The 288,358-nt window shown below is 44.5% G+C and overlaps 3 protein-coding genes and 1 pseudogene across 4 annotated transcripts; 2 read left to right on the forward strand and 2 right to left on the reverse strand.

The window, feature by feature from the left end:
- The first annotated feature begins 9 nt into the window (after positions 1-9).
- LOC307056312 (olfactory receptor 10AG1-like) lies at positions 10-943 on the forward strand (annotated as a pseudogene). Its single transcript has one exon. The product of its transcript is annotated as an olfactory receptor 10AG1-like (transcript).
- A 10,529-nt stretch (positions 944-11,472) lies between these two features.
- LOC307056309 (olfactory receptor 5D13-like) lies at positions 11,473-12,425 on the reverse strand (the record flags this gene model as incomplete). Its single annotated transcript, XM_079708951.1, is given in 4 exon segments — positions 11,473-11,699; positions 11,702-11,819; positions 11,823-12,056; positions 12,060-12,425. Coding segments are annotated over 4 exon segments (945 nt in total).
- Positions 12,426-20,852: 8,427 nt separating this feature from the next.
- On the forward strand, positions 20,853-21,687 carry LOC307055524 (olfactory receptor 4S2-like; the record flags this gene model as incomplete). Its single annotated transcript, XM_079707758.1, is given in 3 exon segments — positions 20,853-21,219; positions 21,222-21,527; positions 21,530-21,687. Coding segments are annotated over 3 exon segments (831 nt in total).
- Positions 21,688-44,098: 22,411 nt separating this feature from the next.
- On the reverse strand, positions 44,099-216,478 carry PTPRJ (protein tyrosine phosphatase receptor type J; the record flags this gene model as incomplete). Its single annotated transcript, XM_079708004.1, has 23 exons — positions 44,099-44,257; positions 45,837-45,972; positions 47,286-47,446; positions 50,362-50,481; positions 53,224-53,358; positions 53,465-53,538; positions 55,835-55,925; positions 56,482-56,569; positions 57,229-57,270; positions 59,396-59,483; positions 65,905-66,029; positions 66,144-66,354; positions 67,926-68,057; positions 72,063-72,353; positions 74,619-74,897; positions 75,658-75,915; positions 85,722-85,973; positions 88,531-88,797; positions 91,798-92,025; positions 96,309-96,491; positions 98,661-98,891; positions 100,272-100,290; positions 216,035-216,478. The coding sequence occupies 23 exons, from the start codon at positions 216,476-216,478 to the stop codon at positions 44,099-44,101; spliced, it is 4,014 nt and encodes a 1,337-aa protein (XP_079564130.1).
- Positions 216,479-288,358: the final 71,880 nt, after the last annotated feature.

Raw genomic sequence — 288,358 nt, forward strand, 5'->3', positions numbered from 1 at the left:
TTCCCACAGATGCAATATGAAGAAATGAAAGCAGAAGACAAGGTTTCCACAGTGATGCAATTTGTACTTCTGGCATTTTCTGACCTTCCGAACCCCCAAGGATTACTCTTTGGGGTGTTCTCCATCATTATCTTAACCAGAAATAGCCTCATAATAGTAATAACTAGGCTTGACCTTGCACTACAGAAAACCATGTATTTTTTCCTGGCAAATTTTTCCTCCTTGGAAATGTGTTACGTGTCTGTCACTCTCCCTAGGATTCTGGTGAACCTTTGGACTCAGGATAGAAGCATTTCTATGCTGGACTGTGCCACCCAAATGTCTTTCTTCCTTATGCTGGAAACCACTGAAGGTTTCCTCCTGGCCGTGATGGCCTACGACCACTCTGTGGCCATTTGTAAGCCTCTGCACTATCCCCTAGTCATGAACCAAAAGATGTGTATCCAGCTGGCTGTAGGCTCCTGGATCAGTGGAATCCCAGTGCAGATAGGGCAAACATCAGATTTTCTCTCTGCATTTCTGTAATTCTAACCAAATTAACCACTTCTTCTGTGACATACCCCCCATTCGGAAGCTGGCTTGTGGAGACACTTCTGTGCATGAGCTGTCAGTCTATATAGTAGCTCTGTTGTTTGTTGCCGGCCCTTTTATGTTGATACTTGCCTCCTACAGCAAAATCATTTGCACTATTCTGAGGTTGCCAACAGCCAGAGGAAGAGCCAAAGCCTTCTCCACATGTTCTTCTCACCTGCTGGTTGTGCTTTTATTCTTTGGATCTGCTACCATTACCTACTTAAGGCCCAAATCCAGTCATTCTGCAGGAACTGACAAACTGCTCTCTCTGCTCTACACCATAGCGCTTCCCATGTTCAATCCCATGATATACAGTCTTCGGAACAAGGATGTGATTGCTGCACTGAGAAAATTATTACTTAAAAAGTAGTATGAGGGGGGGCTTCCCTGGTGGCGCAGTGGTTGAGAGTCCGCCTGCCGATGCAGGGGACACGGGTTCGTGCCCCAGTCCCAGAAGATCCCACATGCCACGGAGCCGCTGGGCCCGTGAGCCATGGCCGCCGAGCCTGCGCATCCGGAGCCCGTGCTCCGCAACGGGAGAGGCCACAACAGTGAGAGGCCCACGTACCGCAAAAAAAAAAAAAAAAAAAAAGTAGTATGAGGAGTTTATTTATAAATGTTTTAACTGTTTGCCAGTTATCAGAGAAACTTTTTAAATCTCTGCATTCCCCCGTCAAGAAGTTAACCACTTCTAGTTTATACTGTACTTTTTGATACTTTTTAAATGCTTACCCGCAATTTACTGTGCTTAAATACGTATGAGTCACAGTATCTTCTATATGTTATGCCTAAAGAATAATCCTGTCTTATGAATAAAAGACTAATGTGCATCACATGTTTCATTAAAAAATTCCATCTGTTAAGATTTTTGGTTTGAATATACTGAAAAATATGCAAGATTAGTTACCTAAATAATTGTTTATATCTCCACACTTGTATTTTTGGCATTCTTTGATTCTATAGCAAGGAAGGTGGCTCATAGCAGTTAAATAATGAATGTTTGAAGGAGGGATGGAACGAGCAAAAGGACAAAGGAATATTGCCATGCCCTACCCAGAATCCCGGCAAAATCTAGAGATTTCAGGGAACCAATAACTTTGGGAGCATATTTATTTACCCACTATACACTCATGTGAAATTATTCCAATCATAATACCAAGAGACAAACTGTCATGCATTTAGCTTTCTTTATAAATGCATGTTATACCAGAATCTTCCTACTTGTCTCAACCCATTTACTTTGCACATGTTTCTATGTTCAACTTTGCAGTTTTGGCCCCAAAGTAATTTACCTTGAATTATTTCATCTTTTTCACCACTGCCCTCCAAACAGCTAATCGTATGCCAATTTATATATTTAAAATGAAATATCTATTAATTTTAAAATGTAGAAAAGTGTTAGGTTATTTTTAGAATTACCCAACTTACACAGTTGCATTGCATTAGTGTACCTTGCCTAATCTTCCATATCTTTAACCCCTTTGTACAGGGTTTGAAAATTTTAAACCATTGAACTGATGTTATCAAGGAAAGTAAGCATCTATCAATAGAATCATTAATGACCATCCTCCCAATTTCATTCTCAAATGAGCAACTCACATTAAGATACTTGGTACATCTGTCTCTGAGAACTTCTGCTGAAGTTCTTTGGACAATTATTCCATTCTGTAGTTTTAGTTATAATTGTACTCATGTGTATAAGACAATGCTAGCTCCTGTTCTATAGGGAGTTATATTTTACTTTTTTAACCCATTTGTATCCTCTACCATCTAACATGAGGTAATACATTTATTTGTTTATTTTATTCACGAACTATATATGTATATATCCCTTCTCATTTAATGTTTTATATAAGAATTTTATACACAGTCAGTAATGGAGACCAAGATGATGATGATATACTGATGACAAAGATGATGATTATGATGGAGGCATCAGTGGTGGTAGTTTTTGTTTCTGAAAATTAGTAAAACAGGTGTCATAAAATCATGGGAACAGTGCTGCCCCAGGAGTTCGGGTCACTGATTTTTAATCTTCTCTTTACCAAACTAAGATGGTAAGAACATACTGTTTCCTATTAACTCCCAGGATTATTACAAGGCTCACTTATCCACCTAGCATGGAAAGTCATTTGGAAAAGCTTAAAGTACCAAAAATGGAGGTGTTGGCTGTATTTAGGTATAATCCCTAATCAAATCGCTACATCTGCTGTATTTTATATTCAAATTTATGGAGATAATCGTAGTACTGCTATTTTTGAGGAAAGGGACATTCCATATGTCAACTACCTAGGGAAGAAAACCTACGTGTTTATGCACTGGAATTATTTCCTTTTATTAATGTATATGTTGAGTTTTTTTCTTAAATGTGCTAGTCAAACATTCACTCACCTAAATCGTGAATATGGAACACAGCTAAATTTTCATTAATATTCAAATAAAATGTTAATTAGCCTTTTTATCATTTTAAATTCAGGGCCAATGAACAAGTATAGGTTTATGAGTTCCTTCATACTTTTACGAAATTCCTTGAGACCTTTGCATTTTCTCTTTTTAGTTCTCTACCCCTTGTCTTCCAAATCTGTTAATTCACAGTGAGACAGCCTATAGAAATCACTTTTTGGAGATATAATTATTTATATGCTATCCATTTCCAGGTACAATAATTGAGCCTGACTGGAAAGAAATTTATTACATAGTATATAAAAAGAGTCATGTGGGAATTCCCTCGCAGTCCAGTGGTTAGCACCTGGCACTTTCACTGCAGGGGCCCGGGTTCAATACATGGTCAGGGAACTAAGGTCCCAGGAGCCTTGCATCACAACCAAAGACAAAAGTCATGTGACTTTACATATAATTACTTGACTAACCCATGATTGCTACCTAGGGCTCCATTTATTTCTTGAAGTAAAGAGCAAGAAATTATTCTCACGTATCTTGCTTTTTTGTACTTTTCAATTATATCAGTTTTCTGAATAGTAGCATTTACTGACCTCTGGCCACCAAATATGTGGGTGATCCAATATATAACTTGCTGAACTATTTGCTGAAGACTTAGATTCTCTGTTATGCTAAAACAGTGGCTTCAATAGATATATCATTATAAATATATATTTAATGAGAAAGGAAACATGTACATTTCTGTATGGATTCATTTTGGATGAGCGTTGTTATATGTTGGAGATTGCTTCTTCACAAGGGCATTTTACACATTGTCTCCTTAGCAATAGTAATACTTTAGACATAATGTCCCTCTAAAAAATACTGGTGAGGGCTTCCCTGGTGGCGCGGTAGTTGAGAGTCCGCCTGCCGATGCAGGGGACACAGGTTAGTGCCCCAGTCCGGGAGGATCCCACATGCCGCGGAGCGGCTGGGCCCGTGAGCCATGGCCGCTGGGCCTGCGCATCCGGAGCCTGTGCTCCGCAATGGGAGAGGCCACAGTGGTGAGAGGCCTGCGTACCGCAAAAAAAAAAAAAAAAAAAAAAAATTACTGGTGAAAACTAAGCATTATTGCTCATAAGAATGTAGTAACAATTATAATTTACAAAAGCTTCTTTCACCAAAGAAATTTTATGACATGTGAGGAATATGTGTCCTTAGACAAAAGATTTTAACATGGTGACTTGAAGCCATAAATGCAGCCTGTGTTCTCTGAACTACAATTCCCAACAATTTCTATACCTTAATTGTCCTAATAAATCAATCTCTTCCAAGAGTGTAGTAAATTTTAGTAATAAAATTTAAAGTTGTGATAAATCTATTCACATTTCTTTTTAGTCTCCTTACTCTCTGGCTCCTTGGAAGAGAGCCACATTAAATGGAGTTGATGAGGAAAGCTCGTTCTTAAGAGGATAAAAAGTATTTAGACTAAAAAGTGAAAATAACCACTGCTTTAGATGCACAATTTTATATATATATATATATATAATTTACATTACATTATATAATTTAGTGCTATTTTAACATTTTAGTAAATTTGCTTTTAGTGACTAGACTTATTCTACAACCATACCACTCAAATGCTAAGACTAGTTGAAACCATTTCCCTGTTCACGTTGAATGGCTTTTTTTTTGCTAGTGTAAAGAAGTAGTTGAATATTTGTCATTATGACTTGGTTCCTAATTTCATAGGAATATATTTACTAATATTGGACTGAGCACTAACATATCCTGGAGCCTATTAACTTCATCACAGGACCTTTCATGTTTTTGTATTTCAAGCTATATGTCAGTGAGTTTAGCATGGAGATTAGCATGGTATAAAAACAGACCCTGGGGCTTCCCTGGTGGCACAGTGGTTGAGAGTCCGCCTGCCGATGCAGGGGACACGGGTTCGTGCCCCGGTCCGGGAAGATCCCAAATGCCGCGGAGCAGCTGGGCCCGTGAGCCATGGCCGCTGGGCCTGCACGTCCGGAGCCTGTGCTCTGCAACGGGAGAGGCCACAACAGTGAGCGGCCCACATACTGCAAAAAAATATATATATATATACATACTACAAAGCCCTGCTTGATTATGTTTCTCTTCTTTCTGACTTCCCCACATAAAACTCTTCACCTGACTCACTCTTGTAGAAACTTTGCAGAGATTTACACCATTAAAGAAATTAATAGAGAGTATACTAAGACCACAAATATTATGAAAATGTTATTTCTCTAATTTAAATGTTTCATATTTTAAAAGTATGCTTGTTATAAAGTTTGTGAAAGTATCAAAATTTCATAATTAAAATTGTTTTATTTAAATCAGAATTAAAATTAGTTTAATTCTTATTCAGATTGTTGCCAATGGAAGATAGGAGAAATAAGGAGTTCATTTTAAGGGGCCTCTGATGACTTGGTACACAACTGGAGATGAGTCTACGCTGGCTGAATTTTATCCAAAATAAAAATGTTTGTTTAGATTCTTGCTACTCAGAGTCTGGTCCAACGGCCAGTAACACCAGCATTACTTGGAAGTCTATTAGAAATGCAGAATCTTGGGCCCTACCACAGGCCACTGCACCAATATCTGCATTGTACATGTTGGGCTGCACCCTGCACGCCTACGAGGCCTGCACTTGCCCAGCTCTAAGACTGAAGGAAGAGCACAGAGTCAGCAACAGAGACATCAGTGGTTTAATGAATGGGGGATCTTAATGTCTGAAGCAAGGTCCTGGAGCAACACCCCATGGTGTGCAGTGGCTGGGGGCAGGACATGGCGGTCTTTACTCCCGGGGGAAAGGGAAGATTGCCAGTTATAGGGGGAATTACGTCAGGTTGGCTCATTAGTTACCAAGAAAACTAGCAGAGGGTCATGTCCCTCACCACCCCTTTGATAAGAACAGTCACTAGCTGGGGCCTGAGACAAGTAGGTAGGGAGGCCAGTCATGTGCATAGCGTGTAGGGGAAGCGGGCACTGGTTGGGCAGGGGATGGACAGAGAGCAAGAGAACAGCCATCTTGAGTGGCCTGGCCATACAATACAGCACCCCCAGACGATTTGTATGAGTAATAAAGTATGAAAATCACTGGTTTTGATTACTTTTGGTTTGATGGAAATTTTGGTGATTTGGCAAAATAAAAATACAAGAACATACTCAGGCGTTTTCCCCTGCCTTTTTCTAAGTTGTCATTTATCACTTTTTCCCTCTTTTATTCACAAATTCAAGTCCAGAGAGAATTCATCTTTTCTCCATATACAAGTGAATGTACCACGAAGTATGCAATAAAATGATTCATTCCGAAGGGTAATGATTGATAATACTTACTTTGTCATAAGTGTGTTGGAAAAGGGCCTGTATATGTGTGTTGCATCCCAATAACAAGATATTACACACACGTGCACACACACGTGCACACACACAAACACAGAAATATTAAATCCTCCCTGATGGAATTAAAACTGACAATTTTCATTTCATTACCCAGAGTGAAGAACAGTCCTTGAGAAGAATTATTTGGAAAATGCACAATAGAGTATATTAGTAACTGGCCAGAATATTATGTTAGCCATGTGGGACCCCTGGTTTATAACTAAGGAAAATTAAAAGTAAAATGTTTGGTTTCTTTATGTTTCATAGTTGCCTACCTACCCACACCTACCCTACCTATCCAGTTTTGGTGGCGTACCTTTATCGTATAAGGTGAAGTTAAATGTTTTATTTGAGACCAACACACTTATTCTGAACATGTGACTATTATTTAATCACTAAGGTGATATAGAGGAACAATATTGCACATCTGCATAGTGCATATCCTGGGGAATCTTATGTGCTACAAACCATGATCAGCGAGAGATAAACGGAGATAATATTTTGAATTTTTTTCTAACTCAATCACTCACTGGGCAAAGACCAGAGAATGAATAATCACTTTAGGATACATTTCAATCTAAAACAATTGCAGCAATACCATATTTGTCTGGCAGATGACTCTATACCATGCAGGTAAATGTGTAATTAACTAAAAATTAAACTTTAAAAACAAAACAATATTTATACAAACTATTTTTTTATTGACGTATAGTTGATTTATAATGTTGTGTTAGTGTCTGGTGCACAGCAAAGTGATTCAGTTATACATGTATATATTCTTTTTCATATTCTTTTCCATTATGATTTATTACAGGATATTGAATATAGTTTCCTGTGCTCTACAGTAGGACCTTGTTGTTTGTCCATCCTGTATGTAATACTTTGCTTCTACTAACCCCAAACTCCCAGCCCAACCCTCCCCCCTCCTCCTCCAACTTAGCAACCACAAGTCTGTCCTCTATGTCTGTGAGTCTGTATACAAACTATTTTTGAAATGTTTTATGACATCCACTGCATTAGTAAATAGAATTTACAATATCAAGTTTAACACATCAGACTGTGAGACATGTGAGACTAGTAACAATTTTTCATTTTTGGTCTGGGTCCCTTGTTAATCCTTTGATATAAAATCAACACTTTTACTTGAAATTCAGTCATCATGTTTAATATCATTTCCTGGATTATAATAGAAGTACAGGAGGCCCTTAAGCAGAAAGGAGCAAAGAACTTGGCCTGATTTTAGAGACAATGCCTCCAGGCTCTCATTGCTAATTCTTTCATATCCACATTCTGAGTTAGCTACAGCTTTTCAGAATTCCTCTATAGCCCTGATATTCCTATTGCTTAAATGAAATGGAATAATGTTTTAAAAAATGATTTATTATACCAATGTATGAGTCAAGATTTTATGCTGGTATTTACTGTTAAATAAGACTCCTAGTGTTGCTGCAGTAAATTACCACAGACTTAGTTGTTTAAAACAATGGAGATTTATTTCCTCGCAGTTCTCCAGACCGAGAAGCCTGAAATCGAGGTGCAGGAAGGCCATGCTCCCTCTGAAGATGCTAGGGGAGAATCCTTCCTCACGTCGTCCAGATTCTGGTGGCTCCTGGAGCCCCCTGGTGGGCAGCAGTAAAACGACAATATTCCCTGTGTGTCTCTGGGTGTCTTTTCTGTCTCTTATAAGGACACACTCATTGGATTTAGGGTTCACTTTAATTTCATTTTGATGCTTACCTTAATTACATCTGCAGAGATCCTATTTCCAAATAAGGTTTCTGAGCTTCCGGGTGGACGTGGATATTTGGGGGACACCATTCACCCAACACAAATTATTTCACATTTGGTTTACAGCTATTTTATTAGACATTGAATAGAAACCAAAAGATCAGATAACTGGTTTATGACTCTAAATTGAAAAATCTAGTGAGTTGACTACATAATTTGAATCATCATCTCTACTAGAAGCATTGAACAACACTATGTAATAGATCAAATTTCTTTTGGTGACACAAATCTTCAACAAAATTGTATTCAGCGATTCATTAATGTCCTGACACTCTCTTTCACATCTTTGTTCCTGAGGTTGTAGATCAAAGGGTTCAGCATGGGAATCACCACTGTATAAAATACAGAACCTACTTTGACTATGAGCCATGAGTTTTTGGTGGTGGGTACACAATAAATGAAAAGGACAGTCCCATGGAGAATGGTGATGGCAGTCAGATGGGAGGCACAGGTGGAGAAGGCTTTTTGGTGCCCACCAGCAGAAGGCATTTTTATGATAGTGACAAAAATGGACATAAAAGTAGTGAGGATAATTACTTTGTTTGACAGAACAAAGTGCTTGGCTGATGTAGGGATCCGAACAGGAGACAAAGACAATGACAGAGTGCTCACAGACAAAATTATTTGTGATGTTAGACCCACAGAAGGATAATCCCAGTAGAAAATAGGTGAGTGTCAAGGAAGAGACTACACCCCACGTGTAGGGCCCAGCCACCAATGATGCACAGAGCTCTAGGGACATGACCGTTGCAAGAGGCTTACAAACTGCCACAAATCACTCATAGGCCATCACTGCCAAATGAATGTTTCTGCACTGCAACTATACAACCCAAGAAGCATTGCATGATGTATCCTGGGAAAGAGATGGTTCTGTCTCGCACAACCAAGTTCTCCAAGAGTTTGGGTGGAAAAACTGGGAGAAATGAAGGGTGGGAGAAAGAGAGAGAGAGAAATTTGGAAGTGGAATCTGATTCCAATGAACAAAATGTAGGGCTTATGTATGCGTCCATGGCCTTGGGGATTTAGACCCCAGAGAATATTTACTGAACTATTTCTTTTTATGTCACAAACTCAGAAATTAACTTGAGTGTTTTTCTATGTGGCAATTTACAAGAAGGTAGTTTCTTCTAAATCACTGGAGACAGCGCCTCATCTAGCCTACCCCATGAATTTCTTCTTAAAAATTAATTACAGAAAAATATACGAACTGAATTAGAAAATATGGTGACTACAGTAAAACCCAAAGTGAAAGATAAATCAGCTAAAATGCAACTATTCAGAGATAACTGCTATTACATTGACTGGGTGATTTTTTTGTCCTTTTCTGTGTATAAAGTGCATGTGTTTTGAGGTGTATAAACAACATAACTTGGATTCTGGTTTTATTGCTTAACATAAGTATTATTATTTTCAGAAACAGTGATGTACTTTATTGAAACTAAATTGTGTTTTCTTCTAAATATGTCCAATCCACACTTCCAAGCTTATATTAATACAGTTAAATAATATAATCTCTTAAAAGTGACAAATGCATTTTGGAAACATGTTTAAGTCTCTAAAACCACTGGGTGTCAACCAATCCAATGGTTCTGCTAAGCCAAAATACGACCCAGTTAGATCCACTTGTGCCTTCCCTAGGCCCATGACAACCTGACTAACCCTTACCAGACTTTAAGGAAGCCATAGCACAAAAGAGGCAGTTTCTCACCAGGTATAGAATTATTTGTTGTACATAGCATGGCCTTGATCCAGAATCCCGCAGGTCTGCATGGTTATTCTTTCAATGGGACAGGCTTGAGTTCCACAGTGCATCTTCTCTCCATCACTGACACCTGGACCAGCTCTGGAGCCAATTTCTGCACCCAAATCACCCAAATCTAGCAAACTTCTTGTATGGTAATTTTCTTTGCTGCACAACCAACTTAGAGGGCTAAACACATACACATTTTTATATCAGTTTCTGCAGCATAGTAGTTTGGACCTTGTATGGGAAGAAGTGTTTGCATAACTTCATAAGATAGTGCTAAACTGTTTTCAAAGTCATTTAACCTTTCACTCTCCTCTGAAATGCATAAACATTCAACTTGCTCCACATCTTCACCGATATTTGAAACTCGTTCATTTTAGCTATGCTAATGGGAGTGCAGAAGTATCTCATTGTGATTTTAGTTTTAGTTTTAATGAGAATTTCATTGATGACTAATTATGCTTAGTATCTTTTCATGTGTTTACAGACGATTTGTATATTTTGTTTTGTCAAATGTCTGCTCAAATATTTCACCAACTCTTTAACTAGGTCATTTCTCTTCTTGTTTTGAGTATGAAGAGTTCTCTATATATTCTGCACACAAATCCTTTATCAAACATATATATTGCAAATATTTACTCACAATCTGTGGCTTATATTTTCATTTTATTAATGATAAGTTGATTAATAAGTTTTGAAAGATATTTTTTCTATTTTATGCTAAAATTTTTTAGTTTTAATTTTTATGTTTATATCTATGATCCATTTCATTTCGTTCATGGTAATGGTTGTATATGTTATGAAGTAAAAGTAAAGACTCATTTATCCATATGGATAGCCAGTTATCTCAACATTGTTTGTTGAAAATTATCATTTCTCTATTGAATTATAATGGCAAGTTTTTTGAAATTTAAATGGCCAGAGTTGCTTGAGTCCATTTTGGGACCCTCTTATTTTAATATCCCACTGCCTTGATTACACACACACACAAAAAAAACTTTTGGAATAAAATAGGGATATGAATTTAGGGAAAGCAGAACAATACTTTAGTTAATTTTGTTTGCTAGTCAGCAGGCTATATGTTTCATGAATAAAATTTAACTTCCACCATTTATTATACAATGATTAGCAAAGGATTCATTACAAGCTACAGTAAACTGAAACATTTGTTAAAGCAATCTCTGGAGTATGAGTTTCCTGATTACAATTCTAGGGACTCATCTTAGACCCGCTCATATCTGATGAGCTGGGAATCAGTTTTACTTTGGAAACACACATATAAAATTATACTGTATATGGTAAAGCATTTAAAAATAATTTACAAAACATTACAAAAGACAGTCAAATAATTTCTTTTCCAGTTTGGTTTACATGTTGTTTACAGCTATTTCACTAAACATTAATGTATGCAACAATCAATAATCAACAATCAGTAAAATGTTCTGCTGCCATAGGTATATTAATTAAAAGCCTATTGATTAAAAGATTTAAATCATCAATTGCACTACAAGAGATGAACAATGTATAGTGCAGTAAATCAGTTTTTTAGAAATAAAATAATGAATCTAAAAATATTATATGGAGTGATAAAGCAATTTTGCAAAAACTAATTTTCTGAATGTGTTTTTTACATCTTTGTTCCTCAGGCTATAGATCAAGGGGTTCAGCATGGGAATCACCACTGTGTAAAACACAGAAGCCACTTTAACTGCGAGCCAAGAAGTTTTAGGATTAAGGATACAGTTAAGGAAAAGGATGGTTCCATGGGAAATGGTGATGGCTGTCAGGTGGGAGGCACAGGGGAGAAGGTTTTCCGGTGCCCGCTTGAAGAAGGCATCCTCATAAAAGTGACAAAAATGAGTATATAGGACATCAGCATAGCCACCAGCCTGCTCACCTCATTGAATATGGCAATAATAAATCATAGCATCTGGCTGATATAGGGGTCTGAGCAGGAGACAGAAACAATTACAGAGTGGTCACAGATAAAATTATTTATGATGCTAGACTCACAATAGGATAATGCATGAAGAAAATATGTGAGTGTCAGGGAACACACTATACCCCATGAGTAAGACCCAGCCACCAACAGAGCACAAAGCTTCTGAGACATAGCAGTGCTATAGAGCAAGGGGTTACAGACTGCCACAAAACAGTCCTAGGCCATTGCTGCTAACATGAAAGTTTCTGTTACTCCAAATATGCAAGCAAAACAAAATTGCATAATGCAACCAGAGAAAGAGATGGTTCTCTCCTCCACAATCAAGTTCTCCAACAATTTAGGTGTCACAACAGTAGAATAACAGAAATTAACAAAGGACAAGTGACTAATGAAAAAGTACATGATCATGTGGAGTTTTGAATTGATCTTGATGATTATCAAGATCATGCCCAAATTCCCCACCACAGTGACTGTGCAGATAGATGAGAAAACCAAGAAGAGTGGAACCTGGGGTTCTGGATATTCTGAAAAACCCAGGAGAATAAATGTGGGTATGATACTCTGATTTCCCTCTGATAACATCATGATTCCTGTTGAATAAGGAACCAAAAGTTATTCCCCCAAAGTAGAAATGAATAGAAAAGAGAAACAGAGAAGAAAGAAGCTTCATATGTCTCTGTAGAGTTGATATAGATTCCCCAGGGATGGTCCTCAAACCAGCAGCAGCAGGAGCACCTGAGAATGTGTTTAGGATGCAAATTCTCTAGCCCCATCTCCAACTTCCTGAATCAAAACCTCTAGAGCGGAGCCTGCAATCTGTGATGTAACCAGCCCTCCAGGTGATTTTTGATACATGCTAAATTATGACAACCACTAAAATAGACTCATCATCCTATTGTTTAAATTTTAGCCCTTGTTAGTATTTTTTTTTTTTTTTTTTTCGGTACGCGGGCCTCTCACTGTTGTGGCCTCTCCCGCTGCGGAGCACAGGCTCCGGACGCGCAGGCTCAGCGGCCATGGCTCACGGGCCCAGCTGCTCTGCGGCATGTGGGATCCTCCCGGACCGGGGCACGAACCTGCATCCCCTGCATCGGCAGGCGGATTCTCAACCACTGCGCCACCAGGGAAGCCCCCCTTGTTAGTATTTTTAATGTAGAACTGAAATATAAATTTCGAGCACAAAAGAAATTGTAAAACAGAAGCAAGAGAGATAAAACAGAAGCAGAGTACCTTGTTATGGTTCTAAGAATTACGCTAAGGATCAAGGAGATCACATGACATGCAAATGGTGCCACATAATTCTTAGTATTAATTGTTTTTATATTTTTGATTTTTAGGCATAATAAAAATTAAACACCTATAGTATTTATGAGTTGGAATAAATCTTAAATTGTAGCTAGTTTATACCTTCCTTAATTTTAGTGCTAAAATTTTATTACAGAATCTTATTCACAAAATGATCATATAGGAGCCATAAAAACCTCTATTAATGGTACACTGCCTCCTGGGGTAAGTGGGTCTTATTTATTGATATTTGCTTAACCTTTATTTTCTATTAATTAAAGTTAATTAATTAAATTCTATTAATTGTTAATGTGCTTTTAGGTCATCTATTCTGAAATATATTTTAAAATTATAAATATATGATTAAATATAATATAAAATATAGTTTTTTGAGAAACAGAAGTGTATTATATTCACCAATAATAATTTCATACAAAATATGTGCTAAGATACAATGAAAAGTACACATTTTCTCAACCAGTAAGAAGCAAGCTCTCTGTTATGATGAGGCAAACTTGGGGAAGATAGGGAAGTGAGAGCAGTAAGACCATAAAATGAATGACCCCAAGTTATAGACATAGAGCTGCAGCAAAATTAGACGGTTGATCTGTTCTGTCTTCTTAGCTTTGTCTGGATCAAGTTTCAGGCTCCAGACTCAGCTCCATGAATGCCTACTTGACATGCACTACAAACAACCCTAGACATAAAACATGTGTGATCAGCATATTCTTTCCAATAGCCAGTGAGACTGGGCAGATACAATGCAAATATCCATTGTGGTTCAGACTAAATTAATAACAAAAGATACTCAGAAACTGACTTGGTGTTTAACTCTAGCAATTTCAAATGATTTGGAGAAAATCAGTGGATTAGGATTAGGTTTGTACTCAAATTGAAACTAGGCCTATAGAATTTCAATATCAATAAATATGTTATGAATCTTTTGCAACTTCCCCATTGCTCACTGCTGCCAGTTTCTGTAATACAAAATTTAATTATTAGAAACACTTCATGCCCTGTTAGTGAAAATTAAAATGCCTCTGATCATAGAAAGGGGCCATCTGTAGTTTTTAGAATAATCTATATGAGCTGGAGCTCCATCTTTTCCATGTAAATTGAAGGATACCAAAAGAGACATGAATTGACCTGAAACCAGAAGTTCTTGATTAATTTACTGAGGATTTCTTTCTATGATTAATGAACCTCATGTATATTTCTTCTCAGTAATCAAACATTCTTTAAGATATCAATAGGCTTTAGGATTGCAACGAAAGTGGTAGTATATTTCAATGAGTATGCCAATAAAATGGCATTTTATTTCCAGGACATAAGAAATATTAAATAATACAAAGAGAAAACTTAAAGTTGAATTCACAGTCTAAACTCTGCCAAACTCTGGCTCTTGTATTTCCCTCCATGACAATGAAGTTATAAAGTACAGAGAATTATAATTGGAGTGTTACTCAGTGGACCACAAACCATGTAATTAGTTGAAACACTGTCTCTTGTGTCGTTGTGGTGAATAAATTTTCTTCTAAATCATTAAAGATAATTAAACCACTACATCTATTCCATTAATTACTTTTTGATATTGAATTACTGAAATAATACATATTCACTGAAGTAAACATGAAATGTAGAATTGGAAATAAGAAAAAAAAGAACAATCTAGAAGTAATTGTTATTAACTCCATTGCATTTCAAATCCAGCATTCAGGTTTAGAGTAGAGAAACTTGGCCTGCACTGCCTTAAGCAAAGGATAAAAGTGACACCTCCAGTGGTATAATGTGGATATCATTTACCCCTGATATGATGTGATGAGAAAAGCTTCACACCTGTGATATTCTTTCCCCAAAACCTATAATCTCAGCTTGATATGAGAGAATCATTAGGTAAACCCATATTTGGAAACATTCTACAGGATACTGCACCAGTACTCCTTAGAACTGTCAAAGTCAAGAAAAACAAGAAAAGGATGAAAAACTGTTACAGACCAGGAGATATTGAGGAGATGAGACCTAAATCCAATGCGATACTCTGGATTGCATCTCAGAAAGAAAAGAGGGTATTAATGGGAAAAAAAACCTGATGGGATCCAAATAAAATTTAAATTTTGGTGATCATAATGTGCTCTTATTTCTTTTTCTTTAATTTTATTTTACTGTGGTAAGAACACTTAACATGAGATCTAACCTCATAAGATATTTTTAAGTGTACAATACAGTATTGTTGACTACAGATATAATTATGTACAGTGTATCTCTGTTCATCTTGCTTAACTGAAACTTTGTGCCAATTGATTTGTAACTTCCCATTTTCTCCTCTACTAAACTCTGGCAGCTATTATTCCACTTTTTGAGTCTATGAATTTGATTACATTAGATACATCATATAAGTGGAATCATGCAGTATTTGTCTTTCTCTGACTGGCTTATTTCCCTTAGCATCATGTCCTCAAGTTTCATCCATGTAGTCACATATTATACAATTTCCATCTTTTTTAAGCCCAAATTATATTCCATTGTTTTTATATACCACATTTTTTTTAATCCAATCATCTGTCCATAGACATTTCAGTTGTTTCCCCATCTCGGCTACAGTGAATGGTTCTGCAATGAACATGGGGATGCTAATATCTCTTTGAAATCTTGATTTCAAATCTTTTGGATAATATCCAGAAGCAGGATTACTGGATTACATACAATTCAATTTTTAATTTTGTAAAGAACCTCCATACTGTTTTCTGTAGCAGCTGCACCATTTTGCATCCCTACTAACTATTTACAGTGAGGTGTGGTGAAAACCCTCTGAAATATCTTTGCAATTTATTTTGTAAATCAAAAATTATTTTAAAATTGTAAAATTTATTTTTAAAATGTCAACATTCATGTTAATAGTCCCATTTTATCGTATCTCCAATACCACAACCAGCTCTGCTTTATGCCAACACACCATCACCTCTGAATTGAAATAGCATAAACATAATAAGTAGCCTCTCAGCATCCACTCCCCCTCCCACCCACTTTGATTCATTTTGCTACACCATTTGCCAGACTTTGTTTTCAGTATCTGTGGCTATGAGTGTGTTGGGACCAGGTTGAGGGGTGGTGGTTAGGGATAGTTAGTAACATTTTTGAACTCATTACTAACTAAATAAGAACTAATTTAGTGAATGCAAATTTACTATTTCCCAAAAATACACGTTTCACAAAAAAATAAACGACACAAAAAATCTAATTCCCTAGACCGCAAAATTGGTATGCGGAAAAGTCAGTGTTCAAATACCATCTTCTTCACATAAAGAAATACTATTATACAAAATCACAGCAGCCTTAGGGCTTACTCCAGTCATAGCAATTATCTTATGGTTGTGTTTTGATGTGAATAGTGCCCTTGTGTATCTTCCTACTACTCTCTTTTTTTCATTTCTATATAATATTCAGTTGAATAAATACAATCAAAATCATTTTTCGGGCTTCCCTGGTGGTGCAGTGGTTGGGAGTCCTCCTGCCGCTGCAGGGGACGCGGGTTCGTGCCCCGGTCCGGGAAGATCCCACATGCCGCGGAGCGGCTGGGCCCGTGAGCCATGGCCGCTGAGCCTGCGCATCCAGAGTCTGTGCTCCACAACGGAAGAGGCCACAACAGTGAGAGGCCCGCGTACCGCAAAAAAAAAAACAAAAACAAACAAACAAAAAAAACAAGCAGTGCACATAAAGTACATTATAATAATGCACTTATAATAATGCAGGACACATAGTAAGTATTTGACCGGTGGAATACATTGTTATTCGTTTAAAGAATGGGTATAAGACAGGAAATTCAGGGTGACCATATAAACCAGGGAAATCTATTCTGAAAAGCCTTCTCCCAAGTGGGTCCCCACATTGACCAATGCAGTCGGGAAAGTTAATGTATCTTTGGTCAGAACTTTCAACAGTGGAAGCAACATAGAAGCCTCAAGGGAGCTCATTACTCTGGACAGCGACAGAGAGCACAGCATCATCTGGGTATCAGGGGGCTTTATTTTCTCCTTCTCAAGCCATAGAATATGGATTTGAAAGAGCCTTAAACCAGGACTCTTGACTGAAGTTACACTGGGCTGAGGAGCAACTCTGGATCTCAGGGGGAGAGTAAGTTAAGCTTCGGAATGCTCTCAAAGACGCTTGTTTCTACCGTATTTACCTTCTGTCCTTCCGGTTTACTGAGCACCTGCCAAGAACCTAATAAAGTAAAACTTATCTTTGCTTCAGGCACCAAAACAAATAACCTTTGCTTTGTGACCAAGGCAGCAGTTCTAAGGAATAAGTGGGGACAGACTGTTTTCCAAAGCAACATACATGCTCTCACCTACAGAAATCTAAGACTTTTGGAATAGGAATTGTGTTGGGAGGAGTCATAGCTGGGAAGAGGATTCATAGGACCCAGAAGTAGGAAAATGATGGGAAGATTTTCATACTCTCCAGGTAAGTAAAGTCACCTTTATCACCTTTCTTCTTTGCCTTATATTTCCCATCTTTATGATTTTCAGGGTAAAAATAACTAACATTTCTTAAGTACTTCCTATGGAACAGATACTATGCTAAGCTTTATGGACATTAGCTATTTTAATTCTCACACCAATTCTATGAGGCAGGAGCTACTAAAGCCCTATTTTACAGGTGAGGACAATGATGAAGCAAATAAAATTACCTGCTTAAAGCCACACTCCTGGTAAAGCCACACTTGCTGGGGCCAGAGGTAGGAAATCCAGCTCTATCTGGTAAGAATTTGTGCTTTTAACAAGTAGTCTATGCTAGACAATGGGCAGGGCTAAATCCAGGCTATCTAGAAAGATTCATAAACCAGAAACTCTCAGTTCCTTTCTCCCTCTCTCCCTCCCTCCTGAAAGTTTACTCAGAACCTAATGTACTTGCTAGTCAGGTCAAGAGTCAAGCTGCTGGGGATCCACACAGTCTAATGAGGGAGACCCACAAGTAATTTAAAAGATGATGGTTTAAGTATTATGGTGGAAATAAACAGAGGATACCTAAAGGGGTCAAGAAATGCCTCTGCTGCAGACTCTTGAAAAGCCACCTCTTTCAGGAAAAATCTGATGACATATTTTTTCAGGGATTCAGCATCTGGTCAAGGCAGTGGAATTTAGCGTTTGGTGAAACCTAAAGCCTCATCCATTAGGCATTGCCTCCTTTCTTATTCGACTACAGGTTGAAAGGATCTTCCACAATGTAGAATAATCCACGCCTAGTCCCAGCACCACATGGCAGTTAACAGTTGGGGGAGGGAAGGTGAGACAAGGATCCTAGGAGTCCCAGACTCTGGCAAGATAATGGGAAAGCTTGAATACGCTTCTTCACAATCTGAACCATTTTCTAAGACTGTGCCTGTCCTACATCAGAAACTACTGTTTGGTTATAAAGCCCGTGGGTCTACCAAGGGCACAGATATCAGGACTCCACTAACTTATCACAGAATATTGGTGTCTATCTTGGTTAATTATATTTTGTTTGAGTTAAAGTAGCAATTCCTGTCCCAGAGACCCTAGAACAATAAAGAAGAACACAAACCTATTATCAATATTTTTAAAAGGCCAATGGAATTTGTAGGTTTAAATGATATAATGTAGCACAGGCTAAGTGAATATATTATGGTTGAATCTCTGTTCCACCAATGACTAGCTATGCGACTGTGGATAAACTTAGTTTACCTTTCTGAATTTTATTCCTTATGTCAATTATGGGACTAGTTCTACATACTTCATAGAGTGACAAGAATTAAAGTAGATAATATGATCAAGCACTGAAAAAAGGGCCTAATCCTTAGAACAGCACTGTGGAATAGAAATAGAATACAAGCTACACTGTCATTTGAAATGTTTTAAAAGCCACATAAAAAAGCAAAAGATATAGGTGGAATTTATTTTAGTAATATTTAATCATATTTTGTTTAACCCAATTATGCAAATTTTTATGATGTCAAAACATTTTTTATCACTTTAGTTTTTTAACTTAAATTTAAATAAATTGAAACTTCAGTTTCTTAATCACGCTATCCACACTGCAAGTGCTCAGTACCCACAGTGAGCTACCATATCCCATACAGCAGACAAAGTAGGCACTAATCTAATTACTGTAAGTAGAGGTGGGAACAAAACATGGCTCCAGCAGACCAGGAATTGATAGATACCAGGAAACTACTGGTAATTTTACTAATATGATCATGCTTTCTCTTTATGTAAAAAAAAAATCTTGATTTTTTTAGAGACATGAATACTGAAGCAATAAAAGTTGAAATGACATGATTTGCATTAAAATACTTTGGAACCAAAAAGAAATGAAAAAGAGAGATGAAACAAATATAGTAAAACATTAGTCATTTTTAATCTGAATAACAGATATATGAGCACTTATTATCTCCATTTCGTGGTTATTTGAAATTTTTCACACTAAAATGTAAGAACTGGGAATCTAGTTGGAAAAATCAAAAGGCGTAATTCAGTGAGTGCTTCCTTTATGCTGGGCTAGGTTTGGTATTTGAAAAATTCTCTGAAGTAGTCAGTCACATTTCCATTTGAAGGATGAAGAAACCAGAGTTCAAAAAGTTTAAATAACTTGCCAAATTAATGGAAGCAGTATTTGTACTGAAGCAGTACAAAAATAGATACACATTGTCCCAACATTCACACATCTTTTGGTTCAAAAGAATACAGAAATAATGAAAGAAACTACATTCAATGACAGTGATTCTTTGTATTAAAAATATCATCTCAGATTTCATGATATAACATTAAAGTTAGAGGAGACCCTGGTATTCATGTAGAGTCAACCCATTGACCAAAGAAACTGGGTCTCAATGAAGATAAGTAACTTGCCCCATTATCTCACAGTTGTTCACTGTCAGAGGCACATCTAAACCTACCTGAGCATTGTTACCTCCCATATCCTATAACAACTAATGTCAACTAGATTCTGAAGTCTTGAGCATCTTGCAAATGGTATTTCCTTCTTGTGAAGCCTCTGTGCATTTTCCCCAACTTTTAAACATATAAGGGGTGACAAAAAGTAAATTCCCAGGATAATCTAATATGTGATAAAGCCAATCAGGGTGATAGTGATTTGGGAGGCCAAAGAGCTACATAAAAGGCTAGTTACATGCCAGGTCTGGCTCAAAGTTGTACATTTGAAGACATATACTTATGATCACAAATGTCTGTGTGATAGATTCCATGTATCAACTGGAACATAGGAAAAAAACACCCTGGAGTTGAGAGAGAGGAGGTTATCACTGGAATCTCAATTTAAAAGGAAGATATAAATTCTCAAGCAACAATGATTCAGATAACTGATTATTAAGTGGAGAGCCTAGACTCCATGCCTAAATATATTTAAAGTCCATTAATTTTCCTTCTCTTTCCTCTTTCTTCCTCCATCCCTCAGTCAATCTCTGGTCATTTTAAGAAACAGACTATACTGAAACCAACACCTCAAGGGAGAAATTTTGTAAATAATTGTTTAAAAATAATAACAATAATCTTATGGCATCATGTGCCCAAATCTAATTGTCCTTTATATTTTTTTCCAACAGGTAAAATCACACAATGTTTCTCTCTTGTGACCTGCCCAGATTCCATGGATAATAATGTCACTGAATTTATCCTCATGGGTCTTTCCCAAAATAAGGAAGTACAGCAACTATGCTTCTTTTTGTTCCTACTCTTTTACATGATCTCCATGACTGGAAATTTTTTCATTATAATAACTATTCAACGGAGCTCAAATCTCAACTCTCCAATGTACTTCTTCCTTAGCTTCCTATCCTTTGTTGACATCTGCTATTCCTCTGTTACAGCCCCCAAGCTGATTATTGACTTTCAAGCCAAGGTCAAGAGAATCTCTTTTGATGGTTGTATGGTCCAGCTCTTTTTTGTCCATCTGCTTGGCTGCACAGAGTTCTCTATCCTCACAGTGATGGCCTATGACACGTACGTGGCCATCTGTAAGCCTCTATGCTATTTGACCATCATGGACTGGAAATTCTGCTCCATATTGGTGGTGTTCTGTTGGTTAGGAGGCTTTGTGAATACTTTTATCCAGACCATCTCACTGTACAACTCCCTTTCTGTGGCCCCAACCTGATTGACCACTACTTCTGTGACGTCCACACTTTACTGAAGCTGGTTTGCACAGACACATATGTGGTGGGGCTCATTGCAGTGGCCAACAGTGGCATGATTTCACTGAGCTCCTTTGTCATTCTTTTGGGCTCTTACACCGTCATCTTGCTTTCCTTCAAGTCTCGCTCATCAGAGGGGAGACACAAAACTCTGTCCACATGCGCTTCCCACATCACTGTGGTAATATTATATTTTGTCCCCTGCATCTTCATCTACCTGAGACCTTCCACCATTTTCCTGAGGACAAGATGGTGGCTGTATTTTACACTGTCATCACACCCATGTTGAATCCTCTGATCTACAGCCTGAGAAACACGGAGGTGAAAAATGCAATGAAGAGACTGTGGATCAAGAGGTTGTTGGGCAGAAACAGGAGAGACCCTGGGGATTGATACAGCCTCCGTTGTACCAGTTTCCAAAAGGGTTACTGGGAATTAGTCAGTCATTAGCCCTTAATCCTATCACACAAATAAATAATTGAATATCATATAAAGAGTCTTGGATCTGAAGTCTAACGATCTAGTTTGGAAGGTACCAATCACCAAGAGTTTGACTTTAGTGATACTCTGAAGATACTCTGATATCTGCTAAGAGATATTCCCTACTGGGAGCCCTGAGTGGATTAAACATTTGTACAGGGAAATCTGACACCAAACACAGTCTATTTTGTAACAGAGAGTACTATTGCCTCTGAGCAATGCCTCTAAGTGATGTGGTATGTCAGGTATACATATATTCCAATAAAGGAATGATACCAAAAACAAATACTGACGTTGATTTCGCTATCTTTGCCTTGCCTGTTTCCACATCTGTTAAATGGATTGAAGCTACTTTTCCCACCACTTCCCAGGGTTATATAGAGAATCAAATGAGATGGAAATAGAGGTGAAAGCATTTTGTCAGTGGCAGGAACTGCATTCATTGCTGTTATTGTTGTTACCATAACCTTGGCAACTCCAGACATCTAGACAACCCTCATTTAAAGAATTTGATTTGGGGTTGAGGGGTTTTTCTCACATGATCATTACTAAACAGTTCATAGATGGGAATTATTTATGTTGATATTACAGTACAAGCTATACTGGGCTCAGAATGTTTAAAAACATGCTCACCTATAGTGAGGGCTATCTGAGTCAAGGAAAGGGTTTTTAGTGATTGCTGGGGTGAGCCACTCAGACCCCCTTCAGGATGGAGGTACTCATTCCCTCAGTTGCCAGGAGGGATGGCTGCTCGTGGCTCACTGTTCATCCTTCTCCAGATAATGCCTCTCCCCAGGGCAGTACCAGTATCATGTCCTCTTCCTCCAGCAGGCTACAGCCAGTAATGGTCAATGTGGTGATAAAAAGACCAGGGCCTCTTGCCTCAACTTTAAACAACTGTGAAGGGCCATCCCAGCTCTAAAGCTCCTTGTGGGACCATCTAAGATCTTTTTTGTTACTGTATCATGGTTCAACTTCTCCCCTCTGCCCAAGTCTGCTTCCTTCATTCTTTTACAAACGTGGATATTGGAAACATTTCCCAAGAATTTTTTACACACAAATTCAATCTGAGAGATGTTGCCTAGGGAACTCAACCTTTGACATCGATTTATAGTAAAGGGGGGAAATATATGCAAATATTCAAATAATCAAAATTATTTTGCATGACTTGAAGAGAGTTCTACCTTCTGAGCAGGCTTACCTAACTTGTTTAACAATATCATGAATAGATAAAAATGTACAGTTTAAATCTTGAACTACCAGTGCAACGAACATAGCACTTGATTTTTATGTGGCTACCTATCACCTTCATAACCTCTCATCATTGAAACCCAAGAAATTTGAAAAGTTCTGAGTGAGTGATCTTTTCTTTTCTCTCCTGATGAGTAAGGAAGTAAACCTGGCTTCCTTTAAGCACTGAAAGGAGACTTTAAAATTTCAAGAAGTGTGCTCCAAAAAGCACTGAGCCTCCTGGGGCACAGAGCCTGGAGTAGGGGCCCCACATGCCCTTGTTAAGGACAGTACAGGCTCTGGGCCAGTTTAGGACTATTTGACCGGCTACAGAAGCAGGGACTGTAGCAATTGTTGTATGCTGATTATTTCTACCCTCCCTTTTTTCTACTACCTTATGTCAAGAGCACAGTAGTAGCTAATATTTTAGGATTCACATGAGATAATGATTGAATTGACAACATCCACAGAACTATGACTAAGTCCCCTGTGTAGAGAACATAAACTGTAGACCCAAGGAGGACAAGTGTAGATACTGAGAGGCATCAGGGTGGACTCCTGAGCAGCCTCTGTACTCCAGAACCACTCTACACTCTGATGCACCATTGTCTATGTCTTCTGCAGTGACCTTCATGGACTGCTTCAGTGGGTTCCTCTACTGTAATAAAGAAAAAGAAAACTAAGAGACATCATTCCCTGGATCTTCCTGTCACATTTTTACTTGTCTACCAAACTGTTGTTTGCTTCAACAAGTCTCAAGACTTGTAACATTGAATGTCTCTGATTGTTTGCCAGTGAGATTGCTATTGCTTTCAACGGTGATCCTGGGCATGAAATTTTCCTCACTCTGCTCCAAATAAAGAGAGTCAACTCTCTCCAGAAGTGGAGATGCCTGTCCTTATAGACTGATGCTCTGCCGTGATAGATCTTCTACACCATGTAACTGGAGGGTGAGTGGATGGGGCAGCCTGAGTATAAAATGCCCACAGACTCTCATTCGTCTTTCCAAGGTTGGGTAAATTTTCTTGAATAAACTTCTCAATTTGTTGTATACTTCTGGTCAATATCCAGAGTTTTTGAATCATTATTTTTGACAATTTTGTCCAGTTTTATTGTTGCTTCTTAGAGATAGATTTTATGTGCTCCTTATTCAGCTATTATGGAAGTCCCACCTTCACAAACCTTATTTTTAATAGTAAAATATTACAAGCAAATATCAAAACATACTGAAATTTTAAATAATGAAATTAGGAAATCATTGGTGCATGGATAGGCATAAAGTACAGCAAAATATTAACTCAAATGTATCTTGCTCCCATGTGGTATAAAAATATCCAAGAGTTCCTGCTAGTCCCAAGGAAGAGGTGAAAGGTGGCTGAAAGTCGGGGGAACTTCTTCGGGGGCTATGATGGTGAGATAACTCTATGACAGGGGCTGCAGGACCAACAGCCTAAGCCAGGGGCCATATGGAGGATATGGCTGAGATTCAGAGTTGTATAGCCAAGATGAGCCCAAATCAGCAAAGGAGAATGAGGAATTGCTACCCATACTATATAATAACTCCTATAAATCAATAAGAAACATTTTAAGACACAAAGCTTATGAAAAGACAATTCATAGAAGAAAAGTGTAAGCAGCCAATAAAATATGAAAATTTTTTTCAACTCGCCAGTAATCAGGAAAATATAAATTGCTTTAAAATGCATCATTTTTTACCATCAGTTTGGTAAAAATGTAGAAGGTTGATAAAGTCCATCACTGGTAGAGTGTGGGATAGTAATATCCTCATATACTGTTGGTGGGAATGTAAGCTAGTGACTGGAGCAGAGACCACTCACTGTCTTCCCTCCTATAGGCACACAGCTAGACCACATTGCTGACCACTGCTGTAGTTAGGAGTGAACGTAAGTAAGTTCTCTCCAATAGAATGTGAGAAGTGATGTGGACGACTTTCAGCCCTGACCACTAGAAGCCTCCAATGAACACTCTCCACACTCTTTCCTCTTCCACTGCCTGGATGCAGATGATGCTGAGTCTTAATAGATGTCTGTGATGGTTAATTCTATGTGCCAACTTGACTGAGCCACAGGATGCCAAATATCTGGTTAAATATTGTTTCTGGCTTTGTCTGTGAGGATGCTTCTGGAAAAGATTAACATTTGACTCAGTGGACTGAGTAAAGCAGATTTCCCTGCACCATGAGGATGGGTATCATCCAATCCATTGAGGGCCGGAATAGGATTAAAAAAAAAAAGCAGAAGAAGGGAGAATTCAGTCTCTCTGCCTTACTTGAGCTGAGCTATTGGTCTTCTCCTGCCCTTGGACTTGGACTTATACCATCTTTGGTCCTGGTTCTCAGACCTTTGGACTCAGACTGGAACTACACCATCAGCTTTCTTGGGTCTCCAGCTTGTGGACTGCACATCTTTGGACTTCTCAGCCTCCGTAATCTCTGAAGCCAATTCCTGATAGTAATAAATATGAATGTAAATATATATATATGACTCTCAGTCCATGGTACTTCGTTATGCAAGCCCAAGGAAACTAATACAGAATGGGAGTGAAGAATAAAGATCAAAGAAAATAAATTTTAAAACAAGAGGGACCTTACATAGATCAATGATAAAATAAGGAATATAGTTAGCTCAGTCTTGAGATTAGTACACAACACACACACACACACATATGTTTTGGAACATATATAAGATAATATAATATGAAACGGTTAAAAGAATGGCACTATGGGTTCCAGTCCAAGATGATGACAAAGGAAGTTCCTGAACTCACTTCCTCCCATGAACACACCATATCTACAACTACACATGGAACAATTCCCTCTGAAAGAAATCCAAAGACCAGCTGAGTGACCCCTACACACTGAGTGAACAAGGAAAAACCCACACTGAAATGGGTACGAAAGGCTGAGACACACTCTCACCATAAACCATTTTCCTAGCACAGGGACAAGCAATCAGGAGAGAACTCCCAACTCCCAGCTTCTCTCTGAGGAGTGAAGATTCTGGACCCAAAATCTAGCATCCCAACTTTTAAGAATTCCACCTTAGGAAGGTACCCCAAAACACCTAGCTCCAAAAGCCAACTGGGCTTGTACCCACGAGACCCGCAAAACCTTAGCAAACAAAAAAGTAGTTCTTAACAGGCACATGAGTATTTGCTGTGGCTACCCTACCTGGACTCAGTGCTGAGGGAGCAAACAAAAGACTCCCATCTCCCAGTCTTTCCCTGAAAGAGGCTTATTTGCATAGTTTGAAAGCTGTTGCCTTAGGGTCCAGCTTTCAATCAGCCTGCTTCTAAGTGCTGACTCTGGGACATTGACTGGTCTTGGCAAACCCTCAGCTACTGGGAGCCACTAAGAACTAAGAAGGCAACTTGGACAATCACAAACTTTTGAGAGAAAACCAAAAGCTCAGGCCATGCTGAAAATAAATTTCACCTCCTACAAAGACCACTCCATCAAGACTGGAAGAGGTGCTATTTTATCTAATGCATAGAAACTAACACAAAGAGTCAAGGAAAATGAACAGAGGAATATGTTCCTAACAAAAGAACAAGATAAACTTTCAGAAACAGACTTTAATGAAATGGAGATAAATTACCTGATAAAGAGTTCAAAATATTTGTCATAAAGATCCTCACTGAGGTCAGGAGAACAATACATGAACAAAGTGAAAATTTCAGCAAAAAGATGGAAAACCTAGAAACTACCAAACAGAAATCACAGAGCAGAAGACTACAATAATTAAACTGCAAGATTCAGTAGGGTGGTTCAACATTAGACTAGATAAAGCAGAAGAAAAAAGAATCTGTGAACTCAAAGACAGGGCAGCAGAATTCATTCAATCAGAAGAGCAAGGAGAAAAAAAATAGAGGAAAAGAGTGAAGACAGTGTAAAGGACTTATGGAACACCATCAAGCAGACCAATGTTTGCATTATAGTGGTCCTAGACAGAGAAGATAAAGAGAGAAAGTAGCAGAAAGCTTATTCAAAGAAATAATGGGACAGGGAGATAAGATCTGTGCTTTGTGACCCCCTGGAGGGGTGGGATAGGGAGGGTGGGAGGGAGGGAGACGCAAAAGGGAAGGGATATGGGAACAGATGTATATGTATAACTGATTCACTTTGTTATGGGGCAGAAACTAACACACCATTGTGAAGCAATTATACTCCAATAAAGTTGTAAAAAAAAAAAAAAGAAAAAGAAATAATGGGGAGTCCCCCAGTGGTCCAGTGATTAGGACCCCACACTTCCACTGCAGGGGGCATGGGTTCAATCCCTGTTCGGGGAACTAAGACCCCACATGCTGTGCAGCACGTCCAAAAAAATAATTAATTTTAAAAATCGTTTTTAATTTTTAAAAAGAAATAATGGTTGAAAACTTCCCTAACCTGGAGAAAGAAACAGACATCCAGATCCAAGAACCCCAGAGAGTTCCAAATAACATGAGTACAAAGAGACTCACATCAAGACATATTATCATTAAACTGGCAAAAGTTAAAGTCAAGGAGAGAATCTTTAAAAGTAGCAAGAGAGGGCTTACCTGGTGGCACAGTGGTTAAGAATCCACCTGCCAATGCAGGGGACATGGGTTCAAGCCCTGGTCCAGGAAGATCCCACATGCCACAGAGCAACTAAGCCTGTGTGCCACAACTACTGAGCCTGCTCTCTAGAGCCTGCGTGCCACAACTACTGAGCCCGTGTGCTACAATTACTGAAGCCCATGTCCCTAGAGCCCATGCCCCACAACAAGAGAAACCACCACAATGAGAAGCCCGTGCACCACAACAAAGAGTAGTCCCTGCTCACCACAACTAGAGAAAGTCTGAGCGCAGCAACAGAGACCCAACACAGCCAGAAATAAATAAATGAATAAATAAATAAACTTATTTATTTTTTATTTATTTTTATTTTTTTTTAAAAATGCAGCAAGAGAAAAACAACTTCTTATGTACAAGGGAACCCCAATAAGACTATCAGCAGATTTTTCAGCAGAAACTTTGCAGGCCTAAAGGAAGCGACATGATATATTCAAAGTGCCAAAGGAAAAAAACAATGCCACCCAAGAATACTTTACCCAGCAAAGTTGTCTTACACAACGAAAGGAGAGATGAAGAATTTTCCAGACAAGCAAAAGTTGAAGGAATTGATCACCACTAGACCAGCCCTATAAGAAATGTTAAAGGAAATTCTTCAAGCTCAAGTGAAAGGACTCTAATTAGTAATAGCAAAGCATATGAAAATATAAATCTCACTGATAAAGGTAAATATATAGTTAAATTCAGAATACTCCAATGTTGTAACAGTAGTGAGTAAATCACTTATAACTCTAGTATGATGGCTCAAAAATAAAAGTATTAAAAATAACTATAACTACAATAATTTGTTAACAGACACACATGGTAAAAAGATGTAAATTGTGATATCAAAAACATAAATGGAGGGGAGTAGTAAAAACGTAGAGCTTTAGTATGCATTTGAACTTAAGTTGTTATCAGCTTAAAATAGACTATTATAGGGCTTCCCTGGTGGCGCAGTGGTTGAGAGTCCGCCTGCCGATGCAGGGGACACGGGTTCGTGCCCCGGTCCGGGAGGATCCCACATGCCGTGGAGCGGCTGGGCCCGTGAGCCATGGCCGCTGAGCCTGCGCGTCCGGAGCCTGCGCGTCCGGAGCCTGTGCTCCACAACGGGAGAGGCCACGACAGTGAGAGGCACGCGTACCACAAAAAAAATAAAATAAAAATAAATAAATAAAATAAAATAATATAGACTATTATAAATATGTTTTATGTACGCCTCAAGGTAAACACAAAGCAAAAAGCTATAGCAGATACACAAAAGATAAAAAAGAATGGAATCTAGGCATACCACTACAGAAAATCATCAAATCACACAGGAAGAGAGCAAGAGAAGAAGAAAGAAACACAGGAATTATACACAGCCAGAAAATGATTAACAAAATGGCAATAGTAAGTCCATACCAATTAATAACTACTTTAAATGTGAATGAACAAAATTCTCCAATCAAAGGACATAGAGTGGCTCAGTGAATTAAAAAAACAAGACCCAACTATATGCAACCTGTATACAGGTTGCAACTATATGCAACCTGTATCCTTCAACTTTAAGGCCTAGACTGAAAGTGAAGGGATGGAAATAGATATTCCAGGCAAATGGAAACCAAAAGAGGAGCAGGGGTTGCTATTCTTGTATCAGAAAAAAGTAGACTTTAAGTCAAAGAAGGTAACAAGAGAAAAAGCACATCATGATATAGTAATAAAGAGGTTAATATGTGGAATCTAAAATAAAAGGTCAAACTCAGAAACAGTGTAGAAAAGCTGTTTCCAGGCACTGGGGGTGGGGAGGGGAATAGGGAGAGGTTGGTAAAAAACTTTCAGCTATAAGATGAATAAGGTCTGACGATTTAATGTATAGCATGGTGATTATTGTTGACAACATCATATTGTATAATTGACATTCACTAAGAGAGTAGGACTTAAATGTTCTCACCAAAAAGAAAACAAAAAATAAGATAAATATGTGAGTTTGCAGGGGGATGGATGTGTCAGTTAACTAGATGGGGGAATCCTTTTATAATGTATATGTATGTCAAATCACCACCATGTACACTTTAATTATCTTACAGTTTTATTTGTCAATCATATCTCAGTAAAGCTGAAATAAAAAAATAAAATAAAAAATAGAAAAAAAAAAAGAATGGTGCTATGGACTGAATTTTGTCTGCCAAAATTTCATATGTTGAAGCCCTAATCCCTAATGTGCTGGTATTTTGAGATGGAGCCTTTGAGAGGTAATTAGAGTTAGAGGAGGTCATGAGGGTAGAATCCTCATGATGGGATTAGCAGCTTTAGAAGAAGAAGAATAGCTCGCTCGCGCTCTCTCTCTCTCTCTCTCTCTCTCTCTCTCTCTCTCTCCCATATCAGGACACAGCCAGAAGGCAACCTCTGAAAGCCAGGAAGAGTGACCTCACCAGGGAACCAAATCCACCAGCACCTTGATCTTGGCTTTCTAGCCTCCAGAACTATGAGAAATAAATTCCTGTTGTTTGAGCCACCCAGTCTGATATTTTGCTATGGCAACTAGACCTAATACAGATGAGTACATCTACCTACACTGATATTGAAAGAGCTCCAAAATATTTAATTTTTTTAAAAAGTTGAAAAGCAGTATGTGTAATATAATAGCATAGATGTAAACAAAACAAAAAGTGTTGATCAAATTCATGTGTTCTCAACTCTTTCCACTAACGCTCCACAACTCCAATGCTGGCCTCTTCACATTTAATAGAAAAAGTTCTCCGCTGCTACAATGATCATCAAAGGAAGAAAAAGAGCCAATTATTTTTCTGTTCTGTGAGTTGGATGATCAGTTAGTCCTCCACTTCCTGAAGGCCACACTCGGGCTTTATGGCACAATGACACCGCAGGTGACTAATTATGCCCTCAGGAGCTGAGGCAAAGAGTTAGGAAAAGTTTGCAAAGCAGCAAATTAGTGCCCTCCCTTGGGGGTTCTTCAGAGCTAAGAATTTCTTTCACCTCGATTCCCCAGGAGCTTCAGGTAAGTAATTAAAGGCATGATTGGATGCTACAAGAATACATCCCCACTAAATGTGCCGGTCGCTAATGAGCTCACAGTTCCCAACTCCTGTAACCATACTGTGGACAAAACCCAGGACACAGCATCTCCCGGTATCCCTGTTAGGTCCACAAAACCATACATTTTAGAAGCAGCTGGGTCACGATGCCAATGTAGGAGGACAGAAGCCATTTCTTTCCTGTCTACCCCTTCCCCAGACAGGTGGCTCTGGAAGGAAGGAGGAGACCACCATTTATGGAATACCTACTAGGTGCCGGCACTGGGCTGAGCACTTTATCCATTGGTCAGACCAATATGGCACCGAACGCCAGTGCTCACCAAGATCCACAGCTCTCTTCTGCCAGGGTACATGGCCAAATGCTATTCCCCCACCAATGGAAGGTGGGTGAAAGTGATATATGTCACTTACAAACCTGGCCTGTAGAAACCTCCCACCCACTGTCTTCCACTTTCTCTTCCTCATCTGCTACCTGGATGGTGGCACTCTGGATGACCTTGACAGGTTTGGGTTAAAGGTGGTGAAGCCTGTACTAGCCTAGGTCCTTGAATGGTGCCAGCCACATTAAACTGTGACATAGGTATTAAACCACTGAGATCTGGGAGTTGTTTTTTATAAAACCAGTTAGCTTACCCAACTCAGCCAATCTATTTCACCATCTGGAAAATACAAATTAAATCACATCTTTTATTTACCCAACGAATGGCTCGAGGCTACCTCTGCCTTATTAGCAGAAGTCTTTTATCTCTCACATAATGCTGGACCCCGTCTCAAACCAAAGTGTCCAAGAACACTCAGGCCAAAGGACTCCTGCTTCCAAAGGCCATGCAGGGAGGAAGAACTAAAACTCTGACCAGGCGTTGTCTTTGGTAATAGCCATGTAACTGGTCCTGCCTAATCTGAAGGGTGTGTGCTGACCGCTGCATTGCGGCTGCAGGTCTGGAGCCCTGCCATGCCATAGTGTGACTCCATCCTTCAGCTCCAAGGTTACAGTTATCTTTGTCCACTGCCACATGCTCAGCTAGTGCTCCCCAAAACACAATGGACTAGGATGGCTGGACCGAGAGGGGCTTCCAGCCCCAGGCACGTGCTGCACAAAACCAAGCACAAAACCCAAACCCCAGTGCTGAACCTACTTCACCAACACAGGTCCCCCTTCCCCTCATGGTGGGCTCCCTCTTGGTGCTTTTAATATTCTTTTATGCTTATGGTCAATGTCACCCTGAACCACCAAAACAGGTTTCCTTAACTGCAAATCTCAGAGACCAAAAGTTGGGGGAGGGGCCAACCCTTTCCTTCCCAGAAAGCCCCTTGAGCAGTTTGTATGAAAATTGTGCAAACCAAGGGGAGAAGCAAGTTTTGCTTTGCCTCAGGAAAATGTAATAATAATAAGTGCCTATACACACTACATCTGCATACTTAATCAGGGCACTCAATTAACTTAGAACAAAGACATCTACTCCAAGGAAACCTTCTGCCTCTACCTACCTGAAGAAGCAGCATCTGGAATTTTGCACACATTATGTTACTTGAAGCTGTGAGTAAATACTACTCTTCTCATTTTACAGATGAAGAGGTTCAAAGATGTGGAGTGGCTTGTCTGCAGTATCATAACTAGTAGGTGGTCAGCTAGGACACAAATCAGGTCCATCTGACTCCAAAGCCTAAAGCAGTGTCTGAGGATCAGGAAGCTGGGAGTGGCTTAGCTGGGTAGTTCTGGCTCAAGGTCTCCTAGGAGGTTGCAAACAAGCTATTGGCTTGGGGCTGCAGTCATCTGAGGATTGACTGGGGTTGGAGACTCTGCTTCCAAGATCACTTGGCTGCTGGCAGGAGGTTCAGTTCCTCACCACGTGGGCCTCTTGTAGGGTTGGTTGTTCATGAGAGACAGAGACAGACAGACAGAAAAGCTGCAGAGTCTTTTACAACTTAATCTTGGAAGTAACATACCATCACTTCTGCCGAATTCTATTGGTCACACAGACCACAATGTGGGAGAGGAAAACGGTGGGTTGGATACCAAGTAGTATTGGGGGCCATCTTGTTGGTGGGAAGACCACATGGGATTTTTTTTTCCTTCTTTTTCATATCTAAATTTCCTAAATTTTTTTACCATAGACATATATGCTAAATTATAAGGAAAAAAGCTACTGGCTGCTGGAAAGGGTGCTTGCTTAGCCCTGCTGTTGATTTTTAAGCATCTCCTATCAACCTCTGAGTTCCTTTTCTTTTTTTTTATCATCATCATCAGTAACTTTTATTTGTTTGTAAATTATATCAGTTGACAAACTACATATTGAGGAAATCTACCTTTGGTCATGACTGAAAGATAAAGACCAAAAGATACTAGGAAATATCCAGTTAAACTATATCTTCTTTCCACCAAATCTCCTCTTTGACATTGTCAAAATGACCTTTTCAACCAACTTTGTCACAAATTTCACAAGGGTATATTAACAATAATTACAAGACTGTAAAGAAAGATTGATATGGAGTTGGGTATGGGAAGTGATCAGGTCGGGACCCATGCCTTAGCAGGGGGACACAGAAGAGGAGGGGGATATCACAGTCTTGCAGATCCTCCCTGGGGAGTGAGGGTTCTACCCACATATTGGACACGGAAGATGAGTGCCCTTAGCTGATTTTTTTTTAACATCTTTATTGGAGTATAATTGCTTTAAAATGGTGTGTTAGTTTCTGCTTTATAGCAAAGTGAATCAGTTATACATATCCATATGTTCCCATATCTCTTCCCTCTTGCGTCTCCCTCCCTCCCACCTTCCCTATCCCACCCCTCTAGGTGGTCACAAACCACCGAGCTGATCTCCCTGTGCTATGCAGCTGCTTCCCACTAGCTATCTATTTTACGTTTGGTAGTGTATATATGTCCATGCCACTCTCTCGCTTTGTCCCAGCTTACCCTTCCCCCTCCCCATATCCTCAAGTCCATTCTCAAGTAGGTCTGTGTCTTTATTCCCATCTTACCCCTAGGTTCTTCATGACCTTTTTTTTTTTTCTTAGATTCCACATATATGTGTTAGCTGATTTTAAAACCAGTGGGACTTACAGGAGGGCTGTAAGAAACCACGACTTCATTCGTAAAGAGCATGCACATATGCTTGCTTACTCCTGGGAACAGCACAGAGAAAGCAGGTTGAAAACTGCCTGGGGCTCTGGCTGGTTTCTCACGACTGCTCCAGTATGCAGCCCAACACACACTAGGAGGCCACTGTAGCCACTCTCCTCCACGTGCTGTTCTTCACTAGGGTGGAAGTGCCATGGCCAAGGAGTGTGCACGCACTTGGAATGGAACCAGCTCAGACCTGATCTTCAGGGTTTCTGCTCCAACACCTTGGGCCCTACCTGCACCCCCGATGGAGTGTGACTGCCAGTGAGCACCCGAGAACTCCTGGCTCACACCTGGCTCTGACTCTAGCTCCTCCACCTCCAGCCCAGCTTCCCACCAAGGTGGTAGCTGCTAGCACACCCTCGGGGACGATATGACCCATGCTCGCTTCAGATCCAGCTCTCTGATTTCCTTTTCCAATCTTCTTTTCCTCCATTGCCCTCTCACAGCCTGACCAAGGGTTGCTTTCTCAGCACAGTCCTCTGGCGCCATCTAATGGCGGAATCCAGAATCACTGCTGTCAGCTGACAGCTGCGAACGCGTGAGTCCAAAGGCCTCAGCTGCCTGCAGGAAAGCGAGATAGATAGGATATAACCATCGTTTTGGGGGTAAAGCCTAGGGTCTCGTGTTTTTCTTCAGAGGGCCCAGGGATCCTCCACATTCATCCGCGAAGGGAGCTGTGGGATGCCAGAAGGGATGGAAGGGCTGTAAGAACTTTGAGGACCAGGGCTAATCCTCTTTTCTCCCTGCTTCCTCCTTCTGCTTCCCCAGATGCCGACCAGGCCTTCCACCCTGGCAGAGCCACGCTCAGCCAGGAGCAACAAGGTGGGCCCCTGTTTCCTCCAGCTGAACAGCTCAGAATCTAATATCCAGAAATGTAACTTTCACTTTTAACAAACTGCAGCTGAAGGCACTCCAAAAAGGCTTGTGCTCATTTTAAAGAACTTTGTAAAGCTGGACAAATATATTTTGAAATATGTTGTAGCTTATTTTTTTGAGTCAAGGATAAAAATGCTGAAGTTTTAATTAGTCTCAACAAGTACTCCATACAAATTGGGGAAAATTAGAAAGTTTAGGAAAGTGAAAATAGAAGCCACTCATAACCCCACCATTACATTATTCTGGAGTTGTCTTTCTTGTCTTCTTATGTGCTTACCTAATTGTTTACTAGAATTATTTTCTTATAGTTCTATAAATTGTTTTTGTCACTTCAGCTTTACATGTTATAACAGCCCAGGTGATCACTTGATTTTTATTTCCCACTGTAGCTGAGCAGGACCCTATGGAGCTTTCCTAGGTCAGACCTCCCCCACTCCCCCCGCACCCATCCATGTCCTCTGCATGCCTCTTGTCTGTAGAAAAACGCTACCCAAAGAATAAATTTAATCAGAAAAGTGAGAAAATGCAGAAGCAAAGAAAAACAGCCAAACAAGACAAAATAATGACAGTTTAGCCATTAAACAAAGTCAAAGACATATAACTCCTCCTCAAGGGATGTAGAGAATATTCTGAGCCATATCCTTTGAGTTGTTTTGCAGATATTAAAACCCCCACCTGGTAAACGAAGTTAACTACATGATGCCCAGACTGTAGCCATGACATTAGAGCTCCATCTGCACAACTCCAAGAACTGGCCTCAAGGAAATGGGAACAAACCAGCCCTGGAACTGAAGATTAACTGTATTTAAAACAATCAAGATGACATTGATCAAACTGCCATATGACCAATTTCAAGATGATTGTCAGAGCTGACTGTACTGTTCTGCACGTAGGCCCCCCATCCCCTGCCTATACACCCTGGAAACTCCCCGTTAAAAGCTCTTACCCCCAGTCAGCAACAGGGAGTTGGTTCTTTGGGACACAAGTCCACCTTCTACCCAGCATTGCCAGCTTCCTCAATAAAACTGTCTTTCCTCTTACCCAGCACCTATTTCTCAGTATTGGATTCTTGAGGGATGAGCAGCTGAACCTGAGTTCAGTAACACCATGATACCTCAGTTTCTAGGCTATACCTGGGTATTCTTTACCAAATTAAGTGCTAAAAGAAGGCAACACTTGAATGCTGGCCCGTTTTGCAGTTTAGCCTGGTTTTGGAATAGTATCCAGCTAACAACAGGTCACTGATAGAATGTGAAGGTTGCTTGTACCTTCCTGCCTGGACCAAACCAATAGTATATGCATAAAGTTCTGGGACAAGTTTGGCCTGAATTAAAGCATGAAGAATGTGGATTTGTTCCCCCAGCCCAGAAAGAAGCCTAGCAGAGGGCCTTCCCTGGTGGTACAGTGGTTAAGACTCCACGCCTCCACTGCAGGGGGGCACGGGTTTGATCCCTGGTCAGGGAACTAAGATCCTGCGTGCCACGTAGTGTGGCCAAAAAAAAAAAGAAAGCCCAGCGTAACTAACTATAACATAATCTTTAGTGAAGGCCTCTAGGATAGAGATGTAGGCAGATCCTTACTGTTTTCTCTCACATGTTAGATACCTCCAGGTTCTGTTCCTAATTGCCTGTGCTAAGAAACTGACTACATTTTAAACAAAATCATCTACTGTTGAAAGAGATGACTAAGAACCAAACTTTGGAGTTGATTCAAATTCCAGTTCTGCCTATTACTAGCTATGGGGCTGTGTTTTAGTTAGTAATTGCCACAAAAATGCCACATAACAAATGACCCCAAAGTCATAGATTCTCATGGAATAAATTATCCTCATGGATCACCTAGGAGCCAGCTGACCTAGACAGGGCTGGGCCATGTAGCTCTGCTCCAAGGTAGAGTCTCGGCGGGCTTGGCTGGGCATCTCTATTCATTCTGGGGCCCAGGCTCATGGAGCAGCTGCCCAGGGGAGGTTATTTTCATGGCAGTGAAGAGGGAAAACAAAATCAGGCAAAATCTCATATGGACTAGATTTGGAATGAGTACTTCTGTTCACATCTATGGGCCAAAGCAAATTGCAGAGCGGCCTTGTCTTAAGTCCAAAACAAAGGAGAGGGAATGCATCAGGCCACCATCATCACATGTCTCAGATCCACCCATCTCTCCAAATTCACTGCCACTTCCCTCACAAGTGACCATCAACTATTTCCAAAACCATTCCTAAGGCAGAGCCTCTAACAGGCTCCCCTGTTTCCAGGCTCCCCTCCTACAACCCATTCTCCGTGCAGTGACCGGCACATCAGCATACTCTGTTGTGGAAACTCTGATGGCCTCCCATGGCTCGTAGGCTAACTTCCTATCTCCCGACATGGCTCACGCAGCCCAACTCACTCCCGACTGTCTCCAGCTTCATATTGTGCCCTTAGCTTCCTCACCAGCAAGGCCCTAAAGACCACAGCCTTCTCACTGCTCTTCAGAAGTGCCAGCTTCATTCCTGCCCCAGGGTCTTGGCACGCTGCCCCTCCTGTCCACTCCCTCCGGGGCTGGCCTCTCACTCCAGCTGCAGTGTGTCGATAGATACGGGTTCGATTCCTTCTTAATTTCCTGTCTCTCCCATAGGCCATTAAATTCCACAAGGACAGGGATCATGCCTGTTTTGTTCACAAATGTACACACCGAGGGCCCACTGCCAGCCTGTAGGACATGATCAATACAAATTTAAGTCGATAAATAAATAGGTACACTTACTGGGTGTTTAATATATCCCAGGCAATACACTGAATGTCTCAGCATGTTACAGCATCAAAAGTATAACCACACTCCTACCCGCCATCTTCTTTCTTCCTGAACTTACCCTCAAGGCCCCTCTCTGCTGGGACATGAAGATGGGCCCTGGGAACTTCCCAGTTGAACTTGTAATGGTCAGATGACCATTCAAAACACTTGTGGGAAGATGCCCTCCTAGGGAACTGAGTCTCTAAACTTCCTCAGCTTTAACAAAAAGACATCCACCAGCACCCAACTCCTCTCAGGCACTCAGGGCTGTGTATTCAACAAGCCACAGATGCTGCATTCCAGACACCTCGGGCAAACTTCAGCTCTCTGTCACCCTACTGCTTATCATCTTTTTTGTTTTGTTTTTTTAAGAGAATGCACATATGGTGACCAGGGGGGAAGGGCGGGGGGGAAGATAGTTAGGGAGTTTGGGATTGACATGTACACACTGCTATATTTTAAATGGATAACCAACAAGGACCTATTGTATAGCACAGGGAACTCTGCTCAATACCTAAATGGGAAAAGAATTTGAAAAAGAATAGATACTTGTATATGTAAAACTGAATCCCTTTGCTGTACACCTGAAACTAACACAACATTGTTAATCAACTGTACTCCAATATAAAATAAAAAGTTTGTTTTTTAAAGATGCTTATCAAAAGTAGAAAAGTTCTAGGCTTCCCTGGTGGCGCAGTGGTTGAGAGTCTGCCTGCTGATGCAGGGGACACGGGTTCGTGCCCCGGTCCAGGAAGATCCCACATGCCACGGAGCCGCTGGGCCCGTGAGCCGTGGCCACTGAGCCTGCATGTCCGGAGCCTGTGCTCCGCAACGGGAGAGGCCACAGCAGTGAGAGGCCCACGTACTGCAAAAAAAAAAAAAAGTAGAAAAGTTCTGTGATTTCCACTCAGTCAGTTTGGGCAGGGGGAGAGCTAAAGCTCAGGCCTCCAGCCTTCTGGACCTGCACCATCCTTCCTACCACCATGTATCTGGAAGCATCTCTTTAAAAGCAAAATATTTCTATCCTCAATGAGGCAAGTAATCATGTCTGGAATAATTCCACTGTCATATGCTCCAGATCTGTGCTTTTTGCCTAATCAGGAAAGTAATTACAGCAAGGGATCTCGGGCAGACCTGGACATACTATGGGAATCCATGCCTGGAAAACTGACCTGATTTCACCCAGTATTTCAAATAAACAACTCAGGAATGTGCTGGAATTGTCAGTAGTTATTTTGACTTGGCAAGCAGGCCAGCATTTAGCTGTAGTCTCCAGATGGCTGGGACAGGGGAGGAGGAGGAGAAATGAGAAAGAAAGGGAAGAGGTGGGGAAGGAGAGAAAGGGATTGAGAGGGTGCGATCAGCGAAAAGGGAAATGAAAGATCTGACAGGACCCCGCGTGCTCTGCCCGATGGCAATGACCACTGAGGACCTAGTGGGACCTGGAGGCCCCGGGCAAACGTGTCTCCCGCTGAACGTGCTACAGTGTGGCCTGTTCTGTGCAAGAAAGTATACCCTTTACTCCCACTAACCAGTCAAGGGTCTGGTGGTGTCCTTCCTTCCATCCTATTGTGGTCACTCACCCTTGTGACCGCCGTGCAGTTTCCATGCAAAGAAAATAGAGAAGGCAAATTGTGCATATATATGTCTGTGTGTAAGTTTACTTACGTATACACACACACACACACACACACACACACACATCTTAAAGGTGAGATGGTTTTAATCAACCAGGCTTACAATCCTAGGGCTCTTCCCTGCCAGGGTCATCAGGCACAACCTCACCTCACCTCACCTCACCCCTCCCTGCACGCCCTCAGCCTGAAGCCCTCACCATCCTCCAAGAGGGCACATTCACCCCCTGCCTCCTCCCTTATATCCTCCACTAAAATCCTGCTTAAGACTTGGCTCACATGCCACCACCTCTTATGCTCCTGGGACCCCTGTCGCCTGTTCCTTTATCGCCTCCAGTATTTCTTGGGGTTTGTTGTGCATTTGCATCACATGTGTCCCTGGCCCCTCCCTCTAGACTGTCCACTTCTTATGGGCAGGACTTGTGCTGCGTTCACCCTTTGTGTCCCTGATGGACCCGAGGAGTGGGCACTGCCACCGTCCAAACAGTAAATAAGTCAGGGGTTGAGGGGAGAGTGTGTTGCGACACTTTCTCCTTGACACCATGTAGCTGCACTGCCTTATGTGTGAAAACCAGTTGGTGCATCTGGGTGTGAAATGTTATTTTTCTCCATATTTTCATCATCTAACATACTAAAGATTTTATTTACGTATGTTGTTTGTCTGCCTCCTCTTACCAGGATGTAAGTTCCATGAGGGCAGAGATTTCTGTCCATTTTATTCACAGTAGAACCCTCAGTCACCAAGGTATAGTGGCTGGTGTATAGTAGGTACTCAGTACATCACTGTTGAATGGATTACTTTGTTTCGGGCAAGAGGAATAAGAGAGATTTTAGAATCATCTCAGTCTACTTAGAGTTTGCATCAGGCATAAGGGAGCGAGATGAAAAAGTACCCAAACTGCCACAGTCTCCCAGCAATTCTGAGATTCCCCAAATCCATCAACCAGAAAACCCTCTAAAAATTCTGGAGGCTTGCCTAAGGCATATAAGCCACCCCCAAATGGGTGTCTGTCCATCTGCAGACCCACATCTGACCCTCTGTGAGCACAGGCAGCCACACCTTAGCTGCACACTCACTTCCCCCAGGTCTCCACTTCATCACCCTCCATGTGTGTTTTGGGCTGAATTAAGTGCCCCCAAAGTTCAATATGTTAAACTCCTAATGCCCAGTACCTCTGAATGCAACTGTATTTGGAGAAGACAGACTCTTTCAAGAGGTTAAGTAAGGTAAAATGAGGTCATTGGAGTGCGCTGTAATCCATTGTGACTGCTGTCCTTATAAGAAGAGATTAGGACACACAGAGGGACGACCATGTGAAGACAAAGGGGGAGATGGCCGTCCACCAGCCAAGGAGAGAGGCCTCAGAGGAAACCAACCTGCTGACACCTTGATTTCAGACTTCTAACCTCCAGAACTGTGAGATGATAAATTTCTGTTGTTTAAGCCCCCCAGTCTGTTGTACTTTGTTACAGCAGCCCTAGCAAACCAAAATGATGTGGGAAAGTCCCAAGGGAAACGTGTTTTTGTTAAGGATGCCCCAGCTGAATGCAGGAAACTAAACCGCTAGATAAGTGAAATGAAGTGGACATAAAGCAAGGAGGGGGAGAGTCAAACAGAGGCATAATGTGTTGACATTTTTTATATTTGGTATTTATGTCTTTTAAAAAAATTTTTTTTCAGGCCATTTTTTTCCTTAAAAAACAAACCAAAAAAAGAGCAACCAACAGCAATACTCTGTACAAGTATAACAAACATTAGAAATATGCATCATTCCAAAATAGTTACAAGAAAATTACAGTTTTAGAGTCCACATCAACATATCCTATTCATAGGTGTCCCCAAGGGAAAAAAAGCTACAGTATGTTAAATACTCGACTGCTACACATAGTCTGAAAACTCAGAACTTGGACTTTGGAGGCAAATCAACATCAGTCACCAAGACTTGTTTATTAGCTCAGCAAGTGCAATCAAGCATTTCAAAAGAAAACCAGGCTTTTTCATCCCAGATGAAAAGCGAACAAGAATCATCTGCATAGTTGGCCCCAACCCCAGGAGCCTATGACTTGGTGATGCCCAAATCCAGTGGAGTCAATTATGCCAAAATCTAATGGTTGTTACATGGCCACAGGGAACAGACCCAAATGTCACTTCCTACTGGTGCCAATCATCACAAGATTTAACTTTGCAGACAAAACGTCCTTGCTCTTGGGAGAAGATATCAATGGCCCAAATCCCCCAAACTAACTCATCCCATCCTGGCTGGTTTTCTGTATGCAACTGTCAAATACTAAGCAAGGGCGATCACACCATCCCCACGATTCCACTGGACTCCTCACAGTTTGGTCCATTATCCACTGTTCCATTGTTCCTGGAAGGGCTGGGGGCAGGAACTCAAAAGCACTTTCTCTTTTCTGGGGCCAACCCCCAGCCCGGGTGTCCTTTATATTTACACATTAATCTTCCCTTTTCACTGTGCTATAAATACCCTCACCAACCCCCCCCCACCCTTGGCCCATCGCCAGGTCTCTTCAGGATGCAGAGAAGCATCGTGACCTTCGTGTGACCTGCCCATTTGGAATCCAGGCCTCTCCACCACAAGCCTTCCTCCCAGGATTGGGAATGACGTCTGATCCCAAGATCATCCCAGGCGGAAGGGAGGAAGATTTCTGGGTTTTGCATTTGGACACAATATGTTTATGATTATTGTTGCTTTCATCTTTTAAAGGAATTTTTCTAGTTAAGTCCTTCCCTCCGACTTCTCCACAGCAGCGGCAGTGATGTGGGCAGGGCGTACATCTACATGGGATTTGGTACAGTGGCACCCATCACTGTGGTTTCCTGACAAATTGGAGTGGGAAGGGGTGTGACCCACAGAACTGCTGCCTGAACAGGGACCACTGAAGAAGTTACGGAACCCTCCAAGATCTTGCGTGCAAGGGGTAGCCTTCCAAGTGTGAAGGCTTGGAAGCAGTCGCCCAAACCCAGCTTCACTCAACACCCCGGGACAGCACGGCTTCCCTGATGCAGACCTTCAGAGCCAAAGAGGAGGACCCAGCCTGGCCTGGCCTGGCCAGCCCACTCCTCGAAGGGCCTGATACTGAACAAACTGCTTTCTACCAAAGAGAGCAAAGGATTCAGCAAAAAGTGCAATTTCCATTTGGGAAGTAAGGTTCTCCCAAAACACGACACCATTACCACTTCTCCTTTATTCCTTTCAGTACCTCAAAGGGAGAGGGAGACAAAAGACGTGCAGCACTCGACCTCTGAACCGAATCAAGGGCTTTCTGTAGGCGGTGGTTCCCCCTTCGTGACCCTAAGATACCCAACTGTCCAGTCAGTGATCAAAGTGCCGGTGAGTTAAGGAGCATGGCAGGGTCAGGAGACAGGATCCCACAGATCCACGGTGACCAGGGCACGCCACTCCCGTTTTCAATAGGAGACATCATCCTATGTTTACAGCAGGATTTATGACTGTGGGAAACGGCCACAGGACTCCAGGGACTTGGTCATTCCTTCATAAGACCTTGTACACTTCATTGCCTATTGGAGGAGAAACTCAACACATCTTCAAAATATAACCTGAGCCACAATATAAAATAAAAAGAAACAAATCCTTTCGTGTTAATGCCTTGAGAAGTTTACAGATTATGTACCAATAAAATAAATCCACATAGATTCTGAAATTCTCGGTGGATACACATACCTGAAAGCCAAAAACAACAACGACAAAAATCAATCTACACTTTAAAAAATCAAAGTAATTACAGCAGCAGTATAGTGAAAAGAAGTTTTAAAAATAATAATTACATCTTTGATACAAATTTGAACTTTGTACACCTCAGTTCCAAGGAATGACTGTTTTAAGAGTTTAGTATATATATATACAGCAGATACGGGTATGTGTCACTGCAGATACAGACTAAAGCCAGTAGACTCTACGGAAGGAGGGATTCATCTGACACTGTTTTCACACGGAAGTGTTCGCAGATTGCCACGCTTTTAAAAACATACACACATACACGGACACACAGAGACACATAAAATGCCAACCTGAGTAAAACATTACTAAAAACCTAGAGCATCATGAATCACTAAGTCACATATTGCACCTTTAAATAATCCTTCTTACCACATACAGAAATGAGAAAAAAGATCAAATGGGGACAATAAAAGATTATTGTGTCACTGAAGGGTTCCTCTGCTTCCCCCCGACCTTCCCCCACCCCGAAATTCTCACGGTGATAATTCAGTTTCCACTCTTGCTCAACCAATGGGCAGAAAATGTGGCCATCAGAAGTGTCTTTGGGGAAAAATAGGAGGGGGAAAGGGAAGAAAGAATAGAGCACAAAACAGGGGATGGGGGAAGCTGGGGAGGATCTCCTCTAATCAAATGAGAACAGGAATGTTACTAAGAAGGCTGAACCTCTGATACTAAACTACTGTTTAAATATTCCACATAGTCCAATTATGAGATTCAATACAAAAATAGAGATCTACTGAGTTTTACCTGTGGAAGCATAATTCAGAAAAGGCACATGTTCAAATAGAAAACCCAGGCAGGAGAGGTACCATGTAGCCCTCCCTACATGATAATCATCCACTATTATGTATTTTCCATCAGCTAGATTCCAAGATACAGTAGGTAAAAATAGACCTCTGATACTTAAAATATATTCAACCTAACACAATCCTGGCTTTAGCATGTGAATCATATAAAATAGTCTTTTTTAAAAAGAATGTCTTGTAAAAGAAAAAAAAATCATAGCTCACTTTTCCTGGTGTTCTGTAATTCTCAAGAAAAAAAAAAAGTGAACTCATCCCACTGATAATCAGAAACATAGTTGATTTGCTCACCACCCATCCACAGCCCCTGATAGCCCCAACTTCTCATTTGTCATGTTTCACATGTGCAGCTTCACACTCTCAAATTAGTTCTAACACAACGGAACAAAGAATTAGGATACTAGACATACAAAAACATGTCAACATCGGGGCATTTTCCTTTGCTGTGGGTGTGACGGTCTGGTTAACTCCAGAAAGGTTTTCCTTTGGAATTTAGGCAATGTAACCATTTGTCTTTCCGAATGCGGTCACTGGTGCAAGGTTTTCGTAGATTGTCATTGCAGTTGTGTTCTGGTAGATGAGATCTACTTTCGAGTCCTTCTGGGATCTGATAATATCCAAAACACACTGATTGAGGAAAACATACTGGTCCTGTTAGAAAAAGAAAGAGAGAAAACAAATGAGCACAGGTCCCGAAGATAGGCACCCAAGGTTTTTTTCAAACAGATTACCGCCCTCCAACCCCACCCACCCCACAGCGAACACTCCAAGCTCACGCAGGTCAAGGGGTAATAACATAGTGGTGAAATCTGAAACCACAGACAGCAAGGTTCTCATCATTAATGGTTCTCAATGAGAGCGGCGCACCCCCCGCACCTCCCCGCACCAAGGAAAAGTACCAGAATCTTGGGGAGGGGCAAAGAAGAATGTGGAGGAAATAATGCACTAAAAAGTCCAGCAGGGTTTTCTTGGCTAGGGAGGAGGTGGAGAAAGAGTAAGCTGTGATTCTCAACAGAGGGGGTGGGTTAAAGGGGGATGATCAGGACTGAGTTGGGGATCCCCATCCTGAAGCGGGTGTAGAGACAGGGGTAATGATTGAGGTAGACCTGAAGGTCCCCATGCTTCAGGCAAACACCTCAGAATCTGCAGGTAGCCATTAAAAAGAGGAAGAAAGGGTGTATGCTGAAAGATATCCATAATGCTGTTAGAGGAGAAAAACATCACAGGGCAGCATTACCTACAAAATAAGATCCAATTTTTAAAATATGCTCTGTGTGTGTGTGTATGTGTATACATTTTTTTAACAGAGGTACATAAAGAAGCCTGTAAAGATATATGCAAGCTGTAAACACTAGCTACCTCTAGGGAGTGGAATTGGGGAGGAAAAAGTAAAAGAGAAAAATGTCCTCTGTATAACCCTGTACTGTTAAATTTTTTTGATATGAACAAATTTATATTATTTTCAAAATATTTTAAAAAGGGATGAAAAAATTTGTAAGCAGGTATAAGATTTCTGTGTTTCTCAAAAGCGGATAAAAGATTGAGAACTACGACTCTATATATTAATTACAGCAGAAAATAGAAGATCTTTGTCCCCACCAACGCAGGAAGTGACTTCCGCTCTTCCCACCACAGCCATGCTGCACCACCCCAAAGCCGAACCCAACAGTTTTACATAAATGACACTGTAGATATTAAGCATGCATTTTCCCAATTGGTCACCATCCTCCCGCAGCCATGATGACTGATGTTCTTTGACATTTACAAGGCAGGGTGAGGATATATTGCTGTGTTAAAGCTTAAAGCAGCATTATCCTATTTCGTATCATTAATATTTGATATGTCCATTTCATTAGCTTATTTTAAGAATGGTCAGACCTTCTTAGAAATCAAGTTTAAAAGACCAGTTTTATGAGTTTAAAACCCGGAAGCCAAAGTTCAGAGACTTGCTAAGATTATTTGGTGAGTCAGTGGCAGCAAGTTGAGGAATCCTGATACTGCCTCGGTTTGTAGCTCCATTGCTGCTATCAGGACGACTATGTCCCTGCATCGGATATCGTGGGGTAGTTCAATCCCACATCACTTTAAGGTCTTGAAAGAAATCCACCTCACAGCCAAGAGCCAGAAAGATCTGTAAGGGTGGAATATTTTAACACAAGTGTGTGACATGATGCCATCTTTTAAACACAGACGGGAAGGGGCAATTGTCAGACACAGACATTGGGCTCACCTCTGTTTGCACCATTAAAGGCCTGTGCATTCGAAGGTCGTACACAATCCCGTATACATCCACAGTGTTCTCGTCCTCTATCTGATAGATAAGACGATCGATGGCAATGAAAGTGCCCGTTCTTCCCACCCCAGCACTGAAAAAAAAGGGGAAATGAGCATGTCAGCATGCGTCACCTCGACTGTAAAACTCCTATTTCCCCATTTATACATATATCTTACTCTCCTCCACTATCAGGCTTTGAGGGTCAAGCCCAGGACCGTTACCAACTGGCTCAATTGAAACCTTTCAAGTCAGACTGTACTAGCTTAGAACTGGGGCCCAAGTCCTAAAGTTACTTTCATGTCAAATGCCACAAATAAAACACCCTGCTAGAGCGTCTTGAATCTCAGTCCCATTCAAGTTGCCACTGTATCTAGGATGGCAAGCTTCATCCATTTACTCCCCAGAGGGCAACAAAGTCCCTCCCTTCTTCTGTCCTAAAATCAATTCCTTCAGCTTCAAAGCTAATTTCCTATTGTTCTGGAGGAGAGGGTGGCAAACTTTTTCTGTTAAGGGCCAGAGAGTAAATATCTTCAGCTTCGCAGACTTTGCAAATCAACTCTTTCTGCCACTATAGCATAAAAGTAACTATAGACAACATGTAACCAAATGGACATGGCTGTGTTCCAATAATACTGTATTTACAAAAACAGACAGCCAAATAGACTGTGGTGATGGTTTCACAGGGGTATACTCATCTCCAAACTCATCACTGTTTTATTCATTATGTTGTATTCATTAATTTACATGCAGTTTTTATATGTGGAAAAAATATTTTTAAATAAATAAAATGAATTAGAATTATGTGTTTCAACATTGTTAAATAGCAAACCAAAATAGGTTGCAGAATGATGTATACATTATAAAATCTGGTAAAAGTTTAAAGCTATATAAAACCATAGAGTTACCTACATATGTAATAAAATATAAAAGCACAGAAGGGAATGATACAGATCAACTTTAGGACCACATTCACCTATGTAAGAAGGCGAATGGGATAGGAGACTAGTAAGCAGAGACTTTAATTATATCTGTAACGTATTATTAACAAAAAGAAACATATATGGCATCATGTTGTGCTTGATTAAATTGTTATTATTCTCCATGCTTTGAAATATTTCAAAACAAAATATTATAAATAAGAAAGAAATTAAAATATATTATGATTTTTTTTTTAAATACAGGCAGGTGACCAGATCTGACCCACAGGCTATAGTTTGCCAACCCCCGTTCTAAAGTCGCAGGCTTAGGGAATAAGCCCTAATTCCTTATTGGTCCCTTATCCAAACCTTTCTTGAATTTGTAAATACCTATTGCATTCCCTCTTAGGGTTTTTTTTTTTTTCAAAAGTGTCCATATTTATAATTACGTTTGAAATCTGTCACACATGGACAGCCATCTGCATACCTGCAGTGCACCAGAATCGGTGACTCAGGAGGACTCTGCTTCATGTAGTCACGAACAAGGTACCGAAAGTTGATGAGCAGGTCAGTGGTGTCAGGAACGCCATGGTCAGGCCAGGAGGTGAAATGGAACTGACGCAGAGTGTGACTCTCACTTGTCTGGATCTAAAAGCCAAGAAAAGTTGTAAGATCCAGAGAGACAGGCAAGCTAGATCAAGCAGTACCTGAAGACTGAACTGCACGGCTCAGCTGAAAGGCGGCTCAGCTGAAAGTCAGCTCAGCAGAAGTGGTTATGACCACAAATTAGAATGGTACATTGGTACAATAGCTGATAAAGTGCTTTCAAGGACTTCGACGTACTCATCAAATCCTCATAACATGCCAAGCAGGAGGGTTTATTATCCCCCTTTAAAGAAGGAGGAGAAAGGTTCCAAGAAGTGAAACAACTTCTCTAACACTCAGCTCAGAGGCAAAAGTCTCTGATCCTTCGATTGTGAGTTCAGAATCTTCCCCTTCCAAGACAGCCTCCTGCCAATTATGTGCTCACATTCTTACACCTACACCTCCTTAGAGATTCATAAACCCCACCCCTTGAGCCCACCTGGAAATGTCACTGACCAAAAATGAATTTATACAAATACAACTATGAGAGTCAGTGCCTTCGGGGCAAGAACTGCCTCATAATTCACGTCTTACAAAGAATTTAATAAAGTGATGGGCAACTGGCAAGCACCAAGTAAATATTTAGAACTGTAGGGGTTTGAGAAAGGGCATCTATTTCGACTTCAGATAGACAATAGCAAGTGAAGCTTATGATAACAGAGTTAGTTATTATACAGACTGGTTTCCTACGTGGACCAAAGCACATACCTTTAATTATCAGAACTCCGCCCAGGCTGGGCCATTCCCATTCCTGATTCAGCTGTACTCATTATGTCTGCACCTGGGCACTGGCCTCACCTGTGTGTACCTACACCTGGACTGCTGGCATTTCCATCTTCTTTATGACAGCTACCCTTTGAAGCTTTTTTTGTTGTTGTTAATGTATATACATTATAAAAGCAGTACATTCACATTATTCAAAATGTGGAAGACAGTAAGAAAAAAGGGCAGTGAAGGAAGAGGGTACTGTGAAGTCCCGTCACACAGGAACATAACATTCACAGATTTAATTATAAGCACTCATCCAAAGAAAGAAACCAGCCATGAGAGAAAAGAGGGGAGAAGGAGAGAGCTGAGGGGAAGGTCAGATTTTCAGTACTATCTCCACAGAAGAGCAAAGAGGCTCAGGTTAGAGGTGGCAGTCAAAGGACACTTTCAGCCCTATCAGTTATGTCCCCACTTCTTAAAGGGAAAATATATTCATGCATTTTATACAATTAAAAATAATATTTTATTAAATGCCATGTGGTATCCTAGATTGGATCCTGAACTGGAAAGGGCTTTAGTGGAAAACTATGAAATTAGAATAAAGTCTGGAGTTTAGTTAATAAAAATAATAATAATAGTAAATTTTTTAATGATGTGGACAATTCTACCCACCATTCCCCTCCATAAGGGCAAACTCCAAGCAGTGAAAGCAACCAAGGATAAGCCAGTCTGTTTAAAATGGGTGAAGTCTATAGAGATAAGTATGACATTTTAAGGGATTCTCAGCTATGGTAAACTGCATTATTTATGTGACCCATTCAATACATGATTAACTGCTTTGACGGCATCTCCAGGAGAGGAATTGAAATAAGTATTAGTGGAGGCCAGAGCCTTTGAGACACAGCAATTAGCAAAGAGTTAATATACTACAACAGTGTAGCATGAAATGACTTATGAACTCTTCAAGGATAATTCTCATAACCTGGAAACCAACCCACCAGCCCCTCATAAATGCAACTCTACTAAATCTGCTTCCAGGTTTTTCTTTTATGCACTATGCATAATGTGCATAAAATTTTGTCTCCCAGTATATTTCCCTTAATTACACTCTAGCTTCTCCTCATGGTAATTATGCAGTCTCCATAGCCATCATTTCTAATAGCTGAATAATGATACAGTGACTAGATAACCTATAGTTTCATTATCTATACTCCAAAAGCTAGATATTTGCATGGTTTCCAAATTTCCCCCCCATTATAAATAATACTCAGATTCATCTTTATGAATAATAAGGCTTCTCCTATATTTCAGATTATTTCTTTAGGGCAGATTCTCAAACTTGGAACCACCAGATCAAAGGGGGACGGATATTTTTATGCCTTTGATATAAACTGCAGAGGGTTATATTGACTTATGCAGCCATCAAAAGATATCAATGTTGCTCATGACACTGATTCTATTTTTAAACATCCTTAAAAAAATTGAAAGGACACATAAACTGACTTCCTAGAATGCCTACACAATTTAACTGTATTTGTTTTCATAACGTTTTGGGGGAAGGGAGGCCATGTGTATATGTCCTGGAATCCTATTATTGTAACTGTCATTATAAACTATTCCAACAGCAAATGGCCACTCCTGATGTCACATTTCCAACCAAATAATCCAAAACGGCCTTGATTTGAAACAAAAATTCTATGAGCAGGTCACATGGAAGTGGAAGGAAAGGAGTACAGATACTGAGCCATGCTCTTAAGATTCACTTTATTTAAGAACAATTTAGGGGGCTTCCCTGGTGGCGCAGTGGTTGAGAGTCCGCCTGCCGATGCAGGGGACACGGGTTCGTGCCCCGGTCCAGGAAGATCCCACGTGCCGCGGAGCAGCTGGGCCCATGAGCCATGGCCGCTGAGCCTGCGTGTCCGGAGCCTGTGCTCCACAACGGGAGAGGCCACAACAGTGAGGGGCCCGTGTACCGCAAAAAAAAAAAAAAAAAAAAAAGAACAACTTAGGAAATTCTCTTTAAGAAAGCAAAGCCAAAGCGTTGCCTTAGAGTATATGTAGATATGGATTGTTTTATTCTACAAAGAAAAAAGCAAAAATATAATTCTGATGCATAAAAAAATTGGTTAATACCAACCTAAAAAGTATCAACCCAAGATTTATATATGTTAATGTTATATGAGACTTATCCTTCTTGACCTCTTACTTACATTTTTCACTGTGAAGTCTCTGATGGTCCATTCTGGTAGAACAATTTCTGACGTCATTGCCACCGTTATGTCCCCATAGTCCTGAGCCTGCTTGGAGGGCCAGTACTCCTCACATTTGGTCTAGAATAAAATGTGTTTTTATACAAAGACTCAGATCAAACTGTCTACCATCACAAAAGCCTCACAAGGAGACCAGATATTGAAAACTAGCACTGCCCGGGGTCTGAATCCATCCCTTAGGTGGGTTCTGTCTGACCCTTGGAATTTTGTTTTTTTTTTAATTTATGATTCCTGCCAACTCTTTTAAATTTGGGAGTTTTCCCATAAAAATCCAGATTTCTGGCTTCTCTTGAAAAATCAGAAGATCTAGCCAACACTGAGCCCCCATTTCTGCACAAAAACTGACTCAGAGCTAAGCAGCAGCTGTTCCTTCACAGGGGACACCATGCCCACCCAGCTCCCCCAGGCCTACAGCAGCCATTCCACTAACTGCTCCCTGAACTAAACTTCTCTGACTGACCTATAACCCTAAGCAGCAGAAGAAATGAGAACTTTCCCCAATACTTTTAGATACACACTAATTGCAGTACAAATATGGACACCAATAAAGAGAATCAGATTAAATCATTTGGGGGTCTTTGATTTTTATAAAGTCAATGGGCAGATGTGAACAGAAATAAAAATCAGGAAACAACTGCTCTCTGAGACTACCTGAATCCCCATTTAGTAACTGACTGAAAACACACACACACATATATACACACACTCTCTCTCTAAACTTTCCAAAGTGTGCTCTCCTGCAATGGATTCTAACCCTGACTGATATCTGACTCACCTCGGAGGCTTGTTTTGCTTTAAAAACAGATACCTGCTTCCCACCTCCAGAGATGCTGACTCTGACCCAGGGATCTGTAGTTTTTAAAAGATCCCAGCTTCTGGACCACTGCTCCAGGAAAGAACACAGGACTGGGACACACACTGACATGGAGTTTTTGCCCAGGTTGTCTCTTACCCGCTGGATTTATGTTACTACCTTGTGGGCAAGTTCTTAAACTCTAAGCTTCAGCTTCCCCATCTATAAAATAATAACACCTCACAGGGTTGTTATAGGAAAAAATAACATATATGGAGAATCTAGTGCAGAAAATACACTGGCTCTCTTCCCCTGTCACCCAGGGTCAGTAACATCCACTTCTCTCCCGCCTGATGATGAACAAGGACCCATTAAATTCATCTTCTTGTTCTTCGTTAATTTAACTATGTCGTTTTCATTTATCTAACAGATATTTAGGAGAATGTTCCATGTGATGTTCCATGTGTGAGGCCCTGGGCTCAACAGCACCATAAAGTTTATTTGCATTCATAAGCAATGGCCTTTCGTTTGCATAATAACCTGTTCTAATGCAAGAAGCGGGTGCAGAACCCAACCTTCTGTGTCACAAATAATATGAAGAAGGGAACCACCTCTAACTGTTCTTTGTTACCTTTCCTTCCTCCAGCCCCAGCCCCTAGCACAGGACCTTACACATACTTGGGGCTGGATAAACATCTGCTAAATTAAAGTGAAAGAACAGAACATTAAAAGAAATGATGCCCAGGGACTTCCCTGGTGGCGCAGTAGTTAAGAACCCGTCTGCCAATGCAGGGGACAGGGGTTCGAGCCCTGGTCCGAGAAGATCTCACATGCCACAGAGCAACTATGCCCGTGCGTCACAACTATTAAGCCTGGGCTCTAGAGCCCGCTCGCCACAACTAGAGAAAGCCTGCGTGCAGCAACGAAGACCCAATGCAGCCAAAAATTAAATAAATAAGTAAATAAAAGCTCTACTATTAAAAAAAGAAAAGAAATGATGCCTGACACGTTGGCACTATCTCCGGGATAGTGCTACTCAAAGCATCCTGGAGCAGTAGCAGTGGGAACTGTCAGAAATGCAATTCGGAGGTCCACCACAGACCCTCTGAATTAGAAACTCTGGAGGCGGAACCACCCTGCAGGTGACTCTGATGCACGTTAAAGTTTCAGAACCACTGGCCTAGGGACTTAACACCTAGGGACTTCCCTGGTGGTCCAGCGGTTAAGATTCTACCCTTCCAATGCAGGGGGTCACGGGTTCGATCCCTGGCTGGGGAACTAGCACGGCCCAAAAAGAAAAGGGACTTGACTCCTATTCTTCAAGTAACGAACCTACATGAAAAACTTCAGAAAGCACATTAGGTCCTATTCCTCAGGCACAGGCTTTCTGAATTTAGCCCATGTTTTTCAATTCTCCTTGGTCCACTTATGGAAAGATGGGATTTTATTACTAGAAGAAATCTTATCTTTGATGGAAGTGGCTGGGAGGATTCCAGGCCATCAGAAGGGAGAGGGAACTGCTGAGACTTCTCTGGGGATACATCAGAAATTTTGCATAAAGAAAGGGTCCCAATGCTATAGACTAAGTTTGAAAATCACTTAGTTGGTCAAATTGGTCATCTCACAGGTGCAGCTGGTTGCTCGGAGGCAGGTCGGGCTTGCACTCATTCACAGAGCTGATGAAGAACGGAGCTGCACGTGAATTCTTCCGCCTCACTAACCCAACCCCTGCTGTTCATTAATGCCAGCAGCAGTGACTTAATGAATAGAGAACATTGCTCTCTGTCCACAAAGGAAGGTAATGATAACATAGAATTTTTTAACGTTTTTCTAAAACTTTTCTCTTAGAGGAGAAAAAGTCAGAAAACACACTTCTAAGAACAGAGGTGCTAATATTTGGGGGAGTGTTTTTTTAAAAAAAGACAAATCATTTTTAAGATACCCTCCCGCCACAGTAAATATGAATGAACGAATTGAACTGAATAATAATAAAAATAAAAGATACTTACCCTTCCCTGTTCAACACATTTGGTCAACATGACAATGGCATAGACATTTTTCTCCCAAACCATACGCCAAAAATCTTTCAAAGTGTTGGGTAAAGGTCCTTGTGTGGCAATAAAATCTTTCTTGGAATGGTAGCCCTAAAAATGGAAAGCAGCACATATTCAACCTCAAAGAGACAGCAAGAGGACAGCCGGAGGACCTCCTCCTAACCAGCCAGCACCATGAGCCCCGCTCTCCACTTACAGGCATGTAGTTGGCATTGATGTAGTCGTCAGTTGAATGGGCATGGACTGAAAGTTTGACACGGGAAATATCGTCTGTGACATTCAAAGAAAAAAGTTCCATATTAGAATAGAAGCAAAGGTGTGAGGTGAGTTGAATACAAGAGAAAAAAGTACAAGATGGCAACACAGGGGCTCCATCACACCTTGAAGCTGCATGGCTTGGTGTTTTACATCCACGACCTTATTTCATTCCCACTGTCACCAGATGTGACTATGGCACAGAGAAGTTACGTGATCACCTGGGCAGAGCTAGTCAGTGGCAGAGCCACAGTTAGAACCCAGGCAGCCTGGCAACAGGTCCCAAGGTCTTAACCACTCCAGACCGCCTTCTCAGGTGAAACCAACTATTACCATCCTTGGGTGAGTGCCACGAGCCAGGGAAGGCCCTCAGCAATGTTATTTATTCCTTATAACCACACTACAAGCTTCTGTGCCCATTTTAAAGAGGAGGAAACTGAGGGTCAGAGAGATTAAGTGATTTTTCCAAGCACTTTCATCTGGTGAATGGCAGTCAGAATTCAAATCCGGTGCCCTTTCCACTATAGCAGGGTAGATACTCAGTTAAGACTTTCACACTTTCTGTATTCTCATAAAAAAATGTTGTTATAAAAAGACAGTCCCAAATGCAAGAATAAACTGAATGTATAAGACTATTGTAAGTGGTATATGTGGAATCTAAGATATGACACAAATGAACTTATTTACAAAACAGAAACAGACTCACAGGCATAGAAAACAAACATATAGTTATCAAAGGGGAAAGGTGGTGGGGGATAAATTAGGAGTTTGGGATTAGTAGATTCAAACTACTATATATAAAATAGATAAACAACACGGTTCTGTATAACACAGTTATACTGAACTATATTCAATATCCTATAATAAACCATAATGGAAAAGAGTATGAAAAAAAGTGTATATATATATATATATAATATATATATAATATATATATATTATATATATATATATAATGGAATCACTTTGCTGTACAGCAGAAATTAACAGAACATTGTAAATCAACTATACTTCAATTTTTTAAAAAAAGACTACTATAAGTGAAAGGATGTAAAGCATAAAATTCTCATGTTTCCTATATACTGTCATCTCAAAAAGCACACACACAAAATTGTCCAACTCCAGAAATGAAATAATATCCTTAAAATCTCAACTATCAGCCTGAGCTATAAGCAGCAGCTGTCTTTGACTATCCACTATCTCACCTTCCCTTGAACAAAATAACAATAATTCTAAACCCAGTTACCAACATGAGTTTTAGCCTAAAATCTTCCCAATAAAAACAACAGCCAAACTCTGGATCTGAAAATCTCCACAGACATCCACAAGAACAGGCCAATAATCCTGAGTTAACCCTCAAAGCACAGAGCTGAGGCAGATCCCAACAGCCTAGTTTTAAAAGCGTTTCTCGGGCTTCCCTGGTGGCGCAGTGGTTGAGGGTCCGCCTGCCGATGCAGGGGATACGGGTTCGTGCCCCGGTCCGGGAAGATCCCACGTGCCGCGGAGCGGCTGGGCCCATGAGCCATGGCCGCTGGGCCTGCGCGTCCGGAGCCTGTGCCCCGCAACGGGAGAGGCCACAGCGGTGAGAGGCCCGCGTACCGCAAAAAAAAAACACAAAAGTGTTTCTCTCAGCACACGCATGAGTCAATGTCTGCTGTCAAAATAAGTGCTGGAGGGGCGGCGAGGAATGAAGAGAAAGAAGGGAGGAGCTAGAAGATCCTGAATCTAAACAGAAGTTAACATTTCAGGCCAGGAAAGAAAAACACAACTTCAAGTAAAACAGACAATTAAAAACAAAAAAAAGACAGGAATGAACCCAAATGTAATTCATATTTAGCCATGGAATGTGCGCAGCCAACCAGAGACGTGTCTGGACAAACAGAAAGCATTACTCCCTGCCTGCCCTCACCCTGCTCCCTTTCATTCCAGAACTATACTAACTGAAATAAAAGAGCTGTGGGAATAAAGGGGTTCAAAGCACAGACTCTGGCCTTTTCCCTGAAGGAAACTGACAGACCCGGTCCAAGTCTGGTCCCGCCATGACTATCTGTGTGACTCTGGACAAATCACCTAGCCACTCTCTGCCTCATTTTCCTCATCTGCTAAGCGACTATTCTACCTATTTCATAAGGCTATTGTGAGGATTGAATTCAATGGCATGTGCCTAAACACCATGCTCCGCACACAGAAGGTGACTAAGGAATGGCTATGCAAGTGGTTAGTTCGTATCTGGATTCTTCTCCCCTCTACTGTTAGAGATGTGATGCCAGTGATGGAAAAAAGGGAAAGTAATGCGGAAAAAACAACTTACAGGGTAGAACATTATTATAGCGATTTTTTCCTCTATTCTCAGCCAGTTCAGCTGCGTACTTAGGTAGACTAATTCCAACAAGCTTCAGATCCTAAAAACAGAACATATGAGTTGTTCATTTATTCAGTGTTCAAATGTTAGTTATACTACTCAGAGAGTATGACAGAACAAAGTGGGAATGCAGAGATGTTATGGGTAACATTGCGTCCCTCAAAGAGATATGCAGAAGTTCTAACCCCCAGTACCTGTGAATGAAATCTGATTTGAAAATACAGCTTTTGCAGATGTACTCAAGATAAGATGAGGTCATACTGCAGTAGGGCAGGGCCCTTAATGCAATATCACTGGTGTCTTTATAAGAGGAGAAAAGACACTGAGATACAGACACACAAGGGAGACATGTGAAGGTGGAGGTTATATGGCCACAAGTCAAGAATGCTTGGGGCTGCCAGAAGCTGGATGAAGCAAGGAGGGATCCTCCCCAAGAGGTTTCAGAGGGGCCCCCAGGGGACATGCAAGAGCTTCTCTCTCCCCTCAAAGAGGGTTGCCTCTCACCCAAAGCTTCACCATAAAACGGAAACAGGCAGTTTTCCAACTTTCAGGAAAAACGTAGAGCAATTAAAAACACAATATTTATAGCCACATACTTCATATTCTTCCGCAAATCCACAGTTGGAGTCAGCTTGCTGTTTCTTAAAGTAGGCCTCAAAATTCTCCACTTTGATTAACTTGGATCTAGGAAAACAAAACAGGAATTTTTGCATTCAACCAAGTTCACACTCAAAATAGAAAAATACAAGTTATTTTTTTTAAAAGTGGAGAGTTTACTCACTTTTTAGGTCTTCATCATAGAAAAGGAAAGAAAAAAAATAAGCAGTTAGAAAAAAATGACTCAACCATGACTCTGGAGATGATAGTAAACATCTTCCCAAAGAAAACCTATAGTACAATAGGCGGGCGGGCGGGCAGGGGCAGGTGGTGGCACTATAATGTTATTTACAAAACAATGAAATATGAATCAGGAAATCTGACTTCTAGACCCTGTTATATAACTGATTGGTTTTGTGACTTTGAGCAAGTTCTCTCCTCCTAGATCTTCATAACCTTTTTTTAATCACAAAATATATATTTGTTGGTAGACTATATGGCAAAAGTATGGTTCCCCTTGCCATTGTACAACACGGCAAGGAAGCTAGCTTCAGGAGACTAGGAAACATAGGTTCCTTGCAGAATAACAAGGCTAATAAGAACTTCTGGATGATTAGGTCCAAACCTGTCAATCGGGAAAAATGGCAGCAGTTTCCATAAAAAAAAAAAACACAAAACCCCTTAAAATAGGCACTGAACAGATTGAGGGATTGAATGTATTAAGGTACATAACTCTAGAGACTTACTTAATTTGAGAAAAGGACACGTCATTGTTCTTGGCATCTTTCCTGTTTTGAAAGAAAAAAAAAGACCCATTAGATCAAAAGAGCTTAATTCTGTGCTTTGTCCCCTTTGTGTATCTACAAAATCCCTTTTTGCTGAGCATTAGTTCATACACAGCATTACATCCTGCTCACAAACACTAGGCTTAATGGTCTAAGCAGCAAATGCTGAGTATAAGCCTGTGAAGTTACTCTCTCTTATACCATCTAAAAGTATTGAAGAATCTTACTCAAGCAATGTGTAGGAATTCCTCTGGGTAAATACATATCAGCAGCACCACCCTAGCGTAAAGCCACACTCGTTATTTAGTGCTCTGGTTTTTGTTTTCTTGGTTTGTTATTCGTTTGGCTTTGGTTTTGGTTTTGGCTTTGAGAAAGCCTTTCTGATAAAGTTAATGTAATAAACCAGAAAATACACCCAGTGTCGGCAAGGTGGTCGGGCACCTGGCACTCTCCTGTACTGCTGGCTAAACCCCATGCTGGCATTAAAAGAAAAAAAACTTTCTGGAAGGCAATTTCGCAGCACGTATCAAAATTGATAATGTGCATACCCACTGACCCAGCAATTACCGAGCTTGGAATTTAGCCTAAGGGAGTACTCATGAATGTGCCCAGATTTACACACAAGGATAAGCAACTGTGGCAAACAAACAAACAAAATACCTGAAAACATCAGGCAATTGGTTGAATAATTTCCATACAGCTGAATACGCAATAGCCACTTAAAATGAAGAAGATCTGAAGCCGTCCACAATGTCTTGTGAACAAAGCAGGCCAGAAAATGATATGTATAATATGATTCTGTTTGTGGGGATGTGTGTGTGTATTTGTGTGAGTTTTGTAATCACATCGATGTTAAGAGTAGTTTTGTTTGGGTGTGATTATGGATTATTTCTTTTCTTTGCCCTTCTTTTCTGTTTTTTGTTGTTTTTTTGTTTTTTGCAGTAAATATGTAAAACGTTTCTTTTAATAAGAAACAATAAAGCTGTTTTTGACCCCTCCCTTGAAAAAAAAATCAGAATCTAATGCAAAAAGATGTAATACAGGCACTGCCTGTCAACCCACGAGAGCAAGGCGGTGGCAGAAGACCAGGTGTAGGATGCATTAGAAACCCTGGGCCAGGATGAAATCCCCTGGCTGGCAGCACCCGATAACAGTGAATAAATCCCAGCTGATACACAGGCTTCACACCCTGCATGGTCAGGCAGGAGGGTGTGCAATGAAAAGCAAAGACCAAGTTCAAGTCCATTTCCACACTTCCTACACTCAGCTTCTGCATCCTTGCAATGGGGCTTGGGAGACCTGCCTCATAGAGCCTAATGAGTGAGAGAATTCATGAAAAGCACAAGTCCAGGCACACAGTAAGTGCTCAAGACAGAGTTGCTATTTTTACTATTTAACTACCCCAAAGAGTAACTGTACAGATAAAATAGTAATAGCATAAGAGGTATAAGATACTGTCAAAGCACTTTTTTTTATTTAATGCTCCTCAGCGGCACGAGTTAGGCACTGTTATCATCCCCATATCATAGATTATCCAAGACATTAAAGCCAAGCTCCCTAACCGCCAGTCAGAGACAGAGCGTGTGTTCAAACTTAGCTGACTCTAAAACGCCACCTCTTAACACTCTGGTTTGTGAACTAGAACGCCTGTTTGAAAGCAGCCCCTTTGCTGTAGTGTTTACCATGACCTAATGCTTTAAAACCCTCGAGCTCACAGGGACTTCCCTGGTAGTTCAGTGGTTAAGACTCTGAGCTTCCCAATGCAGGGAGCCTGGGTTCGATCCCCAGTCAGGAAACTAGATCCCACATGCATGCTGCAACTAAGGTGCCCTGAAGCCGCAACTAAGGAGCCCACCTGCCACAATTAAGACCCGGCGTAACCAAATAAATAAATGTATTTTAAAAATAATACATGCTTTAAAAAAATTTTTTTAATAAATAAATAAAAGAAAACCTTCCAGCTCAGAGACTGAGATGAAATAATACTGGCCAGACGGAGAAGACTCTGGATGATGGGGACCTGGGGACTCACTATACTATCCCTTCCACCTGTGTGGCTGTCTGGTTACCCACAATACAAAGCTCCCTTTAAAAGTAGGATATTATTGTTAACATAAGCAATAGTCACCTTTTCTTTCTCCAGAAGAGGAAGCCTCCTACGGCCACAATAACCAAGGCACCAAAGATACATCCAAACACTGCTCCACAGATGACACCTGGGAAAAGTCCAAATGGGAGGCACTTCAAGAGGTGTTCACAGACAACTAGAAAAGATCATACTAGAGTGAAGTCAGTCAGAACGAGGAAGACATGCCATATGATATCATTTTTATGTGGAATCGAACATATGACAAAAATGAACCTATCTATGAAATAGAAACAGACACACAGAGCAGACTTGTGGTTGACAACGGGGAGGGAGAGTGGGGGAGGGAAGGTCTGGGGGTTGGGGATGAGCAGATGAAAACTATTATGTACAGGATGGATAAACAACAAGGTCCTACTGTAGAGCACAGGGAACTATATTCAACATCCTGTGATAAAAGGGAGGGGATATGGGAACATATGTATATGTATAACTGATTAAATGTGTTATAAAAAAATATCCTGTGATAAACCATAATGGAAAAGAATATGAAAAAGAATATATATGTGTATAACTGAATCACTCTGCTGTGCACCAGAAACTAACAAAACATTGTAAATCAACTGTATTTCAATAAAGTTTTTGAATTTTATTTTATTTATTTTTTTATACAGCAGGTTCTTATTAGTCATCAATTTTATACACATCAGTGCATACATGTCAATCCCAATCGCCCAATTCATCACACCACCACCACCACCACCACCCCCGCCGCTTTCCCCGCTTGGTGTCCATACGTTTGTTCTCTACATCTGTGTCTCATTTTCTGCCCTGCAAACCGGTTCATCTGTACCATTTTACTAGGTTCCACATATATGCGTTAATATACGATATTTGTTTTTCTCTTTCTGACTTACTTCACTCTGTATGACAGTCTCTAGATCCATCCACGTCTCAACAAATGACCCAATATCGTACCTTTTTTTTTTTTTTGCGGTACGCGGGCCTCTCACTGCTGTGGCCTCTCCTGTTGTGGAGCACAGGCTGCAGACGTGCAGGCTCAGCGGCCGTGGCTCACGGGCCCAGCCGCTACGCGGCATGTGGGATCCTCCCGGACCGGGACACAAACCCGTGTCCCCTGCATCGGCAGGCGGACTCTCAACCACTGCGCCACCAGGAAAGCCCTATCGCTCCTTTCTATGGCTGAGTAATATTCCATTGTATATATGTACCACATCTTCTTTATTCATTTGTCTGTCGATGGACATTTAGGTTGCTTTCATGACCTGGCTATTGTAAACAGTGCTGCAATGAACATTGGGGTGCATGTGTCTTTTTCAATTATGGTTTTCTCTGGGTATATGCCCAGTAGTGGGATTGCTGGGTCAAATGGTAACTCTATTTTTTAGTTTTTAAAGGAACCTCCATACTGTTCTCCATAGTGGCTGTATCAATTTACATTCCCACCAAGTGTAGAAGGGTTCCCTTTTCTCCACACCCTCTCCAGCATTTGTTGTTTGTAGATTTTCTGATGATGCCCATTCTAACTGGTGTGAGGTGATACCTCACTGTACTTTTGATTTGCATTTCTCTAATAATTAGTGATGTTGAGCAGCTTTTCATGTGCTTCTTGGCCATCTGTATGTCTTCTTTGGAGAAATGTCTTTTTAGGTCTTCTGCCCATTTTTGGATTGGGTTGTTTGTTTTTTTCATATTGAGCTGCATGAGCTGTTTATATATTTTGGAGATTAATCCTTTGTCTGTTGATTCCTTTGCAAATATTTTCTCCCATTCTGAGGGTTGTCTTTTCATCTTGTTTATAGTTTCCTTTGCTGTGCAAAAGCTTTGAAGTTTCATTAGGGCCCATTTGTTAATTTTTGTTTTTATTTCCATTACTCTAGGAGATGGATCAAAAAAGATCTTGCTGTGATTCATGTCAAAGAGTGTTCTTCCTATGATTTCCTCTAAGAGTTTTATAGTGTCCGGTCTTACATTTAGGTCTCTAATCCATTTTGAGTTTATTTTTGTGCATGGTGTTAGGGAGTGTTCTAATTTCATTCTTTTACATGTAGCTGTCCAGCTTTCCCAGCACCACTTATTGAAGAAACTGTCTTTTCTCCATTGTATATCCTTGCCTCCTTTGTCATAGATTAGTTGACCATAGGTGCGTGGGTTTACCTCTGGTCTTTCTATCTTGTTCCTTTGATTTATGTTTCTGTTTTTGTGCCAGTACCATATTGTCTTGATTACCGTAGCTCTATAGTACAGTCTGAAGTCAAGGAGTCTGATTCCTCCAGCTCCGTTTTTTTCCCTCAAGATTGCTTTGGCTATTCAGGGTCTTTTGTGTCTCCATACAAATTTTAAATTTTTTGTTCTAATTCCATACAAAATGCCATTGGTAATTTGATAGGGGTTGTATTGAATCTGTAGATTGCTTTGGGTAGTATAGTATAGTCATTTTCACAATATTGATTCTTCCAATCCAAGAACATGGTATACCTTTCCATCTGTTGGTATCATCTTTAATTTCTTTCATCAGTGTCTTATAGTTTCCTGCATACAGGCCTTTTGTCTCCCTAGGTAGGTTTATTCCTAGGTATTTTATTCTTTTTGTTGCAATGGTAAATGGGAGTGTTTTCTTGATTTCACTTTCAGATTTTTCATCATTAGTGTATAGGAATGCAAGAGATTTCTGTGCATTGATTTTGCATCCTGCAACTTTACCAAATTCATTGATTAGCTCTAGTAGTTTTCTGGTGGCATCTTTAGGATTCTCTATGTATAGTATCATGTCACCTGCAAACAGTGACAGTTTTACTTCTTCTTTTCCGATTTGTATTCCTTTTCTTTTTCTTCTCTGATTGCCGTGGCTAGGACTTCCAAAACTATGTTGAATAATAGTGGCGAGAGTGGACATCCTTGTCTTCTTCCTGATCTTAGAGGAAATGCTTTCAGTTTTTCACCATTGAGAATGATGTTTGCTGTGGGTTTGTCATATATGGCCTTATTATATTGAGGTAGGCTCCCTCTATGCCCACTTTCTGGAGAGTTTTTATCATAAATCGTTGTTGAATTTGGTCAAAAGCTTTTTGTGCATCTATTGAGATGATCATATGGTTTTTATTCTTCAATTTGTTGATATGGTGTATCACATTGATTGATTTGTCTATATTGAAGAATCCTTGCATCCCTGGGATAAATCCCACTTCATCATGGTGTATGATCCTTTTAATGTGTTGTTGGATTCTGTTTGCTAGTATTTTGTTGAGGATTTTTGCATCTATATTCATCAGTGATATTGGTCTGTAATTTTCTTTTTTTGTAGTATCTTGGGCTGGTTTTGGTGTCAGGGTGATGGTGGCCTCATAGAATGAGTTTGGGAGTGTTCCTTCCTCTGCAATATTTTGGAAGAGTTTGAGAAGGATGGGTGTTAGCTCTTCTCTAAATGTTTGATAGAATTCACCTGTGAATCCATCTGGTCCTGGACTTTTGTTTCTTGGAAGATTTTTAATCACCTTTTCAATTTCATTACTTGTGATTGGTCTGTCCATATTTTCTATTTCTTCCTGGTTCAATCTTGGAAGGTTATACCTTTCTAAGAATTTGTCCATTTCTTCCAGGTTGTCCATTTTATTGGCATAGAGTTGCTGGTAGTAGTCTCCTAGGATGCTTTGTATTTCTGCGGTGTCTGTTGTAACTTCTCGTTTTTTCATTTCTAATTTTATTGATTTGAGTCCTCTCCCTCTTTTACTTGATGAGTCTGGCTAATGGTTTATCAATTTTTTTTTATCTTCTCAGAGAACCAGGTTTCAGTTTTACTGATCTTTGCTACTGTTTTCTTTGTTTCTATTTCATTTATTTCCGCTCTGATCTTTATGATTTCTTTCCTTCTGCTAACTTTGGGTTTTGTTTGTTCTTTTTTCTCTAGTTCCTTTAGGTGTAATGTTAGATTCTTTGAGATTTTTCTTGTTTCTTGAGGTAGGCTTGTATAGCTATAAACTTCTCTCTTAGAACTGCTTTTGCTGCATCCCATAGGTTTTGGATCGTCGTGTTTTCATTGTCATTTGTCTCTAGGTATTTTTTGATTTCCTCTTTGATTTCTTCAGTGATCTCTTGGTTATTTAGTAACGTATTGTTTAGCCTCTATGTGGTTGTGTTTTTTTCCCTGTAATTCTTTTCTAATCTCATGGTGTTGTAGTCAGAAAAGATGCTTGATATGATTTCAATTTTCTTAAATTTACTGAGGCTTAATTTGTGACCCAAGATGCAATCTATCCTAGAGAATATTCCGAGCGCACTTGAGAAGAAAGTATAATCTCTTGTTTTTGGATGGAATGTCCTATAAATATCAATTAAATCTATCTGGTCTATTGTGTCATTTAAAGCTTCTGTTTCCTTATTTATTTGCATTTTGGATGATCTGTCCATTGGTGTAAGTGAGGTGTTAAAGTCCCCCACTATTATAGTGTTACTGTTGATTTCCTCTTTTATAGCTGTTAGCAGTTGCCTTATGTATCGAGGTGCTCCTATGTTGGGTGCATATATATTTATAATTGTTATATCTTCTTCTTGGATTGATCCCTTGATCATTATGTAGTGTCCTTCCTTGTCTCTTGTAACATTCTTTATTTTAAAGTCTATTTTATCTGATGTGAGTATTGCTACTCCAGCTTTCTTTTGATTTCCATTTGCATGGAATATCTTTTTCCATCCCCTCACTTTCAGTCTGAATGTGTCCCTAGGTCTGAAGTGGGTTTCTTGTAGACAGCATATATATGGGTCTTGTTTTTGTATCCATTCAGCAAGCCTGTGTCTTTTGGTTGGAGCATTTAACCCATTCACGTTTAAGGTAATTATCAATATGAATGTTCCTATGACCATTTTCTTAATTGTTTTGGGTTTGTTTTTGTAGGGTCTTTTCTTCTCTTGTGTTTCCCACTTAGAGAAGTTCCTTTAGTATTTTTTGTAGAACTGGTCTTGTGGTGCTGAATTCTCTTAGCTCTTGCTTGTCTGTAAAGCTTTTGATTTCTCCATTTAATCTGAATGAGATCCTTGCCTGGTAGAGTAATCTTGGTTGTAGGTTCTTCCCTTTCATCACTTTAAGTATATCATGCCACTCCCTTCTGGCTTGTAGAGTTTCTGCTGAGAAATCAGCTGTTAACCTTATGGGAGTTCCCTTGTATGTTATTTGTCATTTTTCCCTTGCTGCTTTCAATAATTTTTTTTTGTTTTTAATTTTTGCCAGTTTGATTACTATGTGTCTTGGCATGTTTCTCCTTGGGTTTATCCTGTATGGGACTCTCTGCGCTTCCTGGACTTGGGTGGCTATTTCCTTTCCCATGTTAGGGAAGTTTTGGGCTATAATCTCTTCAAATACTTTCTCTGGTCCTTTCTCTCTCTCTTCTCCTTCTGGGACCCCTATAATGCAAATGTTGTTGCGTTTAATGTTGTCCCAGAGGTCCCTTAGGCTGTCTTCATTTCTTCTCATTCTTTTTTCTTTATTCTGTTCCACAGCAGTGAATTCCACCATTCTGTCTTCCAGGTCACTTATCCATTCTTCTGCCTCAGTTATTCTGCTATTGATTCCTTCTAGTGTAATTTTCATTTCAGTTATTGTATTGTTCATCTCTGTTTGTTTGTTCTTTAATTCTTCTAGGTCTTTGTTAAACATTTCTTGCGTCTTCTTGATCTTTGCCTCCATTCTTTTTCCGAGGTCCTGGATCATCTTCACTATCATTATTCTGAATTCTTTTTCTGGAAGGTTGCCTATCTCCACTTCATTTAGTTGTTTTTCTGGGGTTTTATCTTGTTCCTTCATCTGGTACATAGCCCTCTGCCTTTTCATCTTGTCTCTCTTCCTGTGAATGTGGTTTTTGTCCCACAGGCTGCAGGATTGTAGTTCTTCTTGCTTCTGCTGTCTGCCCTCTCTCAATAAACTTTTTTTTTTTTTTTTTTTTTTGTGGTATGCGGGCCTCTCACTGTTGTGGCCTCTCCCGCTGCAGAGCACAGGCTCTGGACGCGCCTGCTCAGGGGCCATGGTTCACGGGCCCAGCCGCTCCGCAGCATGTGGGATCCTCCCAGACTGGGGCACGAACCCGTGTCCCCTGCATCGGCAGGCGGACTCTCAACCACTGCGCCACCAGGGAAGCCCCTCTCAATAAACTTTTTTAAAATAAAATAAAATGAGTGTTGGACAAGATGATTCCCATGGCTCCTTCTGATCCTAATATTCAAGGGTTCCATGCACTAAAAGTCACATGTGTATCTGGTACATGGGCACACAAATGACTACACTGAGAAAAAAGGACCCAACAGTGTTTGCCGATTGGAAGTGTAACTGGAATTCAGAAGGGAGTGTGGTGGGTGGGGCCTGTGGGGACCTCAGAAGAGGAAGCTGAGCTGGGTCCTGATGGCCCAGTGACATCTCAGCTTCTGAGAGGAGAGACCAGGTTCTCCTATCCTCCTGGGGGCCCCAGGGAGGTGTGCAGACCCCCATGCTCCTGTGGATACTGGAAGCAAAAAGTCAATGCATTGCTAAGATGCTCCTCTACCTGGATCCTGGGGCAAGAAAACAGCATCTGAATAGCGACTGAAGGACACGTAGCTCTCAGCCCCGTCTATGAGTCCATCACTTTGAGGGTTGAAGGTAATATTGGTGAAGCCAGCCACAGAAGCCCTGTGGGGTGACAAGAGGAAAGAGGGGTGGCTGAGAAGTGTCTGACGGCCCAGGCACATATAGTTTTGCACTCAGAGGCCCAGCTCCCAAAGGGCAAAAACCACAAGGCATTACCGATAGGAACCCAGAGGTTCCAGCTTCCCGTTGTAATAGCCGTGCGTGGTGGACTCGTTCCCAACATTGATTTCATATTTCAAGACTTCAGATAAGCCCTGAGAACATCTCTTTTCTTCTGTTGTTATGAGGTATGTCACATAAGTATCCGAGGCCCCCTTTTTGAAATCTTCGTACGTATATCTCAATACATCTGCTGACGGGTGAACAGCTAAGAAAGGCACACAGAAGGAAAGCCATAAGAAAGTGATTGCAGAGATTTAAGTCTCCCTCGTTTCTAAATAATGACCAGGGTGATGGTGGTGACAGCTGCCATCTCTCACGTATGCTCTCTCTGCCAGGTTTTCCCTATATTAAGTTCTAAGGGCTTTACTTACATTAACTCATTTAATCCCCACAATAATCTCATCGCATAGGCTTACCGCCCCCATTTTACAGGTGGGAAAATGAGACACAGAAAGCTAAAAAGACCTGGGCCCCAAGCTGCACTGCCTACGTGGTAGAGTCATATTTCTAACCCAGACCACCTGACGTGGAGGGTGTGATCTCATCCATCACAGGCTGGTACTGGTCAGGCTGGTCAGTATGCAATATCATCTCCCCTGTTCAGCAAAGGCCTGAGCTTGGGATTTGCTGAATACCTTCACAGCAAAATGACTAGGTGTTTGAAACAGACCCAAAACAAAAGACAGAAAGAGAGAGAGAGAGAGATCTCAATGTCTCTTTTTGAGATTTAGCTGCAGGTTTACAACAGCAGCAAATCCCTTGTCTTCCTGGATCCCCGCAGCCCTGACAGTGTGTTTGAGCTCTGGTTTCTTTGGGGAGATGAGAACAGCATCACAGGCTGTGAGACTGGGCAAGGGTGGCATTGCATAATTCACAGTTAGTTTAAAGAATCACCAAAAACAGCAAAACTCTGAACTTTTTTTTTTGGCCACACTGCACGGCTTGCGGCATCTTATTTCCCCGACCGGGGATTGAACCCAGGCCCCTGGTATTGAAAGCACCGAGTCCTAACCACTGGATGGCCAGGGAATTTCCAAAACTCACTGCTTTAAACCCAGACCTTGGGCAAAGCACCCACACACAGCTAACAAAGACACCCTCAAATCATTCCCGTCTCACTTCCAGGGAATGTAATGGAGCTCTTTAAGGAAAAGCAGCATTTAATCCACCTCCTCTCTCAGCTATGACAATGCTCTTTGCAAGTTCCCACTACAAATGCAAATCTTTTCCTTTTTTCTTCCAAGAGAAAGTCACCCTTTGAGGATGATTTGTGTGTGCGTGTTCATATGTGTGTGTGTGTGTGTCTGTGTGTGTGATAAACTTGGTTAAAACTAATATTCTGCCACCTAAAAGACCCTGTGCTGCAAAAGAGATGAAAAACGTATATCAGAGGTAAGTAAGTCATGGCCATGGGCCAAATCCAGCCAGCCACCCCTTTTGGTAAATACTGGAACAGTCATACTGACTCTTTCTGTATCTTCTATGGCTGCTTTCACACTACAACGGCAAAGTTGAATAGCTGAGAAGGAGACTGTAGGGCCTTCAAAACGTAGAATGTTTGCTATCTGGCCCTTTACACTAAGTCTGTCAACCTCTGACCTAGCTCATCAGGCAAATGGCTTACACCCACCCACCCCGGGGTGAGTGCCAAAGCGTGGGTCGCAGTATAAAACCAGACGTGTGTTTGTCTCATGAATGCGTTTCAGTGGGCACAAAAATGGCACCCCGTCACACCATCACCCACTGGCTGTTTAACCCATAATGACCCCTCCTTACCGTCCCCAGTGGTGAGAATGAGAGCGTAGGCTTTGATGGGTCCGTGGCTGGCTTCAAACCCACTGAATTTGACCTTCACAGAATTGTGACTGACAGATGTAATGTTAGGGGATCCATCTGGAGAAGGAGGGTCTGAAACAGAACAAAACAAAACACGATCACCCAACATTTAAAACCAAAGAAGGAACACAATGATTAAGGAGAGGATTTGCTGCAGTGCCCCACTCAAGTTCTGCTCTTGCTCTGGAAGCTGTGTGCTGGGCTCATGCAAAGCAAATCCAGAAGCAAAGGGCAGGGATGGGAACTGGTGGGGAACAAAGATGGCAAGTCCTGGGGGAGCCTGCCTAGCTGACAATGACCCCTTCAGTGGGTCCAGCCACATTGCCAGGGTGGCCTCCTGGCAGCCTTGTTTGTAGAAGATAACGTGCCTTTTCTATCTTCCCCCAGTCCCTCCTGACCCAGAGAGCCCAGAGTCCTTATTTTGAGAATGGGGGCAGAGGAAGGAGAACAAGACGGAGACTGTGTGGGTGGAACTCCCAGGTGGGAACTTGGGAGCTGAAGGCAGACATCTGCCAGCACATGGACTTGGCCCCAGGATGGGTTGGTCAGAGAACAATGATGAAGCAGATAGTTACCCAGAAGGAAGCAAAGAAGACATGGAGAGAACATACTTTCTCCTGAGACCTGGCTGCATTCCGGCTCTGCACCCTTCACACTAAAGTCCTCGTTTTTTGCTGGGGTAGGTTTAAAACTCTGCCTAGAGAAATCCAACTGACCCTCTTCCCGGAAACCAGAAAAGCCCACACGGGAACATTCCGTGAGTGGCCTTCATGATCTTGTGCCTCACCTTCCCAAGCTAAGCTTGTGAAGCCACTCTCTAAATGAACACAAGGGCTTCTCTGGTGGCGCAGTGGTTGAGAGTCCGCCTACCGATGCAGGGGACACGGGTTCGTGCCCCGGTCCGGGAGGATCCCACATACCGCGGAGCGGCTCAGCCCGTAAGCCATGGCCGCTGAGCCTGCGCGTCCGGAGCCTGTGCTCCGCAACGGGAGAGGCCACAACAGTGAGAGGCCCGCGTACCACAAAAAAAAAAAAAAAAAAAGATGATCTCTCTCCACACACACTCTACCTAAATTGGTCTCCCACATACAGTTTGAGCGTTTCTGTTATTATAACCAAGATTCAGGGAGACTGAGAAAACTGAACTCAAAAAAAAAAAAAAAAGACCATAACACAATGCTCCAAATGTATGCTGTCCAATACGGCAGCCACTAACCACATTGAGCACTTGAAAGGTGACAGGCCCAAGTTTGGACATAAAATATCTCATTAATAACTCACTTTATACAAATTACATGTTGCAATGATAATACTTTTAATATACTGAGTTAAATAAAATGTGATCAAAACTCATTTCAGCTCCTCCTTTTTTTTTTTTTTTCCTGGCCATGCCAGGCAGCTTGTGGGATCTTAGTTCCCCAACCAGGGATCGAACCCGGGCCCCTGGAAGTGAAAGCACAGAGTTCTAACCACTGAACCGCCAGGGAATTTCCAGCCGCTCCTTTTTACAGTTTCTTAATGTGGCTCCTAGAAAAGTGTTTATTATACAGGAGGCTCACGTGATTTTCTATTGGAAGGCACAGCTTTAAACCATCCTTCAGCAACCTCTCAAGTAACTGACTGCAGTGGCCACTTGGAGGCGCTGTCCAACGTCTAAGTGCCAACTGCCTCAAGAGACACTTCCTAGCACCAGCTCCCACCCCATCCACAGCTCTATGCCTTTTAGCAGGCCAGCGAGGAGCCCCCAGCTCCCTGCCCCAAGACAGCTCCATCCACCTCAAAGCCTGGAAATCCTTTCCTTCTCACTGCTTATCTCAGTCCTACACTCGAGGGACCTTGCCGGCCATGCCCACCATAGTGTCCCTTACCCAGGCACACAGTAAGCAATCAACAAGTGTTGGCTAAAAGACCATCGCTCCAACTCTCCCCGGTTTACCCATCCCACCAGCACTTCCTGCCTCTCTCAGAGAAAATGCAGCTCCACTTTTATGTTAAATAAAAAAGTGTCAAAGTTGTACTTTTAACAAGCACGCTAAATTTGTACATAAAAATTCATCTGAGGAAAGGGAGCTACAGATTAAAAAGTGAGAGAATCACTGGACTAAATGCTGAGTGGTCATTATCTAACCCTACCACGCACTGCTCAGCTTCAGAAACAACTAACTCTAACAAGCTCCTTCCCTTCACTAGGTACTGTGCTCAGCCCTGGAGATACCGGATCAGATATGGCTTATGTTCCTCAGTGGCTTATACCCACTGAGATGACATCATAAAACAGAGAACTACAAAATAGTACCCAACAAGGTTCACTGTTTCTATTACACTGTAGAGTGCTGCAGAAACACAAAGGATTGTGACCCAGGGCCATCCTATATAGCTGTGTACTACACAACTCCAAGGAGTCCCACGCGCATAGTAGACTATATGAATGGTGTCCCGTGGAACTATGCAGTGCACAACTTGACTAGCCATACATGGCAGCTCTGAAGTGATCTTCCACCTACACTACCTCATCTAATTTGTATTAACAGTCCTGGAAGGTAGGTATTATTTCCCCTTTTTTACAACTAAGAAAAACAAGGCTCAGAGAGGTTAAGCAGCTTTTCTGAGATCACACAGCTAGTAAAAGGTAGACTTTACAATCAAACTCAGGTCTGCCTAAGTCCAAGGCTCTGTCAGTAGAATCCCTCGGCCATTTTCCAAGTCAGTGTCCCTGAAGTAAGAAGCCTTTTCTTCTTACTATTTCAACCACCAATTCTTTAGAAATTGTTTGGAAACATTCTGATACCCTAAAGGAAATAGCATATCCAGGATTCAAAAAGCACAAAGCAAAACCAACTCCACCAGGTTGACCTAAGACATAATTTTGGCAAAGACACAGGGAGCAAAAGATAAATAAAAAGGAAACAAAGAACGAATATAACAAAACAGATACAGACTCATAGATAAAGAAAACAAACTGGTGGTTATCAGTGGAGAGAGGGGAGTGGGGAGGGGTAAGACAGGGGTAGGGGATTAAGAGGTACAAACTACTATGTGTGAAATAAATAAGTGACAAAGATATACTGTACAGCACAGGGAATACAGCCAATATCGCATAATAACTTTAAATGCAGTATAATCTATAAAAATCGTGAATCACGATGTTGTACACCTGAAACTAATATAATATTGTAAATCAACCATATCTCAATTAAAAAAAAAAAGCAAAGAAGTAATTTTTTCCAAGTTCAAAATAAAAGGTAGTCATGAAAAGATTAACTAGGGGGATCTCTCGTGAATGATCCCATTTCCCAAAACAGCTGGGGAGCTTACTAATACAGATTCTAGGGAAATATGAATCTTGACTGAATATCTATCTGATAATAGTAAAAAGAAAAAAAGGATTGTTGAGAGTTCCCTGGTGGCCTAGTAGTTAGGATTCTGGGCTTTCACTGCTGTGGCCCAGGTTCAATCCCTGGTCGGAGAACTGAGATCTTGTAAGCCACGCAGCATGGTCCAAAAAAAAAAGTATTGTTAAATTTTTAAGGGTAATGGCAATAGTAATGTGGCTATGTTTGAAAGAAAGGGAAAAGGAGTCCCTGTCTTGCAGCAATACACACTGAAAAACTTATGAATAAAACTGTAGAATAACCAGGACTGGTCTCAAAGAAGTCCAATAAGGGAGGAGGGGATATAAATGAAACCAGATTGGTCAAATGCTCACAAATGTTCAACTGAGTGATGATGGGTACGTGGATCCCATTATACTGTCCTTTGCTTTCGTGTATATTTGAACATTTTAGGGGAACTTACTTAAAAGAAAAGGTGGCAACAAATTATTCTGTAAAACGAAGGAAACTTTTGGAATGTAAAAAATTCCCTCTCACTAGATTTCTATAGATTATATAGATTCTATAGAATATATAGACTAGATTTCTATAGAATTGGGTTAACAGTCCGTGCCAACAAAAACAAATATTTTTGGATAAACTTTTTTTAGAAACAGGTTTCTAGGCCACACTTGCAGACCCTCTGGGTCAGCTTTCCAAGGTGACCACAATGTCACCTGGCCACCCTGCCCTCCCTGAAGCCCACCTGTGATGCCAGTGAGGCAGGTGATTTGGGTGGGCGGTGCCATCTTGTCACAGGACCGGGCAATGATGCTGATGTTGTACAAGGTAGAAAAATTCAAATATGTGACTTCCGTCCTGTACTCAGAGCCGTTCTCCGAGGAGCAGCTCTCCAGGTTCGTCATGTTTTCCCAGTCTCCGTGCCTGACCTCCAGCTCGAAGCCTGTGTTGGTGCCAAAAGGGCAGGCCCACTTGAGGACCAAGGTTGGCTCTTTGGGGACCACTTCACAGTGGAAGGAGGTTACTGGTGCAGGGTCTGCAAGGCAAGAACAGCACATCATGAGATTCTTGGACTTTTTTTTTTTTTTTTTGCAGTATGCGGGCCTCTCACTGTTGTGGCCTCTCCCACTGCGGAGCACAGGCTCCGGACGTGCAGGCTCAGTGGCCATGGCTCACGGGCCCAGCCGCTCTGCGGCACGTGGGATCTTCCCGGACCAGGGCATGAACCCGTGTCCCCTGCATCGGCAGGCGGACTCTCAACCACTGCGCCACCAGGGAAGCCCGATTCTTGGACCTTTGCCTTTGCAAACACTGAAACTTGGGGAGCAGGAGGTTCCTGGCCCGTTGGTGATGAGGAGACAGCCATGGGGCATGACAGAAGAGGCAGAGGCTGACCTTAAACAGGGCCTTAGTGGACTGTGTGACCTTGGGTCAGTCCCCCAACTGTTCTGAGCCTCAACTGCAGGACTGTCTGAGGATTAAATGAAACAGTGGCTGTCAGGGTCCAGGCTGGAAGAGCACAGGGCTCCATGAGAGGTAGCGACAATACAGTGGAGGCGGTAGCAACTTCTTCGCCTGCGTCACCTCATTTTGGGGCCCACTTGACAATCTTTCTGGAACAGGCAGGGTTAATATTGTCCTATTTTGCAGATGAATCAACTGAGGCTTAGAGAGATTAAGCAATTTGCTAAAGATGACATGGCTGGTCAGTGGCGAAGCCAAAACTGGATCTCAGGTTTTCTAAATCCAAGTCCAGCGTGTTTTCTACACATACAACAGGCTAAATAATCAATGGTAAACGGTATCGGTTTCTTCATCTCTAAAATGTGGTGTTATTTGTCTCTACCTATCTGAGGGCCAATAGTGTTTTATTGAGGGCCAACAAAAAACTGATGTAAAAGGGAAACTCTGTATTAATGTACCGGGGGTGGGGAGGAATATTATCATTACTTTAATGTTGCAGTGTTTTAAAGCAGGAGAAGTTCTAAAGAGTCACCTAGTGCAACGCCCACATTCTCCACCTGAGGCCTGGAAAGGTAACCTGCCCAATGCATACCTACTCCCACTGCTCCTGTTCCATCCACCCCCACTCATAAATGCTCACAGATATCTTTCTTTTGCTATAGGCTACAATAATTGTAGCTAAGACAAACATTAGCCATGGAAGCTACCCCAATACCAAAGATCAGAGTCTAGACCCTGTGAATGGAGCCTGAGTTAGCAGAAGGGACTCAAAGCTGCAGGGATCCCTTTAGCCACTCCATGTGAAAACTCAGAGGTCATCAGGGTTCCAGCTCCTACACTACCAGGGAGGCTGATCCGATGAGACCCCTGTTCCCCTTCCAAATCAGCCTAAACACATTTGAACGGTTTGGTCTAAGGAAGAGAGGAAGCATGTGCAAAGAGGGTAGGGAGTAGGGTGTTACACAGATACAGAGGTGATAAAGGCCCCATGATCAAAACTGTCAGCAGAAGTACTCACAGCCGTCCACAAAACATTCCCCGGATTACTCTCTGAAAGTTCCCTCAGTTAAACACAGGGCTCGTCTTCCCTTTAAAAGATCACACCTTTTGCATCGAGACAGTCAGGATCAAGAAAGGCAAAAAAGCTTGAGCATCCATTTGAACAATATCCTTTCCGTCTTCTTCAGCGTAAAAGCCAAACAATGAACTACAAGCCCGGACATCATCCATGCCCTGGCCCATCACCTCTTGCATCTTGGGCCTCACCTCCTACCCCTCCCCCTCTTGCTCCCATGGATCCACCTCTGCCACCCTGACCTGCTCTTTCTTCAATACAGCAGGCACGCTCCAGGCTCGGCACCCCAGCACTGGCTGCCCCTCTGCCTGTAATGCTCTACGCCCCAACATTCACATGGCCTGCTTTACACCCTTCAAGTCTTTGCTCAAAAGTCACCTTTTCAACGAAGCCTTCCCAAGATAAACATCTCATTTCCCCCATCCTTGTTTATTCCCCCCTCCTTAGTAATCATCAGCTAATAACCTATTTATCTTGTTTATTATGTCTTCCCTACCAGAATAAAAGTTCCAGAAAGGCAGGGACTTGTCTGTGTCCTTTAACAGTGCCTGGCATATAGTAAATGCTCAATACATATCTGTTGAATGAATAAATGATGCGGGTAGCAAGATAGCACTAATAAGCTAATAGGACGCTCAGAGAGCTTAGGGTCTATTATCACACACCACACAAAAGCTAATCAACTAGAGTTTATTTCAAGAACCTATGTGCAAGGCCAGCATCACACAAGAAGGAGTCCAAGAGGCACGGGGGACTACTCACCTGTACAGAATGACTGCCAGCCAGGTACCAGTGACTCGGTGACATTCCCCACCTGTGTGAAGATCTCTACGGTGTATGAGGAGCCAGGTGTTAACTCGGTGACTGTAGCATAGGTGATGCCGATGTCTGTGACTATTTGTGTGGCCTTGCTGGAATTTCCATCCTGCTCAATTAGAAGGCGGTAGGTGTACCTCAAAGAGGCTTCATCAAAGTTCTGCCAGTTTAAGGTTGCTGCTGTGGTGTTGGTCCTTACTTCAATGTTGGACACATTGCTGGGCCCTTAGTTTTAAAAAAAAAAAAAAAAAAAAAAGCATGGATTAGCATGAACCATTTTATTATTTGCATGTAAAATTAGCCAGAAAATTCATTAAATTTAATTTAATAAAAAATAAAAATAGTCTGGCTCCTTTTGGGAAAGAATAAATAAAGCTAATATTTGCTGGACTCGAAAGATGGAACGCTTCCCAAAAATGACATTCAGAAAATAATTATACAGATTAAATCTCAAAAGAATGAAAGTTTTTCAGGATTCTCTTAATACTTTAACTGAAATATATTTTCAAGATGTAATTTCTATCTGTTTTTGAAATATGATTAACGAAAGAGAAAAACATATGAAAAAGACATTATAAACCACCATTTCTACCATATACTTAGGTCAAATATTACCAAAGTAGTTCCCTCACTTTTGCATGCAAAGCGCCTCATTTGGGCTGCAGCTTCCAATGCCAACATGACGGGGTGACCCTCCTCTAGTCTGTATTCCAGACTAGAGAATGAATAGTCATGTTTTCCATGCTTATGGGATCCCTTTCTGCTTCAGAAGACAATTCAAAGTTCATATGGCTCAGCACCAAGTGCCCTAAGAGCACAGAAGAACATTTGCTGAGGCCGATGTTTCCAGCTTACACAGTTTCACATTCTACCTGGAGCCCAGAAACACAAGAGCCTCTTATTCCATCATTTAACCAATGCTTACTTCCCATCCTCCAAGTGAAAGGGAGAATACTCCCTTAGGAGGGTGTTCTAAGACACTTACGTGTGTACTGTGCGGTGGAGTTGGATTTCCCTGGGCAATCGTTCACTTCTGGGGTGATTGTGATGTTATATAAGGTGCCCGGGATCAGGCCCCCGAGAGTGATGGCTTCATGAGAACTATTTGTCTGGTTAGAGCTGTGCTCAGACTGTATCACTACACAGTAGATGTACCCAGTAACATTGTCTGTATTCCGCCACGCCAACTGCATGTCGGTTGTGGTGACATTGACCACACGGATATCAAACACTGCACTGAGGTCTGGTCAGAGGAAAGGAAGAAAAAAGGAAGTCTATTAATGACCACCATAACGTCCAGCTTTATTCCAAAGAGTCTGACAAGAGAACTTGCTCTTTGGCCATCAAACCCTGAAATGAGTTCACGTAGGGCAAACTCTAAAACTTAGGGGAGAAACACACACACTCAGTTCTTTCAAGAATTTTGGCTCTTCTGTAACACAGATGAACTTACCAGCTTATCCTATCAGTTTTCTGGTCTTTTGCTTTTGGCATAGAGATGCCCCCTTCGGGGGTCTTCTGGAGTGGAAATCATGGTCAGTTTCTTGATCTGAGTGCTAGGGACCAGATGGGTGCTGTTTGTGAAGATTCATCAAACTATGCACTCAGGATGTGTGTGCTTTTCAGTATGTGTACTATATCTCAATAAGTAGTTTTTTTTATTTGTTCCCTCAAAAGAAAACATCTTTCTATAACATAGACAGACATACTGAAGAGAAAAACTGAAATAGAGTTGACACTGAGTGGGAGTATTTGAGGCTGGAGTGACGAAGGGAAAAAGCGCACATGCCCTCCATGCTCAGAGCTGGGAGTCAGAACTGATATCACCCAGTGAGTCCTCTGGGTTCTGTATTCAGATCATCTCACCTCTACACACTGAACCAGCTGCAATATGAATGCACAGATCCTGGAAACAACTAGATAACAGGACCTCTTTCCTGCCCTTGCTTACAAAACTTTCCTCTCTTTACCCAGTAACCAAGGTCACCTCTAAAGAGGCAAGTTGAGTAGATAGGGGACAAAAGAGGGGAACATTTTCACTGTAAAACCCTTTGTAGTTTTTAAAATTTTGTACCACATGCATGTACTATCTGCTCAAAAATTAATTTTTAAGTAGGTTCTCCTTAAAGGAAGGTAACTGAGAATCTTCTTTCCCTACCACCGGATTCCTGATGTTAAAGGGATTCCACAGAGAGAAGACCATGAAAGCCAGCAGTTTTCTATAAACATAAAAATAGTAGAAACAACCTAAATATTCCATAAAAAGGGAAGGGCTATACATACATTGTGATCTGGCTACAAGATGAAATAGTCTGCAGCCACTAAAAACATGAAAACCGGGCTTCCCTGGTGGCGCAGTGGTTGAGAGTCCACCTGCCGATGCAGGGGACACGGGTTTGTGTCCCGGTCTGGGAGGATCCCGCATGCCGTGGAGCGGCTGGGCCCGTGAGCCATGGCCGCTGAGCCTGCGCATCCGGAGCCTGTGCTCCGCAACGGGAGAGGCCACAACAGTGAGAGGCCCGCGTACCGCAAAAAAACAAACAAACAAACAAACAAACAAACATGAAAACCATAACAACTACAGGAGGGAAGTTATGATATATATGGAGTTAAAAGAAAAAGTTCAAATACAAAATAAAATAATTCATATAATAATTACAGTGATATAAACTAAACATATGACCATGGACACAGATAGAAAAGGAATTCAGTTGGGTTAGAAAAGTGGAGTTATTTTTGTTTCCCTGCCTTTTTGTGGTAGTAAAATACACACAACATAATATTTATCATTTTAACCATTTGTAAGTGTACAACTCAGTAGCATTAAATACATTCACAATGTTGTGTCACCATCACCATCATCTGTACCCAAAACATTTCATCATCCCCAACACGAACTCTGCTCCCATGAAACGACAACCCTCATTCCTCCCTCTTCCCAGCCCCTCTCTTCTACCGTCTGTCTCTGTGAACATGCCTATTCTAGGCATCTCATATAAGTGGATTCATACAGTAGTTGTCCTTCTGTGTCCAGCTTTTTGCACTTAGCATAATGTTTTCAAGATTTATCCACACTATAGCATGTCTCAGTACTTTGTTCCTTTTTATGGCTAAATAATATTCTATCGTACGAATATACCACATTTTGTCTATCCATTCCTCTGTTGATGGACACTTGGTTGCCTCCACCTTTTAGCTATTGTGAATCATGCTCCTATGAACACTGGTGTAGAGATAACTGTTCAGGGCCCTGCTTTCAATTCTTTTGGAAATATATATACATGTAGGAGTGGAATTGCTGGGTCATACGGTATTTGTTTCCCTTTTTCAAAATTGCCTTTAATGCTGTTACATTTATTCTCCCCAATAATAATGAACATTGGTCAATAATAGAATGGTAATACCCTAAGAGTCTAGTGCCTTATCACAACTCTTCTTGATTTCCATTCAACCGGACAATTATAGGCAATAGTACAAGAGATGCCTTCTCCTTATGAATAGGCTTAAATTACTTTTGCAGCTGCACCATATCAAAGTACAGTCCACACTCTGGTTAAGACCTCAGTCTTCAAAGTCAGACAGAGGCCAGTTCACTACCTTGTCACCCTGGGCCAGTTACTTAAGTTCACAGAGTCCCCATTTCCTACTCTATAAAATAGAGATGATAATAGTCCCTACCTCATGGAGTTGTGTTCAAAATGTTTAAATACAGGATGACAGCCCAGCCATTTGTAGACCCCTAGTACATTATGTTATTATTACATTAAATTCTGGTCGTTGGCAGGCAAGTCATACAATATCAAAGGGACCCCACAATGGTGATGCCTTTACCATTAGCAACATTCTCAAAAAGAAAGAAAAAAATATATGTTGATACTACGACCCTACCTCAAAAGTCTAATCTGAAATTCAGACTTGAAAAGGAATTACTGCACTTCATCTGAGGGATGCATTTTAGCAGTTCCCATATTTTGGAAGCAGATCTTCCTAGTAGCTATCAGTGCTTAACCCAACCAACAGAGTTGAAGAAACCTACACAAGAAGAATCTCAAGAGTTCAAATGACTTCACACGTGGCTCAAGGAATCAGTCTCATTTCTTTATTCCTGCCTTCTGTGGAAAAGATTTCAATTCTCTTGCAATCAAAGATCAAGGAATACTGTATGTTTTCTAAGCTTTCCCAAAAATTTCATTTCAAAATTTAAAAACAATAATGAGCAATAGTTTTCATGAAATATTTTTATCAATATCAGTACGCCTCATAGAACTAACAGAACTACTGTATCACAATGTTGTTTATGAAAGACTATAAATAATCTACCTGTCCAACAATAGGGGAGTAGTTAAATATTTATAAACTTTAGGGTTTCAGGACCCCTTTATCTTCTTAAAACTTATTAAGGCTCTCAGAGAATTTTTATTTATTTAGGTTATATTTATGTATGCTGTAATAGAAAATTTTTAATGAGGAAAATATATAAAACATAAGAATACACGAGCATGCATTCCATTAGCCAACAGAAAAAATGATTTCATCCCATGTCACAGAGCATCTAGAAAACTCCACTGTACACTCATCATGAGAGAATGAGAGTGAAGAAGCCAAATAGCATTCCAATATTATTATGATAATAATACCTCACAGGGCTTCCCTGGTGGTTCAGTGGTTAAGAATCTGCCTCCCAGTGCAGGTGACACAGGTTCAAGCCCTGGTCCGGGGAAGATCCCACATGCCACAGAGCAACTAAGCCCGTGTGCCACAACTACTGAGCCTGCGCTCTAGAGCCCGAGAGCCACACTACTGAAGCCCATGTGCCTAGAGTCCGTGCTCCACAACAAGAGAAGCCACTGCAATGAGAAGCCCTCACACCGCAACAAAGAGTAGCCCCTGCTCACCACAACTAGAGAAAGCCCGCAAGCAGCAACAGAAACCCCACTCAGCCAAAAATAAATAAATAAAATAAATAAATTTTTAAAAATAATAATAATACCTTACAGACCCCCCTTGAAAGAATCTAGGGGACTCCCAGAGATCCCTGGACCACACTTTGAGAACCAATGATCTAACCAAGGGGTCAGCGAACTTTTTCTATATGGACCACAGAATGAATATTTTAGGTTTTGCAGGCCATTTATTCTCTGTGGCAACTATTCACTTCTAGCACAAAAGAAGCCATAGACTTTATATAAAGAAATGAGCATGGTTGTGTTCCAATAAAACTTACACTCTATAAAAAAACAGGCAGTGGGCCAGATTTGGCCCATGGGCCATTTTTACCTGCTGACTCCTGATTTAGACAATGGAATGCCAGGCAGGTATTAAAATTATCCTGCAGAGAAGGAAAGAAATCATAAAGATCAGATCAGAAATAAATGAAAAAGAAATTAAGGAAACGGGGCTTCCCTGGTGGCGCAGTGGTAGAGAGTCCGCCTGCCGATGCAGGGGACACGTGTTCGTGCCCCAGTCCGGGAAGATCCCACATGCCGCGGAGTGGCTGAGCCCGTGAGCCGTGGCCGCCAAGCCTGCACGTCCAGAGCCTGTGCTCCGCAACAGGAGAGGGCATAACAGTGAGAGGCCCGCGTACCGCAAAAAACAAACAAACAAACAACAAAAGAAGAAATGAAGGAAACGATGGCAAAGATCAATAAGACTAAAAGCTGGTTCTTTGAGAAGATAAACAAAATTGATAAACCATTAGCCAGACTCATCAAGAAAAAAAGGGAGAAGACACAAATCAATAGAATTAGAAATGAAAAAGGAGAAGTAACAACGGACACTGCAGAAATACAAAGGATCATGAGAGATTACTACAAGCAACTCTATGCCAATAAAATGGACAACCTGGAAGAAATGGACAAATTCTTAGAAATGCACAACCTTCTGAGACTGAACCAGGAAGAAATAGAAAATATGAACAGACCAATCACAAGCACTGAAATTCAAACTGATTAAAAATCTTCCAACAAACAAAAGCCCAGGACCAGATGGCTTCAAAGGCGAATGCTATAAAACATTTAGAGAAGAGCTAACACCTATCCTTCTCAAACTCTTCCAAAATACAGCAGAGGGAGGAACACTCCCAAACTCATTCTACAAGGCCACCATCACCCTGACACCAAAACCAGACAAAGATGTCACAAAGAAAGAAAACTCCAGGCCAATATCACTGATGAACATAGATGCAAAAATCCTCAACAAAATATTAGTGAACAGAACCTAACAGCACATAAAAAGGATCATACACCATGCTCTAGTGGGGTTTATCCCAGGGATGCAAGAATTCTTCAATATACGCAAATCAATCAGTGTGATAAACCATATTAACAAATAGAAAGAGAAAAACCATATGATAATCTCAATAGATGTAGAGAACGCTTTTGACAAAATTCAATACCCATTTATGATAAAAAAAAAAAACCTCCAGAAAGGAGGCATAGAGGGAACTTTCCTCAACATAATAAAGGCCATATATGACAAACCCACAGCCAACATCATCCTCAATGGTGAAAAACTGAAACCATTTCCACTAAGATCAGGAACAAGACAAGGTTGCCCACTCTCACCACTATTATTCAACATAGTTTTGGAAGTTTTAGCCACAGCAGTCAGAGAAGAAAAAGAAATAAAAGGAATCGAAATCGGAAAAGAAGAAGTAAAGCTGTCACTGTCTGCAGATGACATGATACTATACATAGAGAATCCTAAAGATGCCACCAGAAAACTACTAGAGCTAATCAATGAATTTGGTAAAGTAGCAGGATACAAAATTAATGCACAGAAATCTCTGGCATTCCTATACACTAATGATGAAAAATCTGAAACTGAAATCAAGAAAACACTCCCATTTACCATTGCAACAAAAAGAATAAAATATCTAGGAATAAACCTACCTAAGGAGACAAAAGACCTGTATGCAGAAAATTATAAGACACTGATGAAAGAAATTAAACATGATACAAATAGATGGAGAGATATACCATGCTCCTGGATTGGAAGAATCAATATTGTGAAAATGACTCTACTACCCAAAGCAATCTACAGATTCAATGCAATCCCTATCAAACTACCAATGGCATTTTTCACAGAACTAGAACAAAAAATTTCAAAATTTGTTTGGAAAAACAAAAGACCCCGAATAGCCAAAGCAATCTTGAGGACGAAAAACGGAGCTGGAGGAATCAGGCTCCCTGACTTCAGACTATACTACAAAGCTACAGTAATCAAGACAGTGTGGTACTGGCATAAAAACAGAAAGATAGATCACTGGAACAGGATAGAAAGCCCAGAGATAAACCCACGCACATATGGTCAACTTATCTTTGATAAAGGAGGCAGGAATGTACAGTGGAGAAAGGACAGCCTCTTCAATAAGTGGTGCTGGGAAAACTGGACAGGGACATGTAAAAGTATGAGATTAGATCATTCCCTAACACCATACACAAAAATAAGCTCAAAATGGATTAAGGACCTAAATGTAAGGCCAGAAACTATCAAACTCTTAGAGGAAAACATAGGCAGAACACTCTATGACATAAATCACAGCAAGATCCTTTTGGACCCACCTCCTAGAGAAATGGAAATAAAAACAAAGATAAACAAATGGGACCTAATGAAACTTCAAAGCTTTTGCACAGCAAAGGAAACCATAAACAAGACCAAAAGACAACCCTCAGAATGGGAGAAAATATTTGCAAATGAAGCAACTGACAAAGGATTAATCTCCAAAATTTATAAACAGCTCATGCAGCTCAATAGCAAAAAAACAAACAACCCAATCCAAAAATGGGCAGAAGACTTAAATAGGCATTTCTCCAAAGAAGATATACAGACTGCCAACAAACACATGAAAGAATGCTCAACATCATTAATCATTAGAGAAATGCAAATCAAAACTACAATGAGATATCATCTCACACCAGTCAGAATGGCCATCATCAAGAAATCTAGAAACAATCAATGCTGGAGAGGGTGTGGAGAAAAGGGAACTCTCTTGCACTGCTGGTGGGAATGTGAATTGGTACAGCCACTATGGAGAACAGTATGGAGGTTCCTTAAAAAACTAAAAATAGAACTACCATATGATCCAGCAATCCCACTACTAGGCATATACCCTGAGAAAACCATAATTCAAAAAGAGACATGTACCAAAATGTTCATTGCAGCTCTATTCACAATAGCCCAGAGCTGGAAACAACCTAAGTGTCCATCATCGGATGAATGGATAAAGAAGATGTGGCACATATATACAATGGAATATTACTCAGCCATAAAAAGAAACGAAACTGAGCTATTTGTAATGAGGTGGATAGACCTAGAGTCTGTCATACAGAGTGAAGTAAGTCAGAAAGAGAAAGACAAATACCGTATGCTAACACATATATATGGAATTAAAAAAAAATGTCATGAAGAACCTAGGGGTAAAACGGGAATAAAGACACAGACCTACTTGAGAATGGACTTGAGGATATGGGGAGGGGGAAGGGTAAGCTGTGACAAAACGAAAGAGAGGCATGGACATATATACACTACCAAACGTAAGGTAGATAGATAGTGGGAAGCAGCCGCAGAGCACAGGGAGATCAGCTCGGTGCTTTGTGACCTCCTGGAGGGGTGGGGTGGGGAGGGTGGGAGGGAGGGAGATGCATGAGGGAAGGGATGTGGGAACAGATGTATATGTATGACTGATTCACTTTGTTATAAAGCAGAAACTAATAAAAAATAAAAAATAATAATAATAAAAAATAAAAAAAATTTAAAAAAAAGAATAAAATAACTAGGAATAAACCTACCTAAGGAGACAAAAGACCTGTATGTAGAAAATTATAAGACACTGATGAAGGAAATAAAAGATGATACAAATAGATGGAGAGATATACCATGTTCTTGGATTGGAAGAATCAACATTGTGAAAATGACTCTACTACCCAAAGCAATCTACAGATTCAATGCAATCCCTATCAAACTACCAATGGCATTTTTCACAGAGCTAGAACAAAAAATTTCACAATTTGTATGGAAACACAAAAGACCCCGAATAGCCAAAGCACTCTTGAGAAAGAAAAACGGAGCTGGAGGAATCAGGCTCCCTGACCTCAGACAAAGCAACAGTAATCAAGACAGTATGGTACTGGCACAAAAACAGAAATATAGAGCAATGGAACAGGATAGAACCCAGAGATAAACCCACGCATATATGGTCGCCTTATCTTTGATAAAGGAGGCAAGAATATACAGTGGAGAAAAGACAGCCTCTTCAATAAGTGGTGCTGGGAAAACTGGACAGCTACATGTAAAAGAATGAAATTAGAACACTCCCTAACACCATACACAAAAATAAACTCAAAATGGATTAAAGACCTAAATATAAGGCCAGAAACTATCAAACTCTTAGAGGAAAACATAGGTAGAACACTCTATGACATAAATCACAGCAAGATCCTTTTTGACCCACCTCTTAGAGAAATGGAAATAAAAACAAAAATAAATAAATGGGACCTAATGAAACTTAAAAGCTTTTGCACAGCAAAGGAAACCATAAACAAGGCAAGAAGACAACCCTCAGAATGCAAGAAAATATTTGCAAATGAAGCAACTGATAAAGGATTAATCTCCAAAAGCTACAAGCAGCTCATGCAGCTCAGTATCAAAAAAACAAACAACCCAATCCAAAAATGGGCAGAAGACCTAAATAGACATTTCTCCAAAGAAGATATACAGATTGCCAACAAACACATGAAAGAATGCTCAACATCATTAATCATTATAGAAATGCAAATCAAAACTACAATGAGATATCACCTCACACTGGTCAGAATGGCCATCATCAAAAAAATCTACAGACAATAATTGCTGGAGAGGGTGTGGAGAAAAGGGAACCCTCTTGCACTGTTGCTGGGAATGTAAATTCATACAGCCATTATGGAGAACAGTATGGAGGTTCCTTTAAAAACTAAAAATGGAACTACCATACGACCCAGCAATCCCACTACTGGGCATGTACTCTGAGAAAACCATAATTCAAAATGAGTCAGTACCAAAATATTCATTGCAGCTCTATGTACAATAGCCAGGACATGGAAGCAACTAAGTGCCCATGAACAGATGAATGGATAAAGAAGATATGGCACATATATACAATGGAATATTACTCAGCCATAAAAGGAAACAAAATTGAGCTATTTGTAATGAGGTGGATGGACCTAGAGTCTGTCATACAGAGTGAAGTAAGTCAGAAAGAGAAAAACAAATACCATATGCTAACACAGATATATGGAATCTAAGAAAAAAAAAATGGTCATGAAGAACCTAGGGGCAAGATGGGAACAAAGACACAGACCTAGTAGAGAATGGACTTGAGGATACGGGGAGGGGGAAGGGTAACCTGGGACAAAGTGAGAGAGTGGCATGGACATATATACACTACCAAATGTAAAATAGATAGCTAGTGGGAATCAGCCGCATAGCACAGGGAGATCAGCTCGGTGCTTTGTGACCACCTACAGGGGTGGGATAGGGAGGATGGGAGGGAGGGAGACGCAAGAGGGAAGAGATATGGGGACATATGTATATATATAACTGATTCACTTTGTCATAAAGCAGAATTAACACACCATTGTAAAGCAATTATACTCCAATAAAGATGTTTAATAAAGAAAAAAAATTATCCTGCAGAAATATTTATGCTAATAGGGAAGAATAGTCACAATAAACTTGAAATGAAAAAAGCAGATAACACATGTACAGGATTTTAATATTTGTTAAAATATATATACACACACACATACACACCTTTCTATACCTTAAAATTCTAAAACATCACGCATCAAAAGCTATTAGTTATTATCTCTGGTTGTTGGTTTACATGTGATTTTTCTTTTTGCTTGTCTGTATTTTATATAATGCATATGCATTGCTGTCATTATAAATTTGTTTAAAAGTTTTTCTTAATTAAAAGAAAAGCAATATTTGGAAAATTTGACATTTATAAATTATACTGATTTCCGTTAAGAAACATGACTGTTTCTCAGAAAATACAACCTATTTGCTTACCAGTTGTACTGTAAACTGTTTGGGAATCCCCTTTAGTCCCATTTGGTCCTTGTGGAAATATGTCAAAACGATACTTGGTTCCAGGGCATAAGTCACCAATGACAATACTTTGTTCGGTGGTTGTTTGACATTCTCTAACTTCATCCCGTGTGATATTTATCTCAAAGAAATTAGAGTCATTGCTGTTCCATGCTAAGCCAATTTCCCTTGTGCTGACACTTGTCACTCGAAAGTCAGAAACTGGACTGGGGGCTGTGGGTAGAAAGTAAATGACTAGATTAAGAATCTATTTCTCCAGTAGACAAGGGTGACTGAACCTCACAAAATATTTACAATGAGATTAAACGTACACTTGGGACACCCAACCTCTCTTTTTTGTATTATCACCTACAACACAAGCCCCTCAGAAACTCATGTTTCTAACCAACAAGAGAACACTTGGCCACAGGAGTGCAGAAACTGGTGTTTAAGTTGTACAAAGTCATTCAAAGGAAATGAGAAGAGGCATAAATTCTCGTGGGTCAAGGGCTCAGGCACTGGAGGACCTTGGCCACTGCTGGCTGCCTATGTTGTATACGTTACTTAGCCTTCCTGAGTCTCTGTTTAAGGAAGTGCAGCAGAGGCTGCTGTTGACCCCCAAAATCCATTCCCCCCTCCATTTTCCTTAATCATACACTCCCAGATTCTTAGCAGTGTACGTGGCTATTGGAAAGAAAAACTACATTTCCCAGCCCCCCTTGCTACTAGGCTAAGTTCTGGCCAATGGGATGTGAGTATAAGCACCATATGGCTCCTAAGAAGCGTCCTTAAAGGATGGAGCATTACCTTTTATCCTTCCTCCTTCTTGTAACTGGAATGTGGGTGTGATGCCTGGAGCTCAGGCTGCCTGGCTATAGAACCAACAATGTGGCAGTGGCTGCAGCTTCCTGATGCCGGGACGGCAGCTCAGTACATTCCTGGAGCCAAAAACTACAGCCAGGGCTGCTGACAGTGACACAGTTGGGGACTCCCTGGATGGGGAGTTCTGCACCCTTAGGCTGGGAGTCATTTCTGGGTCCCAGCCTAGAGCTGCACCCCATATGTTATGAGTTGAGTTGTGTCCCCTCAAAATTCATATGTTGAAGTCCTCAGAATCTGACTATATTTGGAGGTAGGATTTTTAAAGAGGTGATTAAGGTAAAATGAGGCCATTAAGGTGGGCCTAATCCAATCCATTATGACTAGTATCCTTATTAGATTAGAGGGAACTATATTCAATATCCTGTGATAAACCATAATGGAAAAGAATATGAAAAAGAATATATTTATGTATAACTAAAGCACTTTGCTGTACAGCAGAAATTAAACACAACATTGTAAATCAACTATACTTCAATAAAATTTTTTTTTAAAAAAGAGGAGATTAGGACACAGACATGCACAGATCAAAATCACGTGAAGACACAGGGAGAAGCCGGCCATTACAAAGCCAGGAAGGGAGATCTCAGAAGAAACCAAGCCTGAATCACCTGATCTCAGACTTCTTGCCTCCAGAACTGGGAGAGAGTTGATTTCTATTGTTTAAGCCTCCCAATCTGTCGTACTTGTTATGGCAGTCCTAGCAAACTAACACACCAGCACTTCCAATGATTCTATAAACCCTCAGTTCCCAAGATAAGATCCTCTTCAGCTTAAAATAGCTCATGGTTTCTGTTTCTTGCAACTGAGCGGTAGCTAACCATCCCATCCTGCCTAGCATTGGGCTTCTTTTATAATGAGAGAGAAATAAACTCCTGTCTTGGATACTTGGGAAATTTGTTACTCACAGGAAACCTGATCCTATTAAACAGTAAAAAAAAAAAAAAGTAAAAGGTGAAGAAAAGAAAGCAGATTTTATTTACTCCAAAGATCCAGTCAGAAGACGTTTGTAAGAATGCCTAAGGTGTGCTTCTTGGAAAGCAACAGACACTCGAATAAAGTATTCTGGTGGGATGAGCCCTGGGTCCAGAGCCAGGCACCTTTGGGTTCAAGTCCCTGCCCTGCTGCTTACCAGCTCTGTGGTCTTGGGCAAACTCTTCAGCTGTGCTGAGCTATAGTCTTTTCATCTGTAAGACAGGGATCCTAACACCTACCGTGAAGACCACTACAGTACATGTAAAGCTCCTGGCACAGTGCAATACCGATATTACTATATTATTACATTACTACTCTACTGGCACACCATTATTGTTTTAATTATTGGACCGTCCTTGGAACAGAATGGTTTTTATTTGCTGCCTAACATCTTGTCTTTAAGAGACAGCTGGATCAGAAGAAAGAAAAGACAAGACATAGCTGTGTCCTATTTCCTCATAATGTCAGCATCCAAAGGACAAAGGGACATGAATAACCAGGTTCTTTTTGTCTCCGTGTATCAACTTGTTCCCTGTCACTTGCACACTAGAATGGCTGTCACCAGCACAGGCTGGAGCTGAGAGAGCCCAGCTATCTGACCCCACCTCTGACACTCACAAGGTTTGACACCTGTCCATAGCATCTCTCTCGGCCTTGGCTTCCTCATCCATAAAATGAGGCCAGTGCCATGTCACAGATTTGTGAACATTAAATGAGACCGTGCAAGGAAAGCCCGTCACGCGATGCTGGACGTGTGGGCAGGGTCAATCAATGGTCACCGTCCTAAGATCACACATCCTGAAGGTGGTAAGAGTCCCTGTGGACCCACAAGGTGAGCTGTGCTTTCCTCAAGGGCAGGAACAGAATTTGTCTTGTATCTGCACCTGGCGCATAGCAGGCAGGCAAGAAAGGTTAGCAAAGCAATGAATGGACTCACGGGTGTACACTTGGAGAAAGCCCGGTATGCCCTCAGAAGTGTTGTCAAGGAAAGGCCACACTGTGATGTTGTATAACGTGCTCGAGCTGAGTGAGGTGATGACTGCATGAGTCTCACGGACAGTGAGATTGAAGGAATCTGTCTCGCCAGCAACTTGTATCTGGTAGGTATAGACAGAAGATGACTCATTCTCATTGATTTTCCAGGTCAGGGTCAAGCCTGTGGCACTGATGTTCACAACTTCGATGTCAAACACTTGACTGGAATCTGCAAAGACACAAGAGGAGTTAACAACCACCAGAACGGCCAAGCCAGACAGAAAGAGACAGAGAGAGGGAGAGAGGCTGTCATCAAGGAACGTCATGTAATCTAAGAAACGCTCTGAGCGATTCTTCCTTCCTACTCTACGCCATTTACCACAACATACCTGAGTGTAGGGCGGTCCCAGCAAAAGTCAAACAGCATCTTCAGTGAAGAAAACAACCTGGCCAATTGCAACTGCATAGTTACTCTACGTTCTCCTTGTAAGCTGACTCTTAGAGATGCGACAGACACCTCAAACAACAACATGGACTCTACACATGCCCCCCTAGGTGCTGGGTGACCCCAAAAGGTCTCAAGCATACATCCATCCAAGAATGAACACTATACTCTACATGATCAAGTAAAGACCACAGACTTTCACATGAGGCAGGTCTGGATTCCAAGGTCAGCTCTACTTGAACAGGCAGGTGGATCTTAGGAAAATCACTGAGCTCAGTTTCCTCATCTATAAAGTCAGGATAATAATCCTAACCCAAGAAAAGATAACACAAGAGTGCCAGTTATTCATCAGTTGCCCACCCCACTCTCCCAATCCACCCTCTGTCCTTCTCCTGCCTGCTCTGTGCCCCGGGGAGGCTGAGCCCTGTACCTTGCATCACTGGGGCACAGGTGGGGGGTAGAGACTCTGCCAGGTGGCCTGGGACCAGGTTCCACCAGTGAGCGATAGGGGCAGGCTACTGGGGGGCTGGAGGAGAAAGCAGTTGGCGTCTCTCCTCACTGCCTCCTGCTCTGGGTCACCTGTTCTGACATAGCTGTGTCCTCCACTGCCCCAGCCCTCGCTCGGCTCCAGAAACACCATCTCCTCCCCCTTACTCTTCAGCCTTGGAGGTGATTTCCTATCATGACTAGTCTCAGGCATCTCAACATCCTCTGATGGTGTCCTTAACTCCATCCCACCTAATTAGTCACTTGAAAAATGCCTGGTACCATACATAGATGTGTATCTGTGTGTATGTGTGTGTGTGTGTGTACACATGAGTATACACACACATATACATACACACACAACATAGAGAGGGTTAAGGCTATAATTATTATAATAATATATATTATATAATATTATTATTATTTATCAAGCATTAGGACAGTCAACACAAACCAGGCTTTGTGTATATCCACGTGACCAAAAGCCAAAAATGCAATCACTATTACTTTAATTCCACTCAAATCACTTTAAAAAGCAGGGAACCCCAGATCCACACTAATCCACAGGCCACTTTTAGCAGGATCAGGCAAAAAAGGCCCTCCTCTGGATGGCTCTGCCCCGGGGTGTGTGGCTTGGTGAAAGACCCAGAGACTAGATTCCAGCCCCACTCACCTCCCTGCACAAGCATCTTGTAGGTAGGACAGCCCCACTGCTGTCAATGACACCCCTGGAGGAGTCCCTTCCCCCTCTCCCTCCTCCCCCAGCCAAAAATTGTCCCCAGGTGTCCTATAGCACATCCCCCCAGCCCCTCCAAAAGAGAGAGCAGCTCTCAAAACATACATATACCATCCCTCTAGGAAATGAATCAACCCCTCCAGAATCATCAGAGTCCTTGAGATGTTACCTAGTCCCAGTGCCTCTCCACTTTCATACCTCAGTGTCCATCATCTGCACTTTCACTCATGACGTTTCCTCAACGGACACATCCTCCTCCTCCTCCTCTCCATTTATCCAAATCCTATCCTCCCTTCAAAGAAAGTTCAGATCCTCCCTGTAGAAGAGGCCTTCCTTGGGGATTTAATATTAAAATCAGGCTCCAGCCTTCCCATGTCCACAGCACTTAGTAGGCAACTATAGTGCACAGTGACCATGGGTTGCCTATGCAGCATCCAAGTCTCTCTTCCAAAAGGCATCCCAATCCCCCTTGTAGGGAGGAAGTGCCTGTCACCCATGTGGAAGCTGGAGGGACAGTGGCTCCCTTCCCCAGCACAGCCATCTAGAAAACAACATGACACCCTCTCCACCCTAGAATCCTGAGGGAGTGTCACCAGCTCCAGCACGGACCAGCCCTCCCGAGTTTCCTGGATGCTAGACTGTTTTCTGTCCTTGGTCCTCCAGCCTCCATGCTTACTCCCTCCATTCTATGGATCTGTGACAGCCTTTCAGAACAGATATATTTTGGGGGTTTGTTTGTTTATTTGTTTTAATTTTTATTGGACTATATTTGACTTACAAGTATGATGGTTGTGTTAGTTTCTGCTGTACAGCAAAGAGACTGTCATATATAGAATAGAGATATTGTTGGATAAGATAACCCGAGTCAGTCTGTGTTCCCTGCACGCAAGCCCCCAACAGCTGCAAGGCTACAGCATTTGTTCCTGAACCCACAGAGCCTGACCGTGTGCTTTCCCACGTATGTTTGCCTTGATTCCCCATCTATACTGCAATTCCCTGAGGGTAGGAACCATTCTTTACCCCCTCATCAGCACCAATCCAAAAAGTCTCTAAAACTGCTCAATTAACAGAGTGGGAGTGCTGACAAATTATAGGTAGAAAGCAGCAATGTGCATGTCAGCAAGTATCAGAGGAAGGTCAGTATGCCTTCCAAGTTCAGGCCAAAAAAGGAAACTCATTTTCTTCTCTCAAGGGGAAAATACTTAACCAATATGGACAAAATGAATATCAAGTTACAAGAGAAAAACATTATGCCAGTTTGTCTCGTTGGCCAGTAATGCAGAGCTATGAAAGAAAGAATGAGGTAGCCCCTAGCATCTGCACATGGTAGCTGTTCAAGGAAATGAGCAGCTACATTGTCATGAGCTCAAGGAAAGAAGGGTCTTGGCCACAGAGTTAAGAAGCAACTCACTGGATCTGCTCTGTCCAAAACCTCTTCCAGAAAACTCTCTCCTGCAACAAAACTACTTATGAAGCAAGAGATAACTCCGAACCAGAATCACAGAAGACAAACTTTGTGCTAGAAAACTCTGGCTGAAGCCACTTTACAAAATTCAGCATACTTGTTTTAAACTCTGTGGCGCGGGGCTGTCCTTCGGTACCATTTGCTGCTCGAGGATAAACAGTGGCCTTGTACTGTGTGTCAGACTTTAACCCAAAAAGCAGAACTTCCGTGGTGTCTTGGGGCAGAGAAGGGTCAGAGGACGGGGCTGCAGGTTCGAGTCCGTATTTGTACCCAGGGGCAGTGGGGCTCCTGGGTGGCTGCAGAAAGCGGTCTGTGTTGCTGGCATCTGTTTCAAACACAAAAGGCAAAGACATGACCTGCGACAGAAGTGCATCCCTGTCTTCTGTCAGCGCTGGTGCCCTCCCCACCATAAGACGACCCATCAGACAGTACCCACAGCTGGGACTCCACAAATACCTGTTCCTTTCCTCCCCCAGAGATACACATGCTCCTGAAAGGGCCCTGATTTGGGGGTTTGGTGAGGTTTTTTGCCTTTTCTTTTTTTTAAGTGGGGTATAGTTGTTTTACAGTGTTGTGTTAGTTTCTACTGTACTACACAGTGAAACAGCTGTATGTATACATGTATCCCCTCCCTCTTGGACCTCCCTCCCACCCCCCCTCATCCCACCCATCTATGTCACCACAGAGCACGGAGCTGAGTTCTCTGCGCCATGCAGCAGGTTCCTACTAGCTATCTGTTTTACACATGGTAGTGTATATATGTCAATCCCAACCTCCCAATTCATCCCACCCCCTCTTCCCCTCCACTGTGTCCGCACGTTCGTTCTCTGTGAAAGGGTCCTGATTTGGGGCAGGTATTTCACTTTGTACTTTTAGCCCAGGTAGCACCGCAGATATTTGTGCTTCTCTCTCCAACTCAGCGATTTGCATCTCTCCCCAGCTTCCTTCAAGAAACCATCTTCTCCCACCCAACTCCAAACATGGATTTCCAGGACAACCTCATGATTCACACTTGGCTAAGCAGAGCCCACTCAAGGAATTCTTTCCCTGGACCAGTCCCCTGCTGAGAGAGGGTGAAACAAGCAGAACTGCTGAACCAGGAGAAAGTTGGTAAAAAGAAAGAAGCAGGAAAGAGAGACAAGAGTCACCTCATCTCTTCTTTCAAGGCCTTGCTGCCCCTGGTGGGGAAATATACACGAGCCAAGAAGTTGCTCTTTTAGTCTAAGCTATTTGAAGTCTGATTCTGTCATCTGCCATCAAGAATCCTGACACCTACTTTGTACATCTGTTTCCTTATGTGTAAAATGGGGATCGAGTACTTGTTCTCAATTCACAGGGTTACCCCTGAAAATTCTGTGAAGTCTGCAAATGACTACTCCACTGTCAATGCAGACGACATCTGCTAGATTTGCCTGATAAGCAGCCCTTTTCTCAATGGATGCGGTTAAGTTCCTCCCGTGGGCCTAACTGGGTTAACACATCTGTTATCTATCCAACCGAAAGTTTAAGAAGCTAAAGGGCCCAGCTACTTTCCTGGATGCCAGACTCCAAAAAGTTTCAAAACCCACTGTGCTGACCTGTAAAATAAGAACATTTTCCCCTCCTTCCTCACTCACTCGTGGAGGTCAAACTAAAATGTGGAGAAGACCTCTATAAATTCTAAACTCCACACAAATTATAAGAACAATTTTTCTTAACTGTAAGTTACTGAAAGTCAAAACCACCAAGGCAGATCAGAAGCCCACTTTTGTAACTCACCTAAGCTATTTTCTGTAACCAGAGGGTCACTCTGTGTCTTATTTAAAAGAAACAGGGTGAACTTGTTTTGAATCCCTGAAATATTGACTGCTAAGTTTTGAGACGACTCTTGGCTTTCTTCAAGGAGCATCCGGCAGGTGTCAGTGAGGTTATCATTCTTCCAGGTAAGAGCAACGTGCGTCACACCCACGAAGACAACACGAAGACCAGAAACGGGATGAGGCTCTATTTTAAAAACACACAGTGGGCACTGATGGAATAAGATACTTGTAGTCACCTTTCATTAAGAATGACTGGGGACATTGATGTTTCAATGTGACCCACTAAAAATACTTCCTTTATATCAGAGTCTGGTGCAGTTCCATCATTTCACAGCAGGGAGAAAACTTATCATTATGCAGAAAAAAAGGAGAAAAGAATAAACCTTAAAGCCATAATTTTTTAGGATCTGAACTGTTCCCCATGACAGTTAATTCCAACAGTGATCTGATACTCTTCTCAATTGCCCTTTTAAACAGCAGCATTTAATATTTGTTTTAGATATCAGGAATAAGCATCCAAAAAAAGTGATCATTTGCTACATCTAAAGGTCTCAATTCCAGATAATACAAATAATATTTCACAGTATCAAGACATTTCAACTAAGACCCTCTTCCCTGTATTCCAACCCCAAGGGAAATTTTCAGAAGATTTCCGGTCTATACTATCCCCCCTCCATTCTTTCTATCACTTTACTTGACTGGTTGTGACATAAACCAAACCATTTTGGCCAAGATGACATCCACTCCCTTCAATCTTGAGATAAGAACATGGAGATTCAGAACAGAAGGGTGACTTGCTCAAGAATGCACACTACTTGTAGCATCAGGGAAACTAGAACCCAGGGCTCCAGCTTTAAGCATATATTGATACAAGCACAGGTAGCACTGCAGACAGATCCACAACCCTGCTTGAGGTGGCTGAACTCAAAGACACTGGCCTGGATGACTGTAAGGCACCATCCAGCTCTGAGGCGAGCTGATCCATTCTGCAATTCTGTTCTTCACATCAAATGTTTCTGATGCAAAGATTTCTACATTGGGTCACACATTTCTTTAAAAAAGACACATGCAACACGAATAAAGCAGCCAGCTCAATGATCTGGGTAACTGTTATGAACACCACTGTACCACAGTGCTCTGGAATCAGGCTGCTGGCTTCCCACTACATGATGGCTCAAAAACTCTGGGAGCTCAGAAGAAACTTAACTTCTCGGCATTACCATTTCTTCCACTGTAGCCCTCGGGGTTCCTGTGAGGACACCCTGATGTATTAAGGACACCTAAGCACATGGTATGCGCTCAGTAAACAGTAGCTGATAAACACAGCCTTGACCTTGGGGGCTTTAAGGTGGAGTGAGGATCCTTGGTTCCTGGGTTGCGGGCTCCTGGCCACCTGTCCACCTCCCCTTTCCTCTAGTCACCAATTCTGTATCACCTTGTCCCATCAGCATTTCTAAATTCTGCCTTCTTCTTCCTCCTTCATTCTCTTCTATCTCCTCTCTGCCCTCTCCTTCTTTTCCTCTCTCTCTCACAATACAGCAAATCTTTACTGTGGGTTTCTGTTTTCTCTAAAACTGTGCTGAGAACCTCCAGGAGGTTTTTGAAGGTACCTGTGACACTGCATCCCTGTAGCTCCTCTCTCTCCAGTTCTTTTTACTTACTGGGCATCTGGGCAAGATTTTATTTAAAGAAATAGTTTCCAGGCTTAAAAAAAAAAAAATGTTGAAAACCACTGGTTTAGCATTGGCCTGCTCCGTGTGCAGAAGGCGCTGTGCCAGGCGGTCACTTCACACCATGGGCTCAGGAGGTCAGCTTTCCACGGCCTTCACCAGCCAATGAGAGCGCACCCGACACAGGGTGTGATCAGAAAACCAACACAGGACCTCTTTTTTAAATTGTCTATTCTTCTCAGCTTAAAAAGAGCGTCTCATCTGTTTTTTATATTTTTGGTTCTTTTCAGCTTAAAAAAAAAAAAGCTAAATTTGCAGCTGTAACAGGTGGCTCAGGGTACTGACATCTAAACTAAATAAAAATCTAAGCTAAATAAGAGTCACTGGACTCTTAGTTCATTTGAAGCACATACTCCTCTATAAAGTATATCGAACTTTCATGCCCAACAGAAGCTCCCAGGAATATAAATATAGCATCAACCTCCCTGGGTAGATTAAAAGAAGCCTAGTAATTACCAACACCATCAAGACACATTTCTTTTTCTTTTTTAAAATAATTAATTAATTAATTAATTAATGTATTTATGGCTGTGTTGGGTCTTTGTTGCTGCGCGCAGGCTTTCTTTAGTTGCGGCGAGCAGGGGCTACTCTTCGTTGCGGTGTGCGAGCTTCAGTAGTTGTGGCGTGCGGGCTCTAGAGCGCAGGCTCAGCAGTTGTGGCACACGGGCTTAGTTGCTCCGCGGCATGTGGGATCTTCCCAGATCAGGGCTCAAACCCGTGTCCCCTGCCTTGGGAGGCAGATTCTCAACCACTGCGCCACCAGGGAAGCCCAAGACACATTTCTAACGGGTCTCCGTTCCCAAGTCTTAGCAGAAAAGTAAGTATTAATCAATAATAATGAAAACAATTTTAAACCAAACAGTTGGAAATAGCTAAAATATCCCAAAACACACAGGACCTTAATACTGAGTGATCCTGTCACCTGAACTCCTGGGCTTGAAACAATACAGAATCTTTTCTCGTCTTCCACAGTTAATGAAAATCAATCTCTTTCCAGCAGGCAACTTGAATGGGCAAGGCTCTAGGATACAGGACAAGAAGGATGGTTCATGATCATTCCTGGGAGCTACTCATCTTACCTAATGTGGTATCTCCTGAAGTCCCATTGCGTCCTGGACTTGAGTATGTGCTGTTACCACCTGTTTGATTTGCAAGACTCATCTGCCCATTTTCCATCTTACTCGTTACTCCAGTTGTGTCGTTTTCCCAGGTTAGGGTCACACTGGTTGGACTGATGGTAACAGCTTCTGTAGGACTGGGTTCTATTTTAATATTGTTTCCCAAAAAAAGGAAAGAAAAAAATTATATTTCGAAAAGAAATGTAAGAGTAGGGACTGCTCTGTATGTCTACTTTCCAGAAGTGAATTTTGCACCCGTAGAATTTCATTTCTCTGTATTTGCCTCCTGGACTTCCCTCCAACAAAATACATTTAGATTCCCATATATACATGTATGCATGTGTGTTAGTGAAACAGAAGGCTATAAAACAAAGATAAAAATAACAGAGGGTGGCCTTGTTGGCCATGACTTGAACATGGAGCTAAATCTGTACAGAAGCTGACATAAAAGAGACCTGAGACGGAAAATAAGTCTATCTCCTGATTCTCAGAAAACACTGCTTATGGAGAGGCGTATACAGTGCAGAAGCATGTGATAACTTTTTTTCCAAACCCAGATATTAGGAGGAAGCTCCACAGTTCTCTGGCCTAAAGATGGCCTAGGACAGAATGGCATAAAGAGAAAAGAGCTGGTCTTGGAATGCAGACCTGGATGTAAGGCACTGCCCTGCCCCTTAGCTGTGTGACCTGGAATTAGTCCCTTAAAACATCTCAGTCTCAGGTTCCTCTGCTGACAGCTCTTAAACACAGAGGATTATTATTAAGGCACCCTGAAATTGTAAACAAAGTCATTGGATTTGGACATTCACAAATCAGGGCTCAGAGTCCAATCCTGGTGGCCACTAGCATGTGATTGTACTCGAAGTCATCTCACTGCTCTGAACCTCACTTCATCATCTGTCAAATTGTAGATGTACAGGATCTTAACACAATGGAAGCCATGATGGTTATTAACAGTAACTAAAACTTCAAAATGGATGCATCCTAATTACAGTCTAGATGGAGGAGTAACAACTAGAAACAGAAGTTACCCTTATTGCATAGGCAATAAGGCCTTTCTCAAGGACCCAGGGCCTTCTCCCAGAAGAATAAAGGTGGTACAGGTAACACCACTTCAGCATGCATGTGGCCTTCAAATGACAGCATGGAGAGTGTGCCTGACCTGGAAACTGGGAGATGCAAACATTAACCCAATCAAAGAAGAAGGGCAGGGGCTTCCCTGGTGGCGCAGTGGTTGAGAGTCCGCCTGCCGATGCAGGGGACACGGGTTTGTGCCCCGGTCCGGGAAGATCCCACATGCCGCGGAGCGGCTGGGCCCGTGAGCCACGGCTGCTGAGCCTGCACGTCCGGAGCCTGTGCTCTGCAACGGGAGAGGCCACGGCGTTGGGAGGCCCGCGTACCACAAAAAAAAAAAAGAAGAAGGGTAGGAGAGAAAATAAGAGAAAAGAAAAGGGACCAGGCACAGAAGGATCTGGTGGCCCACAATTCAATAAACTTCATGCCAGAAAGCCCCTCAGACTTGAACCTCCGCTTTATAAAGTAACCAGTTCACAGTGTCAGAGTAGCAGTTTGGCAGGTTATCACTGTGGTGCCATTTGCAATCAGCAGTGATGATGGTGGTGAGGATACTGATAAAACAATAGCCACAGTTACAGCATGAGAGCAGCAGGAACAGCAGCAGTCCTATTCTGGGTGCTGGCTGGGTCCCAGGCACTGCGCCAGGTGCTGTGCACACTTTTTCTCATTTATGCTTCACAACAACTTCCTGAAGAAGGCTATGGCACCATTTTAAAGAAAGAGAAATATGTCAAGAACTAAATTTGGTTGATTCATACAGGGATTCTGTTTATACAGGGAAAGACTTTTAAAAAGCATTTGTGTGTGTGTGTGTGTGTGTGTGTGTGTCATACCACATGGCTTACAGGACCTTAGTTCCCCAACCAGGGATTGAACCTGCACCCTCAGCAGTGAAAGCGTGGAGTCCTAACCACTGGACCACCAGGGAATTCCTTAGAAAAGGAAGTTCTTAACTTTCAATAGTTCAGCAAAGTACACCTTAAAATATCTTTTAAAAATATGTGTGTGTATATGTATGTATTTTTGGTAATAAAGATGAAGAAATTGAGGTCTAAGAGGACCAATGACTAGCCCCAGGTCATACAGTGAAACACTGACAGACCCAGGAAGCAAACCTGGGACCCTGATTCTCAGTCTGCACTCTTAACCACTACACCATCGCCGTACTGCTCAAACATGAAGACACTGACATTCTCTAAAACCCACAATCCATCCCAAAAGAAAAGTCTCACTCACGTATTTGCACTTCTTGGCAGCAGGTACTAGAGCCATTTGAAAAGGTGAAAAGATAGTGCAGCCCAGGAACCAGCCCTGAAAATGAAGTCTTCCCATCACTGTCTGCTCGGGGAAACTGCTGACTCTGGCCGCTCAAATCTGTTACATTTATCACTGAAAAGTTTCCTAGTGCCTCGATAGATTGAATCTCACTGGTTGTAGATGTGGATTCAACCAGATGGCAGCGGGAGCCTAGAACACAGGAAAAGAAGAATGAAATGCAAGCTAATAAAATGGCACCCCCCACCATACACCAGCCACACAACAGACTTTTTTATTATAATTTTTAAAACGCATCATAGTTCCCTCATCTCCCTTTCCCCACTTTACACTATCACCTCTACACACAGATGTCTTCTTCTCTTGCACCAGTGATTCAAGCCTGCACAAGGAACCTACCAGTTTACTTACCAAACTGATTAACAAGGAAGAAAAAGCAATTGTAGAACTCTTTCTATTGTTTTCACAGGCTTTGCATAATTACTGTTATTAACTGAGCTTTTCTTTATTAGAAGGTTTCAGCAAGGTCTGCCCCCTTTGTATGGCGCCGTGAGAACATTCTAATTATTTTATCTCTATGGTTCACAGACTTTGAGATTTTACCAACCAGGGGAAAAAAAATAGTCCTTGAATTTTGAGGACAGACAAAAGCTACCAGTTTTTATTTTTTCAAAAACGTACATTAAAAAATTACCAAATACAGGGCTTCCCTGGTGGCGCAGTGGTAGAGAGTCCGCCTGCCGATGCAGGGGACACGGGTTCGTGCCCCGGTCCGGGAAGATCCCACATGCCGTGGAGCGGCTAGGCCCCTGAGCCATGGACGCTGAGCCTGCGCGTCCGGAGCCTGTGCTCCGCAACGGGAGAGGCCACAACAGTGAGAGGCCCGCATACCGCAAAAAAAAAAAAAAAAAAAATTACCAAATACTATTAATTTTATTTCTTATGGAAATAAATAATTTTATTTCTTAAAGAAACGAATTATGATCCAAAAAATTGGTAAGGACATAATCCCAGAATAAATGGTGATTTCAACTGAATATATTTAGTTTCATAAAAAACTTATTATACTGTCCCTATTTTTCTCATTTTACTATAGACCTGGGAGGACTTCAGTGGACCAGCAACTGGGATTCAGCCCTCCACGTGGAAGCAAAATATCCAGGAGGCTACGTCTGGTTTTCCAAAGGTTATGCAAAGCCTGTACACCATTTTAAAAATCATGTGGTAATGTAGCAACACAAGAAAATAATTATGGAATAACAGTACATGAAATAAATATAAAAGATACTGCATTATGAAAACTAAGTGGTTTTTTTTTGATCACCTACAGATGTAGGCTAGAAAAAAAATCACAGAAAAAATATTTTTTTATTTGTCAGGATTGCACAAATAAAAAATTTTTTCTTTCACTTGCTGTTTTCACCCTCACCCCACTTCTAAAGAAAAATTGGAAACTAAGCAAGTTTTAGCAAATTAGCATTTTCTGTGATTTTCACGTTGCTGTTAGTGTTGCTGTGTCCATCGGGGGGCAGTAGCGAACAACATAAGAGTGGAATGGGAAGTGGTACTTACAGTCACCTGTACACACAATCTGTAACAGAAAAAGAAAACGGAAGTCAGCAGATTCATTCAGCCACGGCAAATGCAAATCAGAAATAAAGCAGTTGGGAATTTAATAACTGGGGCGGGGTGTTAAATACACTAGGCAAAGGCCTGTTGGCCAGGATTAGGGTGTAGGGCCACTGAATAGGGGAATTCAGTGTAACCGCGGGTCAACTACAGACAATGGAGACCAGACAACTGTCGGCAGTGTTTTTTCCCACTGAAACATCCAACAAGAGCAACTCCCCAGGTCAGCACTCCTTCCTGTCACTACATTGTGCACTGAGGCAGAAGGACATCGAAACAAGAGTTGAGATTCTCTGGGTCAGAAAGAAAGGAAAGCAGGACCATCACCCCATCACCCCTTCCCCAGAGCCACTTCAGGTCGAGCAATGGAGGGTATAAAGCCAGATGCGTGACCGAAGAAATCCACCGGGTTTGAGATTTTCATTGTGCAAAAATTCATCTTCTATCAGTAGGTGGCAGTCATCTTTTTTTTTTTCAATCATACGGCAATCAGCTTTGAGAAGAATAAATGTTTGAAACAGAGGGACCTTAAAGATTGGCTAGTTGACAGTATCTCAATGTGCCATCTTTAGATCCCTGGGGATCCTCAAAGGTATTTATCATGATCCATATATTATTTCCCCACACTTTAAAAACCTAAAATATTTCAAGATTGTTCATTCTGTTGTTTAGTTCACACACCTTTTTGGATATTCCAAAGTATGGTCCTTGTAAAGAAGAAAATATTCAAAAGGGACTCTAGTGGAAAGAAGTGTCCTCCAACCTCCCATCACACTTAGAATAAAATGCAAACTCTTAACTACAGCCTATGTGGCCTCTCTGATCTCATAGCCTCTCACACCCTTTACAATGTTCTTGAAGCTGATTCTCCCTTGGAGCCTTTACGTATTGATTCCCTTCTCCAAAAACACTCTGCCCCCAGACCTTCCCAGACTGTGGCCTCAGATGCCACCTCTTCACGGAGTCCATGCCCAACCAACCAATGGAAATTAGCCCCACTCACTCTCCATCACATCACTGGTGAGTTTTCTCCCGGCATTCACCTCAGTTACTGTCAGTCTCCTCCAACTGAAATGTACACTCCACGAGAACAGAAACCACGTCTATGCCCGTGCCTAGAATATTACACACAGTAGGCACTCAATAAATGCCACGGAAGGGAAGAATGAGACTCTCATTTTGGAGAGGAGGCAACCCCTAAGGCCCAGAGAAGGGAAAAACTTGTCCAAGGTCCCACAGCAAGGCCAAGGCCTGTCAGGTCCCAGGAGCCTGATTAACCAGGCCAGTATTCCTTCCACTTATCCTGAAAATTTGCATTTATCAAATGGAGAAGATAAGAACAGCAACCTTCGTTTTCATCTCATGAGATACGTGGACAGATGGGGGGTGGAGGGGAGGGGCCTGGCCCCTGTCCTGTCTCCCAGTGACCCAGGTGCTAGTACTCAAAGGAATCCAGTACTCTCCCTCTCCTCACTCCCTACAAGCCGGGGGTGGGGACGGGAAGCCCTGTTGATTCCTTTCCTACTCACCCCCCCTCTCAAACGTTCCATTCCCACCACTGCACTGTACCCTCAAGCCCTCCTCATCTCAGGCCTAAACTTTTCCAGCTCATCTTCCTCCCTCCAGGCCCTGCCCCTCAATCTATGCTATGCATCAATCCATGTCATCCAGGATGGACCACAAGAGAGGGAGAAAAAGGAGGAGTCAGTTGCTAGTGAAGTAGCACAGGGCAACAAACTTTTTTTTTGCCCATTAGTTGGAAAACATTAAACTACATAACCTCATGACCCTAGGATGGCATGCCCTGGCCCTTTGCAATGTGATTATCTCTCTGCCTGGGCATCTATGTGTTGTGTCCTCACCTGGAATCCATTCAATCATCCAACCATCCAACCAAAGGTTGCCTAAGACATGAAAGATCTGGCTCCTGTCCTCAAACTGTTTACAGCAAAGTAAGGGAAATAAGACAGGTCTGTAAAAAAGTACTTGAAGGTAGAAAGTACTGACAACTCGTTTAACAAGCGATTCTCGCACACCTGCATGTGTCAAGCGCTGTGCTAAATAAAGCCCTAGAGCTAAAGCAGACGGGCTCCGAGTCACAGGAGGCCATGGCGGAGGGAGAGAGGAGGACAGACGGAGGATGCCCTCGGGCAGGTACCACTCACTGAGGGCGTACATGAAGGTGAAGAGTGTCTGTGCATCTCAACCTGTGTCCTTTACAGTCCGAGACTCAGTAAACTTTGAGTGGCTGATAGTCACTACACAGGACAACGTGTCAAAGAGCTCTGAGTTCTACAGATGAAAGTTCGAGAATCATGGTCGTGGCAAAAAGGTACGTTTCCAAAGATTAAAATCATATGCCCAGAGCACTGACTCTGCCAGGCACTGTCCCAAATGCTTTCAGATATTAACTCACTTAATCCTCCAAACATTACTAAAAGGGAGGCATGGGTCCCTACTGGGCTGGTGAGCTACAGCACCTGGATCTGAACCCAGAGAGTCTGTGTCCTAAACCACTAGGCACACTACCATCCAGGGTAAAGCAACTGGCGAGAAATGTACCAGGACTTAGGGAAGGTTTAAAAATTAATTTCAAGAGATATTATCAGTGTGCTTCTTTGACAAATCCAGGTACAGTTCCTCCTGGCAACCCTCCCAAAGAAGTCCCTATGTGCCAGGCATACACACCAGCTGGTATCTTTTTGAGGCTCATCATGTAATAGGAGCCAGAGGGATACACACTACATCACATGGTTTCATGTCTTTTTGGCCTCACTCCCCCTTCTGTTCCCTCATCTTGACCTCACTAGGCCTGGACTTCCCAAATAAAGCATTAGCAGTTTAATCCTTGCCTTAGGACCCAGGGGACCTAAAGGATGCAGACTAAAATGAAGGACAAGAGCACCTAAGAGAAGTCTGCAAGGGGTCTCTTGGGGAAGAGCTTCCTCACTAATAAAAAGGAATTAGATGGAAGGAAACACCATCCTGCTTCGCTGGACTTCAGCAGATCTACCCATGATGCCTGGAGCCGCTGCAGCCACTATGTGACAAGGAGGGAAGAATCCACCCACCTGCTGAGGATGGCTGATGAGGGGAATGAGATCCTGGATCCTTGCACTGCCAAGTCAAGCAATTTTAGACTCTTTCTGCCTCCAGACTTCTTGCCTGGGGAGACGCAATACCCCTTATTATTTAATTACTCTTGTTTGGGTTGTCTAAGATTTGCAACCAAAAGAACACTATTTGACACAACAGCAACCACAAAGCAAGGTGACTAATTTTCACATTTTTATAGATTAAAAAAAAGTGAAAGGTCAGTGATCTGTCATCAAGGGTTACAGAGCTGGTCAGTGAGAGGTAAAGCCAGGAGGCAAGTCCTGGTCTGCCAGGCCCCCAAACTCTTCCACTGACCACAGGGGGGAAAAAAGAGCCTTGCAAACAACACCCTACAAGTTAACTGGCATGGAGGATGCCTCATGAGTACTTTTTAAAAGAATACAATCAACAGAAAGCTCATCTTCCTGAAGTTAGCTCAGAGCCTAGTTGTGCCTGGGGGTGAAATGGGAGAAAATTTCCGCAGATTCATACACTGAGCATCAGAGTTAACTAACTGCAGAAAAGGGAAGTTGGGGACAACTTTTCAGCAGTGACAGCTAAACGTGGTGATGAGAATTATCTCAGCTTCTTCCCCTTCTAAGAGGACCCCAAAAGGCACTGGTAGTTGTTCACCGAGAAGGATTCCACAAAAATCGTCCTGCTTCCAAGTGCCTTCCTTCACCTGGTCCCTCACCCAGACTCCAAATCCAGGTAGGGAAAGAAGCAAGCATTCCGCAGGTTCCAACCCATTTAATCCTCACAACTCTGTGAAACAAGAACAATCATCCCCATTTTACAGATGAGGACGCTGAGGTCAGAGTAGACCTTAGGTCACAGAGCTAAGAAATTTCCCAACTGTCTATTATGAACTCGTCCCAGGCACAGGAGGGAGAAGTACTTCAGGGTGGAGAAAAACCAGCACTTGCCGCTCTCTACCTCCCTCTAGGCAGAAATTAAACCAGATAAAGTATGCAGAGCCAGGCCCAAGAGCTAGGGGCACATCTAGCTCCCAGCCTTCTCCCTCTTGGTTTCAACAGGCCCAGCAATCAGAGGTTATGAATGAGCTCACCCTGTCTAAGCCTCAGGGGACACCAGAAGCCACAGCCCCTGTGCCCAAACTGCAACAGGGGACAGTGATTGCATAAAAGATGGTGGAGGTCAACTGCAGCACGATTCGCAATGGCTAAAAGGTGGAAACAACCTAACAGCAGATTAACAGAATGTGGTATACACATACAATGGAATACTATTCAGCCATAAGAAGGAATGAAACTCTGATACATGCTACAATGTGGATGAACCGCAAAAACATTATGCTAAATGAAAGAAGGCAGACACAGAAGCACACATAGTGTCATTCCATTTATATGAAATGTCCAGAATAAGGAAATCTATAGAAACAGAAGGCAGATTAGTGGTTGCCAGGGGCTAGGAAGAGGGGAAAGGGAGAGTGATTGTTAACGGGTACTGGATTTTCTTTGGGGTGATAAAAATGTTCTGAAACTAGACAGAGCTAGTGGTTACACAACATTGTGAATGTCCTAAATGCTACTGAACTGTACACTTTAAAATGGTTAATTTTATGTTGTGTGAATTCCACTTCAATTTTTTTTAAAAAAAATGATACTACGTAGGTGACTGATTATTATCAAGCTCAGCCATTGGGAGGGAGGAGGGAAAGGAAGCTTCCGGAAGGAAGAGGTTGGGGTGGGAGCGTGGGGAGGAGAAGAGGAACGTAATAAATAGAGAGGTTTTGAAAGGTGGATTTGACAGCCGAAGAAGGGGGAATGAACCCCCCCACCCCGAACTGGACATCAGAAAACATCGGGTGGGCAGAACAGCCTTACCAGAAGCACTGTGGGGACCTCCACTTCCGAATGCATTCTGAGGATAAAAAGGAAGGAACTCAAGTTTACTGAGCACCTACTGTGTGTCAGGCGCTGAGCTGGGCTTTCTACAGACCTTGTCTGAGCACAGACTCATGGGATCTTGGGCTCTGGAACTAGACCACCTGGGGGAAATCATTCAGTGCCACCATTTACTTGCTGTGTGACTTTGGGCAGGTAGCTTAACCTCTCTGTCCCTCGGTGAATACATCTATAAACAAGGATGATAATCATACCTGCTTTGTTATAGTGAATATGAAATTAAATGATCTTTTTAAGCTATGACCATCATCATCACCTTTGAATCTTCACAGCAACTCTGCAAGGTATTTTTATCTCCATTTTACAGATGACAACACCAAAGCTCAGATCCTACTGATAAAACCAACGGGCAATCTGAAACTCATACTTTCCAAGTGTATAAATAGTTGAACAATAACTCAGTTACAGAGGTGGGCACTGAGGCACAGAGACAGTAAGTGGCTTACCCAAGGACATACAGCCAGCGAGGAAGCACCAGAAACAGAATCCAGGTCTTAACCTCAACCATTCTAGCCAAGATTCCCCAAAGCCTTCTCTCCTGGGATGCAGACCCAGATGGAGTACTCATAGCTTACCCATCTTCTCGCTACCACCCTGCAAAGTCACCCACACAGGTGGCTCAAGGCTTCTGCAGGCCCCATAACTGGGCAAAAGGAGCAAACACTGAGAAGAGAGATTAAGCTCACTGTCTTAGGAGGAAGACATGCCAACATACGAAAAAAGAATATAATACTGTCTTCAGTTCTGCCAAGGACTTCCCGTTACCTAGATACCCCAGGCACAGCAGACAATGGTCCACCCATTGGTCGACCAGATGGCCAGGCATTAACTATGCCCAAGATCACCCAACACTGCACAGCAGTCTTCTTCTTTTCTAAGGAGCAGAGACCCTCACTGTCAAGACTTCCAGCCTTGTTTATCACTCCCCTCCCCCAGGGATGAGTTTCTGTTTCACAGAAACTGCTGATGAGCCAAAGTTCTCCCTCCCCCTCTTTGGGAACCACCCCCATTCCTGAGACTGTGGTTCCAGTCACAGGAATCTTCCTCCAGGCCCAGAGAAGAGAAAACTGCTAACACTGCCCTCAATGCCATCCCAACTCGGCCAAAGCTACAGGTCATTACATCAGTGGTCCACTTTGAACACTACTAGATGCGCACCAAAACAGACTTGTACATATTCTCTTCCCAAGTACCTCTGTGACTGCCCCGTTACACGTGTTTCCCAGTCCATAAACTCTGGAATAACCTGACTCCTCCCTCCCTTCGTCCTTCATGGGTACACTCAGTGGTCATGTCCTAAAGATGCTTCCCTGTACAATGCGCTTGGACTTCCCACTGCTGTCGTGTGGCCACCCTAAACCAAGACCTCATAACCCTCAGCCCTAACTAACAGAAAACAGCCTCGTTCTTGGGCTGATACAGACAGACCATTTCCATTTTTATATCTTGAAGCTCTTAATACACACACCAAAAAAAAGTAAGGGGACTTCCCGGGCGCTTCAGTGGTTAGGACTCCCTGCTTCCACTGCAGGGGGCCCGGGTTCGATCCCCGGTGAGGGAACTAAGATCCCACAAGCTGCATGGCGTGGCCGGAAAAAAAATTTTTTTTTAAATTACTAGCATGTGATCATTCAAAAAAAAAATTTTTTTTTTAATTAAGAAGTGCCAGAAGAGGGTTATATCTGCTGCAGTATATTTTTGTTTCAGTCCTGTCAAAGTATTGCTGCAACTCTACCTAAAATTCCTCATTTGAATATAAAAGGCCAAAAGCTAAACTGACACCCTTTGTGAATAGCAGGCCCCATTCCTTCATCCACATACCTGGTTGCCTCTCTTCTAGTCTCTGCCTTCAATGCACAGTGGAAAATTAAAATAGAACTGCTAGATTACTCTTTCTAAAACGTGCTAGTATTCTTCAGGATCCTGGCAGGGACAGAGGACACACTCTACCAGTGTAACTGAGGAGAGTTTTAAAAGGGTCTGTTTACAAGGGTGTGGGTGGGGCTAAGGGAAACCGGCAAGAGCTGGGCAAGAACCCCAGAGGCAGGAGCAGTGGGACAGGACAAGGGAACAGGCTGGGGGGCTGCCTCCCACCATCTCCACTGGGGGCTTCCTGCTGCTGGACTGGCCCAGTGGGCAGCTGCAGGTCAAGGGCACCTGCTGGTGTAGACCGCAGAGGGCAGCTTCCTCCCAGTGGGCAGAGCAGGGTGGAGGTAGGGGGCAGGGGTCTGCAGGGGCACACGGAAGAGCCACAGCACAGAGCTCATGTCACATCACTGCAGAGCCTGTGAATCCTGTAGGCACGGCCCAACAGGGTAATCAAGGACATAGATACACTACCAAACGTAAGGCAGATAGCTAGTGGGAAGCAGCTGCATAGCCCAGGGAGATCAGCTCGGTGCTTTGTGACCGCCTGCAGGGGTGGGATAGGGAGGGTGGGAGGGAGGGAGATGCAAGAGGGAGGGGATATGGGGACATATGTATATGTATAACTGATCCACTTTGTTATAAAGCAGAAACTAACACACCATTGTGTTATACTCCAATAAAGTATAGAGTATAAAGCAATTATACTCCAATAAAGACGTAAAAAAACAAAAAGAGGGTTAGGTTCCACTTCTCCTGATGCTTGTGAGCTCAGGAACTTGGGTCTCACCAAGCCATCCATTTCATCAAGTATAAAATGGCAGAAGGATATAGGCAATACAGACCCCACGCCTGAGTTCTCTTGGGGCTCTAACAAAACAAGGTTCCTATGTTCCCAGCCTCACAGCCTTCCTCCTGCCTCACTGAACCTCTGAAGTGGCCACCCGTCAGCTCACCTGATGACTTTCTGAGACCACTACCAGCCCCAAGAGCTCTCCAGGCTCTGAGGCCCTTTCAGTCCAAGCCACTCGTGCCTTTTCCTGCGGTCCTGCACTGCGCCAGGCCCTGGGCTGGATGCCAAAGATACCAGGGCACATAAGGTGGTTCTGACTCACCAAGAGCCAGGGGCAAGAGCAGCACCGAAGACAATGACAGCGCAGCACAGAGACGGAGCCAGGAGCCAGCCAGCTGGAGAAGCAGGGGGTGCCAAGTACCCCGTGAGTTTGGGGGACAGAGAGGGAGGGGCACGGGTGGTTTGAGAGTGATCCTGTGCGGGTACTTAATGCTAATGGATTCTACTTGTAATCATATTGATTGAGCCCTTAACTGTGGGCCAATCACTGCACTACAGGTGTTATATTCATCAACTCCTTTAGGCCTTAACGACAAGGACCCGCGAGGCAAGAACTGTGTTGATCCCTATTTTACAGATGAAGAAACTAATAAGCCTTCGAAAAGTTAAATCCCTGACCCAGAATCCTACAGCTAGGAAGTCTAAGCTTCCGGCCCAGGTCTGCCTGACTGAAGCTCTTGACTTTAACCGCTCCCAGGAGCGCTAAGCTGGCTCGGACGCTGGACAAACTTCAGCTGAGACCACGGAACCCAAAGGAACTTCCGGGGCTGCCCGTCACAAACTCCTGCCTGACATGGGCCCTGGGGACAGGTTCCATCCACCCATTAAAACTGACCGAATTAAGGAGGCTTCTGCACTATTCTCAGAAGGAGCAGGGTTTGAGGGTAAATTCACAGAGCCTGGATTTTAGCAAGTGACAAAGCTTAAGGTTTTCTATTACACACGTTTGGTTTTTAGGGTTGGGTAATAAGTGACTGAATAACAGAACGGGTAACAATAGATTCTTTATCCTTCTAAAACCAAGCCCACACACCGTATGACAATAGTTATTTTTAACCACGGACATAATTAAACAAAACATGAACCGCTTCAAGAGATTTTTAAAATCAAATAGCATTTTATGAGATTCGGTGCATGCACAAATCTCAGTTCTGAAAGGCCTTCCTTCTTCCTTCCATTTATCTCCTATGTGAAAATTACCCAACAGCTCCCTTTAAAACTGGTATAAAAAGGTAAATCATTGATCACGAAAACGGTAGAAAGGCTGGGCACTCCCTCTGAACCCAGAAGCCAGGCAATAAACATCTTTATGGGAAACTTTCCAGAAGACAGGTGTGGCATTGTGGGGCAGCCTGAATGCCTGGCATCCATTTCCACCTTAGAGTCCACAGGCAGGGAATAGGCAGACCAATAGGCAGCACGGCAAGCAGTACCTACAGCATGAGACATTGGGCCAAGCAAGGTGAGAATGGGCTGGCTGACTCTGCCTCATTTGCAGAGTCATATGACTCTCTGAACTTGACACTGTCATCAAAAGGGACTGTGGAAGGGCTTCCCTGGTGGCACAGTGGTTGAAAGTCCGCCTGCTGATGCAGGGGACACGGGTTCGTGCCCTGGGCCGGGAAGATCCCACATGTCGCGGAGCGGCTGGGCCCGTGAGCCATGGCCTCTGAGCCTGTGCGTCCGGAACCTGTGCTCCGCAGCGGGAGAGGCCACAACAGTGAGAGGCCTACGTACTGCAAAAAAAAAAAAATAGGGACCATGGAGAAGGGTCAGCCTAATCCCTAATTTTGTGCCCCCCAAAAGCCAGGTGAGGCTTTGACAGAAGGAATGAGCAACAATTACCCTGCAAAGACCAGCTGGCTCATCTCTTGCCTCTTGGGGCAGTTGAAGGCATGATGAACATTTCCCTTTCAAATGCAGAGGAAAAAGTAACCAGAGGGGCTATTTTGGTGAGGCTATGTGAACTCTGAGATGCAGAGCTGAGGATGACCTTGGAAATCCCAGGCCAGAAGTTTCCATGGGTATTTTTAGCAGCAGAACTATTTTTTTCAAAAAGAGTCTTATGAAGAACTATATGCATAGAGTTCCACATATCATATATATCTATGTAGGTATGTCTATCTGCATATATGTACACTTGAATAAAAGCAATCTTTTCATTATACATTTAAAGTTCAAGTTACCTTGTTCTTATTTTCAATGTAATAGATGCATAAACAAGTTAAGACACTGGTGTTCTCCAACGTATTAAAACGTGGTGTAACACATATTTGGGCAAGTGTTTTCATTACAATTTCACACAGCCAAATTGGAAGGGGTTGGAGAGGGGGCGTGTTTTCTATGAAACTCACAGGAAACACTTATGAAACCCCCAATGCACCTCAAGGAACACAGTTTGTAAAATAGTGATCGACCTCCCCTTTGACTTCATGAAGGAAGAAAGTCAGTGCCAGAGTGGTTCAGCAACTCAACCCAGATCACCCAGCCCTGAGACTAAAGCACAAATTCATGGGCTCCCCAGCAGGGCTCACCTCCCCATCTCATGAGAGAATCAGAGTTGGCAGAACCCAGGCCCCTCTCTGAACCTTTCCTCCACATCATACGATAAATCTGAGGGTCCTAAACTGAAGCTCCACTGTCCAAATCTAGCCCACGGACATGTTTTATTTATTCCACAGCGTTGTTGTTTTTTTTCATATACCTCCATTAGAACACTGTCCTATTTTCCCCACTGTATTTTTTCCAACTTTTTTGAGATATAACTGACAAATAGTGTATATATTTATAGTATAAAACATGATGCTTTGCCACAGTGTTTCTTAAAATCTTAAGCAAATATTTTAAAATTAGGAGACAGCATTTTGTAAATCCTGATTTTCAGCTTCTCAGAAAAAAGCAGAAGAAGAAGAGGAGGAAGGGGGAAGGGGGAGGGGAGGGAGGGGGAGGGGGAGGACCTGGAGACATTTAAGCAGTGAGTTGGATCTGAGCATCAGCTCCCCCTTTCCATGGGTAAATGCTTAGAGCTCACCACCACTCCCTAGTATTGTCACCTCAACACTGAGGACAAATGGCAGTTGCCAGGCAACATGGCACCCACACTGTTCATTTTCTCTATCAAACATGAGCATATAAAAGATCGAGAGGCACTGTGACTTCATTATTTGGCCTATTCCATTTATTTATGTTCCCAACAGACCCTGACACCATTTGAGTTTCTGACCATTGACTGAAGTGCAGTTTGCAAAATTTGTGGGCTGCAATTATTAACGAATGTTTATAACGAATGTTTAAGCTTCTCTCTTAGGAAGAGACCTCCGGCCAACGTCGGATGTGAATGCTGTACACAATGTGAATATGAAGTGGACCATTTTGCCTGTCCCTGAATTCTCCGCTCATCCCCTGACCTGCTCCCCCATGCTACCACCACCCCCAAAAAGGAGCAAAACCAGGGTAGAGAGCTCTGATCTTTCAGTTGATGGTGAAAGTCAAGATTTTCACTTCCTACTCTTGAATCTGAATAAAACCACTCCATAAATCCCACCAAGTCCCTCCTGCACGGCCCATCCACCTTAGAGTACGGATAAAAACCGCTAAGAGCCACCTTTTACCAAGTGCCTTCTATGTTCAGGGCCAGCTGGTCACAAAATCCTCCCCTTCCCCACGCCACCCCCAGCTGGGTGCACCCACTGCCCATGCGTTCCCAGCAACCCAGTCCCCCACCCCTCTCCGCCTTCCTCCCGGAGGAGGACTCGAGGTGCCAGCTTTGCGAGCTCTGCCTTCAACTGACCACAAAAGCTAAAGGATCTCTCATTAGCTATGAACGCCTGCCAAAAGGTCAATGGTAGATTCTATCTCTGAGGCCACAAGGGCCAGCAGTGATTGCAACAGAAGCTCTCCACGCCCTCTGAGAAATCATCCTGGAGTAACCTTATGTTCTTCCAAGGTTTGAGGACAGAGGTTCCCACAAGCGAAACCACCACGCCACTGATTCCCACTGCACTGAGGAAGAGAGGAAGACAGAGAACGGGCTGGGGTGGAAAACCAGCAGGGCCTGAAGTCAGCTCTGGATCTGAATCCTAGTACTGCCGCTAATTAGCAAGGAGTCTGAGGCCAGTGTCCTCACTTCTTGAGCTCTTTCACCTGTAAGTTACCATCTACTCTGTAGGCCTGATGTGGGGATTAAGTGGCACATAGTAGGTGCTCCATAAACAGCAGCAAACATCAGTTGTCAGGTGGGAGAGCACAGGGGCTAAGACACTCTGGAGTCCAGCCCTACCAACTGCATTCACCTGAGTCAGCTTCTCATCCTCTTTCAGCAACTATAATAACTACCTACCTGAGCAAGGGTGGGGCAAAAGAGGGCTAAGTACGTAACCTGAGAGAGGGGTACCTGGAGTTCATTTGTGTGTGTTTGATAACTCTCATCATAACTTAAAAAATAAATGGTTTAAACAGTATTTACCTCACAGGATTCCTGTGACAAGTCTTAAATGATATAATCCACGCGAAGCACTTAACATACAGGGGGTGCACAATAAATATTAGCTAGTATTACCATTATCACCACTAGCAAGAGCTGGGACAGGAGGGTTCAAGGGGTGAAGCATGGGGAGGGGTGAGCTGTCACAACAAAGACTAAGAAAAAGCAGAACCAGGAGGTATTTCTGCTAACGCAGAAGCAAGAACAGCAGAGAAATGCAAGACAGCATCTTGGATTCTGCTGCATGTTAAGAGGAACTTGGGCTGAAATTCTCAGACTGGCTGCATTCTCGTCTCTTGTGACCCATCACGGCCAGAGCTGCACTGAGGCCATCCTGCATCCGCCAGAGGAGAAAGATGTGCTCAGCAAACCCACCATCAACCCCACTCCCCTCACTGCCAGCAAGATGAGAGCTCAGGACCCAGGCCTGGCTCCTTCCCATTGGCCACGACAGTCTCAGGGTGGCCTCAACAACCAGTGGTAGTAGTAACAGGTCAGTTCTTATACAGATTTTTCTGCCTACAATATTCTCTTTCGATTAAAAAGTGCATCGCTGGGACACCCAGACAACTGTTCTCCAATCAGCTTTTTTTTTTTTTTTTTTTTTTTTTGCGGTACGCGGGCCTCTCACTGCTGTGGCCTCTCCCATTGCGGGGCACAGGCTCCAGTCGCGCAAGCTCAGCGGCCATGGCTCACGGGCCCAGCCGCTCCGCGGCATGTGGGATCCTCCCGGACCGGGGCACGAACCCGTGTCCCCTGCATCGGCAGGCGGACTCTCAACCACTGCACCACCAGGGAAGCCGTCCAATCAGCTTTTAACAATAACCTAAATACAACCACCACCAAAAAAAAAAAAAAAAAAAAATTTTTTTTTCAAGGCAAGGTCATACCATCGTCCTCTCTAAGAGACAGACCTTGGATAAAGTGGCACCCGGGTAAATCACCCAGGGCAGGTACTATTAAGCCAGTGATGTCACAAAGTAAACACTTTTATTTGATATCCAAGCAATGAAAAGAGAATGCAGAATCATAAAATTATCAGCAGAGCCTGTCCACGACGGGTGAGGACAGCAATGCAAGGCAACAGGCGATTTTCAACATCTCCTAAAGCCTAACGAATGCCCTAAATCAGAGGTTGGCAAACTATTTCAGTAAAAGGCCAGACAGTATATATTTTAGGCTTTGCAGGTCTTACAGCTCTGCTGTTGTAATTTGAAATCAGCCACAGACAATGAGTACACTAACGACCATGGCTGTGTTCCAATAAAACTTTATTTATGAGCATTAAATTTGTATTTCTTATAATTTTTGCGTGTCATAAAACATTATTCTTCTCTTGATTTTTTTTCTTTTGAACCACTTAAAAATGTAAGAAACCAGTCTTGGCTCATAAGCCACCCCAAAACAAGTGGCTGGATTTGGCCCACGGGACCATAGTTTTGCCTAACGCTGCCCTAAATCACATATTTACCCTGGACGGGCCACAGGCACAGGCCTACAGCAAGTCAGAGCGTGAGCCTGTGGTCTGGGTCTGGTTCTGTGTCCTGGTTCTGACAATTACTGGCTTGAGTACGAAGCTGAAGTTTAATCTTCTCCTCTGACAACAGAGATTACAACAGTCCCCTCCTAAAGACTTACGATAATTAAATGAAATAATGTCTGGCACGAGGCAAATGTTCAAGAGAGGACAATTCTATCATTATTGCCATTGTTTCTCTGCTTTTGGCTAGAGATCAATCAACTCAGTTTAAGAACACAGGATCTCTCAATGCTGGCCTGAAATTCCAATTGGCCGATAAAAGACATGGGAAGGAACAAAATTTTCTTAATGAATACAGGGTATTTGAGAGATAAAATACCTTGCAATAGGGGTCCATTGGCGACAGAGGATGGTGCCTGGTGGTCCAAAGACACTGGCTATAGAACTGCTTTCTCAGAGCAGCCCCTCTCGTACCCTGTACATTTGCAATCTGATCCTGTCCTTTGGCACTTAGCATAAGCCAATTTATCTTTCCACATATTTACCTTATCTATAAGCTCTCTCTTAAGGTAAGGGGAGTCACACACTTACATCTGCTCGTGCCCAGCACATGGCCTTCCCTGTGACATGCTCATTCAGCACTGGCTGATTGGTGGATTTTAATTGGATCTCCAGGGCCTGGAACAGAGCTGGCCTGGCTATTAGTTAGTGGGTAAAGCTGGATACATGTGTGTGAACTTCAGGGCCTCAAAAGCAAGCAACTGGGATATAGGTGATCAGTCACAATGTAGGATAAAATCTTTACTTAGAGTTGAGGAAGCAGAGGCCCAGAGAGGTAAAGGGACTTGCCCAAAGTTCCTGGGTCTGAAACTCATTCATTCGCCCACTGATCACTAATTGCATTCTCTATGCAAGGCCCCATGATCATTCTAGGGACACAGAGATGAACGTCCCCTAGTCTCAAGTTGCTTAGAGACTAGCAAGGGAGACAAAGAAATAAACAACTGGTTTTGTTTTTTTGTTTTTCTTTCTCCCTTTAGGTGGAACCGTTTAAATTGGTGAGGATTTCAACATCTTACATTCTACCACTTTACGTCTTCTGAACCTTTCAACATACACACATTTTTTTTTTTTTACAATGTAACTGATGCCTTCTGTAAAGGAAAGAATGAGTCACAAAAGCAGAATTCACACTTCGTGTACATTTTCCCACGTATCGACATACCTCAAATCCCCTGAATCATCTGTGCTGTCATCCCCTCCTTTGACTTGTGCTGGTCCTACAACCTAGAAGACAAGAGCTGTCTCACTCGCTCCTTTGCCCAACTCATTCCTGCTCGTTCTTGTACCAGAACAACTTTGCCAAACTCCGTTCCCCAGCATAGCTGGTGCTTTCCTCTGTGGGATGCTCAGCACCTCGCGTCTCCTCTTACTGTTATCCTAACTCTTTGGCTGGAAACTCCCTGACATTGGAGACTCAAACTCACGCCTCGCACAGTGCCTGAGCTGGCTGACCACTGGACCTTTGGATGGTAAGAAGTTCAGTAGCTGACAGATAAACAACAAGGACCTACTGTATAGCACAGGGCACTATATTCAATATCCTGTAATAATGTACAATGGAAAAGAATGTGAAAAAGAATAGATATAGATATGTATAACTGAATCACTTTGCTGTACACCCAAAACTAAGACAACATTGTAAATCAACTATACTTCAATTAAAAAAAGAAAAAAACCATAGTAGCTGAAAGGATGACAGTGGGGAAAGGGTCTAGGCATGAAAATTAGATTTGATTTGGACAGCAGAAAAGAACAGAAGAGAGCATTCAAGCCAGGAATAGTGTGAGTACAAAATACAATGGCAAGAAAACACATGGAAGTGATTCTCACAATGTGGTGAGTATCAGGACCATCCAAGGAACTTAGTAAAAATACAGAGGGCCCAGTTCTGTCCTGCTTCAACCAGCCTGGGTCTCTGTGCTCTTTATCAGCTCTCTAGGTGACTCCTTTGAGAACCACTGGCTTAAGGTATTTTAAAGGGACAGTGAGAAGACATGATGTAGCCCAGAGAGTCCCCTCTGGTCTGAAGTAGCCACAGTCCATAAGCTCCCAGGAAAACCCTGAAAAACTCACTCCAGGGTGGGAGTTGGCTCAGTTTGAGGAAAATTCAATCCAGAACAAACTGCAGACATCTTTTAATGGACTTTAAGCAAGAAAGGAGCCAGGTCTTCTGGAATCCAGGCTGAGTTTGCCCCATAGGTTCTAGCTGGGCTAAAACCAGACTATACTTGGTGGAGAAGGCAGATCAAAGGGACAGTTTTTCTCAGATGCACTGCAAGCTTCTGGTAGCTTCCTCCAGTTCTCCCTTTAACAAATTCAGCAATACCAACAAATCTTAGAGGGCAATCCCATCAGCCTATGTAGGAATTTGGACTAAGAGTGATTTTCCTCACTGACCAAGAACTTGAACTGCTTTCATACCAAGGTCAGGAAGACCCATGCTCTGTCACTCAGCACTCAGTAAGTCCTTTTCCTGCCTGTTGACTGGCACCATCTGTTCACACAACACATCATTGGTCACATTCGTGGATCCCTTGCTTTTCCTTGTGTGCTTTCAGGAAACAAGATTCAACGCTTAAGAGACGTGATGGATGTAAACATATTCTGTAAACTGCAATAAGCTGTGCCGGGTTCCAGTCAGACCTAAAGTGAAGGAGTCAGCCTTTTACAGAAGCACAAGAATGGTTGTGGAAGCCAGAGCCAGGTTCAAATCCCCACCCCACTACCTACTAGGTGTACGATACTGGGTGAGTCACCAATTCTCTTGAAGTTCTAGTTTCGACATATTCAGGTGGGAAATAATGTTGCCTGGCTCTCACAGTTGTGGCAAGCAGGAATGCCATAAGGTCTTGGACAAAATAGATGCGTAATAAACGTTAGCTGGTTACATCCCTGAGGTACACTCATCTTCAGAAGTAGAAATATTTAGCTTTAAACAAAAGATACACAACACACACGCACACATAAGCACGCTGGTATTTTACCCAGCTGAAGATAATTATTAACTGTTAGCGATAACTACCACATTGTACAAATAAATTGCATTATATAAAGAGTCACTCTCTCCAAAAGTTTGCATTAACAAAGAAAAAGCCAAAATTCTCAAAGTCTCATAAGTCTAGTCCATCTTTCTTTGCCATCTAATAAAACACTTTTTATTTCCTTTCATGGGCTTAAACTTCACTAAAAGGCAAATTGTCTGAAGGCATGCCTCTGAGACAACAGGACTCTGTGTGTGCTCAAATAATCCCCTGTTCCAGTTGACTGTTTTCTATTTTTCTGAATAGACACTGTACAGAATCAGGAATCAGAAACGGTCCTGTGATCTCCCTAATTGCTTCCACAGACAAGTCCAAAATGGGTAAATTTTTTCAAAGACACAACTGACTCAAGCCCCAAATGCTCCTCTAGGAGCCCTCAGCCTTCTCTCCCACAATGGCCTGGACGCCCCCCACGCCCCACCAGCCCTCACCGCAGGGCTCGGCAAGAACTCAAATGGCAGAAAGGGCTCCCCCTCCAGTCAAGACCCATCTCCGCCCAGGAAAGGCCAGCACTGAGAAGAGGAAGGCCATTTGGAAGGCGAAGACAACGTGCTCTTGGGCATCCGTCCTCTTGCTACCCTGAAGTTATTAACCCCAAGTCTGATCCAGAATCTATCATTCGGGGAGCTGTTGTGCTACCAAGAACTTCTACACCCCCAAAATCATCCTCAATAGCCACATACAGACTTCAGATACACACATCCATCACAGTAGACGCTGAAAGCCAGCCCATGCGATCTCAGATTTGACAAATCGCAATGGAGATCAGTGTCTCAGTCTTCCTGTCATTTTACGGGGGTTCCCCAAATTCTTTATATAAGATATTTAAGGGAACAGCCAGGTCCTGTTAATCAAAAAGTTGAAATAATGCCATTTTCAGTAACAGGGATGGACCTAGAGATTATCATACTAACTGAAGTAAGTCAGACAAAAACAAATATCATATGATATTGCTTATATGTGGAATCTAGAAAAATGATACATATGAACTTTTTTATAAAACAGAAATAGACTCACAGGCATAGAAAACAAACTTATGGTTACCAAAGGGGAAAGGGGTGGGGGTGAGGGATAAATTAGGAGTTTGGGATTAAAATATACACACTACTGTACATAAAATAGATAACCAACAAGGACCTACTGTATAGCACAGGGAACTATATTCAACATCTTGTAATAACCTATAAGGGAAAAGAATCTAAAAAAGAATAGATAGATATATATAACTGAATCAATTTGCTGTATACCTGAAACTAACACAACATTGTAAATCAACTATATTTCAATTTTAAAAAAATTTTAAGTCAAAAAAATGGTAATTATGTGATGGGATTAAGTATTAGCTAATGCTATGGTTGGAATCATTTTGTATCAAATCAACATGTTGTACAGTTTAAACTTGTACACTGTTATATTATCAATTATATTTCAATAAAGCTGGGAAGAAAGAAGGAAAAAAAAACGTTGGGCCAACAAGCCCAAGCAGAGGTTAAAGTCTTATCAGTAATGAGTTAAAAGATCCAAATTCCCAACAGGTTTGACATCAGAAAGACAACACTTGTCTGTCAACTTCTGTCAAAGTTATTAAGTAAATTTAATATGCCAGGAATATCTTATTATGATACTCGGCAAGCTTGATAAAATGACTTTATTGCCATTTTTTTTTCATGAAGATAATAAGAAACTCCAGGAAGGTCTTTTTGGCAAGATCTTTTGGTGGCATTTATTTGGGATCTAAGAGGGAATATTCCACTCTTACGTGTTTTAACAAATAAAATATCAGGAAAACAATTTTACTTGGTCCTCGCTATTCAAAGAAAAATTTCCCTGCTTGTATTGTGGCTTCTGACATCCTGCCAAGTTTCAGACACTGAAATATGAATGGATTAAAAATGATTAAGACAGAGTAAATGCTATTAACAGCTCTTCTATTGCATGCATCTATCTTACTCAGGAGCCAATGACCCACCAGGGAAAAAGAAGGGCTGAGAGGGAACTGAGCTCATTCAACACCTGCTCACTTGGGACGGCAAGGTCAGCAGTTAATGCTGGGCTCTCTCCAGCCACAGTCAGTGTCTGTCAAAGATCTGCTCCATTCATCTTGACACATAATCAAAGAACACTTCATCATGGACTGTCAGCACTGCAGGAGTTATTAGCAATCAGTGGCTTCTCTTTTTATTATTTTAGAACAGCAAAATCCTCTTGACAAATTAAATCTTATGGGAAGCCCAAATAAAACCATATAAGATGAGTAACATTATCAGTAAGCCTTAATTTTTAAAGTTCACATTTATATCATTTACTTATTATGGAACATCAATCTATTTTTATTTTTAAACAGCAACTTGGACAAACACAAAAAATCTGAAATCGTGTTACACCTCATCCATTTCTGGGTTTCATTCAGTTGCACAAAAATCAATAAAATTCTGATTCACAGAGCTTTGTAGCTGCAAATAGTGACAGTTTAACAATTTATCTCAGTTAAACAGACAGCAGAGGTTTTACTCCTAACAGCATCATAAAAAAAAAAAAAAGTTAAGTTGGCAGTACAAAGGAGCACAAGTAGCCTCCAATGTTGAAAGTTTTTCATTTTTTCCCAGCTTTATTGAGATATAATTGACATATAGCATTGTGTTACTTTAAAGTGTACAACATGGTGCTTTGATATATGTATATATTGCAAAAACATTACCACATTAAGGTAAGTTAATACATCGATTACCTCACATAGTTACTTTGTGGGGGAGGGGTAAGAACACTTGAGATCTACTCTCTTAGCAACTTTCAAGTATAAAATATAGGGGCTTCCCTGGTGGCAGAGTGGTTGAGAGTCCACCTGCCGATGCAGGGGACACGGGTTCGTGCCCCGGTCCGGGAAGATCCCACATGCCACGGGGCGGCTGGGCCCGTGAGCCATGGCTGCTGAGCCTGCGCGTCCGGAGCCTGTACTCTGCAACCAGAGAGGCCACAACACTGAGAGGCCCGCGTACCGCAAAAAAAAAAAAAAAAAAAAAAGTTAAAATACAGTATTGTGTTAAATAATAAAAAATAATATTTTTTAATTTGAACCAAACATTTAACAGAACTCCTGAAACATTTCACAAAATGTTTCCTTGGGAGAGTTTTAAATTACTCATCTATATTCTTATCTTATACAAACTCTACTAAAGGATTTAAAGAAAGAAAAAAAAAAAAGAAGGAACATTCCCTGATTCTCTGAAGCCAATGTAATCTTGATACTAAGGCAGACAAGGACAAAATGAGAAAGGAAAATTACAGGCCAAAGTTGTACATGAACATAGATGCAAAATATCCCAAACAAAATATTAGTAAAGATGAATCCAGCAATGTATCACAACCAAGTTGATTTATTCCAGAAGTGCAACAGTGGTTTAGAAATAGAAAATATATGTCATTTATTACAGTATCAACTTAAAAAAAAAAGTTTATCTCAATAGATACAGAAAAAGCCTGTGATAATATTCAACACTCATACAAGAAAAGTTCTTAGCAAATTCAGACTAGAAAGGAACTTTCTTAACTCAATAGTGGCAGGCATCATTCTGAACCCAGGTGAAACTGAGAAGGATTCTCTTTAAAACCAAGACCAAGACATGAATTGTCAGCTATACCTCAATAAACCTGGGGGGTGGGGGAATCAAGCCTAAGACCGAGGATGCTCACTGTTACGGCTTCAGTTTATATAAGAGACAAGAAAATAAAATAATTAGATAAGGGACTTCCCTGGTGGCGCAGTGGTTAAGAATACGCCTGCCAATGCAGGGGACACAAGTTCAAGTCCTGGTCTGGGAAGATCCCACATGCTGCGGAACAACTAAGCCCGTGCACCACAACTACTGAGCCCGCATGCCACAACTACTGAAGCCCGAGAGCCTAGAGCCCGTGCTCCACAACAAGAAGCCACCGCAATGAGAAGCCTGAGCACTGCAACGAGGAGTAGCTCCCGCTCGCCGCAACTAGAGAAAGCCCGCACGCAGCAACGAAGACCCAACGTGGCCAAAAATAAATTAATTACTTAATTAATTAAATAGATAAGAATTGGAAAAGAAGAAATAAAACTCTCATTCCTTACAGAAAATGAGATAATAAGATTGGTTGTATATTTAAATCTACAGACACATTATTAGAAATAATCAGAGAATTTAACTTAGCAGTTACTAAATCAAATGTGTTTCAATACACAGCCAGAAAGAGAAGAGGTGATTTTTTTAATTAGCATTTACAATAACAACAAAAACCTGAGGAATCTAGGACTGCATCTAATAAAAGATATGGAAGCTCTGTATGGAGATAATTATCAAACTTTATTAAAAGACTTCAAAGAGGAGAGGTACACCATGTTCTTGAAGAAGACTCAACTGAAGACTCAATATTGGAAGATGTCAATTCTTATCAAGTTGATTCTTGATTCAATGCAGTCCCAACCAAAATCCCAATGAGGTGGGTTTTTTCACAAAGATGGTCCTAAAACTTACGTGGAAGTGCAAAAAGCCAGGAACTGCCAAGATCTCCTGAAGAATTAGGTGGAGTGGCTTTCTCTACCGCCTGTCAAGACTCAGTATGACACTAATAGTAATTAACACAGCATGGTGCTGGGACAGAAACAGACACACTGACCAATGAAACAGAGTAAAGAACTCAGGGACAAACCCACCCACTTATGGAACCTTGTTATATGGCTCACGTGGCAGTGAAGATCATTGACAAGAAGGAAGAATTCATCAAATGGAGCTGGAAAATTTGGTGTCTACATGGAAAACTGTGGAACTGGATCTCTACCATCATACCATACACCAAAATCACTTCTAAACAGGTTAGAGATGTAACTGGGAGGGGCAAAACCCTGAAACTTTTAGAATAAAATAGGAGAATATCTTTAGAACTGTATAATAAGGAAATATTTCCTAAACAAAACCCAAAAGCATAACCATAAAAAAGTGACTGATTATAAATCTGACGCTGTTAAAACTGAGAACTTCAGTTCCTGAAAAGATATCTTAAAGGAAGTGAAGACAGTCACAGACTAAGAGAAGATACAATGCATACAGCCAACAGAGAGTTGATCCTCAGAATACATAAAGAGCTCCAATAAATCAATAAGATAAAGCAAATAACCCAACAGAAAGAAATGACTGGATGACCTGAACAACATTTCACAGAAGAAATACAAGTGACCAACAAAGACAGAAATAGCTGCTCAGATCGACACCACAAAACTACATCATTTACACCCACTGGATCTGCAAAAATTAAGAACTCTGATAGTATCCAGTGATAGAGGTGCCATGGAGCAACAGGACCACTTATACTGTGCTGACGGGAGAGGACATTGAACACAATCACCCCGAAAAACAATTTGGCAATTCTGTGAAGTCAAACGTCATCATAGTAATTCCACTCATAGGAATGAGCAGCGTTCTTTAAGACCCAGCAATTCCATGCAGAGGAATGAGCCACAAGGAAATCCTCACTACACGTGAACCAGGAGACATGAGCAGGAATGTTCACAGCAATATCATGTGCAATAACCCCGAAAACTGGGAAAAGCCAAACACCCATCATTCAGGAGAATGGATAAATAATTGCAGAATAACACACCGATCAACAGTTTATGCCTATAAAGCTGAATTAACTGCAACAAACACAGTATGGATGAACATTAGAAAGACAATACTGAGTGAAAAAGCAAGTCGTAGAAAACTGTGTGAGATAGACCACTAACAAGCAAAACTAAAAAATATTGCTTAGGTATATGCATGTATATGTTTACATTTTTTTTTAATGTTGAAAAGTGATCAACATAATTCAGGATAGTGGTGATGTGGTTGTGGTGTAGGCCCGTGATGGGCTCAAAAGGAACACAGGTAAATGAAATAACTGGGTGGTGGATTCACAGAAGTACACTTTATTCTTATACTTGTAACTCAACTATATTCTTTGGAATTATCAAATATTACATGATAACAATGATTAAACTACTGACACAATTCACGGTCACCATCATCAATGATGCTGACAGCAGCCAGCATTTATCAGGCGATCACTAGAGGCCAGGCATTGCTCCAGTTACACAGATGAAGAACTAGAGAGGTAGCACTGCCAGGTGCGAGGCCAGAACCGGAAGACAAACCCGACCTCCTCACCCTTGGCCTGCATCCTTTCCACTGTGCTCAAGGCCTCACTTCGCCACCAGCCTGCGGGTATCCGGCGTTTGCCTCCTTTCCCCAACCACACTGTAAGTTAAGGAACACACCTTGTCAGTTCCTTCGTTCCCCTCTGAGTGCCTAGCGCACATCAGGTGCCCAGTAAATACCTCCAGGCTGGAAACGTAAACAAAATATACCAAGGTCTGTATTACCAGAGTAACGCGCTCGGCCATTTAATGCTGATCATCATAAATTGACCCATGCACATCCACGGACACTTTAGAACCAATTGCTTTATCTGACTGGCAGCTAACCATTAGCTTCTGGCAGAGAGGTTCTCAGTTGACAAGGTGGCAACAGAAAGGTGGGTGGCCCTCCATTGTGAGAAATACTGCCCATAATTTGTTACTAAGAAGTATACAAATGGTTGATATCTTGTCGAAGCACAGAAAATCTAAAGCTTTCTCCTAACAGCCACCATCTGCAAGGTTTAACAGGTCTTCCTAACTAGGAGTTAAAGGGACAAGTTTGGGGACTTCCCTGGTGGCGCAGTGGTTAAGAATCCGCCTGCCAAGGCAGGGGACACGGGTTCGAGCCCTGGTCCGGGAAGATCCCACATGCCTCGGAGCAACTAAGCCCGTGCGCCACAACTACTGAGCCTGCGCTCTAGAGCCCGCGAGCCACAACTACTGAGCCCACGTGCTGCAACTACTGAAGCCCGTGCACCTAGAGCCCCTGCTCTGCAAGAAGAGAAGCCACCGCAGAGAAGCCCACGCACCTCAACGAAGAGTAGCCCCTGCTCGCAACAACTAGAGAAAGCCCGCGCACAGCAACGAAGACCCAACGCAGCCAAAAATAAATAAATAAATTTATTTTAAAATTAAATAAGTAAATAAATAAAAATGATAGGGCGAGTTTATAGCCAGGGTAGGGCCTCAGCCTGTGTGCAGGGTTGGGGTGGGGAGGTCCTGAGGACCATCATTGGCCTTGAAAGAAAGAGTGATAGAAAGGGAAGTGAGAAAGGAAGGAGAGCGAGCGGGAAGGGGAGGGAGAAGAGAAAGAGGATCAGGGGAAGTCAGGAGCTGGCTGGAGGTGGCTAGCTGGCTAGTTGGTTAGATCAAGTGGCTGCCTGATGAGATCACAGCGGGACACTGCAGGAGGCTGCTGGGAACAGATCACAGCAGAGGCCACCCTCCCACCCCAGAACTGATCGAAAGGAAAGGGGAAACTATTTCTGTGGGTCTGGAGTCCTGGATCTAACTACTTATTCCATCCCTGGAGTCAAGACGCCACACCTTGTTTGGGCCTCTGTTCCTTTGTCCATAAAATGATATTGTCACCCCTGCCTTCCAACTTCACAGAATTGTTCAAAGGTCCAATGAGATGGCATATACCTGCCCTTGGCAGACTTCAGATTTTTCCTGTCTGCAAAAGTACACATTTAAGACAGTTTTTCAGACCTAAGCGGCCACTCTGATCACTTTGGCAACTACCTCTGTCTCCCTCAGCAGTGGCTAGAAGCACCTGCATTTCCGAACGGCACCCAGGGGAATCCAGAAATAACGCTGTTGGCTGCCAAAGACTACAATCTACACATTTCACACGGGAGACTCAATTCTACCCCACAGACCAGCAGTTCTTCAGGCTCCACTCCAACCCTCAGCAACCTCTGCCCACCCTGAGCACCAGAAAACAAGCTTTGCCCTTTCTTGTGACTGGGGGAGGGGGCATCACCCTTTGATTGAAGAAACAACCCTGAGCAAACAGCGGGGCCTCTTGGAGCACACTTCACCTGGTTGGCTCACTTAGCCTTGCCTTGACACCAACCCTAAGGAAGCAGGTGTCTTTCAGAAGTTTTTCAATCACCTGAAGGAATGAAAGGTCAAATCTGGAGCAGAAAGGGAAAAGAAAGTCACATGAACAACTTACGTATTTCACTTAGAGGAGGCCAGTGGAGACCTGCCTTTAAGACGTGAACGGGGTCTGTGGCTTTCCCCTTATCACCAAACACTGCTATGGAGTCACCTAAACAAGACCCATCCTGCCCTGAGGTTTAGAAAGAGTTTTATTTTGTAGCCTAACCTTTTAAATACACACACACCGGGCTTCCCTGGTGGCGCAGTGGTTGAGAGTCTGCCTGCTGATGCAGGGGACGCGGGTTCGTGCCCCTGTCCGGGAGGATCCCACATGCCATGGAGCGGCTGGGCCCGTGAGCCATGGCCGCTGAGCCTGCGCGTCCAGAGCCTGTGCTCCACAACGGGAGAGGCCACAACAGTGAGAGGCCCATGTACCGCAAAAAAAAAAAAAATACACACACACTGAACTCCTCATGCAGAAGTCATAGAAATGCAATTTTCTGATCATGACAATAATATTATGGCAACAGCAGTCATCTACTGAGCTCTCCCTAATATATGTCAGGAAAGTTTCCCACGTCATAAGTCATCCTAATAATGCTCCTATGAGATAAGGTATGCTCTTATCTCCATTTTACATATTAGGAAATTGAGGTTCAAACACAGGAAGGGAATTGTCCAAGACCATACGATTAGCCTGCAACCTGTGGGATATTTTCTCCAGGCCCTCTTTCCTCCTCCAGGCATGACCGGTCCACTCAGAGCCCACATCCTCCCACTTTGTATCAAGGAGGAGTTTGTTTAACTGCAGGTTGAAACAATCCTCCAAGGCAAACAGGTAAATGCCCTCCCCTGAGTCCTTCAAGTCAGCTTTCAGAATGTGGTCTCACAAGCAGCCTCTGGCTGGGGAAGCACTTCACCATTCACCACGGCCCACACACACTCACCCTCGAGAGTGGGGCAGCCTGGGCGGGTTCCCTCAAGTGCTGGAAGACCTGGGGAGAAGGCACCGGCAAAGACAGAGACTTCACTCAAAACACAAAGCACCAGCCACACACCCACAGCCAAGCTGAGCCCAGGTGGCAGGACTGACAGCTCCAGGACGTGGGCACCAGAGGAAACCCAGCCGGGCAAGCTGAGCCCCAGACCATGCCACGTGGAGCATCCCTGGCCATGGGAACTGACTTCCGGACACCACCATGTGATGGATCAGAAGCCATGGCAACCCTCCGGACCTCAGGAAAACTACCTGCCAGGCCAGGCGGGGCGGAGTAGGTCTGGGTGCCAGTGCACACCACTTGTGCTCAGTGAGGACATGGGGGTTGACAAGGCCACCCCGGAGGCTCAGACCTGTCTCTGCAGAGGTCGCTGTGCCAGCTCCGGTCAGGGACAAGACACCAAAGCCTTCTCCTGATGGGTGACCTGAGGAGACAAGGCCGAGGTAAAAGCCAGCCGGCCAGTCTATGATTAGGCGCCAGGAGCTTTAAGAAGGGAAGCCAGGGCGTCCCTGGTGGCGCAGTGGTTGAGAGTCCGCCTGCCGATGCAGGGGACACGGGTTCGTGCCCTGGTCCGGGAAGATCCCACATGCCGCAGAGCGGCTGGGCCCGTGAGCCATGGCCGCTGAGCCTGCGTGTCCGGAGCCTGTGCTCCGCAACGGGAGAGGCCACAGCAGTGAGAGGCCCGCGTACCGCAAAAAAAAAAAAAGAAGGGAAGCCAGTGTGGGCCGGGGTTTGGGAAGGAGAGACCACCTTCACTTCCTCCCTGAGCCTGGGTAACAAGTGGATGGAGGAGACGAAAGGGTGTGTCAGGAAGAAAAGGAAAATGCAGAGCATCCGAGGCTGAGCCTCCGTGATGGCCCAGGTAGGCCCGGGTCCAGGTGGCAGGCTCGGCAGGGGGGGCGCGGGGGGTGGCCACGGGATACAGAGGTAGTGATTCGTTGTGTCTGCCCTCAAGGGCAGCTCCCAGCTGACACGGGGCTGTTCACACAGGCGAATTCAAGAGTTTCCTTGACCCACTAAGACCAGGTAAGTACAGAGGAGGGGATCGAACGTCTACTTTGTTGAAAAATGTGTTTTCCCACATTTCTCTTGAATAATAACAGCCAGTATTTATTGTGAGCTGGCTGTAAGGCAGCACTGCTCCAGGACCTAATATGTGATATCTGGGGGTACACTATGATTAGCCCCATTTCCCAGATGGTGAAATGAAGCTGCTGTACTCCAGTGGCTGGTACAAGGCCTGAGAGCTAGGATGTGAGAGAACCAGGCCTGGAGGCCCCTCTGCTCAACATCCCCTATGAAAATTCCTTTCATTTACTGAAGATGACTAGATGTCAGCCCTGTGCTAAGCATTTCACATTTGTTATCTAATTAAACCCTCACAATAGCCCTCTGAATTTTTTTTTTACATCTTTATTGGAGTATAATTGCTTTACAATGGTGTGTTAGTTTCTGCTTTATAACAAAGTGAATCAGTTATACATATACATATGTTCCCATACCTCTTCTCTCTTGCGTCTCCCTCCCTCCCACCCCTCTAGGTGGTCACAAACCACCAAGCTGATCTCCCTGTGCTATGCAGCTACTTCCCACTAGCTATCTATTTTACGTTTGGTAGTGTATATATGTCCATGCCACTCTCTCACTTTGTCACAGCTTACCCTTCCCCCTCCCCATATCCTCAAGTCCATTCTCTAGTAGGTCTGTGTCTTTATTCCTGTCTTACCCGTAGGTTCTTCATGACCATTTTTTTTTCTTAGATTCCATATATATGTGTTAGCATACGGTATTTGTCTTTCTCTTTCTGACTTACTTCACTCTGTATGACAAACTCTAGGTCCATCCACCTCACTACAAATAACTCAATTTCGTTTCTTTTTATTAGCCCTCTGAATTAAATGTATCATCTCTGTTTAAGAATTTATATGTGCACAGTATGACATCAACTAAAGTATCCTATTGCATTAAAAAAAAAAAATACTGAGAAGACACACACCAAATCATCAAGAGTGGTCTCCTCAGGTAGTCAGTTATAGGCAACTTTTTTTTCAATACGTTTCTGTACTTGACATCATTTCCACACAGGGCATGGCTTCCTTTTATCAATACAATTTTTTAAAAAGGGATTTTAATTCCATGTAACACACAGTTGGGGATAATAACAACCAAAATGAAAATGTTCAAAATGGTCTCAAACATGGGCGACAGCCCTCCTGGCTGCACAACACACTGATCAGGGACGACAAACAGAGCAGCACCTAAATTAAGAGACACCGTGTGTTACCTGAATAAATAATAGATGATAAACCCCTCATAAAGTTACTAAAGCAAAGCACGTCAGCTGATGTGGCTGACGCCAACACAACATAAATTTTCTTAACATGACACACCAGGATGGAAACTGCATTTGCTAAGATCACCCCAAGCCAAGCATAACAACCCTTAGTATAGAAGCCACATGTGATTCCTGCCCTTGTGCACAGATGGGCCCGTCACAGGCATCTAATTCATCCACCCTGAAGGACACAAGTGATTTAAGACCATGACGCTCAAATGACGTGTAAAGAGAAGACCTCAGGACTGTCTAGATCAGGAGTCCCGGCTGTGATGACCCACCGCCTATGGGGGACCCACTGAACGCCAAGAGCAAAGGTGGGCATTTTTCAAACATCATTTGGCCCAGGTCTCTAGGAGGAGCCTGAGGCAGCAAGCCAGGGGCACATGGGGCCATCTGCCAAGTCACCATGCTTCCTTCATCTGTGAACATATGGAGTCACTAAACTGTCACTAGGAGAGCATGGTACAGCTCGGCTGAGGCCAGGGCCATTCCATTCCCACAGATAATTTATGTCAGTTATTACAAGGCTTCAGGAAGGAGCATGGGATGTTCTTTGGTCTTTAAATCTGACAGTACGTCATGAGAATTTCTGTATGCTTGCTACTCTGTGGTATCTTTATGAAAAGGCTGCCTTGCAGTGCCCCAGATGAGAGAGAAAATGTTAATCAATCATCTTAGAAGAGGGAGGCAGGGCCTCTCAAGAAAGGAATGAGTGCCCAAGCTGTGTGGGAACCCTGGGCAAACCTTTTTTATCCCATCCTCCTAGGACCTGTGCCTGGGACTGGGGGCAGGGGGCTCAAATCAGATCTTTGAAATCCTTCCATAGTTGAAGAGAAAGGTCATCAAGAGAAGTCTGAGGCCAACACAAGAAGCAGTTGATACTACTTCGAATCACAAGTAGCAAATGCAGGAACCATGCTAAAAATAAAACTCTGACTAATGTCACTCACTGACATTCCATAAGAACCTGTTTACTAATGAGGGGAGGGGAGGCAAAGAGAAGAGGGTTTCCTTTGCTTTTGACCCAAGAACCTCTCCTAAACCCAATCATCTCATTAAATCTGTGTGTTGGGCTTCCCTGGTGGCGCAGTGGTTGAGAGTTGGCCTGCCGATGCAGGGGACGTGGGTCCGTGCCCCGATCCGGGAAGATCCCACATGCCGCGGAGCGGCTGGGCCCGTGAGCCATGGCCACTGAGCCTGTGCGTCCAGAGCCTGTGCTCCGCAACGGGAGAGGCCACAACAGTGAGAGGCCCGTGTATGGCAAAAAAAAAAAAAAATCTGCGTGTTAACTCCTTGGGTAGCTATCCCAATTTCACAGATAAGAGATCCGCTCATAAGTGGCAGAGGCAGAATTTGAAGACAGATGTGGTTAACTCAAAACCTGTATTCCTAGCCATCCTCACTGGGTTTTAGCCCTGACTCACCTCAGATTTGCTGTGTGACCTTGGGCAAGTCACATGCTTTCTCCGAGTCTCAGGTTCCTTACTTGTAAAATGAGGAGAACATTCCTTGACTGGTTTCTAAGGTCCCTTCTAGCGCTGACACTTTATGGATTTAGCTCCCAGAGTTTGGGATTTCACAGATCAATGCAGTTTCAAACATTAAACACATGAAACATTAAGGGTCAACCCAAGAGTCACAACTTCTTACTTTGCCAAAGGATATTTACCACCTAGTGTCAATCTTATCTCACAAAAGGAAATACTTTAATCTTAGGGCATAAAATTAATTGCTTTGCCTGGCAAGCTGGAAGAACTCAATGCATTTTAGTTGCTGAATAAACTGATATAACGTGAGCTGCAGAAGTCAATTACCAAGATTGCTAAAAGAGTACTGACCATAATAATGTATTACTTTAATTTTATTGTTGCTGTTGTTGAGGCAGGCCAAGATGTTTGGTGCTTTGCATGCATGGGTTCATTTAATTCTCCATATCCAATTTTTGCCCATTTTCTATCAAGGTGTGCAGTTCTCCAGGGACACAATGATAAGGAAATATTTTCAGATTGAACAAAACGTATTTCAACATATTTCATGGCTCAACATGGAGAAACACACACACAGTCTCTTTTAAAAAGCACTGTTGCCCTGAGAAGAGCAGCAGGAAGTTATAGAGGAGCAATTAAAATAAATACACACGGGCTTCCCTGGTAGTGCAGTGGTTTGGAGTCCACCTGCCAATGCAGGGGACACGGGTTTGAGCCCTGGTCCGGGAAGATCCCACATGCTGTGGGGCAACTAAGCCCGTGCACCACAACTACTGAGCCTGTGCTCTGGAGCCTGCAAGCCACAGCTGCTGAGCCCACGTGCCACAGCTACTGAAGCCTGCGTGCCTGGAGCCCGTGCTCCGCAACAAGGGAAGCCACCACAATGAGGAGCCCGCGCACCGCAGCAAAGAGTAGCCCCTGCTCGCCGCAGCTAGAGAAAGCCTGCGCCCAGCAACGAAGACCCAACGCGGCCAAAAATAAACAAACAAATAAATTAATTAATTAAAAAATAATAATAATAAAAAATAAATAAAATAAACACACACGTTCAGCGTCTTCCTGAACACTAACTGGCCAGTCGAGAAGGCCAGGTGGTCCCAGGCCCCTGACCTCAGCTGCTCTATAAATCCCAGGAAAGGCCCCAGGTGAGGTCAGGGCTGCATCGTGAAGTAAAGAGGACAATATGCTCCAGGCTACAGGTTGGAGACAGGCTGGAACCCAGAATCAAAATAACTGAACATCCACCCGGGTAACGTGACTCAGGTCTCAAACAGAAAGCGTGTTTGCCCATCTGGAGGAAGGAGTAGTCCCGTCTGAAGCCTTCCCTGTCTCACAGGCAAAGCTTGCTCAGCTTTAAGTCTCCTCGTTTCCCTGAAACCATCTCTCCCTGTTTCAATGCCCACGTATCTCTTTGACAGGGGTGGGCAGAGCTATCACAAAGAAAAAGCTGAAGGAGACCCAACACGGTATCTTCTACCTGCCCCCCAGCCCCCAGGCCCAGTTTTCAACAAAGGAGAAAAGCAAGGCCCAGAGAGACAAACTTCCCCAAAGCCATTCTGCTGGAAGGTAAACATATCATTCAGAGAGGTACCCCTGCCATAGGGGATGCTCGATAAACCCCAATCGCCCACCTGGACAAGCATCCCTGTATGAGCTACAGGATCAGCACAGTCCCTTCCATGGCCCATGGGGGCTCCGTCTGGACCAGTGCTTCTTAAACTGTTTGGTCTCAGGATGGCTTTATGCTGTTAAGAATTATTAATGACCCCAAAGAGATTTTGTTTATAATAAATCTATTACCTGTTTAAAAAAAAATAACATCTTTACGGAAATGGTATTTTCCAATATGAAAAATAAAAATTCGTGAGGAGTGGGGTTATTTTTTAGATTTTCACAAGTCTCTTTCATGTCTGGCTGCATAAGAGGAGCTGGATTCTCATGTGTGCTTCTGCATTCACTCTATTACAATATGGTTTTGGGGGCTGAAGTATAGGAAGACATCCTGGCCTCACACAAACATATAGTTGGGAAAGACAGTATTTTCTTGGCCTTTTCAGTAATTGTGGGTATTTTTCTTTGATACTACACCAAAACTTGATAAGTGGTAGGTAGTTTTTTAAAAGTCAGCTGCAATGCGGAATCTGAAACTACGTCAGTGACTTTTCATCTTCTGTTACGTGAAAATCCATTGCTCTTTGTATTCATTGCACTTTGCACGGCTCTTCTTACCCTGCATGGCTTTGCACCTTTGTGCATTGGTTACTTGCAAAGGACTGGTTCACTGAGATTTGTACTCAGGAGAGAATGAGTGAGAAGACAACAGTTTCATAGTATTCTGGAAACAGTTTTGACCTTGCAGATCCACTGAAAGGGTCTCAGGAACGCCCAGAATTCCCAGGACCACTCTTTGAGAAACACTGGTAAGAAGCTCACACCCAGTGAATATATGTATTCATTCATTCATTCCACACATATTTACTGGGCACCCAGTACATCTGTTCCAGGTGCTGGGAATTCCGCAGTGAACAAAGCCCTGCCCTAGTGCAGCTCACACTCTCGTGGGGAAGGCAGACCGTACACAAATAAATAAGGAAATGCACACAATAATGTCAGGTAATGGTAAGTGCTAGTGGAAGAATGAAGCACTGTACCAGACATGTGCACACGGGCATGTGGTTTCCCTGGGAAGCCTAAAGCAGCCAACCCCGGGATTTGCTAATTTAAGGGTTTCACCATAAAATATGGGTTGTTTCTCTTTTTTTAATACCAAAATACTTGCGGACATGGGCGGGGGGGCGGGGGGTGGTGCTGACCTGCCCTAGAAGAGTTGAGAGCTCACCATTGAAGCTGGATTCCTTTCCAGTTGCTCTAGGAGGGGTAAACCTCAGAAGTCACCTCACTTAGAGGCTTCCGTCCCTCCAATGGGCTGACCACGCCCTCCCTGCTTACACACATGATCCCTCTGGCCACCCCTTGACTGTACAGCACATTCACTGTCTTGCATGAGCCTCACGTGACTCCTTGAGAGGTGACCTGGGGTGGATATTATTCACCTCTTTTTCAGATAAGGAAACTGAGCCTGGGAGAAGTTAATAAGTAACATGCCTATTACATAACAAACTCAGAACTTGAACCTAAGTCCCCTGACTCCTCTGCACAGCTCATTTTACTATACAGACTGCTGCCATTTCCTTAACCTCTGATATTCCTTCGTGTAAGGAAGAGAAAATGGATGAGACATTTAAAACAAAGACAGAAGCTTAGCTTCTTCCTCCAAAAATGTCCTGGCTTGTCATAATCCCCCTTCTCAAACAGCAAGTTGAACCTATAAAGAAGACAGAGAGAGGGAGCCTGGCACTTAGTAGGCACTCATATTTGGAGCCATTAGCTCTACAAATATTCATGGAGACCTACTGTGTGCCAGGCCCAGTTCTAAGCAGTGGGGGTACAGAGATGAAGAAGAAAGACCAAGGCCCTGCCCTTCTGAAGCTTCTGTCCTAGACGACTGTCATCAGCACAATACTGACTAAAAGGGTTAACTCCAAAACTCAAGCTTCCTGAGCCTTCATCAATTGCATCAGATTAACAACAGAGCCCTGTGTTCAATCTTGGCCATAAAACATCCCTTTTAGGAGAAGAAACAAGCTTTATTACCCTGCCCCTTCACCCCACACATTTTACAGATGGAAAAGCAGGCCCAGGACCCAGAAGCCACTCCTCTGAATCTCACAATGAGTCAAAGGGGCCAAAGCCAGCTCTCTTGTCTTCCCGCGAAGCCCTGGCTGCAGCCCGGCCCAATTCTCTCTTTTTAACATCCCAGGAGGCCCTCTTGAATAACAGCCACACATTTGTGGCAGCCAACCAACACATAACCCAGCCGGGGAAGTGACTATTTCAAGAGGAAAGGGGCATATATAGCAGTGGCCCTCGGCGGCCACCCAAAGTACAGCCAGCCCTGCAAAGTCGGCCAACCCCAAGCTCCACATCGAGTGTCCTCTCCTCCCAGTCTGCCTTGCCAGCACGGTTCCCACCAAGGTTTAAAAAAGAAATAGAAGCTCCCTGCTGCCTGACTGGCCGGCACATTCCCCTGACTCAGGCTGTTCTGGGCACCACGGAGAAGACACTGTTCATTTTCCCTGGGCTGAGAACTGGCCCACATCCGGACCTGTCACTGGCAGGAGAGGGCTCTTGGCATCTCAGCAAAATCAAATGAATGGCGTGCTATTTTTAACGTTTGGTTCCTTTCTTCCAGAAGGCTAAGCACCTGTGCCAGAGTTGCTCCAAGCGTGTCTTGCAGACCACCCGCGTCTGAAACACCTGGTGCTTCAGGGAAATTCAGAATCTGGGTTCCCACCACAAACCTAGCAGTAATCACCAGGGGTTGAACTCAGGAGTGTGAATCTTTCACAAGCTCCTCAAGTGATTCTTTTGCAAAATAAAGTTTGAGCCTGGTCCGTGTTCATTCACTGACTCAATGAGTGACTCAAGGCACTCAGTACACCTTGATGAATGAAGAGAAATAAAGGATGGATTGATTGAACACTAGGGAAACAGGAAGCTGCTCAGCCTCTGGAGTGAGACTGACTAGGGTCTGATTACCATTTCTAGTTACTGGGTGGTAGGCAATGAGCCCTTCCAAGCCTCGCTTTCCTCATCTGTAAAACAGGGACAAGAGCTACTCCTCAAGGTTGCAGTGAAGAGTAAGTGTACATGTGGAGCCCCTGGCACGTGGTACAGGCTCAAAATGGTTAAGAATTGTTTAGTAATAATAATAACAAAAGGCCTGCCATTAAACCCAAGTACCATCACTAACCAGCATTGGTAAATACATCCATCTCAGGCTCAAGTTTCTCATCTGCCAAACAAGAGGCTTAGATCAGACCCTGTCTAACATCTCTTCTAACAATAAGACTCCATTTTTCTAACAGTGGTAAGAGACTTTAAGTCCCCAGGGTCTGTCCTGCGCTGATGTGCATGTCGCCTCTGACTCATGGCTTCTGAGATGCCCGTTCGGCACTCCTAAGGCTGGGTGAAAGTCATGCCTTTTCCCTGATGAGGGACGTGCCTCGGGATATTTTGCTTTCCTCTTTTGCCTCCCTTTTCACCGAGGCTTCTTTGTATCTTTGTATCTTTTCATAGTCAAAGAGCTCTGAGGGTGACCCTCCCCCCAAGCAGGCAGGCAGGCAGGCACGGGACAGTAGGGAAGTTGACCTCCCAGCCTTCTCCTCACTCAGAGCTAAAGGGAGTCATCAGCTTCCTCCCTCATCCCCAAAGGCAAGGAAAAGAAGCGTCAACACCAGCCAGAAAAAAAGAGCTGCAACTGCTTAGGTCACACACAGACACACCCTTGAGGAGCTGCAGCTGGGAAGAAGGCAGCCTCCCGACGGCTGCTCACCCTCCAACACTCCTCCTGCCCTCTTGGAAGACCTGTTACGCAAAAAGCCCTCAAGCAGTCAAGTGTGGGCCTCTCAGCTTCACTCTTCCCCATCGGCAGCTGGCAAGCCGTCCTTGGTCTAAGCTTGAGGAACCCACGTTGGACTCGGAGCCACTCAGGTGGTCTGGGTTTACTCTAAGACTAACCCTGGCCCCCCACTGTGAAAGCACAGCCCTTTTACCTTTCCATGCCCTCTGCTCCTTGCCCTAGCAATGCCATATCTAGTGCACCCCCACCAAGACATAAAGGTACACAGAAGGGGGGAAAAGCAACTACTTAGAGAAACTCTCCTATGATGCATCTCCCTCTAAAATGACCCTTGATCCTGCCCATCCCTTACTTTCCATTCATACTCTCACTCACCCAGGTTGGCCTACTGCAGGGGTCGGCAAGCTTATTCTGTGAAGGACTGGATAGTAAATATTTTAGCCATTGCAGCTCATACGATATCGCAGCTACTCAAGGCTGACGTGCTTGTGTGAAAGCAGCCACAGAAAATATGCAAATGAACAAGGCTGGCTGTGTTCCGACAAAACTTTACTGATGGACCCTGACATCTGAATTTCATAGAACTTCCCCATGTCACCGCATAGTTTCTTAACCCTCTGGCCATGCAAAAACAGGTGGCGGGCCTGGTCTACACCCTTGTCACCTCATTCCCAGACCTCACCAACGTTCCCCTACCTGGCCTTCCTGGCGCATCTTTTTTTTTTTTTTTAAGTTTATTTATTTTATTGAAGTATAGTTGATTTACAATGTTGTGTTAATTTCTACCGTACAGCAAGGTGATTCGGTTATACATATATATACATTCTTTTTCATATCCTTTTTTTTTGAATTTTTGAGGTTTTTTTTTTTTATACAGCAGGTTCTTATTAGTCATCCATTTTATACACATCAGTGTATACATGTCGATCCCAATCTCCCAATTCATCCCACCACCACCCTCCCGCCGCTGCTTTCCCCCCTTGGTGTCCATACGTTTGTTCTCTACATCTGTGTCTCCATTTCTGCCCCTGGCACATCTTACTACCCCTTAAATGCATCCTGCTCGCTCCTACCCGGGCAGATCTTCCAACAAGTTCCATTTTAGTCATCTCATTCCCCTTCCGAAAATGGCCAGACATCTTGACTGGCGTACGAGGCCTGGCTCATTTAGGCTCCCAGACACCTTTCACCTTGTCTCCTAATAGCCTAACCGCCTAAGTCCATCCTCTCCAATTTGGCAAATAAATTGTATCCATCTTTATAGATTTGACTCCAAGATCATCCTTAAAACCTTCCCTCATCACCTAACCTCAACTGAGTCTCCATTCCTATAGCACTTGTTTATGCCATTCACCTAGCCCCCAAAAGGCCTATAATTAGCAGGGATAAGAGTGTAAATAGATAATTACCAAAGAGTAAAATGAACATTCTAATTGATGTTTGCAAGGTCACAGTGCAGAACAAAGCAACCAGCTGAGGGGAAATTGGAGGAAGACTCTATAAAAGATGTAACCCTTAAACGAGGTCTGGAAGGGTAAGCAAGGTGAGCAAGCCGGTAAGACATGAGGGTTTGGGAGTGGGGAAAGAAGCATTCCAGGATGGTAAGAGTCATGCAAAGGCAGGGGTGGAGCGGGGGTGTATGACTGGGCAGGGGGCAAACGTCAGGCCACAGAGAGCTTCTTGACCCAGGAACACACTCACTAAGGCTGGGGGAGGCTTGGCATGGTGCGGACACACAGCAGGCCTTCAGTAAATATATTTGGGGACCACCATAGAAACTGGGAGGTTCCTTTTCTCATTCCTGGAAGAGTCAGTCACTGTAAGCCTCGAAAAGTCAACAAACAAGAGCATCAAGGGGTTGATGGCGGGAGATCCCTGGTCTCTAATCTCCTTCTCTTCTCGTCCAGCCTACACCCACAGTTCCAAGGAGAACTGAGTGTGAGGTCTCGCCAGGCCCAAGCCCTGTTTTCTGCTCTGGAGCCTGCAACCCCACTGGGCCATCTTGGAAAATGCTGCACGTAAGACTCTATTTCCGTCCTCAGCTCTTATAACTAGGACAAAAGAGCAAAAGTAATTTTTTAAAGAAAAAGATTTGTTTTTTTCCACCAATTGTAAAATAGCTTTCTTTTTTTTAAGATATCTTAACTTTTTTTGGAATCACACTGGCTTGTGTTTGATTTTTTTTTAAGGAGCAGATGTTTCTGGAACCCTCCCCCCTTCCTCTTTAAAAGGATTATAAAAATAGAAGTCCCGAAAAACTCTCAAATGCAACCAACACAAGGTCTTCCATTGACGCCAATTCCTATAGGCTTCAGTGGCAAGCAATTCTAGGCCAAGAGGCCTTTGAAGTCAACTCTTTGAAGTGAGCCTGGCTCGTCCTCAGTACTAAAGAAGTAAAAATGGAAGCTAAAAGATGGGGAGAAGACAGAAATACCAGGATGAAAAGGGAGAAGAAGGCCCTTTTGAACACAAGCCCTCTCCACTTTTCTCCCTTAACTGGAATAACTCCAGACCAACTTGATTCTATGGAAATTGGCAACAAAACACCTATTTATGTAAAAGTATTGTGCTAGGCACTATTGGGGAAACAAACAAAGAAAAGATAGTCTTCTTTCATAAGATTACAACTTATTAAAGCAAGATAAGACAAAAACAAAACTCTAACACAACAGCTAATGTAAAAGCCATTAGGGCATCACAAGAGGTAAGACACCAGTGCTTGGAGAGAACCTATGTTAGGTGCTCCAGCTGTACTGTCTCATGGAAGTTAGGTATTCTAAGGCTCTGAGAACATGAACTGACCCACCCATCCAAGAACATTCCCCAGGTTAAGCCGCAAAGTTCTTCCCAGAGTAGTCCCAAGAAAAGGAAAAGTATGCCAGGTTGGGGTAAGGAAAGACCGTGGGAGACTTTATGAACAAGGGGCCTTCAAGATGGAAACCAGATGACCAGAACTTTAGTACACACAGGTGGGAAAAGAACATTCCACGCAGAAGGCCCAACACTTGGCATTTAGAGAGAAAACAATAAGCAGGCTAGTTGAACTAGAACCTGGCCTCTGTCTTGGAGAGGCAAGGCTGGAACAAGGGCTTCAGAGCAGGTAAGGGACAGGATCATACATCAAAATATTCTCCTCGAGTTCTCTGGAAGAGGTGGAAGAGGCTAGAACACAGCTGCAGGTTATAAGCAAAAACCAGAAAATCTTGGAGATTCAATAAGTCTCAAGTATTCCATATGTTTTCCTTAAGCTAATGCCTCATCTGATATGCTCCCACTAACTTCTCTGCAAAGAAAACCCCAGTCTAAGAGCAATCACCGTTGCCCTCGCTGTGCCTTTACTGTGCTTGCTTAATGTGCAAAACCTGCATAAAATATATGGAAGGTAAGATTCTCCCATGTTGAGAGCACTGACTCCTAGCCCTAATTTGGTGAAATTCCATATTCTCATCAATTATCCCAGTAAGTGCTTCAGTATTATCAAAAGTACCTAAAATCTATGCCACACTGCACTTTAGAGAACATCAAACAAGAGGGTCAAAAATACTTTGAAGCACTGACCTAAGTACTAAGGTTCAAAGTCTCCATGACTGTCATGTTAACACTAGGCTTTGGTTTCGGTTTCGCCCAAATTGCATTGTGAGTTACAAGGAGAAAGGGTTTAATTATCCCATTTGATAAGTAAGGCAACTGAGGCTCAGAAAGGTTACATACCTTGCCCAAGTTTACAGAACAGGCGGGAAGAGATTCTGCCACGACCTAAGTAATCCCAGTTTATTTAGGCATTGTTGTTACTTAGGCATTGTTGCCTAGAATCTAAATACTGTATGTTAATTTGGGTCCCATGCTGGGTAATTACAAATTCAGGCATGATATACGTGATTCTTATCAGGTAAAAGGCTCTAAATATACTCATGCAAGAACTAGTCCAATGCTCCAAGATGCTAATACTACAGGCAGCTGAAATAATTACTGCTGCAAAAATAAATTGGGAACACAGAACAGTGAAGATACTTGAAGTTCTTATGTTTAAAGTGCTTTAAACGCTTTTTCCCTAGTTTTTAAAATTTAGAAAGTTTTTTCCTCTGTGGTTTAAAAAGAGTTTAATATGTTGTATGCATAATTTTGTTCTGTAAAGTATACATAAAATGCTGCAAGTTGTCTCAAATATAACACCCTAGAGACTTACAAAGTGAATGGGTCAGCTAAAAACACAAGAAACACCTTTTGGACGCTTGCAGCTTCATTGGTTTATTCTACATAACATTCGCATAACATTTTTTAAAATAATAACTTCAACCATCACCTAGAAAAAAGGAGAAGAGAGAAACTGTACTCGAAAGTGAAAAGATGTTAAACATCCTTTTTTTTTTCTTTTTTTTTTTGAAAGTAAAAACTGCTAAAGGAAATCGGGAAGGGATCCTTTCACCATGAGGCCAAAAGTCTTAAATCTATAAGTTTTCAGGTTACAGTTAACTCGTTCATATTGAAGAAGGCATAATCAGTGACAGTGACCCATGAGCAGCAAAGAAGTGACTTGACAGTAGCGGCAATAGTCTGTGTATAGTTAAGCACTGTGCCAAGCACTTTACATGTTATCTCTCCATTTTACAGATGAAAAAGCTGAGGTTGAGAGGTTTATGAGAAAAACATCAAGAGGTGGGGCGGGCTGACAGGTAGGAGGTCAGACTGTCCTGGAGCATCTGCTAAAGAAGGTCTCCATCATAGAAGCAGCATTTCCAGAAATCCCAGGGGGTGATCTGACCTCATGTGGGACGCCCACATTTTAGAACAAATGCTATCCTGGGGCAGGAATGACCAAGGCACACAGGGATGCAGATGGCTGGGGATGCTTAACCCGGAGAAGAAAATACCAAAGGGAGTGAGAAAAGTGTATGCAGGTTCATTGTGTGGGGCTCCAGGGGAACCAGACAGAACTAGTAGGCAAAAGGTGCAGGCACAGAGACCCCCCCCATTGTGAGAACTTTCTGACCAGCAGAACCGCATTAACAGTGGAACAGCATCTAATGGGCAAATGCATCGCTGAAATTACTTCACTCATTCAACTACCATCACCATCAATTTTGTCATAGTCACAAACCACCCACATTTTTATCTATTTAATCTTGTTCTGTGAATTGATCTACAGATTTTACTGAAATAAATGTAGCTTCATCCTATATAATGCTATTTTTTTATATAAATTTATTTTATTTATTTATTTTGGCTGAGTTAGGTCTTTGTTGCTGTGCGCGGGCTTTCTCTAGTTGCGGCAAGCGGGGGCTACTCTTCATTGTGGTGCGCGGGCTCCCCATTGCGGTGGCTTCTCTTGTTGCGGAGCACGGGCTCTAGGCACGCGGGCTCCAGTAGTTGTGGCACGTGGACTCAGTAGTTGTGGCTCGCGGGCTCTAGAGCACAGGCTCAGGAGTGTGGCGCACGGGCTTAGTTGCTCCACAGCATGTGGGATCTTCCCGGACCAGGGCTCGAACCCGTGTACCCTGCATTGGCAGGCGGATTCTTTGTGTGTGTGTGTGTGTGTGTGTGTGTGTGTGTGTGTGTGTGTGTGTGTTGGGTCTTCGTTTCTGTGCGAGGGTCTTCTCTATTGCGGCAAGTGGGGGCCACTCTTCAACGCGGTGCGCGGGCCTCTCACTGTCGTGGCCTCTCTTGTTGCGGAGCACAAGCTCCAGACGCGCAGGCTCAGTAGTTGTGGCTCATAGGCCCAGTTGCTCCGTGGCATGTGGGATCTTCCCAGCCCAGGGCTCGAACCCGTGTCCCCTGCATTGGCAGGCAGACTCTCAACCACTGCGCCACCAGGGAAGCCCATGGCAGGCGGATTCTTAACCACTGAGCCACCAGGGAAGCCCTGTAATGCTATTCAAGAAACCATGAGGGGGCCTCCCTGGTGGCGCAGTGGTTGAGAGTCCGCCTGCCGATGCAGGGGATACGGGTTCGTGCCCCGGTCCGGGAGGATCCCATATGCCGCGGAGCGGCTGGGCCCGTGAGCCATGGCCGCTGAGCCTGTGCATCCGGAGCCTGTGCTCCGCAACGGGAGAGGCCACAACAGTGAGAGGCCCGCATACCGCAAAAAAAAAAAAAAAAAAAAAAAAGAAAAAAAAGAAACCATGAGGTTCATTGTTTTCTGGGTTTTTCGCTAATACACATTAAAATGATGGCTATTAAAATAAATATTCATCTGTGTAGCATCTAAAATCATCTCGCATACCAGGAGTTGAATGACCACCCCATTTAGAACCACAGATCAAAAAAAAGTCAAGCAGAACAAAAGACCATTGGCTTTTTTTTTTTTTTTTTTTTTTTTTGCGGTACGCGGGCCTCTCGTTGTTGTGGCCTCTCCCGTTGCGGAGCCTGCGGCCAATGGCTCACGGGTCCAGCCGCTACGCGGTACGTGGGATCTTCCCAGGCCGGGGCACGAACCCGTGTCCCCTGCACCGGCAGGTGGACTCTCAACCACTGCGCCACCAGGGAAGCCCGACCATTGGCTTTTGAATTAGATAATTTTAGGTTAAAACTCCTGACTCTGTGTATTTCCTCACCTGCAAATGGGTATGACATAGTGCTATTTCCATCAGGGTGGTTGTTGGGATTGTTGAAAAAATACACCCAGTACTAAGCATAGTGCCAAAGCCATAGTAGTTTGATACCTCTTACCACTTCCACTGGTACTTTTTAACATTGTTGTACTTTTCACATTGTTTTGCAAAAGAGCTCCACTGCGCTCTACTCATTGATATTATGACCTATTTTATCTATTCAGAACCTTGTAGAAGGTTCCCTGCACTGGAAGGAGAGTGAACTAGATGGTCTGTAACCCTGCAGTTCTAGTGAACCAATAATTATGCAAGCCCAGGAAAACCAAGTCCCTCTGCCCTCAGAAAACAGGTAATAATTTACCTCTATGGCAATGAGCACAATCATGTGACATTCAGACCAGCCCTCATATAACACTAAATCGTCAAAGTTCCCTCTACAGTTGAAAATGTCAAAGCCACTTTTGACTGAAAAATATAAAAATAGTCTGCTCCTCTGACCAATAATAATGAATGATATTTCCTGCTATTGGTAAATTGCCAAGGGATAAACAATGAAGTATACATTAAGAAATTCTCCACAGAGAATGATACAAAAAACAAAAACTCTTAGCAATGACATATTGATAATTAAAATCAGATCACCAGCAGGAGCAAAAACAAAAAGCCCATGTTGATGTCCTATCACATAAGAATATTACTTGGGTGAATTAAACTATATCTGCTGAAAGGGAGAAGTAAAAGAGAAATAATTTAAATGGCACCAGCTATTCCACCCACACTCTACCGTAGCCTCAGTGAGTCCCAATTCCCATGCACCACTTCTCACCATCCTCATAGTGATTTAACACTTAAGGATATAAATTTTCCATTCCACGTGGCCCCTAAATATAATATTTTATCTGATGCTCAACCACAGATGGCACCTTTTTCAACTATGAGGAATAACTAGATGAGGGGCGCTTACTAAGAGATGGCATGTGTCCCCAGTGTGGCAGATAAATACCACTTGGGGCATTGTATTTTGGGACAACTCAAGGAATGATTTTCATTTCCTAACCAAACAGCATGTCTGCTGCAGCACTGACTTTCCATCAAGAACCCATGCTCCAACTGAGATGCGATTCTACTTGGCATCACCAATGGTGACCTTGGTCCAAAACCAAAGTATGGCACAGTCAAGTTGCATTGTTCCCACCGTCATCAGGCAACACCACCTGATAAACAAATTAACTGTACTTTTTATCACAGCCATTCAGAATTATTCTCAACTGGTGTTACCTCCTTTGTACCTACTAGGGGGGCTTCAAGATTGGATTCAAATCCCACTCCCTCTCCAAAGCTGTCCTGGAACACCCCCCGAGGCAGATTTCGATTGTGAAAGAGAATAAAATAAGAAGAATAGCAGCTATCAGGCTATGCCAGGCTGTCTGCAAAGGTAGTTTCCATGGCTTTTCTCATTTAATCTTCACAGGAGACCTCTGAGGGTAGAACTTTCATAGTCTTCATGCCATACATGAGCAAAGTGAGGATTAGGAAGGAGAGGGACCCAGCCACTCTACAAGGCAAGCGGCAGGGCCAGCTTCAATGCCTGGCTCAACCGGGCTCTCCCGGCCACCTCAACACTGATCACAGGGCTCTCACAAGGCCACTAAAGCACAAACTCCCTGTTGACAAGGCGTGTCTTTTCACCTACCTATTCCCAGCAACCTGAACACTTCTCGACCTGTACCAGCTGACTGATCAATGTTGACTCAGTGTTCTTGCTGTCTAGAGCAGGCTTCCCTGGTGGTGCAGTGGTTAAGAATCCGCCTGCCAATGAAGGGGACACGGGTTCCAGCCCTGCTCCAGGAAGATCCCATATGCCGCAGAGCAACTAAGCCTGTGCGCCACAACTGCTGAGCCTGAGCTCTAGAGCCCGCAAGCCACAGGTACTGAACCCGAGTGCCACAGCTGCTGAGGCCCGTGCACCTAGAGCCCGTACTCCACAGCAAGAGAAGCCACCGCGACGAGAAGCCCGCACACCACAATGAAGAGTGGACCCCACTCTCTGCAACTAGAAAAGAGCCCGTGTGCAGCAAGGAAGACCCCATACAGCCAAAACTGAAAAAATAAATTTAAAAAAGTCTAAAAACCCTTTATTAATTTTTTTTTTTTTTTTTTGCGGTACATGGGCCTCTCACTGTTGTGGCCGCTCGCATTGTGGAGCACAGGCTCCGGACGCGCAGGCTCAGCAGTCATGGCTCACGGGCCCAGCCGCCCCACGGCATGTGGGATCTTCCCGGACCAGGGCACGAACCCGTGTCCCCTGCATCACCAGGTGGACTCTCAACCACCGTGCCCCCAGGGAAGCCCTAAAAACCCTTTAAAAAAAAATTGTAGTTAAGGGTAGTCAACTACCGTCACTCACATGTCTATTTCAACCGTTCTGCCTCTCCAAACAAAAAATAAAGAAAGGATGGAAGTCTGTATGTATCTACGTATCACAACTTTTTTTTTTTTTTTTTTGGCCAAGCCGTGCACCTTGTGGGATCTCAGTTCTCCGACCAGGGATTGAACACGGGTCACAGCAGTGAAAGCGTCGAATCCTAACTGCTGAACTCCCCATGTTGCCTTCTTAAACTGAGTACTCTGAGTTTAATAATATTACCCTGGTCATCACTTCATCTTTTGAGGACGTCCAGTCATTTTATCAGCAGCCTGTACCTACCGTGCTGGATTAATACTTGCCAGGCCGGTTGAGATACAGGCCTTCTACACTCTCATTAGAAACCAAGCACCTAAGGGTCTCCAGGGGCTGCAGAGGTGTTTAAGCATGCACTTCTCCTTTTCCCAGTTTCTCCCATCTCCACCCTGGAGATACTCTGTAGGCTTCTCCTATTCCTTCCAATTTTCTGCTTATCTGCTGTGGGATAGGGAAACCAGAAGAACTACCCTTACTGGACCAGTCTTCAAAAAGTGAATAAAAAACTCTCCTCTGAGAAAAACATTAATGCATAGTTTCACTGCTTGTTCAGATTTCTTTTTCCTGTGGTTTGCCTCTTGGTGCAGAGCTGTGGTTTGGATAATTGCTGTTGCCTGACCAGTCCAATCCAGAAAAAGAGAGAGGCTTCCTAGGATAAGGTTCCCTTCCCTTTCAAATTTCCATATGAATTCACAGCCAGAGGGCCCTCCCTACAGTCTGAAACTTTCTTTCCTGGACAATAGGATGTGGAGAGTGAAAGCAAATTCTATATGGTCCTACCAGGGGACCTCCCAGTAGGGATTTTCTAAGCACAAGCCCGAGTCTTGCATTGAGGAAGTCATCTGCACCATTGGCAAATGCATTGCTTTCCTTTCCTTCCCCCCATTGTTTTCAGAATGGTATCTCCTCCAGGCTGGTGAGGATGCTTCCAGGGTTCCAGGCCAGAGGCTCCATAATTGCCCTGGGGGAGGGGAAGGGGCTCGTTTTATCACAGGAAAGGACTCTCCTAGACTCTTTTCCAGGAGGCCTTCCTAATCCCTTCTTTCTAGAAGACAGAAAGAAGGGAGAGGGAAAAAGAGAATCGTTCTACTTCCTTATTTTCTATATCGCCACCACAAGTTTCAGATTTTCTGAACCGAAACTGAAGATTTGCATTTTACTGTCTTTGCCTGAAGCTCAGTTCGTATAAAACCAGCCCCTGAGGCAGGTCACAGTGGAGAGGGGTCGGGTTCAAACCTAGACTCTTCCTCAGAGCTGTGTGCCCTGGAGACTCAACACCTGAGCCTTCTTCCCACCAGCAGCAGGATGATGGCGCAGGCCCATGAGTGGGATTATATACGTTATACTTAATGTATAAAATTCATAAGGATTCCAAATGGATAGTCTGTGAGGACATCATCCCCTGCCAGCAGTTTGGTTTATCTCAACAGCACTGGCAGGTGGGCGAGCTCTCACTTTCTGCTTTTACGCATCATTTAAGTTTTTCCTGCGGTATTACTTTTGAATCTTTTAAGAAAAGGAGTTTTCATTTTTGACAAATAAGAACGATAAGTCCTAATCCTGCTGGCTAATATGAAGGACAGTATGGTGTAGTGGTTAAACACCAGGATTCTGGGGCTCACCTGCCTGGGTTCACATCCAAGCTCTCCATTTGGGAAGTGTGTGGCTGCCAGAGTATCATTTAACCTCTCTCTGGCTTATTCCTTCCCTCTATATAACAGGGCTGATGACAGCACAATGGGTGGTGTCAGGGTAAGTTAGCAGATCCAAAGGTCTTAGACCACAGCCTGGCTCATAGGAAGCACTGTGGCATTGTCCACCATTGCTACTATTTATAAGTAAGATAAGGCACGGAAGTGCTTTGTGATCTGTGCTATACAAATAGGGCAAAGCACACAGAAAGACATGTACTTTTAAAAGTTAGAAAATTTACCAGAAGACATACAATTTTACAAACAGGAAGAAAGACTTGCAGATGTGTCCAGAACTTATAATGCAAATCTGTGTAATGGGGAAAACCTGATGGGCACCACAGAGAGAAAGAATGAAGACAAGAAGAGTCCAGTGTAGGGCACGGGCTCCTGGGAGGGACACTTCCCCCCAGGAGGGGACTTGGAGGACTGGGTTGGGCTAAGTGACCAAGCCCAACGGGAGACGTAGGCCTAAGCCCCAGCAGGGTGGGGAGAACCCCTTCCCGAAGTTCCTCTCTTAGCTGACTCCTGGGTTTGATTCTCCTCCACCCTTGCTCAGAAGGAGACCATTCTGAGGATCCTGGAGGGGCAGGAAAGGCCTGGGCAGCTGCGCTGGACCAGGACAGGCCTGGGGAGCCACCTGAGCCACTGCGGGTGACCCTGCAGACAAAACTGCCTCCGGGCTGCAGCCCAGGCTCTGCCCCATTCAGCCCCTCCACAAAAGTTCCAAAGCTTCCCACTTTCTGAACTAACCCAGCCCTGAGGGAAAGAGACCTCTGGTTCCGCAGGGTACAACAACACTGGGGTTCAGGGGACTCACTACCTCCCCCCCAAAAAATTATACATTCATTTGTCTCACGGTCATTAAAAACAAAACGGGGTGGAGGGGAAGGGAGATGAGCCTGTGTACTTTGAGAGACCCTGTCCCACCAATCAACTAAAAAAAGACGAAACACAAGCTGGGAGCAGCCCTTAGAAGGTCTCGGAAAATGGTTTTTTTGTTCGTTTTTTTTTTGCGGTACGCGGGCCTCTCACTGCCGTGGCCTCTCCCATTGCGGAGCACAGGCTCCGGACGCGCAGGCCCACAGCGGCCATGGCTCACGGGCCCAGCCGCTCCTCTGTATACGGAATCCTCCCGGACCGGGGCACGAACCCGTGTCCCCCGCCTCAGCAGGCGGACTCCCAACCACTGCGCCACCAGGGAAGCCCTGGAAAATGGTTTTTAAGTCACTTCTAAAACTGAAAGGGAACTTCAGGCGCCCACTTAAGAGCTGGCCTTTCAAGGAGCAGAAAACTCAACTAAGGCAGCAAAAAAGTCACTAAGAATCAAAACTAAGACCAAAACATGAGCTCTTTAAAAAAAAAAAAAAAAAAATACATAAGCTGAGAACTTTCTACAACAAATGCCAGAGTTTAGCTTGGGAGAAAAACAGAAGCCTTTGGGTAAAATAAACAGAAGGGGGGAAAAGTTCCCCTAGCATAAACCAAGGGGAACCTCCTTCCTGCAGATCAAGTTCTGACCTTCATGTGAACTCGAAATAACTAGCTCATGATTTCGCAAAGCAGGAGGAATGGCAAGCATTTTGAATGATGCTAAAAATCTTAGTTCTTCTCTGGCTTTTTGTTAGGCAGCCAAGTGTATCAGTCAGAGCAAAAGTAGCTAAAAAATGTGCAATTCCCTCCATTGGGAAAGACTGGTAAGGCGATCACAAAAAGCCACCCTCCGGCAGTCTGTCCAGGACACTGCCCTTTATGTGAAAGCTGAATTTTCAGTGAGAACTGTACAAGGAAGGCCAATTCCTCTCATTACTCATTCAACAAATATGTATGGAGCACCTATCCTCCACGCCAGCTGCTATTTTAGAGCAGTGGACAAAATGGACAAAAACCTCTCTCCTTGGGGCGCTAACTCCTCCAAACGTGGATTTTCAAATAAAGGAATCCATTCTCTGTCTTTTACAATAGAAACAACATCTAAGATGCTTCCCCACAACTTCATTCCCGCCTGTAAATCCGCTCTTACCTGTCTCCTATTTCTGCTTCGCAGCCTGGAATTTGTGCCCACCTGCTGCCCCTGCATCCATCCAGGTGTAGACACAGACAACCTGCCCAGGAACACAGCTCAGCCCCAGGCTGGTGGGGGAGAGTTCTACCTAGGGATGTGCTCATGGGCAAAGTTGGCAGGGAGGAGGCAATTAAATGGGAAAATATATGAGAAAGTGCTTCAGAGACAAAGGTGTCCAAGAGCCAAGTGGTCTTATTGTTCAGTACTTAGCTCTCTTTCTCGATGATTCTCCAGCCCTCATAGGCTATTTCTGTCTCCCTATTGCTGAGCTTGGTATAGAGTAGGAGATCAGTAGTTGTTGAATTCACTGCCAGTGTTGTTGATGACGATGATATAACCATAACAGTGGAGCATGAGTACATGCCAGGCACTATCCTAAAGAACTTATGAGGTGGCACCATTGTTATCTCCATTTTACAGATGAAAAGACTGAGACCAAGAAAGGTGAAGGAATATGTCCAAAGTCACACAACCTGGAGTGTTTCCATCAATTCTGTAAAGCACCGGCCCTTGGTAACAAATAAGGGATTTATTTTTCTCAAATAACAGATGCTCCAGAAGCAGGCAGCCCAAGCCACTTGCAGCTGCTCAAGGCGATTACCTGCTCCTGTCCTCAGGACAGGGCTTGCACCTTTGTGAGAGGCAGCATATCGGACAGGTGACATACAAATTCTGGTGCCAGGGTCCCAGCTCTGCCACTGACTCAGTCTGAGGCCCGGGGTGGAGAAGCATTGTCCTTCCTCAGTCTCAGTTTCCTCATCTATCCCACGGAGATCACATTACCTATCTTAAACAAGTTAATAAAAGGGGCTCAGAAAAGTGCTCAACACACAGACTCGCTGTATTAGTATTTATTATTATTGTCAGAAGCAGCAGCATCACTGCTGTACCTCCAAGCACAGAATCCACACCCCAGTCGGAAGGGCACCGCCGAAGAGCAAACCAGAGTCAATCCCCACTCAGGGCTTTCCCAGAAGCCCTACCCGGTGACCCAACAAGCAACCATTTCCCAGGACAGGGTCACGGGACCGCCTCTATGTGCCAGTAAGACTGGGAGAAGCGGCTTCCATTCGGTAGCAGAGAGAATGACTGGGAATTGAGTAGGAAACCAGCAGTGTCCACTATGGGGATGGAGCCAGGACGGACCCCAGGCAGCCCACAGTACACACTCCACAGAGGACAGCTCCGGGGGCAGGTCTGAGCGGGGAGCAGCCCTCACCCTCGCCCCCAACTTCTTAAGCTCCCTACCCGTTAGTCACACGGGACACAAAAGCTTCTTTGCCACACACTGTTCTGGCAAAGTGGGGACGAGGAAGTGAGGCAGGGTAGAAACTTTCCTCCCTGTTAAGGGGCTGCGGCTCCCAGTTGCTCAAGGAACATGGAGCCCAAGAAGCCCAATGAATCTCTACAATAATACTTTTTCTGACAAATCTGTTGAGGTGGTGCTTCTAATAAAAACATTAAAAGCTTAAGAGCTTCTTCCAGGCCTACTAAAATGAACAGGGGCCCCGAAAACAATCTGGCGCTAACTCCCTGGCTTCTGACATCTCCTTCAGTGCTGCATCTTTCCAGGTTTGTGGGTGGGTGAAGCAAATGTTTGTTCTTGGCACATACTGGTTTATTTTGTTGTTTGTGTGGCAACATGAGTTGGATCCTTTTTTAAAAAATTGCTTCTATAAGTTATGAAAAAGCAGCTCCCAGGAGCTTAATCTTTGTTTACAGTATACCACTTTAATGGAAAAGAGAGTTTCATGAAGCCTGCTTCCTGGTTATAAACAGGGCTTCTCAAAAATGTTTTTCAAAAGATAAAGTTGCATTCAAATGTTTCGTTAGGGCTTCCCTGGTGGCGCAGTGGTTGAGAGTCCGCCTGCCGATGCAGAGGACACGGGTTCGTGCCCCGGTCCGGGAGGATCCCACGTGCCGCCGAGCGGCTGGGCCCGTGAGCCATGGCCGCTGAGCCTGCGCGTCCGGAGCCTGTGCTCCACAATGGGAGAGGCCACAACAGTGAGAGGCCCGCGTACCACAAAAAAAAAAAAAAAATGTTTCGTTAATCTACCTCTTGAATTCTCAGTAACCCTAGGTCTCAGTCATTTCTAATTTTATTCATCGCAAAAATCTACTTCCGGACCTAGAGAAAAAAATAAAATAGCGTATCTCCACTTTTGAGAGCCTGATGTATTATAGTTAACAGAAAAGTGAAGCTAATTTGGGGGCAATTATTCTGTTTACCAGGGGCATCTTCACTTTACAAAACATCCCTTCCACGGAGAAGGCTTCCCAGAACCCCTTGACCCTAGAGCACCCCATTCACCATGTGCAAAGCTTCCCTACAGCCTCGATCAAAACTGGGTTTGGTGGTTCTTGCTGCAACTCGGGTTTGTGTTAGTGGTGGCGGATGGTACGGTGTTAAGACACAGACTGTCAGAGCTGATGCCAAGGGCTAAAGGTGGCTTCTCTGCATGCCAGATGTATCACCTCAGGGAAGTTACCTATCCTTTCTTTGCCTTGCTTTTCTCACCTGTAAAATGGAGGTTTTAACAGTAGCTGCCTTGTTGGGCGGCTGTAGGAAGCACTGGGTGGCATGCGGGGCATACAGCAAGGGCTCTGGAAAAGCACGCTATCGTTACCTGCTCTATCCCGAGCGCACACAGCAAAATCTCCAGTATCTGTTACAGGGCCAAGTTCTGGACCTACTCTGCACCAGGCACTGCCCTGGTGGCTGGAGATGAATCCATCAACAAAACAGATCAGAATCCTCCTGGAGCCTACATTGTAATTGCAAGAGGAACAACGCAGTCTGCTGGAGATGGTAAGCCCAAGGTCATGACCCGACTTCAAGTCTTAAAAAGGATCCTTGTGGCTGCCTCAATGAAAACAGACTGAAAAGAGACGCAGGTAGAAGCGGGGAGACCAGTGAGGAGGCCCCCGCAATAACCCAGGTGAGAGACGACGGTGGCTTGGATTCTGCATCTGCTTTGAGGGTCGAGCCCACAGACCCGCAGGGGGGACCGATTTAGGGTGTGAGGGAGCGGTCACGGATGACTCAAAGGCCTTGGGTGTGAGCAAACGGAGGAATGAGCAGCCATGAACTGTGCTGGAGGAAAATGGGTAGAACCGTGAGCGCCAGTGGTTTTCTGGTTACTGGGTTTTTCTGCAGGGGGAGGAGAATATTTCTTTAAACAGTAATCGTAGCCAGTATGCTTCTTCCCTACTTCTGGTTTCCAAAGAGAAAGATTTTCCTTCAAAACTCCTGGCTTTCATCAGCCTCTCCCCCAAGGTCCCCCCCCACCCACCATGCAGACGTGATTTACCCCGCCCTGGCAGTCCACTCCTCCACCCAGTTGCTGCTGCCACCACTGCCACCTCACCACCCCTCAGAGGAGGCCTCTGGGGGCTCAAAGCTGTCCGTGACTGGGTGGGTACATCTGTCTAATATTGGGTTCCCATCAGGAAGCTCATGCTGTCCCACACCTAAGCCACATCCTCCAACCAAGCCTTTATCAGTTAGAAAGCTGACATTTTGATCTTTATTTTTTTACTCTGTGCCTCTCTCTTAAGTGGTTCAGCAATCTGAAAAACAGGTGTGCTGTTTCAACCCCAACAATAAGCACCTAGGGGCATTTAAAATAACAACTAACCTGGTCCCAAGTTTTACAGCTCATTGGAACCTCATAATAACCCCCTCCCATGGTCAGTTCATCAGCAAATGATTCCTCAGCACCTATTACTAAGCACTCACAATCAAGCCCCACACTAGGTGATAAAGGGTGGGGAGGCGAAGGAGGTCTGATTCATGAGCACCGTTTTACAGCTGAGAAGGCAACCCAGAGAGGTAAGCACTTTGCCAAAGGCCACGCCATTAGGAGATGACACACAGGCATGCGCCAAAGTCCTTTGATTCCAAAGTCCATGCTCCTTTCATATTTATAAGCGGTGACTTTGGGCAAGTTACTTAACCTCTCTGCGCCTGAGTTATATCATCTATAAAACAGAGATTATAATAGCACCTACCTCATTGGGTTATTGGGGGAATTAAATGAGTTAATTGATGCAAAGTACTTGGAAGAATAACTGACGCACAGTAAGCACTCAATAACTATCATCATCACCATTCTTATTCTTATAATCATCATACCAAGCTGCCTTATAATTAGCATAATAACTGCCATTACTAAATACTTACTCTGAACCAAGAATTGTACACTAAGTGCTTTACGTGCAGTAACGCACTGAAACCTTACAACAGTCTACGAGTTTTGTCCCCTTTTTACACTCAGGAATCTGAAATTCAAAGAGTGAGGTTAAGTATACTGGTTAGAGCTCACATACCCACTGAGTGTCAAAGTCAGAAACTGAACTCAGGTCTTACAAGTAACATGCCAGAAACATATTTACTGCATAAAAGAGAGCAATGAGTGTGCTTCTAACTTGTATACAAATGTTTAAAATACATGTAGAATCAAGGGCGCCTCCCCGATACACAAAGCTCCTTTTGAGAAGCCTCAGCCCAAAAGTACAAAAGGAAAAAAAGTTCCACAATTCTTGTTAACTTCATTCACAGTGTGATTCGAATCACCCCAGACCACATCCTATACCCATGACAACCTAAAAACCCACTTCCCCCCGAGAACACATCCCAGGCAGCAAAAGTCAACATCCAGCTCCAGCTTCTCCGAGAACACCTTGTATATTGACCTATGCATGCCAGCAAGTAACTGAGCTGCAAAAACATTCTCTCAACGCCTGGAAAGGGATCAGAGTGACTTGGACTGAAATGCCTCGCGTCTTCAACGCTGCTTAGTATTCCCAGCACTAGCGGAGCTGAGCCAAGCAAGCTAGCAGCATCCTGCTGGATCCTGAGATCAGCATCACAGACCAAGACAAGCTGGCCCCAGTGGCCTTTACTGAACCTGACTTCGAGGACCTACCTTCATCCACTGACCCTGAGGCCCAGCGGTGGAATGGGACCCTCGTGCCCACAGCCTGTGCATGAAATAACAGAAGGGCATCTGTCAGCAGGCCTTGGACGTGAACCTGCCTTGAAGTATGGAGCCTAGGGGCCTGACCGAGGATATGGGGTGCGGGTGACACTGTCCTTCACATGTTGGTCATGAGACCAGCCCTCTAGCCTCCCAAGGCTAGAATTCATCAGAAACATTCTAGAGAAGATGTAACTGTCACACTGGTGGGAGGCAGAGGTGGAGAGAACAGAGGCCAGGAAACAAAGGGAGGAGGCTGACTATGTGTTAACCCCAGAGATATAGTGGGAGATCTAGGGGCCCTCACACTCCAAGAATCACTGTCAGAAGTTCCATGCTTGCAGGCAACTGGTCAGGCAAGAATGCAGTCCACTGAGACGAAAAGAATCCACAGTCTAGGGCTTCCCTGGTGGCGTAGTGGTTGAGAGTCCACCTGCCGATGCTAGGGGACATGGGTTCGTGCCCCAGTCCGGGAAGATCCCACATGCCGCGGAGCGGCTGGGCCCGTGGGCCATGGCCGCTGAGCCTGCACTCCGCAACGGGAGAGGCCACAACAGTGAGAGGCCCGCGTACCAAAAAAAAAAAAGAATCCACAGTCTATAAACGACAGGTCCGGACCACCCTGGAGGGGTATCTGCTGAGTGCCCACCATGTGCCAGGCACCATGCTAGAGGCTTTCAAAAAATGAATATCTCCCATAAAAATAGAATTTCCTGCTTTTCTTGGGGGAGAAAAGCAGAAGATCTACTAACACTGGGCCACATTCTCACATAACAACAACGGTTAGGGCTGTTGGCCCTAACCGTCACCAGGGCAGCGGCCTCCTGGGGGGCTTGACCCCTCCAACTCAACACCAGTGCCGCCAGCCCACTTCCCTCATTTATGTGGCTGCCAGGCCACTGTAGGCTAGTGGCCCAGCGCTGCTAAAGTAAGCAAGCATTGCCTAAAGTAAGGTGTTGTGAGATGGCAGAGCCGCTAGGCCTTTACTAGTTTCTACGGTTCTGCCGAGTCTTCATCACATTGTAAGATTTGGGGTACCACTTCCCTGTTACCTGGGGGATCCATGAAGGACATTTCACTGATGACAGTAATGTGCAGCCAGCCCTCTTGGGGAAGCAGGCTCGATGCTCCCCCAGACTCTTCACATCCTGGATCCATCTGTCCCACCCTTTAAGATCTGGGCTCCACCTGATTAAATCACTCCCATCAGAAGCATCAATGAAGGGATGCAGACACGTGAGATCCCCAGCCTCACCTGGCCTCAGAGGCTCCTCCACCACCTGGGCATGGGGGACAGGGGGCACAAGCCTTTGTCAAGCAGGGCAGAGGTGCGGGGGGCGGGGGGACCTTGCCGGCACAACTATGGCGCTGACCCAAGGGCTGGAATGGTGAGCACCTCCATTCCAGGCTGAAGCCAGGAGTAAGGCCAACCATGGGCTCCAGAGGATGGCCAGCATCTCCTGAAGTCCTGGCAGGGAAAAGAGAAAGGCAGGCGCCTGCCCCAAGGGAACCATATTCCCACATTTCAAGGACCTGAAGATCGTGCACACTCACCGTTGAATCACGGCTCCATTATCTTGTAGACGGAGAATAAACACTAAGCCTCGCCATCACTTGGGATGGCCATCACTTGGGATCACTATCTCTTGTCTTTCTAAACTCGGCCCCACCCTGATGGGATCCAGAGGCGAACCTATAGGCAATTCTAGACACTAGAGAGAGAGCACAGGACAAGACAAAACCCTGCCCCCAGGAAGAGACACTTCACCTTCAGACTTGGCCAAGTACCACTTTCACCATTGTTGCTGTTATCGAGGTACTAACATTCCTTGTGTACACAAAGCTTCAGCTGGTATGTTACGCATTTCACTCTCATTATCACATTTTGGTATGACTATTATCTGCCTATTTGACAAATGAGAAAATTGAGGCTTAGCAAAGTTAAAGTAACTTGCTCAAAAGTAACTTGCTCAAAGTCACAGAAGGAACTAGAATTCAAACCCAGGAAGTCTGACTACCAAACCCATGCTGGAAATGCCAGTCAAGCATCATTTCCTGATTTTCATATGAGGAAGCTGAGCCTCAAAAAGTTTGTGTAATTTGTCTAAGACGATAAAACTGGGAAGAGGGCTCCCTCCCAAGCCCACTTTCTTCCACCACCTCCTGGCTGCCCCCCACCCACCCAGAAGCCTGTGTTTTTTTCACTCCCCCCACCCCATCACAGGAGAGCCTCTCAACACCCACACTGCTGGCATCTGGGGCTAGACAGTTCATCACTGGGGGAGCCGTCCTGTGCACGTGGGGTCCTTACCAGCATGCCTGAACTCTAGGCATTAGATGCCAGCAGCAAATTTAGAATCCTCTGCCCCAAAGTCATGACATCAAAAAGTCTCCTGATCTTGCCAAAATGTCCCCTGGGAGGAAAAATCTCCCCCAGTTATGATCCACACAGGAGATACCAAGGCACAGCCCAGGACAGAAGAGGCACAGACTGGCAGAGGAGCCCTGGGTCTGAGCCTGGCCTTAAACCCCAGCCCTGCCCCTGAGCACACGCCTCGGTCTCCTCCTTTGTAAGACAGGAGTGACACTGTGTCTCCCTCTCGGGGGCTGATGTGAACAGTAAATGAAACTGGTTATGCAAAACAGCTGGGCCAGTGGCTGGCTCACAATCGGTGCTCGACTGCGCTTAGCTGTCAGCGGAATGAGTCTGGTCCTCCAGTTGAGGACCCACCTCACAGTGACCTGGAAAACCTCTCTGAAAACCAAGAGCAGGTTTTTCCATATCTACGGAGAAACACAATCATCAGAAACACCATTTTCCTTATGCCATGGGAGGGGGAAAATATGACCAAGTGACTTCCTCTAAACCAAAAAGGAAGAATGAAAGAAAACCACAAGCAGCTTGGCTTGGAAGTCAAATATAAGAATCTTCCAGCTCGAGCCTGGAACCCAGTGGCCTATCACACAGCCTTCACGTGTGTTGTCAGGCTGCACAAACTTGCACACACACACACACACACACACTGACATCCCCAACATCAGAGCAGCGTTGCAGTGATAGCCCTTTAGGATAATGAAACATCATAAAAACTAAACAAATGCTCAATAATACAACAGTTAAATAAAATACAAGAGACGCTAGAATATTATGCAGTTACCAAATGATGCTTTAAAAAGAACAACTATCGGGGCTTCCCTGGTGGCGCAGTGGTTGAGAGTCCGCCTGCCGATGCAGGGGACACGGGTTCGTGCCCCGGTCCGGGAGGATCCCACATGCCGTGGAGCAGCTGGGCCCGTGAGCCATGGCCGCTGAGCCTGTGCATCCGGAGCCTGTGCTCCACAACAGGAGAGGCCACAAGAGTGAGAGGCCCGCGTACCGCAAAAAAAAAAAAAGAAAGAAAAAAAAAAAAGAACAACTATCAACATGAGAAAGTGTTCATAATAAGACACAAAGTGAGGCCGATGAGATACAAAGAATACATGCAATATGATCAGTCTTGTAACATATGTATTCTGGGGGATAAAGTCATAAGGAAACAGTAAAATGTTAACAATGTCGATCTCAAGATAGCAGACTAAGGGATTTCTATTTCTTCTTTAAACTTTCCTTGTTTCCCCAGTTCTGTATCTACAGTGACCATCAGAGGTGGGAAAGCCCTGAGGGCAAGTGCAGGTTGGAATCCCAGCTCTACCGTTCACCTGCTACGTGACCCTGTGCCAGGTAGTTCACTTTTCCCAGTTAATAACACTTCTAATAATAGCAGGACTCCAAACGGCAGCTATTATTATGACTTATCCTATTGGAGGAGGGAGTTAAGCCCTGGGAATAAAAATAATGGGATACTACGGGTAAAAAGATGTCATCAGTTAATTAGATATCACTCCTGCGGGCATTATATTAGTACTGCAATAAGACAGAAATGTTCACCAGGCGCTTTTGCAAAATTCCTCTGAGTCACCCAGACTGACAAGAGAACCATTTCCTGAAAACCAGCCAGCCTCATGAGCTGTACTAAACATAAGACCTCTAGTATGTCCCCCAGAGGTTGCCCGCTACAGCGCAGGGGCACGCTACACCCGGCTTACATGCGTGTTTCTAGGAAAGCGCATGTAAAGGGGTGTTGCGAATGGAACCCTATTTAGGACATAACAGGAGGGAGCTCTGTTCCACAGAATCCGAGAAATGGATTTATAATCTGACTGCATCATCTTAAAACAAAGACATCTTCCCAAATTTTACTGTTCTATTTGAGGTTTTTATAAATTGGATTTTCTCAGTACAAGGCATCCCAGCAAACCATGTGCTCGCATGTTTACTGAACTCTCCAAATAAATGCTCTGAGGTTTCAGGTACAGCCTGGCACACTGTTGGCTTGGAACCTCTGAGGATGGATGTGTGAACCAACAGGAACGACACACGGAGGAAAAGAAATCACATCTGACAAAACGTAACAGGTTTGCCAGCCATGTGTGTGAAAACAGACTCACCTGGGCTTGTGTACACACACCACAAAACACACATTGCTCAAACCACCTGACTGGGAGCCTATGAAACCTGCAGGCTGGGTTCGGCAAGGGCGTACAGAGAGCACAGGAACGCTCTGCTCAGCGTATGTTCTCCACGTGTCCCAGGGCTCAAGGGAGGCCCTTCTCATTTTCACCTGGCTCTTTTCAGCAAAATGTGCCTTGAACCACAAAACCTCAATAAATCTAAGACTACAATTTTTCCCCACAAGTTATCAGTGAATAAAGACTATATATATATATATATATTTTTTTTTTTTTTTTTTTGCGGTACACGGGCCTCTCACTGTTGTGGCCTCTCCCGTTACAGAGCACAGGCTCCGGATGCGCAGGCTCAGCGGCCATGGCTCACGGGCCCAGCCACTCCGCGGCATGTGGAATTCTACCAGACCGGGGCACGAACCCGTGTCCCCTGCATCGGCAGGCGGACTCCCAACCACTGCGCCACTAGGGAAGCCCAAGACAAAATATTTTAAGGGGGCTCCATAATGGGGCCTCCGAGAGGTATGCAGTGTAATTTACATGTCAACGTGAAAGGTTATCCCCAAGTAAAGCCTGCCATCAGTCTGTCTTCCTACATCGAAGGCTGTAGTTAAAGCAGTAGTTTCAAGTGCTCTAAGGCAGTCCTGATTTTAAATGTTCTCCCTTTCTCCATCTCCATATAATGTACATCCTGGTTTAGGGTTTGAAATGGTCACTATAGGGACTTTCCTGGTGGCGCAGTGGTTAAGAATCCACCTGCCAATGCAGGGGACACGGCTTAGATCCCTGGTCAGGGAAGATCCCACATGCTGCGGAGCAACTAAGCCTGTGCACCACAACTACTGAGCCTGCGCTCTGGAGCCCACGAGCCACAACTACTGAGCCCACGTGCCACAACTACTGAAGCCCCAGAGCCCGTGCTCCGCAACAAGAGAAGCCACCACAATGAGAAGCCTGTTCACGGCAACAAACAGTAGCCCCCGCTCGTCGCAACACGAGGACCCAACGCAGCCAAAAATAAATAAAATAAAATAAATTTATTTTTAAAAAAAAGAAATGGTCAATGCTTCTCACTTGGTGCAATTTCACCCCCCTCAGGGGACATCTGACATCTGGAGACACTTTTAGTGGTCACAACTGGACGTGCCAAGGTGGGGTACTGAGCGGGGCAGGGGTGCTTCTGGCATCTAGTGGGTAGAGGCCAGAGATGCTCCCACGACAAAGAACGATCTGCCCCCAAACATCAGGCGTGCCAAGGTTCAGAGGCCCTACCGTAACTAGAAGGCTTCAGAGGGAAAAGCTGAAGGCACCTTAAAATAAAACTCCTGCCTCAGGACTGCAAGGGAAGTTTATTCCTAAGCGGAACTGTGCTCCTATGGGGAGACGCAGCCCTCCATCGCTGGCTATGTGAGCTGGGATAGTGATTTACTACGTCCAAGCCTCTGTTTCTTCAGCTATACAGTGGGGACAATACTAATACCTGCCTCCCAAGATTTTTGTGAGAACAACGTGAGGTTATGCACACAAAGGGTTCACAGCACTGCAGTGCCCTGCGCGTTGCAAACACAAACTACACAAGAGTCTAATGAGCAAAGCGGAGATGTCTTCTGGATGGTAATAGCCATCACTGCCATAAGCTGTGGAGCAGCCAGGCTGCAGAAGGCCTGGCAGAGATGAGCCTTCCCAGAAGCAGGGCAGAGCCACTTGGGATGCTGAGCAAGTTGAGGTAGCTCAGGGTTCTCTGACCAGAGTTTCTTGGGGTCACCTGGATCCCCAAAGATGTCCTAGATGGGGGCAATGACCAAGGAAAGGCAAGAGGGAGGAGGGGCCTAGGACCAGACCAGTCCCAGGTCAGCATTTGGTAGCAGAGGGCAAAAATCTATCAAAGAAAAGGATTAGCCAGGGTTCTTCTATAGACCCCCAAAAGAAAGAACAGCAGACTAAAGCACAAAACCACCCCCCTTCAATTTGCCCCTTCATGTGACAAAAGCAACTGAGAACGCAATGTTTGGAGGCCTCAAACAACCAGAATCAAATAAAGTTGGTCATAACCAACTCGGGAGAGTCAGGGCCCCATAAAAGCCTCCTAAGAAGTGAGAACTGCACGTGCCCAGGAACTTCTGTTTCTGAAGAGAACCACCAAGGCGTGTGCCCCGATCCCATGGCACACTCATGCTCACGTGTGCCAGGAGGTCACTGGTGGCTCAACTCGGAATTTCCAGACTTCTGTTTTCTAAAAGTTTGAGCAGGGTTTAAATATTAATATAGTTTAATGTTGGCAACAAACATGAGGGCTTTATTTGAAGAGGTTTTTTACCCTGACCCTAACTGAAACACGACTGTGAGACACGGCCAAGCCCATGTCTTCAGACAGACACCCCCTCTGCCCCTCAGACCACAGACACCCCACATCCCTGAGTCCTGATTACAAGATGAGACATAGGGCTTCACCTCTGTGTAGGAGCAACTTTGAATTTAACGTATCTGAGAGTTCACCCAAATGCTAACGGAATGGTTATTCTTCTGCAAACTGCTTATTTATTTTTATGAAAACACATTATTCAGAGGTAGACACAGTAAGATGACAAAACTCAACCCAGAGTCTCTTCAAGATTCCAGCTCACCTACTGTGCAACCTCGCACAAGCTACCCAGCCTCTCTGAGCCTAGGTTTACACATACGTAAACTGTGCTAATAATCCATATTCGGGGAGAAGGGAGGATACACAGGGAGAAGGCCGGTAACATGAAGTAATATGAAGCATTTGAGTAAAATGGGCTAAAATCCTAACTCTCTCCCCCCAGCCTCCAATCCCTGCTCACTGCTCCCCACCCACAAACCTCTATAAGGGATCCCCATCCCAAGATTCCCAGCTCTATGAGAACAGGGACTTTGTGGGTCTTACGCACCAAGGCCAAGTTTAGGGCAAAGCTCAGCACACAGCAGACACTCAATAAATACAGATTGAATGAATAAGGAAAGCAACCCCGAGCAAAGGGCTCTAACTGTCCGTTTCCTTCTATATAAGGTATAAGAGATATTCCCCCCTGCGTAACTGTGAGGGTTAAACGAGCTCATGGATGGGGAGGTGCCCAGGGCAGGGCCTCCACACGGGCACTATTAAGTGGCAATCCACCCCCACATGCAGCTCAGATGAGACCACAAACAGAACGAGGCTGTGAAACGGTCACACACATGCACATCATCAGGTGGCATTCTCATTCTCTCCTCGATGCATAAGAACACATGGAGAGCCGCACTGGTAAGCCCCAGGTGGCCGGCCCCTCGGCCCTCCAGGGAGAGGCAGGGTGGGGTGTGGCCTGCAGACTCAGACCAGAGGCCAATCAAGCTGGACCACTACCACGCACACCCACCCCAGGGGCCTGGTGATCAGCTCCACATGCAAATATTCCACCAGCTTCCCTCCACCTATCTCCGCCCAGGGAAGCCATGAGGGGCTCAAAACACAAGGTGGGTTGAGAAAAGGGAGGCAGAGGGAAGGGAAGAAAACCAAACTCTCAAAAGAAAAATATCCGAGAGCTCCTGACCTGAGAGCTGCAAGACCCTTGCACAAATGGTCCAAAGTTTCTACTTAGAGACACCCCACCGTCCTTCTCCACTAAAGAGAAGTTCTACTGCTCAGCCCCAAGCCGCAGAAACCAGAGAGACTTAAATCTCAGAAAGACATTCTAAGATCACCCGCTGGGATTTGGGGCAAAAGGGACTAGTGCAGAGAAAGCACTGCAGCGAAAGTGCAAGTTCAAGCCCAGCTCTGTTCCTGCTCACTGGAAAGCCCCAGGCAGCTTCCCAAACCTCCCTGGGACCCACTCACCCCAGCTGACAAAATAAAGAAGTTACAAGAACACCATTCCAGATCAAAAGTGGTCTATGGGCATCAGAAGCCAGCTACAAAATCCACAGCTCAAGTTCACGCACTGAGCCTAAAAGTTCTCTCTCCTAATCCCAAATCCCATAATTTGTGGGGGAAAAGCTGGATGGAAATCTCATAGACCATCCCACTGCTGTGATAAGATGCGTTACCCTGGGAGGAAAGAACTGGAGGGTCCCAGAGGGAAGGGGAACATTCTGAAAGGTACAGAGCAAGTAATCAATCATCCCCCAAGCCTAAGGAACTCCTCCACGGTCCCAGCAACAACTTACTAAGAACCCACTTCAGCCAGGCTCTCTCAGGCACTAGGGACACAGCAGTGATGGCTTCTACTCTGTCTTTGGTCACTGCTAAGTCCATCTGGCCATTTCCTCCAGTGTAGCTTTGGTCGTTAAAGGCCAGACTTGGCCTGTGTCCTCACCCTGGTTTGGACAGGGTAGCGGAACGAATACCAGCCTTGCGAGAGTAGCTGAGTTCCAACTACTTCATGATCTTTATCCAGTCTCCATTTTCTCATGTCTGAAATGGGGTAGAAAACTACCTGACCTGACCTGACCTCTTTACCTTTCAGGTTCCTGTAATAACGTACCAAAATCCCACTGAAGCATACAAAAGCATTATGCAAATGAGTTATTCCTTTGTCCATCGTCACTAGCAAGCCAGCCAGGTTTGGAGATCCCTTAGCACGTGCTGAAAAGCACAGGCAACCATCTACCCCAGCCTGGTCCCTGGGCAATCCACTTCCTCTTAGGCCCCCACTAGCCATCATGCTTGACAGCAGAGCAGCTGTGACTCTGCAGCCCTCACTGGAGATTACACCTCCCACCCCCCAGGTGGGACCCACCGAGGAAGTCAACCATACGTCCAGCTGGGCGAGGAACCAGTTCAACCCCACTCAAGCAAGAAGTGTGTATGCCTCAAAACAAACACGAGTGAAAAGGGCAAGTGTGGACCTCCTTATCCCAGACAAGGCTTTATGGGCCAAGGCCAATGCCTCCCCCCGCCCAGCACATCAGATTTCCCCTCCTTTCCCACATGGCCAGTCCCCCGTGTAGGAGGAAAGCAGCCCAGCACTGGGGAGCCCTCTGAGCAAACTGATCTCTTGGATCTGGAATTTCCCAGAGCACCAAAGCAAGCGTGAAGGATTAGCTTCCCTTCAGAGGGAGGAGAGAGGGGCTGCACAAGTGCCATTCTAAATACATCCAAGGTTTCTCCCACCTGCCCACCAGCATGGAATTGAAAGCCACTTACTAGCCAAGAGATCCTGGGGACTCACCCTCTCTCTCAGCCCCCACTTTCTCAACCCACAGGATGGTTATGAGGATGAAGCTGGGGCTGGCACAGAGCAGCACTCATGAAAGCAGCCAGGAGTCAACCATGGCTGAGCCCCTTCCCTGATCCCACCCTCACCGATCTCAAGATCCATTTCGTTGGACCTTGTCAATTGTGAAATATCCCTCTTAACAGGGAGGACAGGAAAAAAAACCTCAAGAAAGGAAAAAAGAAAAACAGAATTATTCAACCATTTCCTTCCCTATTCCGCTTTGACCTTCCACAGTGTCATACAGGTGGCACTTGTTCTAGTCAACTGAATACTGAACTTTTTCGAAAGACAAGAAACTGCTTTTTCCTGCACTTGTCTGCCTCAGCTCCCACAGTCCTCCAGCCAGCTCCCCGGGGCTCTGTCTGGGTCTTCCTGATCTGACGGGTATGGTTCTGTTCTTCCTGGAAAAGAAAAAGACCTCAGACTAAACGTGACCCCATTTATGAATATCAGGCTGGTAGAGAAGGTTCCGTCTAAAAGGGAGCTGGTCAAAGACTGAAGACCATTGTCGGCACTTGTACCAGGTTCTGGACCTCACAGGTCAATACCTACCCTGTAGGGGTTTAGTCTTTTTCATAAAGCAGTCTACCAGCCACATTTTCACAGTTTTATAAGACTTTTCATATTACCATATTCACAAATCATAAGAAAAACTTTTACCTGAACTTGAGCCTGATTCAAGGGCTGGAAATCATGGTCCCTATGATGTCTCTCTGGGTCCCATGTTTTAGGAAGTCCTGTTCTACTCCATGCAGCAGACTCCTCCTAATCAATCAATCAATCTCCCTCTTTTTCTCTCTCCCCCCCAAGACACACACACACGATAAAAGAATCAGAGCCCAGGGCCATAGATATATTTTTGCAAATGTCTCCAATGTTCTAAACTGCTGTCCTCTGGATCTGAATACCCCTGAGTTCCAGTCCCCAGCACTGTCTGACAGAATGGAGGAGAGGAAGGAATTTCCGATCATTGGCGGAACATTAATTTCTAGTAAATATGCTAAGATTAGTCATGCAACTCAAAATATACTTTTTCAAACACAGGGACAGAAGGGAAAGAGAGAAGAAAAGAGATGCTTTCCTTGCCACACAGGAGCACCAGAAAAATCTTTACCTGGATTGCCCCAAAATGAAAAACCCTACTGGTTCAAACATCAGGAAAATACACCACGTGCTGGACCCAGTGGAGCAATAGTTCAGGACACAGAGTGTTCTATTCATGAGAAAAACATAAGAGAGATGTTTTCTTTGACTATTCAGAGCCTCAGTCATGTCCTACTAGGCAAATAAAATTCATATGACCAAGACAACACTGAAGAGACCCCTTATAAGATAACCCCCCAGCTCTGCAATGCCGCATCCAGCAGCCCTGTGTCTCTCACAAAAGAGGAACTCAGGGTAACAGGGCTATCAGATTCTGAATTATTCAAAGAGATAGTATCTTTATTGATTTAATAAACAAATCCAATTTGGCCTTCATGTAAATGCAAACTATTTGAGAAAGAAAACCCTCTCTCCATCTCTTTCTCTCTCTCCTCTCTCCTCTCTCCCCTCTCTCTCTCTTTCTCTCTCTCTCTCTCCCCCTTTACACTCAGGAATTTGGCAACTGGCAATGTCTCGGGGCCCAAGCCCCTAAAATTCTGTTTCAAATATTGTCACGATATTGTCACAATATCCCTGAGCCTCAATGGTGATGTCTTTCAGCTTTAAATTCAGAAAGTGCCTTGACATGACATGCTCAGAAGCCATGGTCTACTGACTTCTCATCTGAGAAACAGAGCCCCAGCTTCTTCACTTTTGTGATAGGGTCAGTAATAATACTACATTCATGGGTACAATGAGGGTAACAATAAACTATACAAAACACCTGGAATGCACACAGTAGGCATTTGATAATCAGTAGTGTGTATTACCATTATCACGCAAATCTGGGAATGCTCAAGGAACAAGAAGTGCTCAAGTTTCCCACCTCCCTGCAATTTCGCAGGAAATAAACTCGTGTGACTAATCCTCCATTCAACAGTTACTGAGCTCCGACTGTGTGCCAGGTACAGAGATGAAGAAGGCAAGATGTGAATGGTCTAGTTGAGGGAGAAACAGAAATGAAACAGAGCCCAGGGAGCTGAGTGACGCAACAGGACAGACCAGGGATGGATCTGATTGGGCACAGATTTCCGGAAGCTGCCAACAGGAATCAGCCAGGTGGAGAAAAGTGACACGTACAGAAGGTGCAGCCAGCCGGGAAGCCTTAGAGAAGAAAGAGAAAACCACATACACGCAGGAACAACCTTGAATACACTCTGGCTGGAGCAAACTTACAGGAAAAACATAAAAGAAGCTGGAAAGGTGGGCAGCCAACAGGCCAATCACCTTGAAGGCACCAGGGGGTGCAAAGAAGGACTTTTAGCTGTTCTGTATTTTGGAAACACTCTCCTGCTGGTGGTAGCAGTGTGGAAAATAATTTGTGGAGGCTACAAAAACGTAATGATGAACAAAACATATGGAATCACATCAAAGCTGTATACATAAGGAGACTATTCAAATTTCAGCTCTGGGGAAAGAATGTCTTTTATTCCTTGTAAATGTTTACATCTCACTAGGCGTGCGCACACACACATGCACGCGCGCACGTGCACATGCATGCATACAGCATCTCGGGGGGCTGGTGATAGTTCCTGGTGCTGGGTTGTTTAGCAAGGCCTGTGCTATCTGGAAACTTCTATAAGAAGCAACACCTACCTGCAGTTTGTATCCAAAGAAACCAAATCTGAGACTGGGAACTTGGAAAGGCTCGAGGACAGGAGGTTATCAGTGATGCCAAGAAAGGGCAAACGGCAGATCGGGGGAGACACATAACTATTAATGACAAACTTAGCACTGGGAGCCCTTTAGCCTCCCTTCAGCCAGTTTCTCAATAAAGCTCCGAAAATCAGAGAGGTGAGGGGAAAAGTAGAATTAAGAAAACTGGATAAATTAGCCACATTTAAATCCACAGATACCATGCCCAGGAGAGAAGAAGAAATGGTCTTATTCACAAAGAGAAAAAGGACAGAGAAGGGGAGGGAGGGTTCCAGGAGAAATTCAATAAGACAATAAATGCCACATACACACACCACAGTATTTGCTGCATCTGGAGAAAGGCAATACAGTTATGTGGGGTAAGGACTCTGGAGACAGACCCGAGTTTAATTCCCAGCACTGCCATTTACTATACGACCTTGCCTGAGCCCATTTTTCAACCTCTCTGGGCCACAATTTTTGACATTGCCTGAATAACAAACCCTAACTCACTGGGTAGACAGAAGGATTATAGAGATAATGTGCATAAAGCAGTTAACACCTAGTACGTGCTCAAAAACCTGAAGCCTATTATCAGTAGTTTCAGAGATGAAACCTTCATGTAACTGATCAGAAAAAAAGAAAAAAATCAGAAGTAAAGCTGTGCTCCCCAGCAATTCTGAAGGAAGGAGGAGGCAGATTCTGCGTCTCATACAGTGATGTGTTTTTTGAGGTCAGCATAGAAATTGCTGTGGGCACGTGCCGCAACTAAGGAGCTGGAGAGCTGCAACTAAGGAGCCGGAGAGCCACAACTAACGAGTCTGCCCGCCACAACTAAGGAGCCCACATGCTGCAACTAAGGAGCCCGCCTGCCAAAACTAAGACCCAGCGCAACCAAATAAATAAATATTTTTTTTAAAAAAAGGAATTGCTGTGGGGACATCTCCACTGTCACCACTGTTGTCAGGCCCTCCCTCCATGCAAACATTAACTGACACTACGAACATCCGTTCAGCAAGCATTTACTGAGCACTTACAAACATCCGTTCAGCAAGCATTTACTGAGCACTTACTATGTGCAAGGCAATATGACAGTCCATACTGTAGCCATGACAGAAAGACCAGTCTTACCTTCAAGGCAATGAATCAATCAAAGGGACATGGACACAAATAAGTGTAAGACCAGATAGGAAATCATGCCATACGGCAGGTACAGAGAACAGCTGCAAGGATGCAGGAGGCCCAGAGGTGAATTGTATGGAGAATGTATAAGGATAAAGCAAAAAAAGGAGAATCTGAACTGAGTCTTGCAAAGGGGGTTGAACTTGACCATGTGAAAACAGGGTTGAACTTGGCCATGTGGAGATAAGAGGAAGGGCACTGCACTGTATGTAGACCCACAGAAGCCAGAAAGGACAGGAAATGAAAAGGCAACAGCAGGTACGGGGGCTGAAAAGCTAGGAGTGTGGACTTTAACCCTTAGCTCAGCATCGTTCCAGATGCTGCTTCTGCCACAGGATATCAACAGGTGTCCTGGGGGACAAAGTGGCTTCCACAGAACTAAACAGGCTTCCCGACTGCAGTGTGCCTGAGCCTCCAAGAGTCTTAAGGGCTTCGGGAATCTCTTTAGAGCGGAGCTTTTCCCCAGCTTGTTTGACCAAAGGCCCCTTTCCCCCCCTCGTATTCTCTCCAGGTTCTGAGGGAATGCACAGTGTGGGGAAGACAGTTGTTTCAGTCTGGGCTGCGCTTCAGAAAGCCTATTTTATATATTATAAATATAGAAAATATGTTACTACACTGACTGAAAAAATTGAGAACTGATGTTTCCAAACAGGAACGACAGGGCACTCAGCAAGGGGTCTGCATTGGGAGGATTAAATCACATCCAACAGGGTCACCAAACTATCTTCTACTCTTTCAACTGCCGTTTGTTAACGAAGTGCTATTCTTTCACGTGTGCTGTCTGCACATGCTGTACAGGACAGGACCCGGTGCTGCTCCAGAGAACGGTTCACCACCGTCAAACTGAAAAGATAGGAGGAAGAAAAAAGAACTCCAGAGCTCGCTCCCTCTGGACCACCCAGGTGAGAAGTGGGTCACTCAGGGAGCGTCGTATGTGCCTGGCTCCTCTGGGCGGGCTCTGGAGTTCTGGCAGGTAAAAGACAGGAGAACTAAAATCAGCAAAAGGAGCACTGGATTTGGAGGCAGACAGATCTGGGTGTAAATGCTTTCTCTACTTTTAAGTTCATAGTCTCAGTACACTCATTTCTAGGAATCGGTCCTAGGCTAGTTGCCAATATAGCGTGACTTACAACAGCAAAAGAAAGAAAAAAAAGATGCACCCTAAACATCCAACAGTGGTGAAGTGATGGGAGTTCCCTGGCAGTCCAGTGGTTAGGACTCAGCGCTTTCACTGCCATGGGCCTGGGCTCGAGCCCTGGTCAGGGAACAAAGATCCCACAAGCAGTGCAGCCAAAAAAACAAACAAACAAACAACAAAAAGTGGTGAAGTGGTTACATAAGTCATGATACGTACATATGATAAAGTAGGAGGCCACTGCTACAAACCACTTTTCAAAGATTTTTTTTTATAACCATTATATTCACAGCCCATGTACCATATTAAAGGGAGCGGTGGAATGTGGCTTCAGAAGCAATGCGAGCAATATGAAATTTATAGACAAAAGGAACGAGCGAGAGGAATGCAGGAAGTTTACAATCAAGAACCACTCAAGAAGAGCGAAGCTCTGCAATTCACGCATGCAGAGAGAAGTGGATGGCAGGAAACCCGAGAGGGCCTGCCTCAGCCCTCACACGGATTCCCTTGCAGGTTGCATCAGGAATGCCAAGAAAGGGCAGAACGGAGATAGAGGCTTCTATCTGTTTCAGCGGAGATGTAGGTCAGTATGTCATTTCTTCAAAGAGGTGAGTCAGGATCAGAGCAGCCGGTAATTCAAAGGCAGAAGAGCCGAGAGCTCAATTTAAAGGGCCTCTCCGGAGGGTCCCTCAGGCCCCTAAGACTTCCATCTTTTTTACCCAGCAAGTGACTAAGAATGCACTATGAAGCAGATCATTTCTCCCCCTCTCTGACTGTCCTATAAATTGGTCCTGTGTTTCCCAGCACCAGAAGGGGTAGCAACTCATGCAGAGCAAAATGCCAGTAAGTACAAATTTAGAACATGGGTTAAACAATACTCTGATCAAAACTCCAGCAACAACCCTGGAGAGACAGAGGGGGGAGGAAGCAAGCGGCCAGCTCTCCCGACAACTTAATTCTATGCTCTAATTCAGAGCAGTATAATTAACCCCGAGTTTCACTGCTAACACTGAACTTTCTCAGCCTGATGAGAATATCATTTAGAATCCTGCAATCGCCAATAATAGCAATATGACACAATGGTGCCTATTGAGGCCCTAATCAGGGCGCATAGTCATTTACATAGAACATTTTCTGTGACTCTCTGTAATACAATGCCACAAAGACTCAATTGAGACACAAGTCTCCCTTTCCCATAAACGAAAAAAGAAAAAAGGAAAGAAAGAAACCACAATTTCCTTTACAGGACAGCACAGATGGTCCCCACCTTTCCCGAGGGTTCTCCAGGCCCAGGCACTTCACTAGAAACTGCTCATCATGATGCTGACCAGAAACTAGATGCTTACGCGTTACTGGCTGTGTGTGTTGGCCTAATCCCGTCACACAGGAAAAGGAGATCTGTGGCACTTTAGGAAAACCCTGAGCTTAATAAAACAGAGCAAGGGATGTGGAGGAACCCGGCTGGATTAACAGCTTTCAAATCCCAGCTCCGACTTCCCCGGCCTCCCCGGGTGGCTCACGTGGCCTTGGATTCAGGCCTGGAGAAACACAGGCCACTGTCCCGTCCCGTGGCCCAACCGGTGCCGTGGGCCGCAGAGTGAGTCTGAAAGGAGGTGACCGGGCACCGTGAGTCACCAGGGAAGGAGAGTATCATGTGCACAGTGCAGGACAGTCTTTGTACTGAGAAAACAGCAGGATTCGGAAGCCAGACAGACCAGAGTTGGCATCCTGGCGCCATTCCTTAGACTTTGAGCAGTTATTTAACTGCTCGGAGCCTTTGTTTCCTCCTCTGAAAAACGGGCTTTGAAGACTGGGCAGGGATGAAGAGTCCTACTCAGCATCTGAAATACACGACACGGTGCACAGCGTAAAAAGAGCAACAATTATGGGTATGGCCATCGTCATTATTCTTTAGTAAAGATTTGTGGAAAAACCAATAGGCCTTGGAGCATAATGTTTAAAAGCCTGGCGCCAGAGCCAGGCTCCCTTGATTCAAATCGTAGCTCTACCACTTCCTGGTTGGGTGACCTTACTTAACCTCTGTTGTCTATTTCCTCATCTGTAAAATAGGCAAAATAATAGCACCTACCTCCCAGGGCTGATATGTGGATTAAATGAGTTAATATATGCACAGCATTTACACAGTATATACATATGTGCCAGGCACTAGTCTAAGGATTTGTTATATAAATAAATATAAGATGAATCAATAGGGATCTGGGGAAAGGGGTGTCCTTTAAGGCAATAGCAGCAGTTACTAATATCTATAGTATACCTTCATATTCATACCCACTCAGTTATTTAAGGTTTTCATTGAAACCAAAAAAAAAAAATCCTATGATGTGAAATTGGGGCCTAAGTTCTAAGGATGGCCTGGGAGGGAATCTTCCTTTCTTGAAGGATTCCTTTAAGAAAGAAGGAAAAAAAAAAAAAAAAAAAAAAGACCCTGGTTAATGGGAAGCATGGAATGAATGACCATTTGTTCTTTTTCTAGCTCAAGTCTTTGCCTGTACAGCCAAGTTCTTCCCAGCAGATCACATCCTTCTCACGTGCCATCTTGCGGGAATGGCCAACAGGAAGATCCACACCGGTGGCTAGCACCAGGACAGGACGGGCTGAAGGAGAGGAAAAGGGAGTCTTGGGCCAAGTCTGTATGTTACTTTCTGACCAAGGCGAAGGGCTCCACTTGGCGACTGTTAACAGTGTCAGCACTTCAGAGTTCAGACTAAGAAGTCCTCCCAAGTCCCTACTCCATACATGCCCCAATCTGCCTTGGAGAGAAGCCTTGTAGTAAATAAAGCATTTGTTGATACTCAGCGGGCTAGTATGGGTCAAATGGTCTGTTTCTGCTGACCAACCCCGGTAGGGCCACCATCAGTGGTACCACCCACCAAACAGCTATCGAGGCCAGACCTCAAGGACAGACTCACCAGTGACTATCTTCTCCTCTGTACTTGTCTCATCATTCTGAGGGGTTTCCACACCAGACTGGGAGCAACACAGGGACTGGCCCTCAGTCACTCTGCCCAGATGCAAATCCAAGGCCAATGAGGTGGACAGGCACACGTATCTCTTTTTTTTTCTTTTGCGGTACGCGGGCCTCTCACTGCTGTGGCCTCTCCCGTTGTGGAGCACAGGCTCCGGACGCACAGGCTCAGCGGCCATGGCTCACGGGCCCAGCCGCTCCGCGGCATGTGGGATCTTCCCGGACCGGGGCACGAACCCACGTCCCCTGCATCGGCAGGCGGACTCTCAACCACTGCGCCACCAGGGAAACCCAGGCACATGTATCTCTTGAACACCCACCAAGACTGGATGCGTGCACCCCGTGGCCAGTACGACCGATCTAACATGACGGTGATCTCATCCAGCCCCACAGCATCGCATAGCTGATGCCTCTCAAATTTATCATTCCAGCCTCAATGTCTGCTCTGGACTCCAGGCACCTGTTACCGATACCTTGCTCAATAACTCCACAGAAAAGCATCTCAAGCTCAAAAGTCTAAACCCCACACCCCCTGCCCAGCTCATTCCACTCCCCAGAGAGCTGCCTCCTTGCTATTCCACAAACAAGCCAATCGGTCTTACCTCAGGGCATTTGCACTTGCTGTTCCCTATGTCCCCTTGGGGAGGCTTTTCCTGACCACCATATGTAAAATGGCACCCGCCCCCATCACCCTATTTTACTTCTCTTCGCAATCTGAAGTCTACCTGTCTTCCCCAGCAGATGTAAGCTCCATGAGGGAGGGGGCATGGTTTGTTTGGGGTATGTCAATATCCCCAGCACATCCACAGGGTTTGGCAGAGAGCAGGCGGTGAATAAATTGCATGTGAATGAATGAATGAATCCTTTAATTGATAATTAGTTAGAAGCCAAGGTAGACAAAGAGAGGGTCAAAAAACAAAATCGTTATCTGGGGCTTAACTTAAAGTTTTTAAGATGTACTTGAAGCCCAGCCAAGGAGTCTTGTGGAGGCCCTCAGCAGCCAGAGTTAGGTTGGGCAGCTCAGCTTCCCTTTTCTCCCTTCTCCCCTCTATATTTTATTTCATAATGTTTTGAAACTGATGGCACATGAAAGTCCAGAGCTGAGGGATGAGAATGTCACCCAAAAAAAAGGAACCAAGTCGGGGGAACATCCTGGCAGCGGGCAGGAAGAGGCGCTGGGGGACTGAGTCACCCTCTGCCACCGGGCCTGCTCTGGCCAGCTGGACGCGGCAACGGTCACTCACTGAGCCTTGACCAAGCTCCAGGCACCTGGCTGCACTCTCATCCTCATGACAACCCTACGATACAGTCACAGGGATGCTGCCTCTAACATGGGGCTAGGTTCTAATGTCACCAGGGAGTGGGGGCAGGACCGGGCATAAGCATAATAACCCTTGAAATGTACCAACCTAGGCATTTGTTGGAGAAGGACACACTGTCCCCTGAGTTCCAGCACTGGACAGGTGAAGTCATGGGCTCGCGGCTTGCATGTAGGAGCCGCACTGTATGAAAAGTATGCATTGTAATCCCTAGAGCCACACTCCCAAGGCAGGATAACCATACTGTGAGAGGCACCAGGACACCAACAAGGAAGGTCAGATGCGTGTTTCCAATCCCGCATGCCCTGCAGGCCAAGTATGGACATACAGCTGGTAAAGAGCAGAGTCTGACCCCATCCCACCAGCATGTTGTGCCAGAGTCAGGCTGGACCTCTTCTATGTTGTCCTTGACCCCATGGCACCTTCCACACTATGGATGCTTCCCAGGCGCCTGCTGGAAGCGCTTCAGCCTAGCAGAGGATTAATCATGTGCATCATGCTTTCGAATCCACTAGGGCTTCTGCAGCCTTCGGCAGCCCCATAAGGTGTTGGGACTTCTCGTCTCACCGATGGGAAGAGCTCAGAGAGGTGAGAGACTCGACTGTTCGGAGAGGTAAGAGGAGGTGCAGAGGTGACCCAGGTCTTCTGACACCAGGGCCCGGGCTCTTTCTACAGCTCAACACAATCTACCTTCTGTCCCTGTGTTGTTACTTTACCTTTGGCCCTCCTATTTCTACAGGCTCCCTGCAACCTCATCCCACCATTTACAAAGAGGAAGAGTCGGCTTGGAGTCTGTGCCCCTAGACTCTAATAGGCGATCGTCACTGTGCAAAACAATTAGGCGGTTCTTGGCTTAAGTAGGAAGGAGGTCAGTTCACAGAGTTCTACAGTTATTAAAGTCCTTGAAAACACTGCTCACTGCCCACATCCATAACCTCCAGTCTCCTCCTCCTCAGTAAAGGACCCTTATTTTTAACTTTACTGTTGCACTGGGGACTAAAAGGTTACACTTCCCAGCCTCCCTGACAGCTTAACTGTGTGTATGTGACCAAGTCACAACCAGTGAGACATAAGCAGAAATGTTCCGTGGGGCTTCCAGAGGAGAGCTGAGAGAGGGCTGATTCAGCAGAGAAGGTGCCTCCTGTGAGGGCTGTGCCTTTCTTCCTTCTGCAGCGTATGGCTCAGGCACAAGAGCTGGAGTTCCAGGAACACCCTGGACTGTGAGATGACCTGAGGATGGAAACCTGGGTCCCTGATGACACCACGGGGCTCTAAGGGCCCCGAACTGCTACCTCCAACTTATTTTTATGTGAGAAACAAAACTTTACATCACTTAAGCATCTTTTAAATTACTGTGAATCTGGAGGTTTGGAGGGTTTTGATTTTGTGGTAGGCAGCTGAAGCCGATCCTAACTAATTCGAGCTCAAAGCAAAACTAAAACACCAACAAAACCCTGCCCCCATCTCTATTCCCAACCAGCTCCATAAAAAGCAAAACATCTGTCTAGATAAAAATCCAACATTCCTACAAATTAAGCTGTTTTACATTTGAACGTCCAGAACTTCTTACACTATCATCTCTATCACTGGCTCCGAAGAACAGACAATGAAGATCCTATGTCCTTTCTAATTAAAAGAACAATTTCCTCCAGTCTTACTGAGAGGCACTCATCAGAGGTCTTCATGAGGCCAGGGGATGAAAGGGCAGGGAAAGCAATTTTAAGCTCCCACATGGGAAGAAGGACAGAACAGGACTTCAAGTTGAAAATAGTACGGCTCATCTTTAATATTTGTATTCTTTCTCTTATACAGCTAAACATGTATGTTTATCAAAGACAAACTGTGTAGCAGTTACCAATGGGATTGCCAAAGAAATCCTCAAGACACGAAAAAGAAAAAAAAAATCTGTGTGCTTAGGATTTGGGGGATTTCATATCACCTCATTTAATCCACGCTAAGGAATAAATAATACAATGAGCTAGGTTTTAATATTATCCCATAACATATAAGGAAATTGTGCTTGGAGATGTGTAGTAATTACCAATGGGATTGCCAAAGAAATCCTCAACACACGAAAAAGAAAAAAAAATCTGCGTGCTTAGGATTTGGGGGATTTCACATCACCTCATTTAATCCACGCTAAAGAATAAATAATACAATGAGCTAGGTTTTAACATTATCCCATAACATATAAGGAAATTGTGCTTGGAGAGGTTAGAGGATTTGTCTGAGGTCACAAAACTAGTCAGACAGTTTTCTTACTCAAATAATCGGGAGAGGAAGAGAGGAAAGGGCAAAGAATAATTTTCCTTCTTTATATCTTTCTGTATAATCTGAATTTTACACAACTAGGTACATGCATTCTCTGATTTTTTTTCCTTTTAAAAAAGTTAAAATATTGGGCTTCCCTGGTGGTGCAATGGTTGAGAATCTGCCTGCTAATGCAGGGGACACGGGTTCGAGCCCTGGTCTGGGAGGATCCCACATGCCGTGGAGCAACTAGACCCGTGAGCCACAACTACTGAGCCTGCGCGTCTGGAGCCTGTGCTACTGAACAAGAGAGGCCGCGATAGTGAGAGGCCCGCGCACCGCGATGAAGAGTGGCCCCCGCTTGCCACAACTGGAGAAAGCCCTCGCACAGAAACGAAGACCCAACACAGCAAAAATAAATAAATTAATTAATAAACTCCTACCTCCAACATCTTAAAAAAAAAAAGTTATTTTTCATGGCTCTGGAAAGGAAAAAGTAATTGGACCAACCTGCATGAGGTCACAAGGGCTAAACAATGCACACAGGTGTGAGGTTCACGGGACCCAAGAAGACCAGCCCACACCCCCGAGGCAGGGGGAGGGATGCCCAATGAGGCTGGACGTGTCAACTGTGCTCACTGCAGCGTGTGCAGCTCTCAGCACGTGGCCTGGCGCACACACAGCAAGCCCACCGCCAGTGCAGTGCTCAAAGCCTGCGGGGACACACCTGTGTCATACAGCACTACAACATGGTATGAAATCATACGTTCCTCATTGCAAATCTTTTTTGCTTTAGATTCACTTTCAAACTACCCTTCAATTGCAGGAGTTCTAACTTGTAGCTTTAACTTCCTTCTCCACTATGGGTCCAAACGAAAAGTCAAGAATGGGGGGGCTAGTGGCTGAACCACATTCACAGATGTCTGGTTCATCCTCACAATGTTTTGAAACAAATCTAACTTTAACAATTAAGAGATGTCACATTAAAAGCCCAGATTTCTAGTTTTTCACGAAGAACTGGGTGATGTGGAAACACCAGGTCCACTTTCTTGGGCTGAGGAGAGATGACAGACGGCAAAAAGGGGGCATGGAGGGATCCCCAAGCTGCTTCCAGCATCACCGCTGCTGAGGCCAGCACCCATCTTCAAGCCTATTTCTCCACCATCAGAGAAACATTTCTTGGTGTCCATGCCTCTATCAAAAGCACAAAATGGCAAGATAAACCAAGAAGACCTTGTGTTTCCAGAAAGGTGAGAGAGCATATGACTTAGCAGCAGGGAAGACCTCTGCTCTCTGTCTAAAACACAAGCCAAGCACAACTGTGAAGCACTATTAACTTATGATGCTTTTTCTTTCAGCTGGGGAGCCCCTCTCATTTCCACTCACTGCCTGGAGCCCGCCTGCATGTGAGCTTGGAACCTAAGAGCTCTCTAAAGAGGAGCTTCGGGGAAGAAAAAGTAACAAACCTGACAATACTGCAGGCAGCCCCTGCGCTGAAGTCCAAAAAGACCATTAGACAGCATCACACCCTCTGTTCCAGCCACCTGCCCCCTTTTCCATGCCCCCTATAGACCCGAAGCAGCTTCTTCGTGAGGATCAGTTCTCCATACCCCAACAAGAAGTGTCTAATTCACACAGACCTACTTGAGAATGGACTTGAGGATATGGGGAAGGGGAAGGGTAAGCTGTGACAAAGGGAAAGAGAGGCATGGACATATATACACTACCAAACGTAAGGTAGATAGATAGTGGGAAGCAGCCGCAGAGCACAGGGAGATCAGCTCGGTGCTTTGTGACCGCCTGGAGGGGTGGGATGGGGAGGGTGTGAGGGAGGGAGATGCATGAGGGAGGGGATGTGGGAACAGATGTATATGTATGACTGATTCACTTTGTTATAAAGCAGAAACTAATAAAAAAAAAAAAAAAAAGTAAAAAAAAAAAAAAAAAAAAGAAGTGTCTAATTCAATAAAGCCCTATTGGGCTTCCCTGCTGGCGCAGTGGTTGAGAGTCCACCTGCCGATGCAGGGGACACGGGTTCGTGCCCCAGTCCGGGAAGATCCTACATGCCGCGGAGCAGCTGGGCCCGTGAGCCATGGCCACTGAGCCTGCGCGTCCGGAGCCTGTGCTCCGCAACGCAACGGGAGAGGCCACAACAGTGAGAGGCCTGTGTACCGAAAAATAAATAAATAAATAAATAAATAAATAAAATAAAATAAATCCCTGTTGGCTGTGGTCCTGAGCCAGACGCCCAGGGGACAGTGTGATGAGTAAGACTGGAGCCATCCCACTTATCATCTACCACGGCAGACAGACCACTGAACAGCTGCGAGCCATGGACGGGGTAACGATGGCGGGAAAGTGCCGCGGAAGCTAAGAGAAACACGCAATGTATTCCAACTTTACAAAGTGGGGAGGGCAGCGGACTTCAGGGAGCAGAGCCTTTTGAAGGATGAGTGGGAAGGAGGGTCCCCATAAACTGGAGGGACAAGCGTTCCAGGAAGAGGGAACAGCATGAGTAAAACCAGGAGGGAAGGAACCATGGGCACAGACTGAGACTGCCGCAGCCTAGGAAGTCTGGAGGGAACCAGGGAGATAGCACTGGTGTCTAAGAAAGTTGAGGCCACGCTGAAGCGGAGGCACCGTTTATAGTTACACTGCACAAGGAAGGCCTTGAATGCCAAACTGGAAAATTCAGACTTACATTACGGGAGGCAGGGAGGTGCCCTTGAAGGCGTGGGGGAGGGGAGGAGACAAGGCACAGAAGGTTTTCCGGTGGGCGAAGAACTCAGCTTGTGTCGTCAATGTCTCCTTGATGCCAACTCTTGGCATCTGCTCCGCCCGCCCTGCATGCATGCATGTCCGTTTCCGTGGCAATCCCGGTACGTGACCATCTGGATAGTGACTAACACCCACCTAAACTGACCCTATGGCATGTGTGTATCCCCTGGTGACCTCTGGCATTCTCCAGCCTCACCTTCCGCTCAGAGGCCAGCAGCATGATTCTGCAGTTGAACTGGTGGCCAACATTTAACGATTAGGAGACATCGCATTAAAAAATCTGAAGTTTTCTAGGACGATACTTCTACATGGCGACAAAGAAGCCGACTGGCAGCTGCCCCCTTTAGGCAGAGCACGCAATCACCGGTTTTCCATACTGTCACCTCTTCTGAATCTCCAAGACTGAGGCTAAACATCCACTGTCCAGTTACCTTTTACCAGGCCACCTACCACATACCCAAAGGCCTCTGAGTTTGCAGACACACTTATGCTATAGATTTATGGGCCTAGTAGATGCCTGATCCCTCCCACCCCAGGTACTAATCCCTCCTCCAGAGCCCACAGCTGACCCACAAGACCTGCACCTCCCTCCTCATAAATACTCTCAGGCCCTGGCAGATGGCACTGCTGAAAGAAATCGAAAAGCCCCTCGAGAGAGCTAGGCAACAAGCTTCGAAGAAATTCAATATACCTTTATTTTCCCCTTCTATTACCAACTCAACTCTTCCTGATTACCCACTGTGTGTCAGGCCTTCTAAGCAGTGCTCAATAAATACAGCTGAATAAGATGGGATCCCTGCCTTTGCCAGGTCTGGGGAACCTGGAAAAACTCCAGGTGGACCTGGCTTAGATGCCACTCAGAATGAATGAAATAACAACACAGCTCAGGCGTGAAACACAGCAATCCATGTACATTCTACAAGCAAACGTTCAACACTCACTAGCTAGTAAATAAGGCAGCAGGCACAGCCTTTCAGAACAGGTGGATGTTTGGTCCCCAATACTTATTCTCATCAGAATCTGGGCAAGGAAATTTACTCTGCTGCTTTGATCTTAGATGCAGAGTGAGAGAGAGAAAAGGTTGGTCATGGCAGCAAAATAGAAAAGAAGTGTAAGTATGATTCCTGTCTTCAGTAAGTAAACAGCCTAGTTAAGGATCAAAACACTGAACCCTACAGATTAACGAAGTCACTAATATGGGAGGAATGTGAACACGGGCTGGGGTCCAGGTGGGAGGCCTGCTGGGTGAGGTGTGCCAGGGCTGGGTTTTGAAAGATTTTTTAATTGAAGAAGTAGCCTAGGGGGGCACAAATAATCTGCATTCTGTTTGATTAATCATCAGGACCTCCCTCTGAAAAAACATGTTGGATCTACAATATTATTGAAGAAATGATAGGAAACATTAAATCCCACTTTAGTAAGAATGAAGTTCAAAATCCCATGGAAAACTCTGGTTCAAGAAAGCCACGGATTTAGCCTGTGAATGGGTTTTCCACTTGGCAAGACAGCTCCTCATCACTGAGTGATAATACAAAGGAATGAATGGACATCCGTATCAGGGAAATTCCTAGTGATTATTAGAATGGAAAGGAAAGAAAAGAGGGAGGAGGAAGCAAGAGTACTAACAACGGGCGGGCACCCTCCGGTTTAAATTCTGGCAAAGGCAACCACTGTTTTGTTCACGTTGGGATGACCTCCAGCAAGAATTAGTAAAAGCTATAACAAAAGTGAATTTCTACACTCTTAAAAGTCATTTTTCTTGGTTTTCTTGCTCTTAATTTCTCCTCCAAACAATGGTCACCTTATAACATGCAGCCATTTGTACCTGCCAAATAAGTAAATCAGCCCAGACCACTTGGACAAAACTCATGACAGCATTTCCCCGCTGCTCTATATTTAGTCCTGTCTTGTGCCACGTGACCTCAGGCCGTCAAACCCCTCTCCCCAGGCTCCATGACACCCATCAGGCCCACCCCTACCAAATTCCCCTTGGCTAGCCGTCTCTCCCTACATCTTCCCCCAGGAAGGGTCCTTGGGTTCAGCCACTTCCACACTTCTTTCTTTGTTTCTCTCTCTCTCTCTCTCTCTCTCTCTCTCTCTCTCTCTCTCTCTCTCTCTCTCTCTCTCACACACACACACACACACACACACACACACGCAAATGAACCCTTTCTTTGCCATGAACCAAAATCCATAAATGAAAGGAACCCAACCTGCTCCAGCTGAAGGAAAGATGGAGGTCTACAAGCTTCTGTCACTCTGTCTTGGGGCTGCCCCTACCTCTCTACCCCTTACCACAGAGTCCCAGAAAAGCACTATTCAAGCCAAATGTCTTCATCTTACAGGTGCAAAGTCAGAACCCCAAAGAGGGAAAGTGCCAGGCCCAAGGACACGCACGCAGTCTGTGAGAAATCAGGCCGGAAGCCAGGTTTCTCAACTCACCCGACCAGCACTCGTTCCACCGCCCACACTGCGTCTTAACTCCTATAACCAACATTCACACAAAACCAACCACGTGCCCAGCATTTGTCTAAGTCCCTCTCCACAGGTTAACATAGTTAATCGCCACAACAGTCTTAGGACGTAGGTTCTCTTCTTCTCCCCATTTCACAGAGTAGGAAACTGAGACCCAGAGAGATTAAGGAACTTGGCCAAGGTCACAGAGCTGGTGAGTGGCAGAGCAAGGGGTTTGAGCCCAAGCAGCCCAGCTCCAGAACCATGGTTCTTAAGCAGTTTGCCAGAAGGAATCACTTGTTGCCTTTAGGCAGAAAAGGGAATACTGTGTTATTAGCCATTTGACAAATAGACCCAGAGTTTTCCTTAAAAAGCAAAAGACCCACAAGAATGAAAAATTAAAACAACAGCAACGACACTGGAGACTGCAATGGAAACCTGAATGTGCCAGACCCCTCTCAAAGGCTTCGGTCGGCTTTCTGGCTTTCTCCTTCAGGGTGCTGCCTGCTTGGGGTCGGGGTGGGGCGGGATCACATGTTAACGTACACAGTAGCCCGAAGTTTTCGGTCTGCTCGCAATGCATTTATCCTTTGCACACACGCATCTTGGCTTCATTCCTACCCCTGATGCCCCAAACCCTGGGGTTTCTGTACAAAACCCACCCTCCTGTTAGGGGTTCTGGGCAGCCTACCCTTCTACCACAGGAAAGTAAAATGCCCCGCCCTTTCTTTAAAAAATAAAAAACCATCAGTGGCTAGCCTGCCCCTTGGGGATCTTTCTCTGTATCTGGGGATATTTCTTCACCCAACTCTGGCATGTGCCCTTCAAAATCAAGTCAGATAATACAGAGGTGAACTGTCTAAACCCCCTGCTTCTTCACTGCTTCATGCACTTGCCCACAGCCTGCTCGTAGCTCATGGGCGCATCCACACCTATGGTACCTCCAGAAGCTCCAAGCTAACGGCTGGCAACGGCAGAACCAACACACAGCTTGATTTTCAGAGGGTTTTGAAACCTCTGCTTGCTCAGCTGCTGACCCACCTCGGGCACCTGGGCTGTGCCGGCTGCAGTCACCAAGCGTTTGCTCTGCACCCGGACTGCACCAAGCCCAGTTATGAGACCTCCAAACGTGAGCTTAGTGGGGGACAGACGTGGACAAGGTTCTCACGACCCAGGGAACTCCAGATGTCCTAAGAAGGAAAGGGGACCACACCAAATGAAGGGTCGGGAGAGACAAGAGACATTCCCACAGCAGCAAGGAACAAAGAGCATCTTTACTTTCTGTGCTAACGCCCTCCAACACCGCCACCAAAAATTAGGGTATTTCACGCCGCAAGCCAAGGTGACTGCCTCAGATCCGGCCACTTTCTACATTTGCATAATGGGTCCTGACATCTGGCTACCATTTAACTGTCACCAAATCAGACACAAGGTGGAAACCTCCCCACAAAGCAATATTTATTGTCTTTGGATCATCATTGGCTAAAACCTCCTGAAATTTCACCAATCTCAGCTCTGTAAAACAGAAAAAAATGCCACTATAAATCACAATCGAACCAGGATCTCAGGACAAGCCCATACTTTGCATTTTCTAATTTTCAGATGAATATTGGAACAGTACAGAAACAGGGTGATCTCAGAAATTGTGCCATTTTTATACCCACATGACAGAACCCAACCATTTATCTCACTTTAGTCTACTTCCCTCAAATACACAGTTCCCTTTCCTTTAACAAAAAATATCCCTCTTTTAAATAATATGTGATATAAAGCAAAAAGAACAGGGTACCAAAACAAATTCTTTCCTACAAAATTTATGGTTCCTTTTCTGTCAGCGGTTACACACATAACTACCACCCAGGTCGGATGCTATGTACACAACACAGGCTATGAATTCTAAAGAACTGCATCGATCTCTCAACTGTGTGCAGTGTGATAGCGCATGCTTGGGTGCTGATTTTTAAAAGCAAGTCAACCTTTCTCAAATAATCTATTAAGGTCAAGAATTAGGAAGGAAAAGCTGACAGCATTCAACACCATTGTCGGGGGGACCCTAAATGCTCCTACGTGTCAGGGTGACGCCTTGGGAGCGGGAACACACTGTTGGTACCCTGGCAAGATGTCCATCACAACATTTTTTTCACCCCTTCACCTGGGTCAGCAAATTTTACTTTCACACTTAGGCAAATGAGTTTGCTCAATGGTCAACGTAGGGAGTCGGGCCCCTTCCTGAAGGCTCCCAGGCCCGCTCAACACTATTCACTCCTCTTAGGCTCAGAAAAAAGAAGTGGATGTTGGTTTTGGCTGGGGGGGAGGGGGCCCTCAAAAAAAAGAATGTTTAATTTCTGATATATTTAATATTTTTGCAAATCTTTAATTTAGCTTTTAAAAAATTTCAAGGAGCTCATTTCACAACAGACAGCTACCAGATACCTACAAATAGGTATGATCTTCTCTGAGTCCAAAGATGTTTCTCCAAAGTAACATTCCTTAGGGTCACTACCTTAAGTCAGAATCAGTTAACATAAGAGTGCCAAGTCCCCCCTGGTTTTCAAGTTTCTTTGCTATGGTCCCTGATTTTTGCTTTCAGGGGGTACTTTTTTAAGGGGCGGGATTCTACACTGGTGAAGCAAGAGGTCTCAAGTCCAAACAGGCTTGCCCCCATGCACCTGCCCAGCGGGGTCAGGCAGAAGAGGGTGAACCAGGAAGGATGCTTTCTTTCCACTAAGAGTCCTTCTCCACTGCTCTTGTCAAGGCCAAGTGCCCGCCTCACCCCTGCCACCTCCACGTTCCTGAACAGAGGTCGTCCCAAAGTCAGGAAAAGAACAGGGAGATTGGGAGATGGGGAACCGACGGCCTGACCCCAAAGGCCTACTGGGATGGGGCCTCCCCTCCCCCACCCCACCCTCCCTCCCCTCCCCCACCCCACCCTCCCTCCCAGGAAGCTGGGAGAGGGGGTAACTCGACTCCAGTGAGACAGAGAAAAGGAAGGCCTCGCTCGGCTTTATTCTCGAAGGTATCTAGCCATCCCCCTCGGGCAGTTTCCAGCTGCCACTCGCATGCATGAAGACTGTGGTCAATTTGCACCTGGGAGAGAACAAAGCAGGAAATAAAAAGGCTGTCTGTCACTTACTCAAAGCCCAAGCTCATCAAGCTTAACTAAAGGGAGCCCAGTCTCCCCCCTTCAGAAGGTGGGATTTGCTCTCCAGCCCCTCCCCTCACTGGCCCTTACAAAAGGATCTTGTTCCCACTTAACCTGTTTCTCCTGTGCCGGTTTCTAGTCTCCAAGGGGACTGCATTTATATTTTTAATTAGCTGCTTTTCACATAACTTTTGAAAGTTTTATTATTACTTGTACATGGGAAGAAAAAAAAGATCTAAACAATGAAAAGAGAATTCTCCCTCCCACCTCAGACCCCTGGGATCCCACTGCCTCATCCCAGGGGCTTCAATTCTAAGATTCCTCCCAATGCTCCCAAGGCAGGCCCAGGGCTTCGTGCCACTCACAGTGACCCCCAGCCACATCCCTGGTGCGTGTAATTCATGCCTGGCACTTTGCTAGGACTTTGCAAAACGGATTCTCGACAAACTGTTTGAACAAAGGATCTGCAGACTGGGGGTGATCGAGCCATCTCTGCAAGGGGGATGATTTTAAGAAACAGAGGGGGCCACTGCAATTAATTTACATCTACTCTCCGTGTCATTTACGTATCACAAACATTTTTATAGCAAGGCACAAGCATCCATGCATCCCCTATTTCATTTAACACCACGTTTTTATCTCCCCATCTTACAGGTGAGAAACGTGAAGCTCAGAGACGAGCTCGGTTGCCCAGGGCTGTTGCCCAGCTGAGTCCCAGGTTCCACGGCCCCTCCAGGGACCACCCACACCAACTTCCTACCCCAGGTGGTCCTTACTGCTCCTACTACACTGATATGCATTAATACCACCACCCGAAAAGGTCTCAGGCTTCTGCCTTTCGCTATGATAGTGGTAATAGTAAGTTCAGCTGTAGGGTTGGCTGCCTGGGTTCAAATTTTGGCTCTACCACTTAAGACCTCTGTGGCCTTGAGCAAATTAATCTTTTTTAAGCACATTACTTAATATTTTCCGCCTGCAAAAAGGGGCTATCGTAGTCCCCACTCGTCTGTATGCTTTCTGCATTCATTAAGAAAATGTATGTAAAGTTTAGCAAAGCGATGGGTACAGGAGTCAATGTTCCTATGATGTTCATCCTCCTCCTCCTCCTCATCATCATCTTCATCACTAGCACAATGCAGACAGGGCACTGCAGACGGGCACAGTACACAACGCCAGACAAGTGCTTCCATGCTCATCTTCTCCTTCACTTTCCCACAACAATCCAGTGAGGCTGGCGGGGCAGGAATTAGGGTACCCATTTTAGAGATGAGGCTTCTGAGGCTCAGAAAAGTGACATATATGCACACAGTTGTGGCCACGTGATCCAAATCCCAAACACTAAGCTCTTCCCCGCTCCCAGGCTGCCTTCTCCCCCTCAGAGGGTTCAGGGAGCTCTCATCCGGGGCCGTGTGGTTTTATGTTGGGGCACAGGCTCAGACGTCACCCAGTGGGGGAAGTCCTTGAGCCCCTCCAGGCCTGTCTCCTCATCAACACCACCCGCTCCTCCTCTCTGTCTCTCTACAGAGTTGCCATGAGGATAATGACGGAGAAGTAGCTGCAGAGAGCATTACAGTGCTCATGTGTCTGTCCAAGGGGGGTCTGCCCCGCTGGGAACCCTCAGAGCCACAAGCAGGAAGGGAAGGCTGAGCAGCCCTCACCAAGGAGGATCCACAGCTCAAACCACGCGTGTGACATGCAGGTCAATTCAAGCCACTCAAGACCTCCAATTCTGCCAGCCCGGCTTCCTTTGAAACCCACAAAACGGTGGCTGCAAAGGCAAACAGAGCTGTCTCTTGGTGGATCCTCATCCAGAGAGGTACGTCATGTGGTGGACAAAGGTGGAGCCTGCCTCCCTGCAAACTAGCTGGAGGATCTTACACAAGTCACCTTACCAGTATTTTTAAAATTCAGTTATACTCAGCCCCATCTGCCAAGTATTTACAGTGGCTTAGAATAATACAAACAACACAAAAGAATAAAATAAACGGGCAAGGGAATAGGGATAAGAGAAAAGTAAATGTAAGGCAAATAATAAAGCCAGGGGTAAGACCAGCACGTAGAAAAATATACCATATGGTCAGTTCCTTTCTGCAGAAGTGTCAAGATGGGTCACAAACCTAGCTCTCAGGTGCTTAGTAACCAAAGCCAAAGGGAAACATGATCAGCCACGAGATTCTCAGTGCCCAGAAAAAGAAAACAAACCAGTTGTTCTGGAGAAGCACATCTTTCCCTGTCTGATTCAGAGCCTCAGAAAAGTTTCTCCATCAGACCTTCATAAAAGGTCACAATGGTATAGCAAAAGATTCCCCACCACAGACCCTAATGTCTCTGCCAGGCATTCCTTACTTCACCAGCTCCTCTTGCAATTCAAAGGCATAATCCAAAAAGGACAATTCAGGGTTTCCCTGGTGGCGCAGTGGTTGAGAGTCCGCCTGCCGATGCAGGGGACACAGGTTCGTGCCCTGGTCCGGGAAGATCCCACATGCCACGGAGCGGCTGGGCCTGTGAGCCATGGCCGCTGAGCCTGCGCGTCCGGAGCCTGTGCTCCGCAACAGGAGAGGCCACAACAGTGAGAGGCCCACGTACCGAAAAAAAAAAAAAAAAAAAAAAAAAAAAAAGGCCAATTCAGCCGAAATGGGGAGGTCACTTTACCCCTAGCCTCAGCTACCTAATCTATAAAATGGTCCCTCTGTCCGACCAGACTATTGTGAGGGTTAAACAGGATAACATGTGATAACTCACATGCCTGACATGCAGCAGGTCCTCTGTAAAGATCAGTTCATAGCTTCTACAAGAAGGTAAGTTCCTCCAGGGTAGGCTCTTGGTCTGAATTGGTCATTGATTTATCCCAAGCATCTAGAATGGCCACTGGCACATAGTAATTACTCAACAAATCTTTGTTGAATTAACACTGGCACATAGTAATTACTCAACAAATCTTTGTTGAATTAATTTTCTGCAGCAGTTTCCTGAAAACACTCGTCTCATGAGATATTTCTAAAAATAGAGATAAACAGATACGAGGTAAAAGAAAAATCTGGGAAAAATAAGGGTGTTATATTCACCTCCCTCTCAGTGTCATAAGCACATGGAACGTTCTTAGAAGTCTTGCAAGAAAGACATCTGTTTGATTTTGTTTAGCCCAGAGTTCTCCAAACTTGCTTGACCACAAACCCCCTCTTTTTCCCCCATAGAATGGGAAAGTGACCCACAGTGTTCTCGTGACCCTAGGGGACTCTAACTGGTCCTAAGAAGGAAAGGGGGCCACCCCAGAGATAAGAGGTGGTCCCATAATAGCCGAGGAACGAAAAGCATCCCCACTCTCCAAGCCAACCCCTTCTACCACCACCACCTATGAACTCTGGAACACGTGGCATTTTTTTTTAAATCAAATGGATCCTTCAGACCTAACCAGCTCCCTCTGTCTGGACACATGGACACTCTGGCTGCCCCTGAACATGCCAGAACCCACTTGCTCAGCAAGACCAACTCCCAGTCTCCTGGCTCAGGGTCACCTGCCTGCAGAGAAACACCCAAGTCAAAGCAAAGCACAGAGTCTGAGTCGGGGAAAAGGTCCTTACCACGCCCAGGGAGCTTTCTTGGAAGAGGGTACAGGAGGGAGGAGGACCTGGGTATGTGTCCATCCAGGAGTCCCTGGGTGGCAGGCCGCAGGGTGCATCACATGTTTCTGTTTAGCTCACTAAGCTGAGAGGCCGCCTGGCAACAGGTACCCCTGGCTGATGCGCTAGCCGCCCGCCCCCGCAGGTGCCACCCCCCAGCTCCCAGAGAGCCCGGCGGGCAGAAGGCCAGGCCATCCGAATGACCAGCACCCCCTCCCCCATGCAAACCACGGCTCTCTCAGGCACCCACAGGGCTTGCCAGACAGGAAATGATTAATGAGTGTTTACTGAGCCCTTCCGGGCAGCAGAGGGTTGCTCCCAGCCTCGGATACGCCCCGCAGGTTCTGGCACCCATTCACTCATTCGTGAAACAGTTGTGAAGTGTCTGCCTAGTACTGAGTACCAAGCACTGGCCCAGGCTTCTAAATGAACCCTGGCCTTGCCCTCAGAGCCCTCTGTGCTGCTGGACCGCTTTGGCCTGCTGTCCACCTACACAGCCACAAGATTCACTTTCCTCCTACTTCTAGGCACCTAGTCCGTGTGTTTGAAAGAAATTAAAATGGCCTGTAGGTGACCGTGGGCCCAGTTGTTGTTGTTGTTTTTCTTTTTTTTTTTTTTTTTTTTTGGCGGTACGCGGGCCTCTCACTGTTGTGGCCTCTCCCGTTGCGGAGCACCGGCTCCGGACGCGCAGGCTCAGCGGCCATGGCTCACGGGCCCAGCCGCTCCGTGGCATATGGGATCTTCCCGGACCGGGGCACGAACCCGTGTCCCCTGAATCGGCAGGCGGACTCCCAACCCCTGCGCCACCAGGGAAGCCCCCAACTGTTGTTTAACATCACTTGTCATCCACCTTCTGCCCCCTGGGGCTTGACATCTTGAATGCAACCCTGAACTACATTCTCAGCAGCCCTGGGTGCCGGGGACAGGAAGGTGGCTGAGACCCGTCAGTCCTCTGCTCCCAAAGCCCCAACAATGTGTCTCTCCAACCCCACCTCCCCCATCTGCCCGTGTTGTTCTTGCCGCCTGGAAGGTCCTCCCTGACGGCTGCATCTGCTGTTACAGCAGCAGAGCGGTGGCTCCTCCTTTCCTGCGCTAGATCACGAGGTCCTTGACTGCAGGGACATCACCCTCCATTCTCGTTCTCCTGGGACTCAGCACAGGCCTTGGCACAGAGCAGCTTCAGGGGACCATGCTGAATAAAGAGGAGTGGAAATCAACACCATGCTTGGTAGACTTTCCAACAAAGCCTCATAGATGCCAACCTTGAAAACACCACCTTGAGGCTGTGGCTAATTCAATTAGCACCACTTAGAGTGAGGATGCAAATCCAAACAAGCTGATTTGCAAGGCTGTTACTAGCAAAGCATGCACAAAAAGAGATAAGAGGGGAAACTCGGGCAATGGCCGGCACGGCACTCACCCCAATAATACCCACTTCAACGCTCCCCACCCTGCGTCCCCAAGCTGCTGCAGACCTGGACTCATGTGACCCCCAAGAAGCCACCTAAACACAAGCGAGGGAAAGTGCCACAGCTCTCAGTCACTTCCACAGAGTGAACCTAAGTCTTCCTAACTGTACTTTTCAGTGCTCTCCCCTGAAGCAGATATATTTTTTAAAACTGAAAATCGGTTGATTACTACCTTCCCATGTAGAGGAAAGAAGTGTGGGCTTTTGCAGTCTCTCAGATTCAAGTTCAAATCCCGGCTTTGCCACTCCCTCCCCTTGGGATCTTGGCAAGTCACTAGACCTCTCTGAGTCTCAGTTTCCACCTCCGTAAAATAAGACAGCCCATCACGGCCTCCGGGATTGTTGTGAGGGTTAAATGAAATAAAGTGAGAGAAGGTGCCTAGCAAAGTGTCTGGCCCCAGTCTGGGCTTAATAGATGCTCAGCGCTTCCCCTTCCCTGGTAATTCTTCAGAATTGAGCCCAAACAAAGGCAATAAGCACAGTGGACAGAGCCCCACTCTGGAGCCCACTGCCCAGGTTCTAATCCTGACTCCACCCTCCCAGCTGTGTGACCTCAGAAGAGGTCCCTGACCTCTCTGTGCCTCATCTGTAAAAGGAGGGTAACAATACCCCGACCCATGGAGGGCTCTCGTGAGAATGAAAGTACTGAGAACACGGCTTGACACAGAGGCACTCAATATGCATATTAGCTACTCTTACTAACTCCAAGTTAGACTTATCGCTCCTCACAGGTTACAAAAGATTTTCCGCTTACATTATCTCCCTGGATCCTCCCAACTCCTCCTGGGGGCAGGTGGGGTGGGGATGAGTTACTGGGAGAACTATGCCCAGCCTATAGCAGTGAGGCTGTCATCTGGCCCTAATGGTGTTTTGTTTGGTTAATTTGAGTCAATATTTTTTAAAAGCAGGTGTTTCAACATTTAAAACTATTTTCAGCTGTTCTTGGGAAAAAAAAAAAAAAAGGAATCAGAGTAACTGACAACTCTGGTTTCCCTAGGGTTAGAAGCCCAGCTCCAACACTGACCAGTTGTGTGGTCTTTGGGCAAGTTACTTGACCCATCCGTGTCTCAGATTCCTCAATTCTCAAATGAGGATTAAAAATTGGAGATACCTCGGACTTCCCTGGCGGTCCAGTGGTTAAGACTCTGTGCTTCCACTGGAGGGGGCGTGGGTTCGATCCCTGGTCAAGGAACTAAGATCCTACATGCCGCATGGAGCGGCCAAAAAAAAAAAAAGGAGAGATACCTCAGCAGATCGTGGTAAGGATTAAGTGAGGTGGTATTTATTTATTTATTTTAACGTTTTATTTTATATCGGAGCATAGTTGATTAACAATGTTGTGTTAGTTTCAGGTGTACAGCAAATTGATTCAGTTACACACATACATGTATCTATTCTTTTTCAAATTCTTTTCCCATTTAGGTTGTTACATAATATTGAGCAGAGTTCCCCGTGCTATACAGTAGCAGGTCCTTGTTGCTTATCCATTTTAAATATAGGAGATGCTATTTATAAAGCACAAAATACAGCACCTGAATGGATAGTGGTGATAAGCGCACAACACTGTGAGTGTACACAATGCCACTGAACTATACACTTAAAAATGGCTAAAATGTACAAAATAAAAAAGTTTAAAAAAATGTTTTTAATTTTTAAAACTGGCTAAAATGCTAAATTTTGTTATATATATTTTACTACAATTTAAAAAAACAACAAACACACTGGCTGACACATTTTAATGTGTTATTTAAAAGTGGGGGGCTTCCCTGGTGGCGCAGTGGTTGAGAGTCCGCCTTCCGATGCAGGGGACACGGGTTCGTGCCCCGGTCCGGGAAGACCCCACATGCCGCAGAGTGGCTGGGCCCGTGAGCCATGGCCACTGAGCCTGCGTGTCCGGAGCCTGTGCTCCACAGTGGGAGAGGCCACAACAGTGAGAGGCCCACGTAGTGCAAAAAAAATAAAATAAAATAAAATAAAAGTGGGGAGGCACTCGCCTTCAAACGGGGCATCTTCTCTGAGTTGACCAAAGTCCCCACTACTCCCTACTGACTCATTAACACCACTCACATTCTGAGCTGCACCCCTGCCATAAGAACTAGATGAGAATACTGTGTGTAAAGGCACTTGGAAACTCTGGTAAGCATTGTTTTCTTTCCTTAAGTCACTCCACTCAAGATAGATGATCTAGTAAGTGGTAAGACCAGACACAGAATCCAGGCTACCTTCACCCCCAAGTCCAGCTCTTGTCTCACCATCAGCACGTTGCTGGCAGCCTCAGTACATACATGACCACCACACAGGCTTGGTCTTGATGGGTCTCTCTTATGAAGAAGCGCACACAGCCCCAAGCTACAAAAGGTAGCAAAACTGATCAAGCCCGATAGATTAAATGTCTTACAAAGTGTGCTGATGCCTGTGTGACACTGAACGCTAAAAGGCAGGCTGTGCCTATGTCAATCTCTGGTGTGCCCAGCGGGTCTGGTCCCTGAACAGGCGGTAGTGACCGCCACTGCCCTCTGCCCTGCCTGCCTCCTAGAATGAGGCTTCTGCCTTGATCACCAAGCCCCACTTCTTACTTAAAGGCCCAATTCAAGTCCCACCTCTTCAATTCATTTGACAAACACTGACTGAGCACCTCCTGGATACCTGGCCCTGTGACATGGTGCCCTGGGGGAACCCAGTCTACTTAAGGAGACAAAGACACAAGGATGTCTTTCAGGATGTGTGCAGACCTGGTGGAAAGGGCATGGCACATTGGAGGAAACTGCAAGAAATGTGAGCCCACACAGTGTGTAGGTCCAGGATCCAGAAGGCACTGGGAGCTCTGACGGGCTTGAAGCAGCAGATAATTCGGTCTGGTCTGATCTCTCAACCACAGTGCAATGACTCAAGGTCCATGGCCAGGCAAGCCCTATCTCTCAAGGCCCAGATAGCTCACTGAATTCTAACAACAACCCACAGGCAAGGTACTTCTTCCAAATTACAGATGGGAAGCTGAGACTGGAAGGTCCAGTGACTTGCCCAAGGGCACACAGCAATTATGGGGCTTGGCCTAGGGCTGCCTAACCTGCTTTTTTTTAAACACCACACTATAGTGCACTCCCCTATCCTTGCAAAACATGTTTTTGAGTTGGAAGTCTGGTTGAATGTTTTACCGAATTGGGTTTCCACTTTACCTTATTTTGTAGCCCACATCTTTAAACATCTTGCGTTACGTACATCTTCCTGTGTCATTAAGCATTCCTTCAAAGCACGTGTGATGACTGCGTAGTAGTCCGTGGTTTCCGCAATTCCCCCACTGCTTAACATTTCGGTTGTTTCCAACCCATGCCTTCTTGTTTTTAACAGACCAGCCCACACAAAGTTCATCTCACTGTGTTCTCACAGGGGGGACCTCTGCACCCCAGATACCACCCATTGTGTGACTTATCTCAGATGAGGATGAGTAAGACGATGACTTTCAACGTTATATCAGCAAGTTTTATTCTAAAAGGAACACCACTCTTTTTCCTCCCCAACTCACCTCCCAAACTCAGCCTCCCAGTTTGGGTTACTCTATTAGATATAAATGCAATAAATGGGGGTAGCAGGCGAGGACCATCTGTCAGCCAACACCTTCAGGATCCAAGCATGCTCAACCTCCCCTCAGGTGGCCAAAAACTGCAGAGATGCCAGACTCCAGCAGACACCTTCAACGCTTCCCCAAAAAGAATGGATTTCCCCTCAGCAGATTACCAAGCACACAACAGAATTCAACCCCAGAAAACCAATTCTACATCCACTGGAGAAACGGGTCAAAGATAGGTATGTTCCCTGAATGCCCTGTATGCTCACGATGGGGAACTTTACTGTCCGGAAGAACAGGGTAGTAGAGCCAGGAAGCTGGGCTCACACTATGACTAGCTGTGTGGTCTTGGGCAAGTGGCTTCCCTTCTCTGGACCTCAGTTTCAGTATCTGCAATGGGCAAGGTTTGGATTAGGTGATCCTTAAGGTCCCTTCCTGCTCCAAAGGGCCTGGGCCTGACCAATTATATAAATGAAGAGTGACTGGACTTCATGATGCGAACTGATAAGTACAGCCCCGGACCAACAGAAGTTGCCTGGAGGCAAGAGGGCAGAAACACACAGAGAAAGGATCACAGACCTAGGCCCCCTATGTCATAGGTCAGGATAAAAGAGAACACATTAGGGCTTCCCTGGTGGCGCAGTGGTTGGGAGTCCACCTGCCGATGCAGGGGACACAGGTTCGTGCCCCGGTCCGGGAAGATCCCATATGCCGTGGACCAGCTGGGCCCGTGAGCCATGGCCACTGAGCCTGCGCGTCCAGAGCCTGTGCTCCACAACGGGAGAGGCCACAACAGTGAGAGGCCCGCATACCACACACACAAAAAAAAGAGAACACATTAGATCACCCTCTGATAGGGGGTAGGGGCAGGATTCTGACTTAGTCTAAGAAAAAATCACCTAACTTGCATCCCCTAAACCTAGCTTCTCATAGTAAGACACATGTGCTTATCACACTTAAAAAACATTAAGTGACTGATTCATAACAACCCAGCAAAATACTGCAGTCAGAACAAGAGCAAGTCATTGCGATGTCAACACCAAAGGGGAGGTTTCTGCCTTTATTTTCTAAATGGCAACGACAGGCTTTTCACAAAACCCAGGCCAGCTGCAAGTCACTGATAAAGGGGACAGCCAGCTCTACCACTTGAACAGAGCCAGGCCCAGATAGGAAAGGCCACCCGAGTGACCTCTAGGACCCAGGAAAGCCTCGCTGGCTTTCAGGTGATGTCCAGGCAGAATGAGAAAGGGGTGTGCTGGAGGCAGCTGCCCATGCCAAGGGCGGGTAAGCACCAGACTCTTCCTGGAAACAAAGGCTCCAATTCAAATAACTAGGAAAAATCAATAGTCTCAGGATTACAACCAGGGTTCAAAACTCCCCCAAATGGGCAGGGATGTACGTCCTCCCAGACCAGCGGGCGACCTCCTCCCGAACCTGCCTGCACCTGCACGTGTGTCCCTCCCTGCCTCCCAGACATGTTCTAGCAGGTTCTGGTCCCCCCACTTCCTTTCTCCTCTTCTCCTCCCTTCCTCCCCAACCCCCGCCCTTGTTCATTTCAGCCTTCAGGGAGGCAGGAGGCTGGGAGAAGAACACCAGTTTCCAGATGAGGAACGTAACGTTCAAAGGAGACAAGATTAGGGCTTCCCTGGTGGCGCAGTGGTTGAGAGTCCGCCTGCCGATGCAGGGGACGCGGGTTCGTGCCCCGGTCTGGGAAGATCCCACATGCCGCTGAGCAGCTGGGCCCGTGAGCCATGGCCGCTGAGCCTGCGCGTCCGGAGTCTGTGCTCCGCAACGGGAGAGGCCACAACAGTGAGAGGCCGGCGTACCGCAAAAAAAAAAAAAAAAAAAAAAACAAGCAAAGGAGACAAGATCAGCCCAATGTCACAGAGATCGTGCCAAGAATCCAACTCACTCTCATCACCCCAACTTGTGTTCTTTCTACTGTCACAGCTACACACAGCAGGTCCTGCCGATGCTGCCTGTGAAACGTCTCCCCTCACTGCACACCGCGCACACCGCGCTCGTGTACACACACACACCCCACTCCATCCGGCTCACTGTCACTCTACAGGACTGCTCAGCCTCTTGGCCCCTCCCAGGGAGGCCACTGCTATCACCTGGTCTCCCAGGAGCAGATGGCATGCCAGCCGGCTAAGAACTGCACAGAGCTGGGACCTACCATTTTCTAGCTGTGCAAGCTTACTTCATCTCATTGAACCCGAGTATCCTTATGTCAAAAGGGAGTAGTAACAGACCCCACCTAATAGGGTCATTTAAAAGAAATGGAGCACATTAAGCTTGCCCTGGACTGGCCTGGTAAAGGCAGAGACACACACAGGTCTCCTCACAGCCCACCCTGCTCAAAGGCTCCAAACACCACTCCCCAGTTCAAAGTCCTCCCACGATGAAAACATTTGTCCACATAAAAACCTGAGAAATGGGGCTTCCCTGGTGGCGCAGTGGTTGAGAGTCCGCCTGCTGATGCAGGGGACGCAGGTTTGTGCCCCAGTTTGGGAAGATCCCACATGCCGTGGAGTGGCTGGGCCCGTGAGCCATGGCCGCTGAGCCTGTGCGTCCAGAGCCTGTGCTCCGCAACGGGAGAGGCCACAACAGTGAGAGGCCCGTGTACCGCAAAAAAAAAAAAAAAAAAAAAAAAAAACCTGAGAAATGTTCACAGAAGCATTATTCATAATAGTTAAAAAAGAGGAATTAACCCAAATGTCCATCAACTCGTGAAAGAAGAAATAACACATGGGATGGCCCTATGGTGAATATTCTTTGGCCATGAAAAGGCATGAAGTACTGATATACTGCAATAAGGATGGACCTTGAGGGAATTCCCTGGCAGTCCAGTGGTTAGGACTCTGCACTTCTAATGCAAGGGGCACGGGTTCGATCCCTGGTCAGGGAAACTAAGATCCCACAAGCCGTGCAGTGCGGCCCAAAAAAAAAAAAGATGGACCTTGAAAACATTATGCTGGGTGAAATAAACCAGATACAAGAAGACAAATATTATATGATTCCTCTTATAAGAAACACATAGAATAGGCAAATTCTTAGAAACAGAAAGCAAACTGATGGTTGCCAGAAGCTGGGGGAAGGAAGGAATCAGGAGTGATTGCTAATGGGTGTGGGTTTCTTTGGGGGGTAATGAAAATATTCTGGAACACGATAACAGTGATGATTGCCTCTGAATATACTAAAAAACAACTGAGTTGGACACTTTAAAAGAATGAATTTTGTGGTATGTGAATTACATCTCAATACAGCTGTTATTTTTTAAATTACCATTAAAAAATATAACAACATAATACAATGGTTAATACATAAAATGTGAAAAGAAAATCCTCCTGTAATGCCTCATGCTCTACAAGACAGAGTCTAAATCACTCAGACACCCGAAACCTCCAAGCCCGGCCCCAGCCTACCTTGCCACAAACATGGTAAATTTACCAAGCGTGACCCATCACTGTCCCCAGAATGAGTCCTCCCCACTGCAGGCCTGGGCTCCCAACATTCACCCCCAAACAGCAACCAAGGTTACTCGTTTGGCCTTAACTTCTGTCTCAGCTCCTGGCTGGTATTCTGAGGGCTGCCCCACCTGTAACCTGAAACTGACCCAGCAGCCCACCTTATCTCTCCCACTAAACCAGAACCTCCCAAAGGAAAGAGATCTGGACCGGCCTGCTTCCCTCCTCTCTGTCCCCACCCCTCAGGCCACTGTTGTCTCAAAACCAAAAGTAGATCCCCATGGCTTCCTGTGTGCTAAATCCTTGATAGCAGGGTTCTTAATCCTGACATCAGCCCTCCTCAGCACGGTCAGACTGATTTACAGGTGGGGAAACAAAGGCAGGGTAGGGTAGTGAGGAGGAAGGGAGGAAGCAAAGGGCAAAGCTAGGGTTTGAACTCAACTTTCTCTGCCCTCTATGCTAGCACATACTGCCGCTTTCGACATATAATCAAGAAGGCCCAGATATCTAATAAGCACTCAACAATATTTCATTCTGCAAGTGTCCATCTGACCATCACATAATTCAAGTTTAAGGTTAGATACTGCAGAGCAGGCACCCCTAAAATTAGCCCTAAAAATGAAATGAATACACCTGATTATCTTTGCAATCAGCTAATACCCAACTAGGCCCATCTGGTTTCTGGCTGCACTTAGAATTTTTCTAGGTACCCCAAGACAAGTGCAGACTGCAGCACAAAACACCGACAGTGACTTGACATTTTCCCGGAGCATTTTTTAAAATATATAATTAATTAATTAATGTTTTAAAGAGATCACACAGAACAGGTTCTACACGGGTCACGCACTGTCCAAAAGTGGTGGAGGCAGCCACCACACAGCCCAGTTGGCATGTCTGCAAGTGTAAATATTAAATTTAACATCTGTCTTTAAAAAATGATAACACCCAGTGCCAGTGTGGGCGTAATGAAACAGGCAGTCGCATGCATTCTAATGGCAATGTAAACAATGCACCCCTTTTGGAAAGTCATTTGGCAAGTGGAGTCAAAGAGTATAAAGATGCCTGGAAATTAATCTGGAAGAAATCATTTCTGTTTCACAGAAAAAGTGATAGCGTGAAGATATTCATCCCTGCATTACTTATAACAGTGAAAATTTGGCTGCTGCTTAAATCTCTAAACAGGAAAAAAGTTAAGTGAATTACAGTACACCCAATCCATGGAGTATCCTGCAGCTATAAAAAAATTATGGCTCTATCATCCATTTATCACCATGAAAAAAGTGTGCTCTTCATTTAGCCTTCTGGCATTAAAGGATCTGAAATTGTCCCTGTCTGTGATCACAATTATTTTAAATAAGAAACAACCTGGAATAAATCGTAGCTGTAACTACTTTAAAATCACAATAGTTCTGCAATGAGGAGAGATACATGGCTTTTTTTTTTTCCTTTCTCTAGTTTCTTTTCTTTTTTTTTTCAATATATATATATTTATTTATTTTGGCTGCGCCAGGTCTTAGTTGCAGCATGTTTAGTTGTAGCATGCAGACTTAGTTGGGGCATGCATGCAGGCCCAGGGATCAAACCCGGACCCCCCTGCATTGGGAGCGTGGAGTCCTACCCACTGCACCACCAGGGAACTCCCCTCCTTTCTCCAATTTCTAAATTTCTTTTAATACTGTTACACTACTCTTATATAAGTAGGAAAAAATAAATTAAAAAAAAAAGACCAAACTCATTTTGAGGCCTCTCAGTCTCACATCAACCCTGAGGCCTCCCCACCCCAGAATACAGCAGCCCCTTGAAATGCAGCCGTGGCTGTTCACTCTTCCCTTTATCTAAACAGGGCAGGGCTTCCCTGGTGGCGCAGTGCTTAAGAATCCGCCTGCCAGTGCAGGGGACACAGGTTCAAGCCCTGGTCTGGGAAGATCTCACATGCCACAGAGCAACTAAGCCCGTGCACCACAACTACTGAGGCTGTGCTCTAGAGCCCACGAGCCACAACTACTGAGCCCGTGTGCCGCAACTACTGAAGCCTGCGTGCCCAGAGCCCGTGCTCCAGAACGAGAGAAGACACCACAATGAGAAGCCCACGCACAGCAACAAAGAGAAGACCCCGCTCGCCACAACTAGAGAAAGCTCGCGTGGAGCTACCAAGACCCCGTGCAGCCAAAAATAAAATAAAATTAAATTAAATTTAAAGAACGGGGAAAATACTCCCAGAAAGTGCTTCAGCAAGATGACACCAAATTCAGGCCCAGCACAGTCATAAATCCGCATCTCCAATTAAAACAGTCACAACCACAAAAAGTGCCCAGGTAACCGGGCATGGAAATAAAGGGCTGATGAGTTGGGGTGATAGGATTGAGAATTATTTTTTAATTTTTTTATTGGCCATAGTCACAATGCCTGGCACAAAGTAGGCACTTGATAAATATTTGAGGCAAAAGTTTTTTGTTGCTGTTGGCGTTGTTTTGATGGGAAATGTACGCAATGCCCCACTCTCCCTGAGTACCAGGGCCCAACACCATGCACCCTTGGGGCCTCAGCATTACCACCCATCTGGGGCCATCTGGACATGGTTTCATAAATTCATAACAACCTGACCCTAGAACCAAGGTGCCAAAGTTTGAACTCTGTTTCCTCGCTTAAGTTGCTGTGTGTGACTTCAGGTTGGTTGCTTAACTTCTCTGCATCTTGGTTTTCCTTTCTGGTAAAATGAAGGCAAGAAGAGAACCACCTCCTTAGGTGGTCATAAGGATTCACTCAGTCGAAACACATAAAGCACTTGGCACAGTGCCTGGCACATAGAAAGCATTCAATCAATGTCCAGTAATCATTAGTATTGACTGTGATTCCATTTTGCAGACAAGAAAAACCGGGCCTCAGAGAGGTTCAGTAATCTCCCAAGATCACACAGCTAGTAAGAGGCAGTGCTGGGATTCAAATTCAAGTCCAAAGGACTTCAAAATCTGTGCTCTTTTTACTAGAGCGCATGCACACACACACATGCACACACACACATATATATATTTAGGGTTGCCATGGCAAAAGGTAAAAATATTATGAGATAATTAGAAATAATATGAGATTGAGAGGCAGTTAAATGGGATTCTAGGTGACTGTAACTTGGGGATACTACCAGCTCTGGGGACTTCCCTGGTGGCATCTTTTTGAGGCAGCCTCCCTCCAAGGCATGAGGGATGGAACAGAGAACCAGACAGGGTCCCTACCTCCTGAAGTTCATATTCCAGGGAATGGGGAAACAGAAACAGTAAACCAGTAAGATAGTTTCTGGTGGTGGTAAGGATGGAGGAGATGAAGCAGGACAGCAATAGAGGGGTCTGGACAAGACACTCGAGTTAAAGCCTGAGAAGGAACCAGAAGGATCTGGGGAAGAACACTGCAGCAAGTGTCCCCCACCCCTGCACCCCGAGGGAGAGAGGAGGATGGGCGCCAGTGTCTGCTAAAACAGAGCCAGCATGAATGGAATCAGTGAAAAGGGGCGGGTGGACAGGGTGCAGTCAGAGAGGAAGGATGGGCCTGGTCATCCGGATCCAGGGTTTAGGGTCTTACAGGCCATCATTTGGGTTTATACCAAGTGCAGTATGAAGCCACATGGGCTTAAGCAGTGGAATAACACACCTTTGTGGGACAAGAAGAGTCTCAGTGGGACTTCCCTGGTGGCGCGGTGGTTAAGAATCCGTCTGCCAATGCAGGGGACACAGGTTCCAGCCCTGGTCCGGGAGGATCCCACATGCCACGGAGCAACTAAGCCCGTGCACCACAACTACTGAGCCCACGTGCCAAGAGCCCGTGCTCTGCAACAAGAGAAGCCACCGCAATGAGAAGCCCGTGCACCACAACGAAGAGTAGCCCCCGCTCGCCGCAACTAGAGAAAGCCCACGTGCAACAATGAAGACCTAACACAGCCAAAAATTAAAAATAATTAATTAATTATTTTTTTTAAAAGGAGAGAAGAGTCTCAGCATGAAAGTAAAAGAACCTAGCACATGGCTGGCACTCTATAAAGAAAGAAACCCTAGTTTCCTTCTCCTTGTGTCACTAACCCTATATAACCCTGGACAATCATACCCTTTCCGGCCCTCTGATTCCAAAAAAAGGTTTGGTCTCAGTGGTTCTCAACCCTGGCTACACATTAATACCACATGAAGAGTCTGGAAAAATAAAAATAAGACAATGATGTTGGGGATGGTGTGTGCCCACGCACGCAAGTGCTCAAATCCCACTGGTCAGGAGTGGGAACCTCCAATCAGTATTTTCCCTCTCTCTTTTTTTTTCCCCCAGTCAGTGTCTTCTAAAAGCTCCCCGGGGGGCTTCCCTGGTGGCGCAGGGGTTGAGAGTCCGCCTGCCGATGCAGGGGACACGGGTTCGTGCCCCGGTCCGGGAGGATCCCACATGTCACGGAGCGGCTGGGCCCGTGAGCCATGGCCGCTGAGCCTGCGCGTCCGGAGCCTGTGCTCCGCAACGGGAGAGGCCACAACAGTGAGAGGCCCGCGTGCTGCAAAAAAAAAAAAAAAAAAAAAAAAAAACTAAAAGCTCCCCAGGTGCAGCCACGGTGAAGAGCCACCAAAAGTGTCTTCTAAGGCCTTCTCCCGCCTCTATGGTGTAAGTACTACCCAGGAGAGGTGCCCAAGGACAGAAAGAGCCACCTTTTGAGATAGCAAGTTCCTCCCATCTAAAGATAGTCAGGCAAAAATCACTTTCTCAGAGATGAAACCTAAGAATTGGATACCCTTGAAAGACCCCTTCCAAAAGAGATGTTTGTGGTTTTTTGACTTGCTGGGTGACCCTTCAGTGAGCAAATCATAGGCCTCATTGTCCCAGCTGAAACCAAAGAGAGCAAATAAAACAGCCTGTGTGCCACCCCTTGCCTTTGTGGCGGCCATGGCAGACATCACTAACTGATCCCAGCAGTCTCTCCTGCTGAGCTAGGCCACTCCAAGTGGTCTAAGAATCCCTTCCATGCAGGGCTGGAGCAGCCACTATCAATCACTTGAAAATGGACATAAACTGGAACCCATTTGTCTTCCCTAGCCTAATGTCCCTAAGGTCCTTTCTCACTCTGACATTCTTTGAGGTGATAATCCTTTTTATCTTCCTATAAGCAATGATTAACTACCAAGTTGCCTGGCAATGAGCTCAGCTGGTTTGACTGGGAGATCACATGTTCTAGCCCTGAGGGCAGGTTTTGCTTTATTCTCTCAATCTCAGTCTCTTTGTCCTCCCCAGGTGACATCTCTCCCCCCCTCCAAGTAGCTGCACCCCAAACATTTACTGAACAGGGCCTGAGACAGACTCTATGATTAGATCAGGGCAAACCAGTCCCATTCCTGGAAAAGCTCATCAAAGCCGGTGCCCTATTGCTATTACTGATAGTTGAGACAGTAATAATGACGCCAGTTGGCATTTATGGAGCACTTTCTGTATGCCAGTCACCATGCCTGGCTGGGGCACGCTGGGGGCTCCCCATGCATTTTCTCATGGAATCTCAATCACAATCCTCTGAGGTATTTATTATCACCATTTGGTGCAAGAGAAAATTCAGGCCTTGAAAGCTACTAAATTGTTGTTGATCACAAAGCAGCAGAAAGGAGATTACGGAACAGTCCCATCCCTGGCTCTGGGCGAGTCCCTTCACCTCTCTTTGCCTCAGTGCTAAAATGGCCATAATTAAAAGGATGAAGAGGGAGCCCAGCACAGTGTATGACAGTACAGTGGACAGCTTGGAAGAACTTGCTGCAATCTGGGTAAAAGACTAGAGCCCCTACAAAAGAGTATGTCCTAACCAGGTGTGACCAGCACTGAGAGAGGAGCCCTTTTTTGGCTTCACAAAGTGATGTGTTCCCGAACAGCTGTGTGAATACCCAGCTTTCAGAAAGCCAACCCTCCTCGCCCCGGGCAGGCACCATGGGCACCATGGCACCACCGTTTCAGTAGGTTTCCCGGGGTCTTCCTCCTGCCTCATTCCTGCCGGGCTCCCTGTCACTGGCTCTGAAGGCATTATCTCTAGGCTTATGCCCTGGGGCCTCTAAACACTCTAAAGGCTGAAAATCGCTCCAGGGAGGTGGTGGGAGGGGGAATTTACCAGTGGATCCCTTTGTAATGGGATTTCCCTTTGACCAGGTCTATCTCTTGTGTGGAACTTGGCATATCTGGCCTCACTCCTAATAAACACTAAGCCTTTCCTTCAACTTCACATCCCCTGCAGTAGAGCTTAGCACCACACATATCACATTAACACTGGCTTCCTGTCCCACCGGGCAGGGTGAGGAAAAGTGTCAGTTATTCCCGTTTTGTGGAGGAGGAGGACACAGGGAGCTTGGCACGGGAGTACCTGTCACAGCATCCCTAAAGAGTACTCACTGAATAAGCAGAGGTGGAATATGAATCCTCTTCTGAGACCTAGCAATGTGGCTATCTGTCACATCTATAAATGCGCTTGTTAGTTTAGATCTACTGTCTCACAAGAGGAAGTCAGTGACACAATCACCTGGGAATGGAAGGACAGCTGGGCCCCCCTACTAGCTAAGACTATGTTACCCCTCAGGGACATTTGGCAGAGACATTTTTTATTGTCACAGGTTGGGGGAGGTGGGTACTGGGATCTATCAGGCAGGGGCCAGGGATGCTGCTAAACAGCCTACAGTGCACAGGATAGTCCCCCAAACAAGGAGTTATCAGGCCCCAAATGAGGTTGAGAAACCCTGCTCTAAAGGAAAAGAAGCTGTCCCCACTCACCCCAACCACACTGGGAGGCAACCTCAAAATCCAAATGCTAGATTCCAGGTGACAGCAAAGGCTAAGCGCTACATGTGTCTCTTCCAAAGGAAATCAAAAGGCTGGTCACAAACCCTGTGGTCAGACAGAGGCTGAGGGTCTGAGTCTTACCCCCACCCAACACGTGGTCCTTTTTCTTTTGCAATGTTTACTAATATTTAATATGTGCTAAATACATACCTTATCTTATGTACTTCCTATAACAGCCCTAGAGCTGAGTCATATAATGACCACTACTTTATAGATGAGCGAAACGAGGCACAGAGAGGTTAAACAACGTGGTAAAACAAGGAATTCCCATGCAGCCTTCTTCCTCTAGAGCCCTAGCTCTTAACCACTGCACATACTGTCTCACAGTCCCATGAACAAGCCCAGAATAAGACTATCAACCAAAGTGACTTCAAGCTATCTGATGTCCCCCCTCACAGGGATGGACTCCCAGTAGCCAGATACAGTGAGGTTAAATTGGATGTTATGACTGATTTGAGAGACGCACATGTCTGAGCTATGAAAACAATTTCAGCATCAGGTCTGAACTATAATAAGGATGCAGGATCAGAGATGGCTTTGGGTAGAGTGGTTTGCAGGAGGAGATGATCTTGAGGAATGGATTGAGGCATGAAGTCAGAAGATGGGTGCTTGATGATGAGGCCAAGATATATGTAGCAGAGCTAGGCATAGCAAACTAAGAAAGACAGGCTACCCACGGCCTATCCCAAGGCCATGCGTATAAGACACCCACGAGCTTGGGGCTTTGAGACTTACCCCTGACCGATCTGAGACCTTTGGATTATGGCATCTCCCCCACCCAGGGGCCCCAAGCTGTACCCCCCTCCCCAGCCTCTGAGAGCTGTCACCATCAAAGACCCAGAGACACTCTCTTCTGATTCCAGAAACCTGGTCCACCCATCCCAAGCTCTGACGGCCCTCCTGAACCACCAGAAGCCCCCTCCCCCTTTCAGGACTCACCCAGAGAACCTGTCCTTCAATCCGAAGGCCCTGGGACTGCTTCCACTACCCTGTGCTTTGAACCCAGACCTCTCAGCAGGAAACATCCCCCTAGACTACACTCCAGCTTGCAGCCCTCAGCTCCCTTCGAGGGCTCAGGGGCCCTCACATCCCATTCTGGTCTTAGAAGCAAAGCAACCCACCAGACGGTTTTTGTGGACTTTGAGCCTTTTTTCTCATTTCGAAGCTCTTAACTCTCCATCCTGTATAGAGACCTACATCCCGGGAGTCTGAGGGTTGAGCACCCTCCCCCAATCTGAGGATGTATTTCATACCACCCACCACCCCAGCTCTAGCTCAGGCCCCTCCCTTCCTTGGCCCAGGCTTGGAGTTCAGCTCTTCTCTATCTCTCCCATCCCAGGCACAGGCACACCCCTTTATAGACTTAGCGCGGAGCTGATCCTCAGCCTTTCCCACTTTGGGCTCTGATACCCTAATACTCAGTCTTTGTCCCCCAATCTCAAACTCTCACCTCTTCACCCCGATCTGAGTTTCATCCCCCTGCCCAGGTCTTAGGCTCTCAATTCCTCCTACATCTGTCGCTTGCACTCAGTACCCACACTTCCACTCACTGGGTCAGGGTCCAGTGAGGAATCCATCCCTGGGATATGCCCAGCCCCCTTTCCTCTTAGGATGAGCTCTCTAGCCCTGCAAAACAGGCGCAGATGTGAAGCAGCCCCCAACCATACTAGCAGATCCCCATGGGAGATCGTGGAGGAGGTAGTCCTGGGGGTGCAAAGTAGATGGTCTGGCCTCACAACCAGGGTCACCTGACCCATTGTGCCACAGAGAGGGGAGCGGGAGGGGCTCTGAAGGGCTGGGAGCTGCTGGCCACATGCTCCTTCCCACCCATGTGACCCTTCTCCCTTGGAGATTCCTCGCTGCCACCTCTCCACCCCTGCCCCCCGTATGCCTTCTGGAAGAGGAAGGGACAAGCCCTCCTGTCCAGGGTCAGAGCCTCAGCGCCCTGCCTTCTGCATGATCCCAAAGCACAACCGGTGAGTGGGAGGGGGCCGCCTCTCCCTGACTCCCACCCCCTGGGTCAGGCAGAATGGCTGGCCTGTGCTGCCTCTGCACACAGGAAGTCACCCTCCTTCAACGCATTGCCTTGAGGCCTGCCTTCCCACCCCACCCTGGAAATCTGGATCTCCCCTGGGCAGTTTTCTATAAAGTCTGCAATAATCTCAAAAAAAAAAAAAAAAAAAAAAGACAGGCTAGGCTGGAGAGTACTAGATCTAAAAGATGGGATTAGTGCTTGTTAAGTATTTCCTGCCTGAAGCAAGGATTTGATGGATTGGGATGGTCTCACCACTGGAGAAAAGACAAACAGGACCATTACTCTCCTCCAGTAAAGGCTGGCTTTGGCTGGTTGTACGTTCTCTCTCTCTTTCATGATCTCCTGCTCTAGCTTAATTAACATTATTGTCTTTTAGAGATCGTTATGATTCAAAGTGAATATAGGCCCACATCTTCAGATGTGCCAACATGTCATCTTAAATAAGAGCTCCTGTCCTGCACCCTTACAATTTCTCTTCACACGGTAGGATTTGGTGACCACTCTAGACAACAATACTCCTGGGCACTAAGGCAGAAGTTGTCTGAACGCCTGCACAGCAAGTCTCCTCGACCTTGGGCACATGGCAACTGCAGCCCCCGAGTCAGGAGGCACTGTGTTAATATGGGTGAGCTGGGAGCAAACATTTAAGCCACAATCCGGATTGGGAGCCTTACACACCTTCCCTCATTTAACCCTAATAACAGGTAGTCCAGGAATTATTACCCATTTTCCAGATGATGTAACAAGTTCCAAGGCATGGCTGTAGAGAAGAACACAGATCTGGGTCCATGCTTCTACTGACACCAAAGCCCATGCCCTTTCCCATGCTTCTCTTCTTATGGGACACCCTAAAGGCATGTCACCCATGCCCAATTTCAAGCTCTATGAAATCCAAATTCATTCACAACAGGAAAGCCAAGACCCCAACAGGATGCCATTATTTCATTCATTTGATCTGGGCCAAGGCCCCAAAGTTTCAGGCAGCCTTTACCACTTATGGCTCCAGGACCTAAAATCCACAGCAAAATCACTCTTATCTTCTGTGGTTTGGGGAAGCATTTCATTCTTGCCATGTCATGGCACTTGAGCAGCAAGTATCAATGTGCCTCCCATCCCACAGGAAGATGACCCTCCCACCTGTGAGAATGGCCCTCAAGCCTGCTGTCCTTCCAGGAGACTCACACACACCCTGGCCCACGTAGGCAATCCTCCCAGATCTCCCTGTGTCCCCAAGGAAACCCACAACTAGCTGGTTGAGGCTCTGGCACAGTGTGTGGCCATGGACCAGATTATAACTCTTTGGCCTCGGTTTCCTTCCCTGTACCTACATCATAGGATTACATGAGTTAATACATACAAAGTGCTGACAACAATTCATAATAACTATTCAACCTATGGTAGCTACTATTTTTATTATCTTCACTTATCCTAAGGCAATCATCAGAGATGTGTTCAGAGATTTAATCACAAAGTCATCTGAATAGTCTTTATTATAGCAAAAAGTTTTGGAAACAAACCAGACAACAGGATGAATGAGATAAATTAAGGCACCTCCATATAATGCAATGGGATGCAACAGCTGAAAGTTAGAGAAGGGAAGAATATTTACTCTCAAGGGAAAAATGTTTGCAACATATTATCACTACTTTACAAAATGCCCCTGAGAAGAGCAGAGGAGAGTGAACTCACACCCCCAGAGGGTCTGCAGCGTACAGATTTCTTTGTTGTCTCCTGTATTTGCTGAAATTGTTCTGGATGCAACCATGTTTGTTTGTTTGTTTAAAGGAAAAAAAATTTTTTTCAAAAGACTTTCTACTGAGTAACAGTGACCCTCCAGGAAGAAGCCTCATGTTTATGCTATGACCTCCTGGGGTACCAGCATCTAACCCAATTAAAAAAAAAATGAAAAATATAAATTACAAAGCATGTGTAGGAAGGAATCCTATTTTAGGAGAAAGAGATAGATAGAACTAGCATAAAAAAAGACAAAGATCACCCAACATAAAATGGTACCAGGAGTTAATTTCAGGAGAGTGGAGATTACAGATAATTTTGCTTTTATTTTATTTTATTTTTTTTATTTTTGGCTGCATTGGGTCTTCCTTGCCGCGCGTGGGCTTTCTCTAGTTGCGGCGAGTGGGACTACTCTGTTGTGGTGCGCGGGTTTCTCACTGCGGTGGCTTCTCTTGTTGCAGAGCACGGGCTCTAGGCGCACGGGCTTCAGTAGTTGTGGCACGTGGGCTCAGTACTTGTGGTTCGCGGGCTCTAGAGCGCAGACTCAGTAGTTGTGGCGCACGGGCTTAGTTGCTGTGCGGCGTGTGGGATCTTCCCCGAGCAGGGCTCGAACTCGTGTCCCCTACATTGGCAGGCGGATTCTTAACCACTGCGCCACCGGGGAAGTCCCTGTTTTCTTTTTTATTTATCTGTATTTTCAAATTTTTTATATTTAAAAAAAAGAAAAAAACAGAACTGACTCATAGGGGAATCAAATCAATCTCTGGATCAGGATCCTGCAGTCAACTGCACTAACAGCCCCCAGACAGGGATCACCATGAGTGGAATGAGGGCAGCATGGCCTGGAGGTTAAAAAAAAAAAAACATCTAGGCCGTGAGTCTCAGTCTTCCACTGTCCACAAGATGGGTGAGGCCCTCAGAGCCTCAGCTCCCCTGAGACGTCCTAAGTTCTCACTCAAAGTAGACCACACAGTGGACGGTAACTGTTAGCTCCCTAACAAACCCATTTACCAAAGAATGCAGAGCATGGCCAATAGCTTGTCCCACTGAGGTGGTCCCCCAGAATTATCCAGAAGGGTAACTACTTAAAGTCAGGCCTCCTCAGTTGCCAGTCAACCCCCTCTCTTCCTAAGGGCCTTCCTGGACCAGCCACTGCATAATGATTTTCAGTCATATATGGGAGCACTGATGATGCACATTTGGGGACTTTATACTAGTTTTCTACTGTCCCTGGAAACAGAAACCACCTGCATGTCCACCCCCACCCCACACCTTCCATCACTCCATTCCCTATAATAATGGCTTCCAGGTTTTTTGGCAATGATTGAAGCCATGATTAATTCAATTTATATGCAATTCAGTACATACACACACACACACACACACACATATATATAACTGAAACAAGTTTCATAAAAGAATACTTACCCTTCCTACATACAGTAGATGCCAATATCTTCTCTTCTATCATTTTTTAATAGATAGAATATATTCTATCTATTAAAATCACTAAACTGATTTTATGACCCATGGTTTTAAATATACTGCTTTACAACATGCAAGTCTATGTTTTGGTTTTCTAAACCACACTTTAAAAGAACATTTTCTGGGACATATTAGGTAGACCCATATACAACTACTGGTATCAAAGGACCAAAAACAGTAATTTCATATGGTTCAACCTAATAATTATGTATGAACCAAACTAGGGGACTCAACTGCCCCATTTGCCTCTTGAAAGCTAATTCTAAATTTGACTAATGTTAAAAACTGGGCTACACAATGAATGTACATTATTATTGTGCGAAAGACAGATGGCACCTGAAATGGACTGGACAAGTCACTGAGAGACAGTCTGAGCCACACCTTAAATGGGAATAACAATGGCAAACTCACAGGGATGCTATGAGAACTGAATGAGCTCATATATGTTGAAGGCCTTGCAAACTATAAGGTAAAATTAATATTCTTGTTTTTGTAAGTAGTAAAGTATGCCAGTGTCTTGGCAAAACAAGACCACAAGTGTGGTCCATGCTTAGTGGGGAAGGAATAACCGCCATGACACAAGGACATGAAAACGTGGTAGCCCCTCAGCCAGTAGCAGGAAATGCAGCATCACCTCGCTGCCATGGAAACAGGGTGGCATGGTCCACACAGACTCCCTCAACTTCCCATCTTCTGCAATTAGAGCCAAGGATTATGTCTTTAAACTTTCAGTTGGTGGCATAAAATAAGTCCTCTTGAAAATAAGTCCTCTTGAAAAGTCCTACAGAAAATGTCCCCAGAGATAGGAGGTGGCCACAGCCAGAGCTGGCCAGGTCACAAGAGAAAGAGAGACACTCAAGGAGGACCCTGTTGCTTTAAAGGACATGGTCAATATTCCTGTGCTCTTTTGGGGCAAAGACCACACTGGCCATTCTTCAGTCATATCTTGTGTTCATTTGACCTATATTAATTCAATTATATTAACTTGTCAAAAGAGAAATATAATTTAAATTATGCTAGCCGAGAAGCCTACACTGCTTCACATTATACATTTTACTATATACATATAAACACATATATATATGTATGTATGTATACTATCCATTGTGGATTTAATCTCTTAAATCCAATTTTAAAATTTTTGTAACACAATGTTTACAATTCATAATTATGGCCTTTTGCCCTAACTTTAAAAACCTAATTTTTGAGAAAATGAAGTAATGTTCTTAAATTTCTATATCCATTTATAAGGAACTTTAATATACTGTGATCCCATTTAACTTATCCAACTACCCTGTGTGAAAGGTACCACTGCTATTATTAGCATTTTAGAAACGTGAACGCCAAGGATCAGAAAGGTTAAGGCACCTGCCCAAAGCACACAGCTAGTTAGATGGTGGAGCTAGGATTCCAACTTGGCAGGCTGGCTCTCAGGTCTATATTCTCTTCATGACCCAGGGGTCTTATTTATCTCTGAGTTCCTAAGGACAAGGGCTGCATCTAAAATAATTGGAAAATATATGTGATTGAAACACAAATTAGAGACAAAGGACTAACTTTCTCAGTTTCTAAAGGGCTTGTACAAATTGATAACAAAAAGAAAATCTTTTTTTTCTTAATGAGCAGGGAGTTAACCCCCGCCCCCCCAAAAAAAGAAGGAATTAATGCAAATAGCCCAAAACAAGAAAAAAATGCTCATCTAACTCAAAATTGAAGCTATAACTAAAAGTAACAGGATACAATTTTTTACCTCTCAGGCTGGCACACATTTACAAATTTAACAATCCTCAATTCAGCTGAGAGTATGGAGAAACAGACACTCTCCAAGCCTATGCATGCAGGTACAAACTGGGGGAAATTTAACGGCTATCAAATTTTTAAATGCATGTACCCTCTAACCCAGCCATCCTAAAATTAGAAATTTACCCTATGGATATTCTTGTGAAGGTTACAAGAAATACGTATCAAAGACACTCTCTGAAGCATGATTCCTAAAAAGGGGGTCGGGGTGTCTAAAAACAACTTAACTGTCCATTGACAGGAGAATGGCGAAATAAACTATGGTAAAGTCACACATCAGAATATTAGGGAGTCATTTAAAGGAATGAGTTAAAACTATGGGAACAGATATGAAATAATCTCCAAGATAACTTAAGTATTTTAATAAATTAAAAGCCTAGGTAGAAAACAATGTATATATAATATTTCCTTTAATGTAACTTTTTAAAAAGCTCAACATAGATATTTGTATACATTACATAGAAAAATTTTTTTCCTGGGAGGAAACCAAGGTTACCCACGGGTTATCTCTTTGAAGAGGACTGATACTTTTCTAAATGTTACAGTTTTAGATTGGAGGGTTTTTAACCTGGGCTTCATGGTCTATTTTAAGGAGTCTGTGAAACCCCTGAAATTGGATACCAAATTGTAAATGTGTGCATTTCTTTTAGGGAAAGGATTCTTTGCTTTTGCATACCCTGTAAGGGTCTTAAACCTCTCCCTCCCCTGAAAGATTAAGAACCACTGTGTTGGACCCGTATTGGTGCTGAGTTTTAATATTCACTCAGTTCTTTGCTCAGAAGCCATGAAATAGCACTGGACTGTGACCAGCACAGGCACTCAGAAAAACACCACCCCATCCCTGCCCTGGAGAAGGAGATAGTTTGTGGCATAATAATGACATTGTCTGCTCAAGCCTCAGAAATGGCAACAGGGGACAGCTTCCCTCTAACAGGAAGAAGGAAAAGTGGAACTGAAAATTATTTGCATGTTTAAAATTAGACCTTCTGTGGGAACTGACACTACTTCGCTTTCAAAGTGCCTCCCATCTGCTGTCTCATTGCCACCACCCGTCACCCAGGCATTTACATGCCGTGGAAATTCTGAGACAATAGGATGACTATTAAGGAATCCTATCACTAATAAGGAAGTAATAACAAATTTCCTACAGCTCCCATCTTCCAAAGGGTCACCAGAAAAGCCACTGGAAAGCCATACGAGGAGGTGACAAAATTGCTGTGGACTTCTCTGGTCTGAGAGACCTGCAGCTTCCAGGGATCTCCACTTAGAGACTCTCTGCCCCTCTCATGACCACTCCTTCTCTGGCAAATCCGGTGCCAGCCCTTTCTCTGGAGGGGCAGCCAAGACATCACATACACAGCCTGTATCACACCTGTGACTGGTTAGCTGGGGGTGATCAGAATGATGTCAGCCCCACAGCCTGTAAGAGTCACGAAGCCAGCTGCTTCTCTTGCTCATCACCAGGGCCTCCATTCAGTGCCTGTCCCACATCCAGCAGGTCCCCAATTTAAGCAATTTATCACATTTACAAGTGTGCCGTAACCACACCATCTTTACATAATTCTGTACTCAATATTTTTCTTTAGCTTAACTTTTTATTAAGTTTAAACAAATTTATTTACCATGACCCTCATGGGTTTGACATCTCACTTATAATTTTTTTTACTAACGCTCCCCTAAAATAAATAATAATTAACATTTTTCTAAAATGTTTTGTGAGCCAAGTTCATTTTGCACACCACTAGGGTTATTCCGCACCACTGTGTGGGAGACAATAAATATTTGTTACATGAATTAATGATTTGAAGCCCCACCTCCTCTCCGCAGATAACAGCAGCAGCCACAACTAGCAACTGAGACTCTGGAATTTACAGAGCAGTTCCTCTTCTATCTGACTTGATCCTCTCAGCCACCCAGTGAAGCAGGAAGTATTAGTCCCATTTTCCAGATAAGGAAATGAGGAGTCACAGAGGTTAAGTGGCTTGCCCAAGTCTAGGCAGCTACTAACTGGCTGAGCAAGGACCTAAACCCAGGTCTTTCCATCCCAGATCCCATTCTGTCTCCACTAAAGCAGGCCTGCCTCACATACTCAGGCTCCCAAAGAAACATGAGCAGGGAAGGGGGTTCCTGGGCCGTCTGTGTTACAAATGGGGTAGATTCTACAGGGTTTAGAATGCAGAAAACCCAAAATGACTCCCTGCCCCATAAGGGTTCAGGCCCCACAAGCCTGTCCTTCACCACAAGTCAGGCACCTCCTCTCTCCCCCCCCCTTTTTTTATTGAAGCATAGTTGATTTACAATGTTGGGTTAATTTCTGCTGTACAGCAAAATTATTCATTTATACCTATATATACATTCTTTTTAAAATTCTTTTCCATGATGGTTTATCGCAGGATATTGAATATAGTTCTCTGTGCTATACAGTAGGACCTTGCTGTTTATCCATTCTGTATATAATAGTTTGCATCTGCTCACCCCAAACTCCCACTCCATCCCTCCCCTACCACCCACCCCTTGGCAACCACAAGTCTGCTCTCTGTGTCTGTGAGTCTCTTTCTGTTTCATAGATAGGCTCATCTGTGTCACCTCCTCTCTTAGTTGCACACTGAAAACACATGAACAGGACAGTAAACTGGAGCGGGAGAGATGGCAAACCCACCTCTGCCATGTACTAGTTATGAATCTTTGGTAAGTTCTGAACCTCAGTTTTCTCCCGGATAAAACGGGATCAGGGAATTCCCTGGAGGTCCAGTGGTTAGGACTCAGTGCTTTCACTGCCAGGGCCCAGGTTCGATCCCTGGTCAGGGAAGTAAGATCCTACAAACCACGCGGTGTGGCCAAAATTAAAAAAGAAAAAAAATTAAAATAAAATAAAATGGGACCATGAACAGCACCTACCTCTCAGTTATTTCTGCAATGGTCAAATGAGATAATGCATTAAAACCCTTAGTGCCTGCCACATATAAAAGTATCTATTAATTAATGTTATCAGCAGCATTCTATTAGAAGGGAAAATTGCCTCTTATCCTACACTCAAAATAATTCCCTTGGCCAAGCAGTGAATGAACTAAGTAAGTAATTGCTGATGATGTGCTGGCTAAACCCAGGCCTACAGTCATTCAGCAACTCTACCTGGGCCTCAACCCCAAGCAAAAATTACTTTTAGGAGCTAAATAACCTCTTTGCTGACCGAAATTGCTCGCTCAGGAGCCAGGATTCTCTCTGCTTAGGAAACCTTGGGTGTTCTGTGGTTATCTTTACCGTGAGGCTAAACTTGAAGTCGGCTCAAAGTCACAGTCTAACCATAAACCAATTTGCTCTGTTTTCTTAAATTGTCTGCAAACAAAACATAATCGTTTGGCTTTTCCGTTGTTGTTCTGAAGCAAAACAAAAATATTTAAAGTCACCCCTATGAGAATTTAACAAGCAATTTCAAGGGAAGTCTAAATATTTTTTTGTACCCTGGATGAAACAGGTAGGTAAGAGGGCTTAAGGATTAGCTACAGTAGACAATAAACACAAACAGCTATTATTCACCAGGAAACAAGAAAACAAAGGAAAAGCAAATCCAAAACACTATAAGACCAACAAAACAGCTATCACTCACCAGTTTTGTTTTTTTTTTTTTTTCATTTTAAAGCAGCCCACTATCAAGCTGATTTTATAAAGAATCTGTCAGGACTGCTTTTCTCCAAAGAAGGAGGCACAGGGGAAAAACTGCTTTGTCACATTGCCTAAAACATACACACAAACCAAAATTAGTGGGCAAAAATGCTACAAGAATGGGTGAAGTCACTGCACCCAGCAAAGTCCTCACATTGGAATCATCTCTGGCCATCCTTCCTGTCTTGGAGAAGGGGAATGAGAAGCCAGGTTAAAAAATTGCTTTTCCAGCCCTACTAAGCATTAAGTCTTCCAGCATCTCAGCTTCCTTGCTTCCGTACCCATTATCATTAATGCCCAAACAGAGCTTCATCTTTTCTACAACTTGGCCATTTTTTAAGCTGCTACAGTTGATTCCATTTAAAAACACACACCACCCAAGCCTTACAAAACCAACCAAGTGTTAGGGAGGCAGTCAGATAACCTCACCCACATTTCCTATATGTATTGTACAAGCTTCAGAAATCTCAAATACGACTTTCAATCTCAAATATGATTCGATTTTGAAAAACTCAATTTACACCCACAGTTTAAGGAGTACGCAGTGAGGCAGGGCTGTGCCTATAGTAAAATTAAGAACAAAGGGCCTCCCTGGTGGCGCAGTGGTTGAGAGTCCGCCTGCCGATGCAGGGGATACGGGTTCGTGCCCCGGTCTGGGAGGATCCCATATGCCGCGGAGCGGCTGGGCCCGTGAGCCATGGCTGCTGAGCCTGCGCATCCGGAGCCTGTGCTCCGCAACGGGAGAGGCCACAACAGTGAGAGGCCCGCATACCACAAAAAAAAAAAAAAAAAAAAAAAAAAAAAAAAAAAAAAGAACAAAGAGAAAACATGGCCAAAAAAACAGCATCATGAAAATCTGAGGCACAGGCAAGTGACAGGTTCCAGTCCCAGCTCCTCTACTGTCTTGCCAGGTGACCTCAGCCCAATCACTGTCTTCCCTGGGTCTCAATAGCCTTATCTAAAAAAAAAAAAAGAAGAAAAGAAAAAGAAAAGAAACAAACAAAGAAAAACGACTGTGAGTTATCTTGAAGTCTGGTCCAGCTCAAAAACGCACTGATTCCCTGAAACACCCAATATCAAAATAAACCGTCAAATGTGGATTTTGAAGATGCTTTTTCAGAGAGCCTTTTAGACTTCCTATTTTATAATGTATCCAAAAATGAGAAATAAAGAGCCATCTTGAGTTTCTACAGGACAAATTAGAGAGGAAGGAAATATCTGAATAGGGGACAAGTGTAGCGTAGCAAGATGCTATTGAAACACAAGGAAGGATTGGGCAAGAAATAAATTTACCCAAGAAACTTTTCGCTGATTCAAAGCACAGCTAGCAACCATCAGGGCCCAAGCAAAACCATAAATAATATAATAAAATATATATGTACCAAAGTAAACTAAAAATAAATGAAGTATTTCTTTAGTATTAACTTTGGTACAAGAGATCTTCAATATGAGGCAATATTTTTTTAATCTCATATACTATTCTCCATGAATTTCCTTACAGGGTCAGGGAGAAGACAGTCCATACACACTGTACCTTAATGTTAACCCCATCTGGACACACTTTTTTTTTTTTTTTTTTTGGTGGTATGGGGGCCTCTTACTGTTGTGGCCTCTCCCGTTGGGGAGCACAGGCTCCGGACGCGCAGGCTGAGCAGCCATGGCTCACGGGCCCAGCCGCTCTGCGGCATGTGGGATCTTCCCGGACCGGGGCACGAACCTGTGTCCCCTGCATCGGCAGCCGGACTCTCAACCACTGCGCCACCAGGGAAGCCCTGGACACACTTTAATGTTTACAAAGCTCTTTCAGACACTGGCCAGTGAAAGTCCCTCAAACAACGCTATGGGGCAGGTGGTCCCAGGCTACAAAAGCTATTAACTAAGGATGGAGGAGATGGAAGAGCAAGTCCAACCTGCACCCAGCCCTGGAGCTGGTCTTCTGACACCTAATCCAATATTCTCTGCAGGAGGTCACAGAGCCTTCCAGGCCTTCAGGACAGCCTGTTCAAAGCCTGCCGAGGAAAACTGTGAGGGGACATTAGCAACCAGAGTGTCCTTTGGGTGCTGAGAGTTATCGCAGCCCCCAGGCCCCAGCTGCCTTCTTGTCCTGCCTGCTGGGCTGCATTGCTGCCCCAAGGCTGATGTTTCTGCTCTCAGACAATCTTTTTATTTGTGCTTGAAAAGTTTTCCCTTGTAATAACCTACAATGGAAAAGAATCGAAAGTATATATAGAGAGATAAATACATATATATGTATACCCGAATCACTTTTCTGTACACCTGAAACTAATACAATATTGTAAATGAACTACACTTCAGTTTAAAATAAAGAAAGAAAGAGAAAGGAAGGGACCTGGGTCGGGGGGGGAAACAAAACAGTTTTCCCTGAAGCCAGGTTCCATCCCCAGCCAGTAACTCGCTTCCCAGGTTTTCAAACATCATGTCCTCAGAGCCGCTGTCTGTATAAAAGAAGCAAGGTTTTTCCTTTACAAAATGCACAACAGGGGTATCATCAGGGCCCTTTCCACTGCGAGTTCAAGACCCTAGCAGTCTCCTAGAAAGCTGTGAGGACGAACCAGCTGGCTCAGCTCCCGCCGCAGGGCTGGGTGATTCTGCTTTTTCACTTCTCTCCTTCCAGTTCCCTATCTGTGAAATGGGGACATCTCCCAGCTGCCCGGCCTCACCCCGTGGGAACACCGTGAAGGGGAAACGGCGCTTTCAGAAAGATCGTCACCAAAACGGCAGGCACAGCATTATCTGAAAAGCGAAGCTAGAAAACAGGGCGGGGAGGGGGGAGAGCCGGCGCCCACAAAGCACGAATTAAGCATCCAGGGAAGCAAGCAGCTTCTCCGGGAAGAGGACCGTCGCCCGGAGGCACGCCTGCGAGTGACCACCTTCTCCCGAGGCTGGGAACTTTCCCCAGAAGCAGCGCCCTCTGCCCGGAGGCCCCGCGCCTCTCCCACTGCCCGCCGCCCGGCGCCCGACCCTGCCCCGGCTACCCGCGGCCGCCGCCGCTGCCCTTCGGCCCGGCCCCTCGGGCCCCCGCAGGCCGGGTCGGAGGTCGGCGGCGGCTCGGTCAGGCCCGCCCGGCTCCGCGTCGGGAGCCTCCGCAAACACGCCCCCTCCGGCCGCCTCGGGCTGGCGAGCCGGGCCCGCGCCGGCCAGATGTGACCAGCTCGGGTCAGGGCCGGGCCAGAGACGGCCTGCAGCCCGCGCGGGGCCGGCCACGGGGAGGCTCCGGGCACACGGGACCCCGAAGCCCACCACCCTCCCTCGCGTACGCGGCAGCCGGGGAAAGGGCTCGGTCGCCGGCGCGCGAGGCCGGCCTCCAGCAGCGGGGGACCCCGAGGACGCGGACCCCCCGCCACCTCCACCGATCCCCGCAGGCAGGGCGCACCCGGGCAGGTGCAGGGGCTGCCAGTCCCGCCCCCACCCTCCTCGCGCCCCCACCCCGGGCCCACCCAGCTCACCTGGCCCAGGCGCAACAGCAGCAGCAGCGGCGGCAGCGCCCAGCGGAGCCGGGGCGAGCGCGGAGGCGGCCGCGCCTCCCGCGCCGCCTGCTTCATGCCCCGCGCGCCCTGGAACGTGCCCGGGACGCGCGAGTCGGGCCCCGCCGTGCTTCCGAGCCCCGGCGCCCTAGTCGCCGCCTCCAGCCGCCGCCTCCGCCTCCTCCTCCTCCAGCCGGTCCGCCTCGTCCCCGCTCCGCCCGCCCCGGGCTTCCCCGGGGACATGGCAGCAGCGGCGGCGGCGGCGGCCACACGGCGGAGCCTGGCGGGGCTGCAGCGGAGTGGACGCGTCCCTGGGCGCGCAGGGGCTTCGCAGGGCGGAGCGAGCGGCGCCCACCCCCCGCGCGCGGCGCCCTGATCCCGGCTCCGGCAGCTCCGGCGGCTCCAGCTGCCTCCTCCGCGCGTCATGCGGATGGGGCTGCAGGGAGCCTCGGCGAGCGCTCAGCCCCTTCCCTCCCCCTCCCCCTCTGAATATTCATCGCTTCCTCCCACCCCGGCCGGCCGAGCGGCTGCCGAGCACCGCGGCCCATCGCCGCCCTCCCGCTGCAGCCCCCGCCCCCGCCGGGCCGGCCGGGCGGCTGGAAGGGGGCGGCGGCGCTCCCCGCGCGCGCGCCCGGGCGGCTCCCCTCCGGCGGGCAGAGGAAGCGCCCCCGCCTTGCCCGCCCTCGCCGCCCAGCCCTCCCACATTCCTGGGACTCGGCACCCGGGACGCGGCTCTGCGGCTCTCGAGCCACGAGCCCGTACCCCTCGGCCCGGCTCCATGGCCCCGAGTTTGGGTCACCAGATGTTGACCGAGACCCCTGCCGAGGGCACAGCCAGGCCTGCGTTAAGACGGCAACCCAGCGAAGGCCTGGTTGACCTTCGCTGGGTTGCCGGCGAAGGCTTGGAGTGGCAGTGGAGGTGAATGAACCCCTAAATTGTAGGGGACGTGCAGTGTGTTCTCCCCGCCCCCATCCCCGGACCAGGGAGGCAGAGAGCGGGCATTGGAGCGGGTCCAGTGATTAGGACCCCCGCTCTGCCATGTGGTCAACCTGGCTCTGCTAGTAGCACTAGCTGTGTGACCTCGGGAGAGGCATTTCACCTCTCTGGGCCTCCTTTCCTCATCTGTGAAGTGAGGGTAATACTAGTACCTGGCTGGAGAGACTTGACCATTACATGAGATAATGAACGGAAAAGTCCTAAACACCCGGCCTGACACCACACATAGTGGGCCTCAGTAAGCAGTAGCTCTTCCAGCAGCTTTCATTACATTTTCAAAGAAGTCCACAACCCGAAAGGGGTTAAAGATTACTGCAGATGTTACTGTTATGCCCATGCACACAGGAGGGAACTGAGAATGTGAGATGCTCAGCCTGTTGCCCAAGGAAAAGTAATGAGAGAAAGGGCTAAACCAAGGAGTGCTGGGGAGGGAGAGATGAATTCCAACCAGGGGAGGAGGTGACACCTGAGCTGGGCTTTGAAGGATGGGTTGAATTTCACCAGGAAGATAGAGGGGGACAGGGGCTCAAGAAGTGGGAGCAACTTGGCAAAAAATGGGAGGCGGATGCTTCAGGCTTGGCCCTTCTGAGGAGCAGTGAATGGGAGGTTGAGGGGTTCATATATAGAGGAGACTTTGAAAGGCAGAATAATAAGTCTGGGCTGGATTCGATGTGCAGCAGATTGTAAACCAACAGGTGCCCAACACCACCCCCAGACACCTCTTGTACCTCAGGTTCCCCATCTACGAGACAGGAATGCATCTTCGCTTAAAGGGTCTAAGCAGCTCCTACCAGGACTGCACACACAGAGAACAGAAGGTGAAGGAACATCACCTGGTCACTCAAACACCCTGCCATCTTTTGTTTAAACACGGTGTAATTATCATAATTCACCAAGAATTCTGTTCCTTCCTGACTCCTCACCTTCTTGGGGCAGAGACAGGTGGTTTGAAAGACATTCCTATCCGTGATAGCCAAAGAAGGCGTGACTTACTGCCAGGGCTACTGGGTCTTCAGGTTGCCCCAGATACTCACAGACCCTACCGACCCTAAGGATCCATCCAGACCTCCACTGCTTCATGACAGGTCTGCAAATAGCTCTGGGAACGCCAGCGTGCACTTGGGTTTTGCTCCTGGATGAAATATGTGCTCAGGGTTGTGTTAGTTGGAACCGGATTTCCCCACAACATGTTGATGAAAGAGAATAAACAGTATTTTCAGTAAAGGGAGTTACAACCTGAATAATAAACTACCTGTTCAGTCATAAACAGATCACACTGGATTAATGACCTATATGAGACATAAATTAACCCTGAGTAGGTGTGGTATAAACTCCCTGAGGGCAGGGATCGGGCCTTTCTCCCCCTGGTTGCCCTGCAACACCTCACTCAGTGACTTACCCGTGGCAGGAACTCGGTATTTGTGCAGCTGCATGATTGTATAAATGAATCCAGGGCAGCATGGTGTGAAAGCTCATTTTTCCACAAGAATAAATTAGGGAAGGGTCATTCTCTTTGCAAAAGGACTTGAGATTATGTTCCAGTGTACAGGAAGATCCTCAGATGCCACCTCCCCTAGAAATTCCCAGATGCCCCAACCCTGAGTTGGGTACCTTTCCACCTCTGTGCTCTTGTAGCTCCCAGTGCTAACCTAACCTAACCACAGTGGACTGTAAGTCAGGCCCTTGAAGACAAGGCCTGCATTTTACTTGTCACTGTATCCCCAGCACATAATAATCACTCATATAATATTTATTTAGCTGAATTGAATGCATTCCTTTGAATAGCAAACTAAGGTGTTAAATATGTCTGTTCACACACACACACACACACACACACACACACACACACCAACTTCCATTTGCAAACAGCTTTTCAGGAATAAATCTGCTGTGCAAAGTTCAGAGCACATTCTCTCTGAGAATAAATAATGATATTTGACCTTTTAATCATGTCCACCCTCAAGCAAAAGCTAAAGCTTTACTGAATATGGGGCCAGGTGCACAGAGAATGAACAGGTCAAAGCAAGAGGTTGGAGGGGAGCGTACCTGAGTGTGTTCCAAAATTGCCAGATAAGAATCACCCAGTGGCTTGTTATAATATACATTCCCATGCCTTTCCATAGACTGCAGAGGACTGTATCTGTACTTTTCCCCAGCTCCTTGGGTAATTCTTGCTGTGAAACAGGATTGGAAGGCACTATTTATCTTACGGCTGGCCTGCATTGCATCCCTAATAATAAAGACCATTGATCAGGTACTAACTAGGCGCCAGGCATTACTCTAGGTACTTTACATCCATTATTTCTGCTCCTTACTACAACCCTATAGAATGGGTATCATTATCAATATTTTAGGAACAAAGAAACTACATCTCAGAGAGGCTTAGTTACTTACAGAAGATCACAGAGCTTCAGAGGGGCAAAACCAGAATCTGAAACCATACTTTTCTTGCCACTATGTCATGGTGCCCCTTCCCTTGACATTTGTAGATAATATAAAGTATTTTCTGTGTTGGCTGTTGTTATTACTTTTATCATGACTCTCTGGGGCCTCAGTTTCCCCAATTTTAAAATAGGCAGTGACAGAAGGTACAAGACTTTCCACTTCATCCCCCAAGAATGGGGAACAGGCAAGGCAACCATGTTTAATGAGAGGTCCACCATCCCAGCAGGAAGCAAGCCTGCTGGGCACCAGCCTGGAACCAGGTCACCGGCCCTGCAGGGAATCCATTTAGCCTGGCAACCCTCAGTTTATTTTAAAAGCCACCATGAGCAAACCATTCTCCAAAGCCCTCCTAAGCGGAATGGAATGTTTCTTGGGAGTCTGATTAGCTAATGTTGCAGGCATGGCTGCCCTGAGACCTTCCTGCCTCACAGACTTGAACTGAATCAGAATGGAAAGGAAGACTTTTCGAAAGTTCTTTTAAAAAAAAAAAAAGTAGCACTTCATCTTTACAATAGTAACAGGCTGTTTCCTGTGGACTAATAAGTGGGCTGTGGTTAGAACTCCATGTTAGTCCACCAGACCTCAGTTCCTCCTGAAACACTGCCTTAATCACCTGCCCCTCTACCAAACCAGGGAGGACCTTGGCAAGGCCTTTTTTTCTTCTTTTTTAACTTTTATTTATTTATTTATGGCTGTGTTGGGTCTTCGTTTCTGTGCGAGGGCTTTCTCTAGTTGCGGCAAGTGGGGTCCACTCCTCATCGCGGTGCGCAGGCCTCTCACTATCGCGGCCTCTCCTGTTGCAGAGCACAGGCTCCAGACGCGCAGGCTCAGTAATCGTGGCTCACGGGGCCAGCCGCTCCGCGGCATGCGGGATCCTCCCAGCAGGGCTCGAGCCCGTGTCCCCTGCATTGGCAGGCAGACTCTCAACCACTGCACCACCAGGGAAGCCCCGGCAAGGCCTTTTTTGTTCCTGACTTCAAGCACTTGCAACATTAAGCATGTTCATACTTCTCTGTGTGTGTGTGTGTGTGTGTGTGTGTGTATTGTGTGTTGTGTGTTTTATGTTGAGATAGGAAACCAAGTTTACTTACAAAGAAACTAGCACATGACAGATTTTTCAGAGTGTATAGAGCAGAAAGAGAGCCATTGCTCTCAAGAGTTCCCACCCTTTCCCAAATTTAGGCACCCACAGGGAGGAGCCCACAGGCTTCTGCACTTCCAACTGTTAGGTCCTGAGTCAAGCTCCCAGGGAGCCCAGTACCTTCAAGCTCCCAGGGAGCCCAGTACCAATCACATTGGGCCGGCAGAACGAACACAAGACCCAGGGTTTTGGGGTACCTGGGAACACAGGGAGTGTGTGGTAAGGAGACTTGGAGCCTAGGGCACAAGAGGCTTTTGTCCAGGGCTTGAGAACGACTTCCACACAAAGACCACAAGTGCCAGGTTGGGGGCAGGAGGGCAGTCAAGCCTGCAGCAGAAACATCACCTCCAACAAAGGAAGGGCTGAGAGGTGTAAAGACAAGAAGAGGGAGAGCGAGCAGGAGGCCCCGAGTCTCAGGGCTTCTTGGCAGCTGGGTCCTTCCAGCCTCGTTAAAAATAAATTAATTTTTTTCAGGTTTGAAAAGAAATGTTCTTTCTTCTTTCTTTTCAGGTTGAAAAGAAAATCTTAATCACATTGGGCTGGATGTGTACAACACCTGGGTTCCTGCAGTTAGGGTAAGAAATCCACTCGTGTGGGAACAATTGTATAGTGGAATCTTGCTAGTAGAGAAGAAAATACCCTGAAATCTAAATAAGCAAATAAAAATCATATATGGCACTATAGTTACATTATGTATATAAATGATATATAAACATGTGTACATATATATCATATTAGTATATACCATATTAGAGAGATACAAGCATGAGCTTTGCTAGTGGCAATAAAGTCTAGTGGATATGAGTCTGGACTCTGGAGTCAGCTGCCTGGGTTCAAATCCTGGTCCTGCCATGTATTAGCTGTGTGACCCTGGATAAGTTACTCAAGTTCTCCGTGCCTCAACATCCTTATCTGTAAATGAGGATGTTCTTGATGATAATATCCACCTCATAGAATTTTTATAAGTATTACAGTAGTTAAAGCACTGATAATACTGCCTGGAATAAAGTAAATACCATGTAAGTGTTTGCCATTATTAAATTATCTTTTTGGCAGATCTGAGGCAGGGTGGTGTAATGGGGGAGAATATGTGCTTTGGATCAGATGGTCATAGGTTCAAGTCCTATGCTTGCTATGTAATTTTGGCCTCCATTTCCTCACGTAAAGAATGGGATGATAGAGACTTCCCTGGTGGTCCAGTGGCTAAAGCTCCATGCTCCCAGTGCAGGGGGCCCGGGTTCGATCCCTGGTCAGGGAACTAGATCCCACATGCCGCAAATAAGAGTTCGCATGCTGCAGGTTAAGATCCCACGTGCCGCAACTAAGACCCGGCACAGCCAAATAAATAAATAAAATTTTTTTAATGGGATGATAATTCATCATTATGAAAATGAACGGAAAAGTCACATGCAAAGTGCCTGGCACATATTCCAGGAGATACAAGTGGTAAAGGCATAGTAACTGATAGAAAAAAAAAAAAAAGAAGGAGATTGGGAATGAATGGTACTAGTGAATGGTACTCATGACCATCACAGTGACAGAGCCTCTAAAACCTGGCAATTGAAAGTGTGGTCCACTGGGCAGCAGCATGACATTCCCTGGGAACTTGTTAGAGTTTCTGGCCCCACCCCAGACCTACTGAGATGGTTGATTTGATGAGTAGGCCTTGGGATGCCCAGATATCTGGTTAAACACTATTTCTGGATGTGTCTGTGAGGGTGCTTCCGGAAGAGACTCGCATTTGAGTTAGTGAGCTGAGTAAAGCAGATGGCCCTCCCCAATGTGGGTGGGCTTCATCCAATCTGCTGAGGGCCTGAATAGAACAAAAAGGCGGAGGAGGGTTGAATTTTCTCTCTGCCTGACTGCTTGAGCTGGACAACGATCTTCTCCTGCCTGGTGTTCCGGGTTCTCAGACCGTCAGACTCAGACTGGAATCTACACCATTAGCTCTCTGGCTCTGTGGCTCTCAGGCCTTTGAACTACACCACCAGCTTTTTTGGGTCTCCAGCTTGCAGATGGTAGGTCATGGTCTTCTCAGCCTCCATAATCACATGAGCCAATACCTTATTTTATTTGTATATATTTTTTAACATATATATTTTTTTTACTGTTGTTTCCGTTTCTCTGAAGAACGCTAACTAATGCACCTACTAAATCAGAATCTGCATTTGAACGAGATTGCCAGGAGATTCCTATATACCTTAAAGTTTGAGAAGCACTGACCTGGTCGGTTGGGTGGCAAGGCAGCATGCTCCTTAAGAGCTGGCTCTCAGGGACTTTCATGGCGGTCCAGTGGTAAAGACTCCGTGCTTCCACTGCAGGGGGACCGGATTCCATCCTAAAAGAAAGAAAAAAAAAGGGGGACTTCCCTGGTAGCACAGTGGTTAGGAATCCGCCTGCCAATGCAGGGGACATGGGTTCGATCCCTGGTCCGGGAAGATCCCACATGCCGCAGAGCAACTAAGCCCATGTGCCACAACTACTGAGCCTGCGCTCTAGAGCCCGCGAGCCACAACTATTGAGCCCACACACCTCAACTAATGAAGCCCGTGCGCTTAGAGCCCAGGCTCTGCAACAAGAGAAGCCACCGCAATGAGAAGTCCGTGCACCGCAACAAAGAGTAGCCCCCGCTCGCCTCAACTAGAGAAAGTCTGGGCGCAGCAACAAAGACCCAACGCAGCCATAAATAAATAAATAAATAAATTTATTCAAAAAAAAAAGCTGGCTCTCAGCCTTTATCAGTGATTTGGTTAACATGCTTATTTCTGGGCCCCTCCCCCTCAGAAACTCTGAATTCGGGTTCTATCTCTGGTTAGAATTAGAGCTCAGGACCCTGCACTAAGAAGCACACAGGTGACCCAGGTACCGTTAGCTTCCTCCAACCACTTTGGGAAAATACTCTCAAGTGTGTTCTGAGTCTATGTGATTTGTTTTTTCCTATGAAGCGAAAGAATTTTAAAAGGTCTAGACTACCACATGTAAGCAGAATATGTTTAAAGAGTTTCATTTTACTTACGTAGAAACTATAATCCAAGATCAAGAGACAGTAAAAACCTAAGTAATAACATCCACTTCCATTATTGGCAGCTAACTATGTACCAGGCTATGTGCAAGCTATTGTATACACTTTATCTCATTTAATCCTTCTTTATCTGTATATTTATACCCATAACCCTACCCCACAGGTGCTGTCATGATTCCCATTTTATGGTTAAGGAAATAACAGCACGTACAGTTTAAGTAACGTGCTCAAAGACACACAGGTGGCAAAACAGGAGGCGGACACAAGCCTGGCTGAAGCCAAAGCTTGTGTTAACCACTCTATGATTGCTTCCCAGGGCAGACATCCCTGGCCTAAGGAGGTCCTTCTGTAGAACTCTTTCCCTACCCTCAGTATCTCCCACATGGTCCTTTAAGCTTCAGCATCTTGCCAAGGACAGCATGTTACAGATACCCCTGAATTCCCTGCACATACACAATAAATGAATGATTTCAAGATAAGAACATATAGACAAATTCCTCTTCTCCCTTGTTTCTTATTCATCTGCTGCTGTCATTTTCCTCTGTTGTTACTTTCATCAGGCATTTTTTTTCTGAGACTTGCATCCACTCTGTTGAAAGGTGCTGTTGCTGCTCTCAGGGCTTATCATTCTGAGACTCAGGCAATTGTAAAATGTTACACACAACAAAGAACCTTGGAGGTCATCCAGTCCGACCCGCTCACTCTACAGATGAAGAAACCAATGAAGAAACTGAGGCTCAGGGCTTCCCTGGTGGCGCAGTGGTTGGGAGTCCGCCTGCCGAGGCAGGGGACACGGGTTCGTGCCCCGGTCCGGGAAGATCCCACATGCCACAGAAAGGCTGGGCCCATGAGCCATGGCCACTGAACCTGCGCATCCAGAGCCTGTGCTCCGCCACGGGAGAGGCCACAACAGTGAGAGGCCCGCGTACCGCAAAAAAAAAAAAAAAACTGAAGCTCAGGGAGGTTAAGTGACTTGTGAATGGTAACATATCTGGTCCATGTATCAGCAGTGCTTCAGCAACAAGGCTCTGTTCTGCAATATTTCTTGACATACTCCCTCTCCTCTATGTGACTCACAGGAAAGAAAGTAAGATCTCTCTCATTCTGGGCCTCCACCCTTCTCAAATAACCTCCATTAATTTCTGGGCTGTTAAGAAATGTCTATATGCTTGATTTAGCCAAGGCTTGAAATTTGCAGGCACCCAAGATGTACAGAACATGAAGCATTTTTGCCTTGAGCCCCTGGGCCCTGGGAAAGCAAGCTGGGCTGGGCTGATCCTGGGCCTGGTTCTGATTTGGCCATTGTCCGAAGCAAAGGAATCCAGCACAAAGAAGGAGTTTGTACACCAGCTGTAATCCCGGTGTAGGTAAGACTACAACCAGTGTCCTCAAGGTCTTGGCTTTTCTGGCAAAGCTAGATTTTCTTTACTCTGGTCCCTGCTGACACAGTGACAACCTGAAGACTCATTAGGCCTGGAGCAAGACATCCGCAGAGAAGAGGCATAAACAAAAACAGGGCAAAGCAGTGAAGGGATCCTGCCTGGCTTCCTAACTCGACCTGGCATTTGTTACCTGGGAGGATCCCTGGCTCCCAGCCTCCTGGCCTTCAGCACCAACCTGAGGCAGGTGTATTCTCCGTGCACCTAGATCATACCCAGTTGTTAGCCAGCCAGCTCGATCTTCCACTCCCAGAGCTAGAAGGGAGTTTAGAAGTCATACATTCAACCCCTGATTTTACCAGTAACCAAATGAAGGCCTCAAAGGAGGTCAGTGATTGTCTAAAGCCATGGAGAAGTTTGCAGAGAAAAGTCAGAATGGGGACTGGGATGGGAGTGGAATAGAGAGAGAGGTATACACACATGTGCACATGCACACACACATACACACAGTGTTATGTCATTTTAAAGTTTACAACATTCTTTCACATACAGTTAAGAATGATACTCAAGATAGTTTAACCTGTCAGGGCCACAGCCCTACAAACATTAATACATTTGGCCCTCTCCTGAGAAGTGGGCTCTGATCCTATTTCCATCTTACAGATGAGGAGATGGAGGCTCAGAAAGATTGATACTTAGCCCTGTTCACCATCGTAAGTTATATTTGTGTTTGCTTGTTTGCAGATTACAGAGATAGCTTAAGCAAAAAGGCGGCTTTTGTTATAACACTGGAGTGTCACAGAGCACCCCCAAGGCAGGAATACCCAGGGCCTCCCCTAGCCTGGCACCAAGAACTGGAAAATCACCAAAAGCTCAGGACAGTTGTCTCTGCCTCTTGCTTTTCTCCTGCAGGCCACCCTTCACTGCATCTCTGTGCACTTCTTTCCAGTTTTTCTCACCTCTGTTTCATGTCCTTACAGTGACTCGTAGACCATATCAAATCCCAGTTCTCAGAAGGAATCTGATCAGCCCAGCTTGGATCCCATGCCCACCCCTGGTCCAATCAATGTGGCTGAGGAGAGGGTCATATTACATAACGATCGCGACCAAAGGCCACCTCATTGGTAGGTAGATGCACAGACAGGGGTAGCAGTGAGCTGAGCAGACACCCCAAAAGTTGTCTACTATGGTCACACAGGACACACAGAGCCAGGGCTCAGACCCAAGTCTCCGGACTCTCAGGACAGAATGTCTTTCCATAGGACCACTGATCCCTCTGTCCCCAGGGCCATGTCCAAATACATGGCTGCTCATTCTGCACTAATCTTTGGATGCCAAGGGATGTCCCTGTTGCCCTGGAAGGATTTAGGCCAAGGACTGAGATTCAATTCCAGCTATTCCTGCACATAGATCAAGGGAGATCCCCTGATTGGCCCCTGAGATTATTGATGAAATTAGACAGAGAAGCAGAGGAAGGAGAAAACCTGTCATCAGCAGTGGAGTCCCAGAATCCTGCCTGCTTCTCATCCTCTCGTTGTCTGAACCTCTGTTTAGGGGCTAAGAGTGGTGCTGACTCTGTGGGGAGCACTGCATGGGGCCATGGCGGATGGAGGAAGTATCTGCAGGGAACCTCGAAATCAAAGGCCTGCTCAGAGGCTGGCAGGAAGCTACTAGGGTCATGGCACTAGAAAAGGGAGACACAAAAGGCCAGAGCTGATACTGAAAAGGCAGGGGGTATGGCCAAGGAAAAAACCCCAAACAGGGGGAGAGCAGAGAACGGATGCCAGACACACTGCTGGACACCTCCCTGCAGAGGCCGTCTGAAGTTGGCCCTTAAGGACCATGGTAGGATGGGGCCTGGGACATACATATTGCAGGTGGGAATGAAACCAATCCAGTCTCTCTGGAGTCAGTTTGGCAATATGTATTAAAAGTCTTTGATGGGCTTCCCTGGTGGCGCAGTGGTTGAGAATCTGCCTGCTAATGCGGGGGACACGGGTTCGAGCCCTGGTCTGGGAGGATCGCACATGCCGCGGAGCAACTAGGCCCGTGAGCCACAACTACTGAGCCTGCGCGTCTGGAACCTGTGCTCCGCAAAAAGAGAGGCTGCGATAGTGAGAGGCCCGTGCACCGCGATGAAGAGTGGCCCCCGCTTGCCGCAACTAGAGAAAGCCCTCACACAGAAACAAAGACCCAACACAGCAAAAATAAATTAATTAATTAATAAACTCCTACCCCCAACATCTTCTTTTAAAAAAAAAGTCTTTAATAATAATAAAAACAATAATAAAGGCATTTTTACCTCAGAAAACCCACTGTGGTTATTTCTCCACTGCTTAGAAAAGAGCCTAATACGCAGAAGGGACTCAGTAAAAACTACTGAACGAACGACTAGATGATTGACATGTGCATAAAGAGAGATATAAGCAAGGATGTTCAATACAGTAGCAAATTGCAAACAACCTAAATGCCCACCAATAGGGGACTAGTTAAGTAAATTATGGTATAGCCTTATAAAAGAATACTTTACAAATATTTAAAATGATGGCATAGATATATACCTATTGATTTGGAAGTATATTCTCAACATTTTGCCAGGGAAGAAAGCAGGATAAAAATAATGCCATTTTATAGAGAGAAAAACATTTTAATATATGCATAAAGAAAAGTTAATCATGTATGAAAATGATAACAATGGGAAATAAGATTTCAGATCATTAATCCTTTCTCTTTTAGTTTCTTTCTATCTTCTAAATTTTCTACCATGACCATGTGTTACTTGTATAATTAGAAATAATAGGAGAGGGAATTCCCCTGGTGGTCCAGTGGTTAGGACTCTGAGCTCTCACTGCCAAGGACCCAGGTTCAATCCCTGGTCAGGGAACTAAGATCCCCCAAGTTGCACGGCCAAAAAAAAAAAAAGACAGAGAGAAAAGAAAGTAATACATGAAAATATTTCTCGTCAAAAAAGGGTGAAGTGAGTCCAACAGGGGGATGAATACAAGTGATCAATCAACAAATGATTTCAGAGCACTGGTTGCGTGTGGTGCTGGGTGATTCAGCAAATATCAAGAAGTGTCAAGCAAAGTCCCTGCCCTCCAGGAGTCAACAGTGTGATGGTAGAAAATCACAGGGGAGGGTGGGAGATGGCTACAGGCTGGCACTGAGACTATGGTGGGCACAAGGGACACCGACAGTATGTTGCTTCCTGTGACCAGGGATAGAGCAAGACAAGGCAGGGGATGGCTATGGATAGGGGAACCTAGAAAGCCAGAGATGCAGCAAGAACCAGCAAAACAAAGACTGGCAATGATGAACAAGAGCCAGCGACATCAGTGAGAACTGAGTTTAGCAGAAAAAAAAAAAAAATTAAAATCCAACTGTGTGCTAGGTTCTGTGCTAGGGATCCCGGTGCTAAGGATAATCAAAACTAGCAAGGTCCCTGTTTTCCTGGATTTACAGTTAAGTGGAGGAGGGAAGAAATTGACTGATGAGTCAATAAATAAACATAGCAAGAAAAATACCTGACAGTGATAAGCACTATTCGTTTTTAAGCTGCATCCAAATATCCCCATTGTCTTACTTCAAACAGTAAATGTCATGGGGAAAAAAAATAATATAATGAACATCCTCATACCTATTACCGACATTTAACTGTTCTTAACATTTTGCCATGTTTGCTTCATCTATTTTTCTGTTGCTGTTTTTGTTGTGGATGTGTTTTAAAGTACAAACATCATGACATTTCACCCCTGAATACTTCAGTACACATCTCTAAAAGTTAAAGACCACTGTATACCTAGCCACAACATGATTATCACACCCAACACAATTAATAATAATTCTTTAGGGCTTCCCTGGTGGTGCAGCAGTTGAGAGTCTGCCTGCCAATACAGGGGACACGGGTTCGTGCCCCAGTCCGGGAGGAGCCCACATGCCACGGAGCAGCTGGGCCCGTGAGCCATGGCTGCTGAGCCTGCTCGTCCAGAGCCTGTGCTCCGCAACAGGAGAGGTCACAACAGTGAGAGGCTCGCGTACCACAAAAAAAAAAAAAAGAGGCAGGTGGGTGTAATGGAAGAACATAAGGAGCAAGACTTCAACTCTGGCTCCCTGACTGTGGAGCGATGTGGCCTTGAGCAAGCCATTTCATCTCTTTGAGCCTCAGTTTCTTTACCTGTAAAATGAAGATAGTAACCACCTTGGGGGGTTACTGTGAGGGTGAAATGAATTAATTTATAAGCATGCCCATCACAGTGCTTGAATTTCCCACAAAGCCTGGAGCAGATATTGGTGCCTGATCACCAAACTCCTCTTCCTCCCGGTGACACAGCTAGAGGACATTTCCCAGCCTCCCTTGCAGTTAGATGTGGCCATAGGATCAAGATCTGACAGTGGAATGTGAGAAAAAGTGTGTTGTGCAAGCCACCTCCAGGCTCAGCCCACGAAACCTTCTATGTTACAGGCCCAGGGGAGCCCTTGAAATGATCTGCTGAAACACAGAATCTATGTATCTGGATCCTTGAATGACCACATGAAGTGAAGCCCTTGCTGCCAATGAGGGACACCTGATTTGGACTTTACACGAGCAAGAAATAAACCTTTAGAGTGTTAACCGATGTGGTTTTAGGGTTTAGCAGCAGCTAGCATTGCTTTAACCAACACAAAGCTTGATGCTAAAGATGAAGCCATTACTTAGAAGGAAAACCTACATAGGTTTGATTTGAACCACAGTGGCTTTCGGAAAACCAAATAAGGAACCACACAACTGTTAGGGAGGACATTTAGATTTTAATATTGTATTCCATCAAACTTATGACCCTTTTTTTCATATTTTTACATCTCTGAAATAAGGCTGTATGTTGTAATCAACAGTATCTCAAATTGCAAGCAGCCAGGAGATAGTCGTGATATACTTGCAGTTGACTGCACATGCACAAACTTGGTCACAGTTCTCCATCTTGTCATCCTTTCCCTTGAGTTTTGTGCATTGTTAGCACCACAGGTGTTGGTTTAGTTGTCACTAACAATGTCTTCAAAAAGATTCCATGCTGATTTGGCACTGAAATGAAAAGTTATTGTGTATTAAAAAGGCAAGGAAACAGAGCAGCTTGACACATGATAAAAATCTATGTCTAAATAAGACTTAAAAGAGCTCTTTCAATATGTGTGAAATGGAAATTCTATGTGATAGGAAAGTTTTGTGTCATGATTTTGTATTTCTTAGAAATGCATCAGTAATGGTGTGGGTTATAATTGACAGATGCCTTTGATTTGGTGAAATTGTCAATACATCCAAACATCAGTGATTTCAACCAAGGAAGGCATCCAGTGTAAATAATGGCGTTAATAATATAACAATTTACACTTGCCAAGAGCCAAACATATGCCAGGAAGCTCTGTGCTTTACTCACATTATCTCATTTAATCATCATAGCACCCCTGGGAGGTGGTTACAATTATACATGATCACAAGTCGTCCTGAGTGTTATATGGGAAAGGAACATGGTGCTCGGAGAAGGAACATAATTCAGATTGGGTGGAGGTGGGGAGGGGACCCTCCCTGAGGAAGCAAAGAGACCTGAAAGAAAATACTAGGCAACATTTATTGAGCATTTACCATGTACCGGGTATGATTCAAAGTTTATTGTGTTGGGACTTCCCTGGTGGTTCAATGACTAAAACTCCATGCTCCCAATGCAGGAGGCCCAGGTTTGATCCCTGGTCAGGGAACTAGATCCCACATGCTGCAATTAAAGAGCCTGCACGCAACAACGAAGATCCCGCATGCCACAACTAAGACCCAGCACAGCCTAAATAAATAATTTTTTTAAAATCAATGGCCTTGGGCCTTCCCTGGTGGTGCAGTGGTTGAGAGTCCGCCTGCCGATGCAGGGGACATGGGTTCGTGCCCCGGTCCGGGAAGATCCCACATGCTGCGGAGCGGCTGGGCCTGTGAGCCATGGCCGCTGAGCCTGAGCGTCCGGAGCCTGTGCTCCGCAACGGGAGAGGTCACAGCAGTGAGAGGCCTGTGTACCGCAAAAAAAAAAAAATCAATGGCCTTTAAAAAAAAAGTTTATTGTGTTAACTCACTCAATTCTCACAAAAAGCCTAAGAACATTATTATCAGCTCCATTTTACAAATGAAGAAATCAAGACAGGGATAGAGAAGTGAAATGATTTGCTCATAATAACTCAGCTAAGGAGTGATAAACCTGGGATCTGAACCAGGGCAGTGTGGCTCCAGAGCCCATGCATCTTACTTACCACTTTCCTACCCTCTAGTGATGAAACAAATGAGTCTCCATTTTACCAAGAATGGCAGCAGTAAGTGACCCGGTTACAAGCAAAAGCTCTAGAGCCAGGCTCCCTGAGTTCAAAGCCAGGCTCTACAACTGACCAGCAAGGTATTTGACCTTCCTAAGCCTCAGTTTCTTCATTTGTTGTGAGGTTTAAATGAGATGAGACATATAGAGCTTAGATCAGAACCAGAATATAGTCAGCCCTCAAAAAAAATTACATAATATTGTCTTTGTACAACACACACAGTAACTCAGAGAAAACTGAGACTCAGGGAGGTTTAGCAATTTGTCAAAACCCACCCATTTCAAGAAAGGAGTCAGGATTCAAAGCTAAGTTGCTTCACTCAGAAGCCTTTGCTTTATGCATTACCCCATGGAGGTGCCCAGTAAAGATAAGTCAGTGGTTTAGATCTTCATCCTGAAGGCTTCCAGGAAAGGAGATTCTCACTCCCAATGTGATATCTCATTTTAACATCCCAAATCCCAGTCAATAGGAAGGCTCTCTCATTGTCAATCTGGATTTCATCTGGTATATTTTAAGGTCATTTCCTCTTTGAGAAGGAAAGAAGATGGAGACTCAGCAGTTTCTTCCTTTTTTATCTTTCATATACTGTACGTTATATTTCCTCGCCAACATAGAGAAAGCAGGGAACATTTCAGACTCTGCCACGAAGTAGATGCTCAACAGAAAAATGTGTTGCATGGAGAACAGATGGGTGGTGCCAGAGGCGGGGTGGGGGGAGTTGGGGGTGGGCTAAAGGGGACCAAAAGGTACAAACTTCCAGTTTTAAAATAAATAAGTCATAAAATGTAATGTGCAGCATGTTGGCTACAGTTAATAATACTGTTGTAGAGACTTCTCTGGTGGTCCAGTGGTTAGGACGCTGTGCTTCCACTGCTGGGGGCATGGGTTCAATCCCTGGTCAGGGAACTAAGATCCCACATCTCGGCGTGGCCAGAAAAAATAATAATAATACTATTGTATATTTGAAAGTTGCTAAGAGAGTAGATCTTAAAAGGTCTCATCACAAGGAAAAACAGATTTGTAACTATGTGTGATGATAGATTACTGTGGTGATCACTTCACAATATATACAAATATCAAATTATTATGTTGTTGGGCTTCCCTGGTGGCGCAGTGGTTGAGAGTCCGCCTGCCGATGCAGGGGACGCGGGTTCGTGCCCCGGTCTGGGAAAATCCCACGTGCCGCGGAGCGGCTGGGCCCGTGAGCCATGGCCGCTGAGCCTGCGCGTCCGGAGCCTGTGCTCCACAACGGGAGAGGCCACAACAGTGAGAGGCCCGCGTACCGCCAAAAAAAAAAAAAAAAAATATTATGTTGTACACCTGACACTAATGTTATATGTCAATTATATCTCAATTAACAATAATAATAAATAAAGGCAAAAGGAATGGGTTTTTTGGGGTGTTTTTTTTTGTTTTGGGTTTTTTTTTTTGCGGTACACGGGCCTCTCACTGTTGTGGCCTCTCCCATTGTGGAGCACAGGCTCTGGACACGCCGGCTCAGCGGCCATGGCTCACGGGCCCAGCCACTCTGCGGCATGTGGGATCTTCCCGGACCGGGGCACAAACCCGCATCCCCTGCATCGGCAGGCAGACTCCCATCCACTGTGCCACCAGGGAAGCCCTGACTCCCATTTCTTAACTGTAGTGTTTCTCAAACAAGGGTGTTGCAAGGCCATTCTGAGCACAATGTGGGGTTGAAGTGGCCTTAGTATGTGGTGACACCCTGGGTTTCCTCATTCCTCATTCCCTTGGGCCAGCTTTTACCAAGAGGGTAGAGATGGAGATATCTGTGTGTGTGTGTGTGCGTGTGTGTCTGTGTCTGTGTGTCTGTGTGTGCTGGGGAGGGGGTGCTGAGGTTGAGGGCGTGCAGGTGGATGACATGTGACTCACACACATCCTAACAGTCCGTCAAGGTCACAGGTGTTACAGGCAGAGGAAGGTTGGGAGTCCTGCGGAACATTTATCATCAAGATAGGAGACCTGGACCTTTGGTTACAAATAATAGAAACCCATCTCAACACGCATAAGGAAAAAAGAAAGGCATGCATTGTTCACATAACTTGGAATTCCAGGGGTAGTCCCGCTTTCAGGTATGAATAAAGACATTCACATAAGACTTCAACTTTTCTCTTTGTCTCTCTCCCTGCTCTGATGCTTTTCTCTCTGTTTTTGATGGTACGCTCTCCTCAGAAAGCAGGCATTCTCCAAACGATGGCTGCTGACAACCCTCAGTTGACATCCTTCCAGCTTGCAGAGAGCTCTAGCTGTCATGACTGTGTTTATCTTGGGGGCAGTGGGAAGGGTTTGTCATGGGACAGAGGCTGTTTTCTTTTGTCAAAAAATTGAGAGCTTTCTCAGAAGCCCCAGAGCAGACTTCCCCTCAGGTCTTATAGGCAACAACTGGGTCACATGGATACCCTAGCTGCAAGGGAGTCTAGAAAAGTGAGAAACAGGGATGTGATTGGCTTAGATGTATCATGATCCATGCCCTGGGGCTGGCCATGTGGTCAGCCTGAACAAAATTGGGGTTTCTTAAGCCAGGAAGGAAGGAGACTAGATTGGGTAGGTAACTAATGGTGTCTACCACAAGAAAGTGTTGTGAGGCAAACTGGCTAGATCGCAGAAGAAGCACAGGGAAGAGAAGCTTTGCAAAAGTCGTGGAAATGCCAGCTAGACAAAAACAACTTATGTGTACATTAGAATTGGGGAGGAAGGAGGTGAAGGCCAGGAAAAGATGTGAATCAGGGAAGGTGGGCATGGCCAGAGTGGAGAGGACCAGCCAGCCGTGGACAGCACATTCCTGGGAACATACAGGATATTCTGCAGCAGAGTTTCAACAAATACAGAGGATGCTTGGTGAGTAAGGAGCCAGTGAGGGATCTCACCACGCAGACAGTATGAGTTCTTCCCACTGTGTTTGTTCAATCTCCACTATTCATGCTCCAAGTTGACCCTAAACCAAAGCAACAAAGGTGTGACACCTCTGGGGCACCAAGGGGAAACATGATGGAACATCTTCAGTGGTTCCCTGCCGCTACGAACTCAAGTCCAAACTTCATAGTCTGGTCCCACTGGTCCTCTCCATCTTCATCCGTCACTATCCTCCTCCCTCCTCCCTCCTTTTGCTCCAGCTCCTCATAGCTCTCTAAATCCAGGCTGTACTTTTTTTTTCTGGCTGCGTCGCAGAGCATGCAGGATCTTAGTTCCCTGACCAGGGATCGAACCCCGTGCCCCCTGCAGAGGAAGCGCGGAGTCATTTTTTTTTTTTTTTTTAATTTATCTTTGGCTGTGTTGGGTCTTCATTGCTCTGCCTGGGCTTTCTCTAGTTGCAGTGAGCGGGGGCTACTCTTCATTGCGGTAAGTGGGCTTCTCATGGTGGTGGTTTCTCTTGTTGCGGAGCACGGACTCTAGGCGTGCGGGCTTCAGTAGTTGTGGCTGACGGGCTCAGTAGTTGTGGCTCATGGGCTCTAGCACGCAGGCTCAGTAGTTGTGGCGCACGGGTTCAGTTGCTCTGCAGCATGTGGGATCCTCCCAGACCAGGGATTGAACCCACATCCCCTGCATTGGCAGGTGGGTTCTTAACCACTGCACCACCAGGGAAGCCCAGAAGCACGGAGTCGTAACCACCGGACTTCCAGGGAAGTCCAGGCCTGTACTTTCTTGACTCCAGGATTTTATTCCCGCTGTCCTTCCTGCCCTTTCCTATGTGTGACCTCTCTGAGCCTCTGTTGTCTTTTCTGTACAATGGGAAGCACTTCCCTAACTAGGTGTTGTGAGAACTATGAAAATGAGATATACCATGGTTAGCACTTCGAAACTGCCAGGCACATAGTTAGTGCTCAGTCCATGCTAGCTACTGTTATTCGTCAATCCCTGTTTTGAAATCTTAACCAACTTGACATACTTGCTGTAGTACTTACGCATTCCTTCCTTGCTGTCTTCCTGAATGACGATGTCAAGAGGGTGAGCCCCAGGGCAATGTGTGTGGCTGCCCTTTGCATCTTGTTCTCTGTAGTGGCATGGCAAGCACACAGCTGTTCTAGAAGAGTTCACCTGAGATGAAAAACAGCTAGCCTGACGAGGGACAGGATGTGTCCATCCAGGACATGTTGGAGGATACAGAGCCAGGTTGGGCAGAAAGTCAACTTCCAGGAGTGTTCCCTCTTGCTGGCTGTGGGGTCACACCAGGAAATGGAGCCCACCCACAGTTCCACAACAGAGCTGTTAGGAAAGTCAGACGAACTTGTCCACCAACGATGTGTGGTTCAGGTCTGCTGCCAGGCATCTCCCCCAGCAGACAGGAACTTACCAGTGTGAGGAGGTGAGGCTTGAGTGCCACTCGACTCCTTTCATGGCCCATCGGCAGTGACTCAGCAGGAAGCCAGCCAAGGTCTGAGTCACTCCCTCCCCTCCCACCCGCCACACCCAGGGTTTTCCTCCAGGGCTTGGAAGGCTGCTTATAGCTGGAGGTGTAAATCTTCAGTACCTGGGTCTGATCTCTTTAAAACAGCTTAGTATTTAAAAGCACAAAATCTGAAGTTAGGCAGCTTGGGTTAGAAGCCTGGTTCCACCTCTTATCTAACCCACAGCAAGTTTCTTAGATTCTCTGGCCATAGTTTGCCCATCTGTAAATGGGAACAATAACGTTACCTCCCTCACAGAAGTGAAATAGCTTAGAACAGTGCATGGTATGTTGACAGGGCTACTCTAAAACCCCAGGCCTGGTCCCCCCCTCAGGACTTCTGCACTTGCTGCTTTCTCTGCCTATGTTTTTGCCCCCGATGGCAGCTCCCTCACTTAATTCAGGTCTTTCCTAAAGATTCATTTTCTCAATGAAGCCCACGATGGCCGCCCAATCTAAACCTTCCTCCTCCAAAACTTCTTACCTTCTTTCCCACTTTGTCTCCATAGTACTTATCACCGTCTAATACACCATGCATTTCAATCATGTATCTTCTCTACTGTCTGTCTCCCTCCACCCACACTGGAATTCAAGTTCCATTTTTGTCTGTTTTCTTCACTGCTGTATTCCCGAGACCTAGAAAAGTGCTGACACATAGCAGTTCTCAATAAACATGTGGAATGAATGGAAATGAATGTCAACTTACTCACCATTATTTATCACCAATTATTACTGTCATCAATAAAGATCACCATTATTATCTCATTCCAGTGAGAATCAGAGAGAAGTTCAAAGCTTAAAACCATTACCAGATTCTGCACATCTGCCTTTGGTTCGTTTATACTTGAATTAATAGACTCTCAAAACTTGGAGACATCCACTGTTAGGGTGGAAAACTCTGTTAGCCACAGGGCTGGGCAGAGAGCCGGTAATGTAAATCCATAAATCCGATGGGGCCAGTAAGAGTGGTGAGAACCCAGGAAGTTGGGAGTGCAATCCCCACCTAAAGGCATTTAAATTCAAATTAAAAAATAACCAAACACGTCTCTAAGCTGCATTTCCCTGATTCCAGACTCTAACTGTAAATTTATCTTACCACCCACTGGATCATCCTGATTTTAAACTATCCAAATATTGACACGACCCAGAGCCCCCATTCTCCCACCACCCTGACATCAAGACTCCAGGTGGGTTTCACAGGTCTAGCAGTCAGTTACAATCTTAGCTATCCTATTTTGGGCTGCTTTGCTGCCCTTTTAACTCTCCCAAAGTTCAGCTGGGGGTAACTCACCAGTAAATTCCCAAAGCCTAGCAGAGCTTGGGTGAATTAATGAATGACTGGATGGCTCAAACCAGTCACAAGGGTCCGCAATACCTTCCTCATCTCCATTATTCAATCTGCAAAAACCTCCCAAGGAGGCACCTCATGTCCAGTTGGAATCTCGCTCCAGGAAGATTATTTCTCCCCCATTCCTCAAGGGTGAAGGGTGGTTAAAAAGATTCACATCATTAAAGAGAACTCAATGCACTCCGCTCCATCTGCGTGGAGACTGGGGTGACCCCACCCCCTCCCCAAGGACAATGGGCGGGGACTTGCCTCATGTTTGTATAAAGGCTCATCCTGGTGAATTTCCCAAAGAGAGACAGCTCCAAAAGTATGGAGCCTTTACTCCTAGAAACGGAAATTGCCAGAGCCCTCCCTCCCACCTCCCTCCACCCTGCCCCCACGCCGCCCCGCGGCATTTTCTCATTAAAATGGAAGAAGGAATTAAGCCCCCACGCATATATACACTCACACACCCAACATAAAATGGGGAAATGGAGCTTAGACAGACTAGAGTTCTAACCTTCACTGGCTATATGACCTTGAAGTTCCCTGAGCCTTTCTTTGCTTTCTCATCTGTGAACTGGGAAGAAAATTCAAGTCACCTGACTGGGTGCTGGGAAGAGCCCTCCTCCTCCTGATTTAGCTCCTCCCCCAAGCTTTAGCCCACACTCTGACCAGAGTTGTCCCCTCTCTCTCTGTCTTACACACACACACACACACACACACACACACACACACACACACACACACACACACACACACACACACACCAGCCCCCCAGCCCCCCAGCCCCACCCCAGACATGCATACTCATCAAGTGTTAGCTGTTGCCGTTATTACTGTTGCTTAGGTTCACCTCGTGAATGCGAATTTGGAACCGAGCCCACCAGCGCACAGTCAGCTGGCACCACCACCACACTGCCTCTGGAAGCAGAGCTCTCTGAAGAGCAAGTCGGATGTGACAGGGGTCAGTTCATGCAGCGTACGAGAGAGCCACGACTATCTCAGCAGTGACTTTAGCATTAGCCCACCAGCTCATGGCTACTCCGTGTTATTGGCCCCAGACCTCCACCTACCCCGGCCATTCCCCTGTAGTAATCATTTTGAGAGAAGCCTTGAAAGATCACTGGTCTCTAGGCCTGACAGTTCTTCCTCTTCCTCTTTGTCATTGACTCTACAATCTTTGACCTCTAAGCCTTAAGGGGCTCAGAGAGTAGTGAAAAGATGTAGAAGTCCTGAGGCTGCCTTAGTCTATGAGCTTTGCTGCTAAGCTGCTTTGTAAACCTCAGGGAAGTAACTTCTTTTCTCTAAACCGTTGGTTTCTAATCTCCAAAGACAGAAAACCAACATCCATTCATGGCTACCAGGTGTTTAGGCACACGTTCGTATTGTTAACTCGTTTGCTCTGTAAAATGAAGGAGTTGGACTATGTAATTTCTGCATCTCTTCTGGGAAAGGTTTCAGCAGTTGCTTTCAAAACCACTCCAGCTCTCAGCCCAGGGAAGGGGTTGTGACCTCACAGAGAGAACACAGGATAAAGACCCAGGCTGGCCTGGGTTTATATCTCTGGTCTGTCATTTCTCAGCTATGTTGACGTTGGGCAAGTCACACGGGCGCTCTGAACCTCAGTTTCCTCATCTACAAAATGGGAACAATGATATCTCCCTCGTAGGGCTGCCTGGAGGATCAAATGAGATGGGTGTGTAGGAGCCTAGCGCTGCACTTAGGAGAGAGTAGGGCTGCAATGTGGGTTCCTGCCTCCTTCCTTAATTACCCAGATTTGAGGATGCCTTTATGCTAATTATTTCTGCTAACCCCTTTAAGGTTTTTGTTCGGGTTATGTTTGTGAGAAGGAAGCAGAAAGTTGCATCTGATGGTCTAAGAGAATGCTGATGACAAAGGTTTCATTTCTGCAGCCTACGCTCCGAGCCAGTGTCGGAGGGTCATCACCACAGATCCGAGCAAAATCAGCCTTTCCCTCGAGACTCTGATGCCCAAGAACAAGTATATTCCTTTCCAAAAATTTTTACTTTAATTTTAAAAGTTCCCCTCCACTGTGCTAGGTGCAGCCCAGAATCTGGGTCACTTTCTCTGAGAGGCCCTCTTTGACCCCCCTGTGTATAATTCTAGCCCCTCTCCCACCTCTGGCCACTCCCCATTCCCCTTCCTGCTTTGCTCCTCTCCATAGCACTTATCACCACACAACAAACACACCCACACACACAGTTCCCTAGAATGTAAGGACTGGGAGGATTAGGGCTTGTAGGGGCTGTGTGTTCACTGCAGTGTCTCCAGTGCTGGAAAGAGGCATTAGTAGGCACTAAATAGTAAGCATTAGTAAGCTCTAAATAAAATGTGTTGGAAGAATGAATCTGAACCTGAGTCAAAGCCAAGCTGGCAGTTATGTCCAGACAATAATAAAATATCACCCGAGCCCCTCATTTCACAGTTTGCAAAGCCTTCTCACAGTATCTATTTGATCCTGTGCAGAAGGTCCTCTGCATTTTCTAGGTGAAGAAACTCAGACATGAAGCATCTCTGGAAAACAGAGGAAGCTCTCCTGGCCTCCTGGCCTTGGGCAAGTCACTTCCCTTCTCTAATCTCATTTTTCCTTATGAGAAAATGACAAGATGTGGACTGGTTCCCTTCTGGGGCTCCAACTTTTAAATTCTTAAATCCTGTGACCTGATTGTTAACCCTTTAAGGACTGACTCAAATGATGTTACCCATAAACCATAATTGCAGAATCAGGACAAGTTGAAACCTCCGTCCATCTGATTCCATTTACAGTCTTCTTTCAGACTGCACTCCACTGGGGGGCATTGCAGGTGGGTCTGCTGAGACACAGAAAGTTCTATATACCAATGAGTTGTGGTAGTTGTTTTTGTTATATGGTCAAAGCAGGCAATGTATTTAGTTTTTATTTTTATTTTTTATTTATTCATTTATTTTTTTTTGTGGTACGCGGGCCTCTCACTGTTGTGGCCTCTCCCGTTGCAGAGCACAGGCTCTGGATGCGCAGGCTCAGCGGCCATGGCATACAGGCCCAACCGCTCCGCAGTATGTGGGATCTTCCCGGACCGGGGCACGAACCCGTGTTCCCTGCATCGGCAGGTGGACTCTCAACCACTGCGCCACCAGGGAAGCCCGTATTTAGTTTTTAAACTATTACTCTGCATTTGGCTGTGTTTCCACTAGTCTCCTAACTCGACTGCCCATCTCCAAGCTCTCCTCCCCAATCCATCTTACACACTGCTTGGAAACTAAATGAACAAACCTTGCTTTCAGGAAATCAAAAACTTTCAGTGGCTCCCTACTGCCTACAGCATACACATAGAGGGGTTAGCCTACCATTTGAGGCCCTCCTCAATCTTTTCCTGACCCTTTCAACATACTTCCCTACCCCACCCTGCTTTGTTGCACAAGAATTCCCTGCTCCAATCAATTCAACTCATTCATTCGTTCATTCATTCAATAACAATGCATTACATTTCCTACTATAAGCCAGGCACTCACAGCTCTAGGCGCTGCTGTGACGAACAAGTTCTGTCCTCAAGAAGAATATTTTCTAGAGGGGGAACGTTGGACAATAAGCAAGGAAACAAGTCAACAAGATTATTTTAGATAATGATAAGAAAATCGGCACTTGTGCTTTGGTAACAGTAGCATGCACAATAGCTCAAACAAAGCAGGATGCCGTGGTAGAAAGTTGGTGGCACGACCTTAGATCCTGTGATCAGGAAGGTCTCTTTGTGGGGCTACATTTAGGGAAGACTTGAGTGAGAAGAAAAGGATAGCCATGTGGTGACCTGGGAAGAGGGTTCCAGGCCAAAAGCGAGAGCAAGTTGCAAAGGCCCTAAGGTGGCAACAAGCTTCACATGTGCTCAGGGTGGAACGAAGGCCAGTATGGCCAAATCAATGTGGACAAGGAAGAGATTGGTGGGAGATGAGGTCAAGGAGGTAGGCAGGGGTCAGCTCAAGCAGAGCCTGGGGAGGAGTCTGGATTTTATTCTAAGTATATGGGAAGCCGTTAGAAGATGTTCATAGGAGAGTGACATGATGGATACATATTTTAAAAGATGACTCTGGCTGTCGTGTGGAGAGTGAGTTGCGGACAGTACAAGAAGAGAAGCAAGGCGACCAGTTCAGAGGCTTTTTAAGAGTCAAGGTGAGGGGTGATGTGGCCTGAGCCTGGGAGAGGCAGTGCAGATGGAGAGAAACACAGATGTTTCTAGAAGTAGAGCTAACTTGATCCATCTAACCCATCTAATGATGGATTCATTAGAGGGGACATAAGGGTAGCAGAGATAAGGGAGTCAAGATATTAGACTCATCGCCTTCCCAGCAAGACTTTGTGCTCTTCCCCCGCTATTTTCTCTCCACCTCTACTCTACTCTCTGCTTTCTCTTCACCATCTCTAAACCATCCATTTACACACACCACTCACCGCGCCCCCCACTATTTCAATGGCACCTTTCTTTTCTGCTTTCTTCAGTCCTTGGAGTCTTTCTTCACTTAATCTCTGGTTACTTGTGTGTGTATGTGTATCCATCAGTAGGCGCTGAGATAAATTTCTGTTTTGATGGCTGTGTTCTGCCTTCCCCTATTACGTGATTGATTCTTCAAGGACAAGGTAGGTGCAGCAGCAAAACTGTAGGACAGAATGGCATGTTAGCTATGAGCACCTCCAGAATCTCATTTATTAGTGACATCCATCAGATAAGTTACTGACTTCTGTGAGCCTCAGCTACATAAGTGGAAAAAAGAAAAACGATGGGGGTGGAGGTGTGATTAGCTAAATAATGCATGTAAAGTGCTTAGTACATACAGTTCCTGGCGTATAGTAAGCCTTCAATAAATCATAGCTGTGGTTATTATTTGCAAGGCTGTGGTGCTGCTGGTGGCTATGACTTTGGGCAAGTTTTTTTTCCCCTCTTTGAGTCTCAGTTTGTGCATCTGTAAAATGGGTTGCAGATAGACTTCAGCTCTAAGATTCTCAATGCCTCTGTTCTATTGGTAAACACTTTAGAATCCACTTTAAGTAATGTTGCCCAAAACCCATGTGATGTGATTTATTCTTCATAATGTTGCACCGCCCTCTGTTGGACATACTCTGCCAGCATACTTGTTGGATCCTTAAATCAGCAGATGCTTAAACAGAAGCCCAGACCTCCCTCGCCTATATGCTGACAACTGTCTCTTCTTGAGTAAGATCTCTCTCCATATAGCTACGGATTATTTTTAAAACAACAAAAATAAGGTGTTTTTTTGCATTTTTAAATTCTGTCCCTACTTTATTCCATTTTTAGGACTTTGTAAAAGTTTAGGATTTTAAAAATTTATCTATTTTAACACAATTTCAGACTTACAAAAAAGTTGGAAGAATTAACACTATATCTTCACCCAGATTCCCCAGATATTTACAATTGATCGCATTTGTTTTATTATTTTCTTTCTCTCTGCACACACAATACATACACACATACATACATATGTAATACATACATATTTTTTCTGAATCATTTGAGAGTAAACTACAAACATGAAGCCCTTTTATCCCTAAATACTTTATTGATGATGATGTAATATTATAAAATCTTCAGACTTTATTCAGATTTCTCAAATTATCTCAACAGTCTCTTTAGAGCAGAACAAAATCCTACATCCCATTTTACATTTGGTTGTGCTGTCTCTTTACTTTCCCTTACTCTGGAATAGTTTCAGATTTTTTCTTTTTCTTTTTTTTTCTTCAGTATTCTTGGCTCACTCTCTTTTTTTTTTTATTATTTTTATTATTTTTTTGGCTGCATTGTGTCTGCATTGCCACGCGCAGGCTTTCTCTAGTTGTGGCGAGCCGGAGCTTCTCTTCATTGCAGTGTGCGGGCTTCTCACTGCAGTGGCTCCTCTTTTTGCAGAGCACAGGCTCTAGGCGCACGGGCTGCAGTAGTTGTGGCACTTGGGCTCCGTAGTTGTGGCTTGCGGGCTCTAGAGCACAGGCTCAGTAGTTGTAGCTTAGTTGCTCCGCGGCATGTGGGATCTTCCCAGACCAGGACTTGAACCCATGTCCCATGCATTAGCAGGTGGATTCTTAACCACTGTGCCACCAGGGAAGTCCCTCTGTGTCTTTCAAGACATTGACATTTTTGAAGACCACAGGCCAGATATTTGGTAGAATATGCCTCTATTTGGTTTTGTCGGATATTTCCTAATAATTAGATTTAGGTCATACATTTTTGGCCAACCCAATACCACAAAAGTTTGGGTGTTTTTTGTTTGTTTGTTTGTTTATGTGGGATCTTAGTTACCCGACCTGGGATCGGACCAGCGCCCCCTGCATTGGCAGCCCAGAGCCCTAAACACTGGACTGCCAGGGAATTCCCCGTGGCTGCAGGGAGTGGCTGTTGAGTTTAAAAACAAAAAACAGGGGCTTCCCTGGTGGCACAGAGAATCCTGGTTGAGAATCCGCATGTCAATGCAGCGGACATGGGTTCGATCCCTGGTCCGGGAAGATCCCACATGCCACGGAGCAACTAAGCCCATGCGCCACAACTACTGAGCCCGTGTACCACAACTACTGAAGCCCACGTGCCTAGAGCCCGTGCTCTGCAACAAGAGAAGCCACCACAATGAAGAGTAGCCCCCACTTGCCGCAACTAGAGAAAGCCTGTGTGCAGCAACAAAGGCCCAATGCAGCCAAAAATAAATAAATTTTTTTAAAAGTATGTGCTTAGGAAGGGTATGCAATAATGATATACATTAGAAATTATTATAATCATGTATTTATTTGTTTATTTGCATAAACAAACACTTGGGCTCTTTTGAAAAGTACTGATGCCAAGACCCACCCCTAGAAATCTTTATTAAATTGGAATATTGTTTGCATATTAGTATTTTCTTAAAGCTCTACAGGTGCTTCTAATAGGCAATCAGGATTGAGAGTCATTGATTTCTACTCTGCTAACTCAAAAAAGAATATTAGACAAATTACAGAGATCCATAAAAATACAGTAAGATAAGATGAATTGCAAGACGGGAGGGACATTCAGTAGGAGAAGGACACACATGAAGTCTCATAGGCTTGCTTTGAATGGGCTATAAATTTGTTCTAACAAACAACATGAAGATAATGAAGTAACATTAAAGACAGAGACCCAATTTTAAAATGATATACACAAGGTAAAATTACACTGTGTCTAGAAAAAGATGAGAAGAAATAAACTGAAAAAGGTGTCAGTGGTTGCATCTGAGTGGTGACAATATGAGTGATCTTAATTTTTTCCACATTTTTCTTTTAAATTTATTTATTTATTTATTCATTTTTGGCTGTGTTGGGCCTTCGTGTCTGTGTGAGGGCCTCCTCTAGTTGCGGCAAGCAGGGGCCACTCTTCATCGCGGTGCACGGTCCTCTCACTACCGCGGCCTCTCTAGTTGCGGAGCACAGGCTCCAGACGCGCAGGCTCAGTAGTTGTGGCTCACGGGCCTAATTGCTCCGCGGCATGTGGGATCTTCCCAGACCAGGGCTCGAACCCGTGTCCCCTGCATTGGCAGGCAGATTCTCAACCACTGCGCCACCAGGGAAGCCCCACATTTTTCTTTAATGTCAAAATTTCCTTTAAAGAATCTGAGGTATTTTTAGTAATTAAAATGTTTTTAAAATATCAATATAATTAAAATAATTTTCTTTTGCATAGCACTTAATTTGCAAAGCTCACATTATCTCATAATAGTAATATGTAATAAGTAAGTGATAATAATGATTTATTGAATGCTTACTATGTGTCAAGTACTATACTATAAGTTTACATAGATTCTCTTTTAATCCTTACAGATACTCTTTGAGGTCGATACTATTATGAACCCCATTTTATAAGACAGAGAAACAGACTCAGAAAGGTTAATTCACTTGCCCAGTTTCAAACAGCTTCTAAGTGTCAGAGCAAGGATTTTCCTCTAAAGCTTTAACATCTAACCAGTAAGTACACTATTGTCTAATTGCTAGGAAAAACAGGTACTCTTATGCAAACTCCACTAAATTTAGTTATTTTGCATGCTATTTGTTAAAGGTTTTTTTCCATATCAGATGAATGTTTAATATGAAAAATGCCTTGGTATGCTTTGGTTAGTAGCTTTGAAAATGAAATGAAAACTCTTGCTATTACTTTGGTTCGTAGCTTTCCACCAACATTCACGCACAGGCTTTTTTTAAAAAAAGCAAAGTCACAAAATAAAATAAATGACAATCACCAGTAATTTTTATTTATAATAAGGATTTTAAACATGATGCAACATTTAAAAACATTTATAGAACAGTCGTTCTTCGTTCAAAAGGAATTCAAAGGATGTCTTTAATTCTTTTCCCATGCATCAAGACCAAAAACTTTTACTGAGATCTGTCTGAAAGGCTTAGGGATAGAAAAACAAAATCTAAAAGTCTGGTTTGGTTTAGCGTAGTTGAGTTTTAATTGCTCTTGTTTTTAAGGAAAAGAATTGGAAAAATATGTGGGCTGTCCACTGTGAGTTATAGAATAAGCAGAGAGCTAGGGGGTCAGGAGTCCCGGGTTTTGGTTGTCACTTCCCCTCTCTGGGTTTTTACTTCCTTATTTATAAAATGAAGGGATTGGACCAGACAATCTCTAAGGAACTTCTCAGCTCAAAAATTCATGATTTTACAACTGGATTGTCCTGCCTTGTTCTGTATTACCTGAATCTAAGGAACAGCAAAAGCGGCAGCCCTCTCCTAGTCCTGAGACGGTGGCAGTGTGTTGTTGGACAGCAGAAGAGTAATGAATCAAGGCAGTTTCCTCCCTGTCAACCCTCCATCCACTGAGGCTGCTCTCAGCTCTAGCTAGAGAATGGAGGCCCCAGAAAGAAAAGAAAAACAGGAGTAGAAGCTGAATAACTGGATTTGAAGAAGTAAGAGGAAGGAGAAAGCGGAGGAGCAGAAAGAAAGTGAAGGGAAAAGATGTCCCTTTTTGTTAAGGATTTTCGTATATTTAAACATCCCAACATTTTGTAAGCAAATCAAAGTTTACATGATATATTCCGGTATTCCAAAATGGATATAGTAAGTTTAGATCTGTAAAGAGCCCTTTAAAAGTACTGCATTTGGGCTTCCCTGGTGGCGCAGTGGCTGGGAGTCCGCCTGCCGATGCAGGGGACACGGGTTTGTGCCCCGGTCCGGGAAGATCCCACATGCCGCGGAGCGGCTGGGCCCGTGAGCCATGGCCGCTGAGCCTGCGCGTCCGGAGCCTGTGCTCCGCAACGGGAGAGGCCACAACAGTGAGAGACCTGCGTACCGCAAAAAAAAGAGAAATTTTAAATAAATAAAAATAAAAGTACTGCATTTACTTAAAGCTTTTTCTTCCCATCACTGGTAGTTTCTAGAGCTGCCCTGTCCAAAATGGTAGCTGCTAACTCCATGCGGCTGTTTAAAGGTAAATGTAAATTAATTAAAATGAAATAAAATGTAAAAGTCAGCTCTTCAGCCGTAAAAACCACGTATCAAGTGCTCAATAGCCACGTGGGGCTAGTAGCTACCATACTAGGCAGCACAGACATAGGGCATTTCAATTATGGAAGAAAGTTCTACTGGATAGCACTATTCTTGAGGGTTTGATTAAGGGGAAATGGAGTTCAGAACATTTGAGAGAAGATTAATTAAACAATAGGAAAATGAAAATGATGCAAATAGGCAGTTGTTAATAATTATAATAGTTCCAGCTACTGGATTTCCCAATTTATATGCATTCTGTCATTCACTCCTTAAAATTTCCTCATGAGGTGAATACACACATTATCCCCATTTTACAAACGGTAAAACTGAGGCTTAAAGAGATGAAATTGCCTGAGGTCACATAGCAAACAAGTGCACCCAGTTTACACAGCACCAGACTCTGTGCCTATTGCCTCCTTACCTCAAGTTTAAAGGGCAAGAACCGCTGGCTGGTTGCTGTAGATGTGATGCATGCTGTCCTAGGCACAGGGGACACGGTGTGACCAAGTCCCCACCCTTAGGGCAGGTGAGAAACAAGGAAGGAGTAAGCAAATAAAGGAATCATTTCAGCCAGTGACTGATGCCAAGAAGTTAATAAAATGGAGTAATATAGACATGGGGAAGGGGCTCCTGGAGGCTCTTTTAGGGGAGAGGCCTCTCTGAAGGGTGACGTTGGAGCTGAGACCTGAATGATGAGGAGGCACCAGCCCTAAGGAGAGCAGAGGCATTGACAGAGCCAACACCCTGCTGCAGGACAGAGCTTGGTGAACCAGAAGACCAGCAAGGACGCCAGCCAGCGTGGCCGTCGGTGAGGACACAGAGGAAAGCATGGGGGGTGTGCAAACGGAGAGTCGTCTGTCCCTGCCTCGAGGCTCCTGAGCTGTGGGGAGAGAAATAAACCCAAAGGGCCGCCCAGGCAACTCTCGTCACTCATTTCCACTCTGACCTCCCAGGTGGAGCCACCCTTCCCTTTCATCTTACCCTAATGGTGCTTAGTCTTCTAACTGGTCTCCCCGCTCCCACCAACACCCCCTAGAGTCTGTTCTCTACTCAGCAGCCACAGTGATCCTGTTCAAATGTAAGTCAGTGCACCCTGCCTCAGCTCATAGCTCTCCGAAGTGCCCCATCTCACTCACAGTAAAACCCAAAGCCATTGTGATAGCCGACAAGGTCCTAAGAGGTCTGCTCCCTGCTACTTTCCTGACCTCATCTCCTCCTATACTCTCCCCTGCGCATTCCATGCCAGCCACACTGGCCTCCTTGCTGTCCCCAAACATGTCAGGCCCCCTCCAGCCTCCAGCCTGCACTGCTGGAACGCTCCCTCCCAGACCTGCCAGTTCACTCCCTCGCCTCCTTAAGTTAGGGCTCTAATGTCACCTTCTCCATGAAGCCTTCCCTGACCACCATATTTAAATTCAAACCCCTCTTACCCGCACTACTTTTCTCCCCATCACTTATCCCCTTTGAGCATGCTATGTTTTTTCTTACATTTCTTACATGCATTTAGATTGTATGTTGTCTGTCTCCCATCTAGAGTTTACCCCTGCCCTGAGAGCAAGAATCTTTGCTTTGTTTCCTGCTGGATCCTTCGCCCCTAGAACATGCACATAGTAAAGAGCTCAATGTTTGTATTTTTTGATAAATGTAGAATGAACATTGAGCTCCACTCTCTTGGGAGTCATCTTCCAGATTTGGGGTCTATCTCCTGGCACAGTAAATGTGGTAGAACCCCTTTCTCCCTATGACCCCCTGATTTTTGTTATTGGTCACAGGTGATTGATATTAAAAATAGCTTTTTAAATATTTAAACCAGTGACAAACGTCTCAGTTTAAAATTTGCTGGCCTCTCCCCAGCCTCAGGCACAGACACTCTCTAGAGCAGCACGGACCAACAGAAATAGAATACAAACCACATGTGTAATTTTAAATTTACCAGTAGCCACATTAAAAGAAGTAAAAAAGAAACAGGTTAAAAGAGTTTTAATAATGTATTTTATTTAACTCAATAATCTAAATATTGTCATTTCAACATGTAATAATTATTTTTATAATTTTAAATTTTTACTTATTTATTTTAATGTTTATTTATTTATTTATTTTGCAGGTCTGAGTTGCGGCATGGGAACTCTTAGTTGCAGCATGCATGTGGGATCTAGTTCCCTGACCAGGGATCGAAACCAGGCCCCCTGCATTGGCAGCACGGAGTCTTACCTGCTGGGCCACCAGGGAAGTCCCCATCAACATGTAATAATTATTAATGAGATATTTTACGTTCTCTTTCCATACAAAGATTTTCACGTTCGGGGTGTATTTTACACCTATAGCACATCTCCACTTGGACTGACCACATTTCAAGCTCTCGAGAGCCACATGTGGCGAGTGGCTACAGCCAGCTCTGCAGTCTCTGGAGGAGAGGATATGGGGTCCATGGTACCAAAGCAAGAGCTTTGGGCCTCTCACCAAAAGTGTTGGTAAAAAGAAAGCTCGCATCAGCAAAAGCTCCAGAAGCAGCCAAGCCTCTTTCTTTCTCCTTCCCTCAACCCCTGACCTAGGCCACTTTAGGCTCTTGGATCTCCCTTGGGTGCTGTGGGTTCCTGCTCCTTTCAGGGCTCTTCCACTTGGAGGCATCCCCCTCTGTGACACTCGTGTGACCCACTAGGGACCCAGACTCTCTGCAGTGGGGAATGTCCAAGGTCAGCCCCGTCCATCAAGGGGAGGGACGCGGGAGAACAGATCCTCTCTCCCAGCAGCCCTGGGAACAGAATGCACACATGGGTTCCTCTTCTTCAGGGAAAGCAACTGCGCAGCCAGCCCAAGGAATGGGGGATGGGAGAGGGAAACAAGCCCTTCAGCTGGAATTTCTGTTCATGCTTCTCTCCAGGAAAAAAAAAAAAAATTCTGGAGCAATTTTGGCTTTCCTCTCTTACAAGTCAGGACAGTTGACCCTTTCCCAGAGTGAAGTTTTCTGGACTTCAGCCCCCCTTCCTATAAAGCTCTTCCCCCAAAGACTCTGCAACATGGTCCTGTTTTGCATCTGCAGCTTGCTTCAGCTTGTGTCCAGGCTGCCCAGTCCCCAGGCCTCTCACTTGCTGACTGTATTTTTATCACCCTCCCCTCAACCCCACATGCTTATTTCTGCCTTTTCTTTCAGCCCTTCAGGCTCTGCTGTGGTTTTTGATGATTTCCCCTTTGTTTAATCATTCTGGTGAAATGGGACTCAAAATAGAAAACAAGAGAGTGCTGACATGGATGGAAAATAGATCCGCTAGAACAACTTCAAGTAACAGCATGCTAATCGCTGTCCCCTAAATATCGCCAGCTCACATATTTCTGGACACGGTGTCACCTCACAAGCCAGGGGCAGCCCTTTCACTCCTCGGACAGCACACGTGTGTCAGGGTTCTACGAGGGACAAGATTCTATTGCGCCAGGCTCTGGGGGAGACAGAGGTGGGTAGGCTGTCAAGGCTTCTGCCCCAAAGGACCTTGTACGGAATAAAGACGATGCCTGCCCCGAGCTCAAAGCTTTCAACTAAGCTGTAAGGAGGCAGGGGTCTCATGGAAGAGGGGCACTTGAACTGGGACTTGAAGGATGGAAGGATTTTAAGAGGCAGAAACAACAAGGAAATGCCTATTTTGCCACCAGAGGAAAGGAAGTGTAGAAGCAGGGAGTGGGAGAGACACACCCATTTGGCAAAGCAACTGGCTTTTGCCTGATTGGTCTCTGCTGGTGCTGGACGGATGGCTCAAAGTTTCTGATATTATCCCTGAATGGAAGGGATATGCCAACGTCCATGCCCAGGGCTCCTGTCCATGTTTCCAACACTAGGGCTTTATGGCTCTGAGGGCATCCGAATGAGACAGTTGAGGGAGGAAAGCCTGAAGAACAGAGGGATGCCCTGGAATCCTCACAGCCAAGCTGCCATCACCATGGGCACTTCTGCAGCCTGTGGGCCACTTAGATGAGATGACAACCTTGAGCTCAGGTGGCTTGAATTACTGAGCTGAGGCCTCCCTTGAATTGTCCCAAGGCCACTGCCCCATGGTCTGTCCTCTTCAGTGTGAGGGGCAACCCTGCTTGTAGTGGATGGTTGAAGATTATTTTCTCTTTTACAAAACCAGAATTAGAGAGAGAGAGAGAGAAAAGAAGATGTCTCCAACCTCCCCACCTCAAGAAAGTAATTCCTGCTATTTAGGGAACCAACTGATGGGGAAAAACTGAAAGAGCTTCACAAATCACACAAATTCACGGCTGGGTTTATTTTTACCTCTTCTGGAACCATCCCCCCAAGCTCAACTCAGGCATCCAAGAGAGATCATGCCTGGTCCCCATTTTAGCGGTACCCGGCACATGCTCCGTCACACCACCTAGGTTTGACTCTTTTTTGTTTTTCCACAGCATTGATCACTATCTGAAATTCTCTTGTTCATTCACTTGGATTCTAGTTGATCGCTGGTCTCTTACCCCGCCCCCAACCAGACTGTGTCCCCAGAAGAGCAGGATCTGTCATGGCACTGCAGTATCCCCTGTGTTTTGCAACAGTGTTAGCTTGAAGTGGGCACTCAATAAATATTTGTGCAAGTCCACAGAGGGCCGAATATTAGTATCCAACAAACTTACAAATGCACATGCCCCCAGCTCACAGTGACTGAAAAATGAGATCAGGAGGGTGAATCTATTTTCCTTAAAGGAACCAAGAGAATCTCGGCACCTCAATCATCAAAATAATTCATTACACCACTGTTTAGAATAACAAAAGACTGGAAGAACCTAAATGTCTACTTGGTTATACAATAAGGATACCACGCATACCTATGAAAGAACAAGGACGCACTTGTGAACTAATATAGAAAGATTTCCTGAATCTAATCTTTTTTTTAAATTATAGTTTGATTTACAATGTTGTGATAGTTTCAGGTGTACAGCAAGGTGATTCAGACATACATACATATATTCTTTTTCAGATTCTTTTCCATTACAGGTTATTACAGGATATTGAATATCATTCCCTGTGCAATACAGTAGGTCCTTGTTGTTTATCTATTTTATATATAGTAGTGTGTATCTGTTAATCCCAAACTTCTAATTTATCCTTCCCCCTCCTTTACCCTTTGGTAACCATAAGTTGTTTTCTATTTCTGTGAGTCTATTTCTGTTTTGTAAATAAGTTCATTTGTATCTTTTTTTTGTAGATTCCACATATATCCAATATCATATGATATTTATCTTTCTCTGTCTGATTTACTTCACTTAGCATGATAATCTCTAGGTCCATCCATGTTGCTGCAAATGGCATTGTTTCATGCCTCTTTATGGCTGAGTAGTATTCCATTGTATATATGTACCACATCTTCTTTATCCATTCATCTCTCGATGGACATTTAGGTTGCTTCCACGTCTTGGCTATTGCAAATAGTGCTGCTATGAACATTGGGGTACATGTATCTTTTCGAATTAGAGTTTACATCTTTTCCTGGATCTACTCTTAAGGGAAAAAACAAAGTACAGGACAGTGTTAAAGTATGCTGTTAATGGTGGGAAAAAAAAAAAAGAGAGGCAGTGTATTTGTATTTGCTTGTTTATACAAACAACATTTCTACCAGTTATCAAAAAACTATTCAATAGTCCTAAGGACAATCTACAGGGAGGGAACTGGATTACTTGGGAGCAGGGAAGTTTTTGTAACTTTTGAGTTTTGAACCACAAGAATGTGTTACCTATTCAAACATAAAATCCATTAAATCCACAGCTATATTTATTTAAAATATATATTGATTGAATAAATTGATGACTGTAGTTCAGTTTCTCTTGGTGGCTCTCAGGAAATCTAAGCCAGTGTCCCTCCCACTTTCATTCACAGGCACAACCCTGGGCCTGCCCACACTCTTCCCCTCCATTCCTCTCCCCTCCACTAAAATAAAGCCAAATTCCTGAAGGCTGGGCCCCTGCAGGAGCTGTCTCACTTGCTCACTGGAGGTGTGTGAAGGACAGGTAAACAGTGGTCTGTGGTGGCAACAGAAATTCCCTCCGTACCAGTGTGTTCGTGTAAACAGAATCAAAGAATGTCATCATGTTTACCTTCTAGGAAGTTTTACAAAAACAACTTTCCTGCTTCCTTAAACTACTAGATAAGAGCAAATAAACTTGGCTCTGCTCTGAGTCAACTGGCTTAGTTCAAACCATGGAGTCTGGGGGAAATTTGGGGTAGAGAAGTGGCAGCAGCCTCTTGTATACCTGGTGTATCCTGGCTGCTGAGAGAGTCCTGTCTGGACTCTGTATCATTCTTGAGCTGATGGAAAAGGGTCTCTTAGAAGCCACAGTATCCAGAAAGATCAGGGCCAGCTCGGAGAATCCAAACTAATCTCCTGGCCTGCCTCTGAAGGCAGCAAGCAAGGCCAACTTCGTGGGTGTTCAACCCACACTTAGAAGGAGCCCTGCACTTGGTTTAATATTCTGCTGTCACCATCTTGAAATTCTTAATAATTTTTTAACAAGCAGCCCACCTTTTCATTTTGTACTGGACCCCCCCAAATTATTTAGTCAGTCCTGCAGGAAGTGTCACAAAAATCCTTGTCATTTCAGGTGTTCTAGTTTATTGTTTGTTGTGAAATAATAGTGTCTGTTCTCATTTGCCAGTATACCTGGGTTTGTCAGATCCTTTCTTGAAAGCCATTTTAGGAGAGGTTGAGGGTCCAGGTACTTGCAAAGGTGGACATGCAGGAGGGGTAGGGCATGGTCAAGATCAAGGGACAGGGTAGGCCACTCCAACAACTTGAGTACAGCCAGACACTGCCAGCATTTCTTTTTATTCCTGGCTCTCACAGGGTACCTAGAATTACCGGTTCACAGTGTAGCTCATCTGAAGAAAATATTCTGAAGAAGACACAGGGGCAAGGCCTCTAATTTTTTTTTTTTTTTTTTTTTTTTTTGCGGTACACGGGCCTCTCACTGCTGTGGCCTCTCCCGTTGCGGAGCACAGGCTCCGGACGCGCAGGCTCAGCGGCCATGGCTCACGGGCCCAGCTGCTCCGCGGCATGTGGGATCTTCCTGGACCGGGGCACGAACCCGTGTCCCCTGCATCGGCAGGCGGACTCTCAACCACCACTCCACCAGGGAAGCCCAAGGCCTCTAATTTTTGCATTTGTCCTTTCATTCCAGAAATATTTATTGAGCAAATAGGTGCTGGACATACAATAGGAAGGCATTTTCCCTGCCCTCATGAGCTTACAGTGTAATGGAGCTAGGCAATAAGCAACTAAATGAACACAGTGATAAATATGAATTGCAGTAAGTGCTACAGAGGAAACATAATGCCAAGAGAGAATAACTGGTGGGAAATGAGGAGGGGTAAAGGGACTAGGATAGCGTCATTAGAAGAGGCCTCTCTGAAAATGTGACCCTTTGGCTGAGACCTGGAGGATGAACAGAAGCAGCTATGTGTGAAGAAAGGAGAAATGGCAGACCAGGCAGGGGAACAGCCTGGGAAAGGACATTGGGATATTGGCATGTGCGGGAACCTGGACTGCTCATGAACCGGACAAAGGCCAGAGAACAAGGGGGAGAGTTCAGCGAGAGGGGGCTGGGGCTGGAGAGGTGGGCACAGGCCTGTTTCTGCAGGACTTGATAGAATCCACTGAGGATCTTGGCTTTCATTCCAAATGCAACAGGTAGTCTTTGAAGACTTGTAAGAGAGATAGCAATGCCATCAGATTTGCATTTTGGCAAGTTTACTCTGGCCTGATGTATGTCCCCCTTCACTGGAATGAGTGTCTCAGGAGTGTTAGTGGTGAGAATGGGGGGAAAATCCGTGTAAATGAAGTATACTTTAAAGGGCGAATAGACAGGATTGGATGATGGATTTGGGGGTGGGGGGTAAAAGAGAAAGGGAGATGTCAAGGATCCTGGCCCATAGGTATCTTGCATGGGAGACTCAATGGCTGCAAGTGATGTTTACAGAATTAGGAGTAAACAGATTTTGGAGGTGAGGATCAAGATTAAGACACTGATTCTGAACATATTAATTTGAGATGACTGTGAGATATCAGAGTGGAAATGGCTAACCCCTCCCCACTAGACAAGTGAGAGGGAGGCTTCTGTCCAACGGCCCGCTCAGAGGGACAGGATGGTCAGAAGAGAAGGACGGAGCCTGGCTTCCTACTCCCTGTGAGCCACTGGGTCCTGGTCCCCACACTGAAACTCCAGGACAGACTCTCCCTGCAAGATTTGGAATTATCAGTGGCCTCTCCCTCCTACCCCCACTCCACCCTCCCAGTTGCCTCAGTTTACCACCTGATACGGCACTCATGCGCAGAATAACAAGGTTTAGGACAAATGCTCTGTAAGCAGCAGACGCTTGCCTTGTGGAAGGGCTCATGCTCATTGAATGTGGGCACTAACTGTTTCTCAGAGCAGACTCCCTGAATCATACTGGCCTGGGAGGCAGGAGCCCTGGGTGGGTAGGCCCTCTAACTACACAACGCTTGAGGGCTTACAAAGCACTTTCACATCCACTGTCTTATTCTCTCAACAACCTTTGAGACCAGGTGGGGATTACCATTAACACCACTTTATATTAGGAGGTTCAGACAGGTTAATTAATTTGCCCAGGTCACACAGGTATTTGAGAAGTCAGTCTGTCTGATGCCAAGACTGAGGCTCCTTCTAGCAAGCTGTGTCATTTCATGGCAGGGACTGCCCATGTTTAGAGAAAGCTGCCTTCATTTCTGAGATACTGAAAGGCACTGGGAGGGCCCCACTGCCTAAGACACTGCCCAGAACCACAGCCTATTAGAGTTGCAAGCACCCATAGGGATCCTATCCAGTCTCCTCATTTTACAGCTGACAGGAAAAGAGCCTCGCAGAGGGAAGGAAATTCGTGGCAGAAGAGGACTAAAACCCAAATCTCTATCCTGGATCTCCTTCCACTTCCCTCAAGGCTTCCAGGGTTTGGCACCCTTCCATCTACGGAAGAGTCAGCCCTTGTGCTAGGAGAACTTTGTGGGAAAGAAGAGTAACCAGAACTAAAGGTAAAAGGTTGCTTGGCAACTAGAAATGTGGGCATGTGTGGCACCTGGCATCCATTTACCCTTCTTTCTTGTGTCCTCATCCCCAGGCTTCCTCCAGGGGGACCACTCCCAACCCCTCTTCAGGTTCTGCACCTGGGTGGAATTCATTTCCGGGAGTCCATTTCACTTCCTGCTTTAGGAGTAGGCATGTCACTCAGGTCTGGCCAATCAGAGCATCACATTTCTCTGTCCACAGTGATTGGCTCAGAAATGAACATGTGACCTAAACTCAGCCACTCACACTCTCTCCCTCAGGACCCTCAGTCTTAAGAAGACTGCCTCATGGACAGAAGAAATGCCTGGAGTTATTTGTTTTTGCTGCTGCAGCCTGTGCTTTCTAACCTAAATCTTTTTTTTTTAATAAATAAATAAATAAATTTATTTATTTATTTAATATTTGGCTGCGTTGCGTCTTCGTTGCTGCACGCAGGCTTTCTCTAGTTGAGGCGAGCACGGGCTACTCTTCATTGCAGCGCACGGGCTTCTCATTTCAGTGGCTTCTCTTGTTGCAGAGCACGGACTCTAGGCACATGGGCTTCAAGTAGTTGTGGCACATGGGCTTAGTTGCTCCACGGCACGTGTCATCTTCCCGGCCCAGAGCTTGAACCCGTGTCCCCTGCATTGGCAGGCGGATTCTTAACCACTGCGCCACCAGGGAAGTCCCTAATCTAAATCTTTAACCTTCCTGACAATTCATCCCAACTGAAGACCTCTCAGCAACGCTTTTAATAGGGTAATTAGGAAATCAAGTGATAATATCATTTCTTGTATCTCCTGACAAGAATGTTTTACTGAGATGTAGCAGCTTTGTTCCTGAGTATTTACTTGGAAAATGAGACTTAGTGCAAGAAAATTCAGTTAACACAAAACCTTTTAATGATTCCTTTAAGTCAGTGACTCTCTATACGTGGTCCCCAGATCAGCATCATCAGTGTCACCTGGAAACTTGCTAGAAAGGCTGATCCACATGTCACACCCAGATTTATTGGATTAGGAACTCTGGGAGAGAGGCCAGCAGTCTGGGTTTTCAGAGGTTCTCTCTGATGCCCACTAGAGCTTGAGAGCTATTGCTTTTAAATCATTGAGCTCAGTCCCATATGGGTTTACTAAAACATTCAGGTATGAAGAAAAAAGATGCTTTAAAGTTGTGCCTCATTTCAGACCAAACTTTACAGGATCATTTTATGTTAATCTAAGGAGTTGGAGACATCAGACTTAAGTTCTAATCCTCTCTGAGCTATTTGCTGGTTGTGTGAATTTGGGCAAATGATGTCACCCCTTAAGCCTCAGTTTTCTCATCTGAAAAACTTGGAATAATAACATCTCCTTTATAGGTTACTGTGGACATTAAATAAGATAATGACTATAAAACTGCTAGCATACAACAAGCTCTGGATAAATTTCAGCTCATTGTTATCATGTTTATGGAATTAAGGCTACTAATTACTTATTTAAAAGCACTGACTCCCTTTCATTATCCCATGGTGGCTGAGAACACATTTCCCATGTGTCTGAAACTGATGTCTAGCACACAGAATGGAACCAGAAGACCTATGTCTTAGGCCTGGCACTGCCAATAATTTACCATATGACATGCAGTGAGCCATCTCTGAACCTCAGTTTCCCCATGTGTTAAATAAGTTGGTTGGGACTGGATGGGCTATAATGTCCTTCCGGGCTCAGACACTCTGAAATTCTAAGTCTCAAGCCTGGAACAGAGTTTTTTTAATTGGTCATAGGAAACATAGTCTTCAGAGCCAAAATGCATCTGGAAGCAGCTATTTCTTAGGATATGTGAAAAGAGAACCACCCCCTAAAAGTGGGCATTAGAGGGAGGCAAATCTTCCCACACAGCAAATGTCTCTATAGATTTACCCACTTGTCTTGGGGACCACCCCATCCCCTGGGCTGTATCACCAAGGAGCTACCTCCTCACTCAGCCAGGAGAAAGAGTTTCCCTTTCTCTGTCTACTGGTGATTGCTTCATTGCTTGGCTTGAGTTGAGAACTCAGAAACTCTGGCCAAAGGCCCTCCCAAAACAGAAAACAGAGTGACCACTAGCCCTTAAACCTGCCAACAAGAACAAGAAGTTCAATCTCTGCTGGGTTTTAAGCCAGGCTGCAGTACATCTCACAAAGTCCCTGCTCTGCTTAAGCCAAAACGGCAGGGCATCAAATCACACCCATTTCATTTTCCTCTTTTTGCTTATCTACATTTTCTATGCCTGTCCCCCTAAGCTGGATGTTTATCATTTCTGTTTAATCCTCAAAGCAGTAACTTCAAATGGAGACTCTCATCAAGCCCAGTAATGGTTTTCCTTGGTGATAACAGTGCAGTGCATGGGGGGACCCCATTCTAATACCAGGGCAGTGGATGTCCTGGGAAAGTCACTTAGCATCCCAGGGTCTGCTTTTCACGGTTGTAAAGTAAGGGGAAGTTGGGCCAGTTCTTCACCTACACTACTTCCCAAGACTGTAACAAGCACCACTCAAGGTTTGGTAGCTGGTGAAAATACTGTGCAAAGTCCTGAGTCTGATCCTGCCCCCTCCATACTACAGGCCATTGCCTGGTTTGGGGCAGCTGTTTATGGATGTGAGTAAATAGGGAAAATGTGAATTGACTGATGCAAATCCATTAACAGTACAACCCTGATGTCCTGCTAAGGGATGGGGCGTGAATGGGGAGGGCTTGGAAGGCTTCACATACTTCCCCAGACTCCCAACTCATAAAGGACAAATTGGGAAGACAGTGGCAGAGCCCTGGATTCACCCATCTCCTCTATATTTCAGATAAGGAAACTGAGGTCCAAACTGGAGAAGTGAGCCCTTAAGGCCACACAGAGAGTAGGTGGCCAAATACTGAGCCAGAAACAGCCTCTGACTCTGCTTTTATGTTATGAAAGCTAGTGGGTCCAGGGAAATTTTTTTTACTACTAAGTTGGTAGATTAGATGCACCCTTCAGCACTGCAGATTGAGATGCTCGTCAAAGCTGAAGAACACCCTCTGGCACCCCTACCCCCTCAGAAGTAACAATAGAGGCCGTGCTGACCACGGCTGCATTTTTCCCAGGCTGTCTCAGACAAAGGGCTGGCCTGGCCTGGCCTTGTTATCTCTTGGTCTTAATCAGCTCCACTCCATTTTCTGTCATGGTTTATCCACAAAAGACTCTTTGGCTGCCCAACAGGAAAGCCAAGCCAAGGTCCTAGAGTTAATATGAAGGCCAAGCTGGGACTGGTTTGATGAGAGAAAAATACAATGAGTGTGCTAGCCTGCAGCCTGCAGAACCTTCAGAAATCCACATCTCTGCACAAAGAGGCAGCGTGGGGTAGTGAAAAGAGCCGGCAGACAGGCCTGGGTTCAGATTCCAGCTACTTCCCAGCAGCATGACTTTGAATAAGATATTCAGCCTTCTGAGCCTCACTTTCCTCATCTGTAAAATAGGGATGATACCACTGGCCCCACAAGTTGTTGGACTGTGTATGTAACATCTCTAGCTCTGGGCCTGGAAGAAGGGACTCTGAGTATGTTTGTTTTCCTGATGCTCAAATTATAGAGTTGTGCTAGTGAAGAATTGAGCCCTGACCTGTGGGCGGGCATGGCGTGACTGGCAGAGCCCATGCATTGGGTTTGAGGATGACTCTGATGTTCACCAGCTGCGGCAAATCCCTCCTCTAAGATTCAATTTCCTAGTCTCTAAGTGGGAAGCTTAATGCCTTTCCTGCACCCAATTTATGAATGTGTTTCATATACTATAAAAAATGCCAGCGTTACCTCTTCTCATTAGCACATACTGGTATGTAATCAAATCCTCCTGAGACCTTGGGCAAGTCATTAAACCTCTCTGGGTATATCAGTCAGGGTCCCAGCAGGCAACAGATGGCACATCCAAACTGGGTAATTTTCTTAGAGCATAATAACAGGGCTATTTACAAAGACATGTGCACAAATGGATAGTGGGTATCTCAGGGCTAGTGACCTCGAGGAGTCCTTACTACTGCTAGGCCATGAAGGAGCAAAGGAGAAGCAGTCACTAGGACCAGAGAGGGCAGATGTATTGAGAGGCCACCTGTTAGGATGCTATGGCCATCAGAGGAGGGATGCAGCCCACAGAGTGCCCTAGCAGGGGAGGGAGTTAAGGAAATAATACCCTTACCTTGATCTCCTCCTGCCGTCCGATCTCCTGTGTGTGCTTCCCTTTGGTCTAATCAAACTGGAGGCCAGGGCTTCCCTGGTGGCGCAGTGGTTGAGAGTCCGCCTTCCGATGCAAGGGACACGGGTTCATGCCCCGGTCCGGGAAGATCCCAAATGCCGGGGAGCGGCTGGGCCCGTGAGCCGTGGCCGCTGAGCCTGTGTGTCCGGAGCCTGTGTTCCACAACGGGAGAGGCCACAACAGTGAGAGGCCCGCATACCGCAAAAAAAAAAAAAAACACTGAATGCCAGAGAATAAGGGAACCCAGTGATACAGTACATCCAGGGTAGCCTCCCAGGATATAACACAAAGTGGAAAAGAGTGAGAAGGGCTGGAGGGGCATTTGGCATGTATCCAGCACACTGGGCATCAATGTCTTTCACAGTTTTTTATTTTTATTTATTTATTTATTTTGGGCCACACCATGCAGCTAGTGGGATCTTAGTTCCCTGACCAGGGATCAAACCCGGGCCCTCATCAGTGAAAGCACAGAGCCCTAACCACTGGACTGCCAGGGAATTCCTTTCTTCCACAGTTAAAAGAAGGTATTGAAGGAGACGACCTCTCCTTCTATCTCACCCTCTGATAGATTCTCAGCACTTTTTCTAAGCTTTCGATCCAGATCTAGAAGGGTTAGACCCTAGGAGGGAATCCAAGCCCTCTCCTAGGGTGATCTTTAGTCTTCCCAATTAATCAAGAGCAATGACATCCTTTTCTGGCAGCCCCAAATTTAAATTATTGCCTTTGAGGCCCATACTCAAAGCAGAGGGCAAGCCAGCCACAAAGGGAGTCCTTCTTTGGATTACTATGTTTTAATATTTACTTTTCTCTTTTAACCAAAGTGAGCCAGGTGCATGTCTCAAATACTAAACAGATGCCCTCTGCTTTCATTCACTGGAAAAAATATAATGCAGTAAGGTGTCTTTAGGCCTTATCTTTAGAAATAATAAATTGCATACAAGTGAACACACTGGAGCAATCTAATTTTTTTCCAGCACCTTCTAGCTGACAGTCAGTTTAGCTCCCAGGGGAGAAATCAAAGAGCTGAGTAATCTTGAAGAGACAACAGTTCCCAAATCCCCTTTTCACTCCATCCCATTGCAGATAGGTGATATAAATCATGTGCCTATAAAAGAAAAGATAAGAGAGACCTTCCCAGGGAATCTCAGCACAAGCAATCTGGGGCAATAGTTAAACCCCTGGGCTCTAGAATCCTTAAAGCTCAGATTCAAGTCCTTGCTCTGTCACTTACTGCTTATCTTTGTGACCTTGGACAAGTGACCTAAGCTTCAGTCTCCTCATCAGTACATTTGACAGATTATGCTCATTTAGAACAATAATAATGCTTTATCTACCTCATAGGGTTATTTCAAGAATTGAACGAAATAATACAAACACTTAGCACACAGTAAGCATTCAATAAATAGTGGTGGAGGGGAAATGGGGAGCTGCTGACACACCTATGACGCTGGATCCATAATAGTGGCTCTCCCCTGGTCATGGGACTTCGGTTATGCTTCTGCTATGGCCCTAATCATTTTCCCTTGCATTTTAGCCATCCATATTATCCCCCTGCTCTAGAGGTGTCAGTCACAGTGCTTGCCACACCCATAACCCCTTGCCATGGAGCACCACACTTCCCCCACTATTATAAATCAGAGATAGTTTTTAGCTCCTTAAGCAAATCATCATAATAAAATACTGTATTTTATTTAGTCCACTGTTATAGAATACAGCGCAAAGAAAGGCCATCCCAAATCTGTAATGCAGATGGTACTAGAATCTACTGATTTAACCATAAAAGCTATAGGAAACCTATCAAACAAGCTGTGAGAGCACAAATAGTACCTGTGGAAGGGCAGCCTGTAAACGCAAAGCATACCTAGAACAAAAGAAAAGGAGGGGGCTTCCCTGGTGGCTCAGTGGTTGAGAGTCCACCTGCCGATGCAGGGGACACGGGTTCATGCCCTGGTCCGGGAAGATCCCACATGCCGCGGAGCGGCTGGGCCCGTGAGCCGTGGCGGCTGAGCCTGCGCGTCAGGAGCTTGTGCTCCACAACAGGAGAGGCCACAACAGTGAGAGGCCCGCGTACCGCAAAAAAAAAAAAAGAAAGAAAAAGAAAAGGAGGGAGCACAGAAACATATTTACCTTTTATTTGTTATTTTTAATATTTTTATTTATTTTACCTTTTATTTGTTAGGAACTGGCAAGGAGTTTTCCTATGAGATCGTGAGGTAAGACTGCTACCCCAGGAAGCAGCTTTACCCTTCTTTTTTTTTTTTTTTTTTTTTTTTTACAGTTAAGTAAACCTCAGACAGGGTGATTTACCAGGGTCACACAGCTAGTTAGAGAAAAATTTCAAATCTCAACAAACTGATTTGTATGTTTTATGCCACCCCTTTCAAAAATATTTTGCTAGCACTGTCTATAAATATCTCCTGAAGTATGCTGGTGACCCAACTCCACAAGGTATTTTTCAATGTTGTAAAATTTTATCATGATCCATTTGCATTGTGACAAAAATCATACCTAAGCAGACCCTTCATCTAATCTGTTGTCTAATCTTTTACATCCATCTTTTATGGTGATAAACTACTGCCCTGGAGGAGCCATCCAAAATGTTTAGGAATGGCGCTCTTCCAGCCTTGGCTTGTGTGTCGGCACCCTCCTTCGCTCATGCAGCCTTAGAAAGTGACAAGATCTCACTCTGAACACTGGAATCTGTGTTCCTATTTTTCTGCACCTTTCTCCTCTTTCCAGCCCCACTGCACCTGCTCTAGTTCAACTCTTTAGATTATTACAATAAACTCTCAATGGTCTCCCCACCTGCAGCCCCTCTCCAATTCAATCTATTTTGCACACATTGCTGATTAATTTATCCATAACCCCACTCATATCACAGTAGCTTCCTATTGCCTATAGAAAAAAAAGAAGCCTCTTATCCCCTGTTCAAGACCTCAGTGATCTCTTTCCAATCTTAACATCCCTGCTCCAGTGCTCCCAGTGAATTGCATTTTTCACTATTGCCCTCTACTCCCCTTACGTTCCCAAAATGATGTGTCCAAGACCCAGTTCCTCTCTCTGTCTGTCTCTGTCTCTGTCTCTTTCTCACTTTCTCTCTTTCTATTAATCTATCTCTATCTCCCAGCTCTACTTCCTCAGTGAGTGTTCTGTTCTCAGAAGTCTCTCCTCTTGTTCCTGTAAGATAACTGCCAGTGGATTCGAAGACCGCGTGCTTCCACGTCGAATTCAGCGGAGAAGAGGAACGCCTGTTTCCTGGTAGATCTCATTGTCTGTGACTGGCCTGACCTTTGTCATACCCCCATCCTTTAATCAATGCTTGTGGCCAGACGGTGGGATAAGTTCATTGTAGAAACTCCCTAAAGTTCCTAGTCATGAGGTTTGGGTAGGACTGACCCCTGCCTTCAAGTCCAGGGATGAGCCCTGACTGACTTGGTTGTGGATAAGTTAATCAGCAATGTGTGCAAAATAGATTGAATTGGAGAGGGGCTGCAGGTGGGGAGACCGTTGAGAGTTTATTGTAATAATCTAAGGAGTTGAACTAGATGCTCTGGAGGTCCTTTCTTCCATGGAGCCTTTCCCCTACTGCCCTAGCTAGAAAGCAGCTTCCTTCTCCTCTGAACTTGCAAACCTCTTTGTCCGCATTTCTTTTATTGCAGTTACCATTGTCTACCTTGCATTCAAGCTCTCTGGCTAACCTCTGTGTCCTGGGCATCAATCACGGTGCATATCATACCCACAGTCTCCTATGAGGAATGGCTCTGTCTACAGTCCCTGGCTAAGCAGCCAGCCCTGAGTTACTTTATGTGACCATGTCCACCCTGTCTCCCTGTTGGCCATGCTGATTGGACCTGGGGTGGGCAACTGACCGACAGGCAGGCAACCATAGGCTAGCCAGCAGCTTCTGAGGGTCTGAAGTGAACAGTTCTACCCAGAGACCTCAGTAATTAGCCTTACAGCCCTGAGTGAACTACAGTGATGTGCAGGCAGAATCTCTGTATAAGCAGAAGCCAGAAAGCAGGGGAAAAACACAGCGAGCAGAGAATGAAGACTATAATCCTCAGGAATAAGGAAGTGGAGACTCAGAGAAGCTAACTAATCTGCCCAGCAAGTAGTCTAGTTCTAAAGCCTTCTCTCCCAACCAGTACACCACCCTCTCAAATGGCTACCCAAAGCAACTGCATTATATTCGATGCAGACAAACCCTTATTATACAAGCTAACAGATGGAAATGTTAAAAGGAAAAGAACAAAAGGGTCATTAGTGTTGGTTCTTTTCTCTGGGATGGTCACCCAGGGCCTCTTCTTGCCCGTTAGTCTTTTGGTCACTTCTTTTAAGATTGTCCAGCGGGCTTCCCTGGTGGCGCAGTGACTGAGAGTCCGCCTGCCGATGCCGGGGACACGGGTTCATGCCCTGGTCCAGGAAGATCCCACATGTGGCGGAGCGGCTGGGCCCATGAGCCATGGCCGCTGAGCCTGCGCGTCCGGAGCCTGTGCTCTGCAACGGGAGAGGCCACAACAGTGAGAGGCCCACGTACCGCAAAAAAAAAAAAAAAAAAGGAAGATTGTCCAGGAACCATTCCCTCACATCATACCCTGATCAGGAACATTTTTCATCTTCATTGACCCTACATATAATGGGCAGAAGGCAAAGCCCTGGAAGAAGTTCATTGTCGTAGCTCCCTTCGGGAGAGGCTACCCAGCCGGGAAGACCCCCCAGTTCTCAGAATGTTTCTCCACTCCCACCCAAGACTGGATCCCAGCAGCACTGCATTAGGTACTTCTATTTACATTGATCCGTCTTATTCTCACAATAACCTTGAGACGTAAAACTGAGATTAAGTAAACCATTCAAGGCCACAAATCTCTAACATGCTATCATCGTGATCTTAACACAAGTCTGGCGGGCTCCAAAGCTCATGCTCTTCCCACTGTTCGCTGCTGCCTCCAAAATGGAAAGTCAGTGGGGCTAGGATACAACCATGACATAGGAGCATAAGGTTTTTGCTTCATTTTCTTTTCTTTTTAAATACTAGAATTATTGGTTCATTTATGGATTCGCTCAGCACATTTATGTGAGTGCCAGGTGTGTCAAGTTTTTATCCCTGGAAATACAAAGGTTTATCTCTTGATTTAAGACATTCACTAGGCACATATGTGAACATGTTAAAAGCAAACTGTGTCACATTTTCCTCAGGTTTACAATAGGAAGGAAAAACACACATGAACAAAATTGTTTCAAGAGTTAAATTATGATCCAGATTCTTCCTATAAACCAGCTTTAGAGAGAACACTTTAATTCACTTGAAGTTGTTCACATTTCCCCTAACTTGATGAAACAACTTTTCTCTTTAGTGTGATTATCTACAGCTGTAATGAATGAAGCCTCTCAATTTGACTGCTTGGTGGAAAAAGCAATGAAGGAAACATTGTTCATTTTCTTTTTATTGGCATCAGTAGTATTCATAACAGATTGTTATCTTGAGCATTTATTTTGGCAATGACATATCTGTAAAACACCAAACAGACCCCTGACTTGCTTAACAAGCTGGTATCATGAGTATGAGGAGTTTGTGCACATGGTCATGCCCAGCCACGGGATACAAGTGTTGAAACTAGTGGCTGTCCCAGGGTACTCAGTCGGGATTCTCTTGTGATGAGGATATTACTGATGAGAAATTTTTAAAGGCCTGAGGGAAAACCCTCCCTTGATTATGGAACACTTCCAATATATCTGAGTGCAGTTGGAAATGTGTATGTAATATCCTGATGGGAGCTCTTCTCTACGTGTCCAAAGTTGTTTAGGCAAGTTCGTCCAGAAATACTCTCCAAATGTAGCTAAACTTCAAAATTTAAATGGCTCATGTCCTAGTTTCAAATTATTTCACTGTGGGCTTCTATTTGTCCAGTCTATTCAAATAATACCACACTGATTTGAAGGAAGGAAATATTTTATCTGTTTCATTTATAAAGTCAATAAATTTATTCTGAGTGCCAATATGTGGCAGGTACCAAAGACTCAATGATGGGTGAAAAAACACCACCTCCTCCATGAAGGAGCTTTAGTCTTTAAAGCAACAGGTGTTCCTGCAATTCTATACTAGTACAAATAAAAGCTTCTTTCCTCTGATTCATTACAGTTTGTTTGAGCATCACAATAATGCTGGGGTAGGCGAAGCTGGTTTTACAATCTCCGTCTGACAAATGAGAAACGTGAAGATGAGAGAAGTTATGTGTTTTTTCCCAAAGTCCCACAACTTATAAATAATAGATCTGAGATTCAAGCTCTCTTAGTCTAGGGGTCCCTTTTAAGTCTAGGGGTCCCTTTTATAGAGTCAAAAGTGCTCTTTGATCATATTTTAGACTTGATATTTCTTGAAGACACACAATTTTCTGCTTGCGGTAGTCCAGAGTAAGGGTTAGCAAACTATGGTCTGTGGGCCAAACCTACCGCAACCTGTTTTCCGAAATAAAATTTCGTTGGAACACAGCCACGCACATTCACTTGCTTTCATGCTACAACAGCAGAGCTGAGTAGTTGCAACAGAGGTTGTATAGCACAGGGGTCCCCAGCGTCCCGGCCACGGACCAGTACAGAAGGAGGTGAGCGGCGGGCGAGCAAGCGAAGCTTCACCTGCCATTCCCCATCACTCCCCACTGCTCGCCTTACCGCCTGAACCACTGCTCGCATTACCACTGCTCGCATTACCGCCTGAACCACTGCTCGCATTACCACTGCCCGTATTACCACTGCTAGCATTACCGCCTGAACCATTCTCACAACCACCACCCCCTGTCCGTGGAAAAATTGTCTTCCATGAAACCAGTCCCTGGTGCCAAAAAGTTTGGGGACCACTGGTATAGCACACAAAGACTAACATACTATTTCTGGCCTTTTATAGAAGAAGTTTGCTGACCCCTGTCTGCAATATTAACTTCTTTTCCCTTGATTTTTTAAAATTAATTAATTAATTACTTGTTCTTGGCCACTCCACGCAGACATGCGGGATCTTAATTCCCTGACCAAGGACTGAACCCTTGCCCAGTGGAAGTTCAGAATCCTAACCACTGGACCGCCAGGGAAGTCCCCCTTCATGTTTATCTTTGGCCAGGGTCATGGGTCATTCTGACACCAGGATCAGGGTTCAGCCTAGGGCTATCCAAGATGACAGTTCCACAAATTCTACCATTCATAAGGGTTTTCTCCATCTACTTGTCCTCAAATTTTGCCTCATGTCCCTACCTCTTCTGGTAGACTTAGGGCCCCAGAAGAGCATATGACTTCATATCCAAAGGAGGAAATATTGTGCATAAACAAGGACTTGATTTGCTGAAAAACTGCTCTCGTTAACTCTATCCTATAGCCATGGCACATCCTTTCTCTGTATGTAACGTCTAACTTGAGAAGAGGCTACCCAAGAATGCAGTTGGGTGTGCTGAACTTGGTCCAAAAGTCAAAATGACTCTCTAAGACCAATCCTGTGCTTTCCCAACTGTGCCTGAAATTGAAACAAGTTCTCCTTATTTTGCAGTTCCAGTGGAAGACCAAGCAAATGTGCATAATTAATGATCAGGGTTTCCATTCACACTGCCCATGCTTCTCCGCCCAACGCACCCTTTTTGATGCCCTCACAGCCATTTGAATCCATCAGTGAGAGTCTCTATGCCTGGCACCTTCAGTGCCCATTAATTCAAGAAACAGGTCCTATAGTATGCCTTAAGCTCTTTCTTTGACACTAGGCAAGTTGGGGAAAGAGATGAGAGCCAATTAATCCAGATCCCTACACTGAAAAAACCTCAGATGCACTTTTGGCATCATCTACAAAAGAACTTACACTTAGAGTCACTGTGCTACACCAGTGGAATTACACTTGATTCTGGACTATGGCACTTAGAGTCTACTTTGAATTAATATTGCTTTCTATTTCTGCAATAACTTGTGAATAACATTATAAAATTACATTTTTTGTGGTAAAAATATTAATGTTAAATGTAAGCATTTAAAATATACCACAATATGTATCACACTGATTTTTTTTAATGAATTTATTTATTTAAAATTTTTTTTTAATTTTTGGCTGTGTCGGGTCTTCATTGCTGCACACGGGCTTTCTCTAGTTGTGGTGAGCGGGGGCTACTCTTCGTTGCGGTGCACGGGCTTCTCATTGCGGTGGCTTCTCTTGTTGCGGAGCACGGGCTCTAGGCATGTGGGCTTCAGTAGTTGTGGCACGTGGGCTTCAGTAGTTGTGGCATGTGGGCTCAGTAGTTGTGGCTCGTGAGCTCTAGAGTGCAGGCTCAGTAGTTGTGGCACACGGGCTTAGATGCTCTGCGGCATGTGGGATCTTACCAGACCAAGGATCTAACCTGTGTCCCCTGCATTGGCAGGCGGATTCTTAACCACTGCTCCACCAGGGAAGTCCTGTATCACACTGCTTTAGACCTTCTTCATATTTTCATTTATCAGGAGCTACAAAAAGCAGAAAAATCCTGAGCTTCCTTTGACTTCCAGAGGCCCATATGCCTCAGTCAGGTTAATCTAATAAATAAAGGTGTGCTGAAAGTAGACACTGAGCTTTCCTAACAACATCCCCGAGTTTGGCCATAATTGGGTATGTTTCACTTCCTACTATCATGTTCCACATTATTTGTACATCTCAGGATCCATGTAGATCAATGAGGAAGAACTCATGCAATTATGGAAGTCACCCCCCTCTTCTGCACCTCCCTCCTGGAAAAAGGGAGAAAGATTAGCCCAGGGCAGGGCTTATTTTTATTTTTATTTTATTTTTTTTTGTGGTACGTGGGCCTCTCACTGCTGTGGCCTCTCCCGTTGTGGAGCACAGGCTCCGGACACGCAGGCTCAGTGGCCACGGCTCACAGGCCCAGCCGCTCCGCGGCACATGGGATCTTCCCGGACCGTGGCATGAACCCGTGTCCCCTGCATCAGCAGGCGGACTCTCAACCACTGCGCCACCAGGGAAGCCCTAGGGCTTATTTTTAAATCTCGGACATGGGACAACTCCAGAACTGTCTACTGCATCAATGAAACCAAAATGCAGACTTCCTGACACACAGCTATAACCTGATACATACACTTAAATATCATTAGAGCATGAGCAACCAGCAGAATTGTCTGCCAATCACCTCTTTAACTTGGCCCAGTATTGCCCACAAAGCTGATTTAATATACATGTGTATGTACACACATATACATTCATATATGTAATATATATATACATAGTCACACATATATATAATGAGTTGAATTAACACTAATTTCTGAAATTTTGCTCCCAGTTTCAGGTGATAGGGATGAAAGCTACTGTATCTTTACATGATGCAGTGAAACCCAGAGTCTAACGGGCCACTTGGGGGTGAGGTTATTATTCATTTAATAAACCTTCATTATGATGTCTAAACACCCAGGATCTAGGAGCTGAATAAGGAGCCCATGCCTATGAGGGGCTCACTGGGCGGTGGGATACACCAACTCCAATGTATGACCACAGAAAGTGCTGTTCTAGAGATATAAACCAGGTGCTGTTGTGTCTCCAAGGAGGAATGAATTGGGGCAATGACTGAGGCTGGAGGAAGACTTCACTTAGAAGTGATATTCAGCAAGGCCTTGCAGAATGAGAAGATTATGAAAGCCAGACATGAGGAAGAAGATTTTAATTCAATTTAACAAACACGACTTAATCACCTACTCTCTACACAAAATACTAAACTCTGTGCCTTTCTTGGAACAGATGCTCAGTAAACACTACCTTTTGTGTTGCTAGGTGCAGACAGGGCCAGCGAGCCAATAGAGCACCTTTATTTAATTAGAAAAGGCATCCTTCCTCTAGATATTCAGAGGTCAAAATCAGGGCTCATGACTTGGTGAGTCAGGCTAGATTTCAGAATCACTTACAGCTCCACTTACCCCTCACACTAAGGTCTTGTGCGGAGTGAACAACATTCTCAACTATAAGTGGTAACCCTGGGAACAGGAAACACAAAGATGAATAAGGCATGATCTCTGCCTTGAGGAGCTCATCTGGTAAAGGAAAAAAAAAACCACATATGATATCATATAAGTGACATAATAAAGGTATTTGCAAATATGGGAAGGAGCAGCGAAAGGGAGATGTGATCAAAGACTTTAAAACAGGAAACCTGGGACCAGTTTAGGGAAGGCTGAATGCTCTTGGGCAGGTAGATTTATTTCTCTACCCCAATGGTTCCCTAGCCTAGAAGATCACCAGAATCACTTGAGGAACACTTAAGAAATGACAAACTCCTGCCCAGGGTAGGTCTCGGGTGGAGCCAGGAATCTGCATCGTCACAAGATCCCCCAGGTGAGCGCTGGGTTAGGAGCCACAGGTGTGAACCAAGTCCCCACTCAGCCTCTACTCTCCCAGCACCCAATTTCTCTTGGTGAAATAATAGTGTTCAGAACTTTCTCCCTATGATAAAAAGGAAATGAAAGTTCTGTGGTTGCTTCAGCTGACTGCCCAGGTGAAATTTCAGTTCTGCTTTAGAAAGAGAAAGGCCACCTGAGAAGTAAGATAACTGACACATCCAAGGGGTGGGCTATACAGGGTTGTATGAGCACTTTCGATCCACTAATACAGCTGCTACGAGGATGCAGAGAGAGGGAAGGGGCAGCCTGACCCCAGGAGAGTGACCCATGGGCAGGAGTCCTGACGATGAACCCTCGGAGGAAACTGTTCTGGTGTCTCTGAACCTGACTATGATGCCCACACCCCCACTGTCAAGTCTTCCTTCCTGACATCCTTGATTATGACCTTGAGCTGTGTACTTGGGGAATTCAGTGCTTGCGTTACCGAGTTGGAAGATGAAGCATGCTCCTGGGATACCAGCAAGGCAGGCTCACACACAAACACACACACACACACACGCACACACACACAAAGAATTTGACATATTTTTTTTAAAAGCTCTGATGCCATCATAAGAAAAAATAATATTTCCCTTCAGGTTTATTATATGTTTTTTTGTGGGGTTTTTTTTGGCTGTGTTGCATCTTCGTTGCTGTGCACAGGCTTTCTCTAGTTTCGGTGAGCGGGGGCTACTCTTCGTTGCGGTGCGTGGGCTTCTCATTGCAGTGGCTTCTCTTATTGTGGAGCACGGGCTCTGGGCACGTGGGCTTCAGTAGTTGTGGCTCACGGCCTCTAGAGAGCAGGCTCAGTAGTGGTGGTGCACGGATGCTCCGCGGCATGTGGGATCTTCCCAGACCAGGGATCGAACTGTGTCCCCTGCATTGGCAGGTGGATTCTTAATCACTGCACCATCAAGGAAGCCCAGGTTTGTTTATTATATGTTGTTCTTAATTCAAATTACTTGTAGGAGTGGAGGTGGACCACGATTTTTTTTTTTGCTTTTTTTTTAATTAATAAACTTTACTTTTTATTTATTTATTTTTGCGGTACGCGGGCCTCTCACTGCCTCTCCCGTTGCGGAGCACAGGCTCCGGACGCGCAGGCTCAGCGGCCATGGCTCACGGGCTCAGCCGCTCCGCGGCATGTGGGATCTTCCCGGACCGGGGCACGAACCCGTGTCCCCTGTATCAGCAGGCGGACTCTCAACCACTGCGCCACCAGGGAAGCCCTAAACTTTACTTTTTAGGGCAGTTTTAGGTTCACAATTGAGTGGAAAGTACAGAGTTCCCATGTGCCCCCTTGTCCTCATACAAACACAACCTCCCCACAAGCAATATCCTCGCTAGATTTCCCTGGTGGTGCAGTGGTTAAGAATCCGCCTGCTGATACAGGGGACACGGGTTCGTGCCCCGGTCCGGGAAGATCCCACATGCCGCGGAGCGGCTGAGCCCGTGCACCACATGCTACTGAGCCTGCGCTTCAGAGCCCGTGAGCTGTGACTACTGAAGCCCCTGTGCCTAGAGCCCCTGCTCCACAACGAGAAGCCACCGCAATGAGAAGCCCGCGCACCGCAACAAAGAGTAGCCCCCGCTCGCCGCAACTAAAGAAAAGCCTGCGCACGGCAACGAAGACCCAATGCAGTCGTAAGTAAACAATAAACATTTTTAAAACGTTAAAAAAAAAATATCCCCACCAGAGTGGTACATTTGTTACAATCAATGAACTTACGTTGAATCAATGAACTTACATTGACACACCATTATCACTTAAAGTCCATAGTTTACATTAGGGTTCACTCTTGGTGTTGTATGTTCTATGGGTTTGGACACACACATAATGACATGTATCCACCACTGCAGTATTGTACAGAATAGTTTCACTCCCTTAAAAATCCTCTGTGCTCTGCCTATTCACCCCTTTTCCTTCCCCAAACCCCTGGCAACCATTAATCCTTTTACTGTCTCCATAGTTTTGCCTTTTTCAGAATGTCATGTAGTTGGACTCATAGTCTGTAGCCTTTTCAGATTGGCTTCTTTCACTTAGTAATATGAATTTAAGGTTCCTCCATGTCTTTTCATGGTTTGATAGCTCATTTCTTTTTAGAGCTGAATAATATTCCATTGTCTAGATGTACCATAATATATCCATTCACATTCTGAAGGATATCTTGGTTGCTTTCATGTTCTGACAATTATTGAAAAAGCTCCAAAGCTCTATTTACAATAGCCAGGACATGGAAGCAACTTAAGTGTCCATCAACAGATGAATGGATAAAGAAGATGTGGCACATATATAAAATGGAATATTACTCAGCCATAAAAAGAAACGAAATTGAGTTATTTGTAACGAGGTGGATGGACCTAGAGTCTGTCATACAGAGTGAAGTAAGTCAGAAAGAGAAAAGCAAATACCGTATGCTAACACATATATATGGAATCTAAAAAAAAAATGGTTCTGAAGAATCTAGGGGCAGGACAGGAATAAAGACGCAGACGTAGAGAATAGACTTGAGGACACGGGGAGGGGGAAGGGTAAGCTGGGACGAAGTGAGAGAGTGGCATGGACTTATATACACTACCAAATGTAAATTAGATAGCTAGTGGGAAGCAACTGCATAGTACAGGGAGATCAGCTCAGTGCTTTGTGACCACCTAGAGGGGTGGGATAGGGAGGGTGGGAGGGAGATGCAAGAGGGAGGAGATATGGGGATACATGTATATGTATAGCTGATTCACTTTGTTATAAAGCAGAATCTAACACACCATTGGAAAGCAATTATACTCCAATAAAGATGTTTAAAAAAAAAAGCTGCTATAAACATTCATGTGCAGTTTTTGTGTGGACATAAGTTTTCAATTCATTTGGGTAAATACTAAGGAGTATGACTGATGGATCATATATTAAGAATATGTTTAGCTTTGTAAGAAAATGCCAAACTGTCTTTCAAAATGACTGTACCATGTTTCATTCCCACTAGCAACGAATGAGAGTTCCTGTTGCTGCACATCCTCGCCAGCATTTTTGTTGTCAGTGTTTTGAATTTTGGCCATTCTACTAGGTGTGTAGTTGTATCTCATCGTTGTTTTAATTTGCAATTTCCTTATAGCATATGTTACTGAACATCTTTTCATATGTTTACTTACCATCTGTATATCTTCTTTGGTGAAGTGTCTATTCTGGTCTTTTGACCACTTTTTAATTGGGTTGTTGAGTTTTAAGAGTTCCTTGTATGTTTTGGAATAAAACCCTTTATAATATGTGTCTTTTGCAAATATTTTCTCCCAGGTTGTGGCTTGTTTTCTCATTCTCTTGACAGTGTCTTTCTCAGAGCAGAAGTTTTTAATTTAAGTAAAGTTCAGCTGATAAATTATTTCTTTAATAAAGCATGTCTTCAGTGTTATATCTAAAAAGACATTGCCATACCCGAGGTCATCTAGGTTTTCTCCTGTGTTATCTTCTAGGAGTTTTATAGTGTTGCATTTTACATTTAGTTCTATAATCCATTTTTTTGTCTGCTTATTTTCCTTCTGATGAATTTTTAGTTTTTTAAATTAAAATACTGAATTGAGGGAAAACTCCACATCCCAGACAGACTGACTCCTAACATATACAAAAAAATAATGCTCTTAAGTGTTACATGTCTGGCTATGGTGACGTTTTTATATTTATTTTCTTTATGACCCATTTTGAGTTACTTTTTGTGAAGGGTGTAAGGTCTGTGTCTAGATTAATTTTATTGCCTGTGGATGTCCAGTTGTTCCAGAACCAGTCTTTGAAAAGACTATCTTTGCTCCATTGTATTGAATTTGCTCATTTGTCAAAGATCAATTGACCATATCTATGTGGGTCTATATCTGGGCTCTCTCTTCTGTTCCACTGACCTATTTGTCTATTCTTTCACCAATACCACACTGTATTGATTATTATAGCTTTATAGTAAGTCTTGAAATTGGGCAGTGTCAGTTCTCCAGTTTTGTTCTTCTTCAATATCAAGTTAGCTGTTCTAGGTCTTTTGCCTTTCCATATAAACTTTGGGATCAGTTTGTCTTTATCCACAAATAACTTGCTGGAATTTTGATTGGGCTTACATTGAATTGAGCTGGGAAGAACTGACATCTTGACAATATTGAGTCTTCCTATCCTTCCACGGAATATCTCTCCATTTATTTAGTTCTTCTGTGATATCTTTCATCAGAGTTTCATTGTTTTCCTCATATAAATTTTGCATGTATTTTGCTAGGTTTATGCCTAAGTATTTCAGTTTGGGGGTGCTCTATAAGTGATATTATCTTTTTAATTTCAAATTCTACTTGTTTATTGCTGGTATAGAGGAAAACAATTGACTTCTTTATATTTACCTAATGTCTTGCAATAATCAAGATATTCACTTACTATAATCACTAACTAGTTCCATGAGGTTTTTTTTTTTGGTCAATTCTTTTAGATTTTCTACAGAGACAATCATGTCATCTGCTAAAAAAGACAGTTTTATTTCTTCCTTCCCAATCTGTATACCTTTTATTTTTTATTTTTGTCTTACTGCATTAACTTGGACTTCCAGTATGATGCTGAAAAACAGTGGTGAGTGGGGACATCCCCATCTTATTCCTGATCTTAGTGGAAATGCTTCTAGTTTCTAACCATTAAGTATACTAGATGTAGGTTTTTGTAGATTTTCCTTATCAAGGACATTCCCCTCTGTTCCTAGTTGCCAAGAGTTTTCATCATGAATGAATGTTGGATTTTGTCAAATGCTTTTTCTGCATCTATTCATATAATAATGTGATTTTTTCTTCTTTATTCTGTTGATGTAATGGATTACATTAATTGATTTTCAAGTGTTGAACCAGCCTTGCATACCTGGAATAAATCCCACTTGGTCATGGACTGTGAACTTCACCAGTGCTTTTAAAACCCACCCACCTGCCATCTTAGTTGGGCCAGGATGGCTGGAGGAGCTGGAGTTACGTATTTCCCTTTTCCCACACAGAAGGCTAGAAGGGGCTAGAGTTGGGTATTTCCCTTCCCCAAGGTAAATTAGGCTCTGATAAAACCCCAGTAGGTTAAGCTCTGGTGAAATAGTTTCTCCTGAGGGCAGGCCTTGTTAAGAACAGAATGCTTGGGCTTCCCTGGTGGCGCAGTGGTTGAGGGTCCGCCTGCCGATGCAGGGAACACGGGTTCGTGTCCCGGTCCGGGAAGATCCCACATGCCGCAGTGCGGCTGGGCCCGTGAGCCATGGCCGCTAAGCCTGCGCGTCCGGAGCCTGTGCTCCGCTAAAGGGAGAGGCCACAACAGTGAGAGGCCTGCGTACCACAAAAAAAAAAAAAAAAAAAGAACAGAATGCTCTAGCATATTCAAAGTGGTTCCTTTTTCCCCTCCACCTGCTGAACATATGAGTACTTTGCTTCCAATATTCACTGTGAGGAACACTGGTACAGAAGTGTGGGGGAGGACCCTTATGACTAGATACCCCTGGAGTTTTTAACTCTCAGATTTGTCCACACTGTGCCTCCAGCAATTTGTCAATGACAGGTTTTCCCACTGTTGGTTCCCCTGGTGGTTTCTGCTCCCTTAAGTTGTGAATCTGGGTACCTACTGATCTGTCCAGTGGTTTGCCCTGTGACCTCATTTCTTTGACAGAGCTAAGAAAAGTTGTTTTTGTTTCAGTTTGTTCAGCTTTTTACTTGTTGTTAGGACCCAGCAGCAATGTCTGAGCTTCTTACATGCCAGACAGGAAACTCGAAGTCCTCCACCATAATTTTTTCAATACTGAGGGGTCTCTAAAAGGTCTTACTCTGCCCTAGGAGAGCTGAATTTCAGTTAACATTTGTCAAGCACCATCTATGAGCCAGATGTTTGGTAAATACTTTCACATTTGTTATCTCACTAAGTCCTCAGAACAGCCCTGAGAGGTAGTTATTAAAATTATCCCCATTTTACAGATGAAGAAGCTGATACTCGAAAAATATAAATGGCTTGGCAAGATCACATAAACAGAAAGTGATAGAGCTAAGATTAAAACCAGGTCTTCTTTTAACTCCAAGGCCGAGGAGACAACTTTAGGAAATTAAAAGTCTTGAGTGATAATTTTAGAAAATTAAAAATCTCTAGTGATTTCCTCTTCCCTTCCTCCTCTGGGACCTTCCCTCGTGTTTGGGTTAGCATGGAGGTGGGGACATTGGGGAAGCTGAGGTCCACCCACTGAACCAATGTTGTAGCAGAGGCTTGAGCAACTATATGGCCAATATAATTCAGGTTTATTCTGACTTCCCAAAATGTACTGCCAGAATTAGCAGGCAACTGTCACAGTTCAATTTCAAAAAGCAGTTCTTCCATTTTTTTTCTTGACTGTATAGACCAGAAGCTCATAACCAGGGTCTAAGATTCCTCAAGGGTCCTCAGGGGCATCAAGAGGTTTGTGAACCTCTTGAAACTGTGTTGCATTGTGTAGGTGTGAGAAAATGAATTTTTCTGAGGAGAGGGTTTATCTTTTTCATCAAATTTTCGAAGAGCTCTCCAATGCAAACAAGATTAAAAAATAATTAATATAGGCTTTGTCCAACAAGAGTTTGTTTTTAAATTTTCTAACTCCCGCCTAGGGAGAGAACCAGATACTAGTAAAGAATGCAGCAGTTCATATCAGGAAATAATAATCACACTAATACTTCAGTAATTACTTTTTTCCTCTGTGCTGATGGAGACATAGATCTGGCTTTGGTGAAACCAAAAAAAAAAAAAAAAAAAAAAAGAAACCCCAATGGTTTGTGAGGAGACCAAGAGGATGCATCTGTTTCCTGAATCAACCAGATCAAATGAGCACTGAATCAAACGCTGCCTGTGCTGAGACTTTATTTTCTTGCAAAGAAAGATGAAGCAGTTGCACTCAAACAGGGGAAAGAAAAAGAAAAAAGAAGAAGAAGAAGAAAGAGAGAGTAAGCCTAGGCAAAATAAGAATTATAATCTCTACTTTGGAGTAATGCCAATGGATTTCTTGATATGGTACTTTCTCCAAACTAAAGTTCACACCTAACAGCTATTATTTCTATAGTACCTGTAAAGTAACTCTAGTCTCTGAAATTTTTTTTTTTTTTTGACCGCAATGCAGCGGCTTGTGGGATCTTAGTTCCCTGACCAGGGATTGAACCCAGCCCTGTCAGTGAGAGCACGGAGTCCTAACCGCTGGACCGCCAGGGAATTCTCTGGAATCTTTATACAATGGAGACTTTGGCTCAGTCTGCCTAGATTTATTTCAGCAAGTGCTTCATTGTATTTTGGCTCCAACTCCTGCATCTTTCCCAGTCTTCCAGATACTTGTCACGATACAGTCATGCTTTATTCTTTGACATGTTCTCGGTTGCCTCTGCACTTTGTATTTGCTTTTCCCTCTGCATTTGCTGTTCCCTCTGCTTGAAACACCCTTCACTCCCGCATCCCCCTCACTATCTCCTCCTCAGCCCTCAGGACATCTCTTCTAGGGAGCTTTCTTCAAGCCCTTAGGAGGAATTTTCTGTCCTTGATATCTCGTAGGATCCTGTGTGGACCCTTATCCCATCACCCAGTGCACCATTCCACTCTAAGCTCCTTGAGGGCAGGAGCCATGTCTTTCACCTGGGATCTCTAAGTGTGTCTGACACGTAACAAGCTTTTACCAAATATGTGTAAAATGAATGAGTGGTTAATTTCCCATCTGTGCCTAATAAGGGGCATTAAGTAATAGACTCTTGTGCAAATATTCTGCGGTTGAAAGTAATCAAAATATTCTCTGTTCCCTTTTTCCCCCTCTTGGAACCTGGAGATTTTAGAAATACTAACCTCTCAACATCAAAAAGCTCAATTTAACACCCCATGCATATCAAAGGAGCTCTAAGAAAAAAAGATAGTCTGATTTATTATACAGATTATGAAATACATTAAAACAAAAGAAAAGTTTTAGATTTTAGTCTCAAAAATACGGTTCATTTTTCTGCAGACATCACCATGATGTTCAGGGTACATGGCCATCATTGACCATTTTTTGAAATCTGCCGCGTGTGACATATAAATTCCTTTAACTGTTTTTCCAAGGGGCTGAATCAGAGCTGCTTATGTAGTCATAATGATACTCAACTCTAAGTTTGAGAAAGGCTGTTACAAAACAGAGAGACTATGTAAAGCTTTTAACTTCCCTCCTCTAAGAAAGGTAATACGTGGAGAGGAAAAAGGAAAACAGAGCAAAGATCAGTGACTTCAGTAATTACATCTGATTGGGAAGACCTGAGCCTGGTCTCTGATTGCTTAATGTGCTTAAGGCAAATGAAATTAATTGAATCACATACAAGAAGAAATACTGATACTTTAATCCCAGAAATGGGACTTGAAATAAATCCAAATTCTTTTTTTTTAATTTATTTATTTTTGGCTGTGTTGGGTCTTCGTTGCTGTGCACACGCTTTCTCTAGTTGCAGCAAGTGGGGGCTACTCTTCCTTGCGGTGTGTGGGGTTCTCATTGCGGTGGCTTCTCTTGTTGTGGAGCACCGGCTCTAGGCTCGCGGGCTCAGTAGTTGTGACTTGCAGGCTCTAGAGCGCAGGCTCAGCAGTTGTGGCGCACAGGCTCAGTTGCTCTGCGGCATGTGGGATCTTCCCGGACCGGGGCTCGAACCCGTGTCCCCTGCATTGCGCAGGCGGATTCTTAACCACTGCGCCACCAGGGAAGCCCAAAGTAAGTCCACATTCTTAAAGAATAGAAGAGCTTCTCTTTTTCGTGAAAGCGGGTAACTGCATAAAATGACGAGCTGATGCTAGAATTCTCATTCTTTTTTAAAAAAACATATTTATTGGAGTATAATTGCTTTACAATGTTAGTTTTTGCTGTATAACAAAGTAAATCAGCTATACGTATACATATATCCCCATATCCCCTACCTCTTGAGCCTCCCTCCCACCCTCCCTATCCCACCCCTCTAGGTGGTCACAAAGCACCAAGCTGATCTCCCTGTACTATGCAGCTGCTTCCCACTAGCTACCTATTTTACATCTGGTGGTGTATATATATGTCAATGCTACTCTTTCACTTCGTCCCAGCTTACCCTTTAGAATTCTCATTCTTTTTTCATGTTGAAATGGTAGGTCATACGCTTTTAGATTTAAGAGGAACTTTGAAGATCAGTTACTATAAGCTCTCACTCTCACCCATCCTGATCTGACTCATATCTCCCTGTCATTATACTCCTGGGGAGCACAGGTGGAATCCAACCTAAAATAGGCTTTCTCAGAAGGATTTGGTCCTCTGAATATTTGCCCCAACAATCATCTGGTCTAAACACCTTCATTTCTCTCACAAGGAAGATGATGTCTAAATATAGGCTCCCAACAGATGTGCCCAGTGCCTTATGATGTACAAAGCATGTTCTCATCACAGTATCTAATTCAATAAAGAATGATTCAGAGGCTCTCCAGGGTCACCCAGCTTGTTAATGGTGGAAACTGGACCAGGAGTCCTGGTGTAATACCCATTCTCCTTCACCGTGGTACTTACTGAAAATTATTCCAAAGTGCTATTTGTATGGTTCTGAGCAGGAGGATTTGGCCATATCCGGAGATAGTATGCAGTTAAAGATTCTGATGTTTTATAGTGAAATTAACAAATCCCTCCATGAGGTGGGCACACTGCACACAGCCCTTGAGGAAATGTGAAAGAGACATCTCAAAGCTGAGGAGAAACTGGTAACCCCAAACCCAGGGGTGTTTTGCCTCATTTTAAAGCATTTCACAGGATTATAGGGGAGGATGTGTTGTTAGCAGTGTTCTCAAACGTTAATATATACAGAGGCATCTCAGGATCGTGGCAAACACAGATTCTGATTCACAAAATCTTGGGTGGGGCCTGAGATAATGCATTTCTAACATTCTTTCCAGGTGTACCAATGCTGCTGGTCCAAGGAGCACACTGTGAGTAGCTAGTTGTACGGAAGAACATCAGTCTAGGAACCAGAAGAATGGGATCCAAGTCTCAGCTGTACCTTTTTGAACCACGTGAACTTGGGCAGGTCTCACTCTGTTTCCTCACCTGAAAAGTAGTGGTTATAAATCACATCTCTAGGGACTTCCCTGGAGGTCCAGTGGTAAAGAATCTGCTTTACAATGCAGTGGACACAGGTTCGATCCCTGGTAGGGAACTAAGATCCCACGTGCCTCAGGGCAACTGAGCCTGTGCGCCACAACTACTAAGCTCGTGTACCTCAACTAGAGCCTGCACGCCGCAACAAAGACTTGACGCAGCCAAAAATAAATTAATTAAATAAACAAATAATAAATAAATCTTTAAAAAAAATCATGTCTCTGTATGCACCAAGAGCCTTGAGACTGACTGTTGTGTGTCATCCCTTTTCTGGGACTCTATCCTAAGCATGTGTGCATATGTGTGGGAGAATATTTTTGACCATCAGAGATGTTTCTCACGATACTTTTTATAATAGTGAAAAACAAGAAGAAACCTAAATAGCCAAAATTAGGGAAACATTTTAGACTAAGCTAGGATAGATCCATTGAATTGAATATTAAGCAGCCATCTAAAATCGTGTTTAGGGAGAAAATATAAGAACATGGGGAAAAAAGTTCATGTAATAATGTAAAGTTTTTAATACAAAATTGTATATATGGACTAAATGCTACACTATATAAAATCTCTGCCCCGTCTGACTCACAGGAACACCAAGAATAAAATGAGACAGCAATTGATAACTCAGTATATAGCTATGAGGTATTATTATAACTATTTTCTAATGGTATTGAGAAAATCCAGGTCAGGGCTCATCCCCTGCTGTGGCAGCCTGCCCTAATTCTGCAACATAATGTTTCCTAGAAGGGCCAGCTTCTATCTGAACATTCCCTCTTAGCAGGAAGAATTCATTCTGACTGTGATTGAAAATATGAACCCAAGAAGCAACGAATGTGTATTTCCTGTTTCTGTTGTTACCCTACAGAAAGAGGAAGAAGAGGACTTTTTTTTTTTTTTTTTTTTTTTTTGCGGTACGCGGGCCTCTCGCTGCCGCGGCCTCTTCCGTTGTGGAGCACGGGCTCCGGACGCGCAGGCTCAGCGGCCATGGCTCACGGGCCCAGCCGCTCCGCGGCACGTGGGATCTTCCCGGACCGGGGCACGAACTCGCGTCCCCTGCATCGTCAGGCGGACTCTCAACCACTGCGCCACCAGGGAAGCCCGAGGACAATTTTTTAAAATGTTTCTGGGGCAAACTATTTTAAAGGTGAGGTTTAAAAGATAGAAGGTTATTTTAAGATCAAACTTGAGTTTGAATCCCAGATTTGTCACGTATTGGTGGGGGACCTTGAACAAGTCAAAACCAGTTTCTCTTAGCTTCAATTTCCAAATCTGTAAAACAGCTTTCATAGTATTCATCTCATAAGATACTTTGAGGATTAAATAGAATAATTAACGAAAAGTGCCTGGTATAGTTCCTGGTACACAGCAGACTCTCAATTAGTCACATAGCTAATTGTGGAGGACATGCCCTGGGTATAGGTGGGAACTTTGACTTGCTTGTAACCAAGAGAATGTGACAAATGCGATTAGAGTTACAATGATATATATAAGGTTCCGCCCTGCTAGCACACACTAGAGAGGTTCACTGTCCGTTACTGGCTTGGAAAAAGGAAGCTACCATGCTGTGAGAGGGTGGCTTGCGGGACCTTAGTTACCGGACCAGAGATCGAACCCAGGCCCCGGCAGTGAAAACGCCAGGTCCTAACCACTGGACCACAAGGAATTCCCTGTGAGAGAGCTTATGCAGAAGGCCACATGGCAAGGAATTGAGGGCAGCCTCTAGTAAACAGTAGCCCCAGCTTACAGCCAACAAGAAAACAGAAACCTCAGTCATACAAGCATAAGAAAATGAATTCTACCAACCACCTGAATGATCTTGGAAATTAATTCTTCCCTGGTGGAGCGTACAGGTTAGACTATGGAGCCCAGTTTCCACCTTGATTACTGCTTGATGAGATCCTGAGTAGATGACCCAGCTAAGCCATGCCAGTCTCCTGACACTTAGGACTGTGAGATAATAAATGCATTGTTTTAAACCTCTACATTTGTGGCAATTTGTTACACAGCCTTACAAAGCCAATACATAATATAAAGTAGATAACTAACCCTTATCTTTTGCCCGTTGCTTGCAATGAACAAGCTCACCGTCATTTCACCAATGTTTACTGAGCACCCACTATTCTGTTGGGGCCAAATCAAAGAATAGGAGACAGAGCCTGCCTTTGAGGAGGTCAGTGGAGGAGACAGAGAGGAAAACAAAAAATTACAATAAAAAACAATAAGTGCTATGATCGAGATAGTAGAGCTTCACATTTCAGCTAGATCATGAAGAATCTGGCTAAATTAGACATTAGCCAGACAGAGGAGAAGGAAAGGTATTCCAGGCTGATGGACTGGCACATGCAAAAGCATGGGGACGAGGGGGTACAAACGGTACCTCAGGAAACCCAAGTGGTTGACAAAGGAAATGTTCTCTGGACAGAAGTATTCTAAGGGGATTTGAATATGACATCAGCAGGGTCAGTGAGCGTTTCTCTCGGAGACTGATGTATGAACAATGGAAGAAAGAGAATCTCTTTTGGATGGCATCAGGAAGCTGGAAGCTGGAATGTTATAAGCCTGGAGCTTCCATCAGCCATCTTCCCATGGACACATAGAGGAAGACAGTTTGAGAGAGAATGAACTCCAAATACAGCAAATGGGAGCAGAGTCGAATTATGGAATTATGGAAACAGGGAGGGAGATAGAGAGAACATCATTTGATCTTTTTTTTTTAATTTATTTATTTTATTTTTGGCTGCGTTGGGTCTTCATTGCCGCCCACAGGCTTTCTCTAGTTGCGTCGAGCGGGGGCTCCTCTTCATTGCGGTGCACAGGCTTCTCATTGCGGTGGCTTCTCTTGTTGCGGAGCATGGGCTCTAGGCACGCGGGCTCCAGTAGCTGTGGCTCGCAGGCTCTAGAGCACAGGCTGAGTAGTTGTGGCGCACGGGCTTAGTTGCTCCGCGGCATGTGGGATCTTCCCTGACCAGGGCTCGAACCCATGTCCCCTGCATTGGCAGTGGCTTCTTAACCACTGTGCCACCAGGGAGGCCCCGCATCATTTGATCTTGATCAGCGCTGTTCAATAGAAATATAACGTAAGCCATAAATGCAAGCTGCCATATGCAATTTAAGTTTCTAGTGTCCATGTTAGGAAAAGTAAAAGGAAGCAAATGAAATGAATTTTCATGCTATACTGTATTTAATCCAATATTTCCAAAATATTATTTCAACATGTAATCAACACAAAAGATCATTAATGAGATAGTTTTCTTTTTTTTATGCTACGTCTTTGAAAGCCAGCATGTATTTCACATCACATTTCAATTTGGATAACCACATTAAAGTATTCAACAGTCACATGTGGCTAGTGTCTGCTTTGTATACAACACAGCTCTACATCCATCCCTGCTGAAGCCATTTCTTGTTCTGCATTTGTTTAGATTCTGTATTTGTCTATTTGGCATCCATTAGTCACAGGGACAAATTTACAGCTGAAGTTGTTTACATCTCCTCTGAGATCCAGAGCTCATGCTCTGAAATCACCTCCTTTAACTCTTATACATCAAGCCATTATTTCCCCTGCCTCAAATCAACCCAGGGCCAGATATGAGACAGCTAGGAACAGCTGCTATGCCCCAAAACCCAGCAGAATTATTCAAAGTAGCCAATCCTAAGCCGTTTACCCTACCCTGCCTTGCCTTTCCTGTAGACACCCCAATATAGGCTGTGGTCTACACATTCCCCTGGCTCTTTTCTGCTTTCTGACCAAAACTGGTGCTTCCCCAGGTGACCCTGCATGGCATGACACAAGCCTTGCTCTCTGGAAATGTAAGTCATAAATTCTTCTTTCAATGATATTGACCTCTCCATGTCATCACTCAATTGAAGTCCCCCATATATAATTGAGATAGCTTTATTCCCTGAATTTCCTAGGAAATAATGGATTCCTTTTTTGACCTAAGCTAGTTGGAAATGACTTTCTGTCACTTACAATCTAAAGAATTCAAACTAACATATACAGATGCCCAGGTCCTATTCCAAACTCCAGAAACTACATCTTAAAATACAGCTATTCTTTTATAGCCAACCATGCACAGACCCATGCATAGGCTGGAGTTTGGGAATGCTTGATGTGGGCCAAAAGGCCATGGCAAGTTCTTAAGTAGATGGAATGATCAGATTTCGGTTTTAGGACAATCACTATGACGGTTGGTTTGGAAGATGGACCAGAAGAGCGAGAGATGAGAGTAAGGCCACTTCCAGGCCTAAAGGGGCTACACACAGATTTGTGGTGTGGATTCCCCAAGCTCTTGTGCCATTCCCAGGCCACTGGGTGTAAAAGGAAAAGGAAGGGATGTGGGCATTTGCTGACGCTGAGAGCTGGGTCTGCTCCCTTTGTGCAGCTCGCTCAGGAGGGCGTATTTTTGGGAAGGGGTGTGTTCTGAAAGTAGGGAGGAAGTCGCCACCCCATTGGAAAGAATCTGCCACCCTGCCTTCCAGCTGAAATATCAGATAGAGTCTGTTCTTCTCCATGGGCAGCGGGGAATGGAATGGCCAAAGTTTTTTTTTTTTTTTTTTTTTTTAAGGATTGTATGAAAGAACATGATGTCTTGGGCTCACAAAGGGAAAAAAGATAAGGGAAAAGTGGCAAGTTAGAAAGTCCATTGTGCATGTTATCTCTGTTATTTTAGATTAAGAAAAAGTAAATATGGCAGACCAGGCTCACAATTTATGCCAGCCTGGTCCAAAATCATTGCTTTTATTTTTTCCCTTGATTTTGCATCTTGGCAGTGGGTTTTCCCTGGACGTTTTCTGGCGCTCAGCACCACATTACCTTGCTAAGGAAGAGAATAGGAGGTCCACCGAGTCAAGCAAGGGAGATGGGGGGTGCCGTGGGAAGGGGAAGGTCTCCCTAAACTCTTGAAGCAGAAACCTTTGGTGTGTAGGCACCACTGTGCGTAAAAACACATTCTTTTCTGGTGGGAATATAAAAAGCAGGGGTGGCCCTAGAACGCAGGAATTTCAAATGGAAAAATAATGGAGAGGTGGGGCATATCCAGGGAGGGCAGCAAGTTGGCTCCCAAGAAGCCTTAGTCCTCTGGTGCACATACGCCAGGCCAAGGCTGTCCTCAGCCTCGTTGTTCAGAAATAGAAATTGTCAGCTTCAGCTTCAGCTCTTAGGATCAGGCACACATTAGCTAAGATTGTAACACTGATGGATAAAACTAGAATGCCAATTTATTAAACAGTAGACTTTAAACAGGAGCTTCAGATAGCTGAGCTGGGGCTCGGACACGTAATGTAACCAAACTCTCCAGTACATAATCATACTAGTAAAAGTAATAATAAAAGCTAACATTTACCGAGCACCTACTACATGGTAGTCACTATGCAAAGTACTTTATCTAAATTTTTTCACTTAATCTGAAATAGGTACTTTTTTTTTTTTTTTATAAATTTCTATTTTTTTTTGGAATTTATGATCTAGTAAGCACTGTTGCATTTATTAATTTATTTATTTTTGGTTGTGTTAGGTCTTCGTTTCTATGCGAGGGCTTTCTCTAGTTGTGGCAAGTGGGGGCCGCTCTTCATCGCAGTGCGCGGGCCTCTCACTATTGCGGCCTCTCTTGTTGTGGAGCACAGGCTCCAGACGCACAGGCTCAGTAGTTGTGGCTCACGGGCCTAGTTGCTCTGCAGCATGTGGGATCTTCCCAGACCAGGGCTCAAACCCGTGTCCCCTGCATTAGCAGGCAGATTCTCAACGACTGCGCCACCAGGGAAGCCCGGTACTTTTTTTTTTTTTTTTTTTTTTTTTTTTTTTGGCTGCACTGCGAGGCTTATGGGATCTCGGTTCCCCGACCAGGGATCAAATCTGGGCCACCGCAGTGAAAGCACCAAGTCCTAACCACTAGACTGCCAGGGAATTCGCTGAAATAGGTACTTTTATTATCTTCATATTGCAGATGAGGAAATTTAGGCACGAGGAGGTTAAGTAATTTGCCCAAGGTCATATGTCTACTTCCCATCTGGCCCTTGAACTGGAATTGAACAGGACAGAAAGTAGACAGAAAACTTGAATGAGAGACTTTATGAGCACGAGTATTGCTGCTTTGGGGTATGGGTAGAGCACATTGCACTTCAGTGCCTCCACCCAGACCTAGCCCTGCTCCTCACCTGGAAGACAGGTGGTGTTAGAAGCCTGGGGAGAAGGCACTGGCACATACGTGGGTATTCTCACACTGAGACCCTCTAACCCCGGCCACAGTGAGGCTCCATCACCTGGTCTCATGGGTAGGGGATTTGGACAAGTAGAAGCCAGAGTCAAAGATGAAGAAGAGGCGGACTGACAGGCTAGTTTGAGAGTGTGGGTGAAGTCCTTCTCTGGCGTTATTTGGGACTACTTTAGTGGGGGAGGCTAAGTTCCTACTTGAGCATGTGGCCAGTATAATTTGAGCCCACATAAATGACTTCCATTTGCATATGCTGGTTCTAGAAGCCAGGTGATGGAAGGGACACACAATGATAAGGGATTCCATGGGGACCCAAATGCCCATGTCAGCAGGACCAGGGCATTCTCTCCCTGAAGATGGACCCACAGGGGATACCAAATTGTAATCCATTTCAGCATCACTTCCTCAGAAATGCCTCCTCCCTTCCCTTCCTCAGGTGCCATATTTACTGTAATATGCACACAGCACCCTCCACTTATGTTTTTAGCACTTATCAGATTGAAGTTGAATAAATTTGTTGACTGTCTCTCTTCTCTGCTGGACTGTCAGCTCCCTGAGGATAGAAACCACATCTGTTGGCTCTTCTGTTCCAACTTAGGCATCTTATAAGATGTCAGAGCATAGTGAGCATTCAATAAATAATATTTCTCCACTCTTGAGCATAACCAAGCTTCTCAAGTCATCTTTCTCCTTTACCACCCATTCACTCTTCTGCCTGCTCCCATCTGGTGACCCTAAATCATTCTGCTGGGGTTGCTGCGACCTCCACATTGCCAAATCCAATAGACACTCTCAGTCTTGATTTACTAGATCTTGGAGCACCTCTTGATATAGTTGACCACTCTCTTAGTCTTCAGATGCTTTCCTCTAATCACAATGCGATACCACTTCACACCCATTAGGATGGCTATTATGTTTAAAAAAACATTTTTTGAACAGAAAATAATGTGTTGGTGAGGGTATGGAAAAATTGGAACCCTTGTGCATTGGTGCAACTTCTGTGGAAAACAACATGGTGGCTCCTCAAGAAATTAATCATAGAATTACCATATAATCCAGCAATTCCACTTCGGGGTATATATCCCCAAAATTTCAAAGCAGGGTCTCAAAGAGAGATTTGTACACCCATGTTCATAGTAGCAGCATTCACGATAATCAAAAGGTAGAAGTGACCCAAAGTGTCCGTTGACAGGTGAAAGGATAAACGACATGTGGTATATACATACAATAGAATATTCTTCAGTTCTAAAAAGGAAGGAGATTCTGGAAAATGCTATAACGTGGATAAACCTTGAGGACATTATGCTAAGTGAAATAAGCCAGTCACAAAAGGAAAAATGCTATATAATTTTACTTATATGAGGTATCTAGGGTAGTCAAGGTCATAGAGAAAGAAAGTAGAATGGTGGTTGCCAGGAGCTGGGGGGAGAGGAGGGAATAAGGAATTCCCTTCTGAAGATGGATGGTGGTAATGATTGCAGAACAATAAGAATGTACTTAATTCTGTTAAGGTACTTAACAGAACTGTACACTTAAAAATGGTTAAAATGGTCAATTTTATGTTATGTATTTTTACCACAATTTTTAAAAATGCTTTCTCTCTAAGCTTCTAGTATACTTCCTGCTTCTGGTTTCCCTTTTCCTACCTCCATGGCCACTTCTCAGTGTCCTAGTCAATTCCTTCTCTACCTAAATGAGAAATGTTGGAGGGCTTCTTTTCTTGCTTCCTTCCTTCAGCAAATATTTGAGTGTCTACTCTGTGTTGGGAATCAACAGTGACAAAAGACACAAAGTTCCTCCTTATGGAGCA

This window comes from Hyperoodon ampullatus (genome assembly GCF_949752795.1).
Source record: "Hyperoodon ampullatus genome assembly, chromosome: 7".
Taxonomy (NCBI): Eukaryota; Metazoa; Chordata; class Mammalia; order Artiodactyla; family Ziphiidae; genus Hyperoodon; species Hyperoodon ampullatus.